The sequence below is a fragment of the Molothrus ater genome, chromosome 19 (genome assembly GCF_012460135.2).
Source record: "Molothrus ater isolate BHLD 08-10-18 breed brown headed cowbird chromosome 19, BPBGC_Mater_1.1, whole genome shotgun sequence".
Classification (NCBI taxonomy): Eukaryota; Metazoa; Chordata; class Aves; order Passeriformes; family Icteridae; genus Molothrus; species Molothrus ater.
In genome coordinates, this window is record NC_050496.2 from 12,088,383 (window position 1) to 12,294,494 (window position 206,112).

The window sequence follows — 206,112 nt, forward strand, 5'->3', positions numbered from 1 at the left end:
GAGGCACGGGGGGCAGCGACGCAGGTTGGGGAGGCCGGGGGTGGCGGCGTGGCCGGTCCCTGACGCCATGGATTGACGTTCTCTTCTCGTACTGACCCTGCACACTTGGCAGGATGACTACTTCGTGACGGCCGACCAGCTGTGGGTGCCGCTGCGCTGGATCGCGCCCGAGCTCATCGACGAGGTGCACGGCAACCTGCTCGTGGTGGACCAGACCAAGGCCAGCAACGTCTGGTGAGCGGCTCTGGAGGGCACGGGGAGCTGCAGCCTCACGGGGTGCATTGGGGTGGTTTTGGGGCTGGTGGAGGGGGTGGGACAGGGGTCTCCCTGCACCCCCAGCACGGTGCCGTGCCCGCAGGTCGCTGGGCGTCACCATCTGGGAGCTGTTTGAGCTGGGCAGCCAGCCCTACGACCACTACTCTGACCGCCAAGTGCTGGCCTACGCCATCAAGGAGCAGCAGCTGAAGCTGCCCAAGCCCCAGCTGAAGCTGTCGCTGTCGGAGCGCTGGTGAGGAGCCCGAGGTGCCCCCTTCCCCTGCCCCGCGGCACGGGCGGGGGCCGGGCTGACGCTGGCCGCTCCCCACGGCAGGTACGAGGTGATGCAGTTCTGCTGGCTGCAGCCCGAGCAGCGCCCCACGGCCGAGGAGGTGCACCTGCTGCTGTCCTACCTGTGCGCCAAGGGAGCCACGGAGGCCGAGGAGGACTTCGAGAAACGCTGGAATTCCATGAAGCCAAACGGCAGCGCCAGCGGCAGCCACCACGGTCCCGAGCTCTCGTCCTTCCCGCTGCTGGAGCAGTTCTCGGCCGACGGGTTCCCCTCAGACGGGGACGACATCCTCACCGTCATGGAGACCAGCCACGGCCTCAACTTCGAGTACAAGTGGGAGCACACCAAGACCGAGCACTTCCAGGCCCCGCTGGGGTCCCTGAGCCCCAGCAGCGCCGCCCGCTACCACGACCTCTATTACCCGGCCACGACGGCGGGGCTCAGCCTGGGGGTGTCCCCGTCCTGCTACGAGTGCAAGGCGTCGGGCTGCCCCGGGGTGCCGGCGCCCGGCGTGGTGCCCATCCTGGGCGCCCACAGCCCCTCTCTGGGCAGCGAGTACTACATCCGCATCGAGGGCCCCGGCGAGGGCAGCGCCGAGCTGGACTACGCCATGTGCACCTACAGCCCGGCGGGCGAGCGGGGCGCCCCGCGGGCCCCGGCCTGCTGGAGAGCGCAGGGCGGCCACAGCGGCGGCGCCTACGACTCGGACTCGGGCAGCCCCACGGTGTCCCTGAGCATGGAGCCGTTGCTGGGCCACGCGCCCGCGGCCGAAGGCTCCTGGGAGTGCGCAGAGTATTACCCGTACCCCTGCCCCGGGCCGGAGCCGCGGGGCTACGAGCCGTCCCCCAGCCACGGGGCCGAGGGGTACCTGCCGGAGGAGGAGCCCCCCCAGCCGGGCAGCCAGGACTGGCCCGTCCCCGCCTTCCAGCCCGGGGTCTTTGCCGACCCGCTGGGGGTCTCGCCGTCGGGGAACTGCGCCTACAGCCCCCCGGGGTACGGGGGCACGGCGGGCCCGAGCGGGGCCCCTCCGGACTGCGTGGCGCTGGAGCTGGGCGAGGAGAGCCCCCCCAGCGCCCCCCAGGCGGCCGGTGCCAGCCCCCCGCCTCAGCGGCACCCGTGGGCCTCCAACAGCTCCTCCAACAACAACATCGGCGGCGGCAGCCCCCGCGAGCCCCCGGCCGGCGACAGCTGGTGCTACCGCCGCATGATCACCTTCCGCGGGCTCATGGCCAAGCCGCTGGGCACGGTGCCCCGCGGGCAGCCCCAGCTCGGGGGGTCCCCGCCGGGACACGACTTCCTCCGCCCGCGGCAGGATCAGCCCCCCGCCATGGCCGGCGGCTCCTCCTCCCCGTGCCGCTCGCCCTCCCCGCGGCGGCAGGCCTGGCACGGCCGTGACTCATCACCCTGCGGCCCCGCGCAGCCCGGCACGCTGGCGGAGAGCCCCGCCGCGCCCTGGGGCCCCGCCGCGGCCCCGCCACCTGCGCCGGGGGCCCCGCGCGATGCCCACCCTGAGGAGAGCCCGGCCGGGGGCAGCCCTGCCCGCAGCCCGCCGGCCCCCGCCGCCGCCGCCGCGGGGCCGGGCGAGGCCGCTCCCCCCACGGCTGGCACGGCCGCCCCGAGCCCCGGCCAGCCCGGCGCGGACGGCGCCCAGCCCGCAGAGGAGCCCGCCCAGGCGCCCGCCGAGGCCGTGGCCGAGAGCGGCGCCTGTGCCGCCAGCGACGCCGACCGGACGCCGGACAAGACCTTCTCCAGCAGCAGCTTCCCCAGCGTGGACGAGGGCAGCGACGAGGACACGGCCGAGCTGACCTCCGGCGTCTTCACCGACTTCTCCGGGGAGTTCACGGAGCGGGCGGAGGCGGCCCCGGCGCTCAGGTCCCTGCAGAAGCAGGTGGGGACGCCGGACTCGCTGGAGTCGCTGGACATCCCCTCCACCGCCAGCTCCTGCGAGGTGCTCAGCCCCGGCGCCTTCGTGCCCGCCGGCCAGGCCCGGGCCCTCGACAGCGGCTACGACACCGAGAACAACGAGTCCCCCGAGTTCGTCCTCAAGGAGCCCCACGAGCCCCGAGAGCCCGAGGCCTTCAGCCAGCTGGGGAAGCCGCCCCCGGGGCTGCCGGGGGGCGAGGGCGAGGCTGCGGCCCCCGAAACGCGGCTGCCCAGCGGCCCGGGCGCCGAGGCTCCCGGCCTGGCCGAGAAGAGCCCCTACCGCGACTCTGCCTATTTCTCCGATTGCGACGCCGAGGCCGAGCGCGGCCACACGGACGAGGGGGACAGCGATGGGTCCCGCACGCCGGAGGCAGAGGAGGGTCCCCGCTCCCCTTTGCAGGACACAGGGCGAGGAGAGGACCCGCTGCACCCGCCGGGGGCACCCGGCAGCCCCCCGGCCGCGCCTGGCGTCGCGGTGGCGATGCCCACGTCGGCGGCGGTGGCTTTGGAGGGGGACTGGGTGGCGACTGGGGCCGGGAGCTCACCGGAGCAGGTGCCTGGCACCGAGCAGAGCCCCGCTGGCACGGGGCTGGTGCCGGGCAGCCCCCCGCGCCCTGACACAGACACCTGTCCCCCGGGCTCTGTGACCCCCAAGACTTTCCTCTTGACCCCGGTGCCAGTGAGCCCTGGGGAGCCATCAGCTCTTGGAGGGACCTGCGTGTCCGAGGGCGTCCCTGGACTTGGGGGGGCCACAGTGGGGGACAAACAGACTGTGACCCCCGCGCTGGGGCTTGGGGAGCGGGGGCTGCCCCTGGAGGGGCCCGGGGTGGGTGATGCGCCGGGGGGTCCCAGCACGCTGCTCCCCGGGGGTGAATCACCACCGGGTCTCTCCCCGGCCCCGGCTGCCCCCGAGCGCCGCGAGGAGCCAGAGGAGGAGGAGGAGGACACGGAAGACAGCGACGAGTCGGATGAGGAGCTGCGCTGCTACAACATCCAGGAGCAGAGCGAGGAGAGCGAGGAGGAGCCGGCGGCCGTGCCCATCGTGGTGGCCGAGAGCCAGAGCGGCCGGAACCTGCGCAGCCTCCTCAAGATGCCCAGCCTGCTGTCCGAGTCCTTCTGCGAGGACCTGGAGCGCAAGAAAAAGGCTGTGTCCTTCTACGACGATGTGACCATCTACCTCTTCGACCAGGTGGGTGCCCTGGGGGACAGAGCCAGGTACTGGGCACGGCTCCGTGCCATTGTGGTGGTGGGAGCCATCTACAGCCGAGCCCCCGGTGAGGTTCCTTCCTGCTGTTTCTCCATCCTCAGGAAAGCCCCACGCGGGAGCTGGCTGAGCAGAGCTTCCCGGAGCCCACCCTGCCTTCGGGGCAGCCCCCCTCGCCTTCGGGGCAGCCCCCTGCCAGTGGCAGCCCCCCCAGCCCCACGGACAGGCTCGGAGCCTCCGACGACTCTTCGGACGGCAACGCCTCGGAAGAGAGTAAGAGACCAGGAGCTCATGGGGTGGATTGTGGGGTGGTGAGAGGGCAGCAGTTATGGGATCATGGGGAGGCAGTTATAGGATCATGGGGACAGCGGTTATGGCATGATGGAGGGCCATTTATGAGGTGATGGGGTTAGAGATTATGGGGCTCACAGTGGGCTCAGCCCCCTCACTTTGTATCCCAGGCGGTGGCTTCGAGTGGGACGACGACTTCCCGCTGATGCCAGTGAAGCAGTCCCTGGTGGCCTCGCTGCCGGGGACGCCGGAGGAGCCCCCCGCGGCCGTGGTGCCACCGCAGAAACAGGTGCTGCCCATCCAGTTCTCCCGGTTCACGGTCTCACCTGCCCCGGTGTCCCGGTTCTCCATCACCCACGTCTCCGACTCGGACATGGACTCCATAGGAGGTGAGTTCCCCTTGGGATGCTGCTCCGTGGGTGCCCAGAGCAGCCGTGTCCCGGTGCCAGCCACACTGTGAGCCCTGTCCCTGCACCCCGTGGGGACGGTCACCCCCACAAAGGGCTGGATGTCCCACGGGGGTCCGGGACCCTCTCATGGCTCTCTCTGCTCGTTGCAGGCAGCAGCGAAGACGGTGACCGGGAGTGAGCCGGCCGGGACGCAGCCGGCATTGCCCTGGCACCGGGGCGGCGCGGGGGCCGCCCGTGGGCTCCCAGGCCCCGCTGGGCAGTTCAGTTTTTAGGCAGATTTTATCGCGAGGAACTCGTTTGCTGCTTCGAGTGGGAGCGGGGCCGGCGCGGCCCCCGCGGGGCCAGGCGGTGGGTGACGGTGACGCCGAGCGCGCGTGCGGGTGGCTGTGAGCGTGCGTGTAAAATAGACACTTATATATATATATATACATATATATATATAAATTATAGCGTTTCAAGGGTAGTGCCCTGACCTTGCTAACATTTGCCGAGTGTCCTCCCCAGTGAAGTTCCCCCTTGGCTTCTTGCCCACATGTGCTCCCCGAGGCAGTTTGTCCCCCACACCCTTTCTCCCCCGGGCTGTCCCCTCCCTGTGCCCTGTGCTCAGTCTTGCACCTTGTGGCAGCTTGGCTGTCCCACAGCGGCCCCACAGCTGCCCCATGGCTGCCCCAGAGGCACTCCACGACATTCCTGACCCAGGGGCCGCTGGCTGCTGCCACTCTGGATGTCACTCCCCGTGCCAGGGGTGTCACCGGCTGCCTAGAGCGATCCCCATGGCTTTGGAGCTCCCCTCCCTTGGTTTGCAGGGATCAGTCCCAGCTGGGGATCCCTGAGGACTGCTGGGACTCTTGCCCATTGTAGTGAGGAGCAACACGTGGAGGGCTGGTTGTGGAGGGAGTATTCCCCACCGGGACCCGCCAACCTATTTTTGTATTTAAACAAAATTATTAAAAACCCTAACCCCAACCCCACCCCAAAACCAAAACTTGCTGTTGACTGAACCCACATTGACGCGATTTTAAGTTATTGCTGCCAAAGAGACTTATTGGGGAGGGGGGGGAGGGGGGCGCGCTCGTGGTTCTTTGTTCTGTTTTGGGTTTTTTTTGTTTGTTTGTTTCTTTCTTTGTTTTGTTTTGTTTTTTTTTTTTTTTTTAATTCATTCGAGGCTTAGGATAATTGTGCAATTCCAGCTTCCGGAAGGAAATAGAAGTAAGCGGAGCTGAGTGAAACCTTGAATTCAGGGCTGGTTCCTTTTGGGGTCTATAGACCAAACCCTGAGGTGAGAAATGTCCCCCCTGAGCCCCTGTCCCTGTCCTGGCTCCTGTGTAGGGGGATGAGGGCACACAAGTGTCCCTGTGCAGGGACACTGCACAGACAGCACCCATGTGGGGTGGGGCTGGTGCCAGGGGTTCTGCTCCATGCCACAGGGTGGTCCCACCCTGGGCTGGACACAGCTCTGGCACCAGGGCCCGTGGGATGAAGCTGTCCCCACCCCAGCCTGGCACCGGTGCTGGCAGAGGTGTCCCATACCCACCCTCCCTTCTCCCACCCTCTCCCATGGCCAGCCCAGCCCAGCTGTATCCCAGCTGGAGTGCCCTCAGTGCTCAGGAGGCTCTTGTGGGGCCAGGGGCTGTTCCCCACTCCAGGACCCTGGGGGACCCCAGCTTCAGCCCCAGGGTGGCCATGCCACCCCATACCCCCACTGCTGGTTCCTCCCCCTCCTAAGCAATGAGTGCTTATTTAAGTGTTTTATTTAAGCCCCCACCTGGCCTGTATCCCCCCCACCCCAATTGTCCCAAGCTTTTTCCTTATCCCTTACAACAGGAGCCCACCCCCTGCCCTGACCAGGGTGCAGCACTCAGGGCTGCAGGACTGGGGTGCTCCTGGGATTTCCTTCCCACAGCACCCACCCTCCTACCCCCTGATCCCCCCTTCCCTGCACCCCCAGCACTGGGGGGGTTTGCTCAGCCCCTGGCACCCAGGGGTGCTGGCCCAGCCCCACCCCACACCCCGGGTTTGGTCTATGGCGCCGCAGGTCCCGGCCCCAGAGAGAGGATGAGGACAGAGCTGTGGCTTGGGTAACTTTTTTAATAGAAAGGCTCTTCTTACATGGTCTATTTTCTCAATACGGGTCATAATTGCTGTATTTTTTATCAGTGCTGATTTCCATACAGCTCCCAGCATGTGTGTCAAATCTCATCGGGCCAATAATAAAGTTTTTAAAATATCTTAAGCCGTTTCCTGCCCCGATCATTGCCCAGCACCCAGGATGGAGGCAGCTCGGGAGGGTCCCAGCCACGCTCCAGGGCCAGGCAGGAGCCTCTGGCCTGGGAAAACACTGCGGGAGGGAGGGCTGGGGGAGGTTGAATTGCTCATAAATTACTTTTTCTCATAAAAAATTATTTCAGGTTACATCTTACAGGTGCCACCGAGCCAGGAGGTGCAGCGAAGCCCCCGGGGGCTGGCTGGAGCCAGGGTGGCAGCTTGGGGGGCCCAGGGGACAGCCCCTGGCACGGGGGTGGAAGAGGACACCGCAGTGGCCGAGGGGAGCCCAGGCCTGTCCCCACCCCGGGCTGTGACCCCCAGCCCTCTCCCACCCACTGCCCCAGCCCCCAGCAGAGCCCTTTCCCTCACCCCTGCCCCATCCGCCCCCCAGCCATCTGCTCCAGCCCTGGGAGAGGAAGAGGAGGCACATCATGGAGCTGGGAGCCCTTGTGCAGAGCTGGAGCCTGGGCAGTCACAGGTGAAGCTGTTTTCCTGCAGTGGAGCTGGAGAAACCCATCAGAGGGGACACAGGAGAGATGAGCCACCACGTCCGACTGGGACCGAGCCCCGTGGGCCGGGGACGCTCCGTGCCCTCCCCAGTGCCCAGCCAAGCACCCCCTGCCCGGGCTGTGGGCACCAGGACATGCTGCACCAGTGATCAGAGAGTGCAAAAGGACAGATACAACGGAAAAAGCAAAAACTCTGTTCGGGTTCGAGCCCTCAGCCATGGGAGACACAGTTCCTGCCTGGAAACCTCTTCTCCCTGTTTGTGGAGCAAGGATGTGACCCTGGTCACTCAAGAGCTGCGGGAAGGGCTGTGGGAGCCACCTTGCTCGTGGGCACCCCCAGCAGTAAGCTTAGCAAGTGTGTGTGTATATATATTTATATATATTTATCTCTATCTCTCTCTCATGCAGCCCTACGAATAGAGGAAGAGCAAACAGCCAAGCAAGAGGTCCGGATGGGAGCTCCTGTCTGCAGGGAGCAGGGGCACCCCAAGGCTCACTCCCACACTGCCCTGCCTCCAGCAGTGGTTTTTTCCTAGCTTATATTTTACAGCAGTACCGTAATTCCCTACAGCACCCTGAGCCCTGGCACAGCAGGAGCTCTGGGAGCGGAGCTGACCCCGTCCCAGCGGGGGCTGCAGTGCTGGCACCCCCTGCCCTGTCCCAGCCCGGGCCATGGCGTGGGCACCGGGGTCTGGTGGGAGCCTGGGAGCTGCCTGTGCCACCCACCGTGCCTTGGCGTGCCCAGGGTGTCCTGCCTGGCCTGGGGGTGTCCCCGTGTCCTGCCTGGCCTGGGGGTCCCTCTCGTCTGGGCAGGGGGACCGTGCCCTCTCTGCCTTGCTGCCCCCTGAGCACCGTGAGCCCACGGAGAGTTGTTCTCCAGCTGAGCTCATTTCCCCACCCATAGCAAGCTGCTGCTGGGCCTGGGAGCCAGCCCAGCTCTGGGACACGCTGCCCTGACTCCGGGAAGTGCCACCACACTCAGCACAGGCAGGGGACAGGTGACACGGCAGCGCTGTGGCCCCCTGCCACCGAGGGAGGCTAGAGAAGAGAGAACTAGGGCACTAGCTTGAGCCTTTGGCTTTCAAAGCAGCAGGATTAATAAATTCCGCCTAGAAATGGAGTCCTGGGAAGCTGGACATGCAGCAGCGAGGAGGAGGATGAGGAGGATGAGGAGGATGAGGAGGATGAGGAGGTGGCGAGTGCCACGCGGTGCCAGCGCTCCTGGATCAGCTGATGAGCGGGGCCGAGCGGTCGTTTGTCACCGTTGGCTTCAGCTGGACGTTGGCAAAGGGGTTCCTGTGGAGGAAGAGGAAGAGGAAGGAAGAGTTAACAGGGTGTGGAGGCCTGGAGAGGACAGGGCACCGGCACAGCGAGCGAGACTGGCGAGACCCCAGAACCAGCAGCGTTTGGAGAGGGCTTAAACTGGAAATGCTCTGCCTTGTGGAGCCCCCAGCCCAGCTGCCCCACTCCCTGAGCTGCCCCCAGTCCTCAGCTGTCCCCACTCCCTGAGCTGCCCCCACAACTCTGCTCCTCTCCCAGCTAAGCCATGGTCAGAGATGAGCCAAGCCCAGCTGCAGGGGGACGTTCTCCTACCTCGCTCTCCTCCAGCCTAGAGCTGGGGATGCCAGGGGGGCCAGGGCTGATGAAGCTGCTCCAGCCTCCTCCAAGGCTGGATTCCAACAGTTCCCACAGGTGGGAGCGCTGTGGGATCACCCAGCCCTGGAGCAGGGGGTTATGGCTTCACTGCTGGCCAAGGGCAGAGCTGGCAGCTCCCTGCAGAGCCCTTGTGCTGCCTCTGGGGAAGTTAATATCCAAGAGGAAGAGTGTGGGAGACTAAGGACAGCTGGATGAGCTTGTCAGAGTCCAGAGCCCAGACTGGCTGACCTTGGGTTTCACCTACCTGGGGTGTCCCCAGCACCCTCCTGCTGCCATCGTCAACCTGGCCAGGACAGGGTGCAAGGATTCCCTTGGCATGGGGAGCATCCTTACCCCTTCTCCAGGAGGGCCCCTCTGTCCTCTCCCAGCAGGAGTTAATTCCCAGGGGGTGTGGGCAGCTCTGGGGTCCCTCTGGCTGCCTGGGGAGCCACCAAGCACCCCCTGGCCTCCCTGCAGCCCCTCTGTCTCATCTGCCCACTGCCCCCAGCCCTCCCCAGGAGCCACACAATCCTTCTGTGCCCAGTGGGAGCAATGGCCACAGCTCCCCATGCCAGGTCCCACAGCTGGGCCTCGGCTGGACACCCACCGTGGGGGCACAGCCCTGCTACCCCTGAGGGGGGTTCAGGTAAAGTGCTGTGGTTACCATGTGCACCTGCACCGAGCAGCTTTGGGATGTCCCCAGAAGCTTTGGGATGTCCCCAACCATCTCCCAGAGCAGAAGGAAGATGCTGGGACCTGCGCCCCTCTGGGACAGGGTCTCACTGTCAGCCCCAGGCCCCATCTCTGCCATCCCTCAGCTCTCCACATTCGCTTTTTCTTTCCTTAAAAGATAAATGACTTTTGCTTAAAAATAGGGTAATTAATTTCACACCTAATTAATGCAGCTGCTTAGATCACTTTCCCTCCCAAGATGCCAAAATAGATTCTAGGACTGGAGGGAGAGGAAAAGTTGCTTTGATGAGTCACCCGGGGCTCATTTAACTCTTTCTGTACTGGCTGAGAAGAGCCACTGGGATGGAGCCCGCAGCTCCAGGGAAAGCAGCTCATGGATCAAAGAGAAACGGGGAAGGAGCTCTCCAGGCTCTGCAGTGCCAGCGAGGAGGAGGCTCTCGACTCCTGGGAAGGCTCCTGCATCCCATCCCTGGGGCCAGGACCAGGAGCCTCCTGGGACGAGTCTACAACAAAAAAAGCTGCTCAAAAAACCTGCGGTTAGTGCGGGCAGGGCTGGGGCCGGCGGACACCTACAACCAAAGAGCCGGTTACGGGCAGAGGGGGCAGAGCAGCTCAGCATCCCGGCAAGCGCAGCAGCCACGGCAGCGGGGCGAGCAGCACAGGCAGCCGGGGAGCCCCGGAGCTCGGGGACAAGCGGTGGTGACGCAGGGAGGGGACGGCGAGGCGGGAAGCAGAGCGGTGGCACCGTCCCCGCGCAGCCCCGCGGCCTCACCCGCTGCCCAGCGCACCCAGGGCTCGGCCCCGCGACGCCGTCACTTACTAACTACGGGCAGGGCCACCTCAAAACCTGGCCACTTCAACATCGGGGCTGCAAGGGAAACAGAAGGCAGGTTGGAGGACGCCGGGACGCTTGATGGGAACAGAAGGTCGTGGTTAAGGAGAGACTTAAGGCCACGAGCCGGCCGGTGGCCCGAGAGCCCGCTGGCCACCCCGCACGCAGCGCCGGCAGGCAGAGGAAACAGGAGGAAAAAGAAGAAAAAGGAGGAAAAGTGGTGTTTATTGAGTCGCTGGTGCTGTGAGGAGGGGAAGGAAGGGCACGGCCAGCTGGAGCTGTGGGAGTGCGGCGGCCGGGCACGGCGGGGGCTGCGGAAGGGAGGGGGCGGCTTCCTTCCCCCCTCTGTGCCGGCCACCGCCGCTTTCCCAGCGCCGGGAAAGCGCAGCCGGAGCCTTGGCATGCGGGAGCAGGGGCAGCATCACCCCTGGGATGCTCAGCGAGGGGGAGCCGGCCCTAAAGCAGCTGTCGCTGCTCCCGCTCAGCGAAGCTGTTTAGTGCCAGCGGGGCTGAGCGCGCACAGGCAGCGTCCCCAGGGACGGAGCGGGGAACAAAAACACGGCCTGGGAACGCGCGGTGGGCGATGCGGGCGGTGAGGGCAGCACGCAGGCACGGCAGCCGAAAAAGACACCGAGGCCCAGCTCAATGCAATAAATAAAACTTTTATTCAAACAATAACTCAGTACAGGGCACAATTCTCTCTGGCTTTTAAAAAAAGGTTTTTCAGCACTTTACAATCTCCACACAGGCTTTGCTAGGCTGGGTTTGTGTTTTTTGTGGTTTGTTTTTTTCCCCCTCTACATTCAGTCATTCATCGTGAAATATCCTGGGTTAAAAATCCTTAGCAAAATTCGGACATCGATGCAGGAGGGGCTCAGAACAGTGTGCCCGGAGGCGAGGAGATAACCCAAAAACTGGTCCGGGGGGTGGGGGGGGAGGTCTATTGCCAGCAATGTCCCAGTAAACAGGCAATGTCAGAGGTCTTAAAAATCACATCAGAAAAAAGCGTGAACAGCTTTGCAGTGGAGACGGCCACGGGCACTGGGAGGGCTACGGCCGGGCTAGTGTGGAGCGGGACCCCCAGAGCGGACTGGGAGCCCCCCGGGCACTGCCGGGGCTGCCTCGCTCCAGCCTGGCTTGGGCACGCGAGCAGCCCTCGGAGCCCCAGCCCTAGCGTGAGGTAACAATACCTTGCTACAAAAAATATATATATATATATATTTATAAAACAACCAGGAGTAACCCTTCCGGGGGGGTTCCCGCAGCCGGCGGGACCCCAGCCCAGAAGCAGCCCTTTCCCCGGGGCGGGAGCTCTGTGCCATCCGCTTCTCCCAAGGGATGGAAGCGGATCGGGCCCAGGGGGAGGCGCGGGGACGCTGCCCCCCCTCCGGGAACGGCATCCCGGGCGCGGGCATCCCGGATGCTCAGTAACAGTACGGACACCAGAGGCCATGCATATGTGATCCAGTCTGGGAGTTTGGTCCAGGCTCGTGCGGGGCGGCCGGCGCGGCCCCTGGGGGGGACAGTGCATCGCTAACATCACACGGGAGGACAAACACCGGGTCCCACTAAGTGACAACTGCGCCCGGGCTGTGAGCACAGACCTGGCGGCAGTTTCTGCTCCAAAAAAGGCTTCAGAAACAAGGGCACTGTGAACACCGGGGAGGGGTGAGAAGCACCATGGTTTCCTTGAAGATCACAAGAGTTTCAAATCCAAAAGAAGTAGAGAAAGAGAAACGAAAGGGAAGGAAAAAAAAAGGGGGGGGAAAAGAAGCAGAAAGCTCTTCCAAGCAGCAAGGGGCCGCTGCGAGCCCAGGTGTCCTCACACCGTTGATACCAAACTGCCACTGCCGCTGCGGAACAAAGCACAGAGATGCCAGAGTGGCCGCGGGGCAGCACCGAGCTCACGGCACCGCGGGCGGGACCCTGCACGGCCACGGGCTCCACCCAGCCCCAGGAGCGAGACAGGGCAGCTCCACAGGGCAGCTCCGAGGCACAGGGGATGGATGGAGAAGGTGCTGGGGAAAGGCCTGGGAGCCTGGGCTCTCCGTGGCTTCCCTATCCAGGCGTGAGCCAGGAGGAGGGTGGGAGACGCGACTCTCTGGAGGAGCACGAGCTTGGGGACACCAGGCTGGCCCTGGGACCTGCCCCCGCTGCGTCCCCCCATCTCACAGATGAGACCTGGCCCCACCCCAGCCACTGCCAGTCCCCGGGGAGCCCATGCAGGGACCCCTGTGGGGACACAGCCCCACGGCTTCGCCCACAGCCAACACCAACAGTTCGCAGGGAATGTGACAGCAAGGTGACATCTTACCTGTTGACGGACCTCGTCCCGTAGTCATCGAGACCCTGTGGGGAGGAGAGGAGGAAGCACAGTGAGGGACCTGTGGGCTGTTTGCTCAGGTGCCACTGGAGGGTCACACGGACAAACCAAAATGCATCAGGACCCAGGGCCGAGAGCTGATGCATTTGGAGAGGAAAAGGAGGTATGGAGATGATTGGAGTGGGATTCAGACAGCAGGGAGTGAAGCTCCACCACTCCCTGGAGGATTTATCTGGCCAGACATGGAAAAGCGACTGCTGGGAGAGCCCTGCTCTGCTCTGCCCAGCCCCTGTGAGGAACAGAGCTCTGGCTGCTGCTGAGACTGTTGGAAAGGGGCTGCACGACTGAGAGACACCAGTGAAATGTTCTGTGGAAAGAGGGGTTGCCTGTATTCACTCCCACCAGAAACCCACAGGGTTTTGGACCATTTTCTCCTTTGGCCGGTGCTGAGCAGGCTTTGAAGGGAGGGACTGAGGGGCAGGTGGGGATCAGGCCTGGAGAACATCCCTCAGGGACATCCCTCCTTGAGCTAGGGCCTGCCCTGGGATACAACAGGAGCAGCTCTGCTCTCCATGACAAACATGGAGAAAGCTCCAGGAAAGAGGGGGAGTCTCTGGCCTCTGAGCTGGCCATGCACCAGCAACCAGAGACCCACATTCCCACCTTCCCAGGAATGCTCCCAGTCCCAAAATACCAACCCCAGCAGCAAATCCTGCTGGAAAACCCCAGCAAAACAGCAAGAAGTGGGACTTTGCTTCCACCCCAGTCCCTGCAGAGAGGACCAGATCCCATCTGACCTGCCTTGGGAAGGGTTGGTGCTGACTGCCCTTCTCTCTCCCTCCTCATCCTCTCCCCTCTGCCAGCATGTGATGCCAGCGTGGCTCATCCCACTGTGCACATTGTGGAGGGAGAACTCCCCTACACTGGTAGCTCCTGGGTTATGCTGATCTCATCTGCTGTGCATCCTCCCTGGCTTGTTATCCAAGAAGCCCTGGGCTTGCTTTGGACACTCTGGAATCCTGTCCAGGATCTGCCCCAGTGTCCCCACGGGACTGTCACCGGCTTGAAGTGGCACGTGCCAGAGAAAACACCTCCAGCTGCCTGTGAGCAGCCCGTTTCTGGTGGGAGACTCCCATGGAGTCGGCAAGTGTTGTCCTTTGGGGTTTTACAGGGCCATTTTGTGCCACTGCCCCCCGTGCCTTGCCTGTTCCTCCCCATCCATGGGCTCCCTGCATCCCTTCACCCCAGCAGAGGTGCTGGGCAGGAGCAGGTCCAGGCAAGGCACGCGGATCACCAGGCACAAAACAGCCAAACTTCCATAAATCCCAAGGGAAACATTGCAAGCGTCGGACTTACAGCTGTCGACCTAGTGTAAGGCTTGTAGTGAGCGGAGGGTGCTTGGCAGAGGCCACTGGAATAGTCTTTAATTGCACACCCATAGGGCATTAGGTAGTCCTAAAACAACGAACAGAGGTTGGAGAGCCGCCCTGGCACCCCCAGGCATCCGCAGCGCCGGCACCGGGAGCGCTCCCGCTCACCCCAGCCCATCCCAGTGGGACAGGAGCTGAGAACCCCTGCCAGCACAGCAGGGACAGTGCCCAGGGATCTGTCCAGCATCCCCCAGGGCTCAAACACCCCCCCAGAGTGGGAGAAGCTGGCAGGAGAGGCTCACCTGGGAGAAGGCGGGCACGGCCACGCTGTAGGGCCGCTGCTTGAAGGTGTTGCCACCCTGTGTTGGGAAGGCCTGGGAGGCCATGCCATAGTCTGGTGGCGGGATGGAGATGTCATCCTTGTCCAGCAGGTTGCCAGTGCTGCTGCTCTTCCCTTGCTGCAGGCTGGGGGGCCCAGAGCAGAGGTGTCAGCTCCGTGCAGAGACCCCCAGGCCACCCATCTGCAGAGACCCCCAGGCCACCTATCTGCCATCCGCTCATGGCATCCCCCCAGAGCCAGCAACCACCCCACTGTGCTGTTATTCCAAAGGAATTCCTAATTCCCATCCCAAGGACACCCTGTCACCCCACACGATGCTCCTACCTGGTGTGGACCCGCTCGCTGCCATCATTGTCAAGGACCCGTGTGTAGGAGAAAGGAAACCAGCCCCTCCTGAAAGGCAAAGGGGGCATGAAGTCAAACCCAGGTTTGTCCCAGATGAGGCTGCTCCCCAGGACAGCCAGCTCACTCACATTTTGGTTTTCTCGCTCTCTCCGTAGTGCCAGCCGTCGCGGGCCTCGGGCACCAGCAGGGTGATGAGGTCTCCCTCCTTGAAGCTCAGGAGGGTGCTGTTATCCCCGGCAGCGTGAGAGAAAATCGCCTGCACCCTCGTCCGGCCGTTCCTCTCGAGCCCGGCGGCCATGGAGCTGGAGCGTGGCAGTGTCTTGTTTTCAGCTGGGGGAACAGACACCAGTGGGTGCCCCGAATCCTTCACCCCATCCCCAGGCACAGGACAGGTCCCCACCCCTCCTTATTTCAGCCCAGGTTGTGGTTGTACTACAGCCTTCAGTGTGACTCACACCTTCCCCCTCAGCGAGCAGCTCCCGGCATCACCCACCAGCCATGGCAAAGGGAGCAGGCTCCCTGTGCCACATTCCACAAGATTTTCCTTCTGGAAATCCTGTGAAACCCCAGGGCAGAGCCCAGCTCCAGCATTTCCTAACGCCGAGCTCAGGAGGCACAAGCAGCACTGGACACCAAAGGGATGGCGTGGTCACTGTCCCCCCACCAGCAGCACCCCCAAGAACCATCCCCACCCTGGGGCTCCCTGTGGGCACTGGGTCCAGCAGAGGCAGCTCCAGGGCCCTGGCAGCGGGGCTGGGGCCTCACCTGAGGCGTAGCTGTTTTTCGGCGCCACGTTTTTGCGAACTGGGAGTGTATTGGAGTAAGAGTCACTCAGCTGCTTCTGAGGCTGGGGAGGAGATAAAGATTTGGGCTGTGCTGGCTTCATCTCAGACCAGTGGTTGTACCCGTCGCTGTCAGAGCCCGAGACTCCGTTCATCACCGGCATGGCCTCCTGTGCCGACATGCGCTGCGAGAGAGGAGGGGAGGGGGACACGGAGGGCTTCCTTAGGGCATCCCTGCAGCGCCAGGAACATCCCTGCAGCGCCAGGGCAATCCCACTGCAGCTCCAGGAACATCCCTGCAGCGCCAGGAACATCCCTGCAGCGCCAGGAACATCCCTGCAGCTCCAGGAACATCCCTGCAGCGCCAGGAACATCCCTGCAGCTCCAGGAACATCCCTGCAGCTCCAGGAACATCCCTGCAGCGCCAGGAACATCCCTGCAGCTCCAGGAACATCCCTGCAGCTCCAGGGACAGCCCTGCAGCTCCAGGAACATCCCTGCAGCTCCAGGAACATCCCTGCAGCGCCAGGAACATCCCTGCAGCGCCAGGAACATCCCTGCAGCTCCAGGGACAGCCCTGCAGCTCCAGGAACATCCCTGCAGCTCCAGGGACAGCTCTGCAGCTCCAGGGACAGCCCTGCAGTGCCAGGAACATCCCTGCAGCGCCAGGAACATCCCTGCAGCTCCAGGGACAGCCCTGCAGTGCCAGGAACATCCCAGTGCAGCTCCAGGGCAATCCCACTGCAGTTCCAGGGAAATCCCTGCAGCTCCAGGGAAATCCCACTGCAGTTCCAGGGAAATCCCTGCAGCTCCAGGGAAATCCCTGCAGCTCCAGGGAAATCCCACTGCAGCTCCAGGAACATCCCTGCAGCTCCAGGAACATCCCTGCAGCTCCAGGGAAATCCCACTGCAGCTCCAGGGAAATCCCACTGCAGCTCCAGGAACATCCCTGAAGCTCCAGGGCAATCCCAGTGCAGCTCCAGGGCAATCCCAGTGCAGCTCCAGGGAAATCCCACTGCAGCTCCCCAGTGGGGCACAGCTCCAGGGACAGAGGCAAATCGGAGCTTTGTCCCATTGGGTTTAGTTCCCAGCCAAACCAAACTGCTCTGGGGCAGCAGTGGGGTCTCCTCTATGGTATCTTACTGCTCTGAGCTCCCCTGGACCTGCCAATTCCCTGCTGAGCTCTGTGCTCAGCTCGTGTCCCCACATCAGTGGGACACCCTCTTCTGAAGGGTCCTTCATCCCACGGGTCATTGCAGACCTTTCCCTGCAGTTACTGGGGTACCTGGGTTCAGTCCCACAGCTTGGGGACCAGCCTGGACAGGCAGGTCCAGCTCCTGGGTTCCCCAACAGAGCCTGGGAGCCCCTGCTCTGCCAGAGCTCAGTGGGATGGGGTGGGACAGGCAGGTCCAGCTCCTGGGTTCCCAAACAGCTCCTGGGAGCCCCTGTTCTGCAGAGCTCAGTGACCCTGGTGGGATGGGGTGGGACAGGCTGCCCGTGCCCAGGTCAGGCTCCTCCCCACACCTCAGGATGGCCCAGAGCTGCCATCCCTGCCATCAGTGACAGCCCATCCAAGGACAACTTGCCGAGGACAGCGGTGACACCGGCCCGGGCTCGTCCCTCCGGCTTTGCTCAGAGGGCAGGGCAGCTCTGGCACAGGGATACTTACTCCTACAAAAGGTGCCAGCTCCGGGGGGACAGGGAGAGGTTTGGCACCAGGGATGGGATCAGAGATGATGAGGTTGGACTTGGATGTGGACAGAGGGCTGGGCATGATGGTGCCATTGCTGCTGGCAGCCATCTGCTGCATCAGCTGGATGGCGCGCTCCGGGATCTTGTTGGGGTCCGAGCAGGATTGCTGCCACAGCGGCAGCTTCTGTGTCAGCATCTCCTTCCCCTGCAAGAGCAAAACCAGGTGTGAGGGCACAGGGGTGCAGCTGGTGTGCCCCCCTTCCCTGGGCAGCACCACACGGAGCCAGGGCTGAGCTGGGACTGATCGATGGCTCTGTGCGTGGCACAGGCAAGGTAACACCCAGGGATGTGCTGCTTCCAGGCTCTGGTGGCACCAGAGCCAGGCAGGAATCATGAAAAATGGGAACGAGGGAAGGGAAAGGTAATCCAATCTCTCCCCATCAAGATATCCTGTGTGCAGCATGTCCAGGCCGCAGGGAGCTGGGCCCCATGTGGAGCAGAGAAATAAAACCAGGCTGAAACCCTGGCAGGGCACAGCCCATGCTCCAGGCTGTCCCCACATCCCCAGGGAGGAGCTGCTTCCTTGGGGTGCTCAGCCCCAGCAGCCTCCAGGCCCCTGTGCTCCATCCCAGCCCCACTGCTCCCTGCCTGCAGTACCATGCTCCAAGGGGGAAACAGGTGGAGCCAAACTTGTCCTGATTCACCCAGAATGTACCAGCACTTCCCCTTGTGTGACTCAGAGGGGGAAGATGCCCCAGCCCCCTCGAGGTCACTCCCAAGGGTGACCCGATGCCTCTGCTCTGCCTCATCTGGAGACAAAATGTGGTTCTGCATATCAAACCCTCTCTACATCCAATTTCAAAGTCCCTGCATATTTCCCCAACACCAGCAGCAGGTCCAGCCTCATGATCCTGTGGAGCATCCTGCAGGAGCCACGGGCAGCAGCAGGGTTAGGGTTAGGGTTAGGGTTATGGAGTTTTGAGCAGGACACACACCACACTCTGGACAAGCCACCAGCCAAGTCCCTCCTGCAAAATCAGCCTGTGTGTGCTGCTGCAGCAAGGTTTTGTTCGGTTCCTGCTGGCCACCAGCCCTGGGAGGTGCTGCACTCCAGGAGGTTTTCCCCTCCTGCACTCTGCTCGCCAATCCAAGCGTGGATCCATGCTGTGGATGTGCCAGGACAGAGCTGACTAATGCCAGCTCCCTCTCCTGCTCCAGTGCCAAGCGTGGTGGTGACAGATGGCTGCTGTGAGCCACGGAGGGCGGTGCTGGGGAACAACCAGAACGGAGCACGAGGCTGCAGGAGCAGCACCAGCCCCTGTCTGGGTGGATCCTGCTCCATGCAGCTGCTGCAGCTCCCCAGGCGGGCAGGGGCAGCTCCAGCCCTGCTCCAGGGGCAGCCATGGGCAGGAGGGATTTGAAGCAGCTGCTCCTGCTGGGGCACCTTCCCTGGAGTCACCTGCTGGTCACCACCCCCTCGTTCCCTGGGTCTGTCCCTGAGTGTGTGTCCCTGTGTGTGTGTCCCTGTGTGAGTGTCCCTGTGTGAGTGTCCCTGTGTGTGTATCCCTGTGTGAGTGTCCCTGTGTGAGTGTGCCTGTGTCTGTCCCTGTGTGAGTGTCCCTGTGTGTCCGTCCCCGTGTGTGTCCCTGTCTGTCCCTGTGTGTGTATCCCTTTGTCTGTCCCTGTGTGTGTGTCCCTGTGTGTCTGTCCCTGTGTCTGTCCCTTGGTGTGTGTCCCTGTGTGTCTGTCCCTGTGTGTCTGTCCCTGTGTCTGTCCCTCGGTGTGTGTCCCTGTGTGAGTGTCCCTGTGTGTGTGTCCCTGTGTGTCTGTCCCTGTGTGTCTGTCCCTGTGTCTGTCCCTCGGTGTGTATCCCTGTGTGAGTGTCCCTGTGTGAGTGTCCCTGTGTCTGTCCCTGTGTGTCTGTCCCTGTGTGTCCGTCCCCGTGTGTGTCCCTGTCTGTCCCTGTGTGTGTGTCCCTGTGTGTCTGTCCCTGTGTCTGTCCCTCGGTGTGTGTCCCTGTGTGTCTGTCCCTGTGTGTCTGTCCCTGTGTGTGTGTCCCTGTGTGTGTGTCCCTGTGTCTGTCCCTCGGTGTGTGTCCCTGTGTGTCTGTCCCTGTGTGTGTGTCCCTGTGTGTGTGTCCCTGTGTCTGTCCCTGTGTGTGTGTCCCTGTGTGTCTGTCCCTGTGTGTGTGTCCCTGTGTGTGTGTCCCCGTGTCTGTCCCTGTCCCTGTGTGTGTGTAGGGGGGCTGCACCAGCTGAGGCTTTTGGGATCCCAGGCTGTTCTATGGGGTGCAGCTCGAGCTGGGAGCAGCCCCAGTGCCAGGGCAGCCAGCCTGGCTCTGGTGGTGCCACTCACTCACCTTGGCGTGGTAGGTGATGGCGCTCTTGGCCACTGCACACTGCTTCTCCACCAGGAAGCAGAAGCGTCTCCTCTCTTCTGTCAGAGCTGTCTTGTAGCCATCAGACACGTAGTTCTCCAGCTCCCCTTGCTTGTTGCTGATGGCTTCGATGTACTGCAAGAGAAAGAGGAGCAGGGAAGGGGCTGCTGGCAGTGCTGTGGGGCAGGGGAGGGGCAGGGAGAGGGGTGGAAGGGACCCAGGGACACACCAGGGACAGACACAGAGACAGGGACAGACATAGGGACAGGGACAGACACAGGACACACCCAGGGACAGGCACAGGGACAGACACAGGGACACACACATGGGACACACACCCAGGGACACACACCCAGGGACAGACTCACACACACACCCAGGGACACACACACAGGGACAGACACACACACAGGACAGACACAGGGACAGACACAGGGACACACACACACAGGACACACACACAGGGACAGACACAGGGACAGGGACAGACACAGGGACACACACGGGACACACACACAGGGACAGACACAGGGACACACACCCAGGGACATACACCCAGGGACAGACACACACAGGGACAGACACAGGGACAGACACACCCCCAGGGACAGACACAGGGACACACACGTGTGCCTGCACACCCCCCCAGCCCCTTACTCATGGCAGCCCCCACGCAGAGCTGACTCAGCCGTGGGTGCCCGGCACGAGCTGTACCCGCAGCCCCCGCTCAGCACCGGGCACGGGGGTGCCCCGGGACTGGCAGGGGCTCCCTCAGCCCCCGGCTCAGCCTGGCACAAACCAGAGCAGATCCCAGCCTGTTCTGGCATCGCCCGGGATGTGCCGGGTCCCTGCCCGCTGCTGAGGATGGCACGGGGACCCTGCCACACACAGGGGTGCTGAGGGATGGCATGGGGACCCTGCCACACACAGGAGTGCCAAGGGGACCCTGCCACACACAGGGATGGCACGGGGACCTGTCACACACAGAGGGGTGCCAAGGGGACCCTGCCACACACAGGGGTGCTGAGGGATGGCATGGGGACCCTGCCACACACAGGAGTGCCAAGGGGACCCTGCCACACACAGAGGTGTCAAGGGGACCCTGCCACACACAGGGATGGCACGGGGACCTGTCACACACAGGGATGCTGAGGGATGGCATGGGGACCCTGCCACACAGAGGGGTGCCAAGGGGACCCTGCCACACACAGGGATGGCACGGGGACCTGTCACACACAGAGGGGTGCCAAGGGGACCCTGCCACACACAGGGGTGCCAAGGGGACCCTGCCACACACAGGGATGCTGAGGGATGGCATGGGGACCCTGCCACACACAGAGGGGTGCCAAGGGGACCCTGCCACACAGAGGGGTGCAGAGGGATGGCACAGGGACCCTGCCACACACAAGGCCCCAGCCACACACAGGGCCACCAGTGCCTCTGAAACTGCCAGCAGTGCCTTCAGCCTGTGTTTACCACAGGGACACAGAGGGGCGGCTGGGCAGTGCCACACACTGGCACAGGATGCCCTGGGTGTTCCCAGGTGCCACAGCCTGGGCTGGCAGACACGGTGGCCCTGCCAGGCTGGCAGCTGGAGGCTCCTCTGCTGGCTCCTGCTCTGCTGTGATGGTGCCAGCACGGCTGTGCCACGCTGGGCTCTGCCAGCGCCGCACCTGGCACGGCAGCAGCACACGGGGGAACCCCCAGCTGCTTTGCCCTGTGTGATGGAAAGGTGGCACAGGGGACCCCAGGGACAGCACCAGCCTCCCTGGACACAGAGGTGCCCCCAGCTCCCCGACCCGGCCACTTCGTCCTCCCTGAATCCCATTGCCCTGCAATGGGGCACCAGGGGAGCAGCACCCCCTGCCCATCACTGTCCCACACTGTGACACCTCCCTGCCACCTCCTCTTCCCTGGGACAGCAGCGCCACGACACTGGGAGGCCACAACAGCCCCAGCCCAGGCAGGGCTGGACCTGCTGCAGGCAGCCCAAGCTTCTCTGAGATGGAAATTAAAGTGGAAATTCAGGGCCCAGAGCAGCTTTGCTGCTTCTTCACGGTTATCAGTTATTTTTAGCATGCTACAATATTTATTAAGAGATACATAAAATGGAGCAAACCAACAAAAGCAGCAAGATTCAGTGACATCCCAGACTTCAAAGGGGGATTATTTTGGGGCTGGACCTGCTCCTGGCTCCCACCCTGCTCTGAGCACCCCCTGAGAGCAAAACCCAGCGCAGAGCTCGTGCCTGAGCCAGCAGCTTTTGGGCCTCCCCACATTGCACCAACATGGGTGAGGGAAAGAGCATCAGTGAGAAATGGATTAAAAACCCGTTTTGCAACCAGCAACCCTATTTCAAAGAGAATTTTTCCCACCAAAATGAGAAAATCCGGGGCGAACGCCTGTGGCCATGAGGAGGAATCAGCGAAGGGAGCTGAGCTGATGGCTCTGGGCACACACAGGGGGAAGGGATGGAGGCTTTGACACCATCACCCCAAGGCAGAGGCACGGGGCATGGCACTCGGAATGCCAGGCAGCACCAGGCTGTGCCAGCACAGAGGTGCTGGGGCAGCGTGGCACAGGAGGAGGCACACAGAGCCCGAGGAGGAGGAGGAGGAGGAGGAGGAAGAGCTGGGGAAGGCTCCTGCAGCAGCAGGCTAAGGACGGCAGCAGCCGCCTCCTCCCGGGTATTATTAGCCTGGAACAGCACAGGGACAGAGCCCAGAGGAGCAGCCTGGCAGTGGTGATGGGAGCTGGGGAGTGGTGCCCCAGTGCCAGCCCTGGTGCCAGCCCCAGTGCCAGCCTGCAGAGCCCCCAGCCCTGGTGCCAGCCCCAGTGCCAGCCTGCAGAGCCCCCAGCCCCAGTGCCAGCCCTGGTGCCAGCCTGCAGAGCCCCCAGCCCCACTGCCAGCCCTGGTGCCAGCCTGCAGAGCCCCCAGCCCCACTGCCAGCTCCAGTGCCAGCCTGGAGAGCCCCCAGCCCCGGTGCCAGCCCTGGTGCCAGCCTGCAGAGCCCCCAGCCCCAGTGCCAGCCCTGGTGCCAGCCTGCAGAGCCCAGAGCCCCAGTGCCAGCCCTGGTGCCAGCCTGCAGAGCCCCCAGCCCCAGTGCCAGCCCTGGTGCCAGCCTGCAGAGCCCCCAGCCCTGGTGCCAGCTCCAGTGCCAGCCTGCAGAGCCCAGAGCCCCACTGCCAGCCCTGGTGCCAGCCTGCAGAGCCCCCAGCCCTGGTGCCAGCTCCAGTGCCAGCCTGCAGAGCCCAGAGCCCCACTGCCAGCCCTGGTGCCAGCCTGCAGAGCCCCCAGCCCTGGTGCCAGCCCTGGTGCCAGCCTGCAGAGCCCTCAGCCCCACTGCCAGCCCTGGTGCCAGCCTGCAGAGCCCCCAGCCCCACTGCCAGCCCTGGTGCCAGCCTGGAGAGCCCCCAGCCCCAGTGCCAGCTCCAGTGCCAGCCTGGAGAGCCCCCAGCCCTGGTGCCAGCCCTGGTGCCAGCCTGGAGAGCCCCCAGCCCTGGTGCCAGCCCCAGTGCCAGCCTGCAGAGCCCCCAGCCCCACTGCCAGCCCTGGTGCCAGCCTGCAGAGCCCCCAGCCCCTCCAGCTCAGCCCTGCTGTGCCTGGGATGGGCCAAGCCCTGCTGCCCACACTCATCCATGGGCGGCTCCACGAGAAGGTTCTACCCCAGGGGAAGGGGCAGCAGCTCCCCTTCCTGCAGAGCCCCACTTTTGGAAGGAAAGCACAACCCTGACAGCACCTGAAATAGCAGGAGCACACACAGACCCCGACCCCCATTCATTGAATTAATTTAATTTTCCCCCACCATCCTGCCTAATTTCCTAACTGGGCCACCGAGAAGGAGAAGGTGAGGAGTGGAAAGAGCTCAGCTCCAGCTAATTTGGCTCAGACTCCCCGCAGGATCCCCACGCCTGGGTCAGGCACGGCTCCAGCCCAGACACCACAGCAGGGACAAACCCTGATCCTGGCAGCGTGAGGGCTCCAGCTCCCAGCAGCATTTAAATCCACAGGTACAAGCCTTATTTACACCCCAGGCTGGTTCAGCCAGGCTGCTGCTGATTGCTGAGCCGAGGAAGGCTTGTCTCAGCCAGTCGGAACACGCCGCTCCGCAGCGCAGAGCCCACGCTCCAAACTTAGTACTCAGAGCTTTATATACCTCATGGAAATGTGCTCCTGAGCCATTGATTTACCCAGAGCCTGGTTTTACACGCTGTTCCAGCACAAAATGGCGAGCCACGCTCCTTGTTCAGTTTGGGTTTGCTCAGAGTGACAGTGGGCTTTCAGATAACGCCCAGGAAGGGAAATTCAAATCCAAAGGCTGTTAAATGTGCCAGATGCACGGGGGGAAGGTAACACACAAAGCACAGCGTGAGATCTCGGGGCTGCACTCCAAGGAGAAGCTCTGCCTTGCCCAGGAGTGAGGCCTCACCTGCAGCCAGGTGCCCAGCAGGACCCCAGGGCTGCTGCTCTGGTCTCCATTCCCCAGAAATGGGGAAATCTCAGCCACGCCACACTGACCCACAGCCAAACACCTCTGCAGCTTGGCATGCCCTGATCCCCTGAAGGGGCTGGGGGAAGGGGCTTCCCTGCCAGCCTCAGCAGCTTCTCCAAAACCCCTCTGACAAGCACAAACCACTCCAGCACTGTAAACTGAGGCTTTGACTGATTGAGGTTGTCAGCTTCAAACTCACATGCTAAGAATTGTCTAAATAAAAAATAAAATCCCCAGTTTGAAGGAGGAGAGAGAAACCCCATTGTGATCCGAGCAGGGCTGGTGGCTGTGCCCAAAGCCAGAGCACACCCCAGAGCCACCCAGGAGCTCCAGAAAATCTTTTCTGGGTTTCTAGGTTGGAGAGGCCTCAAATAACTCCCCCGTGCCGCGCCCCCCCTCCCGCATCCACTTCCAATTCAGCGGGAGCTGCTGACCTAATTAGCAGTGTCAGCACGTGGGGCACAGCCCTGGGCACTGGGAGCCTGCCAGGATGTGCCACGGGGCCAGGCTGGCAGAGCCTGGGCACCCCTGGGTACGGAGGGGCTCAGCCAGAGACCCCCAGAGCGGGCACAGGAGCAGGGCTGGAGCCACAGAGGGCAGTGCCAAAACCACCCCTGCCATGGTGGGCAGAGCCTGTGCCACCCCTGCCATGGTGGGCAGAGCCTGTGCCACCCCTGCCATGGTGGGCAGAGCCTGTGCCAAAACCACCCCTGCCATGGTGGGCAGTGCCAAAGCCAGGCCGAGTCACCCCGTGGGTCAGACAGGAATTAGGAGCAGCAGATGAAGGGGGAACGAGCTGCTGCCAAGCCCCAGCTGGGGCAGCCACTGATGTCCTGCACACAAAGGCACAGAGGGCACACAGGAAGGCACAGAGGGCACACAGGAAGGCACAGAGGGCACTCAGCCCTGGCACCTCCCCAAGGCCAGCACGGTGGCAGCTCAGGGGATGCAGATCAAGGAGCAGCTGAGGAATGTCGAGCCCCGAGCTGCAGGAGCACACGAGGGGCACACACTGCTGCCAGTGCAGGTGGAGCAGCTCCTGCCCAGCCTCTGATAAGCTCAGCCTGGCTGGGAAATGAGTTCAGAGCTCCCATCCCAGCCAGGAACGTGCAGACACGGGGAACACGAGCCAAGGGCTGAGCTCCACACAGAAATCATCACTCCAGGTCATTCCTGGTGTGTTTGGCACCCACCAGGCTGAGCCAGGGGCCAGCCCCAGGGACAAGAGGGGACCCCCAGCAGGCAGGAGCTGCCCTGGGGTCACCAGCACAGCACAGCCCCGAATTTGGGGGTCAGAAAGCCAAGGGGAGCACGTGGCAGGCGCGTTTCCAGCCAGCAGCAGGAGGGATGCAGAGCAGGGAGGGGCTGTGCCCACCCCAGCTCTCATGCCAGGGAAGGATTGGGCAGGACCAGTGAGGAAAGAGAAAGGAAAGGTTAGGGAAGAGAGAGGGCTGTGCTGGATCGATGCAGCAGCCTGAAATACCTGGAAGGAGTAAACACAGAGAGGAGGGAGGGTTTGCTTAGGCAGTCAGGAGGGAGAAGAGCTAAGTTGGGTTGATCAGCAGGGGAAGAGCATCTGAGCAGGCAAAGCTGCTGAAACCCCAGCACTGCACAGAGGCAAAGCGAGCAGGGCAGGGATCCTCAGCCTGGAGAACTTTTCCTCATTCCCAAAATGCTGCTTGTGGGGCAGCTGGCAGGGCCTGGAGCAGCCCCGGGGGTGGCACTGTCCCCTCCTGCAGCCCCCCAGCCCTGTGTGCCACCCAGGGAGCTTGGGTGCTGTGTCCAGCCAGGCATGGCACTGCTGCAGCCCAGCCTGGGGCTATCCCAGGCTCCTCCAGAGCCAGGAAGGAGAGCAGAGCTGGGGATGAGCCCTGACCCAACCTCTCCTGCACTATGGCACATAAAACAACAGCCCCACAGCAGGGAATGGCCACCACAGAGCCCAAACACATTTCCCTGCCTTCTGTGGGCTCACTGACCCTGCAGGAGCCCCCCAGAGCCACAGCAGAGCCCTGCAGGTTTAACAGCCTCCCCTGCCTGCCCAGCAGCAGCCCCCAGGCAGGAGGGGAGCCCCTGACCCTGATGTGCTCCCCAGCAGCCTCCCCCACCCAGCTGCAGCCAAAGCTGTGGGGATCAGGCTGGGCCGTGGCTGCTGATGGACACCCAGGGCGAAGGGGGAGGCAGAGCAGGGCCTGGGGAGGGAGGGAGGGAGGCAGCCCCCAGAGCTGGGCAGGCCAGGCTGCCCCCCCTCCCCTGGGCAGGGCTGTCTGCCCTCGTTTGTCACATCTGCAGCAGCCCCAGCCCTGCACACATGTGCTGTTACATAAAACCCAGAGAGCAGAGCAGCAGGGGAACGCTGGCAGCCTCACCTTCCCCTGCCCAAAACCTCCCCCAGAGCAGGGACAGCCCTGAGCCGCACAGGAACATCCCCAGGAACATCCCTGGATCCAGGGGCACCCTCTGCCAGGGCCCCACCTCTGACAGGAATTGGAATTTCTGCCCCATATCCCATCCAGCCCTGCCCTCTGGCAGTGGGAAGCCATTCCCCCTGTGCTGTCACTCCAGGCCTTGTCCAAAGTCCCTGTCTTGGAGCCTCCTTAGGTACTGGAAGGGCTCTCTTCTCTCTTCTCTTCTCTTCTCTTCTCTTCTCTTCTCTTCTCTTCTCTTCTCTTCTCTTCTCTTCTCTTCTCTTTCTCTTTCTCTTTCTCTTTCTCTTTCTCTTTCTCTTTCTCTCCTCTCCCTGGGTTTGGTTCATGTCCTCCCTCAGCCTAAATCCCAGCCAAACCTGGAGAGAGTCACCTGGAGCTGCTGAGCTCGGAGTCCTTCCCCATTTGACTTTCACACAAGCCTCATAACCTGGTTTGTGCAAACTCTGCCATTTCCAGCTTCCTGACCTACACCTAAAATTATTTCTCCTGATGGGAATACCCAAATGAGGTTTCAATGACAGAAGCTGATAAAACCCCACAGGTTATTTGGCACAGAGGTATTTAATGTTGAAACCATTGCCATGGGAGCAGGGCTGGGTGAAGGCAGGGGCTGAGCTCAGCCCCCAGTGCCCACCCAGGGTCCCCCACTGTCACCTGGGCCAGCAGAGCCTTTCAGGACAAACACCCAGCCCCAGCTCTGCTATTTAAGCTGAATTACAGCCAGTTTAGCCTCAGCCCCATGCAGAAATCCAATTGCTCACAGTGCTAATATGATTTGATAAATACTTTGAACCAACATAACTTCATTGCTGAGCTGCAGATTCAATCCAGGTCCCAAACCCATCATGACCTTGATTTCATGGCCTGATCACAACCAGCCCTTGATGAAATTACAGCACTTGAGCTTCCTTGGCGATTGTTTAATCTTAATATTGTTCTCATTCTTCTTCCTCAGAGATGTGGAGCGAGTGGCATTGGTTTGTTCCCCTGGTTCTCAGCAGGGTCAAGCCCCACTCAGTCCCTCCACGAGGAAGATGAGGCACATGGGACTCCCAGCCCTCACTCCTTGGGTGGAACAGCAGCTCAGGGCTGATTCCCAAGGAATAAAAGCCTGGCTGGATGTGGCACTCAGCACATCTGCCCCTGGAGCTGCTGCTGCTGCCCCTGGAGCTGGTTCAGGGCTGCCCAGTGAGGCTGGGCTGCACACCAGGGGTGGTTTAACTCCTTGGCTGCAGCACTCATTGGGAAAACTCCCCCAAAAGCAGCAGGAGACAGGGGCCAGGTGATGTGGGACGTGCAGAGCAGCCTGGACCAGCTCTGTCCATGCAAGGAGGGGATGGCACAGCTCAGGAGCAGCCTCCTGCAAGAACCTGTGAGCATCTCACCCCCTCCAAAGCCTCTGCTCCGCAGCCATTGCTGTGTGCAGTCCCTGCTGGAGCCCAGTGCTCATTTCTGCTTTTCAAAGGGGAGCAGCTGAATGGAGCAGGTGAGAGCTCTGAGCCCTCGCTCTGGGCTCTCTGATCCTTCCAGCAGGGTGGGAGCACAGCCAAGGGCTGTCCTCAGCCACAAGCAGGGCCTGGGTGGCCCCAGAGCTGCTCTGACTCTGGCAGACATTACATAAACCCCGGGGTCCCTGCAGGACAGCCCTGTCACCACGTGTCCCCTCGCACTGGCAGGTGATGACAAGATGTGGCCACTCCACAGGTGGCGGAGAGGCAGGAAGGAGCCAGCTCTGCTTCCTGGAGCATTAAATATGAAGGGAGATGATGACAGAGCACCAGACTCCTGGCTGGCAGCTGCTCCAGCAGCTTCACAGGAGCAGCCTCCAGAAGAGCAAGATGTGACTGCTGCCTCCAAGGAGGTGACACTTCCCTCAGCAGCAGCTTCTCCCACGAGGAGAGAAGGAGCCAGGGCACGAGGAGACTGCAGCAGCCCTGGCTGATGGCTCTGTGCTCCCCAGGCACAGCATCAGCATCCCAAAGCCATCCCCAGGGGCTTCAGCAGCTCCCAGGAGAGCACCAGGGCTTGGGCAAGGGGACACGGGGTGGCCTGGGGCCAGCTCAACAAACCAGGCTGAGGAGAGCACAGCCCCACACAGCTCCTGATCCACTCAAACCTGGTTTCACCTCCCCAAAGCCCAGTTCCAGCTCCCCAAGCCCAGTTCCAGCTCCCCAAGCCCAGTTCCAGCTCCCTAAATCCCAGTTCCAGCTCCCCAAATCCCAGTTCCAGCTCCCCAAGCCCAGTTCCTGCTCTCTAAATCCCAGTTCCAGCTCCCTAAATCCCAGTTCCAGCTCCCCAAGCCCAGTTCCTGCTCTCTAAAGCCCAGTTCCAGCTCCCCAAGCCCAGTTCCAGCTCCCCAAAGCCCAGTTCCTGCTCTCTAAAGCCCAGTTCCAGCTCCCCAAGCCCAGTTCCAGCTCCCCAAAGCCCAGTTCCAGCTCCCCAAAGCCCAGTTCCTGCTCTCTAAATCCCAGTTCCAGCTCCCCAAGCCCAGTTCCTGCTCTCTAAAGCCCAGTTCCAGCTCCCCAAGCCCAGTTCCAGCTCCCCCAAGCCCAGTTCCAGCTCCCCAAAGCCCAGTTCCTGCTCTCTAAATCCCAGTTCCAGCTCCCTAAATCCCAGTTCCAGCTCCCCAAGCCCAGTTCCTGCTCTCTAAATCCCAGTTCCAGCTCCCCAAGCCCAGTTCCTGCTCTCTAAATCCCAGTTCCAGCTCCCCAAAGCCCCAGACAAGGCTCTCTCCCCAGTTCCAGCACCAACCCCCCCACATTTCCAGGCTGGACCCCACCTGCTGCAGTTTCCCCTCTCTCCAACGCCCAGTGTTGAGGGTTTTAACCCCAAACCTCTTTTTCTGCTGAGGAAACCCCAGCTCTGCAGCCAGCAGAGCAGAGAGGGAAGTGCCCTCCTGGCTGCATTCTGCAGTTTTGACTTTGTGAGCAGATCTAAGGCAAAGCAAACCCCCAGAGAGAGCAGCAGAGCAGCCACAGAGCCACGGCACACTCTGAGCTGCCAGGGCCTCACCAAGCTCAAAAGGCACCAGAAACCTTTCTGGAGATAAGTACTTCCCAAACACTCCCTGCTGAAAGATGAAAGGCACTGATCCTGCCTCCCTGCCCCTGGGGCTGTGCTGACAGGGGTGCCTCAGCCCTGCTAGGAAGGTTTCCTTCCTCCTCCTCCTCCTCCTCCTCCTCCTCCTGCTGCTGTGGGATCCCATCCCTGCCCTGGCAGCAGCTCTCCCTGCTGGGGGTGACAGGGTTGGATCCCCTGTGCCCCCAGGCTGGGCTCGGGCCTGACAGGGCTCTTCCAGCTCAGCAGCAACTGCACAACTGGGACTCGTGGAGACACCAGGCTCAGAAGTGGTTTCAGCTGCTCTGGAGAGCAGCAGAGCCTCCAGCACAGTGGGCTGGACACGAGGAGTGGGGTGGCACCTTCCAGACCAGCTCCAGCACCTCCCAGTGCTCCTCCAGCATCTTCCAACCCGGCTCCAGCACCTCCTACACCTTCCAGACCAGCTCCAGCACCTTCCAGACCAGCTCCAGCACCTTCCAGACCAGCTCCAGCACCTTCCAGACCAGCTCCAGCACCTCCCAGTGCTGCTCCAGCATCTTCCAACCCGGCTCCAGCACCTCCTACACCTTCCAGACCAGCTCCAGCACCTTCTAGAGCTCCTCTAGCACATCTCAGCTCTTCTCGAGCATCTTCCAGTGTTCCAGCACCTCCCAGCCCTGCTCCAGCACCTCCTACACCTTCCAGACCAGCTCCAGCACCTTCCAGACCAGCTCCAGCACCTCCCAGTGCTGCTCCAGCACCTCCTACACCTTCCAGCCTGGCTCCAGCACCTCCCAGCCCAGCTCTGGCTGTGCCACCTCGGGCACCTCCCAGACCCACAGGCTGAGCACAGATGATGATGATGATGATGGTGGTGATGATAATAATGATGATGATGATGATGATGATGATGGTGGTGGCTGCATCCTCCTCCTTCAGTGCCAGCTCTGGTTCACACCAGCATCTCCCAAACTCCAGTGCAATGAAGGGTGTCACTTCCCCAGCACAAACACCACTCTGCCAGAGACTAAATGCCACCAAATGCCACCAAATGCCACCAAATTCACCCCCAGGAGCAAAGTGCCACCATTGTCCAGGTGCCCTTCAGCAGACACAGATCTCTGACGTGTGAGGAACAGCCCCTGGTGCCAACATCACACAGACCAAACCATTCCTGGCTGCAGGAATTCACCTTGCCCTGTCCAGGCACCCCTTGTGCCACCATGGTTCGGTGGCTGCGGCTCCTGCAGCAGCTCCCACGGCCAGCCAGGGCACCCTGGGGCATCAGGAACCCCTGAGGGTGCCTGGATGGGGCCAAGCTCACAGTGAGGAGGGCACAGAGGGCACAGCAGAGGGCACAGGGCACAAACCCCTGCTGCAGATCCCACGAGTGCCACAGCCCCTGGGCACTGCCAGGAGGTGCCCGGGGTGCCCCTCAGTGAGAGCCAAGCCTGGCTCCCCCTCAGTGGGAGCTGTGCCTCCCCCTGCCCACCCCCAGCACACATCACACTGCTCTGATTCACCACAGCCACCCCCGCAGGAGGGGGCACAGGCACAGAAAATGCACAGGAAATACACAGGAAAACACCAGAAACCACCAGAAACCACCAGAACACCCCTCCTGGGCACCATGGAGCAGGCAGAGCAGGGGTTCGTGCTCCTGGGGGCCATTTCTGAGGTGACAGCAGGGGGACAGGTGGCTGGAGCAGGGGCAGGCAGCTCCAGCCCCGCTCTGCTCTGGGAACAAACAGTTCCAGTGCTGGCTGCCACCCCCTCCCACCCACAGCCCCAGCCCTGCCTTCCCCAGGGCTTCACCACCCCCAGGGGTGTCCCCAGCCCTGTCTGCAGCTCCTTGTCCCCCCAGTGTCCCCCAGTGTCCCCAGCCCTACCTGCAGCTCCTTGTCCGAGTATTTCTGGGGGTTCTTGCTGCCCTGGCTCTTCTTGCGCAGCTTCTTCAGCTCAGCCTGGCACTTGTCCAGCGAGTCCCCCTTGCTCCTCTGCTCCGTCTGGTACTTCTTGAGCGCAGCCTGGAACCACAGGGGACAGCTCTGAGCCCTCCCAGTGCCAGGGGGGACAGGGACAGAGCCCCAAAGCCCAGGGGACACACAGGGGACACTGTCCTGGGCGTGGTGGCACCAGTGACACCCAGCTGTGACCCCCAAAGCCCAGGGGACACAGGGGACACTGTCCTGGGTGTGGTGGCACCAGTGACACCCAGCTGTGACCGCCAAAGCCCACAGGGCACAGGAGACACTGTCCTGGGCATGGTGGCACCAGTGACACCCAGCTGTGACCCCCAAAGCCCAGGGGACACACGGGGGACACTGTCCTGGGTATGGTGACACCAGTGACACCCAGCTATGACCCCCAAAGCCCAGGGGACACAGGGGACACTGTCCTGGGCATGGTGGCACCAGTGACACCCAGCTGTGACCCCCAAAGCCCAGGGGACACTGTCCAGGGTATGGTGACACCAGTGACACCCAGCTGTGACCCCCAAAGCCCAGGGGACACAGGGGACACTGTCCTGGGCATGGTGGCACCAGTGACACCCAGCTGTGACCCCCAAAGCCCAGGGGACACTGTCCAGGGTATGGTGACACCAGTGACACCCAGCTGTGACCCCCAAAGCCCAGGAGACACAGGGGACACTGTCCTGGGTGTGGTGGCACCCAGCTGTGAGCAGGGACAGGAGCTGTGGCACGCTGTGGCACAGGGAGCGGCGCCAGGGCAGCCCCAGGGCTGTGGCAGACTCACAGACACACAAACTCACACTCAGGTACCGGGAGTCCAGCTCCACCTTCTGCTCCAGCTGCGTCAGGAGCTCGTTGTGGAAGGACTTGAGCTGCAGGGAGAGAGGAAACGCACAGAGATGGCTTGGGGGGCACTGGAGAAGGGCCAGAGGGGCTGAAGAGGGTGCCCGAGCGCTGCAGAGCCTTTGGAGCTCAGCAAAGCCAGGGCAGAGGGGCCGGTGGCATCTGGACCGGGTGTGGCAAAGCATTTCCCACTGCCAGGGCCCTGGCACGCCAGGCTGGGCACTCACCATCTCCTCCAGCTGGTTCTGGATCTGCCTGTGCACCTCGGCCATCTGGAAGAGCACGTCCCCTGCAAGACAGCACAGGGAGGGCTTGAGGCACCCAGCCCAGGGGCGCCCCAGGGCCGGGGCAGCTGCAAGGAGGGGTCCCCACAGAGCTGGGGGCTCCCCTGTGCCCACCCTGGGGAGCTGCAGAGAGCTCACCTGGGACACTGGGACAGGCAGGCAAAGCTTGGGAGGCAGGAGCCCAAATCCAGGGGCAGCCCTGGCCCAGCACAGGGACAAGGACAGCCCTGGCACAGAGCAGGGCACAGGCCAGGCACAGCCCTGGCACAGAGCAGGGCACAGGCCAGGCACAGCCCTGGCACTCAGAGCTGGGCACAGGGACAAGGACAGCCCTGGCACAGAGCAGGGCACAGGACAGGCACAGCCCTGGCACTCAGAGCAGGGATCCAGAACCAGAACCTGGACCAGGACCAGGACCAGAACCAGAACCCCAAATCCATGGGCAGCCCTTGCTCCTTTGGCCCAGGACAGGGACAGGCACAGCCCTGGCACTCAGAGCAGGGCACAGGGCACAGGCCTGAGCCCTGGGATCCCCACTGCAGCCATGGAATCCCAGCTCTGTTCTGCAGCCAAGCAATCCCAGCTCTGTTCTGGCACTTCCTTTGATTTTCCTGGTTTTTCCCTGTTGTGCAGCCCCACGCCCAGTGCTGTTCCTGCAGGAAGGGCTGTGGCCTGGCCCAGCAGCAGCCCAGACACACTCAGGAGCATCCTTCAGGAGCACCAAGAGCCCTGTCTGTGGGTCAGAGCGAGCCTGGGGACAGCCCAGCTCTGTCAGCTCTTCTCAGGGCTGCCTCTGGAAGCTTTTCCTCCCTGCATGGCAGGCTGCAGCTTCCCAGGAGGCTCCCGGCCTCTGTGGAGCTGTTTGTACATGAAAGGCAGCATCTCCCTGGGGTGAGGGAGCCAGGGGGAGCCTCCCCCAGCACAGCTGGGCATGCAGGGCAGCCCCAGCCTGTCCCCAGTGTCCCCCAATGTCCCCCGATGTCCCTGGGCGCATGGGCCATGTCCCAGCTGAGTGTCAGCACCCCCAGGTGACCAGGAACAACCTGCCTGTGCCCTCCTGCCTGCAGCAACCCCTGCTTTGCACCACACTCTGTGTCCCAAAGCCTTCTGCAAACACTAAAATCCCATGCTGGGCAGGCTCTGCCCCCTCTGCTGCAGTGCCAGACCTGGCTGTGGCAGGGCCACTGTCCCCTGTGCCCCCTGAGCTGCAGCAGTGCCCAGGGTGCCCCACAAACAAAGGGAGGGGTGCCCAGGGTGTCCCACAAACAAAGATCTCACCCCAAAGCCAGCCCAGAGCTGCAGGGATGAGCCTAAACTGTGACTGAGCAGCAGGATTTGAACTGGATCCCCCAAAACAAATGTGAATTCCCACAGAGAATGGGAACCCACTCTGCCACCCCACACCTGCTCACTGTGAGCTGCTTCACAGAACCCTACAGACGATGGGAGACTGAACATCTCACCCCAAAGCCAGCCCAGAGCTGCTAAACTGTGACTGAGGGACACCATGGCAGCTGGGAAGCCTCAAGAGCCCAAAATCCGCTTTGGAAAAGAGCCTGTGGCACTGTGCCAGGGTGAGATGGTGGGGCACCACCCCGGGCTGTGTCCCAGCCCTGGCAGCAGCAGAGCCGCTCCCATCAGCTGCCACAGGGATCTGAGCATTAACCCCTGAAGGGCAGCAGGACAGGGCTCAGGCCACCTGGGAGCTGCCAAAACACACATCCTGCAGGTGGGGAACCCCGGGGAACCACTCGGGGTACACAGAGAGGCCAGCATGGGCAGGAGGAGGAGGAGGAGCTGCTGCTCGGGGCTGACTCACAGTATCGCCCTGGGAGAGGAACCACAGCGCTGCTGAGGGCCCTGCCCTTCCACACCCACCCACCGCGGGCAAACAGGTTGTTCCACATCCCTGCTGGCACCAGCACAGCCGGCTTTGCCCCTGCACAGGGGGAAGCAGTGGCAGCTCAGCTCCCAGGGGTTTGCTCTGCAGCTCTCAGAGACTCAGGCTCATTTTCTGACCCCCCCCGTAAAACGGGCTGTGGGCCGTGTCTAATGGAAACACCAAGGATGCGTTAATCAAGGAGCAAACGGCTCGGAGACAGAGGTGGGCAGGGGTGCAGCAGCCCAGGGTGCCCTGCAAGGGTGGCAGGAGGTGGTGCCCAGTGCCAGGGGACCATCTCCCACCAGCAGCAGCACCCTGGCTACCCCAGGATCAGGGCCAGGACTTGGGCACATCCCCTAAACACCAGCCAGCACCAACCCTGCTCACACAACACCTCGGTGCTGAGGATCTGACACAGCCAAACATGAGGCAAACCCATCACAGGCAGAGGTGGCACCTGGGGCATGGTGCAAAGGTGGCCTCAGTGACCCTGAGGGCTCCTCCAGCCTGAGCAATCCCACTGGGAGCCCCTGCAGGGTGTTCTGTGCTCCCCCAGAGCAGCACAGCCTGCCCCAGGCTCAGAGCAGCCCCTTCCAGCACAGCCCAGCCCTGAGCTGCAGCATCCAACTGTGTGCAGGGGGATGGAGACAGCAGGGAAACGACAACCAGTGTGGGGAACAATCAGCGTGGGGGAACAATCAGTGTGGGGAACAACAACCAGTGTGGGGGAAAAACAACCAGTGTGGGGAACAACAATCAGTGTGGGGAACAATCAGCGTGGGGGAACAATCAGTGTGGGGAACAACAACCAGTGTGGGGAACAACAACCAGAATGGGGAACAACAATCAGTGTGGGGGAACAACAATCAGTGTGGGGAACAACAACCAGAATGGGGAACAACAATCAGTGTGGGGGAACAATCAGTGTGGGGAACAACAACCAGTGTGGGGAACAACAACCAGTGTGGGGAACAATCAGCGTGGGGGAACAATCAGTGTGGGGAACAATCAGTGTGGGGAACAACAACCAGTGTGGGGAACAACAACCAGAATGGGGAACAACAACCAGTGTGGGGAACAACCAGCATGGGGGAACAACCAGTGTGGGGAACAACAACCAGTGTGGGGAACAACAACCAGAATGGGGAACAACAATCAGTGTGGGGAACAACAACCAGTGTGGGGGAACAATCAGTGTGGGGGAACAACAACCAGTGTGGGGAACAACCAGTGTGGGGAACAACAACCAGCATGGGGAACAATCAGCTTGGGGGAACAATCAGTGTGGGGAACAACCAGTGTGGGGGAACAACAACCAGTGTGGGGGACAATCAGTGTGGGGAACAATCAGCTTGGGGGAACCATCAGCTTGGGGGAACCACCAGCTTCTCCTCTGCAGCTGACTCATCCCTTTCCTCTCCACCAGGGTTTCACTTCTGCCAGCCCAGAGGACTGGGCCATGTGCTGATAACTCATCAGCCCCGCCTGGCACTGCCCGAGGTGATTTTCCTTTGTTTATGAACACACCAGGTAAAGGGAGCAGCAGCAGCTTCCCAAGGCACCCTGGCTGGGGCTCCCACTCGGGCTGGGCAGTGGCCACTGAGCCTTCCAGCAGGGAGACAGCACTGGGAGGCACCCCTGGCATGTTCTGTGCCCCCCACAGCCCCCCTGGATGGGGCCAGGGCTGGGTCTGTGCCAGGATACACAGCCCAGCAAGTGCCCAGGAGCTGTACTGGTGGCACTGGTTGATTCAGAGCTGTGCTGGTGGAACTGGTTAATTCAGAGCTGTGTGAGGAGCTGTACTGGTGGCACTGGTTGATTCAGGGCTGTACAGGTTGATTCAGAGCTGTATTTGTGGCACTGGTTGATTCAGAGCTGTATTTGTGGCACTGGTTAATTCAGGGCTGTACTGGTTAATTCAGAGCTGTACTGGTGGCACTGGTTGATTCAGAGCTGTATTTGTGGCACTGGTTGATTCAGGGCTGTACAGGTTGATTCAGAGCTGTATTTGTGGCACTGGTTAATTCAGGGCTGTATTTGTGGCACTGGTTAATTCAGAGCTGTACTGGTTAATTCAGAGCTGTATTTGTGGCACTGGTTAATTCAGAGCTGTATTTGTGGCACTGGTTGATTCAGAGCTGTACTGGTTAATTCAGAGCTGTATTGGTTAATTGAGGGCTGTACTGGTTAATTCAGAGCTGTACTGGTTAATTCAGAGCTGTATTTGTGGCACTGGTTAATTCAGAGCTGTATTTGTGGCACTGGCTGATTCAGGGCTGTACTGGTTAATTCAGAGCTGTACTGGTTAATTCAGAGCTGTACTGGTGGCACTGGTTGATTCAGGGCTGTACTGGTTGATTCAGGGCTGTACTGGTTAATTCAGAGCTGTATTTGTGGCACTGGTTGATTCAGGGCTGTACTGGTTAATTCAGAGCTGTACTGGTGGTACTGGTTGATTCAGGGCTGTTGTACTGGTTAATTCAGAGCTGTACTGGTTAATTCAGAGCTGTATTTGTGGCACTGGCTGATTCAGATGCCCCCCAGCATCCCTGCAGGACCCCCCCAGCACGGGGCCAGGGCAGGTGGGGACCCTGGGAGCTGTCACCACCAGCAGGGAAGGTGACACCCAGACCTTGCACACCTCTGCCACACGCTGGGAGCCCCAGCCAGGCCACATGGGCCTCACAGATGCTCATTCACAACCCTCCTCCTCCTCCTACCAACACAGGTGGTGAGAACCAGCCTGGGCTGTCTGCTCCTCATGGCAGGGATGGAGGCAGCAGAAAAGCCCTTCCCAAGGCAGCAGAAGGCTGGAAAAGCCCTTCCCAAGGCAGCAGAGTCTTTCAGAGGTGTCTCTGCACCCTCATTCCTGCAGCTCCCCTTCCTCCAGCAGCACAAGCTGTCACCCACAAGGTGTTAGGTGCCTTGTTAAGCCCAAATTTAAAGGATCCCCAAAAGGAGCTCATCTCCACAGCAGAGACACTGCCACAAACCACAGGAAAATATTTCCTGGAGCTCTGCGTCCTCCTGGGCACTGCCCTGACTGGTCCCAGTGGGCACCAAACCCCAGCCCCAGCAGTTCCTGAGCCCCCTCAGGGCTGCAGGGTGACCTTGGGCACCTGTGGGATCCATCTCCACCCCATCCACACCTGTGGGATCCATCTCCACCCCTGTCCACCCCTGTGGGATCCATCTCCACCCCTGTGGGATCCATCTCCACCCCATCCACACCTGTGGGATCCATCTCCACCCCTGTGGGATCCATCTCCACCCCTGTCCACCCCTGTGGGATCCATCTCCACCCCTGTCCACTCCTGTGGGATCCATCTCCACCCCATCCACCCCTATGGGATCCATCTCCACACCTGTGGGATCCATCTCCACCCCTGTCCACCCCTGTGGGATCCATCTCCACCCCTGTGGGATCCATCTCCACCCCATCCACACCTGTGGGATCCATCTCCACCCCTGTGGGATCCATCTCCGTCCCTGTCCACACCCTGCAGGTGTGGACATCCCCGACTCCAATTACCAGATTAACCCCTGCTCCTAAAGGATCTGGTGCAGCACAAAGCCCCTGAGCTGCCAGGAGCAGGGCAGAGCCTGGAGCCAGGGATGGCCCTGAATCCATGGAAATGTCCCAGGCCAGGCTGGACAGGGCTTGGAGCACCCGGGGACAGTGGAAGGTGTCCCTGGGCATGGCAGGGGTGGGGCTGGATGAGCTGTGAAATCTCACCCAAGCCATTAAGGTGCCACATCCCGATTTTACTGTGGAAATCCAAAGCCATTATGTGCCAGGGGCTCCTGTCAGCTCAACAATGGCTCGGTAATTGCTGCCCTTTCACAGCCTGGTGTGTCACCCAGGGCAGCTTCACCCTCCCCAGTGCTGAGCAAAATGCACCGCCCAAAATGCAGCCCCAGCCTGGAGGAGCTGCCCAGCCCCAGATCCCGGGGGAAACGCTCCAGCTCTGCTCTGCAGCAGAAGAAAACCCCTCCCCATGACTTTGCCATGGCCCAGTTTTCAAGAAGGACAAAAGAAATGACATTTTGAGCAGCATCCAAGGGACCCAGGCAGGAGCTGGGCAAGGGCCAAAGTCACCTGAGGACTCGTGCAGGAGGCTGGAGCTGTTGGAAGGGGCTGCTGGTCAGACACAGGCTCCTCATTTCAGATTATCCTCCCCAAAACCACCACAAGCAAGGGATGAAGAACAGCCCAGGGAGCCCCTCAAGGGCACAGAGCCCATCCCAAACACCAGGGCCTGGCCAGCAGGGAACTGCACTGGGCAGAGTGGCTCCTGCTGCTCTGGGACAATGACAGCTCCACTGGGGCTGGGGATACCGCAAAACCCCAGCTCTGCTCCCCCAAAGCCCACAGTGGGGTCAGCCAGCCCCAGCAGACACTGCCCCTGCTGCTCTGGGACAATGACAGCTCCATAGGGCTGGGGACACCCCAAAGCTCAGCCTGCCCCAGCAGACACTGCAGCTGGGCCTGAGCCCCCAGAGCCGATTACAGCTCCAGGCCATTGCTGCTGTGCTTGCTGCCACCCTTCCTTTCCCACACAGGATTATCCTGTCTGCACACAGCTCCCAAAATCTGATGGGGAATTCAGGAAATGCCCCGTGCTGGGCAGGGACTGAGCTCCAGAGGGCTCCCTGTCCCAGGAGAGAGACCTGCAGGTGTCCCCCTGCCTTGGGACAGGTCCTGGGCCAGAAGGGACACCAGGGACAAGCACCCAGCTCAGCACAGAGAGGGTCTGGAGGGAAAACAATCATCTCAGGTTTTCTCCCATGCAGGCTGGGAACATGAGCTGCAATCCTGACAGAGCACCCACAGTCCTGGCTGACATCTTCACAGAATCACAGAATAATGAGGTTGGCAGAGACCTCTGAGATCACCGAGTCCAACCTGTGCCCTAACACCTCAACCAGACTCCAGCACCAAGTGCCATGTCAGTCTTTTTTTAAACACACGTGTCAGCACAGAAAGTCTAAAATCCTCAGCATCCAGAGCTCCAACATCTGCTCTTTGGGCCACGCCAATCTCAGCCCCCCACTTCTCCCTCCAGCTCCATCCCAAGCCCCATCCCTGCCTTTCTGCCTGCCGGATTTAGGCAGAAAAGTGAAATTACACACTTCTAATCAACTGCACTGCCGTGATCTCAGTGCTACCAATCAATTGTGGGAGCCTTTTCCACAGCCTCAGGTCAAAATGCAGCTCTCCTGGGAGTCAGAGTGTGCCACAGAATCACAGAATAATGAGGCTGGAAGAGACCTCTGAGATCGAGTCCAACCTGTGCCCTGACACCTCAGCCAGACTCCAGCACCCAGTGCCATGTCCAGTGTTTATTTAAACACAGCCAGAGATGGTGATTCTGCCACCTCCCAGGGAAGAGCATTCCAGCGCTTTATTATTCTTTTGGTGAAAAATTGCTTCCTAATATCCAGCCTACACCTTCCCTTCTTGAAGCAGCTTTCCCTAAAAACTCATGGAAGAAAATCCCACTCAGGGAGGGAGCTGGGGACACACCATCAATGGAAGCAGCAATGGAGAGAATTCCCATTTATTGCTCTAAAATGATTTCCCCACATCCCTGGCAGTGCCCAAGGCCAGGCTGGAGCCGCCTGGGACAGTGGGAGGTGTCCCTGCATGGCAGGGGTGGCACTGGATGGGTTTTAATATCCCTCCCATTAATGGAAGTAGCAATTCAAAGAATTCCTATTTTCTGTTCTAAAATGATCTCCCCATCCTTGGCAGTGTCCCAGGCCAGGTTGGGCAGAGTGTGGAGTAGCCTGGGACAGTGGGAGGTGTCCCTGCATGGCAGGGGTGGAATGGGATGGGTTTTGAGGTCCCCTCCATTAATGGAAGCAGCAATGAAGATAATTCCTGTTTATTGCTCTGAAATGAATTCCCATCCCTGGCAGTGTCCCAGGCCAGGCTGGATGGGGTCTGGAGCACCTGGGACAGTGGGAGGTGTCCCTGCCATGGCAGGGGTGGCACTGGATGGGTTTTAAGGCCCCTCCCAGCCCACAGCAGCCTGGGGTGCTGTGAAATAGCCCAGAGCCCTCTGTGGCACTGCCAGCCCAGGCAGTGACAAGGCCAAGGCGTCCCCAGGAGAGGCTGCAGCCCTGGCCAGCCCAGCCCCAGCCCAGAGCAGCTCCCAGAGCAGCCCCAGCCCTGCTGACACATCTGCTGGGAGGGGGCTGTGGCCCAGCTGCTCTCAGCTGCAGCCAGAACTGTTATCTGCACTTTCTCCTGCCCGGGGCAGCTGCCACATCACAGCAAATATCAGCAGCATCAGCACAGGAGCCTCCCTGGGATGTGCCCACACCAGCAGGGGAAGGAGCAGCGATGTGGGAACACTTCACACCCCAAAATCCTCCAGCCACACACGGGGAGAGGCCACCAAGGACACCAAAGCCCTGGTCTGGGTGAGGAAGCAGGGCTGGGGTGCCCAAAGCCAGGTGTGAAGTGTGAGCAGAGCTGGGGCTGCCCAGGCTCCCTGGCAGGAGGGCAGAGCGGCTGTGCTCAGCCCCAGAGCGCAGGGGCAGCTCCTCCAGGCTCTGCAGCACACAGGGCTCTTTGTTTTATTTATTAAACAGCAGCAGATCGCTCCAGGCAGCTCTAATCCAGCCTCGGTTTCCATAGACACTCGCTGCTTCCCCAGCACAGTTCCCAGGCAGCAGCAGCAGGGCTGGGGGAGCAGCTCTGACACCAAACCCAGAGCCCAGGGGCTGCTCCCGGCTCCTGCAGCCTTCAGAGCCCTCTCAGCTCCAGCTCGCTGTTAATTGCCTGCCCCGGAGAGATGCTTTAATGAGCACTTGGCCAGAGCTGCGGGAGGCATGGAGGGGGAGGAGGAGGAGGAGGAGGAGGGGCTCACCTGGGACTGCACACACATCAGACCAAGGCCCAGATCACTCCATGAGAGCCTTAACAAGGTCCAGCATCCCAGGGGGAGCTGGGAGGGTCACCTCAGACCATGGGGAGAGCTGGGAGGGTCACCCCAAACCATGGGGGGAGCTGGGAGGGTCCCCTCAAACCGTGGGGGGAGCTGGGAGAGCCACCTCAGACCATGGGGGGAGCTGGGAGAGTGACCTCAAACTATAGGGGAACCTGGGAGAGTCACCTCAAACCATGGGGGGACCTGGGAGGGTCCCTTCAGACCATAGGGGGAGCTTGGAGGGTCCCCCCAGACCAGGGCTGTGAGAAGGGAGGACACAGGAGGACGCCTGGGCAATAGGGAGGTTGGAAAGCAGCTGCCCTTTAAGGGATTTCCTGAGCAATGAGGGTGAGAAAGGGGAAGGAGGCAGCAGCAGCCACAGCTCGTGATGTTTGCCATGGACTGGGCAAACACAAAGCCCTGGCAGTGGGCACAGGGAGGCTCCAGCAGGGCAGAGCTGCTGCAGCCAGGGCACAATCCCAGCCCCACAGCACGGGGGGACCCCCAGCAGCCCCTCCAGAGGCCCCTGAGGGGCAGCTCAGCCCCAGCTCCCCGGCCAAAATCCGCTGCTTCCCCTTCTCCAAGCGAGAACAAACCACCACAAAACCACCCTGAGCCACAGCCCTGACACTCGGGGTACCAGGGGGTTTCCAGGCTGCATTAGCAGCACATCCAGAGACACGGCAGGAGCAGCTCCACACTGAGCTCTGCTCCCCAGCAGCACCAGAGATCTGTTTCACCCCGGCAATCTCCAGAAATCTCCATTCAGCAGCAAATGGGGACTTACCCAATTCTTTTGATCCTTGGCTTTCACTGGCCAGCTCTCCCATCTTCACCAGAGCATCAAAGTACCCCTTGGCTGCATATGTCATGCCTAAAAAGCACCAAAATAATGAGGTTATGCTCCCCTTAAAGGCAGTTGGAACTTCTGGTGCACTGGGGAGACCGTGGACACTAAAATAGGCATTACCTCAAAGGGCTCAACCCCACGGGGAGGGAGCACACAACAAACAGAGGAAAGGCAGCGCAGGGAGCTGGAGCAGTGAGATTACAGGGTAATTCAGGATTAAAAAAGGTGCATGCAGGACTGTGGTGGTTTTCATTGCAGTGCAAGCATCAGGCTGCTGGGAGAAATCACTGCAGAATAATTGAATATCACAGACTTTCATTACAGCTCAGCCTTGTTTGTTGACATTCCAGCTCCACACTCGACTCTAATCAGATAAGCAGGGGGTTTCCTCTAATCACAGAACACGCTGTACAGCCCCAGCTCCAGCTTCCAGCGCTGCCTCTGCTCTGCCTCCTGGGCTCTGCACTTCCTCCAGCTGCCCCCAGCTCGGGATCCAGGGCAAGGATGAGCCAAGCCGAGTTAAAAATTACAGGAAGATCCCTGGCTGCACAGCAGGGATGTGGGAAAAGCACAAAGGCAGCGATCCCAGTTCCCAGTGCTTATCCCAAAGTGCCACGGCTGGCGGGACAGGGACAAACAGCTCCACCTCCCCCAGGTAGTTAAACATGAGGAGAACAAACCAAACACACGGTCCCAAGGGTCAGCAGCTCTTCCCCCTGTCAGACCCTGCCTCTGCTGCCAGGAGGGAACCAGCAGGGAAAAGCAGCCCCAAACTATGAACCCCGTTTTGTTGGGATGCCCTGGAATTTAGGGAAAGATGCTGCCTGTGGGGAGGGTGCCCTGTGCCCCAGGAATTTCAGGAAAGAGGGTGCCCTGTGCTCCAGGAATGTCTGGAAAGCTGCTCTCTGTAAGGAGGGTGCCCTGTGCCCCTGGAATTGCAGGAAAGAGGGTGCCCTGTGCCCCAGGAATGTCTGTGCCCCTGGAATTTCTGGGAAGCTGCTGCCTGTGTGGAGGGTGCCCTGTGCCCCTGGAATTGCAGGAAAGAGGGTGCCCTGTGCCCCAGGAATTTCTGTGCCCCTGGAATTGCAGGAAAGAGGGTGCCCTGTGCCCCAGGAATTTCTGTGCCCCTGGAATGTCTGGGAAGCTGCTGCCTGTGGGGAGGGTGCCCTGTGCCCCCTCCCTGGGGATCAGAGGGCCCTGGGCAGTGGAGCTGGACGGGCACTGCCCCGTCACGCTGGGTGAGCCATTAAATCCCAGCTCAAAGCAGTGCCTAGCGCTGGCAGGACGCTGTGTCCGGGCACCTGGGAACAGGGGGAGGGCTCAAAAATCCCCCTGGGAACAGCCAGGAGCTCACCTGACCTGGGGGAGAGGAGAGGGAAAGGAAAGGAGGGGAAAGGGGAAAGGGAGGAGCAGGATCCTCCCCAAAGGTTGGGTCCCAACCCTGACACTTCAGGCACCGAAGGGATTTCCCCCCCTCTGGAAGGTGATGACAGACTCGGCCCCACGGGCATTTTCACTGGGATTATTCCAAAATAAAACCCAGGAGACACGTGCAGCTCTGAAGGGAGCAGAGCCCTCCCTGGAAAAACACAGCTCTGGGTTGGGCAGAGCTTAAAGCTCCTTTAAACCCAGCTGAGGAGGGCCCAGGCAGCGCACAGAGCCAGTTTGAGTCAAAATAGTCCATTTTGGGGTTTAATCAGTTCCTAGCTTCCTTTTGATCACTTAAATCTACACCTCCCTAATGGCTCCCAATAGGATCCTGCATTCCCAATCAAGAGCTGCCATCAAGACTTTTGGGCTTTTCCCTTCTCTTCATTCTTCTGGGCAATTTAAACATTTCAATAGCACCTCTTTAAGCAGAGCTTAAAACCTCAATTCTCAATACTTTAAACAAACATTTAAAGAACTGGTTGCAGATGTGTTTTGTTAACCTGCTGCCTCCCAGCATTTTCCCCCTGGAATCCCTCCTGCACCCATGGCCTTGCCCATCACCACCCTCCCAATTCCTTCCCCGTGGGAACAAGGAACTTTTCTACAAAAACCCCAAAGATTTTCAACAAAAACCCCAAAGATTTTCAACAGAAACCCCAAAGATTCTGCATCTTTCCCCCCCCCCCAGCCTGGCAGCCCCAGTGTCACTTACTTGCTAAGGCTTTTTCATAGGTCTTCCCCATAGAAATGAAATTCCTGAGGCTGGGATTGAACTGCTCCATGATCGTCTAAAGGGGAGAGAACATGGCTGGGATTAGCAGGGGTGATGGGGAGTGGGGTCAACGGCTCCGTGCTCTGCTCTGTCCTGATAAACACAAAAAGAGAGCAAAAAAATCCTCCCAGCTCCCTGGAGAGGCCCCAGGATCCTCCACTGAGGAAGACCACGCTGGGTCAGAGCACACGAGGGACAGGAACAAGGAACAAGGGGGTTCTGCAGTGCCCCAGCACCAGCTGCTTCCCCAGGAGAGGAAAGTGAATGCCCCAACCAGAAAATTACCAGATATAGCAAAAACAACCATAATAGCAACTGTGAGTGGCTGTTTGGGGCAGCAGCAGCCCTCAGACCAGTAGGGAGGTGACCCAAGAGCTGGGGATGGTGGCAGGTGATGTCCCACCCCCAGGATGGCCACAGAGAGCAGCAGGAAGGGCTGAAGAGCAGAATCCCAAATGTGCAGCCAGGGTGGGGCAGGGCAGAGACCCCAGCACCCCCTGAGCTGTGCCAGGGATGGCACCAGGGTCCCTTGGTACTGCCCAGGATGGGGCAGAGCAGAGCCCCCAGGGATGGCACCAGGGTCCCTTGGCACTGCCCAGGGTGAGGGTGAGCCAGGGTGGGGCAGAGCAGAGACCCCAGCACCCCTGAGCTGTGCCAGGGATGACACCAGGATGACACCAGGGTCCCTTGGCACTGCCCAGGGTGAGGGTGAGCCAGGGTGGGGCAGGGCAGAGCCCCCAGCACCCCTGAGCTGTGCCAGGGACGGCACCAGGGTCCCCTGGCACTGCCCACGATAGGGCAGAGCAGAGCCCCGAGCCCCCAGCACCCCTGAGCTGTGCCAGGGATGGCACCAGGATGGCACCAGGGTCCCCTGGCACTGCCCAGGGTGAGGGTCAGCGTGGACAGCACTGCCTGAGCTCTCCAGCCTCACCCCAAGGCCCTCAGCTCAGATGGGGGAAGGAATAATCGGCTCAGGAGAACAAGAGGGGCTCTGTGTGTGCACAGCCCTCCCTGCCAGGGCCCTCAGCCCCCCCCAGGATCCCAGATCCTCATTCCCTCCCTGATCCTCTGCATCCAGCCCGGCCCCAGAGCTGGTCCTGAGCCCCTGCCCCACCTTGGGGACACCCCCGCACCGAGGTGCCCCCAGAGAATGGAGCCCGGAGCCTGAGGGCCCCTGAGGGGGGATGAACCACGGGCATTGCTGGGGAATGGGGCATTGCTGGGGAATGGGGCATTGCTGGGGAATGGGGCATTGCTGCTGGGAATGGGGCATTGCTGCTGGGAATGGGGCATTCTTGGAGCAATCCTGTTGGGAATGGGGCATTCCTGCCAGGAATGGGGGCATTCCTGTGGGAATGGGGCTCTGCACCCCCAGGCTGCTGGCAGAGCCCCAGCCCGGGCAGGGCAGGGCAGGCAGGCAGACACTTACAGGGAATAAGCTGATTAAGCATCTGTCACCTCATCTCAGGCTGCCCCAACACTATAAAGCTCATTTTCTGCCTGAGGCATTTTTATCCCAGTTCCTGCTGCCCGGCCCTTGGCTCTGACAGCTGAATTTTCTCCCCAGGTGTGCAGGGCTCAGCCAGAGCCCTTTCAGGGTTCCTCTGGGCAGGAATCTGTGCGGGGCACAGCCAGAGGGGTGGCACCACCCCGGTGCTGCTGCTTCAGGAGGGATCTGCTCGTCCCTCCAGGCTGAGGATGGCCCCAGAGCCTGTCCCCAGCAGGTCCCCGCAGCACCAGCCACAACTGCAAAGGGCAGGAGATGATTGACGAGGCTAATGAGGAGCTGCCCCACTAATTAAGGCTGCAGGCCAACACCAGGGCCCCTGGAAGCTGTTTTGGGGCAGCTCAGAGCACTTTGGTGGATGTGCTCAGCCTGAAAGGAGAAAAATGGACCTGTAGCAACAGGCCAGGTGTTCTCCAGCGTGTAGGAGACGATTGCACAGCAGTTAATTAGCACTGGCAGGATTGCTCCATCCTGCCCACATCGGGTTTAACTCCAGTCCGAAATGCACCCGGGCTGTCCCACGGATCGGCCAGAGGCTGGGATCTATGGCCATGGCAGGGACAGGGACAATTCCCCTGCCCCACACTCAGGCTGAGCAAGAGTTAAGCAGCAGAAATGTTGGCAGAATTTCTGCAGGGAGGAGATTTTTGGGCGGTTTGCAGGTTCAGAGCAGTGTTTGTGTACGAGGACGTGCACAGGGATATGTAAATAGTGTGATTTTCTCAGCAGTGCCCGTGTAAACACATCATCCTGAGCATGAAACCCAGGGAATTGAGGATGGAACAGGATCCCCAGGCAAAGCACCGTCCAAAATCCAGCACATCTTGCCCAAAGCAGAAGGAATCAAAGCACAACCCTGCCCTGGCACTGCTCAGGGCAGGTCCTGCTCCCCACCGATCCACAGGAGACGTTTTAAAGCAACAAATAAAGAGATAAAATCCCCCAAAGGGGCTCGTGGGGCGGCTGAAGGAGCGGGAAGGTGACTCTGAGCTGGCCAAATAAAATCCACCAGCCCCCAGGAGGAAGTTTGCTGAAAGTGAATGTTTTTAAAACATTGTCTGGAGCCTCCAACAAAAACAGCCTGGCAGGATGAGAGTGGTGACAAGGGCTCCTCACTCCACAGATAAAAATAGCCCTGTCCAAGCCCTGCTCTCACTCCAGGTGGGAAGGGAAGGTGACTCCAGAGCCTCCTCACCCCCTCCAGGTGAGAGCCCTGCCAAGGAGGAACAGTGGGGAATGAACCATGGGGTTTGTGCCATGGACGGGCTCAGCAGCATCACCCGCACACCAGGGATGTGCTGGAGCTGCTCCCCTGCCAACACGGGGCTCATCCAGGGCTGTGCCCCTCAGGAGGGGTGAGTCCAGCCTTGCAGGACACCAGCAGCAAAGGAAATATTCAGTAGCACTGTGGCAATGAAAGCAAATCTCATTTTCCCCAGATTTTTGCCCCCTCAGCAGCACCCACAAGTTGTTTGCCTTCCATGGGCTGCCTGGGCAGAGTTCAGAAAAACACAGACACAAAACCTGGCAGCCAAGGGTTGAAAGGGCTTTTCTTTGTTCCACGGAGCTGAATTCCCTGGGTAATACCACTCAGCTCCCCGGGATTGGCACGGCTTTGTTCAGCTGCCAAAAATGAAACTAATGCAAAGCACAAGGTCTCCAGGACACAGCCCTGCTCCGTGGGGTGGGGGAAGAGGCAGCACAAACAAGGTCCCTTTCTGCCCTCTGAGCACACTCCAGCTACAGCCAGGATGCTCCAACCTGTAAATTAACCCGTAAGGAAAAGTTTGGAATCGGGGGAAAGAATAAAACACCCCGAGCTGGAGGGAGCCCGCAAGGATCGCAGAATTCCAGCTCCTCAGTCCTAAATTTAAGCCCTGCTCAAGCTGGAAGTGGCTCAGGCAAGTCCTGCTCAACAGCTGAAGGGCAGCATTCCCAACACATCCCTGGAAGGGCTCCAAACCCACACGGATGTGGCACCTGGGGACGTGGCTCAGCAGCACCAGGGGAATGGTTGGACCTGATGCACTCAGAGGGGTTTTCCAACCTTTTTAAGGATTTTGTGGCTCCCTGCAGGGCTGACCCTGCACAGGGCCCAGCCAGGGACTCCCTGGGTGACCATGATGATCCCGGGGTGACCCTGATGATTCCCTGGGTGACACCCATCCCTGGTGACCATGAGGAGCAGGCTGCAGGGGCAGCACCAGGGGACTCTCACTGCCACTGCAGGAATAGCTCAGCCCCAAGGAAGTTTTGTGTCTAAATGGGTCAGCCCTGCTCCAGGAGCACTTTCATCATTTTGCTATCAATATTTAATGCCCAGCAAAGCCCAGTGCTGCCTCCTCCATCACAGCGTGTCCTGCCTGGCACCATCAGCAGCGGCCCTGGGGGTTTCAAGAGCCAAGTTTCTGTCAAGAAGGAGCCCAGGGAAAATCAGGGGGAAAAGTCAGGGAAAAATCCAGTCCCCATCTAAAGGCATTTAGTTTCTCCTGGCTGTCATGCCAGAGAACGAGGGGACACAAGTCTCAGAGCTCTGAACATCTTTGTGTCAGGGTCTGGGCCTGAGGAGAGCTGGGATGGGGATCCACAGGGGGCTCAGAGCCCCCAGCACTGTGGGAACACCCTCAGCACCCAGCCCTGGCCAGCCCTGCAAGGCTGGGCCATCCTCAAGTCCCCGGGGCTGGCATCTCCCCCAAGGAGCCAGGAGGGTCCCCAAGAGGTGGCACCAGGGCCTGAGCCCCAGGCTGTGCCCAGAGGAGCTGTTTGCCCTGTGCCCTGCAACACGAGCAGCAGCACTGAAACCTTAACCAGGGCAGGCTCAGCACCACGGGCACCTGCGGCACAGCAGCACCCAGGGGATGGGGAGCAGGAGATGGGAGCAGCACCCAGGGGACACTCTGGGGAGCAGCACCCCGGGGGACACTCTGGGGAGCAGCACCCCGATCCAGCAGTGGGGACACCCTGGCCAGGCAGGAGCTGCTGCTCCCCAGCACCTCATTGCCCACCTGCCTGCAGGGGTCCCATCTCCAGGGAAGCCAGGAGGGCTCTCCCAGCCTGGCATGGATGGATGGAGCGGCGTTGCCAGCTCAGAGCTCTGGCAGTGCCCTGGGGTGCTCCCCACAGGTTTCCCAAGGCTGGGCTGCCTCAAGGCAGGGAGAACAGGGCATGGAATTTGGGGTGCCACAGGCTGGCTCCTTCCTCCTGTGCCACACTCATATCCCTGCACTCCAAACACACCAAACCAGCCACAATTTCCCTCCTGAACCCCTTAAAGAATTGCTCCCATCCCTCTGGACATGAGGAGAGGCTGTGGTGCCACAGTAACATCGATTAGAGCTGATGGGGAGCTAAGGACCCTCAGGAATTCTGTCCACACCTTCCTGCACGACAATTCAGCCTGGAGTTCAGGGTGTCGTTAGGCAAACTCCTCTTCAAAGGCAGAGCCACTCGCACACCACCACTGCAAACCCATCTCCCGCATGGAAAAATGGCTTTAAAATGAAATGGAGGTTGGGCTGTAAACGGCAATAATCTCATCTGGCAGGAGGAGACAGATCTGTCTTCGGGGGAAGGAAGATTTGCCAGTCCCTGCTTTCTGCAAAAAGACAATCCTGAGCAGAGGCTGAGCGGGGAGGGAGCTGCCCATCCTCATCCTCACCCTCACCCTCATCCTCGGGGCTCGGGGCAGAGCCCGGCCCAGCTGTGCCGCTACTCGGGGCTGCTGGCAGTGAATCAGCAGCGCCAAAGGTGGGATTACGTTGGCGGAAGGTGCCAGCAGCCTCCGTCTCCCTCTGTAATTACTCCCCGCGTGTAGGCAGCTGCCTGTAGTGGCAGCATCGGCTCGGGGGCGGCTGACAGCTCCTGCACCAGCTCATTAGCACAGTCACTCCCAGGGTGAGCGCTGCTTCTGCAAAACCACCACAATGGGCTCCCCAGCACAGCGCCTCGGGAAAGACAGAGCCGGGCATGGGCATGGGGATGGGCACGGGCATGGGCAGCTGCTGCTCCTGCCAACGCAAACCAAACCCGCCGGGATGGGCAGGGGGCACGGCAAGGATCGGGCACCCCGGGATGGGCAGGGGGCACGGCAAGGATCGGACACCCAGCGTGGGCAGGGGGCACGGCAAGGGTCGGGCACCCCGGGATGGGCAGGGGGCACGGCAAGGATCGGGCACCCGGAATGGGCAGCGGGCACGGCAAGGATCGGGCACCCGGAATGGGCAGGGAGCACGGCAAGGATCGGGCACCCGGAATGGGCAGGGAGCACGGCAAGGATCGGGCACCCAGCCCGGTCCCCACAGGATGGGGCTCGGTGGCATCACTCCCCTCCCTGGGGTTGTCTCCTCCTGCCCATGGCAGCGTTCAGGCTCCTGCAGAGGCCAAAGAAGCACCTGGGTAAGGGGATTGAGGCACTGGGATTGAAGCACTGGGACTGGTTTTGGAGTCAGACTCCAAAGCTCAAGGAGGCCCAGAACACCCCAGGTGGCCCCAGGGGTGGCTGAAGTCCTCAATGGAGCAGGGACACGCCAGGCTCCTGCAGGCACCACATGGCACACGCATCTCCAGAGGCCAGGAAAGCACCGCTGCCTTCAGAGCAGCCTCTGCCCACCACAGGAACCCAAGCAGAGCCAGGACCACCCTCCTGCAGCTCCCAGCACCGAGACGCTGATTCTGGGGGAACCCACGAGATCTCCAGCAGCTCCATCTCCTGCATGTGGCTGCTCCCACCGGCATCCCAGGGAGCCGAGGAGCTCCCTGGTGATGGAGAGCCCCAGCCCCGGCTGTTGGCAGCCCGGGCACCCCTGCCCTGGGCTCTGCCCCGGAACAGCCGGGCCAGCAGCGGCCCCTCAGCCCCGGCTCCTTGGGGACGGGCTCCGCACGTGTCGGGACAGACGGACAGCCCTGGGCCGGGCCCGGGGTGACGGTGACCCGCGCCCCAAACCTGCCATTATCCCCGTGCTTCGAGGACTCCACACCTCAAACAACAACTGAGTCACGGCCGGGGCTGCTCCCAGCCCCTGTTTGCCCAGGCGGTGCCAGGGCACAGCGCTGGGTGCCAGCTCTGCCCCGGACCAAGGGCAGCCGGCACGGGGGCACGTCCGGGCACACCAGCTGCCGGCCAGGCTGCCCCAGGGACCACAGCAAAACGCCACCAAGATTCAGAGCGACCAAGATTTCGGGTGCCCGAACAGCTGTCACACCCTAGAATCTCCAAAACCAACACTTCACAACTTCACCACCGCCTCGGTACTTTTTGTACTACATTCTTCTATCTTTTTTTTCCCCCCCTTTTTTCCCTTTTTTTTTTTCCTTCCCTGCTCTGTGCTCCCAGGTAACTCAATCCAAGCCCTTAAATCACAGGAAATCGTGCAAGCTTCCCAGTTTAACAAACGACATCCTGCGTTACACGTTAGGCTACAGCAGTTTGATTACTCTTGCTCTCAAGACCCAGCCGAGCAGAAACCGCTTCCTTCGGGGGGGAACTCAAACCACGCAAATTCTTGCATTTTCTCAGGACACGGGGAGCGAAGCAGAGAGGAAAAACTGAGAATTCCCGAACACCGAGGGACGGGGAAGGCTCGGAGGGCTCTGGTTTGTGGCAGAACAGCGAGTGCCGGGGGCTGCCCTGCTCGGGGTGATGCGGGGACAGCGCTGCCCACCCGGGCTCGGGCATCCCAGGGACCGCGGGTGCCCCGGTGAGGCTGGGGGTGCCCGGGGAGGGCTCGGGGGTACCCGGGGGTGGCCGAGGAAGGCCCGGGGGTCGCCGGGGTTGCCTGGGGAAGGCTCGGGGAGGGCTCGGGGTGCCCCAGCGGCCCTACCGGCCCGGCCGAGCGGCTCCGGGCACATCCCAGGGCCGGCCCCGGCGGCGCCTCCGCCCGCTCTGCCCCCGCGCGTCCCGGGGAGGAGAAAGGCGATAATTCCACGATAATTGAAAGAACTCGAATACAGGAGAGGGGCGGCCGGGCACCTGTTGCGGACTCACCTTGTAGACATTCTCGGTGAGGCGGTGCACCTCCTCGGAGCGGGCCATGCCGGGCGGGCCGGGCAGCACCATGGGCGGCTGCGGGCGGGCGGGCGGAGCCGGGCGCGGGCGCGGGGAGAGCGCGGAGCGGCGGCCGCCGAGCCTTTTATCAGCTCCCGGAGGCCGTGCCCGCCCCGCACCGCCCCGGACAGCCCCGCGGGGAGGAGCCGGGCCGGGCCGGGCTGGGAGTAACGAGAGGAGTACGAGCAGCGCGGGGGAGGGCGAGAGGGAGGCACCGCGCCGTGCCACCCGTGCGGGATCCCGTCCCCGTTGCCCGTGCCCGTTCCCCATCCCCATCCCCTATGCCCATTCCCCATACCCCACCCCCATCCCTATTCCCGTTCCCCATTCCCCATTCCCCATTCCTATTCCCCATCCCCCGTTCCCCATTCCCCATCCCCATCCCCATTCCACGGCCCGTTCACGCTCCATATCCCTCCTCCACCCCACTGCCCATCCCACAGCCCAGGACCCCACACCCCCCCTGCTTTACCCGTCCCCGTGGCTCTCTCTGTGCCCCACATCCCTGAGCTGTCCCCCCCTCCAGCCCCTGCTGGACCCCCACTCTGGGGCTGTGCTCCATCCCCAGCTGTGCCCTGGGATGCGGATGGGTGAGGAACAGCCTGAGAAGGAAGAGCTGCCCATGGTTTGTGGGCTGTTGGGAAGGAGGGTGCACATTGTCCAGGGAGCCAGGAGAGCACGGTGGGATGAGCCATCACCACGACTACAGCTGGGAATGCTCAGCCCAAGGAAAACCAGCCCTGCCTGCCACCTCGCTGTCCCCAGGCTGTCCTGGCCAGCCAGGAGGGCCAGGATTCCCAAGGGAGGCTCCTGCCAGAGCTCGCCCAGCTCCCTGTGGGACACCCAAGCCCTGCATCCCTGTCCTTCCCATGCCTCGGGCCAAGGACAGTGGATTTTGCCCAGGTGCTGAGGGACACCAGGAGCAGGCCCGTGCCCCAGGGCCAGGGCTCCCATCCCTGTGCCCTCCTCCCCTGGGCACAGCCTCCCTCTGCAGGGTGAGCCGTGGTTAAAGGGAGCCTCAGGGCCAGGCTGTGCCCCTGGGCTGAGCCTCCCTCTCCCTCCTCTCAGCTGTGAGAAGCAGTGAAACAGTTAAGCTGCTGAGTGTGTCATTTTCCCTCACATCCATCAATTCCGAGAACAAGGAGCCCAGGTCGATACCTTGGTCCCAAACCTCCCGTGTCTGTTCCCCTTCCCGCTCTCCCTCCCAGCCCTGGCAGGGCCCAGGAGGGGCAGCTGCTCCCTCCGGCTGCCTTTGGGTCCCATTTTGTCTTCTCCCTCAGAGGTTCCACACTCCAGAGCACAGCGAGGAATTTACAGCCCAGGAGAAGGATTTTCCCCCTGTTTCTGGAGTGACCAGTTAACCCTTTCCCACTGGGGCTGAGGAAAGGGAGCAGCCGTGGGACCAGGGCTGGCACCAGGACTGCCCTGGGAGGTGTCCCCAGAGGAATGCCAGGCTGCCCGTGTGGCTGCTGGGACACCACGGTGCCACTTTCCCTCCCCATCCCACGTGGCCAGACACAATCAGCCCCCTCAGCCAGACACCAGCACCTCTCTGGCTCTCCAGTGAAGGATTCAGGATCAAGCAGCCAGGAGTAGAGTGCCTCTCTCTGCATCTCCATCACCTTATTTTTAGTTACGTTATGTAAGTTCTTCGCTACGTCATGGATGTGGGGGGTTCTTGCATCTAATTCCAGTGTGACAGCCCAGCAATTCAAACAAGCTGTTCCTCTGGTGAGGAAGATAAAAGGATTTGTAATTTCTGATAATAAAAGAGGCCTTTTGGGACGGCCCTCAGAGAATCTCTTCCATCTAGACCTGCTCGCAGACAGCCGCTCCACTTTCTTCCCATGCTCTGCTTCTCCTTATCCTCTGGAATTCGAGTGCTGAAAACCTTTCTCCCTCATATCCCCCTGCTCCCAGAGCTGCTGGAGGCAGCCAGGGAGTTCATTTCCCCACAGTCAGAGCCACATGGAGCAAATTATCCTTGTCCCTGGCTCTTGCCATGTCCCAGTGCTGGCTGGCAGTGCCCAGGGCTGCCCGTGCTGCCCACGGCCGGCAGCGGTGCCCGAGCCCGCGGTGGCACTGCCACCCTGCAGCACCCTGGGAGCTCTCAGCAGGAAAAACCTGCCTCTGCCTCGTGCCACAGCCTTTGCTTTGATTGCCTTTGATTTATTTCTTTTTTTTAAATTTTTTTTCCCTAGTTGCTGCCTCTCTGTCAGGGTGATTCACTCCCGGGGCTCGGCGGCAGCTGGAGCGTGCCCAGGGTAACCATGGTGCCAGAGCCCCGTGGGTTACCTGCATCCCCTTCTCCATGTGCCCGTGTGCAGGCGGGACCATCCAGCACGGGCCGTGGGTGCAGCGTGGGGAAGCACCGCCACGGCAGGCTGGGAACAGCAGTGGGATGAGCAGGCGGCAGCCCCGGGGCTGGCAGCGGCCCCATCCCTCCCCAGGATCCCTCCCCGGGGTGACGGCACCGCGGCACACGCGGCACCGGCCACCTCCAGCCCCGGGTGGAGCGGAGTTGCTGTGGCAACAATAACTTATGTAATCCACCCCGCTCGGCTGCAGGTGTGGGGAGGAAATTGTGCTATTTTCGAAGTTTCATTAGGTTCCTTCTTAATTACCAGCGTGGCATCGTGCCAGTGCTCCCGGCCGGGTCATGTGCCTGGCACAGGGACCGAGGGTGGGGACAGGGCAGCGATGGCCACGACAGTGGTGGCTGTGACAGTGAGAACCAGGGCAGTGAGAACCAGGGCAGTGACAACTGACGGCGGTGACAACCAATGGCATTGACAACCAGGGCAGTGACAACCGATGGCAGTGACCACCAGGGCAGTGACAACTGATGGCAGTGACAACTGATGGCAGTGATGGCCAGGGCAGTGACAGCAGCTGCACCAAGGGGCAGTTCTGGCCCACAGCCCCTCTGTGTTCCCAGCCTGGGGACACTCTTCCTGCTCCCGAAATGCCACCCTGGTTGCTGCCAGGGAGGGACACGGGAGGGAGGTGCTGCAGGGCAGCATTGCTGCCCAGGGAGGGGAACGTGGCACTGCAGGGTCACCGAGAGCTGCCACATCCTCAGTGACTCGGGAAGCCTCTGGTGACACGGAGAGAGGAGAGTAAAGGTGGGTTGGAATCCCTGGGGCATTTGAGTGGAATGTGGCACTGGCCAGCACAGAGAGGAGGAAGCACAGGGACCGCCATGGCACCAGTGCTGGCTTTTGTCACAGTCCCTGAGGAAATGCTCGGAGTTTCCCAAGGAAGATCGAGCCCCAGCTGCTCCAGGTTCTCCTGGCACTGCCAGAGTTCTCCTGGCACTGCCAGAGCAGGGAGACCAGGCAGGAAATGGGACCAGGCTGGAGAAGCCATCTCCATCTCCATCTCCATCTCCATCTCCATCTCCATCTCCATCTCCATCTCCATCTCCATCTCCATCTCCATCTCCATCTCCATCTCCATCTCCACCTCCATCTCCATCTCTTCTCCATCTCAGTCCCACTGGCTCTGTGGCAGCCCCTGGCTCTCTGCTCCTCCTTTTCAGCGTGTGCTGAAGGGAAGGCTGAGCCCACGCAGCCCTGGGTGCCCAGCACAGCCCGAGCAGGGCAGGTGTGTGCAGTGTCACCGTGCTAATGACATTCCCAGGAGCTGCCTGTCCTGTGGCACTGGGCAGATGGCTTCTCCATCAGAGCCCTGACATCACTGTGAGCCCTCCCTGTGCTGTGTCAGGAAGTTTTTCTTTCTAAAATAACCCAAATGTGATTTTTCTGACATCTGGGGTCACTGGGGAGTCGGCCAGGTGGGTTTGAGCCAAACCAACCCCTGTGAGCACAGGACGTGTTTTCCCTGAACACCTCCCTCAGTTCTGTCCCTTGCCCTGCTCAGGGGCCCCTCCTCAACCCCAGGCTGTCCCCCCACTTCCTTTGGAGCACCTCATTGAGGAGCTGGGCCAGCAAACCCCACACAGCTCCAGGCCTTGGAGCATCCTCCCAAACTCAGCCTCCCCCGTGCGGGGCAGCCACGCTCACCAGGATTCCAGCAGGTGCCTCGAGCTGACAGCCGGCAGGTTTAGGTTAAATATTGGGAATAAATTCCTCCCTGGGAGGGTGGGCAGGCCCTGGCACAGCTTTCCCAGAGAAGCTGTGGCTGCCCCATCCCTGGAAGTGTTCCAAGCCAGGTTGGACAGGGCTTGGAGCAGCCTGGGATAGCAGAATGTCCCACGAGCTTTAGGGTCCCTCCCAGCTGTGTGGGTTTGAAAAGCCAGGTGTCTGCTCAGGAGGGCAGGAGCCTCCTGTGAAATGGCAAACGTAAACCCCCTCCTCTGAATTATTATCATTTTGAAACTAAGGGGCTCTTGTGCAAAGCTATGGGAGTATGAATAAGAGTTCTGTACTAGGAAAATGAAAATATAAATGCAATAGTACAAACAAAAAACCCCAGTGCCAGAGTCAGCCCATGCCCTGTCCCCCTGTGTGTCAGGGGGTGGCACAGCCCCATCCCATGGGGGCTCAGCCCTCCTGCAGTGCCAGCTGTGGCTCTGCTGGAGCAGGGATCCTGCACAAGGGGGGAGTTTTCCTCTGCAGCTCCAGGGCTGCTGGAGATGGGCCTGGGCTCCCTCTGGCCATGCAGGGCAGCAGAAGCTGCTCCTCTGGCAATGCACTGGGCAAAGGCTGCTGGGCTGTCCCAAAGCTCACATTGGATCCAGGCAGGAATGCTTGGCTCCTGCCCTGGGCGCAGCATCTCCCCATGGGATGATGGGATTGGATCAGCCCTGCAGGGACACTCAGTGGCCATGGACAGCAGATAATCAATGATCAATGGCCCATGAACAGCAGAGATCTCCTGGAGGGAGGGCTGGGTGTGGGAGAGATAAAGAAAACTGCCCCATTAACAGAAGATAACTGCCCCAACTTTAACAGATGGGGATGGAATTCACACACAGCTACACCTGAGACCCAGCCCAGCCCATTCCATGATCCTGTCACTGCTGGTGCTGGTGGGAGCTGCTCCCTGAACCATCCAGGGCTCCGCACTCAGGAGCTGACCCTGGGTTGGAAATGTCCCTTGTGTGCCAGCAGCTCCCAGCAGTTAAATCCTGCCGAGCAAACCCAGCAAAGCCATTTACTGGGGATTAGCCAAGGATGAGCAATCCAGGCCCTTCTTCTGCAGGCTGGGAGCTGCAGTGCTGGACCCAGCAATCCCAGCTCCCACCTCAGGCTTGGGCTGATTGCACCAAGGGGAAACTGAGGCACGACACAGAACCTGGCCTCTCATCATCCCAGGGTTCCCCTAATCCTGCTGGAAGCAGCAGCTGAGCAGGACTCCCGGCAGTGCAAGCTGCTGTGCCCAGGGATTTGGGGACAGTTCTGCTCCCTGATGTGACACCCGTGTCACTCTGTGCCTCTGAGCACCCAGCCCTGCCCATGGTGAGGGTCACAGAGCCTGGGTGCCATCCCTGGGGCACTGGTGGCAGCCCCAGAGGGACCCCAGCACCCAGCCCTGCCCATGGTGAGGGTCACAGAGCCTGGGTGCCACCCCTGGGGCACTGGTGGCAGCCCCAGAGGGACCCCAGCACTGTTCCCCCGTGGCCATGGGCTGCAGGCAGCCGGGCAGGGCTGGGACACCCCTGGTGCCAGCAGCGTCCCCCTGGCCGAGGGGACAGCCCTGCCACGTGTCCCCTGCGTGTCCCCCTGCCCTGCCAGGGCCGCAGCAGCCTCGGCTCTCCCGGGAGGCTCCCGGGGAGGGCAGGCACAGGGAGGAGCTGGAGTGACGAGGAAACACAGAGTGGGTGGGAGAACAAAGCACTGCGGGTGCTGTGCTGGGCCTGGGAAGATGGAGGGAGGGAAGGAGGGAATGAGGGATTCAGGGAGGGAATGAGGGAATGAGGGGTGCAGGGAGGGAATGAGGGGTGCAGGGAGGGAATGAGGGATGCAGGGGGGGAAGGAGGGGTGCAGGGAGGGAATGAGGGGTGCAGGGAGGGAATGAGGGGTGCAGGGAGGCTCTGGCTGCTGCACAAGGGGAAGGGGCAGCGGGGCTGGCACTGGCTGTGCCACATCCCTCGGGCTGTGTGCTCTGGGGCAGCCCCAAAACGCACCAGGTCCCCCTCGCTGCCGGGCTGGGGCACAGCCCGAGCCCCGTCCCTCCTCACCTGCCCCAGCGCCTGTTCCACGAGTGAGTAATGCTGAATTACAGCGCTAAGGAGCTCTCTGGGGATCCTTCTGAATAACAGGAATAGTTTATGCGATTTGCATAATTGGTATGATGGGATTTTGCATCACGTTGCTGAGCTCGGGGAAGCGTCCGGGGCAGAGCTGAGGTGCTGCTGGGGGCTCTGGGCACCTCTGGGGCTCTCTGGGCACCTCTGGGGCTCTCTGGGCACCTCTGGGGCTCTCTGGGCACCTCTGGGGGGCTCTGGGCACCTCTGGGGCTCTCTGGGCACCTTGGGGGGGCTCTGGGCACCTCTGGGGCTCTCTGGGCACCTCTGGGGCTCTCTGGGCACCTTGGGGGGCTCTGGGCACTCTGGGGGCTGCCTCCCCCCTGCCCAGCCCTGCCTGGGAAGGACCAGGCAGTCACAGAGAGGTGGCAGGAGGGACAGGTTCATGTCCTGCTGCCATGCCCTGCCCCTGTCCCCCCTTGTGTCCCTCAAGCTGGCACTGGGCTGGTCACAGCCCCCTTGGGCACTCCTGAGGGCTGTGGCTGCCCATCCCAGAAGGATCTCAGGCCTGAAGGACTTGGTGCCCAATTGCCCAGCTCCTGTTCCAGCCCCAAGGCCAAACCCAGCTCCCTGCTTGGCATCTCCAGCAGCTCCTCCTGCTTCAAACACAGCCCAGCCCTGGCACTGCTCTCCTCTCATTTCCTCTCCTGCTAATTAATCAGGGAGCCAGCCCCGGAGCAGCCGGGCATGGGCACAGCTCTGCTGGGCTGCCCCAGTGACAGCCACGGGCTGGGGACACGGACACGGGCTGGGGACATGGACATGGGCTGGGGACATGGGCTGGGGACACGGACACGGGCTGGGGACATGGACACGGGCTGGGGACATGGGCTGGGGACACGGACACGGGCTGGGGACACGGGCTGGGGACATGGACACGGGCTGGGGACATGGACATGGGCTGGGGACATGGGCTGGGGACACGGACACGGGCTGGGGACACGGGCTGGGGACATGGACACGGGCTGGGGACATGGACACAGGCTGGGGACATGGGCTGGGGACACGGGCTGGGGACACGGACACGGGCTGGGGACATGGACACATGCTGGGGACATGGACACGGGCTGGGGACACAGGTTGGGGACACGGGCTGGGGACACAGACACGGGCTGGGGACATGGACACAGGCTGGGGACACGGGCTGGGGACACAGACACGGGCTGGGGACATGGACACAGGCTGGGGACACGGACACGGGCTGGGGACACAGGTTGGGGACACGGGCTGGGGACACAGACACAGGCTGGGGACACAGGCAGAGGGCACAGGTTGGGGACACAGGCAGAGGACACAGGTTGGGGACACAGGTTGGGGACACAGGCAGAGGACACAGATTGGGGACACAGGTTGGGGACACCCATCACGTGGCAGCGCTGGCCCTCGGGGACACCCGGCGTGGCCACGGCTTCACCCACGACTTGAGGAGCCACATTCCACGGCAGGGCAGGGCAGGGCAGCAAAAGTGGTGACACGGGGACAAGTGCCACCTCCCAGTGCTCCTCCCACCCATCGCCACGGGTCCTGCGGCCCCCAGGAGGAGGAATCCGGGAATTCTGGCTCCTACATCGGAGCAGGTCCTGCTCAGGCATTTCAGCCCTGCCAAGACATTTCAGCCCTGCTCAGGCATTTCAGTTCTGTTCAGGCATCTCAGCCCTGCTCAGGCATTTCTGCTCTGTCCAGGCATTTCAGCCTTACTGAGGCATTTCAGCCCTGCCAAGACATTTTAGCCCTGCTGAGGCATCTCAGCTCCAGCCCTGCTGAGGCACCTCAGCCCTGCCAAGCAGTGGCAGCTCCCGTCTGGCACCAGGAGCCAGCAAAGGTCACATTCCTGGCCATGGGGACAGACCCGCTTTGTTCCCAGCGCTGCTCTAATTAGGAAATTACGCTGATTTTTTTTTTTTTTTTTTTTTTTTTCCCACAGTTGAACTATCAAAACTTGGGCTTGTTCCCTGCCAAAGCCTCCTCTACTGTGCTGGTGACTCAGCGTGACACCAGGGCACTGGAAATACGGAAGAGGGAGAGGGAGGGAGCCAGGGGTGGGCTCCCAGCGGGAGGGGGGTGGCACTGCAGGGTTTGGGTGCAGAATGCAGCACCCCAGCAGTTCCCCCACGTGTGGGAAGCACCTGGAACCCCACACAGGGCAGGGCAAGCTCAGGGTGTGGATAATGAAGAGGAGGAGGAGGAGGAGGAAGATGAAAGATCCACGGAACTGTGCCTGGTTCTGAGTCAGGGTTTGCCAGGGAGGGTGGGGGACAAGGGACACTGTGGGCTCATTCCTCTGGGGGGAGCTGAGGGGGGACAGGGAGAGCCCCCGGGGCCTCTGAGCCCCTCGTGCCAAAGCAGCAGGACCCAGATGAGAGGATCTGACACCTCTGGGGTTCTCAGCTCTGTTTTGTTTTCCCTTGGGTGTTCCAGGAAACATCGGAAGCAGCCCAGCACTGTGTCAGGGGTGCAGCTGTTCTGGGGCTGTGCAGCTGTTTTGGGGCTGTGCAGCTGTTCTGGTGCTGTGCAGCTGTTTTGGGGCTGTGCAGCTGTTCTGGGGGTGGGCTGGCAGCGCTGCCATCCAGCTGTGTTGGCATAGAAACTGCCAGGGCTCTGCCACCACCTCCCGTTACACAATTCCCTCCAAGCCCCGGGAAGAGGCTGCTGAGGAGGGGAGGCAGCTCCAGGCCTTTGCCCCAAACCAGCCTCGTGCCAGCTGCCTGCGGGCACACGGAGGGCTGGGGGTGGCTGGTGCCCGCCCAGCTGCCTCCTGCACAGCAGGGAACAGGAGTCTGTTTAAAGGCACTGCTGCTTGCACAACGCTGGCTGGAACTCCTGCCCCCCTCTCAGACCTCACTCAGGGTGTGGGACAATGGCTCTGCAGGCAGAGCTCCCAGCCAGGCACATCCCATGGGATGGGGCAGTGTCCCCATGGAACAGGGACTGTCCCTGAGGGGAGAGCAGGGAATGGGCAGCAACATCTCCCAGCAGAGCTCCTCGTTCCCCCCTTCCCCTGCATGGCAATCCCACAGTGCTGGGAATCCCACACCAACTGCTGGGAATAGCACCCAGATCCAGGAGGAGTGGCTGCTCCTGGGAATGCTGCTGGAATTCCCTGGCACTGTCACATTCCCTGTTCCCTGTCACTGTCACTGTGCTGTGCCTGCCCGGGGCATTGTCCAGCGGCCAGAGCCTCTCCAGGGGGGCCAGGGCAGTGCCAGGGCCGTGCCAGTCCCTGTGCCAGGGCTGTGGGCTCCGGGGAGGGCTCTGGGCACTGCAGGGGCAGCCAAGGCAGGAGCTGAGGTTTGTTCCTCCTCTCCAGGGTTTATTTACCCACAAGCAGCGCTGCCTCCCCGCTCCTCTCGCTCGACATCTGGCCAAGTCAAACACAGCTGGAAGAGCTCCGTGTGCAGCCCTCCCGGCGGGGGCTGGCTCCCACCCCGCTGCCACAGCTGAGGGGCACGGGCAGTGCTAATTAAACACTCCAAACTCGGCACAGCTGCTTTCCCAGCGCCTGGCTGGCGCAGGCAGGGGGGTCTGGGCGCATCCCGCTGCTCCCTGCAGCAGGAGAGACCTAAATCCAGAGTAACAAGGGAGCAGCTGCTGCCCAAGCACAGCCAGAGGCTCAGAACAGCCCAGGTGGGGCCTCACCCTGCACTGGGTGTCCCCAGCCCCTGTGCCCGTTCCAGACAGGGGCTCGGGGACGGCTGGGGCAGGGGATGGACAGCTCCACAGGGATGGAAGCACACAGTCCTACAGAGGGAGCTGAAATGGGATGGGACAGTTTGGTCCACGTGAGCCCTCGGTCTGGGCATGGAGTGCCTGTGGACCAGTTTGACAATTCCAGAGTATTTCTTACAAATCCCCTAATCTGGCCTTGCTGTAAACCCAAGGAGGGGAGGGCAGTGGCAGAGGCTCTCAAAAACCTCAGCCACACCAGGGCTGTGCCAGGACTGTCCCAGCACTGTCACCTCCCGGGGCCATCCGGGGCTGTTTGTGTCACACACGGAGCCCGCTCTGGAATCTCCTGCCCACATCTCTCCCAGGAGGAGCAGGGAGGAGCAAGGCAGCTCCTGCTCATCCAGAACACTCCCTGTGCAAACACGAGGCTGAAGAGGAGTCGGAGGAGCCACTGGAGCCATTTATTGTCACAGCACAGCCCCGGGGTCCCAGCCCGCTCCCGGCCCTTCCTCCAAGGAGCCCCGGCAGGAGCTGCTGGGGCAGCGATTGGCAGAGGGAGCTGCGGCCGAGCTGCTCCAGACCTTCCTGCTGGATCAGTGAATGGCCTCTCCACTGTGGCAACGACCGATGGAAGGAGCTGCATTAACCCCTTCAGCACCAGCCCTGCTCCCTCCTCCCCACACCCACGAGGAGTGCAGCCAGCAGGGCCCGGCCCAGCCTTGGCACAGCGTCCCTGGGAGGGCTGGCTCATCTCTCCTGCTGCCAGGATGCTCACCAGACACAAAACCAGAGCACGGGAACTGCAGCACACCCTCCTCAGGCCTCTCCCGCGGCGATGCCAAGCCCAGGGAACAGGGATTTCCCAAAGCAGCAGCAGTGGAAGCTGCACTCCCAGGACAGATCCCTTCCAGCCCCTCCCGGGAGAGCCCTGCAGGGGAAGCAGGGCCACCCTGAACAGCCCAGCAGCCGCTGGCACGGGCTGAAGGAGCCCTGAAGGAGAAGAACTGCTCCTGGCAGCAGGGCTCTGGTGAAGCCAAGGCTCTCTCTGCTGGGAATGGGCAGCGTTGCAGCTCAGCCGGGACTGAGCAGGGACTGAAGCAGCGGCAGCAGAGCGGGAGCTGTCCCGGCAGGGCTGCAGCAGGGGCTGGCTGTCCCCACGGGGCTGGGGTACCTGTCCTGGCAGGGCTGGCTGTCCCCACGGGGCTGGGGTGAGCAGGGACACAGACCTGGGATCATCCCATGCAGCTCCAGAGGCAGCAGCTGCTCTGGCAGCACCGTGCTGGTGTCAAACACAGGGCCAGGGACTGGGGGGCTGCTATGGAACATCAGTGAGGACACAGCAGTGGAAATGGGGGGCACCAAGGCACTCACTGCCTTGGGGGCACACGAGGAGGAGGAGGAGGATGCCCTGGCCAGTCTGTGGAACACAACAGAGAGGACATGGAGAGCACGACTGCACCCAGAGCTGCTGCTGGCCCAGCAGCACGGGGAGCACCCCAGGCCCTGGGGTCACTTTTAGTCTAGCACCAGATCCCACAACCCCAATGACAACCCCACAAAGTCTCCAAGGACCCTCTGGTCCTTCTGCTGTCACAGAAATGCAGACGAAGGGTTGTGGCTTCAAGAACATAATAAATGAAGATCTGCAGTGTCCTGAAGAGCATCTGCAAGCTGGCAGGTGAGCTCGGTCCAAGAGCAGCCAGGGCTGCCACCATCTGGCTGCCAGCAGCGTCCCAGAGCCTTCAGCATCCCCAGGAGTCCTCAGAGGGGTTGGGGCTCCCTGAGCTGCTCCCAGAGCACTCTGGAGTGGTGATTTCTGCAGCTTCAGGCCCCGTGTCCACAGCAGCACCAGGAAACGTGTCCAGTCTCCGAGGAAACGTCCAGCAGGAGCAGCAGAGTCTGTGGGATCCATCATCCATCCCTGCCAAAGCTGAACTCTGGCACTGCAGCAGAGCCCACCAGGGAGGAATCCTGGCTCCTGATGGCTCCTGATGGCTCCTGATGGCTCCTGATGGCTCCTGATGGCTCCTGACACAGGCAGGAGCTCCACGCTGGCATGGCAGGAGATTTCTGCCAGCCCAGGGCTGAACCCTGCCCAGGGCTGAACCCTGCCCGGCTCCTCAGCTCACAGCAGCTCAGAGCAGGGCTGAGCACCCAGGCTGAGCCTGGCCCAAACCAAACCCCAGCCTGGGGCTGGTGCTGTGTGAGCCAGGGGGGTCCAGCCCAGAGCTCCAGCACTGCCCGAGGGCAGCAGGACAGGGACACGGCCACCCCTGCACAGAGGGACACAGGAGAGAGCAGGGACAGAGGGACACAGACAGCAGAGTGCTCCACAGGCCTGTGCTCGCCCAGCACAAACATGATTTGGCCAGAGCAAAGGCAGACTGGCCACCAGAATCAAACCTACAGAGAAAAACTTTGGCTTTGGATGATTTAGAGTTGCTGTTTAATCCCGAGACAGCGCAGCTGAGTGAGTCTGGAGTTTAAGTTACAAAAAAAGAAAGCACTAGAAAATAATCTTGATACAAGAGCGATAATCAGCTGAGGCTCCCCACCCTGTGCAGGGAATCCTGCTCCACAATCCACCCAGCACAGCTGGGATGCTGCCAAGGCATTGCCTGCTCCCAGCCCACACTGGCAGGGCAAACTGTCCAGGGGGAAAGTTTGGAGGGGGAATCCCCAGCACTGGGAGTTAAGATGCTGCCACCAGCTCTGGCTTTGGCCTGTTCTTGATGGGTGACACTTCTGTGGAAGGAAAAGAAACTTGTTACAGAATCAGGGAATGCAAATATCCTGCAGCCATCTGCTGAGGAGGATCCAGGGCTCAGAGTCCACTCTGCACAGCACCTGAACTAAGAGAAATTGGTTATAAATAATCCCACATTCCCATGTGAAATGCCCCTTTTTCACAGCACTGAAGAATTACAGACTTTCAGACCATGCCCAGCCCAGGGACAGATCCTGGGCAGGAGGAGGAGCAGGGCCAGCCCTGCCCTCACCCCTGGGCTGTTTTGTTTGGCCTCAGTGCTGACATCTGAGCCCTGTTTAGGAGTAAACAAGCTCCAAGGAAACCAGCCCCATTCCCCACATGCCAGATTGCTCCTGGGCAGATTCCACAGAGGGAAATGGCTTCTTCCAGCTCCTCTTTGCCCAGGCAGGGAGGTCCAGCTCCTGTGAGTGACAGCTCAGGGCTCTGCTGTCTCCTCTGTTCCAGGAGGAGTCTTCACTGAATTTTCAGCTCCTCAGCACAGACACTTGATGAATCCCTCCTTGCCAGGCAGGGCCACCAGGGCCTGTTTGGTCACTTTCTTAGTGAGCTCTCTCACTTCCCAGCTTCATTCCCACACAAATCCATCCACTGAGGCTTCAGATTGCTCAGGAACACTCAGGGACCACCAGCTGCGAGCTCTGACAATCCTGTGATCCTCATCCAGCTGCTTGCAAAGCACTGGGAAGTGAGGTGGGAAGGGCTCCAAGTCATGCCAAGGCTCAGGGAAATGCAGTGCTGTGCAGGGTGAGTCCAGCACCCACAAAACACCCTGAGCTGTGTGATGGGACCAGCCCAGGGCTGTGGAAGGAAGGAATTCCTGCTGGAGCCTCCTGAAGGAATGAGGCGTCTCAGGGCAGGAGGTGCCTCAGGTACAGGATGTGACAGGGCCAGCAGGTGTCACCCAGGGAGCTCCCCAAGGCAATGCCAGATGCTGAGGTGGCATTGCTCCAGCGAGAGGAGCCTGGGGTGCTCCTGCAGTGAGGGCTCAGCTGGGCCTGTCCCACTCCAGGAGCTGCTGTCCCCTCCCTTCCCCCAGGACACTCACACTGGGACAGGGGCTCAGGGCACTGGAGCACCCGAAGCCAAAGCTGTGCAAGGAGAACATACCTGGGATCTTCTCTGGGAGCGGCTCTGAAGGAACTTCTGGGAGCTCCAACTGTTCCTGCAAGGACACGACAGACAATGTGTCACACATGTCACAGCTGGGGCAAGCACGGGGGGACAACGGCCCACATCTCCCCCTAGAGGAGCTCTGAGAGCAGCAAAAAGGGGGGACAATGGCCCACATTTCCCCCAGACTGAGCTCTGAGAGTAGCAAAAAGGTGCTTTAACTGCTGCTAAAAACAGCTTTCTGAAAATGGGGATTTTAACCACAAAAACATCAACCTCACCTGAGTAATAGCATTTAATTCTTCTAGAATGGCATCTTCATCCTCCTCAGTCAGGCTGCCAGCCAGGAGCTCGTCTATTTGCTGTGGGGGAGAGGGAAGGACATCACACCTCAGCCTGGTGGGTGAGTGCCCAGCCCAGCAGTTCTGTGCCAGCCCCCCATGCACGCACCCTCTGGTACTCCACAGCATCCTGGGTCTCTCCTATTATCCTTTCCACCTCTTCTATGGACATAACCTGAAGGGCAGAGCCAAAGTCCAGGTGTGGGAGGGGCCAGCAGGGAGGCAGCTGCAGCCAGGCCCCTCTGAAGTGCCCCAGCCACGGGTACCTGGTGCATTTTGTTCAGACACTCGTTGCCTATCTTGAGGCCCTCGATGACCTTCATTTCAATCTGGGTGAATTCAATGTCCTGGACCTGCAGTGGGAAGGAGAAAGGGAAGAAGAGCCTGTGACACCTTGGCCAGGCATGGCACAGGCTGCCCTGTGAACCCTGCAGGGATTAACAGACATGGTGTGACCGTGTTCACAGGGGTGCCAGGATGAGGGAACAAAGGAGGATCTGACTCCATGGTTCAGAAGGCTGATTTATTATTTTATGATATATATTACATTAAAACTATACTAAAGGAATAGAAGAAAGGATTTCATCAGAAGACCGGCTAAGAATAGAAAAAGAAAGAATGATAACAAAGGTTTGTGGCTCAGACTCTCTGTCTGAGCCAGCTGGGCTGTGATTGGCCATTAATTAGAAACAATCACATGAGCCCAATCCCAGATGCACCTGTTGCATTCCACAGCAGCAGATAACCATTGCTTACATTTTGTTCCTGAGGCCTCTCAGCTTCCCAGGAGGAAAAATCCTAAGGAAAGGATTTTTCATAAAAGATGTCTGTGACAGACATGGGGATGTGGCAGCTGGGGACAGAGGTGGCCTTGGCAGTGCTGGGGAACAACTGGGCTCAGAGGGCTCTTCCCACCTAAATAATGCCATGGCTGCCACTCTTAGGCACACACAGGCTGCCAGGGCCACAGAGAAGCTGCAAGGAGCAATCAGTGGAGCCCTTCAGTGCTGTCAGTGGCACCAGCAGCAGGAAATATCCACACAAAAAGCTCAGCCCAGGAAGCTGCACCAGCAGGTCCAACAGCCCTTGAGGTGATTTCACCAGATTTTCCAGCTGCCAGCCCCAGCTGAGACCTCCCCAAACCCAAACACATCCAGTTCTGAAATGACAGGGCTGACACAAACCAGGAAGGCCCCAGTGCAGCCATCCCCCCTGTGAGTAACGTTTCAGCAATTTCCAAACCACACATTTAGCAGGGAACCTGCAGTTTTAAACACATCACTCTGTGACTCCAGGGAAAATTGTGGTTCACACACAATTTTGGAGACATTTGCCCTTGGACAGAGGCTGAACACCTGCTAGCTGGACTGGAATGGAATTCCAGGGGATCCCCACCCCAGGAGAGCCCCAGGCCTGGCTCACCATCCGCTCCAGGTTGCTGATCTGGTTCTCTGTTTTATCCAGCAGCTGCTCCTGGTACCGTTTCTTCTTCAGCAGGAGCATGGCTTTCCTGAGGGACACAGAGGGATGAAGCAACTGGAGCCCAAAGTAGCCACCACAGCCACACTTGTTCCGTGCTTCTGCTAAAAGGGGACAACTCGTGTGGAGCTGAATTGGCAGCCTGGACCTGCTCCTGTGAGCAGCAAGGATGCGCAAAGTGGGTATTGGGAATAAATCCTGCCCTGGGAGGGTGGGCAGGCCCTGGCACAGGGTGCCCAGAGCAGCTGGGGCTGCCCCTGGATCCCTGGGCAGGTGTGGAACACCCTGGGACAGTGGAAGGTGTCCCTGCCATGGCAGGGGTGGCATGGGATGGGCTTTGAGGTCCCTCCAACCCAAACCCATCCCGATTCCCCCAGCACAGTGGGAATGGGAATTAAAATATTGGGAATGGGAATTGATTAAAATATCGGGAATGGGGATAAGTGTCACCTCCCCGTGACACCCTGGCGGTGGCACTGTCCCCCTGTCCCCCCGGCCCCGGTGACCCTGTCCCTCACTCTTTCTTGCCGTCCCGGAGAAGCTGCCGGGCCAGCGCCCGCTCCCGCTCCAGCCCCAGGCTCAGCCGCTTCTGGTACTGCCGGAGCTTGTCCCGCTGCTGCTTCAGTTGCTGCGGGACAGACGGACAGGGGGACGGACAGGGGTCACAGCTCAGCCCTGACAGCTCCACGCCCCCTCCAGCACCGCCGTTCCCCAGCCCGGTCTGTCCCTGCCGTGTCAGCGACAGCACCGGGGGTCCCTCAGCCCCAGCACGGCCCGGTCCGTCCCGCTCTCTCCCCACTCCCCGGCACGGCCCGGTCCATCCCCCCGGTCCCCGGTCCGGTTCGGTCCGTGCCCCAGCTCCCCAGCCCGGCCCGGTCTGTCCCGCTCTCTCCCCACTCCCCAGCCCGGCCCGGTCCATCCCCCCTCACCAGCACGGCCCGGTCCTGCTCCGTGACGCGGCTCCGCCGTTTCCGCCCGAACAGGTTCCCCATGGCCGCTCCTGCCCGGCCCGGCCCGGCCCGGCCCGCCCCCGACGGCGGCCGCGAGGGGCCCGGCCCCGCACAAAGCGCAGCGAGCGCGGCAGTAGCGGGAGAGAAGCGCTGGGGGGCGCGCTGGGGACGGGAATATCGGGAATGGGAATGATTAAAATAATATCGAGAATGGGAATTAATTAAAATAATATCGGGAATGGGAATGATTAAAATAATATCGGGAATGGGAATTAATTAAAATAATCGGGAATGGGAATTAATTAAAATAATATCGGGAATGGGAATGATTAAAATAATACCGGGAATGGGAATTAAAATATCGGGAATGGGGATAATGATATCGGGAATGGGAATTAATTAAAATAATATCGGGAATGGGAATTAAAATATCGGGAATGGGGATAATATCAGGAATGGGGATAACGATATCGGGAAGGGAGGTAATAATTTCGGGAAAGGGAATGATAATAATAATACCAGGAATGGGGATAATGACATTGGGAATCGGAATAATAATGTCGGGAATTAGGATAATTATATCGGAATGGGAATAAAAGTATTGGGAATGGGGATAATAATATTGGGAATGTAGATAATAATCTAGGGAATGGGGATAATATGGGGAGTGGGATGTAGGGAACAGGATCTAGGAGATGGGAGGTATGGAGGGAGGCTGCAGGGGTTGGGGTTACAGGGATAACTCTGATTTACTCCCAGAGTGATGGAATTGTTTGGGGTGGAAGAGCCCCCAAGCCCATGGTGTCCCTGGCACTGCCAGGATCCACGGATCCCTCTGGCTGCAGCCAGTGCCCAGAGCTGCATTTGCCCCCTGGCACTGCCATTGCTGCTGGCACACTCATCTGTCACCAACACCCCCTCTGTGCTCAGCCAGACCCCGAGCCTTGCACCCCAAAACCCACCTGGCTCCTCCTGGGCCTCCCCCAGCTCCACAGAAGGATCCTCACACCAGGAAGTGTTTCTGCATTTATTTTTTATTAACCATTTATTTGTCTGTAATCGTTTTTACTCTCACATTACAATCGTGTGGGGGTTTTTATATATTTTTTTTAAACTTTATTTTTGTAAAATAAATAGAGATAAGTGAACTTTTAAGGTAGGACGCTCTCCAGACCCTTGGTTAAACTCTGTGATCCCATGATTGAATCTCTGCATTAGACCTGTGGAAGCACAGTCCACACACGCTCAGGTAAAAGCCCAAAATTTCCTTAAAATTCCCCATCCTGGGCGTGGGGCTGCACCAGAGCCAGGCAGGAGCAGCAGCTCCCACATGCCAGGAATGTCCTGTTCCTTTCACAAACACACTGATACGAGTTAAAAATCCATTTTTTTTGAAGCTGTGAATGTTAAGGGTTACGTGAGATCCCAAACTCTGCTCCCACCCCCGCGGGCAGCCCGGGACGAGGCACAGCTCTGTTAGACCATAATTAACTCTGGGTAACTTACACGTGGGTTTTTAGGTAGTTTTGGAGTTTCAAGCCTTTGATTGGTTATCCTGGGATGGCGGGGATGGTGCTCAGGGCACCGACGTCAGCTCCATGCCGTGCCTGGGACCTCTCCAGGCAGAGCCCCCTGAGCCTGGGGGGCACACAGGGACCTGGTGCCAGGGCCAGCAGCAGCACGGGGGGCATGGGGCAGCCAGGGCCAGCACAGGGCCAGAGGCTCTGAGCCCGTCTCTCACTGCATCATCCCCTCTGCACAGCTGGCAGAGAGCTCTGAGCCCTTCTTGCACAGGGACAGAGGGGATCTGAGCCCGTCTCTCACTGCATTCCCCCTGCACAGCCGGCACTTCAGATGGGATCTGAGCCCTTCCTTCACTGTGTTCCCCTCAGTTCCCTGACAGAGGGTTCTGAGCCTTCCCTCACTGCATTCCCCCTGCACAGCCGGCAGTTCAGAGGGTTCTGAGCCCTTCCCTCACTGTGTTCCCCTCAGTTCCCTGACAGAGGGTTCTGAGCCCGTCTCTCACTGCATTCCCCCTGCACAGCTGGCAGTTCAGAGGGTTCTGAGCCCTTCCCTCACTGTGTTCCCCTCAGTTCCCTGACAGAAGGTTCTGAACCCTTCCCTCACTGTGTTCCCCTCAGTTCCCTGACAGAGGGTTCTGAGCCCTTCCCTCACTGTGTTCCCCTCAGTTCACTCACAGAAGGTTCTGAGCCCTCCCCTGACTCTGCTGGAGCCTGCAGATCCCGTGGCACTGCTGGGGGAGCACTGGCAATTCCTGCAGTGAGTTCTGCCCCTGTCCCTTGGCTGTGCTCTGCCTTCCCACACCCATCCCCAGCCCCAGAAGGGATCCCAGGGCACAAAACATTCATTATTCAGACATGGAAGGTGCAGAGATGGAGCAGGCCTTGCCTGGACAGCTGGGATGAGGGAGCTCAGAGCTGCCTTCCTCCTCCTCCTCCTCCTCCTCGCCATTCTCCGTGCCCAGGTGCTCCCATGCCTGCTCCCAGAGGGGCAGGTGAGCCCCAGCCATGGTGTGCAGCTCTGGGTGCCCAGTCCTGGCCTCTCCTGGTGCCCAGCAGCCGTGGGGAGCACAGGGAGCAGGATGGGCACAGCTCTGTGGCTGTGCAGGGGGCACAGGGACAGTGGCAGCAGTGCCCGAGGTGCCCCCAGCTCCCCACGGGCACCCTGGGCCTGGCTGGAAGGTGGTGACACCACTGAAGCGCTCCAGGCTCGCTGGGACGTCTGAGATCTTCGCTCCCTTTCTGCCCTCCTCTTCCTCACACGCAGCTTTATGGTGTGGGACGTCCTGCCCTGCTCCTGCCATCTCCCTGAGCCCCTTCCTGCGGGACCCCTGCCAGCCCAGGCCACCAGGTCCCCTCTGTCCTTGCTTCCAGGGAGAGCAGGTGCAGGCAGGAGGAGGAGGAGGAGGAGGAGGCTCATGCTGCCCTGCTGGGGTGGCTGCCCTGGCCCAGCAGCTGGGTTTGGCACAGGGTTGGCAGCAGCTGGAGGGTCCTGTGGAGCTGGAGGTGAGTCCTGACAGTCCTTGAAGAACCCACACTGCAGCAAAACAAGGAACAAAGACTAAAACGAGACCCTTCTCAAGGGCGTTGCCTCATCCAAGTCCTTTGGAGCTCAGGAGCCGTGTTTCTGACAGAGAAGCCAACCACTGGAAACAAAAATAAATGTTCCTTTTCTGTAGCTTTGAGAGGATATAGCTGGAAAACAAAACAAAACAAAACCAGGAGATTGTCTCTTCCCCTTGTCAAACCCATCAGTAGCTAAGTCAGAAAACAAATGTTCAAGTTATGGGGTGCAGCAGCAGCCAACACGAAACATTCAAGTCGATGATTTCTCTATGTACAGGAGCCCCCCCTGGGGCCGTCATCTGATCCTCTTCTCCACCGAGTACACCGAGATGTAGAAGTCATTGCTGCCGACGGCCAGGTGGGGCTGCGGGAGAGCAGAGGGACAAAGGGACACGGTCACACCTGGCCCGGGCTGGGGGAGCCCGCAGGGATCACCCACAGCGACCGGCCAGGACACCCCTCCTGTCCTAGGGCGACACATCCCACCCTGTGCGTCCCGGGGCAGCTCCAGGGATGGGCACGGCAACCCTGCCTGGGCAGTGCCAAGCCCTGAGCCCCTTTCCATGGGGCAATTCCTGCGGTGCCCACCCTGAGCTGCCCTGGCCCAGCCTGAGGCCGTTCCCTCTGCTCCTGTCCCTGTTCCCTGGAGCACAGCCCGACCTGGGGCTGTGCCCTCCTGGCAGGAGCTGTGCAGAGCCACAAGGGCCCCTGAGCCTCCTTTGCTCCAGGCTGAGCCCCTGCCCAGCTCCCTCAGCCCCTCCTGGGGCTCCAGACCCTGCCCAGCCCCTGCCCAGCTCCCTCAGCCCCTCCTGGGGCTCCATTCCCTGCCCAGCCCCTGCCCAGCTCCCTCAGCCCCTCCTGGGGCTCCATTCCCTGCCCAGCTCCCTCAGCCCCTCCTGGGGCTCCATTCCCTGCCCAGCCCCTTCCCAGCTCCCTCAGCCCCTCCTGGGGCTCCATTCCCTGCCCAGCTCCCTCAGCCCCTCCTGGGGCTCCATTCCCTTCCCAGCCCCTTCCCAGCTCCCTCAGCCCCTGCTGGGGCTCCATTCCCTTCCCATTCCCTTCCCAGCTCCCTCAGCCCCTCCTGGGGCTCCATTCCCTGCCCAGCTCCCTCCTGTGACCCACTCCAAGGTCCAGCTGTGGAGCAGTGACAGGCACAGGTGACAGTGACCCAGCTGCTCCACAGCTCTGCAGGAGTTATAGGCCCATTTCAGCCACAGGAGAAAATTATGGGCACTATTAGTTGCCAACTGCCAACATAATTTCCCTAAGTGACTGCAAATCTGCTCGTTAGGAGCCATGGCTGGGCTGAAAATGAGAATTTCCTGCAGTGAGGGGACCTGGCCCCTCCGGACAGGGCTTTGCTTTGCTTGTTTAAAGAGCAAAGTGCTCTTCCCATTACATATTAAATATTTGTGAGCTGATCTGCAGGTTTCTAAAATAACTCTTGTTATTTAAATGGATGTTTTCCCATCCATTCATTGTTTTCTCAGGTTTTCCAGCTCCTCCACTTATTCTCCTCCCTGGGTGTGCAAAGTCCACTACACACATGGGACCTCCCCCCTCCCGGAGCAGCACCCAGGTTCTCTGTGGAAGCACTGCAGAGCCCCTCAGCTGGGCCAGACTCCAGAATCTCCTTTTGTTCTGCCCCATTCCAGCTGTGCCAGACTCCAGAATCTCCCTCTGCTCTGCCTCATTCCAGCTGTGCCAGACTCCAGAATCTCCTTTTGTTCTGCCTCATTCCAGCTGTGCCAGACTCCAGAATCTCCTTTTGTTCTGCCTCATTCCAGCTGTGCCAGACTCCAGAATCTCCTTTTGTTCTGCCCCATTCCAGCTGTGCCAGACTCCAGAATCTCCCTCTGCTCTGCCTCATTCCAGCTGTGACTCCAGAATCTCCTTTTTCTCTGTTTCATTCCAGCTGTGACTCCAGAATCTCCTGCTCTACCTCACTCCAGCTGTGAGATTCCAGACCCCAGAATCTCCTTCTGTTCTGCCTCATTCCAGCTGTCCCAGCTCATGCCTTTAATTCCCACAGCTCTCCCATTTTCCTGAGGTGCACTTTCACTTCCTGAGGTGAGAGCAGCCCAGTGAGGCAGCTGGGAGTGAACAAGCACAGGAATTCAGGAATCTGGGGAGCACTGCTGGCACCTCGGACAGCTCCCGGGGCTGGGATGGGGCTGCAGCTCAGCTGGACGGGCTCGGGAGCTGCTGGAACCAGGGAGGGACAGCTCCCCTCACCCTGGGGCTGCTGGATCCTGCAGGGCTGGGCTGGGACAGCTCCCCTCATCCCAGAGCTGCTGGATCCTGCAGGGCTGGGCTGGGACAGCTCCCCTCAGCCCAGAACTGCTGGATCCTGCACAGCTGGGCTGGGACAGCTCCCCTCAGCCCAGAACTGCTGGATCCTGCAGGGCTGGGATGGGACAGCTCCCCTCATTTCAGAGCTGCTGGATCCTGTAGGGCTGGGAGGGGACAGCTCCCCTCATTTCAGAGCTGCTGGATCCTGCACGGCTGGGATGGGACAGCTCCCCTCATTCCAGAGCTGCTGGATCCTGTAGGGCTGGGCTGGGACAGCTCCCCTCACCCTGGGGCTGCTGGATCCTGTAGGGCTGGGATGGGACAGCTCCCCTCATTTCAGAACTGCTGGATCCTGCAGGGCTGGGCTGGGACAGCTCCCCTCATTCCAGAGCTGCTGGATCCTGCACAGCTGGGCTGGGACAGCTCCCCTCAGCCCAGAACTGCTGGATCCTGCAGGGCTGGGATGGGACAGCTCCCCTCATTTCAGAACTGCTGGATCCTGCACAGCTGGACTGGGACAGCTCCCCTCATCCCAGAACTGCTGGATCCTGCAGGGCTGGGACAGCTCCCCTCATTCCAGAGCTGCTGGATCCTGCACAGCTGGGATGGGACAGCTCCCCTCATTCCAGAACTGCTGGATCCTGCAGGGCTGGGCTGGGACAGCTCCCCTCATTCCAGAACTGCTGGATCCTGCACAGCTGGGCTGGGACAGCTCCCCTCAGCCCAGGGGGTCCCTGTGCCACCCCACCATGGCAGCAGCAGGGTACAGACCCAGTGGGGGTGGAAGGCCAGGCAGCTGATGGCTCCCACTCTCTGGCCCATGAAGCCATCGTAGTACTTGATGTTGTTGATGAGCTCCCCGTTGCCGTTGTAGATGGCAGTGAACTGGTTCATGGAGCCGCTGGAAGGGAAGGGACACAACTGGAGTCACTGGGAGTGCTGGGAGGGGACAAAACTGCTGCTGCAAAATGGCTGAGCTGTGTGCCAGGCCATGTCCCCGAGTGGGAGAGCACTGACCGGTGGCCAGAACCACAGTGGACACCTGGGACAGGAAAACACAGAGAACTGATGCCCAAACACAGCCAGAGCACCCCAAACAGGCTGTGGAGCAGCTGCTGGTCCCCAGGCACAGCCCACAAACACAGAACAGGGACCTGGTGTCCAGGGTTCACTGAGGGGTAAAACAGGGGTAAAGCAGCAAGCACAGGAAAGAAGCTGCACTGCTGGGGTGGGGTTAAAAACAGTACAGCCAACAGCACCCCATGAATGGTGCCTGTGGAGACAAATCATCCTCTCCAGGGATCATGGAATGGTTGGGGTTGAGAGAGACCTTAAATCATCCTCTCCAGGGAATGGCTGGGGTTGAGAGAGACCTCAAAGCCCATCTTGTTCCACCCTCTCTCATGGCAGGGACACCTCCCACTGTCCCAGGTGCTCCCAGCCCCATCCAACCTGGCCTTGGGCACTGCCAGGGATCCAGGGGCAGCCCCAGCTTCACTGGGCACCTGTGCCAGGGCCTGCCCACCCTCCCAGGAAGGATTTCCCCAGTGTCCCATGTACCCCTGCCCTCTGGCAGTGGGAAGCCATTCCCCCTCATCCCAGCACTCCAGGCCCTGCTCCCTCCCTGTGATCGCCCTGGATCCCCCCTGTGCTCCCTGCAGAGCTCCCTGAGCTGCAGGGATGGCAGCAGCACTCACCAAGCAAACAGGTTGGCCTGGGGGTGGATGTCCAGGGCCGTGAGCCCCTTGACGATCTGCAGCACCTTCATGGACTCGGGCATGCGGGGGTCGAAGAAACGCACGTCCCCATTGACACTGCAACAACACAGAGCCAGCCTGGGACACAGCAACAGAGCCCCAGAGCCCCAGAGCCAGGCTGGGACACAGCAACAGAGCCCCAGAGCCAGGCTGGGACACAGCAACAGAGCCCCAGAGCCAGCCTGGGACACAGCAACAGAGCCCCAGAGCCCCAGAGCCAGGCTGGGACACAGAAACAGAGCCCCAGAGCCCCAGAGCCAGCCTGGGACACAGCAACAGAGCCCCAGAGCCCCAGAGCCCCCAGAGCCAGGCTGGGACACAGCAACAGAGCCCCAGAGCCCCAGAGCCCCCAGAGCCAGGCTGGGACACAGCAACAGAGCCCCAGAGCCCCAGAGCCAGGCTGGGACACAGCAACAGAGCCCCAGAGCCAGGCTGGGACACAGCAACAGAGCCCCAGAGCCCCAGGGCCCCCAGAGCCACAGGCAATGCAGCTGTGGGGCTGCCCATGGGCCAAACTCATCCATGGGGCACTGGGAGAGGGAACAGACACGGCTGGGTTCCACCAGGGCCACGATCTGATCCCACCCACAGCATGTTCTGTGCTGAGGGAACAGCTGGGAGTGACCCCAGAGTGCTGATCCCACAGTGCTGATCCCAGAGTGCTGATCAATCACTGCTGATCCCACACTGCTGATCCCAAATTGCTGATCAATCATTGCTGATCCCTCACTGATCCCACACTGCCTCTCTCAGTCCCAGCCCATTGCTGAGTGTGCCCTCCCTGCTCTGGCACACCCAGTACACCCAGCCCCAAATTCCTGCTGCTTTGCACAGCAGGAAATTGCCTTGGGAAGCTGCAAGCAGAGGGGATGTGCTGGTGGCACCCCTCACCCCAAAAGTGTCTGGACACCAGGACCTCACCAAGTCCTGCCATTTTTTCCTTGGATTTTGCTGCCAGCTGAAGCAGGGGGAACTGGGAGGAGCTGGGAGGGAGGTGGCTCAGCTCCCCAGCCTGAGCTCCTCTGACCTTTTGGAGGCCAACATTCCCTCCCAGCCCTGCAGCCCCAGGAGCAGCTCCCGGGCTGGAAGGGCTCTGAGGAGAGGGCACTGCCAGCCCTCAGCCCTGGGCACAGGGACCTGACCCCTGGAGCTGCTGGAGGAGCTTATGGACAGGAAGATTAAAAACTCCAATATGGGAGCTCGACAAATCTGGCAGCTGCATCACATAATCCCCTGTTTGAAAATCTTAATACATTTTTGCTGGCCCATCCCCCGCCTCAGGAATGTTCTGAATCCCAGAAAATTATGTTTTGTTTCCATTTTCTAATCAAGAGAAAGAGGCTCTTTGTGTGCAAACGGTGGCTTTGTGACAATAAATTCTGTTCTGCTGCTCCTTAATGGCCAAATCAGTACCTGCTGCTCTGGCTGCAGTATTTACCAGGCAGCAGGGATGGATTTAGGGAATTGCACAGGAATCCTGCCCAGGAATGTGCCTGCCAGATGCACCTTCCACCTTCTTGTTCCCTCCCAGATGTCCCCACGGAGCTGTTGGCAGTGAAGCCCCCTCAGCACAAGATATTCACAGCCAGTTCCTGCTCCCTCCCTTTCCCCTCACACCCCTGGTGATTCCAGCTCCTTTTCACCCCCAGTCCCCCCCAGCAGAGCCCCACATCCCTCCTGCCTCCCTCCACCCAGCCTGGAGCAGGAGGTGATCACTGAAGCACACGCCAGAGCCCTGAGCTTCACCCTGCCAGCTGCTGGAGCACCAGGGACAAACTTGAGGGGAAAATGAAACTGTGAGTTGTGGCAGGAGAACACCAAACTGTGAGTATGGCAAACAGATCCAGGGAAAACCAAACTGTGAGTGTGGCAGGAAAAACCAAACTGGGAGTGTGGCAGGAGAAAACCAAACTGTGAGTGTGGCAGGAGAAAACCAAACTGTGAGTGTGGTAGGAAAAACCAAACTGTGAGTGTGGCAGGAGAAAACCAAACTGTGAGTGTGGCAGGAGAACACCAAACTGTGAGTGTGGCAGGAGAACACCAAACTGTGAGTGTGGCAAAGAGCCCCAGGGAAAACCAAAAAACCAAACTGTGAGTGTGGCAGGAGAACACCAAACTGTGAGTGTGGCAGGAAAAACCAAACTGGGAGTGTGGCAAAGAGCCCCAGGAGAAAACCAAAAAACCAAACTGTGAGTGTGGCAAACAGACCCAGGGAAAACCAAAAAACCAAACTGTGAGTGTGGCAAACAGCCCCAGGAGAGCTCCCTGTACCTGACACTCATGATGTTGCCCTCGGGGTGCTTCTGCAGGTAAGCCTTCACCACCCAGGCTGTGTGCTCACGGTAGGTCATGACACGGCTGGGGACAAAGGGACACGTGAGAGGGGAGAGGGAAAAAAGGGGAAGGGAAAAAGGGGGAAGGAAAAGGGGAAAGGGAAAGGAAAAGGGGGAAAGGAAAAGGGGGAAAGGAAAAGGGGAAAGGAAAAAGGGAAAGGAAAAAAAGGGGAAAGGAAAAAGGGGAAAGGAAAAGGGGAAAGGCAATTTCAAGGAAAGGAAAGGAAATTTCAAAGAAAGGAAATTTCAAGGTAATTTCAAGGAAAGGAAAGGAAATTTCAAAGAAAGGAAAGGAAATTTCAAGGAAAGGAAATTTCAAGGAAAGGAAATGTCAAGGAGATGTCAAGGGAAGGAGAAGGAGCAGAGGGAGGGCCCGGGCCCGGGCAGGAAGGGGTTACCAGTACCATTCGCTCAGAGCCATCCTCCTGTCGAAGACGCGGATGGAGCCGTCGCCCAGCCCCGCCACGATGAGCGAGCGGTGGGAGTCGCAGGACAGGCTGGTGACACAGCTGTCAGCTCCCGTGGGAATGTCCTGCGGCACACACACGGACAGACACACAGACAGACACACAGACAGCACCGTGTTGGTCACACAGCTGGACACACAGTGGGTGCCATGGCACAGAGAGAGAGAAACGCAAGCGTTCCCCACAGCGGCTCTGGGAACTTTCGGGAGCTGTAAGGATGCGATCACTTGTTAAGTACAAACCATCTGCAGGTGTTTTTCTGCTCTACTCTTCTCAAGGACGGTGGGGGAGGAAGGTGTTTTTGTTACCAACCAACCAACCAAACGGAATGGATGGTGTCACTGTGAACCACACAGTTCTCTTGAATAAAGCCCTCTTTGCTCTTTCTACAGTCCTGCCTCTCACCCGCTCCTGTGTCACTCTCAGAGCAGGAGTGACATGGACACACTGAGCTTAGGTGACAGCAGCCAGAGTTCATTGATGGACACCCCCTTTTAGGGGGGATTCAGAGTTCTGGTGCTTGAGCCCTTGGCTGGTTGGGTTCCTAACACTGCTCAGCGCATTGGCTGGGGGATGGATGTCTGCCTGGAGGATTGAATGGAGTTTCTGGTTTAAGTTCCAATCTGACCCATCACTGTCTTACCTGGGGCCTCGTTCACTTCTGTTTTTTACCAAACTAGGCTGGGAGCTGGGGTCTGTCATGGCCAATTCCATCTGTTCAGCTTCCAGACCTGCTGCAGCTGTGACACTCAGGGCCCTGAGCCGAGGTCCTGCCCCATCCCCACTCTCACACTGAACAGGGTGAGGCAGCCCCGGTGCCCCTGAGCCCCAGAGGGACACTGAGCCCCTGGCACAGCCCCAGAGCCAGGCAGGCAGCGCTGTGCCTCCTGTCCCTGCTGTGGCACGTGTGACAGGGACACCCAGAGCATCCCATGAGAGACCTGTGCTGGGAATGGGACATGGCAAAGGCAGCTGGAGCTGCAGGGCCAGCTCTGCTGGGAACACACTGGCACCCACGCTGCCACTGCCCCCTTTTTACTTCTGGAGGCAAAAGAATTTGTCAGAATAATCCCCGTGCCTGCTGGGAGGAAAAACACTTTGTTAAAACCGGCAAAAAGAAGCTGAGCAGCGCTGCAAAAACAGGAATGAGAACGATGGAATGGGCTGGGAGGGACAGGTTGGGAGGGACCCTAAAGCCCCTCAGCACTGTGAAAACAGGAATGACAGCGATGGAATGGGCTGGGTTGGGAGGGAAAGGTTGGGAGGAACTTTAAAGCCCCTCAGCACTGTGAAAACAGGAATGAATGATGGAATGGGCTGGGCTGGGAGGGACAGGTTGGGAGGGACCCTAAAGCCCCTCAGCACTATAAAAGCAGGAATGACAGCGATGGAATGGGCTGGGTTGGGAGGGACAGGTTGGGAGGAACTTTAAAGCCCCTCAGCACTATAAAAGCAGGAATGACCGATGGAATAGGCTGGGTTGGGAGGGACCTTACAGCCCCTCTCATCCCACCCCTGCCAGGGCACAGCTTCCAGGGCTGGGCAGGAGCCGCAGGAGCTCATCCCAAACCTCACTCCTGCTTTGCCCCGGTGCGGGTTCACCCCTGGAGCCGCTGCTCCAGCCTGGGACAGGCACCAGGGCTGGGGCTGCTGCAGCCTCTGCCCAGCCCAGCTCCTCCTTTGAAGCAGCAGCACTCAGCAGAAGTGCAAATGAAGCGCTTGTTCCCCCAGCGCTGCCAGAGGTGTGGGTTTCTGTAGTTCAAAGAGGGAGGCGCCTTTATCTGCCTCGATTATCGCTGCTCTTTGTGCTGATTCTCACTTTCCCAGGCACTGAGTCAGGAAGTTCCAATCACTTGAATTTCAACACCCAATCTTTGCAATTAAAAAAAGAAACAACGTGTTTTTAGATACTTTCGGTGCATCATTAATCATCATCATTTAAAAGATGTTCGCCTCCTGGATTTTGCCGCTCCCTAATTTGCATAGAAAAAAATAATATATGAAAGTAATTAAGATGAACAGAGGCTTAATTATCCTGCATCGCAGGGTCAAAGTGTCGCAATTAATGTTCATCCAAGGGTAATTAATTTCGAGAAGCTTTGAAAACTCCACTTCCTTTTCATTCCAGCATGGTGCCTCCATTCTCACCCACCACCTGCTTCTCCTTGGGATTTCTGAGAAACTCCCACGTGATTGTGGCTGCCAGGGGCTCTGGCAGGGCCTTTTCCCTGTTCCACGGCACAGGGGGGTGGGTGGGTGCCTTCACAGGCTGCTACACTACTCCAGCTACCCGTCCATGTGAAACCCAACTGCATCCCAGAGCCTTCCTCTGCATCCCAGAGCCCTCCTCTGCATCCCAGAGCCTTCCTCTGCATCCCAGAGCCTTCCTCTGCATCCCAGAGCCTGCCTTCACATCCCAGAGCCTTCCTCTGCATCCCAGAGCCCTCCTCTGCATCCCAGAGCCTTCCTCTGCATCCCAGAGCCTGCCTTCACATCCCAGAGCCCTCCTCTGCATCCCAGAGCCCTCCTCTGCATCCCAGAGCCTTCCTCTGCATCCCAGAGCCTGCCTTCACATCCCAGAGCCTGCCTTCACATCCCAGAGCCCTCCTCTGCATCCCAGAGCCTGCCTTCACATCCCAGAGCCCTCCTCTGCATCCCAGAGCCCTCCTCTACATCCCAGAGCCTGCTTCTGCATCCCAGAGCCTGCCTTCACATCCCAGAGCCTTCCTCTGCATCTCAGAGCCCTCCTCTGCATCCCAAATCCCTCCTCTGCATCTCAGAGCCCTCCTCTGCATCCCAAATCCTTCCTCTGCATCCCAAATCCCCCCTCTGCATCCCAGAGCCTTCCTCTGCATCCCAGAGCCTGCCTTCACATCTCAGAGCCCTCCTCTGCATCCCAAATCCCTCCTCTGCATCCCAAATCCCCCCTCTGCATCCCAAATCCCCCCTCTGCATCTCAAATCCCCCCTCTGCATCCTAGAGCCCTCCTCTGCATCCCAGAGCTCTCCTCTGCATCCCAAATCCTTCCTCTGCATCTCAGAGCCTGCTTTCACATTTTAGAGCCCTCCTCTGCATCCCAGAGCCTCCTTTCACATCCCAGAGCCTGCCTTGACATCCCAGTGCCCACCTCTGCATTGCACAGCCTCATCTTTCCCCAGGCACTGCTGCCCACCCAGAAGAGCAGAGCAGCTTCCAGGAGAGCCCTGACACAGTCCCCGAGTATCTGTGGGGTTTTATTGACCTGGGCAGGGGGGCAGGGGCTCCCAGGGCACTCCCAGCAGCTCTGGGGCACGGGATGGGCCCTGCAGGGGAGGGTGCTGCACAAGCAGGCGTTACCTGAACTTTCATCTCCCGGTCCGTGTCCCAGATGCGGATGATCCTCACGTCCCCAGAGGTCATCAGCAGCCCGGTCTCCTGCTCCCAGTCCACCACCATCCCTGCTCCTGGGACACAGCAAGGCAGGGGCGCCTCTCAGAGCCAGCACGGGCTGAGCTGCACCCCTGCAGGGCACCAGGGTGTGCCAGGCACCGCCAGAGGAAATGCAGAGTTACACACACACACACACACACAGAATTACACACACCCACACCACAGAATTACACACACACACACACACACACACAGAATTACACACACACAGAATTACACACACACACACACACACACACACACACACACACACACACACAATTACACACACACAGAATTACACACACAGACAGAATTACACACACACAGAATTACACACACACACACACCCACAGACAGAATTACACACACACACACACCCACAGACAGAATTACACACACACACACAGAATTACACACACACACACACACACACACACACACACACACACACACACGCACACACAATTACACACACACACACACAGAATTACACACACACACACAGAATTACACACACACACACAGAATTACACACACAGAATTACACACACACACAGAATTATACACACACACAGAATTACACACACACACACAGAATTATACACACAGACAGAATTACACACACAGACACACACACACAGAATTACACACACACACACACAGACACACACACACAGAATTACACACACACAGAATTACACACACACACACACACACACACAGAGAATTACACACACACACACACACACACACAGAGAATTACACACACACACAGACAGAATTACACACACACACACACACACAGAATTACACACACCCAACACAGAATTACACACACCCACACACCCACACACACACCCACCTCACACACAGAATTACACACACAGACAGAATTACACACACACACACACACACACACACACACACACACACACAGAATTACACACACACACACACACACACACACACACACACACAGAATTACACACACACACACACACACACACACACACACACACACACACACACAGAGCTCCAGCTGCTCCTGGATTTGACTCCAAGCCCTGCTTTGCCCCTGGTGGGTGCTGAGAGGAGCCAGGTCCCTGTGGGAGGGGAGCACAATCCCAGGAGCTGCCGGGGCCAGGGCAGTGCCCAGCACCACCAGAACATCAGATGCTGATTGAAGAGACTCAGCTGGTGCCACCGCACACAGCAAGACCTGGGAGCTCCTGGACTGGTTCCTCCTCCTGTCAGGAGGGTGTGGGAGATGCTCCTGGCCAAGGAACAGCCCGGTCAGGGCTGCAGTGGGGTGAATTTAACAGCTGCTGGCAGCACAAGCCAGTTTGCTGCAGGACTGGTGAGGAGGGAGCAGCCAGCACTGAGAGCAGCTCCAGCAGCTCCAGCCCCCCGACAGGAGCCTCTGCTCCTCACCCCGGAGGGCACAGCGCCGTCTGCAGGGGAAGCTCAGCACCAAGGCCCATCCACACCGCGTTAGAAACACAAACAACAACCCCCGAGCATCGCAGGAGGGAACCAGAGAAGAGCTCCGGCCTTGGTGTCTGTCTCCAGCCCCCGGGAGGGCAGGGACAGCAGCAGCACCCCAGCCTTTCAGAGCAGCATTCCTGCCTCTGAGCATCATCCCAGCCTTTCAGAGCAGCATTCCTGCCTCTGAGCATCATCCCAGCCTTTCAGAGCATCATCCCAGCCTCTCAGAGCAGCATTCCTGCCTCTGAGCATCATCCCAGCCTCTCAGAGCAGCATTCCAGCCTTTCAGAGCAGAATTCCTGCCTCTGAGCATCATCCCAGCCTTTCAGAGCAGCATTCCTGCCTCTGAGCATCATCCCAGCCTCTCAGAGCAGAATTCCTGCCTCTGAGCATCATCCCAGCCTTTCAGAGCACCATCCCAGCCTTTCAGAGCAGCATCCCAGCCTTTCAGAGCAGAATTCCTGCCTCTGAGCATCATCCCAGCCTCTCAGAGCAGAATTCCTGCCTCTGAGCATCATCCCAGCCTTTCAGAGCAGAATTCCTGCCTCTGAGCATCATCCCAGCCTCTCAGAGCAGAATTCCTGCCTCTGAGCATCATCCCAGCCTTTCAGAGCAGAATTCCTGCCCCTCAGAGCATCATCCCTGCCTCCCAGAGCATCATCCCAGCTTCTCAGAGCACAATTCCTGATTCTCAGAGCAGCATTCCTGCCTCAGAGCATCATCCCAGCCCCCCAGAGCAGCTGCCCAGCCTCTCCTCGATGCCAGCCCGGCTCTGTGGTGCTGAGCAGTGTTTCATAAGCAGCCAGAGCTGGAGGCAGAGCCCTCTGCAATGCAGGACTGCAGCTCCTGCCCCGAGCCCTCTCAGTGCCTCCATCCCTGTGCCTCCACTGCTCAGTGAGCTGGCCCAGGAGGCACAAACGTGCCTTTGTCTGGGTGTGCTGCAGGAACCAGCCCCAGCAGGACACCCAGGCCTGCCCCAAGGTGCTCCTTTGTCACCACAGGGCCACCAGTGCCTTGTACCAGAGCACCCACGGTCACAGAGCACAAAGGGAACAGCAGCACATCCTCTGCACACCCAGCTCCTCCAGGTGATGGAATGGCCTCGTTTGGAGCTTCACAGGAAACACTGCCCTGCCTCCTCCCTAAACATCACATCCCAGGGCATTCCTGATCCTGCCACATCCATGGGGGTCACTGGGAGTCCCTCACCTCATCTGGGCTGACCTGGGAGCCTGGGCCTCTATCCCATCACATGGATTGATCCTGTATCCTGCCTGGGAGCCTGTGCCTCTATCCCAGCCCCATGGATTGATCCTGCAGCCTGCCTGGGAGCCTGGGCCTCTATCCCAGCCCCATGGATTGATCCTGCAGCCTGCCTGGGAGCCTGGGCCTCTATCCCAGCCCCAGGGATTGATCCTGTATCCTGCCTGGGAGCCTGGGCCTCTATCCCAGCCCCAGGGATTGTTCCTGTATCCTGCCTGGCAGCTAGCAGGGCTGGAGAGGCAGGAGAACAGGCAGGCAGTGCTGGGGGTGATGAACACCTCTGAAGAGTTTGCATTTGTCATCTGCTCAGGGCCCATGTGACAGGAGAAAGGTGGAGCTGAGGTGGATCTGGCCCTTCCCAGCCCTGGAGAGCTCAGCAGAGAGGCAGAGAGCTCCCAAGCAGCCCCACAGCTCCCAGGAACAGCCCCCAGCACGGAGAAAGGGTTTCCTTGTGAGCAGCACCAAGCCCTGCCCAGCTGCGCTTCCAGGGGCTGCTCTGGCCAGGGGCACAGGGAAGGGGAGCAGAGCTGGCGTTTTTGGGGGCAGAGTTGGCGTTTTTGGGGGCAGAGTTGCCATTTTTGGAGGCAGAGTTGCCATTTTTGGGGGCAGAGTTGCTGTTTTTGGGGGCAGAGTTGCTGTTTTTGGGGCAGAGTTGCCGTTTTTGGAGGCAGAGTTGGCGTTTTTGGGGCAGAGTTGCCATTTTTGGGGCAGAGTTGCCATTTTTGGGGCAGAGTTGCCGTTTTTGGAGGCAGAGTTGTTGTTTTTGGGGGCAGAGTTGCCGTTTTTGGAGGCAGAGTTGCCGTTTTTGGGGCAGAGTTGCCGTTTTTGGGGGCAGAATTGCCATTTTTGGGGCAGAGTTGCCGTTTTTGGTGCCTCTCTCGGTGTGCCTGTCAGGAGTTTGTCCCGGAGGATATCCAGCAAGGACACACAGATGGGCAGGGAAAGTCTCACTGAGGGAAGAGGCTCCACAGGGATTACACAAAGGTTGCCATGAGAGACAAGCAGATGGAAAGGACAAGGCTGGAAATAAAAGGAGGGAGGTGATCATGGAATCCTGGAATGGTTTGGGCTGGAAGGGACCTTTACCAGCACCTCATTCCAGCCCTGCCATGGCACCACTACCCCAGGGTGCTCCAGCCTGTCCAGGGACACTTCAGGGCTGGTGCTGCCCATGGTGCGGCTTCAGGCCTTGCAGCTCCTGCCTTCCTTATTAGAACTTAAATAGCTCAGCCCACTTGCTGCTGCCTGGCAGAGGCAGGAGCAGGATTTGGATCACCCCAAGCACGGATCTGCCTGGAGGTGCTGGCTGCCTGTGCTGAGCCCTGGCTGGGGGCTCTGCTCCTGCTGCACCCCAGCGTGCCCTGGCCCAAAGGGGATGAACTGGGAGTGCTGAACCAGAACTCCAAGCTGTGTGAGGAGCAGAAAAGCCCTTGTACAGAAATGTCAGTCACTTGGAAGTGTGTGAGGGGAAGGAAAGCTTCCTCTGACTGTGAAATGTTCCATCCAGAGCTGGCACTCACAGTATGGAGTGAGACAGAAATAGCTGAACTATTTCTATGTACAAGCATGGCAGAGATGATCCAGGATTGGCTCATGTTTCCATGCTCAATTCAGAGCATTTTGGGATGAGGAGTGAACGTGGGATTGAATACTAATGATCATTTCCTTTTTAATTAACAGAGGTCCTACTCCAGGATGCTACAACTGAGCCTGCAGCCCACCCACAGGGCCCTGGCTCCTGGGCTTGGCACCTGAGCTGCTCCTCACTGAGCCCCTCCTGCGTCCCTGAACACCTGAGCTGCTCCTCACTGAGCCCCTGAGCACCTGAACACCTGAGCTGCTCCTCACTGAGCCCCTGAGCACCTGAACACCTGAGCTGCTCCTCACTGAGCCCCCCCTGCACCTGAACACCTGAGCTGCTCCTCACTGAGCCCCTCCTGCATCCCTGAGCACCTGAGCTGCTCCTCAGCCCCTCCTGTACCCCTGAGCTGCTCCTCCCTGAGCCCCTCCTGCAGCCCTGAGCACCTGCCCAGCCCCAGATCTGGCTCTGCTTGACCTGTCACTGTCCCAGCTGCTGAGAGCAGCACACAGGGCAGAGCTGGCACAGCCCTGGCACAGGGCAGAGCCCCTGGCACGGCCCCTGGCACAGCCCCTGGCACAGGGCAGTGCTGGAATGCTGCTGCTCCCAGCCCTGCACTGCTGCAATGCATCAGGAGCTCAGAGCACAGTTTTCCCCTAAGGGATATTTTGTTCTTAGATAATGAGCAGCAAATCTTCCACAGCTCAGGGAAAGGAGTTTTTAAACGGCTGTGGTGGAGGTGTTGGTGGTTTTCGGTTTGGGTTTTTGTTTGTTCATTTGTTTTTGAGCCTTTTAAAGCCAGCCCTGTGAGTTTATCCACACCAGCAGCTGCTCCTGAAGGTGGAACTGCCCAAGGCTGCTCCCTCAGGACTGTCCCTGAGCCAGAGACATTTGCCTGGATGGGACAATTCCATGGATAAATTCCAGTACCATGTGGTGAAGGCAGCTGCATTCCCAACATCTGCACGGCCCTGGAACATCAGGGAACGTGGCCAGGCTGTCCTTGGCACTTCAGAGGAGTCAGGAATATCCATGGAACACAACAAAAAGCATCCTGGACCCTGAGTGATCATTTTTAATCACGGGCCCTCCTGGTTGAGCAGTGAAGCACATCCCTGCTTCAATTTCCAGGAAGCAGTGGGAGGGTTGGATGACCTCACTCATCATTAATTTCTACAACATCCTCTCAAAAAGTGTCCCCCTCCTCCTGCCAAGGACTCTGCAGTGAGGGACAGCAGGAGCTGGGATGCTGGGAATTCAATTAAAAGAACACAAACCCCTGGAGCTGCCATTTCTCCAGTGAATTTATTGCCATCAAATAATCTGACCCGAGCTGTGTCAGCCCTCCCTGCTGGTGGGGGCTCCTGGGAGGGGTGGGGAACTCCCGCTGCTCCCTCTGCCCCTCGCTATCAGCATGAGCCTGAGGCTGATGCCTTGACCAGCTCCTGGAGCTGTCCCTCACTGTCCCCCTGTGCCCCCTGTCCCCTGGGGCACTGCCAGGGCTGGGGCAGGATCCAAGCATTGCTGATGCTGCCAGGAGAGCACCAATTCCACACATCCTTACAGCTCTCCAGAGGGAAAGGGGAATGCTGGGGCTGCCCTTGCCACCAGGAGGGCAGATGGAGAAGGATTTCATGGCCCTGCCCTGAGCAGGGGCTGCCCTGGCCCTGCAGCAGCTGCATGGATTGCTCTGGAATTCCCTGAACCTGCCCAGGGATTCCTGAACCTGCTCCTGCTCTGGAATTCCCTGAACCTGTCCCTGCTCCTGCCCAGGGATTCCTGAACCTGCTCCTGCTCTGGAATTCCCTGAACCTGCCCCTGCTCCTGCTCTGGAATTCCCTGAACCTGCCCTTGCTCCCGCCCAGGGATTCCTGAACCTGCCCAGGGATTCCTGAACCTGCTCCTGCTCTGGAATTCCCTGAACCTGCCCTTGCTCCTGCCCAGGGATTCCTTGAACCTGCCCAGGGATTCCTGAACCTGGCCCTGCTCCTGCCCAGGGATTCCTGAACCTGCCCAGGGATTCCCTGCAGCCAAGCCCTGCTAATTTTAGCCTTGGCTGGGCGATTCCAGAGCCAGGCAGCAGCAGCAGCAGCAGCAGCAGGCACACATCAGCTCTGCTCGCTCATGCCCCAGCTCCCAGAGCCACAGGGATGTGCTGAAGTGCACTGAGGAGCTCTGAATCAGCCCCTGGCAGGAGCCTGGCTGATGAATCAGTGCAGGCACAGCCAGCTCTGATCAGTCAGCAAAGATCAATAATTGATGAACATCCTGAGGTGACAGCCCCAGCTCCAGGGATGCCCTGACACATCAACCATCTGCTCCCCACCCCGTGGGATCCAGCCAGCATCCAGAGCCTCACAGACCCTGCAGATTCTGTGGGACAAGGCTGGGGACTTCCCCCGCCTCCCCTCCATGCAGCAGAGTGGAATTTGTGACATTTATCACAGTCCCAGAGTCCCAGAAGGATTTGGGTTGGGCCCAGCCCATCCAGTGCCACCCCTGCCGTGGCAGGGACACTTCCCTCTGTCCCAGGCTGCTCCCAGCCTGGCCTTGGGCATTTCCAGGATCCAGAGGCTGCTCTGGGCCCCCTGTGCCAGGGCCTGCCCACCCTGCCAGGGAGGAATTACTCCCATGGATCCAAACCTACATTTCCCCTCTTTCCTCTGTGGTTCATCTCTGCCAAGGGTCCACAGCTCTGAGGCTGCTGGGAAGGACTCCCCAGGGCTCCTTTCCACAGGATCTTCACAAATAAACCCCAGCACCTCCTTTCCACAGGATCTTCACAAATAAACCCCAGCAGCTCCATTTGGAACCTCCCTCTCAAACCCTTCTGGCCAGGGCTGTTTGAAATGTCCCTGGAGAAGAGAGATTCCCAAATCCCCCCCACCTCCTGTGGCTGAGGGGGCTCAGAGAGGCTGACAGGAATCTGAGGAAGGTTCCCCTGCCCCAGCAGGGCTGTGCCTGCCCTGGGAGCACAGGTCCTGCACTCCTCATGGGCACAGACACAGGGCAGGGCATGGCAGAGGTGGCAGCGAAGCTTCCCAGGAGCCACGGGGAGCCAGAGATCCCTCAAACCACAGCAAAACCCCAACCAGCCACCCCAGAGAGCTCCTGGCCACCCCTCTGAGCACGGGGGACAGGAGCAGCACTCACCTCCCTGCTTGCTTCTGTCCAGGTAGATGGACACCCTTCGGGCCAGACCTGTGGGGAGACAGCATCAGGGCAGACAGGATCAGGGGGTGCTGCTCAGGGCCAGCCAGAGCAGAACCCAGCTTCAAACAGGGACCAGAAACAGCAACTCAGATGGAGCAATGTGAGAGAGAAGCAGCAGCAGCAGCAGCCAGAGCAGCTCAGGGCTCCCTCCCTCACTGCAGCACAGCATTTTTGGGAGGGCAGCAGGAACACACAGCAAGGAGCCCTCCTGGGGCTGGGCCCTGCTCCCAGCACTGCCAGGACAGACAGACAGACAGACAGAGCTGCACAGATCCCTGGGAGCCTGGGGCTGCTGCCATGGCTCAGGCTTTGTGTGCCCAGAGCTGGGAGGGCAGCTGGGAGGGCAGTTCTGTGCCAGCTCAGCTCTGCCCTCCCAGAGGAGATAATGTGCCAGCTCTGTGCCAGCGCTGTGCCTGCCTGTGCCAGTGCTGTGCCAGTTCTGTGCCTGCCTGTGCTGTGCCTGCCTGTGCCAGCTCTGTGCCAGTGCTGTGCCTGCCTGTGCCAGTTCTGTGCCTGGATGTGCCAGCTCTGTGCCAGCTCTGTGCCTGCCTGTGCCAGTGCTGTGCCTGCCTGTGCCAGTGCTGTGCCAGTTCTGTGCCTGCCTGTGCCAGTTCTGTGCCTGCCTGTGCCAGTGCTGTGCCTGCCTGTGCCAGTGCTGTGCCAGTGCTGTGCCTGCCTGTAACAGTGCTGTGCCAGTTCTGTGCCTGCCTGTGCCAGTGCTGTGCCTGCCTGTGCCAGTTCTGTGCCTGCCTGTGCCAGTGCTGTGCCAGCTCTGTGCCAGCTCTGTGCCTGCCTGTGCCAGTTCTGTGCCAGTTCTGTGCCTGGATGTGCCAGCTCTGTGCCAGCTCTGTGACTGCCTGTGCCAGTTCTGTGCCAGTTCTGTGCCTGGATGTGCCAGCTCTGTGCCAGCTCTGTGACTGCCTGTGCCAGTTCTGTGCCAGTTCTGTGCCAGCTCTGTGCCAGTTCTGTGCCTGCCTGTGCCAGTTCTGTGCCAGTTCTGTGCCAGCTCTGTGCCAGCTCTGTGCCAGCTCTGTGCCTGGATGTGCCAGCTCTGTGCCAATTCTGTGCCTGCCTGGGCTGCTGCCCCTCCCAGGCAGCCCTGAGTGTGTCAGTGCCCAGCCCAGACAAGCCAGGGCTGCTCCCAAGCCCCCAGAGGATGAGTTTGGGTATTACACATTCCTCTCTCCGTCTCTGAGTATGGAAATGGCCCTGAAAGTCAAGTTCTGGCTGCTCCCAAGAGCAGCCCAGAGGTGAGTGTGACATTATGGCACAGGGGAGAAGCTGGGAGAGGAGGGAAGGAAATCAATACTGGGAGCAAACAAACTCCAGTAAAACTCCTGAGCTCTGCAGCTTCAAAATGCATCCTCAGTTTTGTGAGGCAGTGCTGGACACAGCTGGGCTTGGCAGCAGATGACTCTGAGGGCTCTCGTCTGTCTCCACGGGGACCTGCTCCACTTAGCTCTTTTGAAGTGGCTACATTCATTTCTCTCTCCACAAACAGATCTGTCCTTCTCTGCTGCCCAGGCTGCTGGGAAGGTGGAAGGCAAAGAAAACAGGCCCCAGACTGCTTCAGTCCACAAGGGAAAGAAAAGGCCAAGGGGAAAAATCCCCGATCCTAAAGAGAAGAGATTGCAAAGTTTCCCCAGTCCTGCTCTGGCAAATGGAAGCACCCAGCTCTCCGAGCTGTCCCAGCAGTGTCAGACACTGAAAATCCTCGCTGGGCATTGAGCCCTGTGCAGAATGAGGCACAGGCAGCAGAGGCTCTGTCCTGGCACAGTGCAGGTGGAAGGGAAGGCAGGACAGCGGCACTGAGGGAGCTCCAGCCCAGCAGCCTCCCTGCCCAGGGGCATTCCCAGCTCCCAGGAGCCAGATCCTGAATCCAGGGCTGGGAACCACCCCCCAGCAGCCAGCACAGCTGCTGTTTGCTGGCACAGAGCTGCAGAGTGACTCAAAGGGCAACTTGTCAGCACTGCTGGGCCCTGCAGAGCCAGGCCCTGCCCCTCACAGCAGCCCCTGCTGCCACCTTGGAAATGCCAGGCTCTGCCATTGGCACAGCAGCTCTGATTCCTGCAGCTCCTCATCAGTCCCGGCAGTGCCCCAGCGAGGCAGAGCCTCACCCACAGCCCCTGAGGCACAGGGGAGGGGCTGGGGGAGCAACACACACCAGGCAGCCCCAGGAAATGCAGTGAAGAGCTGAAAGGGCTGTGTCAGGCTCCTGGGATGAACACATCAGCTCAGAAATGAGAACTGTCAGCTTTTAAGGTCAGGATGAATGATGATGGTCATCTCATGCGACCTCCTGCACAGCATGGGCCAGGCAGCCTCCTCCAGCACCTCCTCATCAATCCCAGCAAGGGCTGATTGAGCCACAGCACAGCCAGGGAAAGCTGCAGCCTTGATTAGAAATACTCAAGTGACAGAGAATTGGAGCAGTAGCACCTGGTGGGGTCTGGGAAGGAGGAACACCCACTCCTGGAATGCTGCAAAACCTCCTTTAATATCCTAAACCTCCCTTAATATCCCAAAACCTCCTTTAGCATCCTAAAACCTCCTGAAATATCCCAAAACATCTGTTAACATCCTAAAACCTCCTTTAACATCCTAAAACTTTCCTTAATATCCCAAAACTTCCTTTAACATCCTAAAACTTCCTGTAATGTCCTAAAACCTCCCTTAATATCCTAAAACCTCCTCTAACATCCTAAAACTTCCCAAAACCTCCTTCAACATCCTAGAACCTCCTTTAATATCCTAAAACCTCCCTTAATATCCCAAAACCTCCTATAACACCCTACAAACTCCTGTAATGTCCTAGAACAGATTTCAGGCTTACACAAACTGGTTTCCTGGCTTCATGCCACGTGTGGCTGGATGCCAATGCTCCTTTTTACACCCTTTTCTGCCCAGCTTTCCCAACATTCCAAGCAGGCCAATGTCTCACTGTGCTGCCCTTCTGCACGTGCCAGATTTAGAGCACACGTCCCTCTGGCACCTCCTGACCCGCAATGAACAGGGAAGAGCAGGAGCCAAAACAGGAGCTGGGGCTAAAGGAGGTCACAGGTGCCACCCCCAAAGCTGCACCAAGGCTGATTTTCAGCTTTCCCCCCGCCCCAGACAGCTCAGTGGCACCCACCTCGTGTGGTTGGCAGCATGTCTGACAGCCCCTGCCAGGCTGTCACCATCTCTGGGTTCTTCTCCAGGTCTGCAAAGTTCTTCCACACTCTGATGGCACCATCGTCTGGGGGAGCACAGAGGAAGAACACAAAGCAAAGTCACTGCTGCTCCTGCAGCTCCTTGTGCACCAGGAAGAAGAGGAGAAGCAGAGCTGGAGTGACACAGACCCCAAAGCCCAGAGTGTCACTCGAACACTTTCTGTTGGGGTTATTTTCCCTCTCGAATTTACATCCACAGAACCTAAGGCTTTGTTCTGCTGGAGCTGTTCTGGAAGAGCTTTTCTCCTCCCTTGAACAACACCTGACATTCAGTGTCTCTCCATTTCCTTGACATTCATTTTCTGCAGGATTCATCTCTGGATTGGAGCCGAGGGCCACACAAGTACCCACTCAACACAGAACAGCCCCACAGAGGCAGCAGCATCAAAGCCCAGCCCATCAGCAGCAAATCTTTCAAGAACATTGTGTATTTTTTTCAATTTGCTCCCCATCTGTGAAACTTTTGTGCTAGGAATCAATAAATTGAAAGAAATATGTCCTAAAGGCTCTCTCAGCTCCCTTTCCCCCTCCCTTAATTCCAGCCAGCCTGTGCAGTTGAGCAGGGAGCTGGAGAAGCTGCTGAAAACACTCTGAGTGCCAGCTCTGGAATGGTTCCTTGGGAGAGGAGCAGATCTGACTCACAGCTCTGCAGAGCAGAGACTTGGCAAGATCTCCTCATGCAGCCCCTGCCCAGGTGAGACAGGGACTGGAGGGAAACTCAGAACCACCGGAGGGGTTTGGTGCTGAGGCTGAGCCCTGCCTGCTCTGCATGAACACAGCACAAGGAACACAAGTGCAGCTCCTGGGCTTTGCTGCTGCACAGTTTCAGCTCTGGGCAGCAGCTTTCCCCAGCTGAAATCACCTTTCCCCAGCTGAAATCACCTTTCCCCAGCTGAAATCACCTTTCCCCAGCTGAAATCACCTTTCCCCAGGTGTGCCACAGGAGGGGGTGACCACAACGCAGTGACAAGCAGAGACTCAGGTGGGAATGGTTTCAGCAGGTTTTGGACTGCTCAGCCCTTGGAAAGTCTGCGTGAGAGGTTTCAGCACTGCCAGGAAGATCCTGCAAGTCTGAGCCTGGAAATGCTCCTGAGCTGAGAGCAGGAGGTCAGTGCAGGGCTGTCACTGTGGTATCTTCTGAAAAATCCCTTCACCAGGATTTCTTCTCCTGGGAAGCTGGGAAGCTTCAGCTTCTCCATGTTTTGTTCCTCTGGAATGTGCTGTAGAGGGTGCTTACCAACAGGTGCATCTTTGATTAGCTCCATGTAAATTGTTTTTAATTAATGACCAATCCCAGTTCCAGCTGTGTTGGCCTCTCTGCTCAGTCACAAGATTTTTATTATCGTTCTTTTCTTAGCCTTCTGATGCCTCCTTTCTCTTTCTTTAGTATAGTTTTAGTATAATATATAATATAATATAATATAATATAATATAATATAATATAATATAATATAATATAATATAATATAATATAATATAATATAATATAATATAATATAATATAATATAATATCAGCCTTCTAAGAACTTAGAGTCAATTCTTCTCTCTCACCTCGTCCTGGAGACCCACAGCAGTTAACAGCCCCACATGGGGGGAGGATTGGGCTGGGGGCAGTCCAAGGAGGACAGAACAGATTGCAGAGCAGCCCAGCTGGGCTGGCAGTGTTGCCAGCCCCCAGTGGGACACGGTGTGCTGCACAGAGTGTCCCTCACCTGTGGCAGTGAGCAGCAGGGAGCAGTCCTGCCCGTTCAGGTACTCCATGGCCGTGATCCGCGTGTACCGGGGGTTCCCGTTGTGGAAGTAGTCCAGCTTCTCCCCCTTCTCCCAGTCCCAAAAGCTGTGGGAGGAACAAACACTGAGCCTCCAGCTCCAGAGAGGCACTCCTCACCCAGTCTGGGATCTCTCCTTTGCACTTGGGCGTAGTTGGATTAATAACACGTCATGGAATCGTGGAATGGTTTGGATTGCAACGACCTCAGAGCCCACCCAGTGCCACCCCTGCCATGGCAGGGACACCCCAGCTGTCCCAGGGTGTCCAATCCCCAATGTCCAACCTGGCCTTGGGCACTGCCAGGATCCAGGGGCAGCTCTGGGCACCTGTGCCAGGTCCTGCCCACCCTCCCAGGGCAGGATCTCACCACCTCCAACTGCTGAGAGAGAGCCAGGACAGGGGCACAGCTGTCCCTGATGTGACCCCCACCCTCACCAGATGCTGCCCCCTGTCCCCAGCCCTCACCAGATGCTGTCCCTGCCATGCCCCATGTCCCCAGCCCTGACCAGATGCTGTCCCTGCCATGCCCCCTGTCCCCAGCCCTGACCAGATGCTGCCCCCTGTCCCCAGCCCTCACCAGATGCTGTCCTTGTCAGCCACAGCGATGCAGGGGGTGAAGGGGTGGAACTTCACCACGGAGGGCACTCCAGGGTTCCTGTTGAGGAAGATCTGATCGTCCAGCCGGGAGATGCCTGGGGGACAGCACCAGCTCAGCTCACACCTGATGGCCCCAGGGATGGGTCTGCAGAGCCCCAGCTCCCAGGGCCACCAGGAACCCACCCCAGCCCTTCCAGGAGTTTCTCAGACCCCCCAGCTGTCCCAGCTCTTGAGGTACAAACCAAGACCTGTGGTGACAAACCCTTCATCCTCTTTGGCAAGCAAGGAGAACAAGCCCAGCCACACCCAGGGAAATGCCAGTTTGTGTTGAGGGAAAAACCAACACTATTCAAAATACAAAATAGGAAAATGCCTTTTTTTTCACTTTAAAATACAGCATTTCACTGTAGCTTGTGGATTATTTATTTAACCTTCCATTTGAGTCCCCTTAAATTTTAGGTTAATTTGCAAATGAAAAATGCATTTTCCATGGAGACCTTAAAATGATGGGTAAAGACTTTTCCCATCTTGTCTTCAGAGCAGTTTGCTATTCACAAACAGTGCTGGGACCCCAGCACTGCTGGGTTCTGGCACTCTCTGAATTCATCACACAAACCCCTAAACCCAGGAGACATCCATTCAACCCGAGTTTGTTTTAGAATGCATCCATTGAATCTAATTTTCATTAAAAGCTTGTAAGTCTATTTTAATTCTTTTTAATATTTCACGTTTTCATTATTTTTTTAATGAACAGTGGCATTTCAGTCACTCAGGTCAAGCAACCAAATATGAACACTGTCTAGAAAGAGATTTAACTTCTCCAGGCAAGCATGAAAAATCCCCTTCTTTGTATTCCACCAGCTCTCCCAGGCCATCTCCTGGGCTCCAGGATCATTTCTGCATTTCTCTGGTTGATGATACTCTGCAGTTTCCTGGTGTGAAGCTCCACACTGCACTCACAGGAGCAGCCTCCCAGTGACAGGGCTGAGCCCTGGGCACTCTTCCTTCAGCACACTGGGATTTCCAGCCCTGTGTGCCTCCAGAAGCGTCCCTGGGAGGAGCAGCCCCCAGCCCTGCTCCTGGGAATGCCTTGGGGAGGACACCAGGAGCTCCTGGAACTGAGGCTCCCCAGCCTCTGCTGCTCAGGGCAGGGAAAATCTGAGGAATGCAAATTCCTCAGGAAGCTTCATTAGGCTTCACTTTACCCGAATAAATTCCTGTGCTGAGAGAATTCCAGCCCAAAGCTGCCTCAGAGAGCCCCAGAGATTCAGCCCCAGGTCCCTGGGGAGCCCCTGCTGACACAGCACAGACCTGGGGCACGTTGGGAGCAGCACACACACAAACACCCCAAATAAAATGGGGTGCAAGGAGTAAACCAGCACTCACAGAGCTCAGCAGAGCAGGGAGGGTGAGATACCTCCCTGAGGTGCCTCCTGAGCTGGGGGCACAGGTCCAGCAGCTCCACACCCTGCCATGACCACGTCTGTCCCACAAACCCTGAGCCTACAGCTCTGGATCTGACCCTCCAGCACTGCACCCTCCACCCCCTTAAAAGCAGAGGCTGAGCTGGTGAGACCACAGCCAGCAGGTGAGAGCAGAGAGGTGGGGCAGCAGCAGGGAGCACCTGCAGGAGCTGGGAAACACCTGCAGTAGGTGGGAAACACCTGCAGGAGCTGGGGAACACCTGGAGCACCAGGGAAACACCTGCAGGAGCAGGGAACACCTACAGGAGCAGGGGAACACCTGCAGCAGCAGGAAACACCTGCAGGAACTGGGAAACACCTGCAGGAGCAGCTGGGGAACACCTGCAGAACCAGAGAACACCTGCAGCAGCAGCTGGGGAACACCTGCAGGAGCAGTTGGAGAACACCTGCAGGAGCAGAGAACACCTGCAGGAGCAGCTGGGGAACACCTGCAGGAGCAGTTGGAGAACACCTGCAGGAGCAGAGAACACCTGCAGGAGCAGTTGGAGAACACCTGCAGGAGCAGCAGGGAAACACCTGCAGGAGCAGTTGGGGAACACCTGCAGGAGCAGGGAACACCTGCAGGAGCAGCTGGGGAACACCTGCAGGAGCAGGGAACACCTGCAGGAGCAGTTGGGGAACACCTGCAGGAGCAGAGAACACCTGCAGGAGCAGAGAACACCTGCAGGAGCAGCTGGGGAACACCTGCAGCAGCAGCACCTGCCCTGCCCTCAGCAGCCCCTCAGGCTGCAGGGAGCCATCACTAATTGGGCCCAGGGCTAACTGGGGTTCCAGAGCCCACGCTGAGCAGGCAGCACTCACCCTTCTGGATGATCTTCTGCGCCTGCTTGCGCACGCGCGCGTTGCGCAGGAAGCGCCACTCCCGTTCCTTGCGGATCTGGCTCTCCAGGTCGTGCTCCTCAGGGATCTGCCAGGACAGGGACAAACACACGGGAGCAGTGACCCCCGGGACTGGCTGAGTGACGCCACAGTCCCTCCTGTCCCCCCTGAGCGCTGCAGCTCTGATCTGGGTACAGCACCACAGATTCCTCTCTCTGCTCTCCCCAGCATCACACAGCCAGCCCGAGATCAAAGAGGGAGCCCAGCCCTGCACGGCCAGCTCAGAACACACTGGAATCTTTCTCTTCCTGCTAATCAAGGGCTGCTGGCTGAGCAGGGCATGGCCACATTCCTAAATCCCCGGGATGTTCAGGTTCCCACCACCACTTACCAGGAACAGCCCTGTTCTGGTTCCCTGGTCTGAAAACCATGCCCCTGTGTCACCTGGCTTTGATTATACACAAAATTCCCCCTGCAATTGGAGAGTGGCCCTGCAGTCCCAGCCACCCTGAGCCATTTGATGATATTTATTCACACCCCACAGCTCCAGGTTTCAGCACTCCATGGCTCCCCTACAAAACCTGTGCTCCAGGCACGAGGCCAGCCCCAGTGCTGCTCCTACCATGGCATTTCCCACCTTACTCAGCCTCAAAAGGAATAAACTCCTGAGATCTCACCCCAAACCATGGCAGGAGCTATATATGAGGTGGTTTTCATGCTTAAAAAATGATCCAAGACTCCCCTGCTCCAGAAGCATCCTTGGATCAATTCAGGAGCTGAGCCACAGGGTTCTGATCCAGCTTCCTTTGGTGCTGCTTGCTCCAAAGGAGTAACTCTTTGGGAAGGAAGACAAATTCCCCATAAAAAAATCCCTGTTTTCCCTGAATAAGAAAGTCCTGAAATTATCTGTCACTATTACAAACACTGCCTTCAAACAATGCTATCCTTTGGAAAACTGCTGTTGCTAAGTTGGACTTCTGCTTCTGTAAAATAAATAAAAAATAAGAAGCCCACCCTCCACCTTTGCTCTTGGCAAAGAAAAAAGCACTTTATTTCAGCACAACACCTATTAGACAAGCAATGACAAACGACCCCTAATGAAAAGCAGTAAACAAACCTGAGCTAAAATACATCAAAGGAATTTGAGAGGGGAGAGATGACACCTACACCTTAATGAAAATCCAGCTTCTCTGGGAATAAATTAAAGCAAGCCCAAGGAAGAGCCCTTGGCCCAGCAGGTGAAGGCTGTCCTGGCCCCCACACCCACCCACCTGTGTGGCTCTGGGCAAAATCCTGCCAGGAGGGAGGGAGGATCCATGGAAACACCTCTGGCCGCGCTCCAGCTGCAGGATGGGGACCATGACAGACCCTTCCAGGGCTTCCCCCAGGCAGGGACCAGCAGCTGAACCCTCCCAGCAGAGTTTTCCTTCTGTGAGCTCAGTGGGTGCCAGGAGGGGAGCAAGGAGCCCTTGGCACAAGCTGCAGAGGCCAATCCAGCCCTGCCTGGTCCCCAGCCCTGCAGCAGTGCAGGATCCCCCTCCTCTCCCCGGACCCAGGGCCAAGGCACAGCGCAGCAGCCCCGGCAGGGATTGATCAGGGAGGGCTGCTTATGTAATTCTCACCTTCCAGGATCCTTCCCAGCTCCTGCCTGCATGTTCTGCCAGCCCTGCGAACAACAGATGCTGGCTCTGCTCTCCCTGCCTCAGGACTTCCTGACAGCTGGCACCGAGGCTTTCCTGCACCCCGTGGCTCCCAGAACAGCCCTGAGCCACCAGGGGCTGCAGGAACAGGAAAAGCTTCTGCAGAGCCCAGGGCTGGGCAGGGACCTGCTTCTCCTGGCACAGGGAGAATTTCCAGGGCAGCTTTTTCTCTCTCCGTTTATTTGATTAGATAATCAATAAATCAAACCTGGAGTGATGGCTTGAAACGCAGCCCCTGATTTACACTGGAAATTAATCCCCCAGTCTTTCCAGTGAAAGCATTCTCAGGGCAAGGTCCATGAAGCAAAACTAAATTCATCAATTAAATATGACTAAGATGCACTCACAGTCATTTTATGTTTATTCATTACAGGAACAGTTGTCTTGTCTTTCCCTGTTTATGAAGGCAGGCAGCAGCTCCAAAGGAACGGCTGGAATGAAGCATCAATGTCATTTCTCCATCAGTACTTGGTACACTTCACTCTCTGCCTTTTTCATGAGGCTGAAGCTCCCAAAAGGCAGCAGCCACCAGCCAGGACTGTTCCCTGTTGCTGCAGGAACAGGGACTCCATGGAAACTCAGGCACACCCGAGCTGTCACTCCTCACCTCCAGCCAAGAAACCCCAGAGCAAGTTCTCACAGAGAGACTTCTCCAGTCCATGCACACAGAGCCGCCAGTGCAGCCCCAAAGTCAGCTACAATCCCCTGTCAGGACAGGGCAACACCTGCAGAAAATTCCCTCTCCTTGGCCTTCCAAAGCTGCTTTGCAGAAGTACCAGGGAGATCAATGCTCTCCCTCGTGCGATTAGAAAACACAGATTTTGTTCTCTTCAAGCTTCACCCAGGAACCCACCAGCTGGAATTCCCAGCTCAGGGAGCTCCTCCAGAGCCAGGGCTGTGCCCTGCTCCTCTCCCTGGGACACACAGAGCAGAAAATCCCCCTTCCCCTGTCTCCTCTCCCTGGCTGCTGTGAGTTAGTACGGGGATGCTCCACGTTTTTTATTGCCTCTCCTCAAGCACTTTAGTCTATTTAATGTGCAGGAAGCAGTAGTAAAGCCACTCCCCCGCAGAGCTCCCCATGTCCCCGCTGCCCCTGCCCGTGCCTGGCTGCCTAATCTGATTTATTTTATCAATAAAGACCCCCCTCTTCCCTGGGAAGAGGTTTTCTTAGGGAGCAGACAAATTATTTTAATAAGAACGAAGAGCTCAAACATCATCTTGCTCTGGGCTGGGTTGAATCAGGGCTCTGAAGCTCATCTTGGGGAGAAAAAGCCCTGGTGGAAGCCTGGCCAGGGCAGCCCCACAGCCCAGACGTGCCCTGAGGAATTACTGGGTGGTTTCAGCAGAGAGGGAATTTCACAGCAGCTCAGGAAGCGTCAGGCAATGCTTGGCTGGCGATTCCCTCTGGAAATCAAGAGCCTGCCCTGCTCCGATAGCCTGAAGCTCGGGCAATTATCTCAGCCCAGCACCTGAACGCTCCGTGGTGGTGGCTCAGCCCCCTCCCGAGGAGGCAGCACTAAAACCATTCCCTCATTATCTCTGCAGCAGTGCCGGGACACGAACATCCCTGTGGAGAGGCTTTAATGGAGCCTGGCACCGTCCCTGCCGGGCATGGCATCCCCTCCAAGAGATGCAGCTCAAAGTCCTGACACCTTTGGGCTTCCTGAGACTCCCAGAGCACCTGGAAGTTGCCTTTAATGAGGGAGATTTACTGCTCCTTCTGTTTCATACTTGAACCTGAAACCTGAGCTTTGGCTAAAACATTCTGGGAATTTACCAGCTAAAACATTCTGGGAACTTAACAGCTTCTCTTTCCAGTCACTGATATCTTTGCCCATCCCTTAAGAGCTCTGGTTTGAGTTTTTCCTGGAACAAGGTTTCAGTTTCTCTCTCACTTCACACAGAGACAATTTAGTTACCCAAACAAATCACTTCTGAAGAGACCTGGATGTAAATTTGTCATTACCACCCTTATTCTTTGCTGTAACGCAACTCCTTACATTTTTTTAGACTTTAAACCCCAACAATAATGCTCCCCAAGCCTCCCCCAGGCACTCTGGGCATGCAGCCACTCTCACTCTCTCCTGTGTGAGCTAAAGAGCTCCCAAACCCCACCCGAGTGGGGCAGAGGGTCTGTCCTGCCCCAGGGCAGCCTCCCCCACCACCTCTCTGCCTCTTTCACCACAGCCAGGTCAGCAAGAAAGCAGCACCTCTCATTCTCCAGCCTCTCACTGCCCTTTCTGGGGAAAAGGGCATTCATTATTCCATTTATTTACTTTAAAAACCAATTCATTTTAGCTATAATGCAGTTTTCTATATGCAGAGAAGCACAGCATTTCAGATGGAACAACTCTGCAGTGCAAGCAGGCAAAACTGGGGGGTCTGACACAGAACCTCTCCTCATTCCTACGTTTTCTGTGGGCTGTGCTCCATGGGGAGCTGATCTTGCCCCCGGGCCCTGCCCGTCCGACCCTCAGCGACCCTTGTGATCCCTCTTGAGAGGAATGGCAGATTTCTCTTTCCAAACCAGCTGTGGGTCTGCTGGGAGATAAAACCAGCACCGGGAGATAAAAGAAACAATGGGAAAGGATTGCACTGATTGATGAATGGAAAAAGATATTTGCTTTTACAAATAAACTTTAGGTTTGCTGATAAATGAAATTAGACATTGAAAGATGAAGAAACAACTGGGAAGAAAAACCCCTAAATTCCACAGGAATTAAAAATGAAGAGGGAGGGTTGTACATTAGAGGGAAATCTCTGGTATCAGGTGTATTGGGAAGTCTGAACCTCTCAAGTACCTCAGAAATGGGGAAAGAGAGAAGGGAAATGCAGCTGGGAAATTGGGATAAAAAGGAGCCTCCGTCCTCCAAAAATTGGAGAGACCCCAGGGGAATGGCCCATGGCCTCTGCCTTTATTGGAATAAAGTCAAAGGACTCCTCTGTCTCCTGTTTGGACATAAACCTCTGGTGTTTGTGGATTAACTTTGCTGACACTCTGGTCACTCTCACTGACAGGAGCAGCACGATGGAAGGAGATCCACTCCTCTGCCTCCCCAGGAAGGGAAGGGAGGCAGGGCAGGGCCCAGCCCAGCAGGGTTACCTTCATCCACTCCTCTGCCTCCCCAGGAAGGGAAGGGAGGCAGGGCAGGGCTGGCAGGCTCAGCCCAGCCCAGCAGGGTTACCTTCATCACGGGCTGGGCGAAGTACTTGGCGCTCCAGTCGCAGAACCCCGTCTGCACCGCGGCCGAGATGAAGCTCTTGTGTCCCACGGCATCATCAGCATCATCAGCTGTCTGTGGGGAGGGGACAGGGCTCAGCCCCTGCAGGGACACCCCAGGGACACCCCCCTGCCCCAGCCAGGCACCAAACCCTCAAACACACTGCCCAGGACAGGGAACTCTGCACACTCAGCTCTGGGATCAGGGTTATGGTCACTCCTTGGAAAGGTGCCCGTTCCCTCTGCAGGGATCTGAGCTGGAGCAGCCCCAAGGCACCTCAGGGAGGTCCCAGCAGCAGTTCTGTCCCAGGGATGGGGTGTGGGAAGCAGTGAGGATGACTCAGGATCCAGACACAGCTGGTGCCAAGGTGGATGAGTGTCTGTTACACAGCACAGGACACCCCAAGGGAAAAGGGAAAAGCTGCTCCACTCCCTCAGGTTTCAGCTTTCAGAAATACAATCCTGGTGCTGCCAAACCACAGAGAAGGGAAGGTGTTGCTGCTGCTGGGGCTTGTGATCACAGCTGTCCCTTGTCCCTGCTCTGCCAGGGCTGGAGAGCAGCCCTGAGGGTCAGGGATCTGACTCTGGGGTGTCACTCAGGCACACAAATGTTCACAGAGCAGTAAGCCATGGACTCTGATTAGACACATTGCTTAGTGGCAGAAGTGAATAATGCCCTATCAAAAGCTGTAAAACGCAATTTATCCTGAAGAAAATAAATTAATCAATTTTTATTTGGCTGCTTAGAGGCAGCCAACCTGGATTAGCAGCAGCTGGAAGCAAACGAGGGATGCACAGAAATAAACCACAACCAACAGAAAGTGGGACAAACCCCAGTGGGGAGAAGCTGTCAGAGCAGTTCTCCTTACCTGCTCTGGGCCTTTGTCAAACATTTTCCTTGTCCTGGGGAACTGGTGGGAGTGGGGGGTGTACTGCACGCCCACGTTGGTGACGCTGGGGCGCGCGGCCGCCAGCTCCCGGCTCACCGCTGGCTTGGGCACCTCGTTGGTCAGGCTGGAGCTGCTGGTGCTCGTGGTTGGAGGGGACCCTCTGAGGGACAGAGCAGGGGACAGGCTTTGGGTACTGCAGCACATGAGATTTGCTGTGCATTATGTCATTTTCACTTTGTTTCCTTCTCACGAGATTTGTGTTTCGCTGTGGCGCCTCCTCTGCAGAAACATCACAGTTCCCACGTCCCCTCAAAGGCCAAACCCACCCCAAACCAAGAGTGAACTCTGACTGTGCCAACTCCACACTGAGGGGATGAACCTCAACGTTCTGGCAATCTGTGATGCCTGACCTAAGTCACCCTGACCAGGGACTGAAGCTTCAAACCATTTGAATTTAAACTGGGCCCTCTGTTGGGATCTCACTGGTGCACACTGGGTAAGGGACCAGCAGATCTAACGTGTGGTGTTTTCTCTTGGAGAGTTGTTTTGGGAAATAATCCCATTTTCAGCCCTCAGCTTTGCCCCCAGCACTCTCTGTTTCCCTGCAGCTCAGGCAGGGTGATTTGTCCATCAGTTAACCCCAGCTTTTATCAGCTCAAAGTGCAGCAGGCACAGCTCAGACATCACTGGGAATTTGGGCAGCACAGCTCAGGAAAGGTAAAAGCAGCCAAGCAGCAGCTCTTCCTTTCAGTTCACGTGGATACCCAGTGGGCTTGTTACTCTTTGCCCTAAAGGAAAACAGGAAGAAACTCCCACCTTTCCCCAGAGCTTTCCTTCCTGGACACCTCACCCCTGCTGCCAGCCCCATTCCCTGTCCCTGGGCAGCTCCCCGGGATGGGGCTGGGCAGGGAACCCCCAGCCCACCCACAGAAGGTGCTGGAAGGCCGAGCTGCACTTACCCCACTTGGTGGATGTGCATCCCCTTGTTGGTGGGGCTGGCAGGGGCAGACTGGGTCAGCGAGGAGGTGTCCAGGATGCGCTGGGGGCGAGCGTTGACCGTGGCCTGGGGAGAACACAGGGAGCCTGAGCAGCTGGCACGGCCTGGCACGGCCAGCCAGGGCAGAGAGAGAGCTCTCTGTGGCTGGGGGGCAGAACAAAGCCCCCAGGCTGCCCCCAGCACCAGCTGCTTCCACTGCTGGCTCGGGCAGGAACACTCACCCCAGAGTGCCTGCGCTGCCTGCAGGGAGATGGCTGCAGCCAGGACCCGCCCTGCACCCCAAACACGGGGCAGGGACACAGCCTGGGCCCCCCTCAGTGCCCCCCACAGCCACCAGCCTGTCCCTCACACCGCAGGACTGAGTCCTGCAGCTCCCACCATGACCATAAAGCACATTCTGAGCCTGGAGCAAAGGGGGCTCAGGGGGATCTGGCTCTGCACAGCCCCCTGACAGGAGGGAGCAGCTGGGTTCTGCTCCCAGGGGACAACAGGACAAGAGGAAATGGCCTCAAGTTGTGCCAGGGGAGGGTCAGGTTGGATATTGGAGAAAATTCCTTCCCTGGAAGGGCTGTCCAGCCCTGGCACAGCTGCCCAGGGCAGTGCTGGAGTCCCCAGCCCTGGAGGGATGCAACAGCCACGTGGATGTGGCACCTGGGGACATGGGTCAGTGCTGGCCCTGGCAGTGCTGGGGGAATGGTTGGACTGGATGGGCTCAGAGGGTTTTTCCAGCCTAAATGATTCTGTGATTCAGCTTCAAGCCTTCCATTAAAAACACCTGGACAAAGCAGCCTGGGCTGAAGCAAACTTCCCTCTTAAGACTTTTTGATTTCAGCAAGTCTCTAGAGGCCCACACTGAACCCTGGGCCCTTGCTGTTTGTTTTGGTGCTCACAAAAAGCAGGGCTGGGCGTTTTCCAAGGCTCAGGCCGGGAAGGAGAACTGCACCATTCCCATCTGCATCATCACCATGAATGGCAGGGCAGGCACAGCCTGGGAGAGGCCCAGCAGTGCCTAATGAGCCTGGGGAACAGAGCAGCAGCAGTTTCCTGCAGGAAGGCTGCACGCCTGGGCTGCCCACACACCGGCTGCTCACACCCAGCACAGCCCCTGAGCCCTGCTGGAGGAACAGATCCACAGCCCTGGCTCCAGGAAAAACCTGAGCAGGACACTCTGCTCTCCTTTGATAACAGCAATCACACAACACTGGGCTTGGAAGGGACCTCTGCAGATCACCCAGGTCAAACCTCCTGCCAGGGCAGGGCCACCTGGAGCAAGTGGCACAGGAACGTGTCCAGGGGCTTTGGATGTCTCCAGAGGGGCTGGCTTGGATGGGACAGTCAGAAGAGATTCTCCCCTGGGAGGGTGGGCAGGCCCTGGCACAGGGTGCCCGGAGCAGCTGGGGCTGCCCCTGGATCCCTGGCAGTGCCCAAGGCCAGGCTGGACAGGGCTTGGGGCACCCTGGGACAGTGGGGGAGTCCCTGCCCATGGGATGGGCTTTAAGGTCCCTTCCCACCCAAGCCATTCCATGGTTCTGCAATCTTTAGTCCCCCAGCACTCTCCAGATGTGGAAGCCCATGGAGAGTTTGCCCAGCTGTTCCCACTGAAGCCCCCAGCCCCAGCCAGGTCCCCCAGACCTGAGCTGGGTTCTGCTCAGCTCTGCCAATGGAAGAAAACCTCAGCTGGCCCAGCTCCAAAATAAAGCCTCTCCTTCCCTGAATTTTACAGTAATTAAACCAAAATATGAAACCCCTGGAACATTCAAGTGTTTTACATCACCTGAGGCAGTATTTTTGTTTAAGTAAGAAAAACAATTTTTGTTTGCATTCACTGGTAAAATTCAGCCCCTGAGTGGGCAGTGCTTGCACACACCGGGGAGGAGCAGTGCCCACGTCCAGAGCTCCCTTCCACATCCAGCAAGCTCCAGCAGCACGAAGGAGAGGTCTCAGGACACAGTTAGCAAGGATTTAATTGTCACTGATTTGCATCAGACACTGGCCAGCTCCTGCCTGAGCTCCCACAGAGCCCCGAGCTCTCATGGTCCCACGGCACCGCTCACAGCACAGCCAGAACGGGAGCAGGAATGGCCAGGGCAGGATCTGAGCCTCACAGCCCGCTGTGCTGGGCAGCTCACAGCCTGTTTGCTGTGTTTTGGGGTTTGGTTTTCATCACAAAGCCTCGTTAGAAGCCACCCAAGGCAGGTGGTGCTGGCCAAAGCAAAGCCCCCACATGCGCAGCACGACCCCAGGAGCGACGCTTCCCTTAGGGGACTCTGGGCTAAGGCAAAGGAGAACAAACCATGTTGTTCCCTGAAGCATCCCCAGATCCAGCCCTTGTCAATGGGAATGCTTCCTGTTTTCCAAGGCTGTTGGAAGAGCCGTTGCCTTGGGAAGCAGGGGCAGAGCAGCTGGCCCAGCCGTGCAGGGTGAGATGCAGAGTCCCAGTGCCTGAGCTCTGGGGCTCAGGTCAGCACAGCACAGCCAGGCCCACGCTTGTTAGAGACAGCACAGAACCCCCCATCAGCACTCCCTAGGGATGTGACAGCAGAATGATCACTGCTCCTGCTGGCACAGCAGCGTGGACACCAATGCTGGTACTGATCCACCTCTCCCCTGGCCAGGGACCAACTCCTGAGAACACATTTCAGTCAGGAAAAGCAGATCTGCTTCCCCTTTACGTCCCTTTTAACAGTAGGAGCAACATCTCATTTTGCAAAGAGCCTTCCAAACACAGAACTGAAATAGTTTCATGCATCTAGAGCAGAGAGAGGGAAATCTTCCACCTTTTCCTTTCCTTGCCCTCATTTGGCATCTCCAGCCTGTCATTTGTTGTACCCATCTCTCCAGGGAAGGGCTGAGCTTGCTGCCCCCACTGCCAAGAGAATCCTCTGTCCCAAACCCAGCCCTTACCACTCACTGGCACGTGCACTTTGAACAAACCAGGGTTCAAGTCAGTAACTATTGTCTCGAGAGAAACAGTGATTTCCAAGCAGAGATCTCTGAGGCGTTAAGATGGCAGTGCACAATGCTGGCATCTCTTACTGCAGCTCCAGCTCCACAGCCCTGGGCTGAGGATCTGGGGTTATTCCCTGGAAAGGCCCAGTAAGAGAGTTCCCATTGCAATGGCTCATGGTCTGGATGTTTGGGAGGCCAGAAAGGGTCACCCAGAGCTTTCTGTGCCCAGCCAGGGGACGCACAGGGTGAGAAGATGTCCTGGGGTGGCCTGGCCCAGGCAGGGAGCAGCTGCTGCCCCAGGGTGGCCCCTCCAGGGACATCTTGTCACCCCCAGGATGAGATGGGATGAGGATGGAGGTTTAGGCACCCAGCCTGGGCTGGGGTGAGGAGTGGCAGGGGTCTGCATGCTGACTCACATGTACTAGTTCACCTGGGTTGGAGAGCCGTTGTGGCTTCAGTCTGCAGGCCAGTCCCACTTGCATTATCTAAATCAGTTTGCAAAGGGATAATTTAATGAAGGATACTTAAGGTTTATCCCAGGGACTGATCTAGACCTCATTTATACCCTAAACCAAGCCCGGGCCCTCCCCCATTTATTCATTTTACCTGGTCAGAGTTCAGAGCAGAGTTTTTCACCGTGAAGCATTAAAAGCTCCTTCTGCAAAAGGCAGAGCCCTCCAACGGACCCATCCAGGTCAGTCTGCCTAAGCCTTGCCTAAGCATGAGAAAATCCACATCCAAACAGCTGGCAGGCACAGGTGAGCAGGGCCAGGCACTTACCTTGTAGGCAATGCTGTTGAGAACCTTCATGGCCAGGTCAGACACGTCGGGGTAGGGGTCAGCAGCCAGGTGAAGCAGCACCCTCCAAATTTGGGTATAAACACTGTTGAAACTCACACCTAGAAAAACAAAAACCACAACAAACCCCAAAGCCCTGCAGCACATGACAATCCATCAACTCCAATTCTTTGATCTGATGTGAGAAAATTCATTAGAACTCCGAACAACCTGATGGCATCTCAGGGAACATCAAGAGAGGAGCTCAAAAACATCCCACACGGGCATTTTGCCTCCCTTTTGCCTGGCTGTGAACTCTGCAAGGGCTTGTGAAATCAAAGTGGGAGGAAGCAAAATAAATTAAAGACTCCCTAAATCATCTCCAGTCAAACTCCTGCTTTTCCAGGCTCCTGAAGCAAATCACCTGGAAAGGCCAAGTGGATAATGTCTGAAATACTGAATGGGGTAAACCCACAGTTACTGCCCTATACTGTTGTGGTTATTTTTATTAAATTGTCCAGGGGTTTGCACACTCTACAAGTTTACTAAATGTTTAAAGCAAAGCTTTAGGAGTTGAGCCCTCAGGAAGCAGCGAGTCCAGCTCAGTCTTTCCTATTGACATTTGTATCAATTCCTCCAATTTGTTATTTAATGAGCACATCAGCTGTTCGGTATTTCGGCAGAAGGGACTGACAGATTCAAAGTACAAATCAAATTAATAAGCATTTGCAACAACTGACAAAATCCTGTGAACATTTTATTTTGCTGCTTTTGGGGGAGAATTTGTTGTTCTGCCTCCGAGCCCTGCCAGTGCCTGATCGTGCAACGCCCCGGCTGGGAGTGCAGCCATTTGGACAATGTTAAAGTGGTTGCACTAACAACAAAAAAGAGCTAAAATAGAGATTTCAGATGAGTCACAATCAGTGCTAAATGACAGATCAAGCTGTTACTGCTTTTCCTCCTGTGCTTCTGGAGGCATCTAAATATAAAGTTGGGAGGAAAGGGCCCCTTGGTCACCAGGCAGCTCCTCACCTGGCAGAGCTACACCTGGTCCCCAGAGCAGCACAGCAGGCTGGGGCAGAGCAGGTCTGAGCTCCAGGAGGCTGCAGGCTGCCCTTGGGCTGAAAGGGGAACCTTCCTCTGCCCCAAGTGCCCAGAGTGGGACAGATCACTGCAAAGGGCCAAGGCAGCCCCCATGACCCAGCTCCTCCCTCTCACCCCCCTGCAGAGGGTCTCTGTCCCACCTGGCATCCAAAGGATGTTCCAAGTGATGTCTGCTGAAATTTGCACCTGGGACTCTCACAAGGGAGCACCTGGACCGTGCTGTTTGTGTGCTGGAGGTGTCCCATGCAGAGCCTGCAGTGATCCCAACCTTCCCAGGGCAGGCCAGGGACAAACCAGAGAATCCCACAGAGCTTGGGCTGGGGGGACCCTAAAGCCTGTTTCACACCTTCCACCACCCCAGGTTATCCCAGCCTGGCCTTGGACACTGCCAGGGATCCAGGGGCACCCACAGCTTCTCTGGGCACCCTGTGCCAGGGCCTTACACCCTCACAGAGAAGGATTTCTCCCCAGTATGCCAGGTAACCCTTCCCTCTGGCCGTGGGAAGCCATTCCCCCTTGTCCTGGCACTCCAGGCCCCTGTGTAAATCCCCTCCCCAGTTCTCCTGGAGCCCCTTCAGGCACTGGCAAGGCTGTAAAACCTCTAACAATGTAAATTGTCATAAGGCTGTAAATTGTAAAGGCCATAAATGTATATTTAGGTAATATTGTATAATATTTATATAATACAATAAAATTGCAAAGGCTGTAAATATATAACAATGTTAAATCCTGGAAGCTTCTATTACCAAGGAAAGAAAAACTGGAGGGGGAAGGATAAAGAACAAGAAGGGAGAGAGGCAAAGTGCTACAAGGTGTGGGAGGAAAAAAGGCTCAGCTCGTGAAGCAGCAGCCAGGTAATGTCTGAGGTGTGCCCAGAGCTGTGCCCAGAGCTCTGCCTCCCACACTCCAGCCTGTTACATAAGGGCCAGTGGGAAATCTGGATGCCTTCAATTCTTTAAAGCCCTTGAAAGAGAGTAAAAGGAAAAGGGAGAGGAGGAAGAGTGAGGGGGGCACCCAGCTGATTTCCCAGGGGCCCTGGTAACCACCTCAATCACAGAGCAAGAAACCCAACGGCATTTTTTATACATCTAAGTGTCAGGGAAAAACCAAACTTTAAGCAGAACTGTGCCAGTGCAATTCCCCCTTCACCTGGCAGCCTTTGAGGAGAACACAGGGAATTTCTCCAAAGGCACCTGGGGCTCAGGGCTGCTGCTTCCAGAGCTGCTCTTTCAGCTGCCACCGCCCCACTGTCCGAGCAGGAGTGACACTTCTGACACTGCTCCCTGCCAGATCCTGGGCTCCAGTCCCTGGGAAAGGGAGCAGCAGAGGTGGCAGGAGGAACAGCAGCTCCATTTCACCTTTAGGGCTCCAGAGCCCAATCTGTCCCTGAGATGCAAACCAGGAGCTGAGCAGGGCTGGGCACTGATGGAAGCAGACAGCTCTGTAATTATCACTGACTCCCAGCCAGTTCAGTGCCCCTTGCAGGGTGGACTCGTGTTTACAAAACCATCCCTCCCTGCTAAGAATGGCAAAAATGAATTGCCTGAGTTGGATTTTCCCTGCACACATGGGGGTCAGCTCACCTGTGAGCCCTGAGGACAGGCTGGGCTCCAGCAGCTCCAGGGAGAGCACAGTGCATGCAAACCCCACTGCCGGTGGCTTTATTTATTCCCTTTGGTTTGCCAGCCTGGGACAGGGTTTCTTTCCAACCCCCTGTAAAAATCACTGCAGTGTTTTGAAGCCCCAGAGATGGGGCAGCTCCACCTCCCACCAGCAAAGCCAGACCAAGGCTGCTCCCCTGGCCCCAGGCCAGCTCCTGGGGAGGGACAGGAATGGAACCCTCACAGAGCACACAGGCAGTGCTGTGCAGGGAAATGCATCTGAAATACCCCAGGCTGAACAGCCCTGAGGATCTGGGGAGCTGCTTCCCCTCAGTGCCAACCACAGCAGCTCAGTGTGCCTGCCAAGAACCCTCCTCCTGCCAGGAGTGACACAGAGGGACCCTGGGTGAAGGGGACACCCCAGATCCCCACAGCAGCTCAGTGTGCCTGCCATGAACCCTCCTCCTGCCAGGAGGGACCCCGGGTGAAGGGGACACCCCAAATCCCCACAGCAGCTCAGTGTGCCTGCCATGAACCCTCCTCCTGCCAGGAGGGACCCCAGGTGAAGGGGACACCCCAGATCCCCCCAGCCGCCCAAGCTCTGCTCCCTGCAGGCACAGCCCAGCCCCTGAGCCCCCCTGAGCTCACCCTGAGCCCTGGGCAGAGCTGCAGCTCCCCGTGCTCCACAGGAGCAGCTCAGCAGAAGGAATTCCTCAGGGCAGGCACCCCTGGCAGCACCAGCAGGGACACAGCCCCCTCCGAGCAGCCCCTGCAGCAAGTTCCCATTCCCAAAGCCCACCCAGATCCCTGGGTTTTGCTGCTGTGCCTGTTCCCAGTGTGCTGCACACACTGCTGGCTGACCCGCTCCTCCTCATTATCTCGGTGCATTAGCCCAGAGTAGGAGGCTCCCCTGCCCCAACTCTCTCTGTTTCCTGCACCTCAGTGTCCACCTCCACCCCTGCTCTCCTCATCCTCATCCTCATCCTCGCTGCAGCAACCTCCGCCCTCACTGGCACTCTGAGGCACATCCTGGCAAGTGGCAAACAGCTCTCCACCCCCAGCCTCTCCTGCTGGAGGAGACAACAATTCCCCAGCATTTCATGGCTCCAAGATTTATTTTCCTCCTTCTTTGATCACTCCTTAAGATAATCTTTCCAGCCAAGCTCTCTGTGGGACAAAGGCTTTCATGGTGCAGTTTGGATATGAATAATCAGCCTCGAGGTATGCAAACCCCCATCTTAATTCCATCCCTTTTCCTATCTTAAAACTGAACATTTCCAGGACACCAAGATTAATGAGTGGCTGCATGGAAAAGCAGCAAGGCTCAGCTTCCCTTCCAAAATGATGTCTTTGTTGACTAACCACAAACTGCCTCTTGCCAGCTGGAAAAGTGGGCCAGAAATAAATGTCTCTCCTGGTGCTGGCCTGTCTGGCCAAGGAGCAGCTGCCAGAGAACACAGAGCTCGGCTCAGAGCGTGTGTGGTGGCCATTGGGGAGCCATAATGGGCACATTTGGCCCACAGCTAGCTAAGGAACTGCTTGTAAAATGGGACAAGGAGGAATGGAGAGGTTCTCCTCAAGTTTTTGGGAAGAAGTCCATTGTGTGGTGCCTCAGTGCCCGTGTAGAGACTGATCCAGAACAACCACTCCCGTGCCAAGTTCCTAAAGCTGCCAGAGAGGAGCAAAGAGCTGAGCTTCAGCAGGTTGTGGCTGCCCCTGGATCCCTGGAAGGGCCCAGGGCCAGCTTGGACAGGGCTTGGAACACGGTGGAAGGTGTCCCTGCCCATGGCAGGGGTGGCACTGGATGGGCTTTAGGGTCCCTCCCAACCTAAACCATTCTGGAATTCTGTGATCAGTGAATCAGCTTAGGACAGGAATGCAGAGCACAGGACACAAACCGGGGCTGAGAATTTCTCCCTTCCCTCTTGCAGACCAGATTTCTGCTCCACTTGGAGTCTCCCCACGTGCCCCAAACACCTTTTCCATTGCTGTGGCCATCTCAGATGCCTTGCTGCAGAGCCAGAGCCCCATCTCCTGTCTCAGAAGACAAGAGCAGAGCATGCACTCCTCCAGGCACAGGGCTCTGCTGCCCTGCACCGCAGCCCAAGGCCCCAGGAGCAGGGTTAGCCTGGGCTGCAGAGCTCTGGGGGTGCCTGGGGCTGCTGGCACCTCTCCTGGGGAGCAGGAGACAGGGCTGGAGGATGCTGATGCTTCAGAAGGAGTGAGAAAAGCCTGGCTTGCAGCGGGCAAACGGGAAGGTAATGGGATTCTGTGCGAGTCATGAATTTTAAACACTTCTCTAAGCTCCAGCTGGGTCTGAGCTCTTTGATGGATCAGGAATGAAGGAGGCCTTGGAGAGCTGCTCTCCCTTTCCAAAGTTCCCCTCACCACCTCCAGCTCCTCTCCAGAGCCTTTTCCAGCTGTGCTGCACAGCTCTGGTGAGACACACACCAGCCATCAAGCACACGCCAGTGGCAATGGGAAAACTCCAGTCCTAGCTCAAGATGGAGAGAAATTTCCTAACATCCCTGCCATGCTTCAGAAGATCCAATGTCATTACTGATAATCAAAAGCAAATTAACTGATCAAGTTCCTAATGAACTCATGATTTTAAACTGCCACAGGGGCTCAGTAATTACAATCCCTGAATCTTTCAGCTGGGGAGAGTCAAATCACCATTAATTCTCCTAGAAAACAGAGCAGAGAAAATGTTTCTTTGGTCAAGGCAAAGGTGATTTCTCCCTGAGTTACTCTCTTTGCACTGATTTGTGAAAATATGGGCCCATTTACTGATTACAGAGGAAACACAGAGACTTCCCCCAGCATTTCCCCATGCATGCTGCTTTCCCTGGAAGGAGGCCATTCCAGAAGCCAGGTCCTTCTGCATGGTGCCTGTGATGCCGTGCCAGAATGGCTCAGACTGTTTGAAAAGCTACAGGTACTTTACAGCCAAGCTGTTGTGGCCCCCACATTCTTTGTGCCTGAATTCCTGACAGGATTTCAGTGCAGCTTAGACCTGGAGCCAAGAGCTCCCACTGCCACCCCTCTGCTGGGGTGACCCAGGCACACAGGGCAGGGAGGGGAATGTGCTGGAGCCCCAGGGCAGGGCAGGGCAGGGCAGGGCAGGGCAGGGCAGGGCAGGGGGGCTGTGCTCACCGATGAGGGAGTTGAGGGAGGAGTAGGAGCTGACTCTTCTCATCTTGTCGATGGTCTCGAAGGACAGGATGTACTCCTCGTTCTCAGGGCTGCCCAGCGTGCTGCTGGCACTGCTGCTCGTGCTCAGGTTCCCAGGGGAAAAGGCCACAGAGCTCCCAGCTGCCAGGACACAACAGCAGATGCTGCAACCAGGACTGGCAAGAGAACCATCTTCACCCAGACAAAACAGCCCTTTTCTAAATCCTGCCACGCTCAGGGAAGGAAACCCCTTACCCAGGGGGCAAAGCCACAATTCCCCTTTTTCATACTGAAGGATTAAACACAGAACGGGAAAAAAATTGAGTTAAAAATCCACTTATGCTTGGAAGCTGGAAGGCACATTTTTTAGTCCCCAAACACTCAGAAAAATCAATGCTAATGACCAGAAAATTGCAACTAATTATGAGGGGGCTCCTCATCCAAGCCCTGGGAGCTGGACAATTTGGGATGAAGCGCCAGCTGCAGCCTGGGCTGTGCACAGGGGCAGGGCAGGTGCCCTGGCTGGCACAGGGGGCACAGAGGAGGTGCCCTGGCTGGCACAGGGGGCACAGAGGAGGTGCCCTGGCTGGCACAGGGGGCACAGGGCAGGTGTCCTGGCTGGCCCAGGGGGCACAGGGCAGGTGTCCTGGCTGGCCCAGGGGGCACAGGGCAGGTGTCCTGGCTGGCACAGGGGGCACAGAGGAGGTGCCCTGGCTGGCACAGGGGGCAGGGCAGGTGCCCTGGCTGGCCCAGGGGGCACAGAGGAGGTGTCCTGGCTGGCACAGGGGGCACAGAGGAGGTGCCCTGGCTGGCACAGGGGGCACAGGGCAGGTGCCCTGGCTGGCACAGGGGGCAGGGCAGGTTCCCTGGCTGGCACAGGGGGCACAGAGGAGGTGCCCTGGCTGGCACAGGGGGCAGGGGACGTGCCCTGGCTGGCACAGGGGGCACAGAGGAGGTGCCCTGGCTGGCACAGGGGGCACAGAGAAGGTGCCCTGGCTGGCACAGGGGGCACAGAGGAGGTGCCCTGGCTGGCACAGGGGGCAGGGGAGGCACAGGGGGCACAGGGCAGGTTCCCTGGCTGGCACAGGGGGCAGGGGACGTGCCCTGGCTGGCACAGGGGGCAGGGCAGGTGCCCTGGCTGGCACAGGGGGCACAGAGGAGGTGCCCTGGCTGGCCCAGGGGGCACAGAGGAGGTGCCCTGGCTGGCACACAGGGCAGGGGAGGTGCCCTGGCTGGCCCAGGGGGCACGGGGCAGGTGCCCTGGCTGGCACAGGGGGCACAGAGGAGGTGCCGTGGCTGGCACATGGGGCAGGGGAGGTGCCCTGGCTGGCACAGGGGGCACAGAGGAGGTGCCCTGGCTGGCACACGGGGCAGGGGACGTGCCCTGGCTGGCACAGGGGGCACAGGGCAGGTGCCCTGGCTGGCCCAGGGGAGGTGCCTTACTCTCCTCGTTGAGGCTGAGGTTCTGCAGGCTCTTGTTGAGGCTCCTGGCGCTGGTGACGGCGCGGATGTTGCCGTAGGAGCTGACGGAGCGCAGCCGCGGCGTGCAGGGCCCGTCCCGCACCGGGGTCAGGCTCCCGCCCTCTGCAAGGCAAGAGCAGCAGGGATGCTGAGCGTGCCCTCAGAGCCCCCAGGGCCATGGTTAAGTGACACCCAGACCCTGGGGAAATGGCCTCTGTATGTGGCCACTGCCCCCAGTTGGGGTAAGCAACCTGGAAATTTCCAGCTTTCCTGGGTTTCTCCAAGACTGAAATGCCAGCAACCAGGACCCTGCAAGGCCATGGCTGGCACCAAACCCAGCCCCAAACTGGGTCAGTGCCCAGCAAATGGGCACTGAGCTCCCTGCCCTATGGGAGGGGTCCCTGCCTAGGACAGCAGGGCTTGGAACCAGAGGAGCTTTAGGGTCCCTTCCAGCCCAAAGCAGGCTGGGGTTGTGTGGCTGATTCTGACAAGTCTGTCACACTGATGCAAATGAGTCATTAAAACATCCCTGACTGAGCAGAGTTGGGCATTCTCTGTCAGGCTAAAAGGGGACACGCTATGGCCGTGGATCCAGCCTGGATCCCATCTCTGCTGTCCAGGAGGGCAGTCTGGGACATCCAACAAGGCCAGGTGAGCCCAGCCTTGCCAGTGCCTCCCAGGGGCCCTGGTGACTCCTCTCTGCCACTGCCCAGCCCCTGTGTCAGGACAGCCTGAGGCAGCCTTGGCCAGCTCCTCTCTGCTGCTGCTCATCAAACCCCCCCTGGATTTGCTCATCATCAGGAGCTATGAAAATTCTGGTTTCCTCACCAAATTTCAGGCCTGATTTAAATGATATTAAAGTCCCATGGGCTCAGAGGAGCTGCTCTGTTTCCCTGCAGTGGCTGCACTGCGGTGGGGGGCCAGTGCTTCCAGAGTGTCCCACTTCAGGATTCTTTTGGCTCAGGAAAAGCCCTGTAGAAAGCCCTGTAAACATGCAGTGTTTATCTCCTGCAGCAAATGGGGAGGAGCTCATTTTCCAATATGATTCAGTTATTCACAGGACAGGGAGACCAAACCACTCTGTGCAGAGACAGCACACAGTCTGGTCTCCAAGATGCTCCTGTTATCCTTCAAGATTTCCACTGCAGTTTACATCTAAAGGAAAGGTGAGGTCAGAGACAACTTCACCAGGACATTTCACTCCTCACATAAAGCCTCAGACACAACAAAAGGGATGAGGCCACAGGCTCGGAGCACAGAGTTCTTCCCCTCCTTGCCTGGCCCTCCCAGCAGCAGGGCTGGCTCGTGGTGTGCTGGAGCTCTCAGCAGGTCACTGTGACACTGGACGTTCACGTGTGGCTCCAGAGGGGAGACAGAAAATGAGTCTGTGCTGCCTTGGCCAGCATCTCTCTGAATGGGCAGGAGGCTCCTGGTGAGCTGCAGCCAAGGCTGGGGTGGGGACTCAGTGCAGGATGGACTCCTCCAGTGCAACATCTCACAGGGCTGAACAGACACCAGACGTCCCCTCCTTGTCACCCACCACGTCACAGCAGGGCTCTTTAATAAACCCCCACCCACAAGAAGCTCACTGTGTTGGGAGAACTCCTTAAATCATTCCCAAGTACTTTCAGTCCCTGCATCTCCTGGGCAGCCAAAGCCAAGCCCCACCTGGAGCAGCTGGAGAAGGGAGAGGGTAATTCTTCTCCTCCTCTATGAACTGCAAGGCCACGGTGCAGAAATTGCTCTCGTACTGAACCACCAGGTGACTCAGGGCCACCACCAGCTCCTGGGGAAAGAGCACAAGGAACATCTCATGGGTACACAGAGCAACAAGGGACTGAGGGCAAACACTGACCAGCACTGTTGGTGTTACTGGGGGCCCATCCAGGGGGGAAATTCTCCCTTAATTCAGGGGGTGAGCTGCAGAAAGGCGGAGAACTGTGTCTCACACCTGATTCCTCACAGCCTTTCCTGGCCAGGCTCCCTCCCTTTGGAGCAGCCTGCCCTAAGGGAGCTGTCCCTGCCTAGGACAGCAGAGCTTGGAACGAGAGGAGCTTTAGGGTCCCTTCCAGCCCAAAGCAGGCTGGGGTTTGTGGCTGGTTCTGACAGTCTGTCAGGCTGCTGCAGTGCCACAGGCAGCTCTGACCTGGCCCAGCCCCCGGGCTGTGTGTGGCTCCCTCAGAGCCAGGGCTGTGCCAGGGCTGGGGGCACGGATGGACCCTCCTGGCACTGCCCAGCCCCTCCAGGAGGCACCTCCTGCCTGGCCCCTGGGAACAGCAGACAGAGCTGCCTTTGGCTGCTGTCTGTGCTCGGGGACTGATCTCCCAAGGAGAGATTTATGAATCTCCCAGAGCATTCCGTGTGACACGCAGCTCTCTCCTGAATTAAACTGATTAAATGCTGGAACGAGACAACAGAAATGAATCTTTGCAATGCTGCTGACAACTGCCAGGGTGTTGATGTTCCAGTAAAGTAAACACAAACATTAGGACACTTCAGAACAGCCCTCAAAAACAATCCAGAATGTCAAAAACCATTTAATGTACTGTTGATGTACGATGGTGCCTCAGAAACTGTAGCTCTCCCAAAGCTGGGGAGGGTGGCAGCAGCTCTCTGGCCACAGAGAGCAGGCACAGACTTTCCCAGAAAAATCCTGGGAAGCTGGGTAGAAGCTGTGAGAAACTTAGAGGAAAAGAACTCAAACATTTATTATCTCTCTTTCTGCAACCATTGTTTATAGATATGGCTCTCTAGAGTGTGTTATTGATAGCCACCAATAGCGTGTGAAAAATTTTCACTTTGAGACCAACCAGGTCTTAGTTCCACCACTGTTTCTATAAGAACTGTGGATTTCTAACATTAAAGTGTCTTTCATGCCTTCTGGATCATGGAGTCAATAATTATTACCTGGCTGGGGGCTGCTACCACAGGAGAGCCACTGTGGAGCAGCCTGAGAGGTTCTAAAGGCAGGGAGGGCTTTTCCCTGGCCAGAGCTCCCCCATTCCCTGCACAGGCCGTGGCTCAGGGAGCAGGGGCAGCCCCAGAGCAGAAGCCAGCACAGCTCCCAGCTGAAGGAGAGGTGTCAGTGGCCTCACCTTGCGGACCATGGGGCTGCCATCGTTGATGAGCTGGGCCAGCATCATGGCCACGTTGTGGTCGATGGTGGTCGAGTGGTCCGTGCGCTCCGCAGAGTTCCCCACGAAGGTGCCCAGGGCAAAAACTGCAGCACAGCGAACCTGGGGGCACAAAGAACAGCCCTGCCTGTCCCCTCTGGGTCTCAGCCATCCCCACACACAGCAGCACTGCAAACCTGAGCTGCTGGGTCAGTGCTGCAAACCTGAGTGTCACAGACACATTTTATGAACAATCTTTTCTTTAAGATTTTTTTCTCTTGAGAAGCCTCAAGAATAAAATGTAAACAGTGATTGTCTGCTGCTGTGGAATGCAGCAGGTGGATCTGGGATCGGTCTCATGTGGTTGTTTCTAATTAATGGCCAATCACAGCCCAGCTGTCCAGACTGTCTCAGTCAGTCACAAGCCTTTGTTATCATTCTTTTTCTATTCTTAGCCAGCCTTCTGATGAAATCCTTTCTTCTATTCTTTTAGTATAGTTTTAATGTAATATATATAATAAAATAATAAATCAGCCTTCTGAAACATGGAGTCAGCTCCTCGTCTCTTCCCTCATCCTGGCACCCCTGCAAACACCACCACACCTGAGCTGCTGGGTCAGGGGGGCCCCTGGGGAGCAGCAGCCCCAGCAAACTCAGTTTTAAGCATCCACAGATGCAGGATATGGTTAATTTCCCAGAATACTCAGTGACCTTCCCATGGGTGACTCTTCCAGTTGGTGCTGCCTTGAATATTAATTAGGTACACACAGCCCCTGTTGGGATGTGGATCTTTCACAGGAGTGCTGGCTACACTCTTCAGTTATGGGCTTAGAGGATGGGAAAATGGAGAAAAACCAGGGAGAACTTTGGAAAGCCACCCCACCTGTGCAGAAACACTGCTCAGAAAGTGGGGAGGATGGGGCCAGGGACAAGAAGAGGAGGATGCAGGACAGAGGCTGGATGTGGAGGGGATCTCATCCCTAATCCCTGCACGTTACCAGAGCTGTTTATCTCAGCTCCCTTCTCCCAGGGTGTGCTGGGTGTGTTGGGCTCTGTCAGTCACTGCCAGGCCCTGCACAATCCCTCCTCTCCTGGGAGTGCCACAAAGGTAAAACACAGCCAATTAAAGATGCATTTTCACAACGAGCAGGGGAGAAGAGTTTTCTTACTTGAAGACTAGAGGGATTTTTGCAAAACACAGTGACTTTTGGGACCACATTTTTAACAGCTTCTGATATGCAAGGAAGCAAAAACTGTGGCACTGCAGTGCCCAGGTCCCAGGGGTTTGGGGCTCTATGAACTCCCTCTGCATTTCTTTGGAAGCTCTTCTCCTAGGGTGATAAATTTTGATTTTTGGGCTTGTTTGATTTGCATCACCTTGAAGAAACAGCAGCAAGATCCTTCTCTGAACCAGACACGACCCCAAAGCTCTAGAATGCCCTGCTCTGCAGGAACTCCAGCCCTGCCAGTTCCAGTGGGGCTCACCAGAGGAGCTGGAGTTTTACCTCTGGGATTGGGTCTGAGAGGAGGCTGTAGAGCTTCTCATGGGCGCTGTCTCTCACTCCACACCACCTGGCTGAGTCGAAGTTCTGCCAGATCCTGCCCAGACAAATGGCCACCCACTGCCTGAGGAGCGGGTGGGGATCGTTCAGCTGCTCCAGGCAGATCGCTATCAGGTTCCCCTGCAGGCAGGCTTCCTGCAACACAAACCGAGCCTTTTGTTTGGGATGACAGCTTCCCACCTCATCCCCGCACAACGAGACTATTTCTGAAGGAGTCAGGAAGCCAAGAGAAAATAATCGTTCAGTGGTTTCAGACTGATTTTGTTACAGAACACCAGCAGCACCAAGGGAAAGGCAGCTAGAGTTGATTAGATAGTTGAGCATTAAAATGCTTTCTGCAATGCATAAAGCTTGGGTTTTCCTCTTTGGAAGCATTCCTTGCACCTGTGAGAGCCCCAAGGTTTATGGCTCAATCCACAGACCATTCCCAGCCATCAGGCTCCCACTGGACAGGACCAGAACTCTTCCTGTGCAGTGGCTGTGCAGGGACCCCTGTCCTTGTCCCCCTCTGCCAGGTGCTGGGTGCAGAACGTCTGTCACATCTCCAGGCCAATTCCTCTCTTAATCCACACAGAAATAACAAAAACCAATATCCCAGTTCAGTTTCCAAGTCCAGGTTTGGGCTCAGTGCAAGCCAGGACCCTTGTACCAAAGCCAGGGCATGAGGCAGAGAGAGGTGGCAGAGGATGAGGGGAAGGGCTGCTGGGACTCACCTGCCCCGTGTTGTAGTTGTTGACAATCACAGCCAGGATGAAAGCTGTCATGGTCCTGTGCTCAGCCTGAAAACAGCACAGACTGAGGTGAGCTGGGGGCAGGAACAGCCACAGCCCACCCTCAAACAGGGCATCATCCCCAGAGCAGGCTGTGCCATGGCAAAGAAGGAGAAAATCCCAGCTTTCTTGCCCCTGTTACACCCCAGCATGCTCCCAGTCAGCTCTGGGGAGACCCCAAACACCCTTATGGGAACCCAGCTGCTGCAGAGGGAATTGCCAGAGCTGTGGGGCAGTTCCCTGCTCCAGCTGCACCCCCAGGGACCCTGCTTTCACAACCCCAGAGGAGATTGCTCAGCCTTGGCTGGGTGGTGCCTGTGCCCACAGCCCAGCAGTGGCTGCCCAGCACAGCTCTGGGTGCCACTGCAGGGGAAGCAACCCCACATGGCAGCAGAACTGCAGAACAACAGCTAAAACAAGGCAAGGAAATGCTAAAGAGCCTGAATAAATGTGACTTGTCCTTACTGGCATGTAGGGATCTGCCAGGACTGAGAGGAAATACTTGTGCCCATTGTCCTTCACCAGGTCAGCCTGGCACGACTGAAAGAGAGACAAGAAAACCACAGTGAGAACACAGCACACACATTCCTTCCTCCAGTAATGTACAAACCTTTCATTTCTCAACCATTTCTCTCCCACCTTGTTTCCATTTGAGAAACCAGGTGAAGCTCAAGCCCTTCCTGGGGGCTGCAACCAGACAAGGGGCAGGGCAGGGAAGCCTCTGCCACTGCCAGAGTGCCACAAACAGCAGGAAATGTGAGCTCCTGTGTGGGCAGGAGCCAGGGCAGCCACCTCTGGGCCACCATGAACCTCCCCAGGAATTTCTGTCTCCACCAGAGCCAGCCCAGGCTGCAGAGCAGCCCCTGGGGAGCTCAGGGCTGGGCTGACACACCAGCTCAGGCTCCACTTCTGGGGTCACTCCGAGAGGATCCACGTGCAGAGAGTGAAAATGGAAGGGAGGAAACCCGGACTTGGCATCAGCTCCCCGTGGCACGGGACAGGATCATGCATTTTTCACCAGGAGGAGAAGGGGAAGGAGGGAACCAATTGCTGAAAGGGGAGGGGGGGTGGCAAGGCAGTGATGCAAGGGAATATTTTAGTGCTGAGGAGAGGGAAGCTGCTGGTTTTGGCAGAGCCAGGAGCAGAGGGCCTGGACTGCTGCCAGGCTGCAGCTACAGGAGAGGCTTCCCCAACTCCTGCTCAGCCCAGGCTCCTCTCAGAGCCTGCCAGGGTCAGCCCCGTGTGTTCCTCACCCAAACCAGGCCCTGGACAGCAGCACAGGGAGCTGCCCAGGCCACCCTGCTGCTCTGCCCCTGCTGCCCAGGAGGGAGCAGGGCCACACCTGAACCCCTCCGTGCTGGGAACCAGGGGAGCCAGGCAGCACTGACACCTCCTCCTCCTCCTCTGGAGGGAATAAACAGCTCCTCTGGCAGTGAGAGCACAGCCTGACCCAGCCAGGCTGCAGGCTTGGTGTGCAAGTTCAGACTCACAGCAAATATTCTGTCTGCAGGGAGCTGCTGCCTGTGCCCCCCCAGCAGCATCCTCAGCACCTCCTCCTCCTCCCTCCCACGCCCAGCATGTGCTGCTGGAATGAGTGAGTGAAACAGCACAAAGAAACCCAAACCCACCCCTTCAGAGGGGTTTTTGTGTGTGTTTTGCTGTAAAGCTCAGCCCACAAACAAGTGAGGCAGTGCCAGAGCATGGGAGGGAAGGTGTGAGGGGCAGGACAGCACATGGGAATCACACCTGAGTGAGCCCTGGCACACACCTGGGGCTGAGGCACCACAAATGAGCTTCTCCAGAAGAGCCCTGAGATGAATAGTTTTCATTTTCTTTGCTTTCCCAAATCCTCTTAGGATGTTAATGAAAATATTGTTATAAAGCTAAACCTGACGATGCTGGATCAACAGCAGGAAAACCTTCACAAATTCAGTGCAATGCTCCATACTGAAGTGCAGGAGAGATACAAAAATAACCCCCAAAGAGGAAAGATCCAACATCCACAGCAGGTCAGACATTCTACATGGACTTCCAATTGTGCCTGAATTGATGTGAGCACCTCTCCTAATACTTGTCCAGTGCTCCACTAATTGCACCCACAAACCACTGGCTCAGAGACACCACTCTACAAATTTCCCTGCAATTACTCACCAGCTCCATTGTTTATTTGCAAGCCCAGCAAGCAGGGCTCTGGCTGGGCAGGAATACTCACACTGTCCACTGCCAGGATCTTGGCCCAGATGAACACAAGGAGAGGCCTCAGCTCACGAGCTGAGCTCTGCAGGAGCTTCAGCACATAGGGGAAGATGCCAACAGAGAGGGCCTGGAGGGAGAGAACAAATCAGTAAAAGCCAAACCCCCCGTGGCAGCTGAGCCCCCAGCAGGGCCCAGGGTGCAGCATCTTTACAGACACAGCTGAGAAACCTGGTAGGAAATAATTCCCCAGTAAAGAGGGGATCCCCGTGTGTTTGTCTGTTGTTATTTTCATCTCGAATGGCACCAGGTACTCCCAGACTCGTTTGGTCCACGGAGACCCCGAGTTAATCCAGCAGCAGCCTCCTCTCCTCACAGCCTGGGCTGGTTTATGCTCACCTCCCTCAGCTCTCCCAGCTAAACACATCACAGAGCTCAGGAATTCCAGCCTTCCCACTGGGAATTACCAGGTCTCTCCAGGAGGAGGTAAAGCCAAGCACTACAAAGTTCCATCACTGAGCTGCTCCAGGACCAGCTGCTGCTTCATCTTCATCACTTTTATCATCAAACAGCTCCATTTACAGGAGTGCTTTAAACTGCTCCTGCTTAATTCTTATTTATGCTCCACACTGTGCTGCCACTTTCCAAACTGCAGAATGCAGCTGCTGCCTGCTCAGAAGAGCTTGTAAAACCCAGACACCAAACAGATAAAGGAGGAGAAGGAAATGATGCAGCCAGTAAGCTGAAAGAACGCAGAATAAATGCGTGTGCTTTTTTTGGCTATTTATTTGATACGGTATTTCCTCCTGGTTTGTCCCTGACATTATTTCACACTCAGCTGCTCCCTGGGAGCTCCCCTGGCCGCACTGGGCAGGAGCAGGGGCTGGGTGTGATGAACACAAACCCGTGTGGCATCGCTCCCTTTCCCACACACCAGCACAGGACCGGGTCACCGCGCAGAGCTGTGCTGGGGCTGCCCAGCTCCCTCCCCTCAGGCAGCAGCTGCACCCATGGCCCTGCAGAGCACAGGGAGGGGGAATGGAGCCCACGTGCAGCCCCCACGCACCAGACTGACAGCCCAGGGCCCCAGGTCCAGGAACCTCCCCAGCAGGTCCAGCGCTCGCAGCCGGTGCACCTGGCTCAGCAGCACCTGCAGGGACAGCACAGGGAGGGAGGGTCACTGCTGGGGCACAGGAAACAGGAAAGCCTGATCAATAAGAGTGCCTGGCAAAAGACTTTGAGAAGATGGAAACTGTGAGAGAGATTGAAATGAAAGCAAGCTTTGAGATCCCTCAGTTACTGAACAACTGGAAAACAATGGTGTGGCTGCTGAAGGTGATCCCCTCTTGATGGAACAACACCCTCTGCTTGCAGACAGGCCCAAGGCTCAGAGCAGACCCTGCCAGCTTGGCAGAAGGGTCCAAAGAGGAGTTTGTAGGGTTTAAAATGTAACACAGTGTGGTAATGTAGTGATTCTTATAGGCTGTATGGAAATGCTATAGGATTTGTGTATTGTACTAGATTGGCTAGTGGGAATTAGAATATTCAGCACAGAAGAAGATTGATTGTATTGTAACAGGAACCTCCCATCCTCTCTTTTACTCCTTTACTCTTCCTCTCATCCTCTTTACCACACTCTTGCCTTCTCTCTCTTTACTTCTCTTGGGCCTCTGACACAGCCTGGCACCCTGCAATGCCCCTGTGCAGGATCTGTGCCAGCCTGGCACCCAGCAATGCCCCTGTGCAGGATCTCTGACACAGCCTGGCACCCTGCAATGCCCCTGTGCAGGATCTGTGCCAGCCTGGCACCCTGCAATGCCCCTGTGCAGGATCTGTGACACAGCCTGGCACCCTGCAATGCCCCTGTGCAGGATCTCTGACACAGCCTGGCACCCTGCACTACCCCTGTGCAGGATCTCTGACACAGCCTGGCACCCAGCAATGCCCCTGTGCAGGATCTCAGACACAGCCTGGCACCCTGCACTGCCCCTGTGCAGGATCTCTGTGCCAGCCTGGCACCCTGCACTGCCCCTGTGCAGGATCTGTGCCAGCCTGGCACCCTGAAATGCCTCTGTGCAGGATCTGTGCCAGCCTGGCACCCAGCAATGCCCCTGTGCAGGATCTGTGCCAGCCTGGCACCCAGCTGGAGCAATCCCTGAGGGTCCCAGCTGCCTTGCCCAGCTCCTGGTGCTGGTTGCTGCAGCAGGAGCCAAGGGACAGCTCCAGGCCGGCCTCTCTCTGCTCCCCAGGCTCAGGAGCACAGGAGGAGGCTTTGCTTTCCTTGGCAAATCAATATCCCAGACTTAAGAGGGAGCAAAAGGTCATGTTGGTCGTTAATAAAAATCTCATTAAAATGGAGTCTGACAACGCTAATGAGGTGGTGCTTTGCTGGCTTATACCTAGCCTGGTGTGAAATATTAACAGATAGACTTGCAGTTCTTAATCTCCTTAACAGATGTAAGATATTGGAATGCAACGTTTAATCCCCAGTTTAAATTGAGGAACATCCTTCAGCATGGATCTCAGGGAAAGAGACTCCTTGATTTACCTCCCCAATTCCATCCCCTCCTCAGTCTGTTTGCATGCTGCATATTGAAATTAGATGATTTTTCATGTTTAATATTGAAGAATAACTGAATTACTTGGCTCACATCTCACACTCTGGATGACTGGTACGGGGCACTGAGGTGGTGCAGGAAAGGTCCAGAAGAAAGCAGGGGGATGTGATCACTGCTGCTGTGGGCTCACCCTGAATATCAGAGCTCAGATCTCAGACCAGGTCATGAGAGAGAGGATTTTGGCCATCCTGCCCTAGTTGGCACCAGCCTATTCCATCAAGCAGCCCAGCAATAACAGGGGCAGCTGTTTGGGACTGCAGCAGGAGCAGAGAGCAGGGCAGGTGAGGCTGGAGCAGGGCTGGGACAGCAGCTGGAGCTGGCAGGGGGCACAGATGTGACACAGCTGGCACCCTGCAGAGAAACCAAGGGACCCCAAACTCTGTCAGGAAAGGGAACTGACTGCAAAGGCTGTCTGGGTGAGGGTGAACCCCCAGCTCCACACTCTGCCCTCTCAGCACATTCCCCAGAGCACTCTGGGGCTGACTGGAGAGGCTCTGGTTTGCCATTAACACCCCAAACAAAGCCCTGGGCCTGGCAGGATTTCCCATTCCCAGCTCCCCAGTGGCTCTGCACAACACCCTGAGCCCAGGCTGAGATGTTGCAGAGCCTGGGGAGAGGATGGGGGGCAGCTCCTTAATTCCATTATTCCTTCTGCTGGATGCTGGAGGTGCTGCTGTGCCACAGGGGGCTCAGGGACATGGCACAGGCTGTGCTTTGGCAGGCAGCTCCTCACAAAGGCAGGATGAAGGCAGCCTGCAGTGCACAGGAGATGGCACAGAGTGACTCTCACAGGGACCAAGGCTGGCCAGGCTGTGTGTGCTGCTGCTGCTGTTCCTGATGGTTTCTCTCCCTGGGGTCTGAAACTCCCTCCCTTCCTGCCCTGGATCAGCTGGGCTTGGCTTCTCAGGATGCTCAGACCTGTTACCAACCCATCTTATTGCACTGTACAATTAATGTGCTATAATTATAACAACAATTACACTGTCCCAGCTCGGATTTGCTCCAGGCAGGAGCACAGGTTCCTGTGCCAGGTGAGCTCTCAGTTCCACTGCAGTCACGCTCCTGCAGAGCCTGCTGGTGCCAAACAATCCCTTGGAAAGCAGCAAAGTTGGAGCTGGAGCACAATCCTGCCTGCTTCCATGGCAGTGACAGAGACAAACCACACATCTGCTTATCCACCTCATCTCTCAAGGCTTGGGAGACTCAGGAAATTAAAATCTGGTCTTGCAGAGTTGGATGGTGCTGTCAGTCACAGGCCCAGCTGACAGGGAAGGGGAGTCTCCTCCCAGATCCCTGTACAAGGAACATTCCTTTAAAAGAAAAGCTTTAAATTGTGCTGCCCACAGGTCCCTGGCTGGGGTTTGCATTTCTGTCAGCACAAACTGCAGGGCAGGGGAGGCCAGAGCAGGCTCCAGATGACAGCTGCAATCCTGGCCCTGCCATAGGACATCACCTGAAACACCGAGTTCTGCCTCCCCTGCACTTCCTCTCCTTCCAACACGAGAGCTCTGCCTCACCTGAGCAGTGTCCCCCACCCTGCAGGTGTGCAGAGCTGTGGGTCCCTGCAGCAGGGCTCCAGCCCCTCATTAAGGGGAGCTCCAGCCCCTCATTAAAGGGAGCTCCAGCCCCTCATTAAGGGGAGCTCCAGCCCCTCATTAAAGGGAGCTCCAGCCCCTCATTAAAGGGAGCTCCAGCCCCACATTAAAGGGAGCTCCAGCCCCACATTAAGGGGAGCTCCAGCCCCACATTAAGGGGAGCTCCAGCCCCACATTAAGGGGAGCTCCAGCCCCTCATTAAAGGGAGCTCCAGCCCCACAGCAGAGCCCAGGCTGGGTGCTCCTGCAGCAGGGCTCCAGCCCCACATTAAAGGGAGAACATCCCAGGCTGTACCAGAGGGATAAAAGACATTTCCAAACGATTTATGCTGCAGTAACTTCCACTTTCTGAAAATGGCAAGATAAAAGTCTCTGCCTGACAGAGCTGGGACACAGAGGAGGTGCCAGAGGAGGGACAATGAAGATGTGCTGCTCTGAGAGAGGCAGACATGGACCAGAGCCACGGCATGGGGCAGGGAGAGCACTGTGGGTCCATCCACGTGGCTCTGTGAACTCACAACCAGCTCTCATTTACCCTGGAGAAGCCCCTGGTACGTGTGTTCCCAAAGGCCACCGGGGGCAGGAGAGGGAGCAGGAGAGACAGGGACACATGGCAGGGGCAGGGAGAGACAGGGACACCCCTGGGAGAGGCAGGGAGAGGCAGGGACAGACAGGGACACCCTTGGGATGGGCAGGGAGAGACAGGGACACCCCTGGGACAGGCAGGGAGAGGCAGGGACACTCCTGGGACAGGCAGGGACAGGCAGGGACACACCTGGGATGGACAGGGAATGACAGGGACACCCCTGGGACGGGCAAGGAGTGACAGGGACACCCCTGGGACAGGCAGGGATCCCCCTGGCATGGGCAGGGAGAGACAGGGACACCCCTGGCATGGGCAGGAACACTCCTGGCATGGGCAGGGAGAGGCAGGGACAGCTTTGGCACAGGCAGGGACACCCCTGGCATGGGCAGGGAGAGGCAGGGAGCCCCCAGCCCCTGACAGGACCCCCCCAGCCCCTGACAGGAGCCCAGCACTGACCTGCAGGACGATGGGCAGCTGCTCCGGGGGGTTGCGGTTCTCCACGCCCATGGTCAGCCACACCTGGAAGGCCGTGAGCTGCTCGGCGAAGAAGGGGCTGTGCTGGGGGAGCAGACAGGGAGAGCAGCCTGGGTTAAACACCAAGGAGGGGAGGCAGGAGCTCTGCCAGCCCTGGGCCTCACTGTTCCCCGAGGCTGTGGTCTGGAACTGCCTCGTGTTTGCTTGGGCTTTTCTAAATGCACAAAACCTTCCCAAAGACTGAGCAGACACACGTCCCTTAAATGTGGTGGGGAAAAGGAGGAAAGGGTAGAGAAAGGGGAAAAGGGAGCACAGAAGGTCCTGGGGAAGCTGGCTGCTCTCTGCCCAGAGCAGCAGATGGAGCAGCAGAGGATTTATCTGCTCTGCAGAGGCCATTGCACTCCTGCAGCAGCACTCAGAGCTGCTCTGCCCCGTCCACAGACACACAGCCCAGGTGCAATGAAAACAAATTCCTTATCTCATCCATCACCCTGAGGATGTGCTGCAAACACAGGGTGAGAATGCGCTGACCAAAGCAGCTTCCAGCAGGAATCCTCAGAGAAACAGCAATCAGTGGGGAAGGAGGGAGGGAAGAGATGGAGCAGGGAGAGAAACCCAGCCCAAACCCATCCCTGTGGGAGCACTGGGAGCCCCCAGGCCCTTCCCCACCAGGTAATTGTGTTTGCCAGGTCTGGGCAGGCAGGAACAGCCTGGGAATGCCAGGAGAGGTTTGAGATGTGCTGCAGAGACAGCCCAGCCCCAAGCTGTGCCCAGGGCTGTGCCCAGGCCAGGCTGCAGTGCCAGCCCCCAGCAGGTCCCTGTGCCTCTCCCCAGCCCTGCCAGGCTGACAGTGGCCACAGGGACTGTCCCTGCCCTGCTCCTGACCACCCAGGCTGCACCTGGCTGCACTCTGAGGCTGAGCCTGCCTCCATTCCAGCCCAAATCCACAACAAACCCCATTTGTCAGGCCTGAAAAGCAGCCTGGAAATTGCTCCCAGCCCAGCCTGAATCGATCTCCAGCTGAGAATGGCCACTCTTCTTCCTGACCTCCTGCCTGATCCCAGCAAGTCTGTGCCTCTGCCCACCCCACAACACTCAGAAATCTCCTGAATTTCAGCTCGCTTGACAGAGAATGCCCAGCTGAGGGTTAACACTAATAAAAAAGCCTCCAACGGCATTGTTAGAGACTGGAAGTAAAAATGAACGTAAGGCAGGAGAAGAAAAATAGTATTTTTTCCATTCTAAAGCAGAGCACAGAGTGAGGAAGGCAAGGGTGGGAGGATAAAGGCCTCAGGGCATCCTCATCAGCCCCCAGCCTGGCAGGAGCCCACAGTTCTCCTGCTGCACTCAGGGCTTTGCAGACAGCCTGCAATTACAGCCAGAAAACCTGGGCAAGTTTGGGAATATAAATAAACTGCAAAAATGCTGCTGAAAATTAGAGAGACATCAGGGTGGAGCAGGGACCTGAGCTTGTACAGTAATTGTTATTTAAAGGTTTCACTTCATGGAATGTCAAAGGAATATCAAGAAAAGAATAAAGGAATTTAAACAAAATATAATATTAAAAATTTTACTTTTCTGAGAATAAATAAAGCAGAAAAAACCCCAGCGACTCCTGTTAACGACACTGAGCTTAAGAGAACTCTCTGGACATACCCTCAAACTCTATTTTATATTTGAAAAGGTCTCTAATAAGAGATAATTTTCACATTTAGGCCTCTAATTTCAAAACCTATGCTGCATGTTGGGCCCTTTTGGGTAACAGCCCCTGGCCAAGTTGGAGAGCTGTGGAATGTTCTGAGCCAGGGCTCAGACACTGCTTCTGCTGCCAGGAGCTTCCTGGGGGCTGGATCACGCAGCAGGGAAGGGCTTAAACTTGATTTTAGTCTGTTCCTCAAAGGGAGAATCACAGAACTCCAGAATGGTTTGGCTTGGAAGGGACCTTAAAGCCCCTCCGGTGCCACCCTGTGCCAGGGTGCTCCAACCTCCAGGGGCAGCCTGTGCCAGCCATCTGCAGCTTTTGCCAAACACAAACCCTCAAAGTGCAGCAGCAGAAGGGCTGAGCTGAGCTGGGTGTCAGGGATGGAGGGAGCTGTGCCCACGTGCCAGGACAGCCCCCAACTCACCCTGAAGGCAGTTCCCTCCTCGATGATGGTGGGCAGCTGGGAGAGGCAAATGTCAACAGCAAGGTCCCAGGCTTGCCTGCAGGGAGAGAGGGGAGAGAAGGCATCACAGGGGATCCTCAGGAACAGCAAGGGAAACTGAAATTCTGACCATCCAGGAACGTGGGCAGTGTTGGCTGGCTCAGGAGTGCTCAATATTCCCTGTTTCCAGGGAGAAATGGGAAAAACACCTGAAGGAATTTCTGCAGCACCGGAGAATGTCAGCCCACAGGGCCTTTGAGGTGTGTTTTACTATGCAGGAGAATGGCTCAGAGAGCAGAGACAACTGCTCTGATTTTGGCTGCCCACAGAAGGGCTCTGAGGGTCACTCACTGCAGCAGCACATGAAGATGCTGAGCTCTTCACAGTCATTTTAGGTAAGCAGCACTAATACTGCTACAAAAATGCCCAAAGCAGCCCTGTGAGGTCAGATCTCAAAGGCTTTAAAGTGTTATCAGAAAGAACAAACAAAAATTTAAAAAGAGATTGGAGTAGATTAAAATGAAATCTCTTTTTGATGCTTCTAAAATCAGGCTGCTGGAAAGAGCCACACAGCCAACATCACCCAAACCACTCAAACCTCTGCCAACCTTCCCAAGCTTCCAGAACAAAAACCACAACATGAAACCTTAACCCTCCTGCTCTCCACAACCAAGGGCTGTTGATTAATGTCAGCTGTGGAAGAGGCCCTGCTCAAGCCACATACTTAACTGCTTCTCCAGCCATTCCAGAGCAGCCCTGAAATGATTCTCCAGCCCTTCCAAACCACCCCAAGTGCTGCTTCTGTTCTGTTCTGTCTGTGCAAAACACGAATCCTCCCAGCCCGTGGGACACCAGCAACCAAAGTAAAACTTCTCTGCTTCCAACCAGTGGAACAGCTGCTCCCTCCTCAGAGCCTCAGGGCTGCACACAGGTTACACACAGGTTACTCACTGTGCTGGCTGAACAGACAATGGCATTAAATTCATGTTACAATAATTACAAGATTCAAACCAAGCCACCAATGAATGGGAAAGGAACAAACCCCGGAGGGTGGGGAGACGAGGAGCAGGGAGAACTGTGGCACAGAGCTGGTGACAGGGATGGCTGGGAGGAGGAGGAGGAGCAGTGACTGACAGCTTTAATATCCCAGAGGGAACAGGAAAGGTGGGCACGCCGTGGATGTGCTGCCTAAATCCCATCACACAAACAAGAGATAAATTTGGGAGCAGCAGGGACCCAGGATGGGAGGAGCTGCATCCCACCAGTGATTTACGAAAGGCAGAGATCAGAGCACCCCCTCAGCAGAGACTGCTGTCTGCAAAGTGCTCTGCAAGATTTGCTCTCACTGCATTTGGGACACAAAGGGCTCCACATCTTTCTCTGCTCCCTCCTCACTGCTCTCTCCCAGTAGCTCCAGGCCCTCCACCCTGACAGTGACACACTGATGTAGCCACAGGTGACAGCCCTGTGAAACACCCAGGGCTTCAACTGAGTTCTGCTATGAAGGAAGGTGTTAAAGAGGATTATTTTTAATATTACCTTGAAGTAATTGCACACGGTTGAAAGCTCTCCTTAGCAGGAAGATTGACTCAGTTTAAAAAAGGGATTTTGCTTATCCCAAAGCCAAGGCAGCACCACAACAGGAGCAGTGTGTGGAGGGACCCCACCTCAGCCCAGTACCCTTTCACTACACCAGGACTGTCTGAATGTTCAGTAATTTAACACAAACTCATCAGCTGCCTCTTTGCTTCCCAGAGCTGCTGCAAAGTTTGGACTTCAGCAAAGAACAGAACGGAGAGTCCCAGCCCTGCCCAGGGACTGTTCACTGCCCAAACCCACCCAGAGCCAGGCAGTGGAACCCCAAAGAACAGAGAGAGCACAAACCCAGCCCTGCCCAGGGACTGTTCACTGCCCAAACCCACCCAGAGCCAGGCAGTGGAACACCAAAGAACAGAGAGAGCAGAGTCCCAGCCCTGCCCAGGGACTGTTCACTGCCCAAACCCACCCAGAGCCAGGCAGTGGAACCCCAGGAGCACTGGGGATGTGAGATTTCTGAGAGCAGAGTCCCAGCCCAGTCAGAGCCTGTCTGGCTGCACCCACGGGTACCCATTAGCTGGCAGCTCCTGCAGGCTGATTTTCTTACACTCAAATTTTTGGGCTGACTCAATGTCTAATGCTTTTAACTCTGTTCTTTTTTTTAATAATGTATTCCTAATGTCATTTAACGCTCTCCTTTCCCCTGGGAGTGGTGGGTATTACCTGGCACCACCCAGGCTCCAGGAACAGGAGTGTCCCTGCCTGGAGGAGCAGCTGGAGGGAGGCTGAAGCCACCCCTCAGCCCTGGGGCAGCTCCTCCTTCTGAGCCCCATTTCTGGAGCCGTTAAATCTTTCCCAGCCCATTGTGTCTGTTGGCCAAGACATTCCCCATCAGTTCTGGCAGCCCAGTGCCAGCCATGCCCTGTGTGACACCCACCAGGTGCCAGCCCCAGCTCACCTGTGTGGCAGCCACCCTGCCACCTCCCTAAGCTGCTTTAGGGCACAGCTGGGCAGCTGCTCAGACACAGCTGTTTTTATAAACTGGTTATTGCTGTGAATATTTGGCAGGAGTCTGAAATCCTTTCCTTCCCCCAGCACATCCCCCTGCTCCAGCCACGACTTAGGGCACAGGCTTTGCTATTTCTGTCCCACATCAAAGTCTCCTAGTCTGATAATGGGACCTGGAGATGGTAAGACTAACACACAGACACAAAAAATATCAGGTTACAGTGTAATCTGAACGAATCTAATCCTTCAACAGCCCCAAATGCCTCTCCCAACAATCATTTTGCTCTTGCAGAGCCCTGAGTGTTTGGGTGCAGCTCCAGGAGCCTCATTTCCCTGAGGGATGGCTGGGCAGCCCTGATCCATCCTGCTCCACCTGTAATTGCCTCTCTGCATTATGGTTTTGTTTCCAGCCCCAATCTCCAGCTCCCTGTATTTGCAGTACATTATGACTCCTTTCAACCCAAATTTCATGGCCTGCAAACACACCACGGTGTTTCTATTAGGGATGGGTTGTAGCTCTTCCAAAGCATAATTAAGGCACTTGGGGTTTAATATATGACCTGTGTTAGGAAATATTTCCAAACACATTATTAGGTCTTTTCAGAGGCCGTGAATAAAAGCAGCTGGCAGCAGCAGTAATGCACAAACCCTAATCCATCACAGCACAGATCAAGGTGCTGACAGAGCTCTGTGCTCAGGCACCACAGACAGAGCCACTCTCAGCTGCACAGCACAGCCAATCAATGGATATTAATATTAATGTTAATATTAATCCTGCATTAGGGCCCTGCAGTGAGGGCAGCACACAGACACAGCCCCAGGGGAAGGGGCTGAGCAGCACAGCTCAGCAAGCCAAGAAAAGTAGGAAAAGCAGAAATAAGGTGTCAGATTGTGTCCGAGGGGCACAGCCACAGAGATCAGCTCTCCTGACTCAAAGCACACTGCCCTGCTCGGTGAAGGGAGGAGTCTGACAGCTCCTGGGTCAAACATCCCCTCAAAAAAGGGAAATCCTCACTTTTCCTCAAGTTCCAGCTGAAAAGGATACTCCCAAATGAATTGGCCAGAACACCAGCTTGAAGGGTTGAGTTTTTGAAAAGGCAGAGCAGCTCCCACCTGCAGCAGCTGCGTTACAGCTGTGGCAGATGCCAGCTCAGAGCCAGCCCTGAGTGTTCCCCTCAGTGCCACCTGGGGACCCCTCCACAGCAGAGATGGGCTAAGCAAAGGTTGATTTGGTGCCCCAGAGGGGGCAGTGGGAATCATCCAGGAGGTGAAAACTGAAGCTCAAGGATGAGGGACTGTTTGCAGAGCTGCTCCCACCACGTGCAGGCCTCGTCACAGCAGCCAGGCTTGCTCCCCAAATAATGCCTGGGGATCAAAACTCTGGGAAAAGTCTGGATAAAACACCCATCAGAAAACCCTGCTGGATCAGAGCCACAGAGCTGGGTCCCACAGGAGGCCCCCAACCCCCTGGCTGGAGTTTGATCCTTTCCAGCACCCTGTGGCCAACTCCCCTACCCTCACCCATCACCCAGCTCACCCAAACTGTAAAATGGGTCTGCAGCTTTCAGAAAAGGCATCCATTAGAAATTCCTGAGTGAAAGGTGATAGACAAGTAATTATTTTTAGAAAATATTTCAAGGAGCCCTAAATTAGTTTCTAAATCTGTCCTTACTAAAAGTTCCTAATAACCACTGAGCCACCTCGGACAAAAGTGGAATTTTCCCCTTTGCTGGATTTGCTGCAAACTGCACGTTTTTTGGAGGGCACTGAATAAAGTGTGTCAGTTCCCTGCTCCCTTGCTCTCTACCTCACCAGTGTTGAGGATTCACGTGGAAAAGAGCTCTTTGTGTCCTGTTCTTATGGAATTTCTTCTGGTAAATCCTACAAAGCAGCAGCAAAGGTGCTGTGCTCTGAGGGGCTTCACAAAGGTGTGTCCAGCACCATCCTGCAGCTTCCCAAAGGAATTTCCAGCACCACTCTGCTCCAAAACCACACTACGAGCCAAGAAAATGTGTTTGTAGACCCCACTGTGCTGCCATGTGAGTCTGAGAGAGATAAAAAGTGGGATCCAGGAGCTCCCAGTTTCATTCCTGTGGCTCATGGATGGCAACACCAACTCAAGTCAGGCCATATTCCCACAGGAAACCAGAAACACAGGCTTTTAATAGGCTGGCAATAAGAATGAATTATGTCCCTATAAGGAACAGAAAATATAGATTTTTAATATGCTGGCAAAAAAGCAAGCCATAAATAACTCCAGAAATTTACTGGTTTAATTTTGAAACTCCTGCAACAGCGTGTCCTACCCTGCTGCACTGGCAGAGTGCAGCTGATGGCTGGAGCTCTGCCACGTCCAGCAGCAGCTCAGAGTCACCAGGGTGGCTTTTCCTGGCCTGCCCTGGCTGTCCCAGCCCTGGGTGGCACTGGCAGAGCAGCCCATCCCAGTCACAAATGCCCAAAGCAGTTTTCCTCAGGAGCTGCAGACCCAGAGCACTCAGGGCTCATGGTCTGCAGCACTCAGAACGTTCAGCTGCTGGCAGCTCCAGCCAGAGGCTCCCCAGCTTCCTCCAGGATTTCAATATTTAAAGCAGCTCTGTGGGACCTGCAAATGCCTCCTCGGTGTTTGCTGCACCTGCAAAGGCTCCTGGGGCTCCCTGCTGCCAGCCTGGCCCCATTCCCTGCAGAAACCATGCAATCATGGAATGTTTGGATTGGAAGGGACCTCAAGGCTCAGCTGATGCCATGGCAGGGACAGCTGCCACTGTCCCAGGCTGCCCTGAGAATCCGAGCTCCTCAGAGCTGCTGTCAGTGCTGCACTCCTTCATCACCACCCTCTGTGCTCACCTTCCTGCACATTTGTATGGAGCAAACCCATTAAAAAGCTCCTGCAAGTGCAGGCTGAGCCTCCCCAGGGCCTTTACCTGTGGCTCCCTCAGCCTTTGGCAAGGCTCTGCTCTGTCCCCCAGGACCCCCTCAGTGCCACTGCCCCCCTCTGTACCTGGCCCTGTTTAGTGCTGCTCTATTAATCACAGTGAGCAAGAAAATAAAAGCCAGAATTTTGGTTATTATTATTATTATTATTACTACTACTATAATTACTCGTGGGACATTGGTTTGATAGGCAGAACTGCATTTAAGAGCTTTTTGATAACTGTGCCACCTCCATTTCCATGAATCATCTTAAAAGCAACAGTAAAAGTAGAGGAACTCTGGAGCAGGAATTTCTCCTACTGCAGCAACACAAGTTAAGGATCCTGCCCACCCCACACAATCCCTGGGGAGAACAAAGCAGAGGATGAGCCATTTCTGTGGTGTTTGAGTGAGAGCTGCCAGGGCTGGAGGGGAGCTCCTGCAGCACAGAATCACAGGATCACTGTGCAGAATTACAGGATCCCAGAGCAGGAGCAGCTTTGGGGATGGGCTTTAGCTGCCAAAGCCGCTCCACCCTGATCCACTGACTAACCTGTCACATTCACATTCTCTGGAAAATCCCTTTGCCCAGGAATTGTCTCCTGGGAAGCTGAGAAGCCTCAGAAAAAAGGAAAACAATTTTGATCTCATTTGCTTCTGCTGTGTTTTGCTGGTCTGGAATGTGTTTGGAGATTGTTCACCCACAGGTGATTGTTCCATTGCATTCTGCTGGGAGTTGTTTTCACTCTTTGCCCAATCAGGGCCAAGCTGTGTCAGGACTCTGCAGAGAGTCACGAGTTTTCATTATTATCTTTTTATCCTTCTGTAAGTATCCTTTCTGTATTCTTTAGTATAGTTTATTTTATTTTATTTATTATTTCATGATACTATATTATATTAAAGAATACTATTCTTAAATATAATATAATATAAAATATATTAAAGAATAGTATTCTTTAATATAGTATCATTAAATATTATTATTGAATATAATATAATATCATTATATATAGTGTATATATATGGTATTCTTTAATATAATATAGTATCATGAAATAATATGATTCTTTAATATAATGTTGTATATCTATATATATACTAGATATATAGTATTCTTTAATATAATATAGTATCATTAAATATATAGTATATATATTTATATATATAATATATAATCTATAATATATATAATATATAATATATATACTATATATATTATATATATAGTATATATATTATTTCATGATACTATATTATATTAAAGAATACTATAATATAATATAATATAATGTAATATATTAAAGAATAGTATTCTTTAATATAGTATCATAAAATAATATTATTATTGAATATAATATCATTATATATAGTGTATATATATATTATTCTTTAATATAGTATAGTATCATAAAATAATATGATTATTTAATATAATGTTGTATATCTATATATATCTATATATATATATATATATATATATATATATATATATATATATACATACACACTAGATATATATATATATAGTATTCTTTAATATAATATAGTATCACAAACCAATAAATTAGCCTTCTGAGCACACGGAGTCAGACCCACATTCCTTCCTTGGTCTGGGGGGAACCCAAACACCATCCTGCCCCAGGCAAGCCCTGCACAGATCCAGGTGCAACCTTGGCATGGTGTGGGCAGGAGGAGACCCTGACGTGTCCCCGTGGGCAGGGACAGCTGCCACCACCCCAGGGTGCCCCTGCAGGCCCAGGGAAGCCCAGCACTCACCACATGGCGTGCATGTAGGTGGGGGGCAGCCTGGGGCTGCTCACGGGCGTGCAGTTGTAGGACCTCATGATCCTCTCTGCCAGCAGAAAGTTCCGGAACAAGCTGGCCACCAGCAGGTCCTGCCGGAAGAGCTTCTGGAACAGATCTGAGAGAGATGGCAGCAGTCAGCACAGGCATCGTGTGAAAAGGGTTCAGGACACAAAACCACGTGAACGCTTTGTTGCAGTCAGGAGGAATCCCCAGCAGCTTTGCAGGGATGAGACGACAACCAGGAAAGGGAAATTGTGCCTGCAGAGCTCCCTCGGACACCATGGCTACTCCATCCTACATTAACAGTCAAACAGTTCCTACCTTGGGCTCTTTTTTGCCTTTTCTGGATCAAATTCCCATTTTGGTGTCTCATTTCAGCTCATCCTAAGTTTTTGGAAAATTACTGAGGGAGAACAGGACCTCTGTGTACTGTTTAATCAAGAACTATCCATCTGTTAACTGGCAGTGTGATGTGCTCATGAGAAGCCAAAATGAATCCTAAAAGATAGCAAATGTGCTCTCTTCTACAGGGCAGAGAAGAATTGATGCTGTGTGAGCATTAGGAAGAGCAGGGTTGGAGAACTGTTTACAAATTTGGCTGCTTGTGCTCCAGAAGTACCAATTCAGAGCACAATAGGGGTGGAGAAACGAGGGATGAAGTTACTCATGGGAAACAAAACTGCCTTACCAGCAAAGAGGGGGGGGAAAAGCTTTTATTCATGCTACTAACCAAGGCTGGAAGAAAACAGATTGCTCTGTACAAATTCAGTAAGAAAGGGAATTATACAAGCTACAACAATTGTGTTAGCACAGAAAAACCCTTTCTGGGTTCTAATCATCAGGTCTCTGCAATGCTCTGGTAAAAAGAACAAATAAAAGCAAACTAGCTTTCAGCTCCATCCTGATCTGGTCTTCCAGTTTAATTTTCTCCTCATTTCAGCCTCTCATGGATGTGACTCCTCATCCCCCTCCCCGGCCCAGCCTCACCTCTGGGCAGGACGTTCCAGGCAATGGTGTCTGTGATGGCTGTGAAGATCCAGTTCAGCTCCCCCAGGGGGGTTCTCCTGTCGTTCAGCCTCCCAGGAATCCTACAAGTGGGGGATAAAACCCTTCATGAGACCCCTGTTATTGTGCCTTTGTCCTCATGAAGAAGTATCAGCAACAGGATGAGGAAGTTTCAGAAACGTGCAGCAACCTGCTAAGACATCCTGTGGATTTATTCCTAATTCAACCCAATTCTCTTTCTGTGACAGCTTTTAAATATCAGAAGTATCAGCACTAACACAGGAAGCCTTTCTGTGGCCACTGACTCCTGTGGCACGTGCAGCAGCACCATTCCCATGTATAAACACAGTTCTAAACCAGCCAGAAATTCCCATCTTATGCAAAATTCCTGTCTGTCTGGGTAGCAGAGGAGAAGCACAGATCTCTGTGCAGTGTTTGCTAATGGAGCCCCGCAGCGAGCGCGGGGAACACGAGGCCACAGAGGCTCTGCTGAGGATTCCCTGTCAATATTTGCATTGCAGAACACCCTCTGCAGCAGAGCTCAGCTCCCCGAGCCAGGGGGGCTTCCCTGGGATGCAAGGGGATCCCTGCTGAGCCTCCCCAGCCAGGCAGACTCTGCCTTGCAGCCTGTGATGGCAAATGGCACAGCAGGCTTTATCTCCAGGAGAATTTCCCCATGGAAAGGGTGGCCAGCAGGTTTGGAGCGTCCATCCCTGCCCAAGGAAGGGCTGGATGTGGCACTCTGGGCTGGGGACAAGGTTGGGCTCGGTGATCTCAGAGGTCTCTCCCAGTCCCAAAGGTTCTGTGTGACACCTCCTGGCCTGGCCAGAGCTGCTCAGACAGGAGCCGCAGAGCCCCTGTGCCCAGAGAGGTGCCCACATCCAAAGCCCAGGCTGATCCAGGTGTGCCATGCCCGGGCTGGGGAAGCTCTGAGGAAGACAAAGGCAGGGAGGCAGCGCTGCAGAGAGTGTGAGCACAGCGTTGCCATGAAAACCATCCCTGGAGCAGCAGCCTCCCTCTGCACTGCCCACAGGCTCTGCCTGCCCTGCCTGAGCCCCTGGCACACAGGGCACAGAGGAGCCCCTCCAGCACAGCCCCCCTGAGTGAGAGCACAGGGCAAACTCCTGGGACACAGCACCCCCAGGGCTCTGGGGCACAGCAGCCCTGACACCAGGGCCAGGAGCTCCCTCTGGGACTCAGAAACCACCGTGGGACACAGAAACCACCCCTCTGGGACACAGAAACCACCCCTGGGACACAGAAACCACCCCTCTGGGGCACAGAAACCACCCCTCTGGGGCACAGAAACCACCCCTGGGACACAGAAACCACCCCTGGGACACAGAAACCACCCCTCTGGGGCACAGAAACCACCCCTCTGGGGCACAGAAACCACCCCTGGGACACTGAAACCACCCCTCTGGGGCACAGAAACCACCCCTCTGGGGCACAGAAACCACCCCTCTGGGGCACAGAAACCACCCCTCTGGGGCACAGAAACCACCCCTCTGGGGCACAGAAACCACCCCTCTGGGGCACAGAAACCACCCCTCTGGGGCACAGAAACCACCCCTGGGACACAGAAACCATCCCTGGGACACAGAAACCACCCCTCTGGGGCACAGAAACCACCCCTCTGGGACACTGAAACCACCCCTCTGGGGCACAGAAACCACCCCTGGGACACAGAAACCATCCCTGGGACACAGAAACCATCCCTGGGACACAGAAACCATCCCTGGGACACAGAAACCACCCCTCTGGGGCACAGAAACCACCCCTCTGGGGCACAGAAACCACCCCTGGGACACAGAAACTCCCTCTGGGACACTGAAACCACCCCCTGGGACACAGAAACCACCCCTGGGACACAGAAACTCCCTCTGGGGCACTGAAACCACCCCTCTGGGGCACAGAAACCACCCCTCTGGGGCACTGAAACCACCCCTCTGGGGCACTGAAACCACCCCTCTGGGGCACTGAAACCACCCCTGGGACACAGAAACCATCCCTGGGACACAGAAACCATCCCTGGGACACAGAAACCACCCCTCTGGGGCACAGAAACCACCCCTCTGGGACACAGAAACCCCCTCTGGGACACAGAAACCACCCCTGGGGCACAGAAACCACCCCTGGGGCACAGAAACCACCCCTGGGGCACAGAAACCATCCCTGGGACACAGAAACCACCCCTCTGGGACACAGAAACCACCCCTCTGGGACTCAGAAACCATCCCTGGGACACAGAAACCATTCCTCTGGGACACAGAAACCACCCCTGGGACACAGAAACCATCCCTGGGACACAGAAACCATTCCTCTGGGACACTGAAACCACCCCTCTGGGACACTGAAACCACCCCTCTGGGACACTGAAACCACCCCTGGGACACAGAAACCACCCCTCTGGGACACTGAAACCACCCCTGGGACACAGAAACCACCCCTGGGACACTGAAACCACCCCTGGGGCACAGAAACCACCCCTCTGGGGCACAGAAACCACCCCTCTGGGGCACAGAAACCACCCCTCTGGGACACAGAAACCACCCCTCTGGGACACAGAAACCACCCCTCTGGGACACAGAAACCACCCCTCTGGGACACTGAAACCACCCCTGGGGCACAGAAACCACCCCTGGGGCACCTTCCACTGAGATTTCCACAAGGGGCTGGAACTGCCAAAGCCAGGTGCAAAGGCAAACCATGAATTATCATCTTGCACTATAAATAATAAACAGACATTAAAACATGAGCAATTTCCAGCCCCTGACATTTGATAATGCTTCAAGTGGAAACAAACATTAATTTTAGTCTCACATTTGTTAATCGTGGTGACTTTTATGGATGTGGTGCTGGTGCACAACAGCCTGGAGCAGGCTCTGCTCCTGCCACAGCAGGACCTTCCCCACGTGGTGACATCCAGAGGGGCCCTTTGTCACCAGTCCCAGGGACAGAGACCTGAGCTGGGGCCCAGGCACAGCCACAGACTTTCCCCTTCCCAGGGGTTTTTGTTTAGAATTCCCTCCTTCTGCACTATGGCCCCAGGCTGAAAATCCCAGGAATGCCACAGACCATTCCTGCTGCCCTGGGAGGGGATTTTGGGAGAGGGAGCCCAGTGCAGCAACAGAGATTAAAGCATCTTGTACATCCCCAATCCTTGGCACCCAGCTTTGGATTCCCATTGCCAGGGATTCATTCCCACAAACCATTCCTTAGGTTTTTCCCAAACTTTCTGAAAGCAGAACAAAGCCCAGTGCATGTCACTCAGCAGCCACACCTCCAGCACAGATGATCTGAAGCCCTGGGATCAAAGAGAAAAGTGCCCCCAAGGCAGGAGGAACATGGACAGAGATGCTGCCAACAAAAGTCTCATCAGGTGGCAGCCAGAAGTTCCCAAATTCCCAACACTCCACCAAAATTCCTTTGTATTTTGCTGTCTGGCTCCAGCAAAGATTTTTATTTCTAAGCTAAGGCATTGTTTGGCTCCATCTCAGAAGATCTGTGATGGAAATGCACATCAGGACCCACCCCACGTTCCCTCATCAGGACATGGGCTGAGCCTGGATAATTGGAAATTGGAGCCCTTCAGAGAAGGTGCAGCTTCATTTAGCCTCAAAGTCTGCAGCTTAATTGCAATATAAACTCCTTCCCCAGTTTTAAAGACAACTGAATTATAAATTACAATATACACATAGGCAATCCAGGAATTATTCCAGCTCTGTCTCAAGACTGTAATATAAATCTGTGTTTTCCATAATTGATAGAAGGAGCAGAGGAAGATGATGAGGTTTAAATATTTGATATCCACAGGAAGCTGCTGCTGGCACACACGTGTGCTGTGGCACAGACAGACCAAGAGCCTGAACAAAAACCCATTTCTGCCAGGAAACCTTTATTCAAAGAGGATTTATGATCCAAGCGCTCTGTGAGGCTGAGTCAGAGCTGCCTCAGACCTTCAGTGACCTCACCACGTCTCTGATTAGAGACACTCTTGTAGCAATTGTAAATTAATTAACTTACCACAGCCATTGTTTATGCAGTGGCCTGAGGTGTCCTGAGTCTCCTCCTCATCCCCAAACCTGTGCACCCCTCTGGCACTCAGCCCCAAGGAGGTTTTCCTTCCTGCTTTCCATCTCCTCGAGGCCACAAGAAACCCAAAGCCCAGCACCATTTCCCCAGAGCTTTCAGAGGAAGCAACAGCCAGTGGTGAATCCTCTCCCTGAAAGCCTCTCTGACAGCTCCTCTGAGACAGGGCTTGTCTCTGCTCTGTCAGTTGTAAACTGTATTTTTATTTTGCTCCAATGAGTGCCCCTGAGATGCAGCTTTACACAGATAATCACTCACTCTCCCCAGCTGAGAGGACAGAACCAATTTTTCCCATATAAAATTAACACAATTAAAAGCCTCAACACTGCTGCTGAACCTGGCTAACCCAACACACCTCTGTGGAAGGGCTGGCAGCACTGAGAGGCTTTTTGAACCTCAGCTGATTGCAAACATGCCAAAATGGCTCAGGAAATGGGAGCTGCTGTGAGCTCACCCCATTGCTGATCAGGGTGCCCTCGGCAGCTCCACTCCCCCGCACTGTGCAGCCCTCTCTGAGCACCAGGGAGCTCTGGGAAGAATTTACACTTCTCACACCCAGATTTCTGCTCCCCGGACCCCTTCCAGGACACACCAGTACACACAAAGCTTGACTTACTTCTCTATTAAATCCAGCGTGACTCCTGGCACCAGCCTGACGCTCTTCTGCATGCAGAACCTGGGGAGAGACAATAAAACAGAGCACACTAATTGAGTGCTTAATGACCAGGCTCTGTGGGGAGGAGGCAGGAGGAGGGCTCTGCACTGCACTGCTTCTGCTTTTAAAATGCTCTTTGGGCAGGGAACTTCAGCAGGGTGTGATCAGAGCCGAGCCAGGCCCTCGGCATTTGTCACCCATTTGTCACCCTGCTGATTCTGGGGCCGTTTCCATCGCCAGGTGTCACAACTGGGCCACTGTAGCTGTCAGGGTGACAAGTGTAACAGCAGACAGGGGGAAAAGGGCTCCCAGCATCCAGCACAGCCCCTGGGAGCAGCAGGACAGAGCAGGGAGGCTGTGGCTGTGCTGCTGGGGTAATGCTCAGCTCTGGGAGCAGCAGGACAGAGCAGGGAGGCTGTGGCTGTGCTGCTGGAATAGTGCTCAGCTCTGGGAGCAGCAGGACAGAGCAGGGAGGTTGTGGCTGTGCTGCTGGAATAGTGCTCAGCTCTGGGAGCAGCAGGACAGAGCAGGGAGGCTGTGGCTGTGCTGCTGGAATAGTGCTCAGCTCTGGGAGCAGCAGGACAGAGCAGGGAGGCTGTGGCTGTGCTGCTGGGATAGTGCTCAGCTCTGGGCTCTGGGAGCTGCAGGACAGAGCAAGGAGGCTGTGGCTGTGCTGCTGGGGTAATGCTCAGCTCAGGGAGCAGCAGGACAGAGCAGGGAGGCTGTGGCTGTGCTGCTGGAATAGTGCTCAGCTCTGGGAGCAGCAGGACAGAGCAGGGAGGCTGTGGCTGTGCTGCTGGGGTAATGCTCAGCTCTGGGAGCTGCAGGACAGAGCAGGGAGGCTGTGGTTGTGCTGCTGGGATAGTGCTCAGCCTTGCCCGGGGCTTCCTTGGGATTAGGGCACGGAGGGCAGGGATGGGAGGAACACGTCAGGTTCAGACACCTCTGTTATTTCATTAAAAAACTGCTGACTCCATTTCCTCAGCCTTACAAATCCCACTACTCCAGGAACAGCAGCCCTGGAAATGCAGTCCTGTCAGCAGTGCCTGGAAAATCCCCAGAGCTGCTCAAGCAGAGTGTGTGGGAAGGGGGGAGCTGCCCCCTCCTCCAGCCCTCCTGGGAGCACAGGGCAGCAGCGGGAACACAGCTCCAGGATGGAAACCCAGCAATTCCAGCTTGGAATGGCTTCCTCTGACAGCTCCAGGATGGAAACCCAGCAATTCCAGCTTGGAATGGCTTCCTCTGACAGCCCCACATCCCCAGCCCCTCAGGAACCCCCTCCCTGCTGTTTCAGGAGGAATGTGCCCCTCAGTGCATCTCATTTCCCCCACTCTGGGGACACCAAGGGCCCAGCTGCCCAGCACTCCCATCTCCCCAGAGCTACATTATCCATGTCCAAAGGGTTTCTCCCCAGATCAAGGGGAGAACAATTACTTATTAAAAACAAGACATGCAGAGCTCATTTCTGAGATCCTGAGCACCTCTCCAGTTTCCCTGTGGCATCCTCTGCCTGAGGGGCATCCACTGGAGCCCAGCACTGGGACAGGCTCTGGGAAGCCCCTGGTCCCCAGGCTGTTCTCCTGATGTGTGTGTGTCATCCAGCAGAAAGAGAAGCCATAAAGATCCCAGGAACCTGCAGTGGGATCCCTGTGCAATCTGCTGAAATATAAAATTCTTATGACAATGCATTACAGAGCCATGCAGGGAAAATCCCTCCTAAACAGCCCCAGGCAGAGTCAGGCTGGCAGAGCCAGGTCTCTGGATGAGGCTGGAGAGTTTAACCCTTCTGGTGGTGCCTGGAAGGACCACGAGAGCAGCACAGCTCTGCAGGGTGACATCTGCTGCCCCCAAAGCAGGGTGGTGGCCCTGGAGTGTCCCAGGCCAGCTTGGATAGAGCTTGGAGCACCCCGGGACAGTGGAAGGTGCTGATATTCCCAAATTAAAGATGATAAACCTCAAAGACCAGGTTGGAGAGGACTTGGAGCAGCCTGGAGCTGTGGGAGGTGTCCCTGCCCATGGCAGGGGGTGGCACTGCATGGGCTTTCAGGTCCCTCCCAGCCCAAACCCAGAAATGCAGGAAGTGGTGCTCAGTATCATGGGAATATTCTGAAACCCAGCGTAGTTTGTCTAAACCAATGTGGGACACAGGATTGGCTGAGTTGACCCCAAAACCTCAAGCAGAAATGCAAACTGAACACATTAGGGGAAGCCCCACAAAACACCTTCAACAGAGCAGCAGCAGGCACAGCTCTGGTCCTTTCTGGTGCCCTTCCCATGCTGGCTGTGCCTTCTGGAGGACAAAGTGCTCATCTCCAACTCCCCAGGCCGAGCAGCCCCCCAGGGCTCTGCTCCTTGCCCTTTAGGGTTTTCCAGCCCTTTCCAGGATCCCACCCCTCTGTATGGCCGGGATCTCACAGCCCCCAGGCCCTGGATGAGCTCAGCGCGTGGCTCAGCTCGTTGTCACCTTCCAGGAGCGATGGCACATGAGTCAGCCCTGAGCTCAGCCTCCAGGGGAGCTGCCTGTGCTCCGGAGCCCCGGAGGCACCGGGAGCTGCGTGAGGCAGAGCTGCAAACGCTCCTCACCAGCCCTGCCTGCCTCCCGACAGCCAGATCCGGCAGGATTAACAATCCCTGCAGCTTAGCTGCCAGCTTGCCTCACCCGGAGCTTTTTATAGCTGCAGAGCTGTGCGGGACGCGTCAGCGGCCGCCACACACACAAGGACAATGAGCATCCACGGGGCCAAGGCACCCTCCAGGCTCCGGGAACCGCAGCCTGGCACCAGCAGCTCCCTGCCCCACATCCCAAGGGCTTGGCTGACCTGTGCTTCTCCTCCCAGCAGCAGCTTCACTTCCCCTGGAATTACACAGAAGTGGCTGCAGCTGCAGCCCCAGCTGATGAGGGATTTTGTCCTTCAGTGACTTTGCTACAGAGAACAACATGGGATGGATAAACGTTTATCCAAGCTTCCATTTGCCCATAAATTCCCTGTATGAAACCTCATTAGAGTGCCAGTCTGGAGCTGCACAAATGTTGTATTTCAAAAGCAGTTCCACAGGGTTCTGGGTCAGCTTCAGGAAAAGGGCTGAGATGAAGGAAAAGGGAAGTTTTAATGGCAAAGGTCTCTGTCTTGATTTTTGGTTAACAGCTTTAGGACATCAACACACAGCCTGGCTCAAACTCTCAGAATGCAGCAGAGGGTCTGGTTTTGCATTTTTTGTGTTTAACATCAGCAAAAACCAATGATCCACAGCAGCACTTATTATTTACAGGATTGCATGGATAAAACCACACCTGCAACAATGCCAATCAACACAAGGTTATGCTCCTTTCGTGTTCCTTTTGTGGGAACACAAAAGGAGCATAACCTTCATCAGAGAATGAAATTCCTGAGAGTGCAGTGAACACCACACAATCACTGCATTGGAAATAGGAGGAAATTCTTCACTACCCAGGAGCTCCCTTGGCACCTTCCAGCTGAGGCTGAGGCGTTCAAACCCTTCCCCGGAGCAGTTTTACAAACACCTTTCCTGTCAAACACCCTGAGACAGCTCAGAGGATCTCCCATGCTCGTGCAGGTGTGGCCTGTGCAGACCCTGCCCTGCTCAGCCCCTCAGCCACGTTCCCATGGAGATGAGGAACAGGAAATTCCTGAGCAGATCACAGTATCCCAAAAAAACCTTTCTTAGCATATCTAACAAACAAAACCCACCAGAAAACCTCTCCTACAGACTTCTCACACCCAAACCAGAGCCTGGCCACAGGAACTCGCTCAGTTTGCTGCTGATGTGAAACAGAAAGGGTTTAAAGAATTGTGATTTATTACAAATATCCCCAAAGGGCAGTGAGTAACTCTTGGAGCTGTGGTGACAATTTCCCACCTGCAGTGTCTGTGGGCTTCTGCCTGTTCAAACCCTGCCCAGCAAATGCCCTGGAGTTTTTCCATTCTGGACCAGGCACAAACTTGAGAGGAGCAGCTGGAAGGGCCTCTGGGAATGGAACCTCTGGGAATGGAGCCTCTGAGCTCTGGGGGCTCCACTGGTGTTGGGTGAGCTCTGCTCTTGGAAAGCTCCTGCTCTCTGGAGCAGCCTTTTCTAACTTCCTGCCTAATTAACTTGGGCTGTCATTCCAGAACATCTTTCCCTGGTTTATCACTCCCTTCCTCTCACTCCAGCACTGTTTAGAGCTACTGCATTATTTACAGCAACTGCAATATTTGGAATGTGATTTGTGCAAAGGACAGTTTGCAGAGAGCTGTATTGCACTGTGTACCATCCCTGCTCTCTGAGGAAGCAAATATTTAATTCCCAGATCAGTAACCCCCTTAATCTGAGCAAACCTAGATATTGAGCTGGAAACTAAAACACAATAAGTAGAAGATAACAATATTTTCACCTTTCTAGCTCTCATTAATAAGCCTCTGTCCCCAGTGCCCAGTTCAAACCCTGCTGTTCAATATTGCAGGGTTGCTCTGGGTCAGGAGCAGCTTTGGGGCTCCCCAAGCCCAGGCAGGGGCAGGGGGAGCTTTTAGGAGCAGCTTTGGGGCTCCCCAAGCCCAGGCAGGGGCAGGGGGAGCTTTTAGGAGCAGCTTTGGGGCTCCCCAAGCCCAGGCAGGGGCAGGGGGAGCTTTTAGGAGCAGCTTTGGGGCTCCCCAAGCCCAGGCAGGGGCAGGGGGAGCTTTTAGGAGCAGCTTTGGGGCTCCCCAAGCCCAGGCAGGGGCAGGGGGCCCTCACTCACCAGCGCAGGGCGATCTTGATGGGGGTGGTGAGGCAGGAGGTGAACAGGTCTGCAGGCAGGTCTGGGATCATGGGCAGCAGCTCGTTGGCCTCACAGGCTGCCAGCTGGATGCAGTTCTTCATGGAGGGGGGCAGAGGCATCTGGGCAAGGGGGTGGTTGGGGTTAATGGCAGCCACCTGTGGAGAACAAGGCAATTCCCCAGAGGGGAGGCAGGGAGGGTCAGGAAACACCCCAGGGAGAGGGGCCAGTGCACCAGCACAGCTTTAATCACATCTCAGTAACAGCACTCAACTAAGTCCAGAGCCAGTCCAGAAATACCCCATAGGCCAAACCTCAGTCTATAAAATGCCCTACAGACCAACATTCCCATTTTCCAAAAGCACTGGGATTCTCCTATTTAAGATTTTGACTAAGAATATGATCTTTGAGACTAATGATTCAGGGAGTGAAAACAATTTATCTTCCCAGCACCTTTCTGAACCAGGTAAACAAAGTGAACTTCAGTCACCAAAGTTTCTTTCTAACATTTTGCATTTTTTTTCATTAGGGCAAGATATGGAATCAGGAGGTGAGAATCCCTCAGGCAGATTAAAGGAAGAGCAAACTCCTCTGATCTGCTTGCAGGGAAATGGGGAACAATTATCCTGATCACTCTGGCAGCCCCTCTGGAGCATGAGTTGCAGCTTTGCTTCACTCTTCATGAATTTGAACAATTGGATAATTTATAATTTTCCAAATGAATTCCCCTCCACGCTCTCGTGCCGCCGTGAGCACTCTGCTGTCTGTTAGCAAGGCTCTGCTCTCTATTCCCCACGAGCAGCAGCCTCAGTCAGGCACCAGGAGTTAATGAAATCTAAGGACAGAATGAAAAGCAGACACATAACCCTGCAAGTATTTTCATAACCAAATTAACTGGCAGTGTTAACCTGTGCTGCAGTACTAAAGCAGCTGTCCCATGGAGCCTCACATATTCCACAGGATGATAAATCCCAGAGAAGATGGAATGGAATGTTTGTTGGAATAAAGACTTTGTCACTTGTGCTCATCCTCCTCCCTTGGCTGGACTTGCAGAGGTTTTCCTGCACAAACTCCACCTGAGCAGTGGATCTGCCCCACAGAGAGGTCCCTGGGGCTGCTTCCCCCTCAGCAGCCTCCAAGTCCTCGTGGAGCTCAGCACCAGCCAAGGGAAAAGGAACTTGGTGAAGACAGCAGGGCAAGGGAAGGTGAAGTCAGACCTGCTCAGCCTGCTGGGGAGCAGAATGAGAAACCAAACCCACAGTGCTGAAGAGAGCGTTGGATCAACAAAGGATAAAACGCCCCAGAAATATCCCAGTGGAGCCCCAGGCTGACAGGGACACCTGGGGAAGGATATTCAGACCCCCTTCTCTGACTCCTGCTAACAATTCTATTGATCCTGTCTGCCAGTTTCATGTTCTTCCCAAGCCACAGACGATGGAACTTTCTCATTGTTACAAAATATGGAATTGTTTTATGGAAGAGAAGGAATAATGAAACGATTTGCATATCCCAGACTATCAGGCTGTCTTCTCCAGTACAATGGAATTTCCACCTGTCAAAGAGTGAGCCTCCACTAAAACATCTCCAAAATCTGGAATTCCAAAGGAAAGGACTGACAGGCAGGGACACCTAACATCTGTTTGGAGGTTGTATTTGTGACACTCAGTCGCCTGATTAATTAATATTCCTTCCCTGAAGTTCTGGAGTTTCTAATCCAGTGTCCTAGAAGTGTGAGAAGCGAATATTTACAAATGGGAGCTACAGGTAGCAGGGGGGAGGCTGCACAGGACATTCCAACTTCTTCCCTTCCATTTTGCATTTCAGATTTGCTTCAATAAATTTATTACTAATTCCACTTGCAACCAAAGATAGCTTTTCATTGGGAACACATTCCACACTCTGCAGAACTGGAACCACCAGGACAATCCCTGTGTGGATCAGGTTTTTGTTCTTCCACATTTTTGCATTCACTTCAACAGCACAAAACCACAACTGCATCAAAATACAGCCCCGGATACCAGAGTTTTGCAACCAAAAAAATGATGTCTTTCTCACCTCAGTATTCATCTCAGCAGAAAAGACCATTAGGGCCCAAATTGATTCTATTAACATTAACATTTAATTAGTGCTTGTATTAAAAATCATTCCAAGTTTAATGGGATAGCAAACTGAACCAGAAAGATCAGAGTGGCAAAGTTATTTGCAAATTAATTTGCCTCCCAACACAGTTTTAAACACATTTTTCAGTGTACACAGCAAAGCAAGCTTGAACTTGGTTTGTGCTCAGTAAAGGGCAGCAGGCTGAGCTCTCACCTCCAGCTCCTGCTCTCTCTGTAGTGCAAACTGCTTGAAGGACTTGACAATGAGGCCGGCGTTGGAGCAGTCGTAGACGAAGATGGAAGGGCTCCCCATCCAGGTCTGCAGGTCGTAGATGGACAGGGGGATGTACTGGGTGTAGTTCTGCAGGAGCAGAGGAAAGGAAAGCACCACTGCAGTCAGCAGGGAAGGAACAGGGCCTGGACTGGGTGAGGTGATAAAACACACCCACAAAACCCAACTCTGAAAGCTCAAGATAAAAGCCAGGCTGGACTTATTAATGAACACAAATCTCAGTCAGGATCTGCCAATAGTGAGGATGTGAGCCCAAGTCAACACAAACAACAAGCAGATTTTATTGTGGCATTATTTGAAACACCCAACTCTAAAAAAAAAAAAAAGCCCAAAACTTTGCCAAGAGTTTTCAGTATCAGATATTTAGAGCTCTGATATGTGCTAACAACTCCAAACAGCATTTAATAGTCCAATTTTATCCCAAATTTCTGCAACACCGATAAAGGATGCAAACCAGCTGTCTTTAATTTAACATCAAACATCTTAAACTGAAAACCCCATCAATAAATCAGGATGGCTAATTAAGCCCCTGCAGCCCATCAGCACTACCCCGCCTGAGCCTAACGAGATGCTTCATAATTTTATTACAGCTTTAGCTTCTGTGCAACTTTCCAAATGATCCATTAAAATTAAAACCAACAAAGCTGCCTTCAACAGAGTGAGGTGCCCACAGTTCCCTTTCGGGAAATAAGAAGGATCTTGTTCCTTGTCTTCCATCTTAACGAACGCCCCCAAATAACTGGAGGCAAGAGGATAAAAATCAGCCACTTAAAACCAGCTCTGAGGAGCCAATCCTGGACCAAGCGAGCTGAAAATATAAACCACAGATTCCTGCCTGCAAAGAGTCACCATCAAACATCCAGTGGCTGCCAGCAGGATCCTTTTCAGCTGCAGGCAGAGGAGAGTAACCTGGTGTTCCTCCAAGCCTAAGCTCAGCCCAAAATCCTCAGGAAAAGCTGTGATGTTCTTATTAACATCAGCAGGATGATGGATGGGATCATAACTCTCATTTAAATTCAAGAGACTTAAAATAGCTGTAATAAAACCAGTAAACTTTCTACAAAAATCAAATTTTCAAGGGCACGTATCAGCGTCGATAAAGACAGGAGGTATCATAAACCATGTGTTATGTAAGGCAGGGAGGGGTAAGGCGTTTCCAAACCCAGTTTTGCCCATATATAACAGTTTGGGTTGGTTCATTAAAGTGAATAGGGAAATTTGTTGATAAAAGCTGAAGTTTTAGGGAGCTGGAGCTCTGCAAATCACTGCGGGGTGGGATGAGGCACGAACAGCCCGTCCTCAGCACAGCCTTTCTTAAGGTCACCCCTCACGTGAAGCACACTCCAAGCCCAGGAAGTTCCACATAAAAACCTGCTCTGACACATCCCATCAAGGACATTTTATGGGCAGGCATTGTTTTACCTTTACATTTCCAAGGCATCTTGCTCCAGCTGAGATTAGATTATAGCTCTGATTAATACTGTGGTATTTCCAAGCAGAAGAATTTTATGTTCCAACTCTACTGTGGGGGTCACATAAAACATCAAATTTGCTAATGATATGTAAATGAGGCAGTTTGAAGCAAGAAGGGGTGTTAAAGCAGAGTGGAAGGGTGATGCTTTGGTGCTGCTGCCACGCTGGGCTGGACACAGTTTGTTCCCTAGAGGAGAAGTTCCTGCTCCAGCACTGCTCCCACCATCCCTCTGTGCCCCTTCCCACAACCACAGCTCAACTGGAAACTGCTGGTGAACAGATTTCATTCCCAGTTGTTTAGTGAGCAATCAGAGATATTTAAAATGTGCAGAGAAGCTCCTCAAAATGTCAGAATAAACGTGTCTGAAGTAGGGGCAGGTTGATTTTTCTCCTTTTGAAGCCATGTTGAGATTTGCTCAGGAGACAGCAACTAAACTAGAACATTACTCCTTACTGACACAACAACACCTGCAAAAACAAGAAATCTGGCCCATAAGAATCTGTGAAGAAAATATGTAAACACATCTAGAAAAACAAAATTTGATAGACATACACAATAGCCCTTACCAACCAATAAACTAAGTTTCACCACTGTATTGCTCACCAATGAAGTTTAACACGGTACCTTCTAAAATTTCCTATAAATTCATCACAGCTTTAGCTTCTGTGCAACTTCCCAAATGATCTATTAAAATTAAAACCAAGGAAGCTGCCTTCAACAGAGTGAAGTGCCCACAGCTCCCTTTCTGGAAATAAGAAGGATCTTGCTCCTTGTCTTCCATCTTAACGAACACCCCCAAATAACTTATATTTATAAACATAAACAATGCAAATACATGCTTTTGCTTCATGAAGAAACTGAGTCCTGTCTGCTTTTTACCACAAGTGAAGGTGCTGAGGCCCTGGCACAGGATGCCCAGAGCAGCTGTGGCTGCCCTGCATCCCTGGCAGTGCCCAAGGCCAGGCTGGACATCGGGGCTTGGACACCGTGGGGCAGTGGGGGTGTCCCTGCCACGGCAGGGGTGGCACTGGACAGGCTTTGGGCTCCCCCCATCCCAGAGCAGCGTGAGTGCAGGGCTGGCACACCCACCTTGTTGAAGACCCAGATCTCCCCGTTGACGGTGGGCCGGGGCACGCCGTGCCCGTTGTAGTGGAACAGCACGCGCTCCTCCTTGGCGTTGCGGCGCAGGGACGTGCACAGCTTCTTCACCTCGTCCACCGTGGGGTCCAGGCTCTGCTTGTACCTGGCCTGGGACAGCAGGGACACGGTCACTGCTCACAGCCCGGGCTAACGGCACCTGGAGTTGGAGCTGTTGTATTCCCGGGCTCTGCACTGCACTGGTTTGTAACTCTGAACTTCACATAAGGTGTCAGCAGCTCTCCTCACAGCTCAGTCACACAGAACAATCCTTCTGCAGCCCCTGAACCAAGGACACCACTGCAGCTTCAGCCCAAAAAAGCCTAAGCAACAAAAAGGCCCAAAAAGTGCAAACAACAGGGAATTGAGGAGAGCAATCTGGGAGGATGGGACTGCAGAACCTGGAGCTGTAATGGGACAATTAATCCCAATAGGAACATGGACAAAACTTATAAAAGTGGGAAAACTCGTGACCCATCATCCATCTTGGGTGTAGCCCTGGCTGGGCTCTTGTGCTGCCCAAGGTGGATCCTTTGAGACCTTTCGATAAATCCTTACTTTATTCTTTAACTCTGTCCAGCCTCTGTTGCAGGTACCCCCTCCAGGCATCAGCAGCAGTGTGGACAGGAGCTGGCTGCTTTGGGAAAGCAAAGACAGAACATTGGCAGTGGGGCTGGATGAACAAAGTGTGTCTGCTGCTGTGGGACCCACACAGACCAACAGCACAGGCTGGAGGGAGCTCAGCACAGCCCCCAGCTCCCACCCAGCTCACTCACTTTTCAGTTATTAATAGTCAAAAAGCCTTAGGAAGGGGAAATCTGTTTCAGCATTAGCCACTCTCACGAGTAACCCCTGACCTAATCCTCCAATTCACACCCTCTACACCTCCAACTGAATAAACTCCCTCTCTTGAAGAGAGAAAACTGTATAGGTTGACGCCATTCTTGAGACAAAAGGACACAAAAGGCCCAGGAATTTGACATTCACGCAGTTGGGTAAGAAGGGAGAAAAGTGATGGAGAGCCCTTGGAAACTGCCCTTTGCCTTGGGAAAAAAGTGATGTATTCCCCCAGCTGTGCCTGTGGACACCCTGTTACTGCTCCCGTGAGCACCAAACTCAGGGCACTTTGGAGGATGGAGGGAAAATCAAACTGGCAAAAACCCCAATGCTTCAAACCCCTCTTAGCTTGGCTGAGTTCAAGACAGCCAGGTAGGAGCTGGTTTGTCACGCTCAAAAGTGCATTTTTTTGAAGTAAGGCCAAATAATAACAGAAAGTCTTTCAGCTGTCCTTTGAAAGACAAAAACCTGGCTCTTTCTATCTTCTTTCAGTCTCTGCAGAGACTGAAACCCCAGAATCACAATAAAAACCTTCAATCTGATGTGGTGAAATAAAGGCCCAAGTTTAAGAGCAGGACAAACACACCTCTCCAAGAGCTGCCATTGGGAGCCTGTTTATAAACCAAAGCTGCAGAAATTTGGGCTTTTTAGGTTTTTCTCTGCGACAGCCAAAGATGAGAAAATGTTAAAATGTCAGAGGAAAAGAGGATGAAGGACTTAAATTGTTTATCTGAGAAGCCTGAAGAGGAGATACAGTGCTGCTCAATTAACAGCCAGAGTCTCCAGCCAGCAGGGGAGAGGGAACAATGAATGGCAGCATTTAATGATGGCAACACCCAAGAAAAGCAAGCAAAAGGAGGAAAAATATGAAGCAAGAAGCAGTGATGTGACACCCTCATCCTTTCTGGGAACCTCGGCACTCAGGAAAGCCCAGAGGCTGCATTAATCTTCCCACGGAGCCTCCACCTCCTCCTCTCTCCACTCAGAGCAGTGATGAAGACACTGATTTGCAAAAATGTGCCCCTTAAATCCCAGCCTGGCTGCTGGCAGCTTCAGCAGCCACCCAAAGCAGAGTGCTGGGGAATTTCAGCTTTTTCCCCTCAGGAGAACAGGCTCATTCCATCCCTCCTCACGTCCCCGGAGCATCAATATTAAACACAGCTCGCAGTTAATGGAGGTGGATTCAGACTCCAAAACTAAAGTCTGTAGATCTCAATTTCCAAACTGCAAACAGATCATTTGGGCCTGGAGAAACACGAGGAGGAGGGAATGGAAAGGAGGGAGGGAGCTGTGAATAAGCACAGTCTGAGCCCTAGTGCCAGCTCAGGACTCAGGTGGGAGTTTTAGCTATGACAAGAACCAGGTATGTGAGTAACACACCAGCCCAGGTGCTGCCTTTTTTGTCTTTTTCTTTCTCCCATCGTTATTCCTCTTCCTTCCCTGTCAAGGTGCTGATTCCTTGCCCTCCAGCTCCCAGCAGGAGCTTTCCAGCACTAATGAGGGCAAAAGGTAACAGAGCCCCCCCAGAACCCCAGAGCTCTGTGGGGCTTCACCTCAGCAGCTCCTGGAGGTGCCACAGCCCAGACTTGGGGCTGATTCCCCCTGGTTTGAGGAGCCATGGTCCTGAACACGAGGCTGCCCTGCTGCCACCATCAGGTGCTGCTGGCAGGTATTTCCTGCAGCTTGGCAAGGAGCCTGTGCTCCCTGGTGCCATTACAGACACTGCACCTCCTCACCCTCACCCAGAGCAGCAGAGCTGTCCCAGCCTGGCCAGAGCACCCTGAAGGGGATGGCAGCTGCTCCTCTGGGGGAGTGTGAGCTCCTCATCACCTCCTGCCCCACTGGAGAGCTCCTGTCCAAGGCAATAACCTGGTGGCCTGATCAGGAGATTCTCATTATTCTGCTCACATAGGCAGTTAAGTTCTGCTTGTGTATTGCCCCATTTCTGTGAAACACTCTCTGGTTTATCCAGCCTTGCCCCTGTTCACTTGTGACAGTTAGGATGCCAGTTTTTAAGACATTTCACCTCTCAGTGTTGAACTTCAGGACTGATAAAACACTGTACTGACACATCTGCAGGAAATGGGAGGAGGTTCAACAGAAAGGAGTTCTGGCACCCAAACCAGGAAAAGAAACCAGTCTGGGGGTAGCACCAAGCGGTTTTCCTGTGGACATTTCCCATGTGTAATGCTGAAATGGGAAGGGAGATGGTGCCACTCCGAAGCTACAGCGTCAATCATCCGCTGACATCCCCCCAGAATGACCTCCCAAATTACTGCCTGTTTGTTTCACAAGGGATTTACTTCTTTCAAAGGGAAAAGAAACCAGCCAGGTGTTACTGCCTAGCAGGGAGCAGCAGTGACCTCTCCAACACAGAGGGGAAAATCCCCTTCAGTGGATTCATCAACTCCTACCCCACTGGAATGCCAGGATGCACTGGCTGCTGAAATTCCCACAGTCCTCTGCATTTTGAGCTTCAATTACTGGCTCTGCTTTGGAAATCTCAACTAATGACAGGTTTGCCTGTAATTTTTAATGGGGCCAGGACACTGAGGAGGAGCCCCAGGCAGAGCCCCCTTTCCTGAGGAGCCAGGGCTGCAGCAGCTCCGTGGCTGTGCCAAAGGGCTTGGCTGTCACCTGAGCCAGCAGAACTGGCTCCTCACCACCTCCCAAACCCAGCTCTGCTCACCCTGCCAGCTGCTGAGTCCAGGAAACAGCTCAGGCTCAGGTCCTGGGAGGAGGGAGGGATGCAGAGTGCCAGAGGTGACAGAACAGGGGACTGAAGTTGCTGATGTTGCTCAAGTCTCAGTGGCAATGGAAAGTTCTGGCAGGCAGGCCAGGTTCCATCACCTCTGGCACTGCCCAGCCCAGCAGGCACTGCTGGAGCCCCACAGCTCTGCCAGCAGGGAGATGCACTTTTTCCCCTTACGAAAACACGAGATAAACCTCTTTTCTCATCAAAGCTGTAAAATTCAAGTTTCCTCTTTCATTCTCCTGCAGCCCAAGAGCTCAGTCTTTGTTGCAGAAGGACTCCACAAGGCTCAGACCACAGCCTGTGTGTGATCCCACGCCAAAACCCCAACCCTGGCCCAGCAGACACAAAGTGCATGAAAAATGTATGACAAATGTCTCTGCTGGCATCCAGAGCCTCTGCTCCTCACAAGCTCTAACATCATCCATCCTCTTCTCATTCAGCAGAACAAATCCTGAAGTCACTCCCCTTTTATCCCTAAGATACCTTACTGAATGTGTTCCAAATTTATCCACAGAAGAAACTACTCCAACATTCAGTATTTTATACTGAAACTGCCTTTTACACCTCCTTGCAGAAGAAGGATGCTCCTACCCAGAATCCATAATGAGATATAAAAGCTTTATTTGGCTGGAGATTGGTTTTTTTTAAACAGCTTCTGGGTGACAAAGAATCCCAAATGCAAGTGGCACACACAAGGCACTGCATGTGGTGAGTGAAAGAAATAAAGCAGAGGCAATTCAGCTGCAGTGTTTGAGGTTCCAATACCCCCCTTGAACTGCTGCTCTGGGTGGTCTGTAGGGTCCCCTCCAAGCCAACTCCACGATTCCACACCTGCAGGACATGGACAACCCCTGGCACTGGAAGGTTTCCTTTCAGTGGGTGGGATTTCCTGGAGGAACCAGTCCCACCCCGTTATCCCAGTGCAGAACCCATCACCTGCACATCCTGGGCTGTCAGCAAAGGTGGATGCAGACTCTGAGATGCAGCTTTCCCTCATCCTCAGCAATGCTTCTTCCTAATCCAGACCCCCAGGAGCAGCCCAGGGTGCAGCTGCCTCTTGGAGCAGATCTGCATCCCGGTTTCCAAAAGCAGAGAAGACATTGAACCTGTGACTCTGCCATGCACACAGCCAGCCTACTCCACATGATTTAATTAAAAGCAATCAAAGCCAGCTAATTATTCCAATAGAGGGGTTTTGGAACAGCGCCCAACTTGGAAAAACTCCACTATAAGAAGCCTCCCAAAGAAGTAAGAGACTAAAACCCAAGAGGAATGGCACCAGCAGCTTCCAGGGCAGGGGTGGGCAGGTTCCACCCAGCTCTCCTGGCTGAGTTACAAACCCATCCTGCTGCTCAGGGCTCCATCCTGGACCAGCATCCCTGCTCTTCCCTGGCAAATATCTCAGTCTAAGGCAAAGGAAAAACCACCCCAGACAGAGCTGCTTGAGGACCTGTTAAAGATGAACACTAAAAATCCTAGATTAAGTTTTCTTTTAAGTGAAGAGCATAAAATTGAATTAATTCATATTCCACTTTGCATGAGGCAGCTGCCAGTTTGATGCAACGTGTTCCTGAGAGTGTCTGGAACAAAGTGGGGCTCAGACACATAAAACAGGCACATGTATGTCAAAAATTCACAGCCAGGATGAACATGTGGTGCACACAGCAAAGCAGCACCATTATATTTTACTTTTCAAATCTCCTGAACACATTGGAGCATCTAAGAAATGAACAGGAACATGACAAAAAAAAAAAAAGAAAAAAAGGAAAATCCGAGATAGGACCAGACAATTTCAGCAAGCTGAGAAGCCCAGAGCTGGTGCAGCCACCCCCAGCCACTGTGGGTGACACAGTGAGACCCCCCCCCAGTTCCAACACCCCCATCCCATCTCAGTATAAACTGAGTTATCTCAAGCATTGAATTACTGAGCATCACCTGGAGATGGTAAAACCCCTCTGAAAGCACCTGGGTACCAGGAAAGGGGAAAGCAGGAAGAATGACATCAGTTTCCAAAGGAATCCAGAGGAAATCCAGGCTGAGCTCTGTGCTAGGCACGTTGGTGGAATAATAATAAATAAACAGAGCCATGAACAAACACTTTGGGGAAGAGCCCATTCAGCATCTCTAATGAGAAGCCAGACTTTCCAAATCAAACTCTTATCTTGTAGAATCTCCTGAAGAAATCAAAGAGCACAGAGATGAGAGGAAGCATCTTTTTGATATAAACCCATTTGGATTCCCAGAGGATATTTAACAAGATCTCAACACAGATTTGGAGGAAAGTCCATATTTAAAGACTTGCTGATAAAACAGGCAGGTGGGGGAGAATCCCTAATTTTGTCCATGGAGGGAAGGCTCTGGGAAGCTCCAAGAGGATCTGTTTTGGAGGCTGACTCATGCAGCAAGCACAGCCCCAGCCATCCCTGGCAGGGAGAGGGCAGGAGCACTGCCTGCCACGGGCAGGGCTCTGCAGGAGGATTTGCAGTGCCACTCGTGCTCTGCTCACCCATTTCCTATCTAACTCCATTACTACAGGCTTCTCCAGGGCTTGTCTCCATTGCTGCCAGGCTGGCCTGCTTCCAGGCCTGCTCAGGGGGAAGCTGTTCTAGTGAAAAACTACAGGCTTCACTCCCAAACAAAAATACTTTGTTCTTTGGTTCATCCAAAACGGTGATTAACAACCCAGCCCTGCAACTCCCCCTGATTTCACTTCAATACTGACTGAACCACAGCTCCTTCCTTGCATCAAAGCAAGATCTGGGATCCTGCATTTACACTGCCTTTGGAGACACAGCAGAGGACAGACAAATTCACAGCTGCACATGAACACCTTTGGGTTTGCACAGCTCCACAATAAACATCCCAGGGCAGGATCCAGGGCAGGAACCCGGGGCAGGCACCCAGGGAGCAGACACACCCCGAGCCTGTTGTGTGATAAGCTCAGAGATAACTCAGCCCTGCAGCTCATCCCCACTGCCCATCAATCACAAACCCAATCACCTCAAGCCCACGCTGATATGGCCACAATAACTCTTGGGTTGGACACATCATGCAAATGCAAATTATTCTGAACCATATCCACTGACTCCAAGCTTAATTTTATATTTAAAAAAAAAAAAAACACCTCCTTTAAGGTGTTTTAATTTTAGGCTGTGGGCACATAAAATTACCCTGATGCAAATTCATGAGGATTAGGCCAAGATAATAAAAACTGCATATTTAAGTACAAGGGAGTGTGCTGGAAATCCCAAATTGACGTTACAGGCAGCAGCTTAACCTGGTTAACACAGGCCAGGAGAAAACATTACTGATAAAATTATTAGTCATTGCTAACTTGAAAAATATTCATTACAGCGAAGACAAACTAGAACTTGGAGATGCTTTAATTTAAATACTGAGCTAAGGCAAAGGGAGACTCCAGCCAGTCTGAGGCAAGTCCCCTGCAGATATCTGGGTGCATTTCAAGCCCCTGTGCATCTCCCCCGTGCTGATTCCCCCTGGAGCAGCCCGAGGCTGCTGGAGCCAGGACAGGGAGGTGGCAGGAGCCAGCTCTGAGCCTGGCACATCCCCTCCTGTGCCTGCAGCCAGCAGTGGGGACTTTACCTTCCCTCTGCAGTCTCTGACCTTGCTTTCAAGTCCAATGTGAAATGAATTCCAAAGTACCTAATCCTCACTGTGCAGGCTCAGGATCCAATAACACTTCCAAAAAAAACGCCTCGGAGCAGTTTGTTCATGAGAACTGATGTTGACAGGGAAGACAAAAATCAGGACAACCAACCTTGAGTTGCTGCTACAATACATCCACAAGACAGGTGTGCTCCTCAGCAGTTACAAGCTGCTTCACACTGCAGGTTTGTGCCAAAGTTCACAGAAATTCCACCCACCAGCCTCCTGTGTTTGGTACAAATCCTTCCCTCTCTGCTCAAATAACCATTCTGAGAGGGCTGTGTAAATAATTGCTTGCCTTTAAACAGAGGGGATGGTAAAAGAACTCAAATCTGCTTCTCATGTGGCAGATCTGCACCCTCAGCCTGGTGACAGCTCGATGGGTCACATCACAGGGTGCCCTAACAGGATTTGAAGTACACCCCAGGTGACATCTTTCAAACCTGGTTAGTCAAACAACCTAACTCCTAAGCATCAGTGTCAGCTCCATTCCTTCTCCGGAACCTCAGTTTCATGAGCTCTTTAAAGGCTCTGCACCTTCCTGTTTGTTAAACAGAAACCTGGACCTTACTGGGGGCCCAGTTCAGGCTGCAGGAGTACAGACTGGTAACCAGTTTGGTTCTGAACCAGTACAAACTGGTGAATTCTCAGACTGGCTGTCTTTACACCCTGGCCTGAGTGCATCGTGCTCCAGGGAGGAGCTGCAAGGCTGGGGCCCTGCAGGGCAAGAACTTCATCTTCTCAATACTAAATAATTGTTTAGTAATTTCAGTGCTCCTCTGATTGCAAAGTAATTGCTTAATGAAGCAATTTTCTGATTAAAAACACCTTAATGAGTCAGGAGAAGGAAAGCCAATCATTCCGAGGCTTATGCCTTGTTAATCTCCACAGGAAAGGAGTTCAAACCAAAGCACTCAGGATTTCCTCATTCTGCCTTAGAGAGGAGCAGGAATATGAATAAAAATGTGAATAGTTTCCTCTTTAATCTCTGAGTTCTGCACAGAGCTGGTGGTGTCTGTTAGCAGGAAGCTCCCAGTGCTGTGCCAGTCTCCAGCCCTGCATCCCTGCCCAGCAGATCCAGGTGCATTTACTGGGCACAGAGCACCAGGGTGCAAGGGCCAAGGGATCTGCAGGAGGCTCCTGTCCCCCATCCCTGGGACCCTGCACTGCCCCCTCAACACAAGCTAAGGTGCTTTTAAATAGGTCACCCAGAGCTGGGTGGTAATTACAGAAACACGTTAATCAGCTTTGCCAGGCAGAGCTGCTTTTCTCTCCAAGAGCATTTTCCTGTCAGCTCTTTCTTCCCATCTTTGACAAGCTGACATCAATGGTCACAGGAAAGCACCCTCAAAAGCACAAACCTTCCTCCCTGCCAATTCTGGCCCCATTTTGATGGCAGAGCACAAACCAAAACAGACATGAAGAATAAAACATGGGAAATGAAGTTATTGCCAGAAGTGTGCACAGGAAGGCAAGGGCTTGGAGCAGGAGTTCAGCTGCTGTGTGATTTCCCTCCTTCCAGCACATCCTGCCCACAGAACTCCAGCCTTGCAGCAGGTGCAGAGACCCACAGGATTTCAGATTTTCCCACTGAAGTGACTTTGCAAGTTTGCTGACTTGGCTCCAGAGTGCCAGCCCCTGCTGCCTGCAGTGCATGGCCAGCTCAGCTCCCAGAACAGCCTAATGCCACTGCCTGCTCTCTGCAGCCTCTGAACACACTTCCCCACAGCACTCCCTGCCTCCAACTAGTTTTTTTCCCCTTTTTGTGACTCATTTTTCCAGGAGAATCTCTAAAAAATCAGTATTAAGTACACCACTGCTGCAATTTCACAGTTTCCACTTTCAGCGGTGTGTTAAAGATTTATCAGGTTTTTGGGGTTTTTTTCCCTCACTATCAAAAGCATTCAAACATGAGCTGTACCCAGAGCTGAAGCAGGGAGCTCCTCCCTGGCACAGCCAATTCCCAAATCCTCAGTTATCCCTGCTCCAGGAGCCCTTCCAGGGGCCCTCCCAGGTACAGCTGCTCCAGAGCAGGCAGGAGGAGCCTCAGGTGAGCTCTCCCCACCTGCCAGGTGAGCTCCAGCTCTCCCCAGCCAGGCCTTGCTGAGGCAGGGCAGGGATGCAGAGCACCTGGAGAGCCACCAAGGAGAAAACTCCAGCCACTGACTCATTCCTCCTCATTTCCCCACATTCCCAAGGCATTAAAGAGTGGGTTCATCACCTGGAACCTGTGCTTTCCTGGCCCAGTGCTTCCACAGGCAGCCCCTGGCTGACAGTGACACTCTGACCACGACAGGTTTTCAGACAGAAGGAGAGCAGCAATAATTGGCTTTCACAATTAGACTTGTTGACTCCACTTCTGTGGCAGACTTCTTCTGAAAAAAAGCCCTGCTGGCTTGTGCTGAAGACAGTTGATCTTTAACAAGACAGCAAAGGATTGATACAGCAGAATTTTGCAGAGCCTGAAATAGCTGCCAAATTCAAGAGGCTGTTGGGAAATGAAAACCAACAAACATAGTCCTCTAAGGAAAACCTGGTTTTGTTAAACAAGGTCACACTGTCTTTTTGGTTTTTTCCTTCCTATTCATTTTCTTCTTGCATGTTCCTACATCTGCAGATATCTCCTACTGGAAACCAAGTACCAGGTTTTCCATGTTCCCCTTTGGAATTCTACAGTATTTCTTCTGCAAGAGCAATTAGTATTTGCTGTTGTTTTAAAAGAAAAACCCTACAGAAATAAAGGAAAAGTATGACTCACTGAGAGACCAATAATTAGGTCATGTGTTCAATTAGTTTTCATGCTTAAGTAGTTACTCTTTAGGAAATGCTCCCCCTTTGATGTGCAGCAGCAACTTCCCAATTAATTAGGCAGAAAAAAGCAATGAAGGAATGAAACCTCAGACACCGAATCAAAGCCCAGAGATCTCTAATGAGGGGAACAACAGCATCAACAACAGACAACATGCACTAAAAGGTAGAGCCTTTCAATGATTCACTTCAAGTATCTTGGCTGTACTTCCTTTGAAATGAAGAGAAAACTGTTGGGAAGCAGACTAGAAGAGAGGGAGAAGCAGCCTGTTTGATCAGAAAATCACTGTTTCCTTGAAGGCCTGCCACAAAAGAGATAATTTATCCATATTGTGGGAGCTGTGCCCTCAGAGACCATCACTCACTGGTGCAGACAGGAGGCAGCACACAACGGGTGAGATTGGATCAGAGAGAAGTGGGAAAGCCCTTTCTTCACAAGCTGCCCAAGGAACAGCAGAACTGCCCTGTTCCAGCTGCAGGCATTCCCAAACACCAGTGCTTGCTTTCAACCACCCTTCCCAAAGGCTTCCTAAAAGTTTATTTAATCTTGTCTTCTAGATTTCCCCAGCCCTTTCCCCATGCAGGATTTCCATCCCCCTTCATGGCTCAGAGATCTGCCTCACCCCAGGGATGCCCATTCAGGTATAATCCATTCAGCTCTAATGAAATCAGCTCCTTCCAGGACAGAATTAACACAGCCCCAACGACTCTCTTAGAGAAAAAGGAGGAAATTGAGAGAAGAAAAAGGGAGGCAAAACTGTAGCACTTGAATTAAAAAATCAATACTGTAATTGACTTTGTTTCATGCAGGCAAGTGGGTGTGAGGGGGATGTGGTGGTTCAGTCCCTTGGCCTTGCTGGTGTGGGTTGGTGCAGAGGGAGTGCTGATGGCAAATCACTGCTTTGGGGGCAATCTTACAGAGCTACAGACCCCTCACACTCCATTCAGCTGCTTCTCAGAGGATGTAAAAACCCCTCATTCCACAGAAGAGGTGCCCTTTAGCTGGAAGGTCTCTGTACAAAAGATCCCAGTGCAACAGCTCAGCTGGAGCCATGCAGGAGCTGAGTGTCTGCATCCTCTCACCTCTCCTAGGAATGGTTATGAACTGCAGATTCTGGCCTTGCTGGCAGCACTGGGAAAGCTCATCAGAGAATAAAGGAGAGGACTGCAAAAAGCAGCTGGTGCAGGAGTGCCACTGGGACCTGTGCACCAGTGAAATCCCAGCAGAAGCAGCAAAATGATGGAGTGAAGGAGGAAAAACTCCTGTGAGTATTCTGGTCAGTTTGGAGTTAAAGGGAGAACCTGGCCAAAAGCCAGACCTAACAAAGTGAGAAAAAAAATCTATAATTTCATGCAAATTTAATAAGCATATGGTCCAGACTAGTTCATAGCAGGTCCTGAATTATGTAAACTGTGCCTCATCCAAGCCCAGCCTTTGGCTGCACTGCACACCCACAGGGATGGAGGCACAGGGCCCTGGCTGGGCTGGCCAGGAGATGGCCAGCAGGAGAACTGGGGAACAAAGCCAGGCAGCAGATCCATCCCTGGGCTCATCCCTCAGGCTCTGAACAGGGATCAGGGCACACAGGGTGCTTCACACACAGCCTGGAGGCTGCAGGGAACTCAGTGAACACCCTGATGCTCCCCAGCCAGCCCTGCAGGGCTGCAGCCCAGGGCCCAGCCCCACTGCCAGACTGGGCCTGCAGAGCAGTAACTGCTGCTCAGGAAAATCCCCACGAGCTCCTGCATCCCAGAAACCACCCCAGTGCAGCAGCACTGGCAGCTCACAGCCCACAGCCCCGTTTGCAAAGGCTCTCGACTCCTCAACCAAGGCAAGTCCCTGCTCTGCAGTGGCACAAGGTGCAGTGCTGCCAAGAAATCTGAATTTACACCCCAACAACAGGGAAATATTTGCTGCTCCCTGCCAGCACAGCAAAGCTGTGCCCTGGCTGGGCACCTGCTACAGGGCTGCACCTCACACAAGCTGGGGTACTGAAGGGGGTCAGCAACTGAGAAATCCAATTTCAACATGATTACCTAAATATTTTAAATACCCCTGCCTAACACAGGGCTTCTGCAGGGACTCTGAATGGGGCCAGCACCAGATAAATCCCATTTCAACATGATCAATTCCTTACCTAAATATTTTAAATATAGGGCTACACCTCAGACAGGCAGGGTTCTGCAGGGGTACTGAATGGGGCCAGCAGCTGAGAAATCCCATTCCAACATGATCAATTCCTTATTTAAATATTTTAAATACGGGGCTGCACCTCCCACAGGCAGGGGCACTGAAGGGGGTCAGCAGCTGAGAAATCCCATTCCAACATGATCAATTCCTTACCTAAATATTTTAAATACAGGGCTGCACCTCACACACGTAGGGGTACTGAAGGGGGTCAGCAGCAGATAAACCCCATTCCAACATGATCAATTCCTTATTTAAATATTTTAAATACAGGGCTACACCTCCCATAGGCAGGGCTCTGCAGGGGTACTGAATGGGGTCAGCAGTAGAGAAATCCCATTCCACCATGATCAATTCCTTATTTAAATATTTTAAATACAGGGCTGCACCTCACACAGGTGGGGGTACTGAATGGGGTCAGCAGCAGATAAACCCCATTCCAACATGATCAATTCCTTATTTAAATATTTTAAATACAGGGCTGCACCTCACACACGTAGGGGTACTGAATGGGGTCAGCAGTAGAGAAATCCCATTCCACCATGATCAATTCCTTACCTGAATATTTCAAATACAGAGCATGTGAGCAGCACCCCGCAGAAACTCCAGTTGTTTTATTCTGGGCAATCCTGTCTCCTTTCGTGGTGCTGCCAGCAGCAGCCCCAGCCCCTGCAGCCATTCCCTCCATTCCCTCCCCAGTGCCCGCAGGTCCCAGGGAAGGTTTCCCCTCTCTCAGGCATTACTGGGTCCTGTGCTCCTCACTTTCACTCCTTCCTCTCCTTCCATTCTCAGCTGCTTAAGCAGCCCCTTTGATCCCTGTAATTGAGCCTCTTTCCAGATTACCCTCAGCTTTAACCCCTTCCCTGCCCAGTAACACTTAAGCCCCAAGCCCAAGGGGGTGTTAGGGTAGAGCTGTCTCGGTTTTCCTTCCACTTTTTCACCAGCATCTCAATTATATCTGCACTGAATTGCAAGAACTCTGTACTTGTTCAGGGAAGTCTTTATCAAGACAGATCGAGCCCACAGCTCTGTCGTCTCCTACCCTCTCCCCCAGTACAATCTTCATTTGAGAACTGCATGAAATGACTGAATATTGCTTAACTGCAGGATTTTGCAGAGGAAACAACAGCTGAAGTGGTTTCTACTCCCGCAGCACACAAATTTATGTAGCTACACAACAATAAAGCAAAGTCTTAAATTTAATCAGAACAAATACTTCAAGCAATGGCAAGCTAATAAATTATTTAGAAAGGGGCTCAATAAGACCTGGAAGGAAATATCCATCAGCTGTGCAGCCTGGGAGCTTCCAGAAACAAGGAATTTTCATGTTTTACCCCTTGTACAGTTTTCTTCCAGAAAAGCTGTTTGCACTGAGCAAAAAGGGGGATGTTTGAACAGAAGGACTGGCTGGCAGCAGTGCCACAGGACTGGTCACACCGTGGTCACCACTGCCACCAGCCATGGCAGCAATTAGCACCCCCTCTGCATTCCCAACAAGGTGCTGATGGCAGCAGCTCCAGCCCGGGGATAGCAGCTGTTTCAGGAGATTGTTATGATTGGCTCTTTCCTCCAGACTGCCCGGTTTTCCCCAAATTGTCTTCCTTCCATCCACTCCTCAACCATTCCAAGCCCCCAAGAAACAGACCAAACTGGATGTATTAGTATTTATATGAAAGCTCTAGGAAATTCAATAATGCTGCTATTGTTTTATTGCAGATGGCACACCAACTTCTCTTTATTACTGCAGAAAGCTCCAGAGCCCTGTGGAGCGCAATAAAGCAGGACGTGTTTGGCTTTGCAATGTGTCAGGGCTGTGCTTTCCTGCAGGAAGCAGGGAACCAGCCCAGCTCTGGGATTGCCTCCACCAGGCCCACGCAGGGAGCCTGCTGCTCCTGAGCTGGCCCTCCTCCCCAGCCAGAACACAGACAACACGGGCTGTTTTCACCTTTGCTCCAAGATGCTTTTTCTCCTGTTTGATTCCAGGCACTTTTTGAATTTTCTGCTAAATTCTTGGGCTGTTGAGATTTGAAAATTGCCAATGTGCCACGAGGTAAAACACAAAAAGGAAATTCTCTTGTCTCAACTGTACACCAATATCTGCCATAAAAGCTCCAAGACAGAAATACCCTTGGAAAGCCTTGAGAAGAAAGGCCCAGGCTGGGTGGAGGAGAGGCCCCAGCCCTGGGCAGAGGGAGCCCCAGGAGCAGCCCACACTCACCCTGGGCTGCCAGTTCTCATACTGCTTCTGCAGGTTGGCCCCGATGGTCTCCAGAGCTTTCTGAGGCCCCATGGACAGAGGATCTGGGAACAGAACACACAGCAGCAGCTTCAGCCCAGTGCATCTCTCAGGGATGTTTTCATGCAGGCTCCTTTCATTATCAAACCCACTAACACCTTGTTCCTCCCGGATTTACTCCCAAAAATTATCCCCAAATCCCTCAGTCCAACAAAAATCCAGCTCCATTACAGACTGTCAAATGTGGAAGATTTCTCTCACTGAGGTGCTGAACACAATTTTGTTTTGAAAGACAGGAGAGGCACTGCATTTGTTTCTTTTAATAATGAAATAAGGTTTCTATTGTAAATAATGACAAGAACTCAAATTGGTTAAATATTTGATGACAAACATTTTCTGTTGATGAATGCAAAATCCTGCTTCATTTACTTCCTCTGCTTCCTTTGCAGAGATTGTGTGCCATTTGTAATATTTAAGAAGTTAATTTTATTGCTAGATAATTACCACAATCCATACATAGCAATACAATTCCAGGCCATGTGCTTTATTCAAACACCATGGACATATAATTAAACAATTAACAAGTTTTCTTAAAAAAAAAAAAACCTACAAGCTAATATTTTCCTATTTAATATCAATTATTTTAAAAGCATCAAACCAGATCAGTGAAGGGGTTTTTTTTTCCCCAGTTTTTGCAAATATACTTTTGTTAGAAACAAAATGCAATAGAGCAGGATGAAAGCAGGATTTTGTGCTATTTTTCTTTACTGAATAAAAGCTGCACGTGGAAGGTGCAGCAGGAGCTGCACGTGGCTCTGCTCAGAGGCCATTTGTCACCAGGGGTGACCAGCTGTGACCCCAGCTCAGGTGTGAACAGCAGCAACTGCACCCCAGAGAGTTCCCCAGCCCCTGCACATGTGGCACAGACACTTCTGCACCCCCACTCCCTGCTCCTCACACTGATGGCACAAAAACATCAGATATTTCCCCAATTACCTTTTTCAGAAATTTCAAGTTGGCTGGAAGTGGAAGGAGCACTTGTGTACATAAACAAACTGAAAATTTAATTACAAAACTGCATTCAAAATTCTCTTTGCTAATGATAGGCACTAATGACTTTATTTAAATGCCTCTGCAATGCTCCTCTGCTCGTGTATCAATGAGACATCAGGGCTGTGCTCTGCTCTCAGGCACCTGCTTGTGCCTGCTCAGGGCTTCCATCAGCATTTCAGGTTAAAAACCTGAGGTGCTGTGATTCACAAAGCAGGCAAGAAAGGCTAGAAAACCTGCTGGAAGTTTTTAAAGAGATTCTGGTTGTGCAGTGATCACTTTGCCCCTGGGGCTGCCAGAGCCCTGAGCTGAGGATTACAGGGACGTGCTGGAGGCTGAGCATTCCCAACTCCTAGAGAAAAACCAAACCTGAGAAAGCTTCTGTACACAAGATACTTCCTTCAAATATTACTTCAGAATTGTCTCATCTTGATAATTACACTTTTTTTCTCCAAAACCAAGGGAACTTTTAATCACAAAAAAAACCTAAGAATTGAGTCCAATGCTGCATGAAAGTAGCAAACCCAGGTGTTGAACTGCTGGCAAAACATCCTTGGGAACAATTCCAGGTCTTCTGAATGATTCCAATTAAAACAGGCCCAGAGCAGGCACCTCAAAACACAGCAAGGTGTTCCACAGACCTCACTGCTCTGCTGGCCCAGGCAGGGAAGGGGGATTGAAAGCTCTGCAGGTCCCTGCACCCTGAAGGTGCCTCTGCTCAGAGATTCCCTTCAGGTATTTATAAATCTGAAACAATTACAAGAAAGCAAAGCAGCTCATTAACAGCTGCTTTTCTCCATGGCATCTCATTTCAGAACACAGCAGGAGAGATGACCCACGGCAGCAGGTGGAGCTGGACTCTTCATTAACCCAGAGGCAAATCACATCCCACGTTTCCTTCTGCTCAGCCCCGTCTCAAGCCCGGGGAATGCACAATTTTGGGATGGATTCTGTGTCTGTGAGACCAGGGGAGCCTGGGGCTCTGGGCACTCACCAATCCAGCACTCCAGGCGGGCACAGGGAGTTGTTTTCACCACGTCTGGGGGGTCCACGCCGACATTGAGGCACAAAACTAAGGCAACACTTACAGTCTTCATCTGCAAAGACAAGAGCACAGCCTTAGAGCAGAACAGCACCGCCCTGGGCTCCAAACTTCACCCTCCCAGACCTTCTGCAGGGCTTTATCCAACCCCTCCTACCTGCTCTTGCACATGGACTATTTAAAGCAAGGCCTGACTGGTGAAATTTTTCATATTTTTTATTAGAACAGTACTTAGACTCCATGTTACTATTTTTGTTATTATTTCCAAAGCCCATTCTTCTCTTTCTGAGCATGGAAATGGATCCCAGTGAACTTTTGCTACTCATCTTAAATTAGCCATTGTCCAACTGAACCACATTATTAAAACATGAGGCAATGCTATTCAGGGCCCCTGACCAATATTATAATGCAGTGTGTGATCTCTAATATTGAAACTAAAGAAATTACAATAGAAAAAGCCCAAGTGACAAACAAAACTGTGAAAAAATTAAACAAACACACACCAAAACAAAGATATTTAGTGCATTTTTTATTTTGTTTTCTTCACGTGTTGGGTTTTCTTGGAGAGCCCTGTAAGGAGGAATCCTGGCTCCAGCTGCTGCTCCACATGGGCTTAACCCACCCAGGCACCCCAAATGTACCCAACCCAAACCCACCCAGCCCCACCTGGGACCCAAAACCTGCATTAAACCAATGACAAACCACCTTGGCCAGCTAAAAATACTGCCTGGAAATTATCACTTCACATCTTTATGGGTTTTTCCTGGACTCCCTCATGCCAACACCTAAACCAGAGGAGGAAAACAGAAGCAGTGATGAGGCTCTCAGTGATTCCAGGCATTCAGGGCTTGCCTGCAGCAAGGCCACCCACATCCCCACCTCCCCAGGGTGCTCCGTGCAATCCACAACAGCAGGGGGAAAAAAAATCCCAAATTTCACACTTAGGGAAAACCCTAGAGCCACATAAATGTGTAATTTACCCAGAAACTGGAGCAGCCAGACACCATTCACAGGCTCCACACCAGGACAGAAATCCTGCAGCATTTCCTCACTCCCATGGCCGTGGTGGGAACGTGGAATAAAAAATCAGCAAGAACTGTGGTTCATGGCTTCATCCCAAGCCCTGCTCTGGCTAACAAACCCTGCAATCCTGTAGGGGCTCCCCATGCCAGGAATCACCCAGGGCTCTGCAGCACAGAGATGGAAACAGGAGCCAGGGCAGGAGTTCCCTGATCAGGATTTGCCCATGCATGGGGTGGGTGGATGCCCAGAGCTGCAGCTCAGCACTCAGGACACGTGCACAGAGCACTCTGTCACGTTAGGGACACCCCAGAAAAAGCAGAACCAGGGGCAGCTGCAAGGTGCAGCCCAGCCCTGCAGACCTTGACTGCCCTGAGCAGCTCAGTGTCATGGAGAGCCCAAATCCACCACCCCAAACCCCCTGGGCACTGCACAGCCCCTGCCCTGCCCTGGGGACACCTCCCCAGACAGCCCAGGCACTGCCAGCTGCCCAGGGAGCTGCAGGGTGGCAGGGCATGAGCACTGCCAGAGCCATCCACGCTGCCACACACACGCCCAGCACCCCAGGGAAACACAGAAAACTACACACAAAATGACTGATTGGGCCTGGAAACACATAAATCACTCTTGCAAGAGAAAGTACCCTGCCAAGCAATCTTCTCCATCTCATTTATTTATTGTTTCCCATTTGCACTCTAATACTGACTTATTTTTCAGTATTTTGCTGGTAATGTCTGATCGGCGGCTGATGCTGAACAGGCTGATATTTATTTTCCATTCCCAGGTTCGGGCTTTTAAATAAGTGTTTCTCCTGGAAAACTGACAGCAAAGCCATGAGAGGAACAGGAATTGATCCCAGAGACAAATGGGGTGATTTCCCCTCTGCCACCTCCCCTGAAGGATGGAAAGCCCTGCACTCCACACCGTTTGCTCTGCTAGCAGGAGCACACCCCGAGAGCCACAGCTCATCCCTCTCCCTCTCCTCACAGGGAGCATTTTTCCCTCAACTTCCCATCCAGCCCTGCCCTCTGGCAGTGGGAAGCCATCCCCTCTGTCCTGCCACTCCCTCCCTTGGAAATTGTCTCTCTCTGCATTTCTTGTCAGCTCCTTCAGGCCCTGCAAGGCCACACTGAGCTCACCCCAAAGCTTCCCGTGCCCAGGTGAGCAATGCCAGCTGTGCCAGCCTCTCTGAGGCCACACTGAGCTCACCCCAAAGCTTCCCCTGCCCAGGTGAGCAATGCCAGCTGTGCCAGCCTCTCTGAGGCCACACTGAGCTCACCCCAAAGCTTCCCCTGCCCAGGTGAGCAATGCCAGCTGTGCCAGCCTCTCTGAGGCCACACTGAGGGCACCCCAAAGCTTCCCCTGCCCAGGTGAGCAATGCCAGCTGTGCCAGCCTCTCTGAGGCCACACTGAGCTCACCCCAAAGCTTCCCCTGCCCAGGTGAGCAATGCCAGCTGTGCCAGCCTCTCTGAGGCCACACTGAGCTCACCCCAAAGCTTCCCCTGCCCAGGTGAGCAATGCCAGCTGTGCCAGCCTCTCCTCCAGCAGAGCTGCTCCATCCCTGGCATCATCCTGGAGCCTCCTCTGGGCTCTGCAGCAGCTCCAGCTCCTGCCTGAGCTGGGGCAGGTGGGGTCTCACCTGAGGGGCAGAGGGGACAATCCCTGGCCCTGCTGCCCACGCTGGGCTCAGCCCAGGCTCTGCAGGGGTTTGTGCAAGTGACTGATCAAAAAAAACCCCAATAATGCTTTTCCCATTTCTAAACTCTTTTGGAACAGTGCAAGTGACTGATCAAAAAAAAACCCCCAATAATGCTTTTCCCATTTCTAAACTCTTTTGGAACACACCAGAAACTTCACTGCATATTTAAAGGTTCCTAATGCAAGCAGCACGAGGACATTCTCATCTGTCATTAAGACAGTGGAAATTTTCTTTCCCCCGTTTCAGGAATATATCCATCAGAATACATTCCCATGGATTTTTGTCAGAATTAAAAAATGAAGCAGGAGAACATTTGGCGAGTTTGTAAGAAAACCAATATCCAAAATGCCTTGTCAGCAAAGGCTCAAGATCAAACCACAGCAGCTCTTACTGTGGGCTCTGCACTTTGGAGTGTCATTTGTATGTTAAAAAATGGGCTACAACTCCCCAGCTTGTACTGCATCCGATTTCCAGTGATTTAATAACGCTGGGTCACAACCTGCAATCCCTAAATGGCCAAATCCACTCGGGCAAAATGCTCTTCCTGAGAAGTGATGGCAGAGAATTCATCCCAAAGCCATCAGAAATGGGACTGGGGGAGCAGAGGGAGTTCTGTGTCTGCTCTGGGAGAAGCTGCTTATTAAAGCATTTGACACTAAAATTTACATCTTATGCTAAAGACCTTCTAAAATATTCCTAATTCATCTCTTATTTCATTTAGAAGCCAAACAGATCTGCAGGTGAGTACAGTGCAATATCTGCAGGTATTTTCAGCTGGGATAAAACCATTATGTTCTTCTGGGTTTGATTGAAAACGTGAAGTTTCATCACCCCAGGGAACCCACCCGACCCCGCTGGAGCATCCCTGGGAGTGACTCCAGGCCAGGCTGAAACCAAGACACCCATTTATTTCAGCCTGGGTGAGACCAGGTTTGGAACTCAGAGCCATAGAACTGCTTTATATTCTAGTTCAAGTTATACCAAGAGGAAGTCAGTGCATTTATGAGAAATTCTGCATTTTGTGGCACATCTCAGACTGGACGTTTTAGACCCCATTAATATTTGATTTTTACACTGCAATTTGCAAGCTGAAAACTTTGTGCTTAAACATTACCCAGATGAACACTCAAGTGTTAGAAACCTGCCTGGGTTTATGCCAGTGAGTTCAAATTGCTTCTGGGAGTTAATACAAACACAAGATTAAGTCAGCATTAAACATGAAATATATGCAGATACATTATTTTACAGAGTTGAGGATGAACTTATCAGCATTAAACACAGATCCTAGGACAAATTTCCAAATTCCAAATCCTCGTGTGAGTCTCATTTGAAAACCCTCCCTGAGCAGGAGACTCAGTTTCCTGCTTGTGCAGGAAATTCATTCCCTCCTTGAAGCCTTTTTTCTTCACATTTTCTTTACCCACATTTACAGATTTAACACAACTCTCTTCCCCACCAGCGAGGTGTTCCTCAGGTAACTCCTGACTGTGGGCTCCTTTGGAGCCCTGCCATGAAATGTTCCATCAAGGAGGTCTCCAGAGAGAGCAGGAACAGCACTATTTAACAGGAGGAAACATTGTTCTCCCTCGAGCTCAGTTCACTCTGCAACACCAGAGGTTCCTGCTTGCTCTTTGCCAACCTTCCCCTTTTTTTGGGCTCCCAGCTGAGAGGTGACAAGTGGTGACATCTGTCCTGCATCATCCGTGGGGCTCTTCCACTGAGGAACAGTGGAAATCAGCCTGAAATCAGAAAAGGCTGAAGGTTCTGAAATCAGCCTGAAATCAGAAAAGGCTGAAGGTTCTGAAATCAGCCTGCAATCATTTTCTGATATCAGAAGAGGCTGAAGGTTCTGAAATCAGCCTGCAATCAGTTTCTGATATCAAAAGAGGCTGAAGGTATTGAAGGCAAGCCAAGCCTTGCCCCTGCACTCCCTCACAGCTGCACAGGACCCGTGCCAGGCTCCTGAAGGAATCGTTCCCTCCCTATCCCACCTGGACACGACTCTCCCCCAGCCAGGGGAACAGAGCTCCCTGCTGCCCCTCCAGCTCCTGCACCACTTCCAAGGTGAAGCATCTTAAAAGAAGAGCTTTCAGTTTCAAGGATTTTTTATAATGTAAAGTTTAAGATAAATAAATTGTTAAGGAAAAAAAAATCATCTCCATGTGCTTCTCCACAGCAAGAGAAGCAGCAGAATGCAAAGAACTCCTTCAAGCTGGCATTAATAATTCAACAGCTCTGCAGGTTGTCTCCAGCCATCTGCAGCCCAGAGTGGGTTCCTGGTGTGCCAGCCTGCTCCACATTCCTCGATCAACTCCTCCTGAGGGCTTGGTTTCCTTCTCTCACCTCGGAACTCAGCACTGCCACTCTGAATTCTCTTCAGGGCTTTATTGAGCCCAGCACAGGCATCTCCTGCCCACAGCTCCAGCTCCTCACAGAGAGGAACAAAGGCCACTCTGAGCTGCTGCCCTGAGTGCCCTGCAGCACTTCCCAGGCTCGTGGCTGAGTTCTGCTGGCACTCACTGCCAGGTATCCACAGGCACTTCCCAGTGCAGCTCCTCTGTGTGACAGCAGTGACATCCAGGGCCCCCAGAGATCCAAGGTGTTACCCACTGTGCTCCAGGTTAAAACTGCAGACTGGAGCAGGCTGCTCCTGGCTGCCACAGCCCAGCAGCCAACGCTGCTTTCCAACCACTCCGGGATGCTTGGAGCCAGTGTGGGCTTTCCTTCTCTGCCAATCACTTCTAAAAATAATGAAAATAATAGAAAGCAAACATTTTGCTCCAATGATCTTTGCAGGTTGTATAGAGAAAGCAAAGAACCACAAGAGGCGTGTCCCAGGTGTCACTCCCCATTTATCTGTGGCAGGGTTTCCTCCTCATCCGTGCCTTGCATTCCTGCAGGCTTCTCCTCCTGGCTCCACAGCATTCCCACTCCTGTCTGGCACTGCCTTTAGGAGGTGCCCATCTTCCCAGGCACGACTGCTGCTGCTCCAGATCTTCCCTGAAATGCTCCTTCCAACCATTCCTGGACAGCCCCTCAGATCTCCCACAGCCACTGCCTGGGGATGCACTGGGGCTTTGATCAGGAGCAATCCCTGAGCCACAGCCAAGAGGGCACAGAGCTGGCAGTGCCAGGGACAGGACAGGGCACAGAGCTGGCTGTGCAGGGACAGGACAGGGCACAGAGCTGGCTGTGCCAGGGACAGGACAGGGCACAGAGCTGGCTGTGCAGGGACAGGAATGGCACAGAGCTGGCTGTGCATGGACAGGACATGGCACAGAGCTGGCTGTGCCAGGGACAGGAATGGCACAGAGCTGGCTGTGCATGGACAGGGCACAGAGCTGGCAGTGCCAGGGACAGGAATGGCACAGAGCTGGCTGTGCCAGGGACAGGAATGGCACAGAGCTGGCAGTGTCAGGGACAGGAATGGCACAGAGATGGCTGTGTATGGACAGGAATGGCACAGAGCTGGCTGTGCAGGGACAGGAATGGCACAGAGCTGGCTGTGCAGGGACAGGACAGGGCACAGAGCTGGCTGTGCCAGGGACAGGAATGGCACAGAGCTGGCAGTGTCAGGGACAGGAATGGCACAGAGCTGGCTGCAGCCTGAGCTCCTGCTGCAGGAAGCCCAGAACAGCAGCACAGGGCTCCATCCACAGCTGCAGAGCGCTGGCCTGACCCAGCCCTGGCTGCTCCCACAGCCTCCTCCCCTGGCACTGCCCCTGCTCTGCCCTCTGCTCAGCACTGCACTAATTACACTAATTACCCTCTGCTCCATCCCTCCCAACAAGAGCTGGAGGTCACCGTGCCCCAGTTCCGCAAGGATGGGTCAATAAATGCAAACACAGATAAAAGCACTGGTGAGGGTGCTGCTGGCACAGCCTGTGGCACCAGGAGAGGAGAAGGAACCCCTGACACCCCACAGCACAGCCTGGCACTGAGGGATGCCACCAACACAAACCTGGCACTGGGTAACTCATCAGCTAACCCAGTGAAAGAGGCCAGAGAAGAGCAGAGGAACGAGACAAACACCAAATGGACCGAGGGGTCTATCAGATGTGGCAGTGGCAGCAAAGCTGCAGCCCCAGAGGGATCAGTGACCCCTCTGGCCAGGCCAGGGGAGAAGGTCAGCACAGCCCTGAGGCACTGAGCAGCAGCTCTGGGGCCAAGCACAGCCCAGCTGCCCAGGAAGCCACCAGCCCTGGGGCTGGCACCTCCTGTGTCCTGTGAAACCAGGCAAACCCTGCTCATCTGAATCAAGCACATCTGCATTTCCAGAGAAACCTAATTGTGGATCCCTCTTCTCATAAAAACAGGATTTAATTCTCACTCAGCAAGTTATGAGGCAGCAGGAAAAAAAAAATGTTGAGGTGAAAGTATTACAATCAGCTTTGTTGCTCTTTGCTTATCTTAGAAATCAATATAAATACAGCAAATCTTAATTTAAATATTCTCAATTTAATAGCAACTTGTCAGGAAAACCTGGTGTACTTGGAGTCTTTTTCTTTAAATCAAGTTATATGCTTTGGTTGCTACAGAGGCTGGAAGATTTAATTCAATACACAAAGCATAATTCCAACCCTCTTGTGTTAAAAATATTCTTTAAATAAATAATAGATCAAAGCAGTGTCACTTTGATGGCATATGCAGTCCACGGAAGGGGGAGAGGAAGGATTAAATGTTTTCAGAGCAGCCCTCATGGAGGAAGGGGCGGGGGACACCAGTGAATTCTCACTTATTTTCTCTACATTTACCACTCATTACTCTGCTGATTTGATTCTCCCCTTATCAGAACTCTGCCTTCTAAAGAACCTTCAACTTCACATAAACTCTGGGGTTTTTAGAGCAACAAAGCAAGATGAAAAGAGAGGAGTCATTCCACTCCCAAAGCTGTGAATCACTTCCTCTAACTGTAGTAGAGCTCTGCTCACTCCCCATGACTCCTCGATGAATAAGGCAAAATCTGCCACTGCTTGGGGCTTCCATGATTCACAGGGGAAATGGGAATTCACAGGGGGAAATGGGAATTCACAGGAGAAATGGGAATTCACAGGGGGAAATGGGAATACACAGGGGGAAATGGGGATTCACAGGGGGAAATGGGAATTCACAGGGGGAAATGGGAATTCACAGGAGAAATGGGAATTCACAGGGGAAATGGGAATTCACAGAGGGAAATGGGAATTCACAGGGGGAAATGGGAATTCACAGGGGGAAATGGGAATTCACAAGGGGAAATGGGAATTCACAAGGGGAAATAGGAATTCACAGGGGAAATGGGAATTCACAGGGGAAATGGGAATTCACAGGGGAAATGGGGATTCACAGAGGGAAATGGGAATTCACAAGGGGAAATGGGGATTCACAGGGGAAATGGGAATTCACAGGGGAAATGGGAATTCACAGGGGGAAGTGGGAATTCACAGGGGGAAATGGGAATTCACAAGGGGAAATGGGAATTCACAGGGGAAGTGGGAATTCACAGGGCAAATGCCACAGCTTTACCTGCCCTGGGACTGCAGAGCCTCGTCTGGGCTCACCTTTGAGCACCTCTCCATTCAGGGACAGGCTGGGGTGTTCAGTGGCAGGGAATGGCCCCAGCCTGGGCTGTGGGGAGCTCATGGATCACACTGAAGGTTCTGAAATGTTTCCCACACTCAGCTCACAGGCAGAGGCACATCCCCTGCAGCAGCAGCAGCACCCAGAGAGAGGAGCACACCTCCATCAGCCCTGGCTTGTAGGAAAGGCAGCCAAGAGCCAAAAGGAGCTGCAGGAATTGGGGGTGGGGACAGAGGCTCCCCCTGGGCCTGCAGGGAAGGAAGGGGCTGAGCCATGGGCTGGGCTGGAAGGACAGAGGGACACCAGGGGCTGTGGGCACTGACAGGGCTGCAGGCCACTGGGGACAGTGGGGAAGGCAAGGGAAGAGGAAGAGAAGAAACTTCCTGAAGACAGCTAAAAGTGGAGGTAATTAATTTGTGATGCCAGAGAGCAAAACAAAGCAGTTCAGGAACAAAAAGCAGGAAATCAAGAGCCCATCAGCTTCACCCTGATGGCACAGGCTGCCCTCACAGCACCACTGCTCACAGGAAAACCCCACAAAGCCCAAGCTCCTGGGTTTTCTGCAGGTGCTCCATTCCCTGGGCAAACCTGTCCCACCTAGCTGGGCCATGGGAAAACAGCAGCATGAGTGAGCTGCCCTCCCTCCACCTCCTGCACGTGGACACGAGGTCAAGCCTGATCAGATTCTGTGAACTGTTTGCAGGGTTAGCCAAACTCGAGCTCAGTGGGTGGAAATATTTACCAGACATCCCCCCTGCAGCATTCCAAACCCCATCCTCATCCCCTTCCCTCCCCAGCTGAGGCTCTGCCCTTGTTACCTCACATTAAGCACTCAGGAGACAGCCAGTGACAGCTGAAAAGGGGAACAAAATACAAGACATGACAAACAGCTGCTGAGATCTAAAAGTAATGAGGTTGAGCATTCTGAAATCAGCTGCTCTTCCTCTCTCAGGTGTCTTTACGAGCTTTTGGTACCTAACAGCTAAAGGCACCTGTTCTTAAACAAAAAGTAATTAAACACAACAAGAAGTTTGTCCAGAGGATCCCTGATCCAGACACAAACGATGCCTGAGCTGCACCACTGCCCTAGTGTGAAGTTATTTGGTGTACTGGTGTTTGAAGTTATCTCCAGCTGGCAGAGAAAGCAGAAGAACTAAACTGAAAATTTGAGATTTGCTTCTATTTTCTTCTTTCACAAGAGTCAGATTCAGCTTCTTGGAGAGTGAGCAGGGCCCAGCCTCACTGAGCTGGTCCCCAGAGAGCAGCAGCAGCAACAGCCACGACTTTATGGCACAGAGAGTCCCAGGGGAGGGAACTGCAGCTCCACAGAGCCAGGCAGCAGGAGCTGGGCTGGGATGGGCACTGATGGTAGCAGGCACCTGAAACATTTCACAGCAGCCACAGAGAACCCCTGAGCACCCCCTGATCTGCTGCTGCTGCTGCTGCACAACCTATTGATCAGCACAAGGAGGGCAAAGTCATTCCTGAATTAGAAACAGGCAACTCTGCAGATCAGGGATGGAGGAACAGGAAGCCTCCCAGGAAGGCACCTAAAATAGACCAGCAAGCTCATCACACCTCCACAGTCTAGTGGAGAAAGTCTCCTGTATGCCAGAACCCTTTGGAGCAGAGCACCCAGCGTGGTGTCTGTGCTGCCTTCACATCACACCCAAAGCCTCAGCTCAAGCCAGCAATGAGCTGCCAAGTCCCACCTTCAGATCATGGTTCGGAACTTCTGAGCAATGCAATCACCACTCTGGGAACACTGAGACTCAGGGACAGCCTGGGCACAGAAATTACAGCTTGCATTCCAATGAGTTATTCCATCCTTTACAAGAGGATCATAAACCTAACAGAAATCTGGTCACCAGAAAAAACCATAAATACCCACAAACACCTACAAACACAAAGTTATGGGTGCAAGAACTGGGAGAGCCAGCAAGGCTGGGACCCTAAGCAGCTTCCAAGAACAGAACAAGTGCAGATGATGGTCTAGGACATTTCTTAGGTGCTTGCTTTGCTCTTTACTGAGCCATTGAAGGTGTCCCACAGAGGCAGCAGAGGATCCCAGACTCCCAGCTGGGACGTGTCTGTGTCACTCCCAGCACTGTCAGTGACACACAACAGGTCCCCAAACACCCCAGGAGCTCCTGTAACACACCCAGAGTTCCATCTGAAAACTGTGCCCTGCCTCCAGAACCCCACAGTCTGTGTGTACCCAGGAGTTCCTGCTGTAACACACCCAGAGTTCCATCAAAAACCATGTCCTGCCTCCAGAGCCCCACAGCCTGTCTGTGCACAGGACAGCCTCACTGTCCCCTGTGCACAGCAAACCCACCCAGCTCCAGTGCAGCTGCACCCCCAGACTGCTGCAATTCCTGCACCTGCAGCTCCTCCTGAGCTCGGGCACTCCACTGCCTTGCCCAGGACACACCAAGCTGCATGTAAAGAGCCTAAGTGAAAGAGCTGCTCCAAGAGCCCGGTGCCATGAGCATCACACCAGTGTCTCTGGGGCAGCTGCAGGTTTGCTGCCCTAACCCCACATCAGGACACAAACCACGGGATCCACAGCCAGCGTTTCACCTGGCTACAGCTCAGCACCCTCTGAGCTCTGACTCCTGCTCCACCTGTACCCCGAGTGCTTCTCTGCAAACCCCACGGTGCCCTGGAGCATTACCCGGTCCTTCATCCTCCAGCTCTGAGCCAAAGACTTTGAGCCTTCGATCTTCTCGCAGTGCCTTTTCTTCATAAAGGCCAGGGGCAAGTTCCAGTCCGTCAGGTCGGACTCATCCTCCTCCCCGAGCCCCAGGAGAGGCGACTGCAGCATCTCAGACTCCATGGGCGGGGGAGCTCCGGGCACAGGGTGGGCAGCGATGTCCAGCCCGGCACCCAGCGGGGCCGGGGGTCCCTCCGGCCGGAGGGGCACGACGGGCCAAGGGCGGCGGGGGCGGCGCTGCCCGGTGCGCGGGCAAGGACGGACCCGGGACACGCAGCGCCTTCACCTGGCGCAGGCAGCGGCCCCGGCCGGGCTCGGTGGCGCGGCCCGGGGAGCACCGAGGGACCGGCGAGGGACCGGGCCCGGGGCCTCCCTCGCACCTCTACCCCCGCGGGCCCCGCGCTCCCTGCGGCGGGCACGGCGCCCGGCCCATCGCGGCTCCCTGGCACACCGGCGGGCCGAGGGCGGCTCGGCGAGCAGCGCTCCGGGGGCGGGCGGCGGCGGACGGGACGCGCGTCCCGGGGCGCCGGCGAGCGCGGCTGGGCTCAGCACCGCGGCACGGGGGCGGCCATCTTGCCCGGCCCACAATGCCCCGCGGTACGGGCCGCCGCGCGGGACACGCCGCGCCGCGCGCTCCGCCGCGGGGGACGGCGCGTTGCCATGGGGACGGCGCGTTGCCATGGGGAAGCCCAGAATCCCGAAATCCCTGAGGTTGGAAAAGCCCTCCCAGCCCATGGAGCTGTGCCCCATCCCCACTTTGTCCCCAGCGCAGAGCTCTGAGTGCCACATCCAGGAATTCCTTGGACATTCCAGGGATGGACGCTCCTACCCTCCCTGGGCAGCCCCTGCCAAGGCCTGACCGCCCCTTCCACGGGGAAATTCCTCCTGGTGTTCCTCTGTGGCAGCCCCTGCCGAGGCCTTGTGAAAAACGCCAACCACTTGTTTTTAAAATTTTAAAAGTTTAATAGTAATGAAATGGTTATAAAAATAGTAATATAATTAGAGTACTAATCATTTGGACAATTGGGATTAGGACAATATGAGACAATAGAAACAAAGAGTTACGGACAGTCTGGGTACCTTTTCTGGGCAAAAGAAGCCCGAAAATGACCCACGTTAACAGAGGGTTAACCCTTAAAACAACAGCCTGTTGCATATTCATACACCTCATACATGATGCATAAATTCCATTCAAACGCAGGATTCTGTCTGGGCAGTGTCAACCTCTTCCTCATAATCCTAACAAAGTCATTCTGCCCGAGCAAAGCAGGAAGAAGTTCAGAAGTTCATTTCTCCTGATAATGGAGCAATAAATTCTCTTTCTCTGAAAGATTCAGGTGTCCTGTGGCTGCTATCTCAGTGTGAGTCCTTTCTTTAGAAAAAAAAAGTATCCTACATAGCATAGTTTCTATTTTAACATTTTGTTATAACATAAAACTATATTTACCACACTACTTCAGAGAATTAATGCAGCATCACTTTCTAACACAACACATATAATACTCATTTGAATATTTGCGAAAAGCCAACCATAAAACAGGCATTTTTCACAGCCTGACCGCCCCTTCCATGAGGGAAATTCCTCCCGGTGTCCCTGTGTGGCACCGCTGTCCCTGTCCCTGTCCCTGGAGCAACCCCCTGCGCCTGCAGAGCTGAGGTGAGATTTGAGATTCGCCTCCCATTCAGCTGAAAACCAACCCCTGGTCGGAGCTGCTGGGTGGGAGCTGTGCCGGCCTCACCCTGGTGTGCGCTGCTGCTCCAAACACACCCAGGCACAGCTGCCGGCCCAGCCTGGCCTTTCTTGGAGCTCACTTTGTATGGTGTGCTCATTTATTCTGGGCTAAATCTGCCCAGGAGAGTGGTGGGACTGGGCACAGCCCCCAGCAGATGTGTCTGGTGCACGTCCACTCCACACAGCAGGAAAGGCAGGTGGAGAATTTCAGGCATAGATCCTCCTTGCTGTTACACTGAAGGTTAATGGAAATCAAACATTGCTGCTGAGGAAGTTCCTCAATGTTTACTCCCGGCAGTAATCGAGCCCCACCACACTCACATTTGGAATACTTGAACGTGTGAGAATCATTTCAAAGTAGAAAGGCAAGAATAGGTGTGTAATTTGATTTACAGGACCATTAATTTTCATAAATACTCTCCTTGTGTTTACACTCATGGAGCGTTTCCAACGCAAGGACCTCTCTCTGCAAGAGCTTGGGAGATTGGCAGGGGATGTTCCTGGGGTGGCCAAGGTTTGCTTTTGCTCCTTGCCTTTCCTGGTTCGGTGCCTCACGGTGCCGATGGCTGATGAGAGCCGCATGATTGTGATCAGCAGGAGCTGCAGAAAATGCTTATGGCTGTGTTTCTGCTAGCCTCTAATGAATTCCTCAACAGCAGCCGCACAAAACCAGAGAACTGCAGAATTCTTTGGGTGGCAAGGGACCTTAAAAATCTTTATTTGCAACCCCCTGCCATGGAGGGATCTGGAGAAACAACCCAATCCCAGTCCCTGGGTGTGAAAAATAAGTATTATGTGATTGGCTCTTCACAAATATTAAAATGAATACTCTATGCGTTATGTTGGAAAGTAGTGCTGTATTAATCCTTTTAAGTAGTGTGGTTAATATCGTTTGTAGGCTATAGCATAAAATTAAAATAGAAATAATGTGCTGTAAGATACTTTGTGTAACTAGCTCAAGGAATGGGTAAGATAACCAAGAAATTCTTTGCATAAAGGTAACAGCAACAAGACACCAAGATTCAAAAAATTTAAAAGTTTAATAGTAATGAAATGGTTATAAAAACAGTAATATAATTACAGTAATAAAAATTTGGACAATTGGGATTAGGACAATACGAGGCAATAAGAACAAAGTGTCATGGACAGTCCAGGTACCTTTTCTGGGCAAAATAAACCTGAAAAAGGACCCACGTTAACAGAGGATTAACCCTTAAAAACAACAGTCTGTTGCATATTCATACACCTCATCCACGATGCATAAATTCCATTCAAACGCAGGATTCTGTCTGGGCAGTGTCAGCTTCTCCCTCTGGATCCTGACGGGGGCTGAGCGAGGCAGGAACAAGTTCGTTTCTTCTGATAATGGAGCAATAAATTCTCTTTCTCTGAAAGATTCAGGTGTCCTGTGGCTGCTACCTCGGTGGGAGTACCTCATTCCTCTCTTTTAAAAAAGTATCTCACATAGCATAGTTTGTATTTTAACATCATGGTTATAACCTAAAACTATATTTAACACGCTACTTAAGAAAATCAATAACTTTCTAGCATAACACATATAATATTCACTTGAATATCTGCTAAAAGCCAATTATGAAATACACATTTTTCACACTGCCTGGCCCCTCGGGGTGTCTGGGACCCTGCCTGAGGGGTCCCTGAGGGGAGCTGGGCTCACCTGGCTGGGCTGGGCTCACCTGGCCGAGCTGCAGGGCACGGGGACGGGCACAGGGACGGGCACAGGGACGGGCACAGAGGGCTCAGCTCAGCAGTGGTGCCCTGGCTGTGGTGGGAGGCACCAGCCCTGCCCTGCTGGGCGCTCCCAGCCCTCCCCCAGGATCTCAGGGTGCCCTCTGCCCTGCACGGGCTCTCCCTGTGCTGCTCAGCATTCCCTGCTGCTCCTGAGGGCTGAGGTGGTGCCAGGGCTGCCCTCAGGAGCGCCCTTCCCAAGCACAGCCAGCCCTCCTGCCCCACAGAATAACAGATTAAATCCCCCTTGTTCCCAGGGAATCCCAGGAGTGGGGGCTCCATGTCAGGTGAGGCACAGTGAGTGATGCCCTGAACCCAAAATGCAGGATTATCTTCCAGAGACACGCTTGGACGCATTCTCCCACCTGTCACTCTTTTTAATGAAAAATCCTCTCCTATCTCAGGCTCTGTCAATGTCCTTTGTTTTGCCTCATTCAGCTATCTAATTCTAATTCCACTTTTGGGCAGGAAGAAACACAGATATGGAAAGAAGAATGTTGCTCATAAATATCACCAGAGATCTCATCTTTCCATTTCATTACTCAACCTCACAGGTCACCACGTGAGTCAGATGGATGCAAAGCTCCGTTCTGGGAGCCAAAAGGCCACCAGGCCCCCTTGCCTGGGGCTCTGAGGGCAGGTGTTTGTGTGCAGGTGGGCGCCTTCCTTGCCCAGGGCAGCCCCTCCACGGCCAGGGCTGGTTTTGGGGCATTTTGGGCCATTTAGGGGCCAACAGCAAGGTTTGCTTCAACATTTCAGTCGGGGCAGCTTTGCAGCCTGAAGACAGTGGGTAAAATATTGATCAGGAAGCAGATCTGTGTTGAACCGAGCGTGATTTCAGCGGTGCCATTGGAGCCGGGCTGGGGCTGGGGCTGCAGGTGAGAAGGGGGCGGGCGCTGCTCTGTGCCAAAGCCGATCGCATCCGAGCATGATTCACACATTCCGCGGCTCGGGACGCCTCCCGGTGACCTCCCCTGCCAGACTGAGCTGCCCCGGCTCTTCCCGCCGGCTCCCGGCACTGCCTGCTCACTGCAGAGGAGGAATCGTGTCCTCAAACGGTGCCCCCAGAGCTGCCAGGGCGGGTTGGTGCTGTACCTGCTCCCCACAGGTGCCCCTGAACCTGCCAGGTGGGGTTTGGTGCTGTACCTGCTCCCCACAGGTGCCCCTGAACCTGCCAGGTGGGGTTTGGTGCTGTACCTGCCCCACATGTGCCCCTGAACCTGCCAGGTGGGGTTTGGTGCTGTACCTGCCCCACAGGTGTCCCCGGAGCTGCCAGGGGGGGTTTGGTGCTGTACCTGCCCCACAGGTGCCCCCGGAGCTGCCAGGGGGGTTTGGTGCTGTACCTGCCCCACAGGTGCCCCCGGAGCTGCCAGGGGGGTTTGGTGCTGTACCTGCCCCACAGGTGCCCCTGGAGCTGCCAGGGGGGTTTGGTGCTGTACCTGCTCCCCACAGGTGCCCCTGGAGCTGCCGGGGGGGGGTTTGGTGCTGTACCTGCCCCACAGGTGCCCCTGAACCTGCCAGGGGGGTTTGGTGCTGTACCTGCTCCCCACAGGTGCCCCTGAGGTGGGGTTTGGTGCTGTACCTGCCCCACAGGTGCCCCCGGAGCTGCCAGGGGGGGTTTGGTGCTGTACCTGCCCCACAGGTGCCCCCAGAGCAGGGCAGCAGCTCCTGCTGTGGTTTCCCAGCACAGGCACTGGGGCAGGGATGTGAAGCTGAGGCTTTTTCCCTGCCCAGACAGAACCACAGAATTTTCTGAGCTGGAAAAACCCTCAGAGACCACCAAGCCCGACCATTCCCCAGCACTGACCATGTCCCCAGGTGTCTTTAAATCCTCCCAGGGATGGGGACTCCACCCTGGGCAGCTGTGCCAGGGCTGGACAATCCTTTTGGAGTAAGAAACTTCCCCCAATATCCAACCTGAGCGTTTCCTGGCACAGCCTGAGGCCATTTCCAGAAATTTCCCCCAATATCCAGCCTGAAGCTCCCCTGGCACAGCCTGAGGCCATTTCCAGAAATTTCCCCCAATATCCAACCTGAAGCTCCCCTGGCACAGCCTGAGGCCATTTCCTCTTGTCCTGTTGCTCCCAAGGAGCAGAGCCCAGCCTCCCCCTCCTGCCAGGGAGTTTTAGGGAGTGAGGAGTTGCCCCCTGAGCCTTTTCCCATTCCAGGTGTTCTGCAGCGCCCCAGCCCCTGGCGTGATGGGATGTGCTCTTCTGAGCACAGGCAAACTGCCTCAGAAATACGGGGGGCATTTAAAAAGGGTGCAAAGTGGCGTTTTGGTCAGCAGCACCTGCTGGGAATGTGACAGGGATTCACGTTCTCCTCTCACGCTGAAAAGGCCAAAATAAATACTCGGTCAGAAATCTCCCCTTGCTCTTTCAGCGGAAGAAACATTTTGGCATCGGGGGAAATTTTTCACCAAGGAAGAAGAGAGGGGGAGAAAGGAAAGGTGATGCAGCTTTTGGAAGCAGAAAATTTGGGAGTTTTAATCTGCTGGCTTTGCCTCCCCTGAGCTACAGCAGGGCGAGTTTCCGGATGAATCAGAGGCTGTAGAGTTGAGTTAATGAGAGCATTTGACATCCTCGGGTTCCAGGTAGTACACAAGCTGGAAGTCATTTAGACCGTGAAGCAGGCGCCGCGTTTGACCCCAAAGGCGACTCCAGTTCACGGCAGATGTGAAGATTTCTGCGTTCCCGGCGGGCAGGGGAGGCTCGAATGACCCCTCCGCACACTGACAGCGATCGGCTGCTTAATGGAGCTGTGCTCCTCGGGAAGGCCGAGCGGGCTGCGCTCGATACGGCGGGGATGCGATAGATCCGAGGCTTTGCAGGAGCTGTTAATAGAGTTCTGCAGCCCCGCCATCCATCTCCGAGCCGCTCATCCCTTAGCATTATCTGCCTTTGTCTCCTCGCAGGCCGGGCAATTTGCGGGGAGATCGGGCTGCGTGTGTTTAACAGCACGTGATCGATGGCACCTGGGCAGATATTCTCTGCTTTTCTCACTAGAAGTGCAGAAATGTTTCCTTAAACACCGTGTAGATCGGTATCAGCTCCGACAGAGCCGGGGAGCTCCTCCCGGGCCCGGCTAAAGCCTTCAGCCCGAAATTCCTGCCTTCCTTTTGCTGCAGGACCTGACATTTCCCTTTGGCTGATAAGAAATAATTCAGTGTTTTACAGGGATTTCTCATCCTGTCTTCACTTGGGGCTTGGGGATCTGCACAGCAGCCAAAGCGTCTCCAGCTTCTCTCAGAGCCTGGAGCAGCTCCTGGGCCGTTCCAGTCACCCTCGGTCTCTCTGCAGCTGCTGGAGCCTCGACCTTGTACAGGAATCGATGCTCCCAGCCCTAATGCAGCCTCTCTGCAGAGACTCAGCATCCAGAGAGCCCTTTCCCCACTAAAAGCTGCCCTCAAGCTCGGGGTCACAGCAGCAAGCTCAGGGAATCCCTGTTGCCTGGAGTGGTTTTCTCCATCCTGGCTTTAAAACCTTCTGTGTTTTAACCCCGCACCTTGCAACATGAATTGGCTCTGGCACATCAGATCCCCCACCCAGCACCCAGGATCTGAGCTCTGGGCAGCTCTGCCCCTCCAAACCTCCCTGTCCCTGCTCCAGCTGCTCCTTGTTTGGGGGCAGAGCCAGCTCAGCTTCCTGACCCCTGTCCCTGTCCCCGTGCTTGCACTCCCACCTGTCCAACCCAGGCTGGGATCCATGTACCCCATCTGCACCTGGAACTCCTTCCAGGCTTGTCCTGCTGCACATCCATCCATTCACCCACAACATCCATCCATCCATCCATGCATTCCATCCAACCATCCATGGATTCCATCCATCCATCCATCCATCCATCCATCATCCATCCATCCATCCATCCATCATCCATCCATCCATCCATCCATCATCCATCCATCCATCCATCCATCCATCATCCATCCATCCATCCATCCATCCATCCATCCATCCATCCATCCATCATCCATCTCTCATCCATCCATCATCCATCCATCCATCCATCCATCCATCCATCCATCCATCCATCCATCCATCCATCCATCCATCATCCATCCATCCATCCATCCATCCATCCATCCATCATCCATCTCTCATCCATCCATCATCCATCCATCCATCCATCCATCCATCCATCCATCCATCCATCCATCATCCATCCATCCATCATCCATCCATCCATCCATGGATTCCATCCATCCATCCATCCATCCATCCATCCATCCATCCATCCATCCATCATCCATCCATCATCCATCCATCCATCCATCCATCCATCATCCATCCATCCATCCATCCATCCATCCATCCATGGATTCCATCCATCCATCCATCATCCATCCATCCATCCATCCATCCATCCATCCATCCATCCATCCATCCATCCATCCATCATCCATCCATCCATCATCCATCCATCCATCCATCCATCCATCCATCCATCCATCATCCATCCATCCATCCATCCATCCATTCATCCATCCATCCATCCATCCATCATCCATCCATCATCCATCCATCCACCCATCCATCCATCCATCCATCCATCCATCATCCATCCATCATCCATCCATCATCCATCCATCCATCCATCATCCATCCATCCATCCATCCATCCATCCATCCATCCATCCATCCATCATCCATCCATCCATCCATCTATCCATCCATCCATCATCCATCCATCCAATTTAGTTTTTATTTCTCATTATCCTACTCTGATTTGATTGGTAACAAACTAATTTCCCCAAGTCCAGCCTGCTTGCCCGTGGTGGTGATTGCTGAGGGCTTTCTCCCTGCCCTTATCTTGCCCCACGAGCCTTTGCTCTATTTTCTCTCCCCCTCAGCTGAGGACAGAGCTCTGGAGGCACCCGGTGTGCAGCCTGGCTCACCCCAGCACAGCACAGGAACAGAACACAACACAGGGAGTGGGAGAAAGGGAGCAAGAGACTGCAAAATAATAAATAATCATGGAAAAAACTAGGGCACAGCAGTGTCACCAGCTTTTGATGTTTCCTTCTCATCCTGCCCTGCCTCTTCTCCCACGAAAAGAGAACACTGCAAGGTGGGAAGAAGCTCCAGAGCAACAGGGACACAGAGCTGTGTCTGTTCAGAAGCACCAGAAGGATTACAGATAAATATTGAAGCTATCAAAGAAGCTTAAGGGATTTAGGAACCCACTCCCCATTATTATCCTCACTGGGGGAGGGGAAGTGATCTCTGCAGCCCTACAGCAAACACCAGAACCGTGCTGCTTTCTGAAAGCCCCGACCCTGGCTGCGAATTCCCCCTGGTTTGCTGGGCAGGGGGAGAAATGACGGCCGTGGGGTTTGTAAGACACGGGGGCACCGTTTTTGGGGGGAGCTGAGCCCTGCGCCAGCCCAGAGCATCCCTGAGCAGAGCCGGGGCGGCAGGGCCGGTCCCACAGCACAGCCGGGCAGCACTGGGAGCACTGGGAGCACTGGGAGCACTGGGCTGGCCTCCATCCCACCGCAGGCACCTCGCCTCTCTCACTGCGGGGAAATCCAGACAGCGCTGAAAAACGACCGGAGCGATGGGCTGGGAGGAAAAGCTGGCGGCTCCTGTGACGTGCGTGTGTGCAGACAGGGGGGAATTCCTGCACAAATCAATGCCGAGGCGGATGCGGGCTGTGGGGAGCGGCTCCATTCAGCTCCGCTGCCGAGGCATCGCCGCGGAGCTCATCCCCGCACCCGGCACGGCCCCGCTCTGCCCCCGGAGCTGCGTTCCCAGCCGGGAGGGTGCCAGTGACAGCGATGTGTGCCACGGGCACAGCGGCGTCCTGCCCTCAGCCCTGGCACCCACCGCGCTCCTCCCCTGCCCCTCGGGCATCGCCCTCCTGGCCCAAATGCCGTCCCAGGTGGGCGCAGCGAGGATGGGCTCAGCGCTCTGGGCACGGCTTAAAGCTTCGGTCCCTGCTCGAAAAGCGGGGCAGGAACCCGGCGGGACCCGGCCCGGCTCCCCCTGCTCCAGCCCGGCCCCGCGTTCCCGTGCTGGGAGCACCATGCCCACCCCAGGCCCCTCTGCAGCTCTCCCCTCTGCAATTTTGGCCACTGCCAGCTCGGTCCTCCAGCACCCAGAACGGCTTCTCTGCCACACTTTTAAGGGGATGCTGCAGTTTTAAACCACAAATTAAATTTTTAATGAAACTTCATAACCGTTGTACCCAAATGTAATGTAATATTGATAGGAACTGTGCATCCAGCTAGCATGAGACTGCCCTAGAAAGCTTTTTAGGATGTTATGCAATATAGAGCTAAATTAATTATTTGTAATGAAAGGATCTGTGTCCCTATAGCATCACAGAGACCTACTGGTACAGAGACCACACTCCCGAGCCTCACTGAGTGTAAATGTCAGGCAATTTAGGAGCAGACTGGCTGGTGAGATGGGAGCAATGAAAGCAAGGGAAGGGAAAAAGGCAAGAGAGTGAATGTGTGAGAGAGGGAGAGAGAGAGAGGGAGAGAAACAGAGAGGGAGAGATCTGCAAAGAAAGACTGCAGCAAAATGCAGCAAAATTCCCAACTCCTGTCCAGAGTGTGCCTGTCACAGAAGGGAATCCTCCATCTCACACACGGTGTGTGCACTGGCTGCACCCTGTGCCTGAGCTGCTCTAGTGACACCTGCACCCTTTAGAAGGCACCAAAAAACCCCATTTTGCATATACAGCATTCTCAAGAAAAACGTGGAGCAGCTGGGGGCTGCTTCCCTGGTCCAGCTGCAGAAGGAAAAGGCTTTGGAGGTGATCTTGCCCCCCACATCTGGGCTCTGCATGCACAGGCAGTGGTGCTGTGGCCACAGACCCTGCCCTTGCTGCAGTTTCCCCAAGAACAAGTACTTCTAGTAAAAAAAGGACAAAACAACGTGGCAGTGTCTGCCCTGTCCTGCTTTGAGCCTGCTGGAGATGGGGGTATGGGGATGGGGATGTGGGGATGGGAGTGTGGGGATGGGGATGTGGGGATGGGGATGTGGGGATGGAGATGTGGGGATGGAGATGTGGGGATGTGGGGATGGAGATGTGGGGATGTGGGGATGGAGATGTGGGGAGGGAGATGTGGGGATGGGGATGTGGGGATGTGGGGATGGGGATGTGGGGATGTGGGGATGGAGATGTGGGGATGTGGGGATGGAGATGTGGGGATGGGGATGTGGGGATGGGGATGTGGGGAGGGAGATGTGGGGATGTGGGGATGGGGATGTGGGGATGGGGATGTGGGGAGGGAGATGTGGGGATGTGGGGATGTGGGGATGGGGATGTGGGGATGGGGGTGTGGGGATGTGGGGATGGAGATGTGGGGATGTGGGGATGGGGATGTGGGGATGTGGGGATGGGGATGTGGGGATGGGGGTGTGGGGATGTGGGGATGGGGGTGTGGGGATGTGGGGATGGGGGTGTGGGGATGGAGATGTGGGGATGTGGGGATGTGGGGATGGGGATGTGGGGATGTGGGGATGGGGGTGTGGGGATGGAGATGTGGGGATGTGGGGATGGAGATGTGGGGATGGAGATGTGGGGATGTGGGGATGTGGGGATGTGGGGATGGAGATGTGGGGATGGAGATGTGGGGATGTGGGGATGTGGGGATGTGGGGATGTGGCTGCAGGGGACGGTCCCTCAGCAGCCTCAGTGACAAGAGGGGCACAACCAGCAGCCCCATGGCCAGACAGAGGGAGCTGAGCTCCTGCAAGTGCAGCCATTGCTGTTTCCCATCTCAAGCTGCCTCCATCCCATAATGGATCTCCCCGTTCCCACTCCGCAGAGGAGACTTCACTGCGGAACCAGCATCACCCCACAGGAGATGGTTTATGTACAGCAGGCTGCACTAGCAGGAGAGAAAGCTTCCACTGCCTGCTCCCTGGGGCTCCAGCTCCTGGGATTAGAGAGATTTGCCCACTTTGAAGAGCTGCCCTCTCTGCACCGGCGCTGGGGCTGCTCCCACACAGAGCTTGGTGTGGAGCAGACAGACTGACACCCCCCAGCCCTGCACGGCCACGGGGCTGGGAGCCCCCGGGCTGCCCAAAGCCATCCTGTCCATCACAGGACAAATGTGCCTGCTGGCTCCTGTTCAGGGCTAAAGCACCTGCGAGGGTCCTTGAGAGCCGTGCTCAGCTCTTTGCAGCCACAGAGCCATAAATCAGCTGCTGCCAAGCGCTTGGGAAGAGGCAAGGGAAGAGTTAAAAATAGGGGCTCCATTACTCCATTACAGCCACACAGCTCCTAAATCTACAGAAGCAATAACAGATCCTATTGCATGATTCAGTGATTCTGGGAAAGCTGAAATCCTGATCATGTTTTCCAGTCCTTTCTTTGCATTAGGAGCCATGGGGGTTATTTTGCTTATCTCTTGTAGCACAGCTTTGTTGTTTTTTCCCATCCAGGCACTTCCTGGTCTCCATCACCATAGCATCCGAGTGTTTATTTTATTGCATTTGTCACCTTGGGCTCATCTCCGCATAATGTGCTGTGGATGACAAAAGATTGCGAGGGAAATTGGTTCAGTGACACACTCAGCTCTGTCAGGGCTGTGCAGATGTGAGCAGGACTGGGACCTGGCTCTGCTGCCTCTCACACTGCTTTACTCTGGTCTCATTCTGTTGCCTGCAGTATCATCATTTCTGGGAGGTGTTCCTGCCTGTGGCAGGATTAGACCTGCAGTCTTGCCAGCTTCTCCTTTTGTCAGAAACCCCAAAGCCAACCAGCACAGAAGGGAGACTGCTCTGCCAGCAAACCCCATGGGGTCTGTCCCCTCCTCATCCCCCTCCCTCCCTCCCTGCTCGTGCTGCACTGAACACTGCTCAGCACAGAGCCAGCAGCAGGGACAGTAACCAGGGCGATCGAGCCACAAGGAAGAGCCTGCTGGAAATGCAGATTCCCCCCGGAATTTCCTGCACACAGCGCCCCAGAGGGGAGCAGTGCCAGAGGTGTGGGCACCCTGCAGGTGAGCAGCACCACAGGTGGCTCTGAGCTGCACAGGCAGGACCAGCAGTGAGACCCAGGAGCCTCAGCAAGGCTCCAAAGGACACCCAGGTCTCATGAGCACTGGGACAGGTTGGATGGATGCTGATGAGAGCACTGCAGGATGCCCATGAAGGTGCCCAGAGGTGCTGAGCATCCTGCACACCTCCTGAGCTCTCAGCCACTTTGGTCTGCAGTGCCCTGGGTTCCCCAGGCTGGCATAAATGGGCAGCAGAACATCAGAGATTTGCCAGGCTGCCATCCTGCTCCTGCTGAGAGCCCCAGGGGCTGGGCTTGGCCATCAAATGCTGCTTTTACTGTACCACAGCAGGGCTGGATGGGCAGAGAGGCTCCCAGGGGCAGCTGAGCTGCCTTTGAGGAGGAAACACTCCCTGACACACCAGTGTGTCACAAACCTCCCGGGGCTGGATACAGACCTGCTCCAGGAGAGGCATCAAACCAGTCCCAGGTAGCACAGAGCAGCTCAGGCAGCCCCAGCCAGGGCTCCTCAGGCCTGCTCCAGGCACATCAAAGGGGAAAGGACCACAGAGCCCTTGTGTTTTATATTCTGCAAATCCATGAACTGAAAACCTTTGTATTTTATTGACCCACTTCGCTAATCAAAATTAATTACTTCATATTTCACAGGATAACTTGGCATTATGCAAATACTCCAGCCATATGTGCTGCTGCAGTGCCGAGCTGAGCTGAGGGGGCCACAGTCCCCCAGCAGCCCTGCAGGCTGCTCTCCAGGCCGGGAGTTTCCACCACAACACAACACAACAAACACAACACAACACAACACAACACAACACCCAGGAGAGGACAAGGATAAATCAACAGGCAGGAGAGGCTCAGGGGGCTGGGACATCTCTGTTTGTGCTCGGGTGGCCTGGCCAAGGACGTGGGGAGCAAGGGCAGGGGACACTGCTGGCTGGATGAGAATCGGCCTCGGCTGAAGTGCTGAAGATGAGAGAAGTGACAGCTCCAGCAGCCACGAGCTATTCCCACCAAGGACAGATCCAGACGTTACCTGCAAGGTTCTTTCTCTGATTAATAAAGAAGCAGAAAACGGCTCCCGTGCACCCAGAGTGGTGCTGGGCACCGGCACCGGGGGGAGCAGCTGTCCCTGGAGTGACCGGGGCCCGTCCGGGCTCCCCCCGGGCCGGCAGCCCCGCAGCTCATCCTTGTTCTCCCCGGATCCCGGGGGCTTCCCCTGCTCCACGGGGCACCGACCCCCGGGGCACCCACAGCGCCAGGAGCCCGGCACGGACACCCGGGGGGCACCCACGGGGCACCCACAGCGCCAGGAGCCCGGCACGGACACCCGGGGGGCACCCACGGGGCACCCACGGCCCCGCACCGGCAACCGCACACACCGGTGCGTGCAGAGCCCGCAGACAGCCACGTGTGCAGCACAGCCCGCACACACGCACACGCGCGCACACACACGCACACGCACACACACGCACACACATGCACACGCACGCATGCACACACACACGCATGCACACACACGCACACACACACACACGCACACACACACGCACACGCACACACATGCACACACACACACACATGCACACACACACACACGCGCACACACGCACACACACACATGCACACACACATGCACACACACGCACACACATGCACGCACACACACACGCACACACACGCACACACACGCACACACACGCACACACACACGCACACACATGCACACACATGCACACACACGCACGCACACGCACACACTCATCCCCCGCACTCACACCCGCACATCCCCGCACAGTCTCCCCTGCCCACGCGCCGCCCACGCGCGCTCTCGCCCACGGACACACGGACACACACGGACCCAGGCGGACACAGGCGGACACACGGACCCAGGCGGACACACGGACACACGCGGACACACACGGACACGCGGACACACGGACACAGACGGACAGACGGACACAAGCGGACACACGGACCCAGGCGGACACGCGGACACACGGACGCACACGGACACACGGACGCACACGGACACACGGACGCACACGGACACGCGGGCGCGCTCTCTCGCTCCCAGCGCCAGCCCCGCACGCTCTCGCACTCACTCCCGCCGCGCTCCCACGCGGGCCCCCCCGCCCGGGCCGGGATTCCGCGCTCCGTGACGCCCCGCGCGGCCCCGCCCGGCCGCCATAAAAGCGGCGGCGCCGCAGCGGAGCCGGAGCCGGCCCGGAGCGAGCGGAGCCGAGCGGAGCCATGGCCGCGGGGCCGCCCGGCAGCCGCCGCCGCCGCCTCCTGCCGCTGCTGCTGCTGCTGGGGCCGGCGCTGGGGCCGGCGCTCGGCCAGGGCCTGGGGCAGACGCGCTTCATCTGCACCTCGGTGCCGCTGGACGGGGACGTGTGCGCCGCCTCGGCGCTGGGCACCGGCTCGGCCGAGGAGCTGAAGGGCACCGTGCTGCAGCTGCGGGAGACGGTGCTGCAGCAGAAGGAAACCATCATGAACCAGAAGGAGACGATCCGCGAGCTCACGGCCAAGCTGGGCCGCTGCGAGAGCCAGAGCGTGCTGGAGCTGCCCGGCGAGGGAAAGGGCAGGAAGGGCTTTTCCAAGAACACCATGGGCGACCTGTCGCGGCCGGCCGCCGCCGAGACCCTCAGCCAGCTGGGGCAGACGCTGCAGTCCCTGAAAACCCGGCTGGAGAACCTGGAGGTACGCGAGGAGAGCCGGGGAGCCGCGCTGCCGGGCACCGGGAGCCACGGGGAGCCGGGGCGGCCGCGCATCCCAGCGCGGGGAGCGCGGAGCCGGGCAGCGGGCAGCCCGCGGAGCCGGGCACCGGGAGCCGCCTCCCGGTGCTAACAGCCCGCTCCTCTGCTCGCCCCTTGCAGCAGTTCAGCAGGATGAACTCCTCCAGCCAGACCAACAACCTGAAGGACATCCTGCAGAACAAGATCGATGACCTGGAGAAGCAGGTGCTGTCGCGGGTGAACAGCCTGGAGGAGGGCAAGCTCAGCCCCCGCAACGAGTCCGAGGAGCGCGGCAAGATCGAGAGCACCCTCACCTCGCTGCACCAGCGCATCAGCGATCTGGAGAAAGGTACCGGGCGCTGCCCACCCCCGGGACCCCCGGGCCGGCTCCCGGAGCTCCCCCGCCGCCGGGACCGGGCGCTGCCGCACGATGCGGAGCCGCTCCCGCGGGCGGATCTGCCGAGCCCGTCCCTCTCCCCCAGCTTGGCTGTCCCCGTGGCAGGGGTCGGGACTGGCCGATCGTTGAGGTCCCTCCCTGCCCAAACCCTCGCTCGGTGGCTCCCGAGGCGGCCGGTGCCCGCGGGCTCGGTACCGGGGATGCTCCGGGCGCTGCCCGCCCCGGGGATTAGGGAGCCGCGCGGCGCCGGAGGGATTTGCTCCTCGCTGCCATCTCAAGGCCCGTTACATAACGGGGTGGGGAGGGGGGGAACCCCCAAAGGGGCGGAAAGGGGGCCCGGCAGGAGCCCACCGCCCCCGCGCTCCCGCAGGCCAGAAGGACAACCGGCCCCCGGACAGGTTCCAGCTCACCTTCTCCCTGCGCACCAACTACATGTATGCCAAGGTGAAGAAGAGCCTGCCCGAGATGTACGCCTTCAGCATCTGCATGTGGATCAAATCCAGCGCCTCCCCCGGCATGGGCACCCCCTTCTCCTACGCCGTGCCCGGGCAGGCCAACGAGCTGGTGCTCATCGAGTGGGGCAACAACCCCATGGAGATCCTCATCAACGACAAGGTAGGGTCCCGGGCCGCGGGGAGGGCGCTGGGCTGGGGGGCGGCGCGGGGGGACCCCCGTGTGACCACCCCGAGCCGCTGCCCGCAGGTGGCCAAGCTGCCCTTCGCCATCAACGACGGCAAGTGGCACCACATCTGCGTCACCTGGACCACGCGGGACGGGGTGTGGGAAGCCTACCAGGACGGCACGCAGACGGGCAACGGCGAGAACCTGGCCCCCTACCACCCCATCAAGCCGCAGGGCGTGCTGGTGCTGGGCCAGGAGCAGGTAAGGGCCGGGGCGGCCGCGGGGCCCCGCTCGCCGGAGCCCCCGGGGGCACGGACGGGGCCGGGGGTGCCCCGCTGACCGCGGCTCCTCCGCAGGACACGCTGGGCGGCGGCTTCGACGCCACGCAGGCTTTCGTGGGGGAGCTGGCCCACTTCAACGTGTGGGACCGCAAGCTGAGCCCGGGGGAGGTGTACGGCCTGGCCACCTGCAGCTCCAAGGCACTCGCGGGCAATGTCATCGCCTGGGCCGAGGCCAACATCGACATCTACGGCGGGGCCACCAAGTGGACTTTCGAGGCCTGCCGCCAGCTCAACTAGGGCCACGGACAAGCGAGAGAAACCTCCTCAGCGGGTTCTTTTATTTATTTTTTTTTCCTCCTTGTTTTGCGCAAAAACGACCGAGAACGAAGCCACCCGACTTGTCCCGGGAGCAGGGATGCCCCGGCAGCGGGGCGCCCGCCCCCGGAGCCCCACGACCCTCCGGTTTCTGTCTTGCCAACGTCCTTCAACGCCTGCGTGCCTTGGCCTGGCGCGGCTGCGCCCCCCCCGCCGCCCCCCGGCCCGGCCCCCGCTTCGCCGCCGCTTTCCTCGGGCACCGGCGCCTGAAAAGGCTGCGGGACCCGGCCCGGAGCCCCCTCGGGGCTCCTCTCTCTGTCCAGCCTGACCCCCGGGAGGCCGCTGCCCCCAGAGCTGGGGGAGAGCTCTAACATCCCCCCCTCCCCAGCTGCGCTCCAACCCGGGACCCCGAGGAGGGGCGACCCCTCCGCCCATTCCCCCGGAGCCCCGCGCCCCTCCCGGCCGGCGCTGCTGCCGAGCACCACAGCCATAGCCCCGGGCTGCGGCGGGCACCGGGGCGGGACCCCCGGCGGGACCCCCCGGCCCCGCTCCCCGACCTGCCGCACTCAGGAACCCCCGGCCCCGCCGCCTGCAGCCCCCCGAGGCTCCTACGCGCCGTAGCTGGTGACAAATAGCCTTTACCGTCCCCTCCAGCCCAGCTCCCACTGACAGGTCTGAAGCCTTTCTGCTTTTGATAATACACTCTCTTGTTTCTCTTACTGTAAAGGGAAGTTTATTACCAATAAAAAAAGGGTATTTTTATGAAGATAAAAAAAAAATATATATAGAATTATCAGCGCTCCCTGAGAGAAAAAAAAAAAAGTGCTTTGAGATTCTGCAGGATAAAAAGAGATAAAGAAGCGTATTTTGAGATAACAGATGCATTTTGTATGGTTTCCTTTTCTAAACTCCTGGTTTGTACTACAGATTGCAGAAATCACTCCCCAGCCCCCCTCCTGCCCCCCCAGGGCAGCCCTGGGCGGCAGCGGAGGATGAGGCAGAGAATTCACCCGGGGCTCCAGAGCCTCACGACCAGCTCCAAAGATGCGGCAAAGACACGGGCGGAGCGGAGGGGCCGGCGCGGGCCCGGGAGCTGCCCCGGGCTCGGAGCTCGGAGCCCGCCCCGCCTCGGCTGCCCCGGGGGCCGGCGCAGGCAGCGGCAGCCCCGGAGCGAGACCCCGCGCACGGCTCAGGGCAGCGGAGCCTCAGCCGCGCTCTTGGTGCGAGAAAAAAAACCCCGAACCATCGAGAGTTAATTTCAGTTCCTCCCAAGCCCCCGTTCACATCGGCGAGCACAGGCAGAACCTGCTGAGAACAACAGCGAGACCACGGCACGGGTTTCACCTCCAGCCCCAGGTGCGTTGGATTTGCCAAAAAACCACGAAAGGGTGTGATGTCAACGCAGTGTACATAGTGTACAGTAGGGGAGAGAATCGATGTATCTTAATTTGTCATTATTTTGCTAACCAAAGCTGTACATTTTTCCTACTCCTGGCTCTGTCTCCTTTGGGATTTGAAGGGGTTCTGACACCCCGTGCATCCGGCCCGCATCGGCAGTTCTGACAATGCACTGTTTCTACGGATTCTCATGCTTTTTCCATTTTATTGCTGGGATTACATGAATTGTTGACTTTATTTTTACACAATAAAGCGTGAAGAAAGACACCGGCTTCTCTCACGTGTGTCTGTTCCCTGAGCAGCCAGTGCTCAGCAGCTTGTCTTTTTCCACAGGAAGGTTTTGTGCCTGCATGAAGCAGAGATTTCTGCCCAGTTCCTCTCGGAGCTGGCTCAGGCACTCCCTGAGCCTCTGTGCCAGGCTGTCTCCTTCTCCCGTACCCTCACACCACGTCTTTCCCTGCTTTATGTAACACTAACTGATGTATTTTTCCCTCAAGCCGCTGTCTGTGAGCTCCCTGTGGGTCCTGCCAGGCTGGTGCAGGGACGGTGGCACCCGGGGCTCTGCAGGAGCTGCTCCGGGTGTGGGCACCGTGACAAAGCCCGGGCCCGGCTGCCTCCGCCGCTCCCTCGGGAGCCGGGCTGGGCTCCAGCCGCAGTTCCTGGAATGCAGCGCTCCCGGGGGAATCTGAGCTGCGGCTCACGGGGCCAGGTGGGAACAGGCCAGCGCAGTGTCCCCAGCACTGTCCCCGAGAGCTGCAGCCTCCCCCTGACCCACAGGAACCGCATCAAACGTACAGGGAGGGAAATCATCACTTATCCCTTGTAGCCAGCCCAAAGAGATCGCCCACACAGCCCCCCCGAAACTCCCCCATCCCACGGCAGAGCGGGACGGGAATGGGGTGGATCCAGCCCGGGGCTCTGCCTCGGGCACAGCAGGACATGGGACAGCGGCAGGGACACGGGGACAGCAGCAGGGACACGGGGACAGCAGCAGGGACACGGGGACAGTGGCAAGGACACGGGACAGCAGCAGGGACATGGGGACAGCAACAGGGACACGGGGACAGCAAGGACATGGGACAGCAGCAGGGACATGGGGACAGCAGCAGGGACACGGGGACAGCAGCAGGGACATGGGGACAGCCTCAAGGGACACAGCTGGGGGAGCTCAGCAGAGCCCTTGCTGCTGCCACAGCTGGGGACAACCCAGGAACTCTCAGCTCCCAGGGGCTGGGGGTGGCAACGGGGACAGTCACAGCAGTGGCCACAGGGAAGGGCACTGAGGGTCCTGCAGCCACTTGTGCTGCACCTTCCCAAGAACTTCCCCAGTCACTGCAGCCTCTGGGAAAGGTGTCCCTGACTGGTCACCTGCCACCTCCTACGCCGGGGTCCCGTCCTTCAGCCAGCCCTGCCACCCCCATCCAGCCTCTTCCTCTCCAAAGGGGAAAGGTGAGACACAGGGGAAAGGTGAGACAGACACCTGGGCTGTTTCAGGGCACTTCACCGAGCCCACGGGGACGGCCGAGTGATGTGCCACCCGTCCATCACCCACAGTCAGAGAGGAGGCAGGGGACAGCTGTGGCTGAGGGCACAATGCAGGGTGGGCAGTGACATGGGCACAGGGGGCACAGCGGGCACTGAGCGGGTGCTGAGGAGGACGGTGCCACCACGAGCTCCCCTTCCCCGGTTCCCCAGTCTGAGCTGCAATGACAGAACCCCCAAACAGGCGGCTTCAGCTTTCCCTGGGGTGCCTGGCAAGCGCTGCTGAGGTGGAAATCGGGCTGTCCCCCAGCCCGAGGCTGTGCAGGGCCAGGGCAGGGCGGGGGAGGCTACGGTGGGATGGGATGGGATAATGGGATGGGGATGGGATATTGGGATGGGGATGGGATATTGGGATGGGATGGGATAATGGGATGGGATGGGATATTGGGATGGGGACGGGGGCGGAGGCTGAGGGAGCCGCAGGAACTCCCGCACTCAGCGGGTAACAAACCCTGCTCATCGCCCCCGGGCTTCCCGGGGCTGCGAGCGACCCTCGAGCTGCTCTTGGCCCCCCAAAGCCTGCGGGTATCGATGGGTGCCCTCAGCTCAGGCAGCGAGAGGCAGAGCAGCCCCGGGCAGGGCCGGCCCTGTCCCCGTCCCTGCCGCAGCGGTGCCAGCTCCTGCGGGAGGGAGGGAGGGAGGGAGGGAGGATCCTGGCAGCGGTGAGAGCAGCCCGGCCCATCAATCTCACACCGTCCTGACACTCCCGCTGCACCGGGAGCCGCGGCTCGGGTTTGGTGGCAGCAGCTCTGCGGTGACAGCCAGCCCCGAGCCGGGATCAGGGAGCGCTTCCCGCCCCAGAGCACTAAATCCAGCAGCTTTTAGAGCAGATGGAGATCTTGGGCTGCGTGAGGACAGGCCCAGGAGCCGGGAGATGGCTCGCAAATACCGCCGGGGGCGAGGGCCGGTCCTTAAGGGCAGGAGCAGCTGGGATTTACAGCCCTGATCCGGCTCCTCTGCAGACACATGGCAGGGACCGCCGGGCCGGGCTCTCTGCATCCTCCTCTGATCCCAGCTCCTCCGGGGCTCCCAGGGGTGACAGGAGGTGATGGGGAGAGCAAAACTGAAACACGCTGCGTTTTACAGCGAAGCACCCCCGAAAAAAGGAGCCAGCGTGTCCTGGAACGGCCTTTCCCACCTGGCTGCGTGCACGGGAGCGCCCGGGGCCGCCTGCGAGCGGAGCTGCCTGCGGCACCGGGACCGGCAGCGTCCCAGAGCATCATCACCATCATCACCACGCAGCCCGCGGCGGGCGAGGCACTTAATAAATGCCGATGTTGGATTAATGAGCAGGGAATGTGTCACGGCGCGCCGGCTGCGGGAGCACATGGCTCCAGGAGCCCCGGATTAAAAATGCATGAGGCAGGGAACGAGGGACAGCCCCCGACAGCCAGGGGGGCTCAGCTCCCCCCGCACGGGCACGGCTGGGCCGGGGAAACCACAGCAACGTCGGGCACGTGGCTGCAGAAAGCGCTCAGCCTGCGCTGCCGATGGGGGAAGGAGATCCCCCCCTCCACCCTAGCACGGAGCCCATGGGGGTTCTACATCCCCTCCTCCCCAGCACGGAGCCCATGGGGGTTCTACATCCCCTCCTCACCAGCACGGAGCCCATGGGGGGTTCTACATCCCCTCCACCCCAGCACGGAGCCCATGGGGGTTCTACAGCCCCTCCACCCCAGCACGGAGCCCATGGGGGTTCTACATCCCCTCCTCACCAGCACGGAGCCCATGGGGGTTCTACATCCCCTCCTCACCAGCACGGAGCCCATGGGGGGTTCTACATCCCCTCCTCCCCAGCACGGAGCCCATGGGGGGTTCTACATCCCCTCCTCCCCAGCACGGAGCCCATGGGGGGTTCTACATCCCCTCCTCCCCAGCACGGAGCCCAGAGCGGGCCGGGAGCAGCAGCACCCGAGGGGGATCCCGGCCCTGGGGCTCGGCAGCAGCTCCAGCCTGAGCTCCCCCAGCCGGCTCTGGGCACTACGGGGAGCGTCCCGGCTGCCAGAGAGCACCCGAGGCTCCCCAGGGACACCGAGGGGCTCCAAGGAGCCGCCCTCAGGCTGGCACGGGAGGAGGAGGAGGGCAGGGAGGTGGGCGGCAAAGGCCGCAGCCGGGCAGGGCTGGGGACATCCCGGCCCGGGGAGGATGAGGATGAGGATGAGGATGAGGATGGGATGGGATGGATCCCTGCGTGAGAGGGCGGCGGCAGCAGGGCCGAGCCCAGGGCACCGCGGGCCTCTGGACGCCGCCCCGGGCACCGAGTCAAGGCCGACAGAGCGTTCCGGTCACAGGCGTGAGTCACGGGCTGCGACTGCGGCCCTCAAATGCCACTCGGGAGCCGGTGCTGGCAGAGCATCGCTTCCTACACCCCGAGGCACTGCCCGGGCATCCTCGAGCCCTCCTCCCTCCGGAGAGCACGACCAGAGCCGGCAGTTCCAGCGCCAGCGCCGCTGTTCGCAGCCCGCAGCCTCCCCACGGGGCTGCTCCCCCAGCCAGGCTGACTCCGGGCACCAGGGCACCCCATCCATCCCTCCCCCGCTGCAGAACACGGGGCTGCCCCCCGCTTCTGCCTTCTCAGAATCTTTTCACAGCCTTTTCCCGGGCTCCTCCTCCTGCGATTTTCCCAGCTGCTGTCAAACGTCACCTTGGCAGCTGCTGCCTCCATCCTTCCTATTCATCCCGGCGGATTATGGAGGGGCTGGGATCTCAGACTCCACCAAGGAGCTCTGGGCGGATCCTCCTCTGGCTGGGGGTCCCGTGGGGGGTCCCGAGCCCCTCCCGGGGGCGCAGAGGGCAATAACAGCCCTGGTCCCACCGGAGGGTCCCCCAGCGAGCCCGCTCCGCCCTGGGACAGCCCGTGGGCGTGCACGGAGCAGAGGCAGACTCTGTCTTCCAAAGCTGATTAAAAATAGATGCAGCATCAAACTAATTATGGAGATTAATTAGCATTTGTGGAGCAGAGTGAGCACGGGAGGGGGCACACGGGAGGAGTGGGTGGTGCAGCGGGGTCAGAGCCCACCCTGTGCTGCCCCAGCACCCCCGGCGCTCCCCAGGACTTGGGGGTACCGGGGCAGCACATTTGGGGGGTCCCCAGGCCCCCATTTCCCTCCGTGTCAGCAACAGATGCCAAACCCCACAGCGCTGCTGAAATGAGGTCAGCGATCGCCTGCGGCGCGTTGGAGCATCGCTCATCCCGCCCCGCAGCCCGGGCCGGCGGCAGCCAGGGCAGGAGGCATGGAGAGCTCTGGAGCAGCCCGGAGGGGAACGACAGCACCCTGAGCACCCCACACCTGGCGCCTGCCCCCCAACACCCGGTGGGGCAGGAAAACCCCACAGGGACACGGCAGCGCTGATTTGCTCCTTCCGGAAAGCGGAGCAGGACCCCAGGTGCCCCCAGTGCTGGCGCCCATCCCCTGCTCACACCTCTCCAGCCCCCCCAAAGCCTCCCCGTGCCGGGGACCGGGCGGTTTCGGGCACCGATGTTGGATTCGGGATGGGCTGTGTGTGCTCCACAGTTGGCGACGCTTTCGGGTCCCTTCTGCTCCCTCCCCAGAACCCCTGTGTTGGGCTGGGAGAGGAGCCCCGGGCCGGAGGATCACGGCGACCCCGGGCTGCCCGGGACCCCCAGCTCGGTCTGCCTCGCACTCCCGACAGCCGGAGCCCTGCCCCAGGGCTGGAGCAGGGGCAGCGCCCCCGGCACCTCCTGCTGCCCTTTCCGACCCGGCCTCGGGAGCGGCTCCTGCCGCCTCGCTCCCTCCCCTCGCTCCCTCCCGGCGCATTTGGCAGAGCCCGGGCAGGAGGATGGGAAAGGGAAGGGAAAGGGAAGGGAAAGGAGCCTCTTTGCAGCAGAGCGGAATTTATCCACCTGCAATCGGAGGCGTCAGGAGGCTCGGGGCGGCCGCAGGGGCCGCACAGACCGGGGGCTTCCGAGGGGGACTCGGCTCAGAGGTGGCACCAGGAGGGGCCAGGATGTTTCCCCAAGGGACGGGGATGTCCCCAAGGGACGCGGATGTCCCCGGCCCCGGTGGCGCCCCTCGGGTGAGGCAGAGCCCGGCTGCAGCCCTGCCCTGCCTCGGCAGTTCAGGCACGAGCAAGAAGCACGGCGAGCTAATTGGATCCCAGTTTACCGCAAACAAAGAGAAGGCAGGTGACATTTACCTAGCGGAGTAATTGATATCCGAGTAATTTGTTGGAGTAACCTCATTACACGCCAGCTGGATTTTCACACCCTCCCAGTCCCACTCATTACAAACAAGGTTTGTGTGTTAATCAGAGCGCTTTAATCGAGGCGCTGCCCACCATCCCTCCGGCAAGTTACAAAGCCGCCAGATTTATCACAGACTCTAAACACTCTCCCAAGAATCGCTGGGGATTTTAGAGCAGGCAGCGCTGCTCCTCGGGAAAACAGCGGATATTTGTCCCTGAAGCGATGCACAGGGGCAGAGCCGGCTCCGGCACCACCTCTCCTCCCTTCCCGCAGGCTGTCCCTCCATCCCCGGCCTCCTCCTCCTCCTCCCCGCACAGGCAGGAGCTGTTCCCTCGCCAGACACGCGGCTCCAGTCACAACACGAGCCGGGAGCCGCTCGGCGGAGCCTCCCACGCGGGGAGCGCGGCGCTCCCGGAGCCCCACGAGCCGAGAGAGCCCCGGCCCCGCGCTGGAGCTGCGGGCAACGCCACAAAGACAGCCCCACGAACCGAGCCCCACGAAACGAGAGAGCCCCGGCCCCGCGCTGGAGCTGCGGGCTCGGAGCACAGCCCCAAGAACCGAGCCCTATGAACACAGCCCCGGCTCTGAGATGGAGCTGCGGGCAGCCCGGGAGGCTCTCGCAGCCCCACGAACGCAGCCCCGGCTCTGAGGTGGAGCTGCGGGCTCGGAGCACAGCCCCACGAACCGAGCCCTATGAACACAGCCCCGGCTCTGAGATGGAGCTGCGGGCAGCCCGGCGTTCCCGGGGCTCTCGGAGCACAGCCCGCAGCAGCCTGAATTGCTGCTAGCATAGTCCAGGGTAAGGAAGCAAGGAGGATCTTTGCATGGTAACTACAGATGTTTTACTCAGCCGCACATGAAGGGGTCTCGCTTTCTCTCTGCCCCGGCCTGGGGGCTGACCCTGTCTCGGGGCCAAACAGGGAACGGGGAAGGGGTGGCTCAGGGACACAGGAACAGACACAGGAACAGGGGAAGGAGCCAAGGGGGTCTAACAGCTTTTCGAGGGAAGCTCTTTGTGTCTCCCTCGACCAGGGAATGCCCCCAGGGTCTCCCCAGCCCCACGAGCAGAGCCCAGCTCCGAGCAGTGACCAGCTGGGCTCCGCAGGCACAGGCACGCCGCGCCAAGCAGGCGGGCCAAGAAAAGCAGGAAAAAGCTTGTTCCTAAGGAAACATCCTGCACCGAGCCCCCGAGGCGGGAACCAGCCCAGGAATTCATCACGGGCTGCTTCCATAGCCTCGGCTCGTGGTTTTAAAGCTGACCCCGCTGCCGGGGTGGGGACAGGGCACTCCCAGCGCGTCCCCATGGACGGACCCAGCTCATGGGGGACCCCCAGAGCATCCGTGGGCTGCAGGAATGCCCCTGCACCTCTGCTCTGCCCCCTCCTCCTGCAGCCCCGGGGCCGCAGTGGCTCCTTGGCTGCCCAAACTCCACCCAGCAGCCCAAGAGGGGAAGGGAGCAGCTTCCAGCCCCCCAACAGGAGAGAGCTGCTGCCCCACGGATTTGCTTTGGGCTGAGCCCTGCACAAGCTGCTCCATCACCCTAATGACACAGCTCATAATCATCTCATTTG

General features: G+C 56.6%; 5 protein-coding genes across 13 annotated transcripts in view; 2 read left to right on the forward strand and 3 right to left on the reverse strand.

Annotated features, from left to right (window-relative positions):
- AATK (apoptosis associated tyrosine kinase) overlaps window positions 1–6,608 on the forward strand; it is a 20,580-nt gene extending 13,972 nt beyond the window's left edge. The window contains exons 9-14 of the mRNA XM_036394562.2: window positions 113–234; window positions 359–508; window positions 590–3,659; window positions 3,779–3,947; window positions 4,136–4,354; window positions 4,525–6,608. Coding sequence (XP_036250455.1) covers window positions 113–234; window positions 359–508; window positions 590–3,659; window positions 3,779–3,947; window positions 4,136–4,354; window positions 4,525–4,553 — 3,759 coding nt within the window. The 3' untranslated portion in view covers window positions 4,554–6,608. The remainder of the gene's footprint in view (window positions 1–112; window positions 235–358; window positions 509–589; window positions 3,660–3,778; window positions 3,948–4,135; window positions 4,355–4,524) is intronic.
- A 395-nt stretch (window positions 6,609–7,003) lies between these two features.
- Window positions 7,004–52,068, reverse strand: BAIAP2 (BAR/IMD domain containing adaptor protein 2). Of its 6 annotated transcripts, none has more exons than XM_036394568.2 (15): window positions 51,962–52,068; window positions 44,412–44,487; window positions 42,206–42,292; window positions 32,542–32,603; window positions 32,272–32,343; window positions 31,388–31,525; window positions 19,520–19,672; window positions 17,138–17,365; window positions 15,453–15,654; window positions 14,816–15,017; window positions 14,667–14,735; window positions 14,305–14,467; window positions 13,989–14,087; window positions 12,624–12,658; window positions 7,005–8,445 (listed from the first exon to the last, which is right to left on the reverse strand). In XM_036394568.2, exons 1-15 carry the CDS (start codon window positions 52,031–52,033, stop codon window positions 8,376–8,378), a joined length of 1,728 nt encoding a protein of 575 aa, XP_036250461.1. In that variant the 5' UTR covers window positions 52,034–52,068; the 3' UTR covers window positions 7,005–8,375. The 6 variants fall into 6 exon arrangements, with proteins under 6 accessions (XP_036250459.1, XP_036250461.1, XP_036250456.1 ...); XM_036394565.2 differs by lacking the exon at window positions 13,989–14,087 and adding an exon at window positions 10,298–10,345 and having other exon boundaries at window positions 8,378–8,445; window positions 51,962–52,045; XM_036394566.2 differs by lacking the exon at window positions 13,989–14,087 and having other exon boundaries at window positions 7,004–8,445; window positions 15,453–15,534; window positions 51,962–52,050.
- A 12,259-nt stretch (window positions 52,069–64,327) lies between these two features.
- On the reverse strand, window positions 64,328–68,623 carry CHMP6 (charged multivesicular body protein 6). Its single transcript, XM_036394885.2, has 8 exons — window positions 68,528–68,623; window positions 68,117–68,226; window positions 67,542–67,629; window positions 66,386–66,472; window positions 66,229–66,294; window positions 66,060–66,140; window positions 65,776–65,830; window positions 64,328–64,643 (listed from the first exon to the last, which is right to left on the reverse strand). Exons 1-8 carry the CDS (start codon window positions 68,588–68,590, stop codon window positions 64,591–64,593), a joined length of 603 nt encoding a protein of 200 aa, XP_036250778.1. The 5' UTR covers window positions 68,591–68,623; the 3' UTR covers window positions 64,328–64,590.
- A 941-nt stretch (window positions 68,624–69,564) lies between these two features.
- Window positions 69,565–181,149, reverse strand: RPTOR (regulatory associated protein of MTOR complex 1). Of its 4 annotated transcripts, XM_036394509.2 has the most exons (36): window positions 180,550–181,149; window positions 169,547–169,649; window positions 167,485–167,567; window positions 152,965–153,123; window positions 150,324–150,470; window positions 147,993–148,168; window positions 143,219–143,278; window positions 138,493–138,593; window positions 137,476–137,620; window positions 130,228–130,303; window positions 128,084–128,185; window positions 123,896–123,979; window positions 122,849–122,959; window positions 121,102–121,176; window positions 120,580–120,645; window positions 119,810–120,001; window positions 118,287–118,427; window positions 116,860–116,977; window positions 115,174–115,314; window positions 113,713–113,871; window positions 107,855–107,973; window positions 107,491–107,559; window positions 104,088–104,191; window positions 103,108–103,288; window positions 102,204–102,314; window positions 97,301–97,406; window positions 94,996–95,110; window positions 94,360–94,484; window positions 92,568–92,672; window positions 89,375–89,422; window positions 81,820–81,926; window positions 78,421–78,548; window positions 77,955–78,041; window positions 75,624–75,740; window positions 74,698–74,827; window positions 69,565–71,998 (listed from the first exon to the last, which is right to left on the reverse strand). In XM_036394509.2, exons 1-36 carry the CDS (start codon window positions 180,709–180,711, stop codon window positions 71,930–71,932), a joined length of 4,122 nt encoding a protein of 1,373 aa, XP_036250402.1. In that variant the 5' UTR covers window positions 180,712–181,149; the 3' UTR covers window positions 69,565–71,929. The 4 variants fall into 4 exon arrangements, with proteins under 4 accessions (XP_036250402.1, XP_036250404.1, XP_036250403.1 ...); XM_036394511.2 differs by lacking the exon at window positions 107,491–107,559; XM_036394510.2 differs by lacking the exon at window positions 89,375–89,422.
- A 14,116-nt stretch (window positions 181,150–195,265) lies between these two features.
- On the forward strand, window positions 195,266–199,059 carry NPTX1 (neuronal pentraxin 1). The gene is made up of 5 exons (XM_036394726.2): window positions 195,266–195,745; window positions 195,922–196,129; window positions 196,548–196,792; window positions 196,880–197,059; window positions 197,155–199,059. The coding sequence occupies exons 1-5, from the start codon at window positions 195,296–195,298 to the stop codon at window positions 197,374–197,376; spliced, it is 1,305 nt and encodes a 434-aa protein (XP_036250619.1). The 5' UTR covers window positions 195,266–195,295; the 3' UTR covers window positions 197,377–199,059.
- Window positions 199,060–206,112: the final 7,053 nt, after the last annotated feature.

Bases quoted from the DNA above. Each gene is read 5' to 3' on its own strand.
- BAIAP2 (XM_036394568.2), bottom strand. From the start codon at position 52,033: ATGGTGCTGCCCGGCCCGCCCGGCATGGCCCGCTCCGAGGAGGTGCAC. The intron at 15,655-17,137 runs GTAAGTATCCCT...CCTCTCTCGCAG, and splicing joins AGCTGGCACCTTTTGTAGGA to CGCATGTCGGCACAGGAGGC. The intron at 14,736-14,815 runs GTGAGTGAGCTG...TTTGCCTTTCAG, and splicing joins GAGAGCGAGAAAACCAAAAT to GAGGGGCTGGTTTCCTTTCT.
- CHMP6 (XM_036394885.2), bottom strand. From the start codon at position 68,590: ATGGGGAACCTGTTCGGGCGGAAACGGCGGAGCCGCGTCACGGAGCAG. The intron at 68,227-68,527 runs GTGAGGGGGGAT...TCTGTCCCGCAG, and splicing joins AGCAGGACCGGGCCGTGCTG to CAACTGAAGCAGCAGCGGGA. The intron at 64,644-65,775 runs GTATGTTCTCCT...TTCCTTCCACAG, and splicing joins GCTCCCAGAGAAGATCCCAG to AAGTGTCACCCATCAAGAAC.
- RPTOR (XM_036394509.2), bottom strand. From the start codon at position 180,711: ATGGAGTCTGAGATGCTGCAGTCGCCTCTCCTGGGGCTCGGGGAGGAG. The intron at 116,978-118,286 runs GTGAGGCCACTG...CTCTTTCCCCAG, and splicing joins GCAGCCCCATGGTCCGCAAG to GAGCTGGTGGTGGCCCTGAG. The intron at 74,828-75,623 runs GTGAGTGCTGCT...CTTCCCTTCCAG, and splicing joins CAGGCCAACCTGTTTGCTTG to CGGCTCCATGAACCAGTTCA.
- NPTX1 (XM_036394726.2), top strand. From the start codon at position 195,296: ATGGCCGCGGGGCCGCCCGGCAGCCGCCGCCGCCGCCTCCTGCCGCTG. The intron at 196,793-196,879 runs GTAGGGTCCCGG...CGCTGCCCGCAG, and splicing joins AGATCCTCATCAACGACAAG to GTGGCCAAGCTGCCCTTCGC. The intron at 197,060-197,154 runs GTAAGGGCCGGG...GCTCCTCCGCAG, and splicing joins TGGTGCTGGGCCAGGAGCAG to GACACGCTGGGCGGCGGCTT.